Genomic DNA, 271913 nt, shown 5'->3' with positions numbered 1-271913 from the left:
CCCCATGATATCACCTCACTCCGCCAGACATTCAATTTTGGCCGTATTCTAATCTTTCCACGTGAGCCAAAACGAAACGCAACTTTCAGTGAAAACACCAGAAACGTGTTGGGAAGTCACGTTGGCAGAGTTTTGGAGGGCTTTTGTTATTCAGGAGAACCACATTGAGATTAATAATGTATTTTACAAGTGTGTCCTGGTTAAGTTAAGCAGCAGTACATAAAACAAGTTAGTGTCAAAAAAAATAGTAAAATGTTAATGAAACAAATAAATAGCACAGAAGACAAGTACATGAAAACAGTAAGATGTACAATCACAGAATAAGAGCTTATGAAAGATAAAACTGGAAAAGCCACCAAAGAGTCAAAAAATAAATGAGCTAAAACAAGAACATGGTGAAGTTTTTGGGACTCCACATCCCACAATGCAATGCGTGAAACGCTTTCTGACAATCTCAATGAGAGAGCTTTTAAATTGGAGATGAAAAACTTTTGTCCTGCAATTTCAACCTTTTACAAGCATCTTCAATTTATTGATCTATGAGGCCTACACTATAACGTCTTTATCTGAAAAAATGTATAGTTTCCAGCAGCTTTAATATTGTATTAATAAATAAGGACATTCTGTACATTTTGATCACCTTTGGTTTACTTCTACTTTTTGATTTAGAAAAAACCAAACCAGCTGTGTCCACTACAGAAAATGTCTTCATCTTCTGTGAATGTGGTGCATTTTTATTTTGACTTATGTTGTGGAGTGCCTGTATAATGTAAGAGTCCAATCACAATGGTATTAAGTATAATATTAAGGGCAAAGGTGTTTTATTGGGTAAATAAATTACTTTAGTGAGTATGCAGCGTTTTATTGCACAGGTTCAGATTTGTTCTTGTTCCTTTTCTTTTACTGCTGCCTTCACTGCAGTGTCTGGCGGAATCACGTCTCGTCACGAGGACTGTGTACGATGGTGTAAAAAAAAGGTTTTCCCTCTGCAGGAGGGCGTGCCAATACTCCGACCCCAGGATCACACCCGCTCATTCAGCTTTCTCACACCCATCGGCTGATTTACGACTGTGAAAATGAGGAGTCTGGCTAAAATTGTCTCAATCACCTCAAGGCAGGCGACACCTCTGTTAGAATAGGATTGATATTTTTTAGAATTGATGTCCGTGTTGACACAAAGGCAGATGAATTGCTTCGATCTGCTAAAAATGATTGGAAATTAGCGGCACGTGGGATGAAGAGTGGAGGAATTGTGTTCTGGATGGAATAGATGGAGGAAAACGAGTCATTGATTGGAGTTGGTTTAGGAGGAAAATGGGACATTTTGCAACAAGAAAGATAATCTGAACAATTGCTGCAATGCACCAAAACAAATGGCGGCGTGTCATTTTCTTCCTCGATCTTTGACATTTGTATAGATTTCTCTTCTTGTGTGTGACACGCGGCCAATCAACCATTCCCTACGTAGAATGACGTTTTCATATCAAGTTTTCTTGAGGATCAATTTACTGTTTTAAAAAAATGAAATCGAGTGGTATACTGACAGAAAAAGGCTCAGACACGCAGACCAAAAATATGAATACCAATATTTTCATGAATAAAGAAGCCTAATAAGGAAACCAAGAGATGAAAAACAAATTATATGGTATAATATTTTGTAGCTTATTTAACAGCTAATTTAATACATGAGTCAAAACTGACCCGTTATCATAAGAGATGCTAACAGAAAGCTAGCACAAGTCGAAGGTTGAGTTTTATGGGCTTATTTATTAAAGGCTCAGACATACGCGATCTGGGGGGTCATAGGTCGAGAGGGTTTTAAACGTAAACAAGCTCGTCCACTGATGATATTTACAACCTAACAATTTTTGTAATTTTATTCCAGTGTTTTATTAGTGTTTATATTATCAATATTACACATATTTGGACTCAAGGATTTTCCGCTGAAACCACTTTCGGCCGATCCGAGCACTTTTAAAAACGAATAGGAGCAGCTCAGCAGCAGTATCAAAGCAAGGGCAGTCCTCTCGCTTCCACACAGATTACACCTGGAGCACGAAAACACCGACTACCTGGGTCTCCAGTGGGCAAAATTCGGACTCTCCCCGGAAATGATGCACATATCAGAGCACTTTTGTAAAACCGATGAGAGAAGCAGCAAAGCGACAAATCTCTGCTTCCACACTCCTTCTTCCAAGCTTTTGACTTGTGATTGTTATGTATTTACCTTCATTATTGCTTGTTCCTTGTGTCTGAGTTTTTGAAAAGCGCTTATAAATAAAATGTATTGTTATTGATGGGACAAGCGAGATTTCCAAGTTCTCACTTTGAAATGATACATGTACGAGGTACACCATTCACTAACCAGGTCCATGATTATTTTTTATTAAACTATTATTATAATTAAATGTACAAATGAAAAGACACTAAACAGGCTGATAAGTGAAATCGCACTGATCAGTCAGTGTTTAAAAAGCAGGAAAACCCTGAATTTTCAGCTCGTGCACAGCATTAGCTTTAGCAGCTAACTCGGCATTTCTGGTAAAGATAATCTAAATCTCTGTCAGACTCATCATCAGCCACGGCGATGGTGGTGTGTGAAAAGGTGAGTAATTGGGATTATCTGTAATTAAACTTTAGCAATTGAGAACGTAATTGTAATTTATTTTCAGGGGGAAAATAATAACTGTAATTGGAAAAAATGCTTGTCAAAGTTATTGTAATTGAGTTGTAATTGACCATGGATAATTGGAGACAATTGTAATTGAAAAATGTAATATACCCCAACCCTGCCTCATAGTAATCCAGTTATATTTTCCCAACTGTTCCAAACCATTCTATGTAATCTCTAAATAACAGAAAGTAAATATTTATGTGCTTGTGTTTATTTACAGAGGCTTGAATGATTTTTAATACTATCTTTCATCCTGTTACAACGTTGGAAGCCTCCAAACTGTTTTTAATGCTATCTTTCTTTTTTTTTATAATGTTTGCTTTTATATCATCATCTCTTCCACTCCCTATCTGCTCTTTAGCTCAACACCTGCAGGAGGAAAACAGCAGCTTCAATTTCCTAGCACCATAAATCATAGCTACCATTGTGTCAGACAGATCAAGGTGCATGATGGGATGCAGATTGTGTCGGCGCACTTTAGCACTGCTGAAACGAGTCTCTCCCCAACTGCACATATTAATAGGTGCTGTGACTAAGCAGTGTCAGGGCATGACATGAATATGAATATATAAATAAATGTATATCCAGCACTTATGTTGAATAAGTGTAAAAAGCTGCAGCGAGAGGAAGAGGGAAAGAAAACCAGAGTCATTTTGTGTTTTTTGCAGGTCGACATGGGACTCATCGCCATGGTAACAGGCCATGTGTCATACCACCTCTCGTCGTCACCCTCTTCGTTTTTTTTTTTTTGTCTAGAGCGGAAGATGACACAGACTCCTTCATGATTGTCAGAGCAGTTGTCTGAGAATTATCCTCAGTGAATGGAGAACAATAAGAATATGACACACTTGGGCCACCCGCCCCGCTGGTTACGCTCTCTAATTAACCGTCCTATTGTCTCTCTGTCTGCCTCACCTCTCATCAGATTCCCTGCTTGTTTTCCAAAATAAATATGATCTCTTTTCGGATATTAACAGAGATATTGACACAGAGAAGGAAAGGCATGACTAATTCTTTCTTTGTTTGGACAGTCAAGGGATTAATTAAATCTCCATATAGGATTAATAAAAAATATAATATGTGCTTGACAATGACAAATGTACAACTTAATGAAATGTCTGGTACAACGTATAGGTCAATGATATTCAACTACAATGTGATTTTGTTGCACATTTTCCACATTCAGCCGATTTGTATGTAGGAGTTAAATATTAAATGTATATAATAAACCAACATGCTTATTGTTTCAGATGCAATCAAAGAAAAACAAACCAAGAAAGTGTTGAAGGGCTAAACAAGAATAAAGGGTTTGACTGAGGTTAATATTACTATATCTATATGCAAAAGAAAAACAAATGTAGGGAAGAAGTAAAAGTAGTTATTTAAAAGTTAAAGGTTATGGTAAATGTACTGCAACCTAGGCTACAATAAATCACAATAAGAATCAAGTAAAAAAAATATAAAATTAAAGAAAACTTCCATGCATCCATTGACGAGACTCCACATCCCACAATGCAATGCGCGGAACAATTTCAATAACAGAAGCTGTGTTCAAAATGGCACACCAACAAACGTGCTAAGAAAAAAGGTCAGCACAACTGTGTGGTTAGTTCCCAATTTCAGTTGTTATTTTACACCAAAAACGTGAGGTTTAGGGCTGACCGCCCTTCATCAGACATGACTGATGATCATGTGCGGAGCTTTTTTCTTAGCATCCTTGGACCTTTTTGATCCAGCACACTGCCTGAACAAAAAGCGAAGTGCGTGTTTTTTGATTCTGCTACACTAACAAACATACTATACAATACAGTCTAAATGAGTATACACTGTCTACTATATACTATAAGTATGATTAGGATGATGAATGTTTCCACTGAAGTATACTTCCGTCTTTCCCAAGATGCATTTAGAACCTACAACAACAAAAACCTGAATCACACTGAGAAAGTGACCAAGTAAAATATCCACGTGGTCATTTGATCGGAAACACATTTGATTCTGACATTTCGGAGATTTTCAGAGTCCCTCCACTGTGCTACCGACAAAACTTCTGATTAACTTCAAAACAGGAGCCCTATTTACAAAAGTGTTAAAAAACTAATGAAAGACACGAAGAGATGATTTTTGTTTTGAAAAGGGGATCTTTGACTTTTAGCTGGAAGGACGATTTTACATTCCGCTTGCAATGCATCATGGGGCAGTTGAGTATGACTAATGCACACTTAAAAAAATGTCCTGACATACTGTAGTACACACTTGGCTAATTCTTGCGTACTCAATCTTTTCATACTATCTAATCTGAACGCACTAGTATGACATTTCGAGTGTTTACCGTGGAGATTAAATTCAACTTTCGAGCGGCAATTTCAACCTTTTACATATTTTTTTTCCTTCCATAAGATTTATATGGATCAATGACACCTAATCTTAAGTCTTTATCTGATAAAAACATTATCTTCTCCAGCAGCTTAAAGTAAAGAATCTAAGTATACATTTGTTGCCTCTGTTTATTAGCAGTTTTTCACCCTTATGTCGTATCCATTTGCGGCTTATAAACAGCTCCCTGCTTCATTTAATAACGTACATGTCTCTTGACAGTTCTAATACCAGAGAAGACAGCTGTAAGTGAGCAAGTTCCATCCACTTAACAGCAGGCATGAAGGAGTGTGTCATGTGACTGTCTTCTTAGTTTCAGTTCTACTTGACCAGAACTGAAGAGCAAAGGAAACAATGGAGGGAGAGAGCAGCACTATAGCTCGTATATTCAGTTGGTGATGGCATGCAGGAGGTTAGCTTAGCGCTCCCTTCAAGCTAGCTCAAAGACACGATGAAACATTCATGAAGCTCTGTTGCTGCTGCACAGCGATGCAGTCTCAGGGGCTTCTCAGGGAGGAGGAAGTGGCTGCAACAGGCCCGAGGTGCACCTTTCAAGTGTCACTCAGCTAGCACCAAGACGCTAGCCCCGCTCGCACGCTTTTAAAGCCTTTACTCGCATTATCCAGCATTTGATCAGGTGGCGATGAGCTATTGTGTTATGACAGACGTGTCCCCAATCACCTGACCTGCTTGATGAGTGAGTCACTTATCAGTTCAATAATTCAGTGTTACAGGCAGAGGAAGCGTGACGACTGTTAGCCTCTGAAATCTCATGTAGCAATAAGTATATAATAAGAATCATGAATCCAACATTTTTATAAAAACTGACTCTGGTACTAACATTTTTAGATTCCCTGACACATGTAGATACAACATTTAGTTATCTTATACAACTGACATGGGCAACAGGCAGCTTGGGGGCCACATGTGGCCCCCAAAGTACACGCACAAAATGACTCAAGAAAACATACAAAAATTAAAACACAATACAGAAAAAGGACAACAAAAATATACAAAAGATGAACACAAAAACACTAAAGGACAACAAAAGTCTACAAAATTACAATACATTATACAAAAGGGCAAAGAAAGTAAACAAAATATGTATAAATAACACAAAAAAATACTCCTAAAAAGAAAAAATACATAGAATAAGTCAAAAAAAACAACACCATACAAGAAAAACAGAAAAACAAAAGATTACACATAGAAACAGCAAAACACTCAATAAAGAACTTTGACATTAAGGTTAATGAGGTGTGTAAAAGATTACATCGTAAAGTTTCATTATAAAAAGAACTTGCCGTGCTCGTATTGCTGCGTTCACGCTGCCTGCATGCACTATACAGCAAATCAATGTAAAGGTCATAAAAAATAATGTGGCCTTTGGGCTGTAGTTTGCCTAAGTTTAATATAGTAAAGGCTTTCTATTATTTTTTGGCTGATTTTAATATAAGCCTATTTCAGCATGGGCCAAAAACAGTCTCTAATAAGGGATAAAATACAGCTTTTTAGTTAAGTTTAGATTTATTAATAATGTGTTTGATGGAGAGGCACCATAACAGGGTGGTGGGTGGGACCATACATGCAGGCCAGTCGGGTGGGGGCTCAGCCCCTCTGTGGATGGCTGGGCCACCGTGCAGAGGTAAAATACATCTGGATGGTGTGGTCGGGCAGTGGGCCTTTGGGGGGATTAGGGATAGCAATTAGGTTTTAGAGATTAGCAATAAGGGATTAGGGTTTAGGGACTAGCAAATTAGGGTTTAGGAATAAGCAATCAGAGATTAGTCTGTACAAAGTAGCAATTAGGGTGTAGGGATTAGGGATTAGCAAATTAGGGATTAGTATTTGGGGATTAGCAATTAGGGATTAGGGTTTAGGGACTAGCATTTAGGGTTTAGGGACTAGCAATTATGGTTTAGTGATTAGGGTTTAGGGATTAGGGTTCAGAGATGGGGGTTTAAGGTTTAGGGATAAACATGCATCCCTAAAAAAATTATTAATGGTGATGTATTAACAACCCAGAAAGAGAAACAATTTGTTTATACCAATAAAATGTAATTATTGGGTGCTTGACTGTTTACATTGTGCTCTCTTTTTAAATAACACACCTCCATCCCATGTATTAGTTTGTTTATCTGTCGTTTTTAGGTAGAGATGTTCCTGTCCTACACTCAGAGGTCACCTCCTCAGCTGTTTGTTAGGCTCAACTAAGCATCGATCCTCCTTTTTCTTTTCTTGGTCCCTTTGGGCCCCTAAAAGATTACCCTCACCTCACAGCCTGTCCTGTGGTAACACAATTGCTTTGAACGTTTAATCTTTGAGCAGAAGTCACAGTAAATAAGCTCCCTCGTTTAACAGGAAGTCTCAGAGGTACGGCAGTTTGTAGAGAAAACTGGACCTGACAGCCGTATGAAGCACTCTGTCACTTAACGCCCATTGTTTAGTGCAGACATGAGGTTTGTGTTTGTGTGGCTTTCAACAGCGATTCTGCCAGGAAAAGGTTGCTCATCTCAGCCTTTTATCATTCTCTATAAAACATCACAACTGCATTAGTAGCCTGACATGCTTTTTACCTTTATACGGTGTATGAATCATTTCCATAACTCCTCTGCAACAATGACAATAGTTCACAAAATGACAATAACTGAGTGCTGCTTGTACAGGGTTGATATGTTGTACTAATACTGTCATTTTAGAATCATTAGCATTTTCAGAGTACGATTATGTACAGGTACCAGTATTCAGTCGGATTTCAATCACAAAGAGATTGTTTTTATTATTATTTTGATAAAGAATATCCATGACTTTTATTGCATCTTGCATTTCATGCAGGGATGTTTTTTCCAGTAGTGTATATAATGTATTCAAAACCACATTATCCAAGACCAAGGCTGAGTTTGAAAAGGCACACTCCATACTGTGTACGACAAACAATGAGTATAAACTGTTTACTATATAGTATAAGTATAGTTGGGATGATCAGGATGATGACCTTTCCCACTGAAGAATACTTCCAAGTTTCCCAAGATGCATTTCGAACCTATGACGACAAAAAACGGAACCACACTGAGGCTAAATATCTCTGTTGATCCTCCATCTTTGAAAGTTCTGAAAACTTTTGAAGTATCTGGTCATTTTGATCCATAAAACTCATAAAAAACATTTCATGCTGACATTTACCAAGATTTTCGGAGACCCTTCATTGGGCTACTGACAAAACTTCTGGTTAACTTCAAAACAAGAGCCCTATTTACAAAATCGTTAAACTAATGAAAGAAAAGAAGAGATGCTTTTGTTTTGAAAAGGTGTTGTTTGATTTTTAGCTTGAAGCTAGTCCAAGGATGATTTTACGTTTCGCTCGCAATGCATCATTGGGGCAGACGAGTATGACTAGCGTGCCCACCGTGCGAACCGAAAGATTAACTACACCCCTGCTTTCTCCTGACCTGTCACTAGGAGGGATATTTAGAAAATACCTTGATTATGGGTGGGAGTCCTGGAGCAGTTAAGACACGCCCAGATTATACTATAAAATCTACATTGAACAATCTATGCTACGTTACTCAATATACCTCTATTCACTCTTCTCTCAATCCAATCTACTCACCACAGATTGTAGAGCCCACAGGTGCTAGCTTTTATAAAAGGGGCGGGGCTAACAGTGCTGGTTTGTGATGCAAGATTGTCCCAAAACGTCACATGATCTTGTTCTCAGCCAGTAGCAAATAATAGTAACAGCCAGGTTTCAACCCATAGAGGGCAGTCACTCTGACATTTTACAACCAAATATGCCAAATTGAAATACTTTGACTAAAATGTTGAGTTTTGGGGTTTAGTTACTATATAGTATACATCCATGTATTTTTTGCATACTCAATCTTTTCATACCATCCAATGTGAACGCACTACATACTCATTTTGACGTCAAACTCGGTACGAGTAGTACGTTAGTGTGAATTTCCAACACAGCCCAAGACAAGACAAAGAGCATAAAATCAATTCTTAAGGTTGATTCTACAACCTTATCTTCCAGTAGGACAAGCTCTGACTCCCTAGAAAACGAACCACTTTGGACGTTATTCTTCATTTGTTTCAATGAAACATATTTGTCATGGCTCCTACTGTCAGTATATTTATGTAAACAGGGTCACAGATTAATCAGGTTACTTTACAAACCGCATGTGACAGGTGTGTAGATGCCAAAACGACTCCAGCCCTCATCGCTTACCACAGAAACTAGCTGCACTAATAGCAGTCGGTCACCAGTTAAACCATCATACCAACTGGGATTTCAAACAAGTTTTTCACGACCAAACCGCATCTATAATAGATCAAATTCAATTGTCAAGGCAACATGTACGGAGGTAAAAATTTTTCACAAATTCCATTTTTCTTTCATTTATTGTCTGAGAAAACAAATATTAAAGATTGTTTAGTTTAGTTTGTCGATACGCCTCTGTTGTTACAGCCTGTGTACAGATAAATATCACCAAAACCACATGTGTAAATCATAAAATAAACAAAACCAGAAAAAAAAAAAAAAAAACATTTTCAATGATGGCGGAGCCGTTGCCATGGATTCCTCTCTCCATCTGGGAGAAAGTGAGCATTCGTCTTGAATGGCTGACAGTTAATTTATTTCACTCGCGCAGAAGAAGCAACAACACTTTCCAATGTTTGTGCAGCATGTGATCAGGATTTTGTACTCGGAGAAATTTATCCACGGAGGAAAGCATCCATCCAAACATCCAACCATCCATCCTTCATTAATCTTGGTTTATTTACACCTAACTTTTATTATCTATTATTTATTCTTTAATATTTCAGTGGCATGACCAACAAACAGTAACAAATCCATACCAAGTAATATTAGAGGTGAATAAACGCTTTTTTTATATAAACTGACAGTGCATACTCAAACTTTTTTGGCCCAAGTACCCCCTTTTTCCTATTTCTAAACCCATTTCTATCTTTTTTTCTCAGATAAATGAGTGATAACACACATTTGAAAGAATCTCACTTTGTAAATAAGTGAAATGAAACAGTAGTTCCTCCTGAATAGATTTATTTCTATAGTTTTTATCTTTTAATGTCGTCTCCCGCCTGGTGTGGGACCAAGGCAAGGCAAGGCAAGGCAAATTTATTTGTATAGCGCATTTCATACTCAAGGCAACTCAATGTGCTTTACATGATAAAACATTCAATTGTTTAAAATCAATAAGAACATTTAAATCAATAAGAACATTTAAAATCATCAGTAAAATCAATTAAAATCATCAGTAAAATCATCATTACATCAACAACATGACAAAAAATCTCTCTCTCAATCATATGCAGTAGAGAAAAAAAGTGCCTTTAACTTTGATTTAAAAATGTTCACATTGGATGCTGACTTCAGCTCCGCTGGCAGTTTGTTCCACTTCTTTGCAGCATAACAACTAAAAGCAGCATCACCATGTTTACTGTGAACTCTGGGCTCCACTATCTGATCTGTGTCCATAGATTTGAGAGACCTGCTGGGTTCATACCTGACTAACATGTCACTGATGTATTCTGGACCAAACCCATTCACAGATTTATACACCAGCAGCAGAACTTTAAAGTCTATTCTGAGGCTGACTGGGAGCCAGTGTAAAGACTTTAAAACTGGACTAATGTGCTCTGACCTCTTTGTTCTGGTTAAGACCCGAGCTGCAGCATTCTGAACCAGCTGTAGCTGTTTGATGCTCTTTTGGGGGATTCCTGTCAGAAGACCATTACAATAGTCCAGTCTGCTGGAGATAAAAGCATGGACCAGTTTCTCCTGATCTTTCTGAGCCATTAAACCTTTCACTCTGGAGATGTTCTTTAGGTGGTAGAAGGCTGTTTTTGTGATAAATTTGATCTGACTGCTGAATGTAAGATCTGAGTCAATCAGAACACCAAGGTTTTTGACTTGGTCTTTAGCTTTTAAAGATCGAGACTCAAGATAATTGCTGACAGCAGTCCTCTTTTCCTTGTTACCAAAGACAATCACCTCCGTCTTTTCATGGTTTAGTTGAAGGAAGTTTTCACTCATCCAGCAAGACTGACCTTTGTATTTTCAGTTCAAGTTCTAATCAAGATTATTTCTATCAATATTATCATAATTTTTAACTATAAAATAAAAATGATAAACTTTTGTTTGTTAATTTTCCACTTTCTCTCTCTCTAGAATCCCCTGTAGTGCCATCGCGTACCTCCATTTGAGAAACACTGATCTGAGAGGCAAATCCCTGATTTTGTAAGGTTTGTGTACATCGTTCAAGTCTCAAAGTTTCATTTCAACATCTTATTTTTGAAAAAAGAAAAAGAAAAAAGGGTTTTCGTTTGAGGTTTCAATGCATACAGTGAAATTAATGCACATTTTCTGGCACCGTTTTGGAGAAAAATCAGTTATTAGAATGACTTGCATAAATCTATATAAGACCATTACACTGTAAAGGGAATTACTGTATATGTTTATCATGGCACAAAGCATCAATTTGCCTGAAATTCAATGAAAATTGGCAAATGTTAAGAGTTTGAGCGAATTAGTGAAAAATGCCATGTTCTGTTGTTGTGATTGGATGAAGAATGAGAACCTGTCTGCTGATCACCCTCTCTTCTTGTTTTGCGTCACGTTTGCCACTCCACGGCACTGTTTTGACCATGACTCATGTTGATAAGTGCTGAATCCCAAAGCATTCTTTCCGCCATCACATTCACGGCCGTGTTTTTTTCCTTTGATGACGCACGGTGCATGGAGTGGCTAGCAAAGTGGCATTTTTGGTCTGTCGCACGCTTCTCCCCCCCCCCCCCCCCCCCATCCTGCCTGCGTCACATCAATGTTACGATGACTCACAGAGAACCGGACAGCATTTAGGTGGGAGGGGGATTAGAAGAAGTATTTCATTCCAAGTAAACAATGTCTCCCTCCTTTTTACAGGTGTGATTTATTTTTCTGGGTCAACATTTCTCACTTCTTTTCTCAAGTAGAGAAACCTTAAGGGAAACACTTTAGTTAGTTCATGTATGACTGTCTCACCACCCTAGTCGCAGAACCTTTGAATAACATTAAAGCTAATAATTACCTTGGACTCCTTCAAGCCTCACAGGGTTTCCTATTAAAAAAAACAAATAGTTTTCTCATTAAACTTGTTAATTAAATTATAGGGAAGCTATTGTTTTTCACACCTTATGTTAATTGCTGTAAATTACTGTTGGATGTTTTGTGCGTCCTTGTTGCCAGATTGTTCAGAATATTTGCAGTGAATAGTATCAAAGTCCCATTCTGTAGCTGTAGGAGGAGCTAATGGCACAAGTTCATCCAAAACGTGCTAATGTTATGATATTGTCAGGGTATGTGAGGGTGATTCAGCAATATATTTGCATTATGTCCCCGCGTGATTATCGTATCGATCCAAAAAATGTCCAAACCGATTTTTGTAATAATGATTTTTATAAAGAAAAAAAACTATTCAACTGCTCTAACATACGTGTCACGTAAACACCCAGTCACTAAGTTTCAGAAAACCATATCAGACCTTGTTAAAGTACCTCACTCCTCAATGCACTTTAGCTTGAAAGTTAATCACACTTTATTTTCATAAAACATACTGGGCACTTTTATAGATGTATGTGATTACTTATTATTAAGAATTTACAAACTTCAGAATCGGAATCGGTTGTAAAAGCAAAATTTCAACTTTTTTTAAAAATTAAATTTGACAGTTTGATAAACATACTACTTGTTTTTGATATTGGTTCTTGATTTACATGAGTTAGTTACGATTTATTGTTTTCGCAAGGATAAAAAAATGAAATTGTATTACATACCATTTTGTACTTGTAAAGGTGACATTTGTAATAACTGATGTTGCGATATATCACGATGTATATTGTATTGTTTATTATCGGGATATATATACATGCAAATCGTGAATCGCAACTTATTGTCAGATTAATGGAAACGCACACCCCTAAAAGTATTGAAAAATGTGTTGACGCAGACTGGAAGGGTAGGGGAAGACGTTCCAGCCAATCACTCACTCAGTGTTCAGACACTCCTTAAATAGTGAAGGGAGGCCATCGGGAGATGAGGCACACCCGAGTGGAAACAGGAAAAAGCCTGATCACGCATATACAGAAAACGGGGTGTGTTGACACAAATGGCGGACAGTGCATTTACCACTTAATATTTCAATGGTGTGTGGCTAAAATTATTTTCACATATACGCATTAACATAGATTTCATCTATGGCCATCACACGATCAAATGAGATTTCATTCAGCTGATGCATTTTCATGTGGAATTATTGGGTTTTTTCTTGAGGATTTTATATTTTGATAAGCGCTACGAGGTAACCATTGTTGTAATTGGCACTATATAAATAAAGTTGAATAGAATTCAATTTGTGGAGTCCTTGGTAAGATTTCTCCAAATCTGAATGGCTTGTTGCAATTGACATTAAAACTGCTAAACTGCTTCTTCTGCAGGATGTGTGAAGATATTTGTGAACCTATGACGACAACTAATGCCCTGATGAAACTCCTTTATCAATACAGTATTCACCACCTGAAACAGAACAGCCAAGAATGTCAAGCAGCCATTGCCTAATAAAAGATGCAGTTCACAACAAATATAAGATCATTTGAAGCAGAAACTAGATTCCGTTAAGTTTAATATCTGTATTTGTCCTCCTTTCATTTTCGAAAAGCCTGTTGGCATTAAATCAAAGTTTAAAAACTATTGGGTGGTACACAAAGGCTAAGAGTCAGCACTTTTATCTGCATTTAAAATAATAATTAAAAAAAAACACGGTTAAATAAGCGACAAAGTAGTAACTCATTCATCTGTAATTCTGAATTTGTTTTGGACAGCAGAAAAGACTTTCCCTAAAACCACATACAGAGACAGGGAACCTAAAATAGACGGGAAAACAACCATAAAATATATATAAAGACAATAGTTCAACTGAAAAAGGAGCCCAGAAGGGCATCACAACGGGAATGGACCCAATGCACAATTAAACTCACTGATCATACATATAAAAAGTAAATTAAAACACAGACGTCGCCAGTTTATGACAGTTGTCATAATGGGAATCCTTAAGATAGCCATAGAAGTTGATGTTGACTCAGATCAAGACTTATTTTGAACATGTTAAGAACTGCACTCCAATAATTTGCATATATGTTTGCATTATGTCTGTCCATCTGTCTATGTTGCTTGTGTAACTGAATCATTGTCACAAACATGCAAACAGTAAAGGCTGCTCTTTCTTCTTGTTGGCTTTGAATCCAGCTAAACCTCACACATTGAGAAGCGATGTAAAAACGCACACACTGATGCCTACAAACTCCCACATGGCGAGAACCTATATTATTACATTTTTTTTGCAGAAACACTCTGGCCTCAAATTAAATTATGAGCCACATCGAGACAAAAGATTAATGTGTGCACAGTAAACTCCTTTTCTCACTTTAAAGCACAGAAATCCCCTCTCCATTTTAACAGCTTCTGCCAGCCGGCAAGTTTGACCCGAATGGCGTTTTTATCAGAAATTGGCATTGGTCTTCAGGGGCTGTGGGCGTTCACGAGCTTGTTAGTCACTTTTTAGTGAGAAGGCATGAGATGAAGGAAGAAGTGCAAAGAATTCAAAGCAACCCTATAGATCCTCATATGGAAAAAGTTGCTTTGCTTTAGTGGAAAAAAAAAAAGATTGGAGGTTTTTTGGGAAAATCACTAATTGTTTTACTAATGCAAATTAGGGCTTGCGATGTGGGACCATTAAATGTGCTCTAATGGTGATCAGTAGCCAAGAAGGAATTTGTGTTAAAGATCAATTCATCGTTTAAGGCTTTAAACAAGAGCCTCTGCAGCCAATGACTAATAAAAGATGCAGCTCACTACAGAAAAAAAAGGTACTTCAAGCAGAAACTATGGTTCCTTTAAGTTTAATATCTGCTTGAATATCAATTTGTTGCTGGGAAATTAAACTCGGGTGTGAAATTTCACTTTTAAATGCACCACCGGGTGTGAATTTGATACAGTCACTGTGGAGGATTTACACTCAAAGTAAAATAGAAAGACTGGGTGAAAACTCACAGAAAGATTTATTTTTAAATTTAAGATATGCAAAAAGGAACCATTAAGCAATGAATGATGGTTTTAATCCACCATAATTTACTTTTCATGCTGATGTTATTGCTTTTTAAGGCATTTAAGGCACCATTAGACAAAAAAAATCCCATTTTGTGTCACCTGATAGCATTCCTCCATTATTTAGGTAACTGTAAAGGTAAAAACCATAAAAACAGTACTAGTCGATCCAATGACTGAGTCAAATATACATTTTAAAACTAGGCTCTATAATTGGTTATGGAGCACAATGTATTACTCATTGTATGCCAAATGCTAATTCTGAAATTTTTGTTTTTTTTAATCAAGAATTACAACTTTTCTTTATTGGCAATATGTACATGTACACACAACTTCAAACAGCTGGTACTGTAATTTGCTGTATCAAATAATCTAAATGAACTACAACAAACATGGTTCAATAAATTATACATACCAAGAGAGAAGATCAAATTTCATTTATAATTTAAAAAAAAAAGCCTTCCTGGATGAAATGAAACAAGGTGCAACAAAAAGGCTGATAGTTATTTTTCTCTGGATTTAAAAAAAAATTATGTGGGCATTGTTTTATGATGCAGATTAATTAAAAGCATGTCAAATACTCGAGAAACACAAAAATGTGGTAATTAGCTGTGTTTATCGGACAGATCAAAAAACATCTAGCCAATCTATTTTAAATAAGGGGGAAAAAATCATTGTTAAATAAGTGACACAGTGGTAAATTTATATAAATGTGCCATTTTATCATCATTCGTGACCATGGACTGATTGATGAAATACATTTGTTGCTTGTTTTTACAATAAACAAAAAATATATATATTTTTTCCTTATGACAAGCAGCCAAAGCCTATGGGGTGATACATGTATAAGGGATAAATAGACTAAAGAAGTCCTAGAAACTAAATATAGCTATGCTTCAAATAAACTTTAAAGTAACTTTACACTCCAGTTAAAAACAGAGAACACAAACATGCTTCTTTTGCAAAACCACACAAAACAAGACGGATGCGAAAATCTATATGTCATTAAAAAATGTGCCCAGGGCTCTGAATCCTACTAAAATGTGGTTTGCATAATTTAGGATATGATTTCTTACAAACACACACACACACAGGCTGTGTTACTGATAAGCTACACTGCAGAAGGTGCTGCGTGGATAAACTGAACAGATAAGACTCCGATGTGGAAAAATCTCTGCAGCTAGCGATGCAACGTCTCCCTGCTCGAGTTACTGCGGCTGAAACTAAACAGAGCAGAGAGGCAAAGTCGATACTCTGCAGTGATGTCAAAGCAGGGCTTGATTAAGTAGAGTTTTTAATGAGCTGTGATGTCATTGTTGCTGCATTAACTGCTCCAATGATCACAGTGACTGCCTGACGTCGCACAAACTCCTTAACCACCACTAATACATGTCCCATTAATGTGCCGTGACTAAAATGATGAACAAGTGATAAAAAGAGTCTAATATCCACTGTGAGATACAAAGCTGAAAAATACATTCTAATTCCCGCAGCCCAAAATCATCACTTCATAGATTTTGCTATTAAATGCCACAGCTTGTGTTACTTCTGAGGATCTAAAAGCAATTCCCAAACCGTCAATAGCTGTGCGCTCACACTGACTCATGTGTTTGAGGATCTTAAATCAGCGATTAAACTGCCAACTGCAGGAGAGCTTTTTGTACTGGATGTCTGCAATATCCCATAATAAACGGTGTGGGTGTCCAACAAATGGTGGACACTAAAACAACATAACTTCTGGCTGAGGTCAGTCTTGGCTTTGGGAAAACTATTCACAACAAAGAAACGGAACGAAATTTGAGTTAAGATAATTTACCAAATTTAACACAAGAAATGTCTTCATAAAGGTATGAGAATTAAAAAATGTGTGCAAATACGCTGTGCAAAACTCTTCTCTTTACTGTTAGTTCTTCTGAAAGGCTTTAAGACTCAGGCTGTTTGAAATGGCACACTCCGTAATATACACAACAAACTCAATAAGCACATACTGTCTACTATATACTCTACGTATGATTAGAATGATGAGCATTCCCATTTAAGTATACTTCCAAGTTTCCCAAGATGTGTTTCAAACCTACAACAAAAACTGAATCACACTGAGGCTAAATATCTGTTGATTCTCCACATTTGACAGTTCTGAAAACATTTTAAGTGAGAAAGTGACCAAGTAGAATATCAACATGTGCTCATATGATCCATAAAACTCACGTAAACACATTTCATGCCAAAATTTCGGAGATTTTCAAAAGACCCTCCATTGTGCTACTGACAAAACTTTTGGTCAACTTCAAAACAAGAGCCCTGTTTACAAAAGCGTCAAAAAAAAAAAACTAATGGAAGACAAGAAGAGATGTTTTTATTTAGAAAAGGGGATGTTTTAGCTTTCTTGCAAGATGGATTCTCCTGGTGTTCCCGCCTTTGCCTTTCGAACCCAAACCAAACCGGTTCGAACCAATCATGAGGCAGTGTTGTGGTTTAGGGTGTGATATCCAGGTGTGACGGAGGCAGAAGCGCCGAAGATAAACAGGCACATGCGCAGTTGCATGGAGAGGAACTAGCTGTGCTACCGCTATTAGCATAGCTCCGAATCAAAATAGAAAGATGGACGTGTGGAAGCTGATATAAAGAATCCAGCATTTGCTTTTTGAAAGAGCAACAGCGTGAGGTGCTTTGTGCATTTTTGGACGGCAAAGTGGAGCCTTGTTGTTGTTGTAGCAGCATCTCTGTGGCGCATTTTGATGACGACATCATTTGTCACCGTGTGATAGGCTAAAACAAATCATGGTGGACAGGCGCTTCGCCCAATCAGCTTCAAGCATTCTGTTCATGTCCCTCCCTGGTTCCGAAAGGAATCACCAGACACAGACCCAGATCCATGTGGAGAAATCGAAATAGAGGGAGGGCTACACATCAATCTGGCTCTTGCCAGGCTAGGTCTCAGGACGATTTTACAATCTGCGTGCAATGCATTATGGGGAGATTGAGTATGACTAGTGTGCCCACCGTGCATACTTAAAAAATGTCTCATTATAGTATACATCCAGGTATTTCTTGCATACTCAATCTTTCCATACTATCTAATGTAAATGCACTACATACTCATTTTGACGTCAAACTAAGTATGAGTAGTACGTTGGAATAACATTACAAACACTTTCAAAAAAGAAACAATGAAGTAAAAACACTTCTATGAATCCTTCTACAAGACTCAACATCCTACAATGCAATACACAAAACCTTTCATACAATGTCAAACAGAGTGTGTTTACAGTGGAGATTCGGAAAAAAAAAACCTTGCGCAGCATTTTCAACCTTTAACTTTTATTTTCAAGCAAATGATCTTTGATTTATTGATCTATGAGGCCTCCACTATTTATTTGTCTTTTTTTTCATATTTTTTTTTTAATCTCCTGCAGCTCAGTGTGCGGGGGAGGTTGAAGATGCAATCGTGGAGGAAAAAACTGTTGCACAGACTGAAACAGAAACTGGAAAACTTGAACCAAATACCAAAAAAAGAACAAGACAACAGCTACTGGCTCATAAGAAAACCCAAGGAAAAAGAAATATAGAGCTAAGCTACCCAACACTAAGCATGTTGGCATTATGTAACGACTGTTGTGTGCACGCAGAGGAAGCAGATCGGCTTCTAAAAAGGAATAAGGATGTGATGTTTTAATCAAGTACTGTAGTGTAGAAAATGTTTTATTTTACAAAATATTTACCTAGTTAAATTAGTCTGATCGTTTCATAGTTCAACCCTCTGCCATTTCTTATTGCCCTCTGTGGCCATTTCACCTGATTTATATTTATTGCCTAATTGTGTCGATGAAACGCCAGATGTACGGGAAAGACACTCTGGGAAGGACGGGCGTCACTCTGATTGATCCCGACAGCCGGAATGTGGAACGTTGCACCACCTGATCAAATCACAGCCCGCTGTAATGTGATGAGGAAATCGCAAAGTCGAGAAGCAGCTGCTGGGCTCTGGTATTAAAAGCCAGACAAAGAAAGGAATGAGCAGGAGACAAAGCTGGATGAGGAAATGCAGACTTTATGATGGGAAGGCTACACGTTAGCATAGATGGCTCTTTATTTAGTGATGCATTCTTCTTGCTTTCTGACTGTGTGCTCATTGAGAATGTAGGTGGAGTTTGAGATTCTTACCAGAGGGGGCAAAAGACAAAATAGAAACATATAGACCATCTCGAGATTTGCACCAACCACAATGTGTGTAACATGCAATACGGGATTAGTATCATCATTTTTGCTGCAGCGCCATACATGAACTACTGGGCGCAGTGTGGCTTCGCCATTTACATTGGGAAGAAGAACCAACCTAAAGTCTAAAAAGTTTGGCACCATTTCACTGAAAACTTATACTACACACCTGAGCTCGAACTAACATCTGTGATATGAAGCTAACTGTAATATAGCATAAAACGATTTTATGAAAAAAAATTCAGAACATTTCGCCTTGAAAGGAAGACAATGGTCACATGACTCAAGCGCCAAAAAAATAACGTGTTTTCAAAAGAACAACAAATTAATTCACATATATTTTGTACTGTCACTGTGTTTTATGGCACTTAAAACATTTGTATATTGTGTAAGTTATATAAAGAATTGTATTTTTGCTAAATAATTTAGGAAAACTGCGACTAATGGTACTCAATTATGGTGCATACTTACAACTTTATTATGAGAGAGGATAACAGAATGCACTATTAACTATGGATGAGACTTGGAGAACGGAAGAGTGCTATAGCAGCAATTTTTATCAATTTAGGTGATGGTTGAGAGCGGCTGGTCCAAGCTCAGTTAAAGAACCAACAATCAGTGAGCAAAAAAGACATAATACCAAAGATCCTATTTTTACTTTGAGAAAATGTTGCTGCCCCGAAGTCAGGAAACATGTTTAATGGAAGCTGGTTTATTTTTAAAGAAAACCTTCAGGCAAGTCGTCTAATCTTTATGAAGGAAACCAAAAAGGAAGAGTTCAGGTGAAGCAACCGGAAGGTAAAGTCAAAGGCCAAATTCATATGGTTTGATCATCAGTGGAGAAGTTTTCATTAGGGTCACATTTGGGAAAAAATATGTTCGGGCCCGATACTTTTCAACATATTGTTTTCAGGAAAGAAATTACCCATTGAAATATCAAGTGTGAATTGCTTAAAGGTCCCATGTCATGCTATTTTTCACTCCATTTGTTCTAAGAACCCCAAAAACAAAGTATTTGAGGTTCATTTTCCCAAACTCGCCTGTTTTTCCAGCGTTTCAGCCTCTGAAAAGTCACTTTACACACACAGGCATCAGTGTGTGTGTTTTTACAGTGACTCTCAATGTGTGAAGTTTAGCTGGTTTCAAAGCCAACAAGAAGAAAGAGCAGCCTTTACTGTTAGCATGTTTGTGACAGTGATTCAGTTACACAAGCTGCATAGACAGATGGACAGACATAATGCAAACATATATGCACATATTTATTGGAGTGCAGTTCATAATATGTTCAAAATAAGTCTTGATCTGCAAGTCCTGAGTCAACATTAACTTCTACGGTGGCTATGTTAAGGATTCCCATTACAGTAATTGGCTCAAACTGGCGGTGTCTGTGTTTTAATTTACTTTTTATGTGAATGATCAGTGAGTTTAATTGTGCATTGGGTCCATTCCCATTGTGATGCCCTTCTGGGCTCCTTTTTCAGTTGAACTATTGTGTTTCTATACATTTTATGGTTATACACACACAGGCTGATTTGTGGCCTACTTATGCATATTCATGAGTGGGCGTGTCTATAAACGGGACACTGATTTCCTCCTCCCTGCACGGTGACATGGGGCCAGAGGACGGCCCGCCCTCCTCCCACCCACTCCGTAGCCGAGCTCATGCTGCTTTATAAACACGAGACAGAGCGTGGGGGCGGGGCGTTCACCGGTACATACATAGACTGTAGAAAAAACATACATAGCACTGCACGAAGGACGCTGACATGCTCACCTTCGTGGGCGTGTCTGTTTACATGTCAATCATGGCAGAGAGCTTCCTGGAGGAGCGGCTTCTCCAGCTCAGTGCCGCCTCAAATTCGTCATCAAAGTGTGAACGTGTCATCAAATTGGGGCGAGGTGTTTGGGCTCACCCTGCAGTAAGAAAGGAACCAATCACCCTCTAACTAACGATTGAGGGAATCAATGAAAAAAACACTTTGGACATGTGTATGAAGCCCATATAGCACTTTATGATGTTTAAAGCACAGAAAAGTTGATTGAGCTTAACATGGGCCCTTTAATAAATCCTAGCTTTCTATTCTGCTAGTTTTTTGTAATGCAGGTTCGATTGACGATTTTCAGCACTTTTCCTATTTTTTTCCACGCCATTATCATCAACCGTATCCATGGAAACCAGAGAACAACTTTTGGATGTCAATTTTTGAAAAAGCAATAAAGGACTTTAGGTTTTACAACAACGAACCATTGAGTTGTACATGTACCTCAGTGTGTGATGGCTGTGACCAACTTTCATGTTTTCCACTCCACTCCGTTACTCCTAATGAAAATTTCACCCATATATTGGTATTGGTGTGAAAAAGATCCATTTTTTTTGTTGATTTGATAAAATTGATAATATTTGAATGGTTTGGAATGAATTCCTGCTTTTAAACACACTCTGCACATCCTCAAAATACACAAGGTTAAGGTTTACTGAATATCAACATTATGACCATTGATGTTTAAGTCCAAATAATTAACTATTCTTGTCGAACAGAAAGCATGAAGTCAGTGAGATGTCCTGGTGACGGTCATTTTTTACTAATTTCTGTCAGAAATGTCTTCAAAGTCATTTATATCAACTTTTAGCCTTCAAATACCCTGTAATGTCCCTTTATTTATAAGTGGGCATTGTCGTTTTGGAGATTTCAGCCAATTAGCATTCACATATGTCGTCAATAAAATACCATTTCAATCGGACATTTTAGCTTTTGTCATCACTTCGGCGTTTCAAGTCAGTTTCCTTGGACGTTATGACGTTATTCCTAAGACCACCAGTAACATTACGGGGGACAAATTTTGACACAGCAATTCCCAGGAAATAAGTGATGGTAGTAATGGTAAATCCTCAGCAATACTCGAGTCTCAATTCAGACCGAGCTAATACTGTCTAAACTCTTCTTATCTCAAGAGCTTTAACCAAACACCAACAAACGCATTTATAAACTTTGATAAGTAAACATTATGGCCTCCTGTTAACAAGGAAATAACACTAAGTGCTGACGAGACTGTGTTTACCAGTGTCCTCTTGTCAACTGACCTCATTGAAACGCACTCATTAGTACCTTCATATAAATTTGGTTGCCTGCAGCTGTAGAAATAACACTTAGTTTGCCTCTTCAAACTAAATAATAAAACGTCTTTAACTCCTCTTCCAAGGCATTGTGGGAACACAACACCATGGAAAAATCAAATGCTGTACTTTAATGAACCCAGTAGATCATAATTATAATGCGAGAGTGCAGAGTACCATCAAACATCGCCTACTCTCACATTCAACCAAGCCAATAAATATTCAGGCCTCTGGGCAGCAAACCAGCAAATATTCTCTTTCCACTGCATCCTCTGAGTGTGTTGTGTTTGTGTAGATGCATTAAAACTCAAGTTTAGCGAGTGCACAACAGGAGAAAGCCCCCTCCCACCCCCCTGTGGCATTGGATTGCCTGACCTCCATCTCTTGCACAACAACGCCATGCACGACCTTCCTCTATCTCACAACAACGAGCTGAAATGAGCACAGGCACACCCACACCTTTGTGTTTCCTCTGGGCACGTAGTGTGAAACCTTTTTAGAGTCTCCTGCAAAAAACATTTTAGTTTAATGACGGAATGACTTAAAATAACTGATACAGTACGTTTAATAGTAGAGGTGGGAGAAAAAAAACCAGACATGATACGGTATTTTTAGAAAAGGCAAAAAGACCAACAACAAAAAAATAACCAACTCTGGCAACGCTTTTTTCAATTGTTGAACTTAGCTCCAGCTCAAACTGATTGCAGAGTCTGAATGTGTGCAGCTCACAATTCATGTTCTCACACTGGTACGGACCGACATACGGCCTGGCTGCTCACACTGTATGTCATACATGACATGTCGGGGTACAAATACGCAGAGTCTTAGGGTTAGGGTTAGGTTATAACCCAATATCGCAACATTTTTTAGGGTTAGGGTTTGGTTTATGGTTAGATTTAGTCTTAGTCACGTGACCTAAACTGGCCAATGAGGGGCGCTGCGTACGGATAGAATGTCGGTGTATTGATACGCCAACCGTACGCATAGCCAATGCCTACAAATTAGAAGAAGAAAAAGAACTCTGAAGTGTTGCCACTAAAACAGAAGAAGAAGAAGAAGAAGAACCCGGAAGTGGAGAGACACTCGCAAATCTCAGCAAAAAGAGCTTTAAAAAAGAAAAGCCGGCGATGCAATGGACCAGTAACTGGCTGGACAGACGTGGGCAGTACGGTTCATCAATTTTACAGCGGTCCTACAGTGTTTGCGCATGCGCAATGAGAGAGTTTGAGGTAAGCCAGTCCGTGGCACTGCTTCAACAGTGCAATACCTTCATGAGGAGCAACCAGGACTTCAAACATGTTTGATTTTCTTATGACCATACGATTGCTGATTGAGAGCTGGTCGTGAGGTGTTAATTGTTTCTTGTGACCCCATGTATATTACACAATGCACGACACACGATTTAGCAAAACTCGGCCCGATACCAAAAATAGACGCACAAATCAAAAAAACGGCTCAAAAAAGGCCAAAAATCGCACAGTGCATGCCCGCCTTTATGTACCAACTCTGGGAATGACTGTTTCAACTCTATTGGAACACATACTGTAGGAATATAACAGATGGAATATAAAAAACAAAAAACAAAAAATCTAGTGTGCAGTAGATTATGTGGATTTAAAAAATAAAAATTTAAAATGTAAAATCGGACTCCCCCTCGACGATGCATCTTAGGACATTTTAATACTGCAATATCTTGTTTCATGTTACATCGTCCCACCTTTACCAAATATTAAAAGTGCGACGATACAAAGAGTTCACGATACAATAAGTCTTGCCAGATTTGTAAAAATGTTTCACATATTTTCACGTCTTGCAAGGCTACTTGCTAGTCTCTGTGTTACCAATTGTAAGATTGGCAACCTGTTCAAGGTGTAATTGTCTTCCACCCAGAGTAAGCTGGGATTTATAATTAAGGGCGAAAGAGTTCAAATGCAACCAGTTAAATTACAATAAAAAAAATAGACAGCATTTCATAGATTTTTCTTAGTATTCGGATTGTTTAAATTCACAAAACCAGTGTGGAAAAATCAGACGGCAACAAAAGGATGTGATTTAGTGGGTGACACTGGGCACATTAGCCTGCTCTGGATTTTAGACACCATCATGACAAACATCCAACCAGAACCACTTAGTCATCGCGATAGTTTGCGACTCTGATGAATTACATCCTGACCACACAGGAAGACATTTTTCATTCAACAATTCCAATTTATCAGCATCTGTCAACACCTTAAACCTTAGTAAATAGCTCTAAACACAGCCGTGCATGTTCTACAACCACCTCAGGATTATCACCACTACTATACCAGTGGTTCTCAAACTCGTTCCCCCCTTTGTCCGACGAGAACGTTTTACTTAGAATTCTGTGAAAAAAACAAATATAGATCATAATGATGGAATGAATAAGTGATAACACATTTTAAAGAATCTCATTTTGTTGCAAACAAAGTGGAAAGAAACAGTGTTTAGTGCCTCCTGAATAATATTATTTCTATTGTTTTTTATAATTTATGGTCATCTCCCTCATGTGGGACCAAGAATGACCTTTGTATTTTCTCTTCATGTTCTAATCAAGATCATTTCTATCATCATTTTGTGTGTTTTTGGTGTCATTTTGTGTATTTTGTCATTTGTTCTTTGTCTTATTCAGCATATTTTTCTCTTTTTTTGTGTGTTTTTGTTGTCATTTGTGTGTTGTTGGTGTTATTAAAATAATTCTTTCTCAGTTTGTGTGTTTTTGGTGCGGTTTGGTTGTTTCTTACGTCGTTTTGTATGTGTCTGTTATTTTTGTGTATTTTGTAGTGATAAATATTTTTCTCTCATGTAGTGTGTCTTTGTTATTTTGTGTGTTGCTTGTAACATTAAGTATTTTTCTCTTTGTTTTTGTTGTCATTTTGTGTGTTTCTGTTGTCGTCTTGTGATAATTTAAGCAATTTCTCTCTGGGACAATAAAGTATTTCTGATTCTGATAAAATCCTCTAATATAATATTTAACTAAAAATAAACATGATAAAACCTCATATTTTTAATGCTTCCATTTGTTAAATTTCTTCATTCAAAAGTACCCCCATTTGAGAAACACTGCCCTATACAGTATACATGTTACTATCCTTCTGCTTCTTTTCTCAGTTGGTTTTTCACTATGGCAACACAACAGCTTCTAACTGTGTGGAAATGCCAAGGACACAACATATATTAGCCATCGCTAAAGGCTCTGGCATATTTTAACGTCAGAAACGTTCCCTCAGCTTTTTTGGAGGAAAAAAAATAGCTAAGCTGAATAGTTTAGTTGTTTGGTATCAAAGTACAAAATAATCAATACAAAGCAAAGATTACTTTTTTTTAATGAAATGGTTTACCCAAACTTTTTTTGGTGTGAAAACCCTGCAATTTCTAGCAAATAATTACTCAAATTGCATTACAATTTGGGGAGAAATGTTGCACAAATTAAGTTTTTGATATTTTTGACTATACCGTTTCACACTTTGGAAACAGCCACAACCACAAACACAAAACTGTTGAAATTCCTCTTTTACCCACAAAAATCTGTATTTTTCTGACCCACACAAGTTTCACATCCCTGCTATACTGTATGTAGTGGATGGAAGATGTTCAGGTTTCGATTCCAAGCAAGAATCACCAATTCTAAGTGCTTGACTTGGAAGACATATTGTGATAATTCCAATATAAATGTGAAATTCCATGCACAATCCATTTTATTCTGGGTAATGTTTGTAACACATTACATAAATACCATAAATCTACATGTACTGATGCAGGACCTTGCTTTTAAATGCCATTCCTGGTAATTTCATTTTCTGTCTGAAATGAAGAACATTTCCCAGTGGTCTAAGCTGCAGCAGCAGTCAGACAGGAATATGTAAGAAAGTAAGAATTGTGTTTCTCTTTTCATTTTATCGTCCAGTTTCTCAGAGTCACTCCACTTACAGATGATGAATGTGACAAAGTAGCATAGCACTAAAAATGTTTTCAGTGATTTAAAACCATTTTAAGACGACAGTGGTTTGGTTTTAGACGTGTAGGATGTGTCCCTGATGGATGAAAGTATTTGTATGGTAATGCCTGTGTGTCCTCAGGCTTCGGCCTGAATGGAAAAGTTGAAAGATCAGTGAGTCTTATGTAACTCTGCACCAATACTGCAGTAATCATAGCGCACTAACCTGTTTTCCTGCTGTGCATTCAGCTTGTAACGTTGAAACTCATGGTAAGAAAACCTTAGCTAAAGTAGAACCATATCTTCTTCTTTTGCATTTCAAATGTACATTTTAAAGTTTTTAATATTTAAGTTTGGATGTTTGATGATGTACTAGTTGTCAGAGTTCAAGCTTCGGTCAGCCCATCCTGCGTTTTGAGCTGTCATATGTTCAAAAAAAGTCCTTAAAGGCCTTTGTTAGCTTCGCATATTTGCTTTCGTCAAAAAACTACATAATGGATTTTGACAAAATTTTAACCAAAGATAGAGTATACACCATGGAGTGGGGGGGGGGGTCCGGATCAATATACTGATTCTGGATCAGTTTAAAAAATGTAAAAAAAAATTCATATCTTGGTTCAAAATGGACTGATTTTTATGAAATTTGGCTAAAATCTGTCGGTTTTGTCCCTCAATTTACCCGCCAAATTTTCTCCGGATCGGATTCTGATTGTGTATTTCATTGTGATTTTTTAAACCAAAAAAAAAAAAAACCTACTGTATTGTTATTAATAGGGATAGAAATGTATTTAGTCGCGTGAATGATCACGATCAGGATGACACCCAGAGAACTGCCAATATCTGGAAAGGAGGCTATTTGGCTGCTGGCGGAGGTTTGCGCTCTCTGATTCCTAAAAAAACAGGAAGTGATGTTACCTGGAAGGTGCATTTAAAAAAAAAAAAAACTTGATTACCTTCTGGAAGCTATTAAAGAGGTGTAAAGAGTACTGATATAAGTAACTCAAGTAGAAGTACTGTTGTTTGGTTGAAATTGCACTCAAGTCCAAGTAAGTCTTACACATAATACTCAAGTACAAGTAAAAAGTAGCTCAATTAAATAAAACTCAAAGTAAAAGTTACTAGTTACTTTTACCCGCCCTTGTTTATTTTTCGTAATAAATCTTGCCACGGTTACGTTGCATACAGTAAACATCTGATGTATAAACTTAAATAATATTAGACCAAAATCTACCACAATTAGAATTATTTATATGTCAGCTATGATGTGATGCATTTGATTGTTATCTGGTTATTTCATTTTTTGTAGTTTCACAATGTCTATTGATCATTTTAAAACAAAAAAATAATATATTACTCAGTAATGGTTGGGTGTAGAAATGTAACAGATTACTTTACCTATTTTAAAATGTACTGAAGTACAAATAAAATTACTGATTTACAAATATACTCAAAAAAGTACAAGTACCTATGAAAAACAACTACATTTCAGTAACGTGAGTACTTGTAATCTGTTACTTTCACCTCTGGTAAAGAGTTATGCTGGGATAGCTTGAATGACATGGACTCAATCACTCACTCACTGATTCAGTCGTCTGTCTCTAATAGCGCTAACTGCTGACTCTCCCCCTCACTGCCTGTTATTGGGCCCCTCTGTGCATTTCCTCTACCATCAAAGTTGATCCATAGTGCATTACTGTTGCTGCGCACACTGTTCAAAGGTTTGCTTCAAGGCTATCCAAGCTTTAACAACTACAGATGAAAGATAGTCTGCGTTATTGAAGGACGTATTACAGTTTTGGGGATTTCTTTCTTCTTTTTGCGCTGAAACTCAGAATGACCATATTACAAAGTGAAGTTCCCTCACTATATTTCTCTGGGTTTGATAAATGAAACTGCAGCCGAATATCACTAATGAGATGATGCCACAGTGATGGATGCCCTCCTACTGCCGATCTTTACTGGCACAATAAATGAAGAGCATGAAAAATGAAGGTTTTTCATTATTAACGAACTGAATATATATATATATATATATATATATATATATATATATATATAAGACCCACATTCACATTCTCCCATTTTCTTTGTTTACTTGACACTTTAGGGTCACCAAATGATCTCAAGTAAACAAACGTTTAAAAAAAAGAGAAACAGGAAATGTGCAACAAGAGCCTACTGTAAAATCAATACAGCGTCTGTCTCAGTATTGACATACACTGTCAATCTACTGTCAGCAACAGGACAAAGACAACAATGACACAACTCAGTGTGAATGTAATAATCATCCTCTACGGCAGTGGTTCTCAACATTTTCAGCCCGCGAGCCCCATAAAATAAAGGTTCCAGACTAGACCGGGGACCCTTACTGTACCTGAAGGTGGTTGAACACAGACATGAACATTGAAGAACAGTCATGTGGAGACAGGACCATCTACTGTTATCCCAGTAGTTTATTATTATTTTCACCATAGTAGAGTTCATGACAAATGGTGAATGGAGTTAAATTGGCAAAAAAAAAATAAGCAAAAATAATGGTGAAGAGAGGTTCAAAGTGACAATAATGGGTCAACATATGTGACATTAGGTGGGTAAAGTAATGGAAAGGTGCCAAAAATTTCTTGAAAGTGGGCAAAATGTGCAGAGAACACATTGTAATTTGATAGAGAAATGGAAGTAATGTAGCAAAAATGCATTAAAAGGAGCAAAAATATGGCATGAAAAAGTGAGTTTGGTGTAGTTGCAGAAAAATTGTAAAAATAACCAAAAAGGGGCTCAAATTGCAGGAGTCTAGGTTTCTTGAAGGCATCTGGAGACTCCCTCCCAGTGTCTTGCAACCCCAAACGCAAGGTTGAAAACCAGTGCTCTACACTACAAATTCATTTAATCGTTCAAATGTAAAGTAGTTTTAGGCAAAATCTGAGAATGTGCCATGAATGTGGGGTCGATATGTCTGACTAAGACAGTTCTTTGGAATTACTCAAGTAAAAGCATTTATCTTTTTAGAAATATATCTATTAGCCGTTTATACAATTTGCGTCCCTCTTCATTTTTGCTCACATCGGCCCTTTAGTTTGATTTAATCCAAGAGCCAGTTTCGACTTAATGACCAATTCTTCTGAAGCCTGGCATACTGCACTCTCTGACCAATCGCAGGCCCCATTAGACCCTGGAAGCTGGGCTTTCAGCCAGCATGGCTGCAGTATATGGACTTATGGATGTACTGAAACAGGTTGTCCTGTAGTACTATAGGCTTTGCTCAAGTTTGCGTATGTGCAGAATTGTGGAAATGAAGCACTCGGCTGGACTTGAACTGTTTTTCCTCTCAACAAATTACGATCCTAATAGCACAGAATTCACTCGTGTACGTTTAGCGCGTGAGGTAAGTGCGTTCCTGACAGGAGTGAGTGGTAGTAGCCTGCTGTGTAATGATTGAGCCACTTCCCCCTGTGTGAGCAAATTAACTAAAAAGGTTTGATACGTCAGGAAGAAAGATATAACTCACCCATGTTCAGCCTACATCACACATACAGTGCACCAACATCTCATTAAATGTTGCCCATACAGTGATGTGTCTCATAAAAGCCCGAATTTTATTAAACCATCGTCCATTATCAAGAGGAAAAATGGCAAAAAGCTTTGGGAAAGGGAATATTTAACTCCCAGCTATCATGTTGGCTCACAAAGATTAATGAAGACAATAATGGTGTTTTTAAAATTGCCGTAATTTGCATAATGACATTTTGATTTATCGGTTAGGAGAACACAAGTGATGATTGCAAATTAGCCTAGAAGTTGCCCACAGTTGTACAAAAAAAAAAAAAAAAAATAAAAAATCACCTCTGCTTCCCAGAGCAGGCAATTACCATCGTAGCACAAAATATCCATGGGAGATAAGGCGTGAGATCTTCTCCATGCAATAAATGGATCGCTTTAACAGATTTACTATACAACTGGGACAGGCTCCATAATCTGTGACCTTTTTCATGAAAGCCACAATCAAAAAAATTAAAGAAATGTTTAACGCTAGGAACTTAATATCAAGTTATCTTCATTAACTTTGCAGCAATGATGCTTTTGTCATACATTTCACAGATTTCATAGGCATCAAATATCACAGGGACTGGACATTTAGCAAAAAAAGAGATTGTTACAAACACTCATCCATAAACTCTCCTTTATTTATTTAGTGAGTCTTCTTAACATGTCTGAAATGTTACCAAGTCAATGTAAGTGGTTTGCTCTGACAGAAGTACTGCTGATACGGTCCAGTCATACTTTAATTAGCTTAACCCTCAGAGAATTATCCTATTTGATAACTCTTATCACTCAGTTATTATTAATTATGGTAAGAATCTCTAATTGCAGCACATAAACACCAGGGGAAGGAGGTTAGGATGGAAGTAGACTGAAAACTGAACACGGACAGTAGCGACTACGCCATGATCCGACAAATTGTGGCTAAAAACAGATTAAACACCCAAACACTATGATTGTACATGTCAACTCCAGACAGTCTATACGACTTAGATTAAAACTAAAATATATAAATAAATCTGTATTTTTGTGTAAGAAATCTAATTTCTCTAATGTAACTGTTAAAAAGCTCAAATGCCTCATTCAGAAATTAGGCAATATTGATACAGTTAATTGATTAGTTTAACTAGTCATTACTGATATCTCTCTAAAAAAGAGTGATGTTTCACTGATAAAACGCCACAGAAATTACAAGTGAGCCGTTTGGTTAGCGTTCACTTACAGTTAGCTACCGTGTGTTAGCTAGCAATGTTGGCACACATTTACTGTTTCAAGTTTTTATGTGTATTTAGCTAACAATGTTAGCACACATTTACTGTTTTAAGCTTTCATTTGATTTTAGCTAGCGATGTTAGCAAGCATTTACTGTTTTATGCTTTCATCCTTTTTAAGCTAGCAATAATAGCACCCTTGTACTATTTTAAGCTTTAATTTGTATTTAGCTAGCATCTCTAGCCTAGCAATGTAAGGGCTCATTTACTGTTTTAAGCTTTCATTTGTATTTAGCTCACAATATTAGCACCCATTTAATATTTTAAGCTTTCATTTGTATTTTTGCTAGCGATGTTAGCAAGCATTTACCGTTTTATGTTTTCGTCCTTTTATAGCTAGCAATCTTAGCACCCATGTACTATTTTAAGCTTTAATTTGTATTTAGCTAGCATCTCTAGCCTAGCAATGTAAGGGCTCATTTACTGTTTTAAGCTTTCATTTGTATATAGCTAGCGATGTTAGCACTTATTTACTGTTTTAGGCTTTAATTTGTAATTAGCTAGCAACATTAGCACCCGTTTACTATTTTAAGCTTCCATTTGTATTTAGCTAGTGATGTTAGCAAGCATTTACTGTTCTAAGCTTCCATTTGTATTTAGCTAGCGATGTTGGCATCCATTTACTATTTTAAGCTTCCGTTTGTTTTTAGCTAGTAATGTTAGCACACATTTACTGTATTAACCTTTCATTTGTATTTAACTAGCGATGTTAGCAGGCATTTACTGTTTTAAGCTTTCGTCCTTTTTAGCTAGCAATAATAGCACCCATTTACTATTTTAAGCTTTAATTTGTAATTAGCTAGCATTGCTAGCCTAGCAATGTAAGGGCTCATTTACTGTTGTAAGCTTTCATTTGTATTTAGCTAGCGACGTTAGCACACATTTACTGTTTTAAGCTTTTGTCCTTTTTTAGCTAGCAATATTAGCACCCATTTACTATTTTAACTTTGTATTTGTATTTAGCTAGCGATGTTAGCACACATTTACTGTAATTTGCAGTTTTTTTCATTTAGAAAAACAAAGAAATAAGTAATGTTGATTATTTAACTATCACGCACTGTGTTCAGCTATCGTTAATAGCTACTTTATTTTTCTACATATATACCGTAGCTTGGCTACCAATTGCCACCAAAATGAACGATAGCTAAAACATTATTTTGATCACAAGTTTGGAGATAAACTCAGAGTCAAAGGTTATGAATCATCTGTACGGAGCATTATTCTTTGTTCCCGCATAATTGGACTCAACAACATTTTAATGTTCAGTAAAGTAATGACATTAGTGATCCATATAATTGCACTTGGTTAATATTAATAGCAGGGATCCAGTGTATTTTCATGGTTTTTAACTGCACCATAGAGAATGATTTGCACTAATGTTACAAGCACATTTATAGTAGCTGGTAAATTAACCCTCACCACAAAAGAACTATAAACCCCAATGTGGCACACATAGTTCAGTTGAATATTCTGACGCATATAGAGATAAAAACGAGAGCCTTAAGCCCACATGAGCAGTGCTGCCATTTATAGTTCTCTAATAACAGTGTCCATAATGTAGATCCACTTCACTCCATTTGCCTCTCAGTGTTTGGACACTACTGTAGCACTACTGTAGCTTACATAAATGCTGCTTTAGCAGTGGGAGGCAGGAGCGGAGTAATGAATTGTAAATGGATTGATGGTCGGACTGGTGGACGTTGGGGGGAGGGGGAGGTAGAAAGAGGGAGAATCACCATAACATTATCTTTTCAGTCAGCCACAGAATAACAAGGGTTTGCAATTTTCTAATGCGGCATTTTTAGCTACAGACACAAATAGTTCAATCTGTTTTGCTGCAAAATTAGGAAAGACGACAAATGTGTCGCTTGTTGAGACATTACTTCCTATAGATTGTTTTTTGTGGATTCTTTTTGATACTTTTATTGATCTAATCCATTCTGGTTACCCAGACTTTCCCTATACACAGAGATGTAAAGTGTACTGATATTTCCTACTCAAGTAGAAGTACTATTACTTGATTAAAATTGTACAAGTACAAGTAAGTCATACAAAAATTACTCAAATACAAGTAAAGAGTCGCTCAATTAAATATTACTCAAACTAAAAGTTACTAGTTAATTTCACGGCCCCAGCATTTAGTTTTGGTAAAATAAATCTTGCCACGGTTCCCTTGTACACACTAAACATCTCCTGTATAAACTTAAAAAGTAAGAGACTAAATCTTGTACAATTGAACTTCATTTATTTTCCACAATTGAAAATAAAAAAAAAAAATGATCAGGGTCTAAGTGCAGCTACATTTATGAACTCTAAAACTGAGAAAATGACCTCCATTCAATGCTGTTTTGGCACTGTGCATTACTTTAATCTCATTGTTGTTTGGTTATTTCAAAAATAATAACTTACTCAGTAATGGCCAGGTGTAGAAATGTAACTAATCACTTTACTTCTATTAATTAAAAATACTGATTTAGAAATGTACTCAAAAAAGTACAAGTACCCATAAAAAAAATCTGTCACCTTCACCTTTGGAAGTCAATTATACTTGATGACTGATAAATAATTACAATTATGACAATTATAACTGTAAATGCAATTGAAACACATTTGTTAATGTTGTAAATGCAAGTTAATTGTAATTCAGTTCAGATAATTGACTTTGCAATTGGCATGGAAATCATATCAAATTTGCCAATTACAATTTAATTCAACATAAAACCGTGAAACCATGTTACAGTTCTATGGCTTACCGTAGGTAGTTAATTATATAAAAACCTACCTAAAAAAAACATTTAATCGAGGAGTATGATTACACCAGAAAAAGTCGATCAGACGCTCACACCATTAATACCAATATTTTAATGGGTAAGGAAGGCTAATATGGTAACCAAGAGATTAAAAACAAACTGGGCGATAGATAATATTTTAGAACTGATTTATGACATGGGTCAAAATCAAAACTGACCCTTTATCATAAGAGATGCTCATACAAGAGAAGTAGTTGTAAATAATTGTAATTGGACTTTAGTAGGTGAGAACATAATTGTAATTGATTTTCTTGGGGGAAAAAAAACAATTGTAATTTTAGTTGTAATTAGAAAAAAATGCTGGTCACGTAATCATAACTGAGTTGTAATTAAACATGTATAATTGAGGGATGGAATTGACCCCAACCCTGGTTAAGACATTACTTCCAATGGATTTTTTTTTTTGTACAGTCCTTTTGATATTTTTGGTTACCCAGGTTTTCTATTAACCTTTAGATTCATATGTTTCATACCTCTCTTTCTGCTCCTCCATTAATTCGTCTGCTCTTGCCTGGAAGTTTCTGCAGACGTTCGAGCTCCATTTTAATGGAATGTGCTCAAAAGCATTGCATGAATTACCAGCAGCAGACTCGCTCCACGTGCCCGCAGATGGTTTGAAGGCTGAGACGTGTGCTGCAGGCGAGAGCAGACTTATATATAGGATATACTATAGTTTTTGTGATTCCCTCCCATTCCTGACTATATACCAAAATCTGTAACCAAGCAGAAGTGCCTTCATGAGAAAAGAGGCATCTTCTGCTCAGGGAATGATTTACATTTAATTTAAAAAAAAAAAAAAAAAAAAAGAAAAGACAAATAATGCACTTGAAAATTTCTTTGTTTACTCTTGGTTGTCTATAATGAATTCAATGATTTACCAGAGTAATGAAAAGCACGTGTGATGCTGAGGAGATGCAAAGACTTACCCATTGACAAGCACAAAGCCAAAGTGATATTTCATCTAACAAATCTCAGGGAAGAATTAAACTATTTTCTAAAGCACATTTGTTTCTTCACATTATCTTCAACCAGAGCCATTAATGTTGCTTAAAAAACAGAGCAGTAGACTCTGTAATTACTCTCTCAAACTCAACAATTGTAGCACTAATGGAGTTTTTAAATTGTAAACTTAAAAACTAAAGCTAGGGGGAAAAAATGGCAAGGTGCCAAAAGGATAAGTAAAGCAGTAAACACATTTCCACTTAGCTAAGTGCTACAACACACATTTAGATGTTTACCTACTGCGTATGATGATATGCTAATGAAGGGAGGGGGATGACGGAAGCTGCAGCTCAGAGAAAAAAGTCATTTTAACCCCTCCTACTAAACAACAGGACTCAGAGTGATGCTAGAAACCGAATCCAACCATTGGTTACATCTAGACTAGATTAGGATGTCCCAGTACATCATTAAAAGTCTCCTGTTGATCCAGAATGCCACAGCTGGAGTACTAACAGGTACAAGAAGAAAAGACAATTTGTAAAATCTACAATAGAATTTTAAATCCTCCTGTGAGCATACAAAGCTCTTGGTAATCAAGCTCCAGTTCATTTTTCCAGTTATCAGGCTTCTCGCTTATGGAATCAACTCAAAGTGTCAATACTGGTTTACAGTATTCTCTCCAGTTTTAAAAAAAGTGAACAGTTGGGCTCGTTTATGCCAATCTTAGATGTTTTCCATTTATGCTGCTCTAGGTTTAGCTGCTGGGACACATTTTCTGGCACACCATTTATCTCTATCTTTTTAAGTCTCGTCTTTATGTCTAATAAAACATATTAAAAGATTATTATGTATAACTTACAAATATATAACTGTACTACCCGGCCTTGAAAAATTATTAGCAGTGGAAAAAAATACATCAAACTTACTTTGTTCATGGCCAATCTACGGAGAAATATTTCAGCTAAACTTAAAGTTAAAAGGTATTAAAAAGGAATATCACATTAAAGAAGGTAAAATGATTTACACTGTGCGTGATTTTGTGGTTAACTAGGTTGGAGATTCATTGGCGTTTAGGTTAAAATGGTGTCAGGTTTAACAAAGACTAATTTCCTCCACAATCAGCTGAGTCATAAGTTGAAACGAGGAACCAAATAAATGTGAACCACTGCCTTAAGGAATGTTTAACTATTTTTTTTGTTGTGGCTCCCTTTGAAAGATAACGAAATGGGTAAAGATTGTTACATTAAACACAAAAAATGCAATTTTTCTAAAGTATGAAAGACTTAATTCCCCCATTGTTACATAATCATTGTCAGCAATGATGTTAAGTGTATCTGCAAAATAAAATCTTGCATTAGCATTGCTACCACAAAATAAAAGTACAATATTGTTCACGACTTTGGTAGACATATACTGTATTTGGAGAGTTGGTGTACATAATCGATATGTGATGATGAGGTGTTGTGAGGGAGATTAAAGACAGTTTAATGGTAAAAAAAAAAAAAGGCTGTGAGTCAGACTGTGAATCATTTCTGCTTTGCAGCAGCAGCCTTAGGGTTAAAATGAGCCATGAAAACATAAAATGCCTTCAGTATCTGGTTCCCACTGAAACCCAAACAGGCTCTCAAAGAGGAGCCACCATGTCCGTCTGTACCGGCTGTTGCTGCTGCAGAGATTTGGATGCACGTTTCAACTGTGTGCTCACATAGTGTTTAGTAGATTAAAACACCTAGAACTGATAAATGACTATATATATAGGGTCTGAGGTGTTAAAGTTTATCCTGCTTCTTTCATTACGCAAGGCCTAATATGGAGCGTCACCAGTATATCAAGTATATCTTTCATATTACACATTAAATGCCTCTCTTATCAGTTAGAAGTATGAACGGAATGCGACCATGAAGTGACCCGCAACAAAAGGTCCTGAGTTACTATGTTTACGGAAGTAAATATTAGAGGCATCTTGTTTCTGTGGCACTGATAATATGTCTAATATAATAGATATTTACTAGTTTTGAGAACTCACTTTCCTTCCACTGTCTGTTTCCCACTCCATCCTCCACCGGGGTTACCCCCCCACCCCCACCTCCCCCTCTGCTACATCTGGGATGCAGAATTATGACGTTATCGCATTTAGATGACGTAAAGGTCGGATAGAGCCATTCAGACCAGCTCACAAGATATGAATCAGATTTATATCCATATATGAAAATGGCCTGGGTTGGATTTCAAAAAGAATCGGAATTGTACTGTTCACATAGACTTGAAAAAAATCAGATATCGGCAAAAAAAAGAAAAAGTGTGAACCAAATAGTCACAGCGACTTTTGACCTTTATTTATTAAACTGCATAAAGCTCCAAACTAGAAATGATTGAAACTGACACAGAATCAGAAATGTAGCTGATGATATTTCTCTCCTGATGACAGATTTTTAAATTGGATTATACTTTATTAATCCCACAATGGGGAAATTCCCTCGTTACAGCAGCGAAAAGATTAAAACAAAGCAAATAATTTTAACAATATACAAAATGTATATATATATATTTTTTTTTTTTTTCAATTTACAATAAACATATGAGCAAGCACAATATATGTAAAAAAGTATGGTTGATAAATTATATGTAAAATTATTTTTGCAGTACAGTACCAGTAGTTTTACACATACAAATTAGGGCTGGGACTTACAGAATAATAACGCACTCCAAACAAAGTAAAACTTCTCTCATTTCACAAGTTCCCGGTGTACAACACTGATGCACAGACTACAACACAAGAAACGGGAGAACCTGATGAGTGTTACAGATAGCATTGTCTGACTCAACTTATCAACTGCTGTGTAATGCAGAAAGACAATTTCAAACTAAATTATCAGCTTCAACAGTTGGTCTGTTTTTTCATGCCAACTGTTTTTGCAATATTCAGTTTCCACTGAAGTTTCTAATTAATTAGATGTTTTTTTTTTTTTTTTTTTTTTTTTTTTTTTAATCGAGTCCCCACTAATATAAATACATGTGTGGTTAGTGGAGGTTTTGCATGGAATATTAGATAATATTGATTAGGACAGTTGCAGCTATGTCATTTCGTCTGTGAGGTCATTGAACATGAACTCATCTTTATACTTTCATAGGACTGCATGCAGAAATGAAAAAGCCTTGTTAGGGGAAGCGTGTTCCTCTTTGCTGCACTCAGGGCCGTCATTATTGCGAATTCATTCAGCGATTGTTAGACTTTTCTCTCTGATTGAATGGTCTTTAAAAGTAAGCTCTTTGATTGCAAGCTTAGCTGTGTGATCGGAGGTCAAGTGTTGGACGTTTGGCTGAGACTGAGCTTGTTTTTTATTATTCAGAGAGACATTTGAAGCTGATCTTTTTTTTTTGGCTTCTTTGCATAAGTTCTGCTCCGTTTGTCAAGTGAAAGTCTGGGAGTGTATGAGAAGAGTTGCTTCAGTTGCTTCTCATGGATGTTCCACCCCACAGCTCAGCTATTACACAAGATGAAAACACACACACACACACACTATTGCTAACGACACACACCATGTGGCAGATGAGAAGGAGAAAAGTGTGCTTTTAATTATTGAGCCAAGCTGATAAAAATAGGCATTCTAAAGAAGCTCCCATTAAATATGCAGAGACGTATTTGAAGCAATCTATGGCTGATAGGGGTGGGAGTTTCTCCGCCTGCATTTCAAAGCTCCGCTGCCTGAATGAGAAGCTCTTCCTGTCCCAGGAGTGTAATTTACATCTCAAACAAATGGGTTTTCTAATGTTTCGAACCACCTGCACCACTGACCAAACGTTCCAACATAAAAAACCACAAATGAATAAAGTAAATGTTATTAGGGGTCGGACAGCCTCAGCTACCAGGAACCTTGTTATTATCCTGCATGTTGTTGTTGTTCTTCTTCTTCTTCTTCTTCTGAGGAAATATTACTTTCTATGCGTGAACAATCACCAATATTTGCACAGACTGCATTCAGTTCCATGTCAGATTGCCTCAGCTGCAAATACAGGCCAATCGTCCTAAAGTTGGTGCTACAGTAAGCTCTTAAAGTGCATATTTTGGAAAATTCACAACAAATCAATCATATGTGCTACAGATTTGTAACTTTCACCGAAATGCAGCCCCATTACTAAAGAAACTTTTGTACGCTCAAACCTATTGTACATTATGAAGTCCAATTAAAGGACTATCAATTTGTTTATTGGTGTATATAATTCAAGCGCAAAAAAGGTATAATTTCTTAATTGTATCAATCCCTAAGTAGCCTAAACTTTCACTCAACAAGATATATTAAAAAAAACTGAATCGACAAGATCAGATGAGGGATTCTTATGTGAAAGCCCGAAAGAGCCCCAGCTGAGACTTACATTCTGTTTTCCTGTTAAACTGTATGAATAATCCATCAAAGGTTCTCAAAAAATTCTGTCTTTCCGTTCTCTAGCAACTTAACAAAAAAAACTCAAGCTACTTGGTGACTTAAAGATTGCGTGAAGAAAATGAGCAATACATTACATTTCAGACCCTTGACCTTTAGCTGTCAGCTTCCATCATCAGAAAGGCTGCAGGTCTGTAAACCAGAGTTATGTATAAGCATGCAACATGTGTGTTGTCGCCCACGGCTTGATGCATGTGCCCACACAAAGACCTTTTACAGTTGGAGAAAAGAGCGTGAAAACCTCTGCAGTGCATGGATTTTGCATATTTCTAATCATATAAACACAGGCATCCTCACCCACGCTCTAACAGCCCTTTTAAGAACAATCATGCATACATAGATACTGCCCAGAAAAGTCAGTAGCAAACAATGTTTCTGTCCTCCTTTACAGAGGCTGATGTTCTTCTGTTGTTTCCTTACAGTTCAGGGCAGGAAACCTCATCAGGATGAATCTTGGCTTCCTCACAGCACCAGCAGCCACTGCACAAAAGAAACTAGCGAGCATTGTTTGAAGTAAGAACACCTACGACTTCTCAGGCATGTCACAATGACTTAGCAGCAACATCTCTAACCCCATTAGACTGGATTACTCTGTGGGTGCCAAACTCTTCTGCACTTTTCTGTGCAAGCGTACAAGTTGCCTTTAGGGTTTATTTTAATCATGTTGTGACGATACGATATATGCTGCATTCATCAGTGCAGGAAAGAACAAAGGGAACTCATTTTTTAAAAGAAGGTTTTTCTGAAATCCTGTATTTTTTAAGCCAAAAACTTTGAAATCCTGGCTTTCAAAATTCCAAATAATTAAGATGTAGTTGATAGTTATCAACAGAGTATCAACTACTGGAACCTAACATCCTCTTTATTTATTATAGATAGTTTCCCCACACACTTTTTTCCCCCATACATTCATCATTTCATATTAAAACCCTCGACAACCAAGGATGAGCAACTTTATTAACAGCGAGGGGCCACAAAAATGTGATCATCTGATCCAAGGGCAACATTATTAACATTTATGTCTATATTTAGAGTAATGACTGAGGGAAGAACTATTTATAGTGTAGTTCCCTTTTTGTATCTGTTGTAATTTTGGTCAAATATCGTGGGTCTTTGTGTTCATTTTGTGTGTTTTGAATCACTTTGTATATTTTTCTCTCATGTCATTTTCTTTGTTTTGGGATTCATTTCATTGATTTTTCTCTCATCTCGTGTCATTTTTGATGTTATTTTGCTTGCTTTGGGATTCATTTTTTTATTTGGAAGTCATTTTGTGCATTTTTCTTGTCATTTGGTGTGTTTTTTTTACACAAAATTATACTGGGGGACGATGCAAGTTTCGCATCATTGCTAGTCTGCCTCTGTGATGCTGAAACAGGGCATAGCGGGGGACTACTTTCTTAGGAGGCGGGATATGTGACTAGGAAAAACAAAAGCGCTATAAAAAGATGATGGTTGGAGATGGGCCTGGGCTGACGGTGACATCATCAGAGAAAAGAGAAATCTCAGGGATAGGATGCAAACTAAAACAAAATAACAAAGAGCCGGAAGAGAGGAGAAAGAAACGGGATGATGAAAGAAAAGAGGTGAAAGACTGTTGGTACGTATGACGCAGGGAAAGGGCTGAAGTAGTGCGTGAGGGAAGCCCGGCAGATCTTGTCTGCGAGGAAAATTGCATTGCTAAGGATTTATTGCCTCAAGTGTAATTGGGTTCAACCAGCGTCAGGAGAGAAAATCCATTGAAGTCTCCACTGCAGTGAGCTGGAGAGCTGGCTGCTGATTGGCTGCTGATGCTCAGAGGAAGCAGTCCACCCAGCCACCCTGACATAAACACACCTCAATCTTCATGATATTAGAAAAGGCTGCTAACAGGCAAAAGACGCCAATTCAAGGCATTTAGAAGATCAAGAATTCTTCATTAGTTTTCTCTGTCAGAGTTAATCTCTTTAAAATGTCCCATATTATACTGGTTTCACTTCAAATAGGTCTCAAAAGCCCAACAAAAAAGTACCTGAAGTGTATTGCCCTTTACGCAACAGTCTTTCCGAATTTCAGTGGTCTAAAAAGTTGCTTCCTTGAGCTCCCCTAACAACTATGGGGTGACAAATGTAAAAACTTGTCACATTTTGAACATTTAGCTCATTTTTCTTTCATTTAAGACAGAAATTCGTGTAAAACAGCACATTCTATATCATTGTTAAAAATGTGAATGAATTCTGAACTAAAACCCTGTATGTAGTAATGATTCAGATGTTTCTGCATCCTTTTTGCAAGTACAGTAGTCATTTCCATCGATTAACGTCAACGTAGACACAATTGTAGTAAAACTATTGTTATTTCTATTGGAAAAAACGCTTGGATTCATCTGGTGTGGTTCATTTTAAATTAAACTGTCTGTGTTGGATGTTGCCCCAGACATAAAATGAGTGTGACACTTCAGGAATTACACTTTGAGAAACATTTCACTTTGAGAAAAGTCATCTCGTTGGCTGAATTGCGGATTCTCTAGTGACCGAATGTGGCCCACGACCCTTGAGTTTGACAATTCTCATCATTATTATCTATAAAATAAGAATACATATGTGCATGTATAGAGAATATTTACACACACAAACAACATTTCACCCAAAAATCACTATTATTGACTGGCTTAACCGATTACACAACACAATATCCACAATCGCACTCTCACCTTAAAATAGTCGACTCCTCCCCACCCCTTCCATTGTCCTACCTTGACTCTCCCTTTCCTGTTCCATTCCCCCTCATCAAGGTGTTACACTGTTTTTATATGCTTTCTTTAATAAAGTGTTTCTTACCCTTCCTTAGGGAGGACTGGTGATAGTCACGATAATAAAACATGAATTGCTGTTGCAAAAAGATTGCACTGCATATGGTGTTGGGAAAATAAATAAACAAAATTTAAAAAATAACTATTTTATATATTAGATTGTGCATCTAGATGATTGATATGAGTGTCAAATTGTGAAACATGACAGTCAGTCCACTGAGCGTCTCATGAAGCATCACACAGGTTTTATGGATGAAGGTGTGAACTCGCCCCACCCTTCACTGCAGTGCATTTCCCGTCTCTCCCTGACATGCAGCAACACTCCCAAAGCCACACTGCAGAACAGAGCGAAACCAGGGGCTGCATACCAATCACACACTGCGATAGAGAGAGAGAGAGAGAGAGAGAGAGAGATAAAAGAAGAACACTACTGGTTTCTTCTTCTTCATCTCTCCTCCTCATCACCTCTGCAGTCAACCTGTCAGCACTAACCAAAGGGATTCTCCTCCTGCTCAGGCTTTCCCTGCTAAGGGTGGAGGGAGTGCAGCACAGCCAGGAGGCATTCTGCTTTGTCCTGATAGCGCTATCGACTGCTTCTAAAAACAGAAGACACATTGACTGGAGCTCAGTCGGCATGTCTAATGTAAAAGCCCAGGGGCCCAGGGGCCAAGGCTCAGCATGCAGAGCCACAATAATCACTGCTTAATTCACTTTGTTGGGCTATTTCAGAACAATGTCCTTTAAAAGTGGACAGTTGTATACCTGAGTACTGACGTTCTCGTGCAGATAAATATTTATGCAGTAGATGTAAAGCCAAGGTTGTCGAATGCGATGGATGTTGACCACGCCCACTCTTCCCATGGGCTGCAATGGACAGACACGTGGGCCTTAGTTTAACAATTCCAGATATATCAGTTCCTCTAAATTTAATTCATTCATATTTTCATTATAATTTATATTATTAATTCAATAAATGTAATATTTTTACAAAAGCGAAAACTTGGCTCTTGAAAGGATAAGCCTTTTTTTAAAAAAAAAAAACAAAAGATTTGGAACATTTGGACTATTGAAGGATTTCAGTATTTTTAAATCACAAATTGTTTAGTATGATCAATAAAAAAAAAAAAATCCCCAAACCCACCAATTTCTCACAATTAATCGTATAAAAAATCTTAAAAATTGCAATTCAAGAAAAAATACGCAAACTCAACATTCCTTCAAGTCAAATACTATCGATGAACATTAGTGCTTTACCTTAAGGATGTACTAAGTGAATTATTGTTGACCCAATGAAGAGCAAATTAGTGCACAATATTGATTTAATTTGACTTTTACCAAAGAATTCTGTTTTTTTTTTTTTTGGTTCAGCCCCCCCAAGATCAAACTGGATTGTAAATGGACCCTGAAATTAAGTGAGTTTGACACTCCTGCATTAGAAGATCCACCTCTGGATAAGATGTTCTCCCAATGTGTCAGTGCAAGGATCTATTCCAGCAAGATTTGTTTTGTCCTCTTTTTGAATAATATGTTAAAGTTTCATTTATTCAGACATCTGTTCCTTAGCTGATCGCTCTGACCAAAGCGATCAGCAAACGCCTCTGTAGAAGACTGGCAGCTGACAGTCAAAACATGTCAGGAGATTAATTTCCTGAGAAATTGTTGTCTGAATAAATGAAACCTTAACATATTAACCAAAAAGAACCAAAAAATCTTGCTGGAATTATTGCGCGGAAGTCGAGGAAACATCAAAGCGATGAGCAGACGACTCTGACAAAGACTGGCAGTTGACAGTCTAACCATGTCAGGAGATCAAAGTGGATTTCCTGAGGAACAGTTGTCTAATTAAATAAAACCTTGATATATAAGTGTCAGTATCGCGTTTGATTTTAACCTTTTGCACGACAAAATACGTTATCCCAACAAACAAATGTTCCACATGAAAATGAACCAACTCTCACTAACCATCGTCATCAGCCTAAGCACCAAACCATCAGTGAGAAGTAAACAACCTACAGCCGACTTCACGTCAAACTCCGTTTCATGCGACTCAAAGCAACCAGCAGGGTCCGTCTCCTTTTAGTCAGCATCTGTGTAGAAAGAAAAACACTAAGCAGAAGAATAAAGGTGTCACTATGTTCTATTTATATATGACGTGAGAACAGCTGCTGGTTCCAGAGCAGACGAATGTGGCTTGTTTTCAAAAAGAAGGAACGATGATGCCCAAAGGTCTCTGACTTCCACGTCGAGTGTTATGCAACAACTGATTCTTCCTGCCTGGTATTGGGAGTCATTTGAATCACAGAGCATTACATAATTCAAACACAGAGGAGACTTTCATGTATATTTCAGAGACAATTCATTATTTACTAGTTTAAAAAGTTGCTCGTCTCTTCTATTCGTCTCCATGCCTTTAATGAGGAGAGCCCCCCACCCCCTGCAGTGAAGCTACATTACATTTCTCCCTGGCTTTGCTTCAATGATGAATTCCAAGCGGGTTTCACCATGTGCAGCTTCTGCCACAGCATCATACACTGGTTTCCCTCTCTGTAAACATGTAATCATCAGTGCAGACTGGCTTCGATAGAAAAAGAAACCTCACAAAATGGTGAGGTCACTACCGCAGCAGAAGCAACAGAAGGAGAATCCATTTTTCTTTTGGCTTGTTTTTTTTTTTTTTTATTATAATTTGAGGGGAGCTTCACGCTCGACTTCAGACACAGCAAAGAAAGCAGCTCTCCCGAGGGGCTGACACCACCAGAAAAAGAGAGTGAAAGAAAGGCACGAGAGATGGAAAAACCTTGAGGTGGATGGGAGTTGGTTACCAATTACAGAGGGCTGGAGTCAACTGATCCTGTAAACTGTGAATGTAATTTCTTCATCTTTTAAATGTAAACCGGTCCTAGTTTCTCCATTGTGAAATAGTGTTGTGTTTCATATCTGTGTCTGTCATAATTCCTTTATTATATAAAAAAAACAAAACATGGAATTAAAGAGGTGGAAAAAGGTTTTGATACATCAGTTGTGCCCACAATGTCAGATAAAAAGTAATAGAAAGCTTTTGAAACTTCTATTATCGAACCTATCTATGTTAATTTTTAAATAATAGTGTCAGTTGTCTCTGTGACCAAATTGATGTAAAGGCTACAGAAACATCAACTTCCACCAAGCGCCAAATTTCTTTGCCAGATATTCACATTTATCTGGATCAATGATCATGATAAATGATCATTTACACTTGAAAAGCTTGTAATAAATTGATATCCCCAACAGTAGGTCCAAATGTATGGGCACCTCCATTTTTTTTTCAAAAATTGCGTTGGATTGCTAAATCCAAATCCAATCTAGATGAAACTCGAAACAATTCATGAGCCAACCCAACATAACTGAGTCCAATTTCATAAAGATTGACCAATTACCAAACATGATGAGTTCTTGAAATTTCACCAATGATGTGAAATAGGGATTTTTTGATTATTGAAACTGGTCCACAATCAGTATATTGATCTTGATCAACTCCACAATCTAACTAAATTCTGCTCACAAACAAGTACTACCTCCTTGGTGAAGGTAATTACTGTTTCTCTGCTTTGGATTTCCTGTAAAATCCAAAGTAGAATTTAAAATTCTTCCGTTAGCACACAAACTCAAACTCCTATTACATCTTCTGGCAGTCTTGCTTCCCAGTACAACACTTTGCTCCCAGGCTGCAAGTTTAGTAGATGCTCCTTCTCAGTTTTTATATTGGTTTCCAGGACTCGCCTTACTTTAAAAACTAGGCTGAAGACTCACAGTATATATTTGAGAAAACGTGACGTTACGGCTGGTTCAGGTAATCCTGAGCAGTAGCAAAATTATTCCAGTCCATTCCTGGCCCAGTGGGCCCACACCTAGCATGGTCATCCAGCCCACATACTGTATGTTGAATGATTCCACGAGGGCGCTCCGCTCCTGTTTGCCAAAACCTGGCAACAACTAAGTCATCACAATGCCAGATGTCAGCCACTGCCAGACCAAATAGATGTGGTATGTTATATGTGGGCCACATTTTGTTTATATCCAGAATAGTCTATGCTAACTTGCCACAATTCAGCCAAAACTGGACCAAATGTGTTTCAAGATAACTCGCCCACATTTGCAGCATCATATGTGGGCCAATTTTGCCAAAAGTGCCAGATCATTGCAAGATGTAGCCCATGTCTGTATGCTATCCAGGAGGTTTAGGCTCTTTAGTGCTCACTCTTTTCTGTCCATCTTTTTCTCTCTCTGAATGAGCTGACTGTTCCTGATCTGTGGTTTGCTTTCCAATAAACTTAATGTTCTCTCTTCATTCTGTTCTGTTCCTCTTCTTCCTTTTCAACAACACCAACCAGTCTAGGCAGATGGTCGAGACTGGTTTGGCTCTGCTGGAGGTTTCATTTAAAGTTGAAAAGTTTTCTTTTTAATTAAAACTTAACTCGTTTATGCCATGAGACGAATGTCATTTGTCTCTATATGAATAAAATAAAGTTAATGGACACTGTGGGTGTCAGATCAGGCCTCACAGTGCTTAAAAACCAAAGTGAGTTCCTACTTTTAATGTGTTTTGTTGTGTGGGCTGATGAGCAGTAAGCCAGTCTAAAATTAGTTTTAAACCTCTGTACATTCAAATAGGTGTTTGCTAATCTGACAGTTTGTTTAACCAGGGGCAGCAGTGGAGGGTGGAAGAGGCTGCAGGATTTTACTGACAACTTAAGAGAAAAAGAATCGGTTTGGAAGTAGGTTGGCAGATCAACGCTAATGAGGATTTTAATTTAAAAACCTTTTAAGTTGTTCTGACAGATTATCTTCAATTAGCCCACCCCACTGGTCTTTTTGCTGTCTTCAGTGATCTACCCCAGTGGTTCTTAACCATTCCAGCCCTCAAACCCCAAAATAAAGGTGCCAAAGTCAGGGGACCCCCACTAGACATGAAGGTGGTTGAACACAGCCATCTATAAGGGGGAATAAAAGGGACAGCTATCTCTTTTCTTGGTTGGTTCAAAGATTTAATATTAAAATGATTTACTAATAACTTCTTGGGCCTGAACTACGAAGATGGATTTTCGTTTATCGTGCAAACTTCCATGATTTAATCAGTGTGTGCTGACTATGAAGCTAGATAACTTCTTACGGAGCTCACTCATCTTGGTAACTTAGGCTGAATGACTAACCTGGTCGGGACCAGGTTTTGTTGTGGCTAGGATCTCAGTGAGTAATAAAGTCCCGCCTCCTGACCAATCACTTCTGTTGAAAAGCAACCTGTCCAATAAAAGGAGAGAGAATATTTAGACATCGATGCAATCCTTTCATTTACCGATGACATCCTATAGGAAATATACAGATTTTTATCTGATGGACTGACAAAGTAAAATAAGTCAGCTGATAAAGCCTGTGTGCATCGAGTGCTTTCAGACTGATAATTTAATTCATTCATTCATTCATTCAGTCCTGTAAGATTATACAAGATATTAGACCTGATGATTTAGGCTGATCTGTATGAACACAGCATCAGAGCCATGGACAAGGTAAAAGTGAAAATGATCAGAATGTGTTTATTCTCCATTCATAATCTCACTCATTTAAGCATTAACGGTCATCAATTCCTGCATTAATTACTTGCTGCTTTTACTCCAGCAACAGTGTAGTTTTTGATCTGAATTATAGATGTGTGACGTAATTTGCTCTCCAATTTATCTGTAATCAAGATTCGTAGGACAGCTTCTGTCTGATTCAGAACATTTGGTAAGTTAAAGCCCGCTAATGAAGATAAAGCTAGGATATAATTATCTAGCTTTGCAGTATTGGCCCCTTAATTCTACATTAGCTTTAAAGATTTGTGAGCAACGTAAACAAGCAACTTCTCCGAAGCACAATTAATAAGGCTGCTTTGTGGTTTGGATTGTTTGAACGTATATTAGCCCTTACAACATTTCCAATACCTCAACGAATATCTTAATAACATGAATCAGAGACAAGAACCACAAATTGGTATTGGGCATTGGTTTTTTTCTCTGTTGATGGAGTGTGTGGCCGTTTGACAACAAAACGTCCCTATGCAATCAGTCGAAGCATCGGAGCGTAACTATCGAAGAGCAACAAGGGAGCACTTGATGCAGACCGAGAGCTGTGTATGAATGAAAGAAGGACAGGGGGAGGAGGAGGAGGATGATGGCTCAGTGGACACCATGAGCGACACGTTGGGTCCATATTGACTAATGGGGAACGACCGACACGGAGCGTGGGAGGAAAATGGGAAAACAGACGAGATGAAGGTGAAAGGATGAAATGAGATGATGAAAAGGAATAATAACTGAGGAGCTTCAATGCAGCGACACATGTCTAGAATATTAAAGCAGGCCGAGCCGCTCAGGTTCAACATGAAACAGTCCTGGGCACCTCTGTTAAAGCCTGATGCTAATTTAAGCAGAAAGCCTGAGGTTTAGGTGCACAATGGTCTGACAGTGCTGTGGTTTTTAACGTGTTTACACCGCCATTCTCCTATGAATAAGTCTGTGAATTTTTTTTTTTTTTTTAAGCTCATAATTTATGCTCTTATCAAACCCCGTTGGCTACAGATATTTTTACATTTTAATGTCACTGCATGCCAGTTATTCCTCGGTGGATCAAGGCTGAGCCATTGTTAGCAAACAAAAAAGGAACAAAGAAAGATGTCCTTGGGAACCCTTACACTGTGCGACTAATATATGGAATTCATATTGGTAGTAAACAGTACTGATAAATCCTACTCAAGTAGAAGTACTGTTACTTGATTGAAAGTACACGTAAGTCATACATAAAATACTCAAGTACAAGTAAAAAGTTGCTCAAATAAATAGTACTCAAAGTAAAAGTTATTAGTTACTTTCACTCCCCCCCCCCCCCCCCTTGTTTATTTTTGGTAATAAATCTTGCCACGTTTCTATTGCATACAGTAAACATCTCACGTCATTTAATTTCCACAAAGGCATCTGCATAAATTAAAATATTTGACAAAATATTAAAAAACTGTTTTAAATAAAATATATATAACACCAATGAATTTAATTTAAAAATTAAAAGAAATATCCAAGCTTTAAGTATAACTACATTTATGAACTCTAAAACTGAGAAAATAACCTGCATTCTGTGTTGTTTTGGCGCTTTACATTACGTTTAATCTGATTGGTCGGCTATGATGTGATGCATTTGATTGTTGTCTGGTCATTTCATTATTTATTTATTTTGTAGTTTCACAATGTCCGTTGATCATTTTAAAACAATAAGTCATAATTTACTGGTAACGGGTGTAGAATTGTAACCAATGACTTTACTTCTTTTAAAACGTACTTAAGTACAAGTAAAATTACTGCTTCAAAAAGTACAAGTACCCATAAAAGAAACTCAATTACAGTCAGGTGAGTACTTGCAATCTGTTACTGTAATTTCCCTTATTCTTTGGAATAATAAAGATAAAATAAACAAACAAATAAATAGCTTTGTAAAGTTAGACAACTTGACTCTGATTAAAACCAATACTGATAATAATTTTAAGATTTTAAAATGAATGTATTTGGGTGGCAGTAGTTTAGGAGTGAAAGCAGCTCATCCAATACATTTGTGTCAGTTTGTGCTTTGAATTTCTTCCAACAAAACAAAAATACTGTATAAATCCAAGCATTGTTTCATATCAATATTTTTCCTGCTTAATTCCCCTGACAAAGTCCAACAAGTAGAGCTGAAAGTGGACTGACATTATAAGGCATATAACAACAAACAGGAAGTTGTACTGACACTTCACTACACCAGGTTGACAACAGCCTCCCCTTTCATCCAGTTGTATTAAGGTGACATTTAAAACCCATGCATGCTTATCTGCTCTGACAGCACTTTGATTCTGAGTCACAAATATGGAAATGTTGACATATCATCCAGCATTTTTTTTTCTCTGTTGTCTATAGTTTTAATATAATGTGGGGAAAAGGAAGCCGAATCAATGCAGGAAAATTGGTATTTATCTAAAGTTACCCATGCATTTTACATCATCATGTATATTATGGAATAATGCATGATAGATTTTAAATTTTAAAATCGTTGTTTACTTAAGTAGTTGAATCTTTTGAAACGTGTGAAACTCAAGGTCCAGGGGCCAAATCCGACCCTTTAGTGCATCCAACTTGGCCCTCAGTAGAAAGAACAGAAGTCAAAAAAATAAATAAATTCCTTGTGTTAAATACCTGTACTAACTAATGCAGCCTCCTACACACAGATTCAATGAAACTCCACAATATTTACAGGGCTTCCATGCATTTCACATTTTTAATTTCAAATTGTTAAAAAAAAAAGAAAAAAAAAAAAAATCCTCCTTGTTATTCCAAATAGTTCCCCCAAATTAAATAAAAATTAGTCACAAAACAAATAATATTTAGAAATGGAAGATCCTGCAGGGACTGATGTATCTCATTTTTTGATTAAGTATGTGAGACACAGACAATATCAATCATATATACGTGGAAGAGCAAACTAGGGCACAATAGTGTTGAAATGACCGTTGAAAAAAAAAAAAAGTCCATATTTGACACCCTGTCAAATTCAAACCAGCACCCTGGTGTACAGAATGCTGTCTTACTTTGCTCAGTGGCGAAGGGCAAAGATACAAAAGGAGCACAAACATTTGTTTTGATGTTTTTTTTTTCCTCCTCCAGGCACTGAAACTTTATCTTGATGCTTTTTCCATTTTTAATGCATCTGAAGTCGCCTCGGTCACATAATATTGTGATATTATTGTCCTTTTTGCTCCCTTTTTGGGGGGTTTATTAAAAATGCATCACTGCCTTACTTTCCGCAGTGTCTTTTTTCCAATATACTATCTCGCTAACTGATCGACCAGCCATTAGTACACGTCATGTTAACAAAATATTAATAATAATAAATGTGTGCTGACTCTCTCTAATCAATCAGATCTCAACTTGTAGGTGTATACAGAATTTATTCCAGCTAATGCATAATTTAACATTTTCACATTTATCTCAATTGTTGCATTTTTCTCTTAATTTTCCTAATAACTTTGATAGTGGGGGTGTGCAGTGCCGTGTGTGTGTGTGTGTATATCCCGATATACAATGCGACATACATCTCGATATATCACAATTTCAATAATTACAAATTTCATCTTTACAAGTACAAAATGGTAAAAAATGCAATTTATTTCATTTATTTTTAACTTGAGAGATCAAGTAAATGGTAACTAACTTTAATTCAAGTACAAATATCAAAAACAAGTGGTATGTTTATCAAACTGATAGTTTAACAAGATCTGATGTGGTTCACTGACACCTAGTGATTAGGCGTTCACGTGCTATGCATATTTTAGAGCAATTAAATGTTTTGTTAAAAAAACGTGAAAAATTAATTTGGACATTTTTTGGATCACCATCATAATCGTGCGGTCAAATATAGATTTTTCTTACACCCTTGGTTAATAGTATTTTTGCAATTAAAAAAAAGCTGGCTTTGTAAACTTTATCTTTTATGGTTAAAAATAATTATTGTCATTAATTTCAGTGTTTACACCAAAATATACATGATCTGTCTCTCTGGAAGTCATTTCAAACCAAGGTTGACTCAGATTTTTTTTTTTTTTTTTTTTTTTAATGAGCTAATGTCTTTTTGTCCTTTTCAAAAATATTGCACTGCATCAATTTTGTACTGGTTTTACATATTTTGTAACAGTTCAGTGTGGGAAAAAATGTTATATCTCTATGAAAATCCTTAATTGTAATACCAGATTTAATGTCACTAAATAAAGAGAAGGTTTGAGGTTGAGGTGCAACATTTTGGTTACAGCTGAAAATCACAGCGATGGGAGATGGAACCTTTCTGGATGCATAATGTACTGTATGTTACTATACACACAGATGACTGTGAAAAAGAGTTCATTTTTATGCTTCTTATTACCTATAAAATTACATCTTTTTAGTGCAGCCACCATACTACAGCTCACTGTCAATGGAAATAATGGCATCCATACATTGAATTATTATTGTAAAGTATCAAATCAAGGTTTTCTGTTGCAGGCGTGTGTTCATCTTTTATTTGCAGCATTCTTCCAAAATATATGCAACCTTTCTGCAGGAATAATGAGTTTTATTCTGTTTTTTTTTTTTTTACGTTTGTTAATAGAGAGAAAGCCAGTGTAATCCCATTAGCCAGAAAAGCTCCATCTACAGTTGCTATGGTATGTCAGAGCATGATGTAATTCAAAAGTAGGTGGAGGCTTTTAGGGAAACTGCATTAAAGAGGTAAAATATCAAGTATCACAGCTACAATGTGCAGCTACTGCCACCCAGAGGAGAAGTCCAGATGTAATGACGTCATGCAGTCAGTAGCCTCCACATCACCACCAAACAGGGGCGTAGCACCACATTTTGGGCCCTGGGTACAAACCATCTTGTTGGGCCCCTACTGTAAGTTATGTACACTTTTATTTTTTTGCTCGGAAATTATACTACTATTCTTGCATTATTATATAAGCTTTATTTTTTCTTCACAATGACCTAATGACTCCATATCCATTGCTCGCATTTAATATTTTATAAATCTGTTATACTATATTTCAGTGCTTTATTCAATATTGTGTTTGTAACACCCGTGCCACCCAATGTATGGGGGACAAAAAAGGACATAATTACAAATAAATTAAATAAATAAATAAATAAATGCAAACAAAGTAAAATAAATTTAAAAAAAATTGCAGAACTAAAAACAAAAATGTGTAAACAATTAAATACTGATTTTTTATGTCTCTACAATATTTTTACTCAACTATGCTTTTTATATGTATTTATTTATGTATTTGTGATATTCAATATTTATACATATATAATTGCATTTCCACATTTATTCATTTATTTGTAATTATGTAATTTTTGTCTCCCAAGGGCCAAGTCAGCATGTTGAACCTGTATTTGTGTTACTGTAACTATAAATTACTCAAGGGCTACTGCTTTAAGAGAATACTTTCTACATTTTAGTAAATTTGACTGCTGTGCAGCAACGTTTATGTCTTCAGTGCACGTTAAAAGAACATCTATTTGACTAATGTGCTGTAAGATATAATCCTATTTAAACACTGAAATGACAATTTCTTGAATTCGACAGTTTTTAATTGTTTGGTTTTGTTTATTGCCATGTTGAGGGCATCATCACATTGAAATGATGGAAACTGATGCTAATCTTCATCCCATTCCATTGCATTTTTCTTTCTTTTCTTCCTTTTTTTTAAAAAAAAAAAAAAAAAAAAAAAAGCAACAACTCCCTAAAGCTGCCGCTAGATGTCAGGTTTTGACAATTTTACCCAATTCAATGGTTACTTTAATCATTTTTCATAAATGTGTATTGCAAACTTACATTTGCATTAGTTGTTTAAATCAGACCTGTGGATCTCTATTGGTTTATAAACAGCACTGTTTGATGTGCTACAATGTGTACACCCTATATGAAAATGAAGGTTTTGTCAATAGTATATTTATGTATTCATATTGTGTGTGGTACAACAGCAAAGCAATTAGCGATTGTGTTTGAGAAGGCAAAAACAATGAAGATATAGGTGTGGTACACAGTAATGACAACATAAGGGTTCTCAAGGCTCCAACACATGCTGTGGATGGAAACCTATGACAATACTCACAGGAATGCAAGCAATCTTTAGTTGTATGTGCTGAGATTGTGAAGCCTTGACATTGAACAGTTGTGTGTTCTTGCTGAGACATTGCATTTCCATGTTTGGAATCCCTTCCAATAAAAAAAAAAAACCCCAACAAAGGTATGAAGATTGTTACATTTCTGTACTTTTCTTTTGTTACATCCTAAAACTAAATAAGCAATTGTTGATTTATTTTTAAAAAGTTTGTGTGCAATGATTTTATTGATGATATTAAAGATGTGATTGTACAAGTTACATAAAAAAAGTATGGTGATGTTCTTATCTGGTTTTCATTCAATTAACATTTTGAATTAGATATCTTTTCTATGTCCTGTGCATCCTACATTTGGGTTCCCATCTGATACTTATTTAAAGTATGGAGGTAGATTTGTGTCTTTCTTATTCCATTTTAAAAAAACACATTTTCAATTAAAAAAAAAAAAAAAAAGTTTACTTCAATCTATGTAAAACCTGAAAAAAGTGTTCAGATGCAATTATTTAGGTTTCAAATATATTTTTGCTTTTTAACACTTTTTTTGATTGAAAATATTAACTTTCGTATTGGAGTAAACTTTTTTTGTAGTGATTTTTTAATTGAAGATATTTTTATAGAAATATATATATTATATATTATTATTTTTTTTTTTTTTTTTTTTTTTTTCTTGATTGAATAATAAAGACAAATTTATGGAAGCCCATTCCCGCCCAAAAAAATCTAAATAAAAAAAACTCGGTAAAGTAAATTATTATTGATAATAATAATAATAACAATAACAATAACAAATAAATAGTTATGAGACTTAGTACATAATTACACCTTAGATATTTTACTATGTTACATTTTCTATTTTGGGGGTGTTTTTTTTTTTTTTTTTTTAATGGCGGAAATGGGCTTCCATACAAATCTATAAAAGCAACATCTAGTTTTATCCCTCGACAATAATTAATTTTAAAGTATGTAGTAACTTTTTACAACTTAAATTTTAAGTAACTAACTAAACTAATTAACTAAATATTGGCCAATAAATAACAGTTGAATAAAAAAAAAAATATTCCATTCTTGAATTTAATTGGTCAACTCTGCGCTGACCCTTTTATGGACCAATTAAAGTTTGAGGTGGGCGGGCCTTAGTCTCTGCCGGTTTCTTCTTCTACTGATGGTATGGGGGCGGAGGGAGGGAGGGGCAGTGCGTCAGTGTTGTTGTCTGTATCAAGAAGGGGACAGACGGTGCCGCTGGGGTCCGTGAAATCACTGCTTTCTCCATCTCCCTCACACGCACACACACCGGTAAGTTTCGCTAATGTTTACCTTGACTTTCTATTCCGTTTTCTGTGTGTTATAACTTCTAAGTTCGGGTGACCCAGCTTGGTGTTGTGGAAAACTGTGCAGCTCCGTCTAATCGGTGACTGTCAAACGGAGTTCACATGGGACGAGGTGCCGGGGGGGCAGAGCTAACCTGCTAGCTTAGCATTAGCGTCCTTTGAAGGCTGGAGTGAACGTGTTATTGCTGTGTTATTATTATTAAAGTGAAGTGCTGTATTTACTAATTAGTTTCCTATTGTGTGCTGAGGTTTCCAGCCTGTTGCTGATGGGCTAATATCTTTCTATGGGGTATTTTTGATTCAAGGTGGTTAGCTGAAAAACTTAGCCTTGAAGTAGCATCCTTCTGTAAGTCATAAAGTATGCACAAACCTCACATTAAAAGTGGATATTCAATTATATACTTCATTATACAGTAATAGATCAAGATAACTTATCATTCATATTATATATTTTAAACACTTCACATACAGGTGTAAGGCAAAGAATACTTTTTCTATATTATATACAGTACATTATATTATAGCTTAGCTTATCTGTACATTGTGTAATTTTTAAAGATGGTGTCCCGATACAACATTTTCACTTTCGATACAATACCGATAATGCTTCCTTTAGTATTCACTGATATTGATCAGATACGAAATCTGCATTGATACATTTATTATTTATTTTGTAGTGTGGAACGTTATAAAAGTCTTGATCAATTGTAATTACGCAAACAGAACATAGTCAGCAACAGTAGGTACACATTTATTATCAACCAATGGGTTACATTCATTTTAGCCCTAAACATAAAATTCTAAAATTAAAAATAATAAATACATATGTATAAAAAAGTATGCTTCTAAGAAAGAAAAAAAAATACATTTCAAGAACCTAAAAAATAATCTCAATAAATCCAATAAAAAACTATTTATATTGGAGATTTTAGATGCAGGCCAATATAATCCAATACTTGTTTTATTTTTTGCTGATAACAGACAGATCAATATCTGATTGGGACACCCTTATTTAGAGACGCTGGTTAAATTTGTATTCTTTTCAATGCCAGGTTACACAGTCATAAATCCAACTGTGTCAAGAGTGTATTTCTGTTATCTGATCTAACATTATGGCTTTCTGCTGTAATCATATCCTACTCTTAACGTTGTGTTTCAGAAAGCATGATAAAACCTCTTAAAATAGAACTTTAACCACTGCATCTTCATCACTTTACAGAAATGAATCAATGAACACAAATATGTGCTGCAGTGCTTTTAGGTTTAAAAGTAAAAAGAAATGTGAAAATCTAATGAAGATAGTTGAAGGAATGCACTTCATCGTGAGGTCAAAATGCCCCAAAGGCGCTCTTTTGTTCAGAGGACATACTGCAACAGCTGCATGTCCAACAACAGTGTGTGCGCGCGAGGTATGTGTAGCACATGTGTGAGTGTATATATGTCATGTTTCGGTCCAGGGCAGTGGTTTCAGTATTTGTGGAATGCTGCTGGTAGAAATCCGGGGACTTAAACAGTCTGGACAATAACGTCTGGCGTGAAAGAAGAACTCTTTGCATGTTGTAGTTTGTAGGGTGAGCTGAGCCGGGCGCCTCAGGGTTCACTTTCATAAACAGTGGCGACAAGTTTGAGCATGAAGGGTATTGCATTACGCCAAAAAAAAAAAAAAAAAAAAAAAGATGGAAAAATCAGTTTGAAAAGTTAGGAAAGCTTTGACATGTGAGATGTGACCACTTCAAACATTCTCTAGCTGTCATGAACAATGGAGATGTATTTGATGGCCTAATGCAGCTGATCACATATGAGATTGCATGTCACAACAAATTATTAACATAAAAAAGTGGTATGTATATCAAACTGCCAAATTACATTTTTCAAGAAAGTTTATTCTGATTCTGTCCCGAAGTTCTTAATTTTTTTTTTAATGTAACCACATCCATCTATAAAAGTGCCCAGTATGTTTGATGAAAATAAAGTGCAATTAACTTCCAAGCTAAAATACATTGAGGAGTGAGGTACTTTAACAAGGTCTAAACATCAGCGCAAAAAAAGTTTGGTTTTTTTCATTTAATGATTTGGACATTTATTGGAGCGACACGATAATTGCGTGGTGAAATAATGAGATATATCACCAAATCAATTTTTTTCTTACACCCTTTCACACCGGTATAGTAAATATACATGTAAAGATGTACGTGGTACGTTAAAGTTTTTCATGAAATATTAGAGAATAAAAAAAAGTGAGTGTGTCACCTCTGACCGATAACATGTGACAGAATCTGTAACCGTCTGTAAGTGGCTCAAAGACAGAAAGTGGAAGCTTTTAGAAAGAAGCTTTCAGTGTTTTTTTTCTCCCCTCTCACGTCGACTCGAGCTGTTACTTATCATGTGAGAGGAAAACAGGATATGGTGTACTCACTTTTGAGAAGTGCAATTTCTCACACTCCATGGTTTCCAACCTGCTGTAGCATTTCAGGATGCCTAAATGGAGATTCTTTAACACTGTTGGGCTGCACAATAACACGACACAATTCCTATAATTAATGTTACACAAAATTATGTTTTTTTTTTAGCAAATTACTTACATTTTTTAGAATTTGGGAAAATTAATGTACAATAAGTTCCACATTTTTGTGGACATATTGAAAGTCAATATATCTACCCAGAAATTTTTGGGTTTTTTGGGGGGTTTTTTTCCACCATGTCTGCATTTGTCGTCATAAGTTACCACAAAATGTTGTCGTGCACTTTCATGTGCAGTTGAAATAAATGTCAGAGTGACTGACTGACTTGTAACTCCGACTTATCTTTAGTTTCTGGAAGTGTGTGACTCAACTTTTGTTGGTGGATCAGGTAAAGAAACTTAAAATTGTGATAATTGAATTGCAACACTTAAACTAGAATCGTGATATAAATCGATTCAGCACCCAAGCATCATGATATACCGGTAATCAAATCGGGATAAAAGCTTATTGTCCCAGCCCTAGAATTACACTAACTCTATATAGTGTTTAATTATATGTAAGGCTGCAACAACGAATCGATAAAATCGATAAAAATTGACTATCAAAAGCATTGACAATGAATTTCATAATCGATTTGTTGCACCATGCGATTTATGACGCAGAGCTGTTTGCTTCACCTGCACAGTTTTATGTGTGCGCGCACGAGTGTTTGTGTGTGTGTGCGACGCGCGTGCATGAGTGAGACACTTATTTCAGTTTAATCAGCCTAAGCAGGGTTTAAATGTCCTTTATAGATAAACTGTGGTCTTTTCATTGATTAATTTATTGACCGATTAATCAATTATGAAAATAATCATTAGTTGCAGCTCTATTTATATGTATGTTCATAAACATTTGTGTAACATTTCATCAATATACATTTGAGATCTTTACTTCACTGTAAAAAAAAAAAAAAAGTTTAAAAATTTAAGGTGTTTTTGGTCGCTGAACTCGTAATTTATTCACCATTTACAGCTTTGCATTGTGATATTCTGACCACTTTTGTGTGTTTTTTAGCCATTTACATTTAACCAGATCAAAATTCTAATTCAAATCTCATCAAAACTAAGGTTAGTGCCCTGCAGTGTGCTATACATCTGATGACATGATTATTTGAACATGTCAGACTGAGCAAAAAAATAAGGTTATAGTGGTTCTAGATTACAGAGTTGTGTTTATTAACCTGTTTAAGGGGTCAGACCCTGTTTTCCATTCGTATCAGTTAAACCCTGAGGTCGTGATTCCCCTCAAATGGACTTCTGGCTCTTAGCTCCGCTTTTTGGTTTTGTTTTCAACAACTAATCATGCACTTCAGTGTGGACCATTTACCACAGCGCTGACTCAGCCAGTGTTGCCATCTGGGCTGGAAGGGAAATGCTCAACCAACATATCAACGGCTCCAGGGTCTCAGATGGTCAGATCAGCACCGCGTGTCAAAGCTTTTAGGAGTGAGCAAACATAATCATCAGAGATGGGCAACTTTTATCACAGTGGGGGGGCCACAGAAATGTCATTGTCTGATCTGAGGGTCACATTACTAACATTCATGTCAGCATTTAGAATATTAATATAGGGAAAAACAAAGAATTTGTGTGTTTTTGTTGTTCTTTTGTGCACTTTTGTTGTCTGTTTTTGTTTGGAGTCATTTTCTGTATTTTTTTCATTTTGCTGCTGTTTTTTGTGTTTTTGGTTCAAGGTTTTTTATTGTCAAAACTATATAAATAAGACATTTTTCGGAGCACTTTTGTGTATATTTGTTATCGTTTTGTATATTTTTCTGTTATTTTTGTGTATATTTGTTATTTTTAATGTAAGTTTGGGTGTTTTTGAGATCATCTGGTGTATTTACTTTGGGGGCCGCACAAAATTAGACTGAGGGATGCATGTGGCCCACGAGCCGCCATTTGCCAATGTTTGCACTACATAATGGAATAGTTTCTATAAATCACTACAATGGTTTTAAAGTACACAAGTATGGGTTTAGCTCTTGACAACACGTACAAATAATAATGCATGTTTTTATTGATACACAAGATAATTAAAGATCAAATATTAGAAGTCAATGTTTCTCCCTAAAATCGATTTTTAAATTTAAAATATTTATTTATATGAAATTTCAGAGCGAATTAACGACTTGGGACGTGCATTATTTTTTGGAGCTATGACTCCTATTGTTTCTAAAGTGTATGGTTCAACTTTTGGTTCTTAGAAAAGGAAAATAAGGAAAGTAAAATTGCAATAATCGTTACTATCGAATCATAATGCTTGTAGAATTGCAATAAATCAGCATCACAATATATATATCGAATTTGTACTAAAGTATCATAAAATTCAATCTAGATAAAAGCATTTTTATCCCAGCCCTAAAATGTTGTAAGATAAGAATAAAAAGACTATTATAAACTAGTATAGGAGTAATATTATTGTCAGTATTTAGAATAATGAACATTTTCACTGGAAAAATCAAAGTTGTTTGTGTACTTTTGTTGATGTATTCATGTAGTTAGCCTTTCCGGTTTTGGACTCCTTTTGTGCATTTTTGATGGTATTTTGTGTATTTGTCTCTCCCATGTTATAGTCTATTTTTGCAACCGTTCTGTGTACTTTTGTTGACGTTTTGTATTTTTTCTGTTATCAGTTTTTGTTTGTGTTGTTGTTATGTGTGTTATTTGGAGTCATTTTGTGTCATTTGTGTATACTTTTCTTTCATTCTGTGTATTTTTGTTGTGGTTTTATACATTTTTCTCTTATTTTGTCTTGTGTCAATCTGTGTCATTTGATTATTTTGAGTTTAAGGATTGTATTTTCTTTATTTGAATAGTTTTGTGTGTTTTTGCAATAAATGTTTTTGGTTTTTTTTTTTAGATATTTTGTGCATTTACTATAGGGCCAACAATACATTTCTCCACTCTATTTTACAAGGTTGTTTTTTTAAACTGTTGTATACACATTCAGCTTAAAGATTTCTTACTTTTATACGCTCAGACTGCTAGCTATGTGTGCTATATTCATGGGTCTTTGTGTCGTAGCCAGTTCAAGTTCTTCCTGTTTCACGGCGGTCAGACTGACTTCGTCTGAAAGTGAGATTGTGTTTAACTGCTCTACCTTCTGACCTTGTAGCAGTCCCCACTCATGTTTCACTTTTAATGCTCACTTACTTCCTGTCAGTGTGACGGCACCTTGTAACTGTGTTTACAGTGCTGAGTCACCTATTGTTGGCTAATAGTAGTGGTGTTTTATTTACTACTTCTTGGCAGCTCCAGTATTCTGTAAGTGGACCGTTGCTTGTTTTTTCTCTGCTAACTTCATTTTGTGCTGTGTCATGTCAGGTTTAGAGAAGTTACATGATGGGGAAATTAGAAATGTACTAACCAGTAACCACAGGATAATCTGCTCAAACTTGGCTAAATTTATATTAGTTTTAAAACTAAATATATTGGACTTAGTGGGCTTGTGATTTCTTTTTTCTATTCCACAAAATGGTTTTAAAAGGCTCTTAGAGCACTCATTTTTATTCTATATGAGAATTATAATAAAATATAACCTAGAAATGGTGCTTATAGCGTCAGATAGAACTGCACAATTCATTTAATTGTAATCCTGATCACGATTTTTTTTTTTTGCGACAGTCAAATTAACCTGATCGTCAGCAATATTTATATTTAAGTTATGGGCTCTCCACACTGTAATAGTGTATTTATTCAGTTAGTCTTCGGTACGTATTAAATTCTTGGGTTAATTTTATGTAATTTTTATTTTTTTGTATAATTCTTATTTAAAGCTTGATTTTTGCACTGTAAACTGTGCACATATTGTTTGTTTTTTTCCTAACATGATAATTGTGATTATAATCGTGATTACAATATTGATAAAAAATAATCGTGATTATCATTTTTGCCATAATCGTAGCCTCAGACATTCTATAATTGCATTTGGTAACTAATTCATTTAAAAAATAATTTATGAACACTATTTATTTGTAAATCACTAGAAGAAAGATCAAACTGAAGGGGAAAAATTGGATTAAATGGTCTGATAGGAGGCTGCTTAGAAAGGAAAGTTGCCGAATCAGTGAAAACGAATGACTTTATTGTTGATTTTGAATTGCTGTTTCGTTTTTTAAATGTTGCACTTTTAATCATGTAAAGAACATGAAATTGCCCCATTGCCTTGCTTTTGTTTTAGGAAACTTTCCCAGCCCGATGATGATCTCTTAAGTGTGAAAGAAAAGCTTGTCTGCCAGCTGTTTCTCACTGAACATCAGCTCCAGCAGAGTGTGCAAGATGCTGTATATTGAAATTAGTAAGCTTGGCTTCATCCAGTTTCTTTCTGCCTTTGTGCCGATCGGTAGCACACTTTGTGATCCCAGCAGGTGCAGGAATGTGAAGATTTATAGCTGTTTATTGCTCCTGACAACCTAACGGTCTGAGAGGAGAGGAGAGCGCTCCAATGAGAAGGGTGCTACAAATCGGAAGAAGGAGTAGGAGAGCAAAGCAGCAGCAGATTGGGCTGACTGCTTACTGCCTGCAGGCTAATGTACAGTGTTTGGGTTGTGGAGGGTTAAACCCTCATTCTGCTTATACAGTATATATGCAAGAAGGATTGTGATAATGTTTATTTGTGATCATGTTATTGGATCACATGATGTTAACGAACACTGCCATTGCTAGTTTTTCCAATGCAAGAGTCAAGACCGTTTCTATGCGCTGAAGTGAACAATGTTTAAGGTTTTTTTCTGCTCTTTGGCTTTGTGTTTTGAAAGGAGGAGGGTTACGCTGCTATTTCCTGTTAGTTACACAGAATGTGGAGGCCCATTATAGTGTGAATGTGGAGCTACAGTTCCATAATAATCTAAAAATAACTTCACAGTACACAATCAGTGAATTCTGAACATCTTACTTCAGTTTAGTACACAGATCCATAAAGTAAGTAATTAACCAAAAATGATCAGGCTGAATGCTCTTTTTCAGTCTGTCATCTACATCTACATTTCTCACTCACTGATGGCTATAAACCATAACTTTGGGTCACTAAAAGAAAGATCGTGAAACAGGGTGAGAAAAGGGCTTTTTTCTCTAGAGATTTGCAAGATTAACATAATCAATTACATTTTTTAAAGGGAAAAAAACCTTTTTGAAATAAAAAAAATCTGCTGTATTTGTACTCAGATATAGAAGACTGACACCAACTGCAACTGAAAAAGTTATATTATTGACTAGTTGTCAGTCTGCCCTGCCACTAGTGCTATTATTAATGTGGCTAGCTACCTGCTACTGCTGCATTAGCTTTGGATATACCGTAAACCAGTGGTTCCCAACCTTTTTTGGATTGTGACCCTATTTCTTTGCACAAATGTTTGGTAACCAAGGAATGGTTTTCTAGAATTAGTTTTTGATCATGTTTGTTTTACTGTAACAAATACAGAGTAGCTAGTATTAGTGAACAAAGTGAAGATGCGCCAGGTCAGATATTTTTATACTGTATTTTTTCTCTTATTTTCTTTATCCTGCTTTTTTATATATATTTAAGAAAGTGAAAGTATAGAATACAGCCATTTCAGTGTGTGTTTTAATTTTAAAGTGAATAAATACAAACATTTGAAAATGTATTTTTAATCAGTAACTATTTTTAGGCAGTGGCTATCCGTACGCAGCGCCCCTATTTGGCCAGGTTGGGTCACTTAATCGGTCAGTCATTGGCTAGTTTAAGTCACGTGACTGAGACTTCAGATTTTGGAGAAACCAACTGAGCATCACCTTTTGATTGAGTTCACTGTGTTGGTCTAATAACTTGGCAGGCTGTCTGTCTATTAGAGAAAGATGTCAGTAGTGGTGAAGGCTGTTTGATGCATTCACAAACCCACTCGCTAACAGTAGTTCCACACAAAGTCCATCATACACAGACACATTTGTGCTTTTCTGTTGCCATGCATGCAGAGCTGCACAGAACAGAAGTGGCATTGAGCAGAGATGGAGGAGGAATTTCTCTGCCTGGAGTTTCACCACCACACACGGCAGTAGCTGCTGTTAGCTGCACTACATTCTCCTCTACAAATAATTAAAAAAAAAAGCAGTCTTCCTTATTTATCAAACATTTTTCTGTTTGTCTTTATTGTTCATCCTCATGCTTTCTTCTAAGTCTTGCCCAGAGGTGAAAGTAACGGATTACAAGTACTTATGTTATTGTAATTGAGTTGCTTTTAAGAGTACTTTTTGTAAAATCAGTAATTTTACTTGTACTTAAGTACATTTTAAAAGAAGTAATTTGTTTTCTACATGCAACCGTTACTGAGTAAATTTTTACATGTTTTAAAATGATAAACGGACATCGTAAAACTACAAAAAATTAAATGACAACAATCAAATGCATCACATCATAGACCGACCAACTAGGTTAAACAAAATGTGCCGTGCCAAAAAGGCATTGAATGGAGGTTATTTAGTTATGCTTAGAGCCTGAAAATGTTTCTATTTTGAATTGAATTCATTGGTGGTGTTTATTTTTAATTTACATTTTGTCAAACTATTTATTTTATACAGATGCCTTTGTGGAAAATAAATGAAGTTCCAATTGTGCAAGATTTCCTTTCCTTTAACTTTATACATGAGATGTTTACTGTATACAAGAGAACCGTTGCAAGATTTATTACCAAAAATAAACATGTGGGGTGAAAGTAAGTAATAAGTTTTACTTTGAGTACTATTTAATTGAGCTACTTTTTACTTGTACTTCAGTATTTCATGTAGGATTTACTTGTACTTGAGTTCACTTTCAATCAAGAAACGGTACTTCTACTTGAGTAGGATATATCAATACATTTTATACATCTGCATCGATTCGTCATGTTTTCTTCTAAGTCTTGCCAATGACAAAAACCCTTCACTTTTTTGTTTACTACATCTAACCCCAACCTTTTCTTCTTATGAAAAATTGGCCTCTGTCAGTTCTTGTTGCAGACCAGAGGCCAGATGTTGAGGAGGGATAGTGGCTAGTTTGTAGCTTTCACAGCTGGCTGTGGCAGATGCAGCTGCTGGACAGAGCCGTAAAGGAGGACTGGAATCAGAGCCTCGGTGTCACCCACTCAGTGTGGGAGAGAAATGTGATCCAAGACGTCTCAGTGAGAGTCTGTCCTCGCTAGTAAAGACCTCTCCTAGTGTTTGACTGTTGATTTCTGTCCTGGGATGTGAAGCTGACTGCCAGAAGGCATGAATAAAAAGAACCAGTGATACAACAGTAGTGGGAAGCAAGGCTGCCATTGTGGTTCTGCTGGGCAGGTCCCATAGTGACTCCCCCCTCCTCTGAGATCCAGCCTCTCCCCAGCACCCCCACAGGCCCGTGTCTATATTAGGGCAATATTCAGCCAACATCAACCCCCCCCAACCAAACACACCCTGATGTCACATTTTCTCTAGCTAGTGGAGCCTAAGGGAGACTAAGGCAGCTCATCTAACCCAATTTGAAGGCCTGTTTTCCCATGCAGTCGAAACATGAGGCATTTAAAAAATGAATTTTACACAAAGAATGTAGGTGCACTCCATCACACTATCCCGTAAATAATAGGTTGTGACTGTTTCTGCTCCATCCCCCTAGCGGAGCTCACTGAACTGTTATGAATCCATCATCCACTCATCAGCTGTTGCCAAGCAGAAAAAAAAATAACTTTCACACACACGTACACTTCCAGTCTTCCGACCCATTGAACTTGCAGTTACCGTTAACTATTGTCTCAGCCCTTAGAGAGTGTCTGTCGGTAGAAGTCGGATCTTCCTAAACCCAATGTGTCGCCCACCTTTATCTTTTCCTTCACCTGTCCTCACTCCTCATTCATTTCATTCTTCCATACGAGTAAGAAATATTGCCATCAACAACACATCAAACCTCACATTCTTCACAAAAGTAGTTTCAAAATTTCAAACCTATTTTCTGTCTCGTGACCTGGAGTCTGGTTGGAAGCATGAATGTTTTCCAGTAGTAGGAACAAAGCTCACTCATGTGAATAATTGATCTACAGGTTCAGTCTCCGTGTACCTGAACAGCTGTCACACCATCCTGTGTCTCCTGTTGGTACAATAATGGAATATGACATTGTTCAGTCTATGTTTACTTGCATGTTTTTTAAAGTGGAAATTTCTCCTGAAAGTCAGCAACATTTTACATCAGACTCGGGAAGTAAACCTCCTTCCCAAACTGTTGTTGTGGCAACATAAGCTACAAAAATCCCCTAGCCTAGCCTGTTAGCACAGCTGATTGAAGCCCAACCTTTGTTCCTTCAACAACGTAATGTGGTTGGACTTCCTACTGCCTCAGGCTTGTTTGGGTTTATCCCATTGCCCAGGTTGCTGTAACCTCCACTGACAAATACTGCTTAAATGAGAGGATCTGACGTCGTATCATTGGTTAAGGAAAACCAAGCCTATTATGGAAATAAGGTTCTAAGATTGGCTAAATAGAAACAACATACTTTCATACATTCCTAATGAGCTCTTCTTTGTCCTTGCGTAGCCTCATAATTATACACTTTTGGTAAAAACAAAACAATGAATGAATAGCTTTAGTCTACATTTAGTTGAAGCCTCAAGGCACCATTTTTCATTTGAAAAACGCCACAAAATGGAGGTAAACATTTTACTTAAATTTTAACAACTCTTCTGTGCAAAGGAGAGGAAAAAATCCTATGAAATTTTGTAAAGACAAAAACCTCTAATCTAGGATCACTTTTTTTTTTTTTTGCAGTTCAGAAGCATCGACTATGTGATGCTCGGGTTTTCTAAATCTCGGGTTACAACAATGAAGCTACTGTTTTTTTTAAATTGCTAAGGAATTTAATGCTGATTAATGGGGAAGGTAAAAGCAGACAGTGTCGGTGTGTTATTTTGTGTTAATAACCACCTCAAGACCTAGAGTTTTTGAAGTAAGAAACAATAGTTTGGTAAGCCAATTTGACATTGGCTATGTTCAAAATGGCATACTCCGTTCTATGCACTACAAACTCAATGAGTATATACTGTACTCTATGGATAGGATGATGACCTTTACCACTGAAGTATACTTCCAAGTTTCCCAAGATTATTTCGAACCTGCAACGACAAAGCCGGAAGCACACTGAGGCTAAATATCTCTGCTGATTCGCCACCTTTGAAAGTTACCATTAGATTCATAAAACTCACGGAATTTCGTGCCGATTTTTTGGAAATCCTCCATTGTGCTACTGACAAAACTTCTGGTTAACTTCAAAACAAGAGCCCTATTTACAAAATCATTAAACTAATAGAAGACAAGAAGATAAGTTTTTGTTTTGTAAAGAGGATGTTTGATTTTTAACTTGAAGCTGGTCCCAGGACAACTTTACATTCCGTTTGCAATACATCATGGGGCGGTTGAGTATGACTAGTTTAGTGTTTCCACCATGCATACTTAAAAATATCTCGATATACTTAAAAATCTGAGTATTTCTCACATACTCATGTTTCCATACTATCTAATGTGAATGCACTGCTTATTCATTTTGACGTCAGACTCAGTAGGAGTAGTACGTTAGTATGCGATTTCGAACACAGCCATTGACTATTAATTGAGATGTTATGTTTGCTTTTACATGTCAACTCTTTTTGTGAAGGCAGTATTCCTTTAAACCAATGGCCTCTTTCATCAGGTTAATTCACCCAACCAAAAAAGAAAATGTTTTCTCAGTAATTCCAAATGATCCCCAGTGGGATGCGCTGGCTTTACATCAGCTCTGTGGAGCATCTGCTGCTAACGTTTTAGCGATGCATAATGTCCCACACTTTCAGAGGTCATGAGTGGTTCCTGCCAAACTGTGTGAGGGCTGTTCGGATGTCACATTAGGGCACACCATCTAGCACATCATAATACTATTGCTAAAATGTATACTGTTTGATTGTGGTTAAAACTTAATTTATTCTTCAACATATTTTTATTGCCATTTCTCATGATCACTGTTTTTTGGAGACGATATTTAAAATTCTTGTGGTTTTTAGTGTGTTGATTGACTTAAAAGGACGATTTACATTTCCTGAGAAACTTAAGCAGGTGAGTTATTTGAAGTTCTAAGCTCAGCAGTCGGCTTAAAAGTGTTTACACAGTAACATGGTAAGGTTTCATTTATTCAGACAGATTTGGGTTGAATAAATGAAACCATAACATTATTCAAAAAAGAAGACAAAATAAACTTGCTGGACATTTGCACAGTAATACTAACATTTAAGAGGAACACAAAGTAAAACAATATTTAGTTTTGTATTGTTGTTAAAGCCAAACCCGGCAGATTGCTGCTCACTGGGCTGAGGCTAATGATGGAAACACTGTGAAAACAACGTAGATAAGCAAGCCAGATAAGAGGAACTCATGAATGTTCAGTTTTACAAACGATTAAACACTGGAACCCAATGGATCCAGGCTGTTTATTGTTCTTGTGTAAACATTTTTGTTCCAACTCTGCACGTAGATAATGGAACTTTCTCTGTAGCCAGTCCCACATTCACTGTTTGGTTTTCACACATTGTAAATAATGTGATATAAAACAACAACAATCGCTGCTCATCTGTTTTACACAATAAAATCCATGTGAGCATCTTCAAATATGTTCTTTGCTTTATTGTTTCTCAGTTTGCTCAACTTTATTTAACTATGACCCATTCCTTTCAGCCTCTAGATCAGACATGGACAATTTTATGCAGCCTCCAAAGTAAATGTACAAAATGACAGAAAAATACACAAACAAAAGCAAGAATAGGTAAAAAAAAAATAAAAAAAAATACAAAGAATTATATTGCAGGAAAATACAAGAAAAATAAGAAAAAACACAGAGCGTACTCCAAAAACACAAAACTGCAACAAAAATGAATACAACAGTTATACATATAATTAGTCCTAATAACACAAAACGACGAAAAATGTATATAAAATTATGCAAAAAGACAAGAAAAACACAAAAAATGACTCCCGCAAACCCTGAGTACTAACAGAAATGCAAAATAACAGGTATACACAAAACTGAAATACATCAAATACAAATAATTACAATATTTCAGGAAATTACAGTAAAAGACAATAAACTACTACAAAAATAAACAAAAGTACACAAAAAGACTGGAGAAACACCAAAAATGACTCCGCAAATCAGAGTACTAACAAAGAAGCAAAACAACAACAGAAATACACAAAACTTACTCCAAAAAATTTGAAATGAAAAATAACAAATACACTATCACTACAAAAAACATCAAAAGGACAACAGAAATGCACAAAATGCCTCATAACGAGTAAGAAAACAGCAGCTGTTCTTTCCTTTGCTAACGCTCAGATTGATCATTATTCTAAATGCTGATATGAATGTTGATAATGTGGCCCTTCAAACAAACAAACACTCGCTGTGATAGAAGTTGCCCACCTCTGCTCTAGACACAGTAATGAGTCTGTTTCCTCAGGTTTGTTTTTTAATTGCCGTCATCTTGTTTTTGTGCACACTGTTTTTTTTAGTGTTTTTTTGTGAATTCTACTCTCACCCTGCAGGGTTGTTCCTGTCATCTTTGCACTTTTCCTTTTGACACACAGGTTGTCTATCACCCTCCTCCATCTTCTGCCAGACATTTAACCAGAAGTGACAGCTGTTTGTACCACACACACACACACACACGCACCTTCCCTTTAACAGTTAAACCTCTGCAAAAACAAATTGTGCACGCATGTTCCCTGCAGGGTACGGCTTTCACATTTGCGTGCCCACCCTTTTTAACTGACTTCTCTTTTTTTCCATCATGGAAACAAAAGGCAGGACGTTATAGGTGAATGTTGTTGTAAGGCTTTGTTTTATCACATGTTCAAACAAAAGATAACAGTAGGTTTTTCTTTTACCCCATCCTGTTTTTAGATGAACCATTGAAATATAGCAAATATTAGACAAACTGATATAAAATAATTATGTCAGAAGGAATTACATTTGCTGAGGGTGAAAATGATCAATTGTGTGCGTCAGAAAACAGGAAGAGGTTATAGTAGAAAAGTCACAATGGAAAAGTATTCCATCACAACTAGGGGTGTGCATTGCCATGAATCTGATGTTACAATACACATCTCGATATCACTAATTGTAAATTTCACCTTTACAAGTACTAAATGGTATGAAATACAATTTATTTCATTTTTTTTAACTTGTGAAGACAAGTAAATGGCAACAAACTGTAATTGAAGTGCCAATATAAAAAATTTAATGGTTTTGTCATTAAAATTATTATTTATTTTTTTTCAAATCTATAGAATTTTTTGGATTAATATCGTAAGTGTGCGGTGAAATATTGCGATATATCACCAAATCGATTTTTTCTTACACCCTTAATCACAACAGGGCTTTACAATATGAACCAAAACTGGAGCAGTGGCAGCTGTTCTACGGGTGATGGGCTGGATGTGGTCGTTTTGTGTATTGGAAAGTGTAGTAGGTGTGTTAATGTATGTAACATGACACTGTGTCAGTAAATATGAGTCAAAGAAAGGCCACACAGCCACATCATGTCACGTGCAACTTTCTGTTGAGGTGAAATCCACTGCGAGCTGAGACACGTACACTGCCCTTAGAAGGAGACCCTGCAGAATCTCACAGCTAAAAATCCTTTACTGTGCAGCCAGTTATCACAAAGATTGCATTTCAGTTTACATGAGTTTTATAAGTAAATGGCAAGGACATTGCAATTACCGATCGTAATCATAAGCACAGATGTTTAACTTCCATTTACAAGAATTACCCAGTTCACTCTCCTGTGTATGTAATCTTTAAACACTTCATGTATTGTATATTAATAAAAAAGTATGGGAATTAACCTTTTTGTAATCAGTGTTTATATGGTAAATCTCAGAAAAACTTGCTCTGTTGACCTTGTGTAAAATCAGATGTCTTGTTAACTTGTTATTTACGGTACATGCAACAGTATTGGCTGAACTGAGCCATGGCCTGTGTTTGGAAATTCCTGCTATGCAACATTCTGTCCAATTGTCCTGCTCTTTGTACTAAAATCCTTGAATGTACATTTGATTGTGCTAACACAACACTACATGATTGCATCATTGACCGACCTGGTGCTGCGAAGAAAGTTGTGCCACACCAACACAGGTTAAAACAATGTACTAATTAGTTGTAAATCTAAAGAGATTCTGCTGTTAAATGCTACGCCTGTAAACGTTAGATCGTTGGAGTATTGCTGTCGCAGAATGTGCTCACACACTGTTTGTTTCTATTAAAGCAAACTAACTGGTGCAAAGAAAACATTGGCTCGTTCAGTGTACTAAACTAACCTTCTCTCAGTGTCTTACACTAAACCAAACAGATAGAGATTATTGGTGTTGACTTGGTTATGGTTACCAACGATATAGAAAAAAAGAGAACAGTATATGAATAATAAATGCAAAAACTTATTTACATCCTGGTCAAAATCTTAAAACTTATGCTTTACCAAAATATTCCTTGTTCTGTATATACTCAGATGTCCATTCCTCTTTCAAACTTTTTTATTTTTTACCTGCAAATCAAGGCCTTAGGTCACTGGAGCATATCTCAGCTGACCAAATCATTAGCCCCCATATCTTTGTTAAAATGTTCCCAAAGTAATATTGAAGAGAACAAGGAATTTTCCAAACATCCTATTTTTTTCTTATTTTGGCTGCTTACATTCTTTGACAGTACAAGTAAATTACTAGGGTCAAAAGATTGGTCTACTGGTGCTAATAGTCAATTATATAATGTGTATTGAGCATTACAATGTTAAAACACATCAATATACTGTGGCTCAATAAAAGAGGCAGTAATAGATACCTTTATTTTAGACTCAGGGTCTCTATAAACCATGCAAACAAACATAAAAACACAATTAAAGGTCCAGCAAAAATAATATTGGTAGTTTGTTTGCATATAATTTATACTTGAATGAATAACCCAACTGGTAATAGATTATCAATGATTTCTGTTGTGAAATTCAAAGATTTTCATCCAAAAAAAAAAAGGAACCAGTTTAACCATGTTTTTTGTTGGGGCAATTAAAGCACAAGCCTTAAAATATACTTTTCATAATTTACATTTCCGTGAAGCATCAACATTTCACTGTGCATTCAGTTGAATGAATGTTTGCACTACAGCATCATATTGGCAATTGTTTTCAGCAAGACATATTTCATAGTTGCGTTACAGGTTTTGTTGCTCAACAGATCAAACTACTTTTCTACACATGTATAATTATCTACGATCCCTGATTTTAAGTTCATTCTGGAGGAAGTCAAACTACTTAGCATGCCAGTCATAGTCAGCACTAGGGGCTTTCCTTCCTTACAGTATCACACTCTTCCACTTTATAATGATAGACCTTGGCGTTTGTTATTATTTACCCTTGATCGAGTCATCAGTTTGTTTACTGTACCTGTACCATTATGTTTAGATGAGAAGGTGTGTCCAAACATATGGCTGGTAGCGTATCTACAGTATGAATGGCATGTGTCGTGCAGTGACATGCCATGACCACTAGGGTTGGGTAGGCACGTTGCAAATCGAGACCACCAATGACAATTTCATATGTTTCTGCTGGCAAGTGTTAATTCAAATCAATTTTATTTGTATAAAGCAATTTCCAACAAAGTCATAAAATTCATAATAAGAAAGAAAAAACCCAACAAGATCCACATGAACAAGTATTTAGCCATCTAACAAAATCAACAACGTAAAACACCATTAAAGAAACAAACATTTAATATAGCCTCCATACTCTCCCAACAAGATAAATCTCATGACACGGCAGCACATGTGTTGGAAACACAGAAACACAGAGAAAATGACAACAAAAACTCAGAACAGCCTCAGTCAGGAGCATCCACAAAGCCAATCCTTCCTTTTGTACCATTCACTGTGAAAAGTATGATACATTTTCTGACCTTTCCTTTGCTGAAGGTCTGGTAGCTCAGGTGTTGGTCTCCCATCTTTTATAAGCTGTTGTTTTTCCTCAAAAAAAAGTTTCTCTATCATCTCTGGCGCTGTCATCCTGCCTGTAGTGTTATCCCGCCCACTAGCTATAGAGAACGTAGCAGCAGCAGCAGTCACATGGCATCTATTCACTAACGTACTGTGAACTTATGTATAGCATTTAGCATAGCGCGGTGACGTCCAAAGGCAGCTCTCTATGCTGCCTTTGGACGTAAATCGTTGTCATCTTGGGGACCTGACTGCGCATGCGCAAACACGTAAAAACACGCAATGGGAACGGAGGCCTACCCTGACGGCACGTCACTGGTCATGTGATGTGTTTGCACACGTACACGTAATTTCCTTCTTTCTAGTAGTGCTTATTTATTTGTTTTAACGTTCTTCTTTCTTGTTTCAGGGACAAAGAAGTAACGGATGATATAGACTGTAGACTAAAGTCTTCCACCAGAAAAGGTACTATGCTCATGCACACACACACACACACACACACACGTATACTAGCAGAGTGTGTGTTTTCCAAAAAGGATTTCACACAGCCGCTCTCCTAAGCTGCCACTAAGCCACATCAGCCCAGAAACAACTCTCAGGTTTAGGTGACTATAGACGGCATTAGCTTTACCTTGTTTCATTAAGCCCCTAAACTTCGAAAGTGTAAACAATATTTGATATAGATTAAAGCTTCTTAATGAAGCTCATCTCATGCAATGCAATGTCTTACTTTGTATTGAAAAGCATCACATACATCATTCAGTAAAATAGTTAAAATTTACACTTTATATTAAAAATGATATTCATCTTTTTTTAGTAGATAGTGGACATAGTTATACACATTTTTTCATTAAATAAATATCCCAATAGAGACAAAATATCTCATTATCGCTTCTGTATTATTTCATTTCAGCTAGCAATATTGTGATTTGGTGTGTAGTTTCACCACACACTCATTTTCACTGAGCTTTCCCTTCACATGGTATTTAGGGAAAGGGAAAAGTCAAAGCTACATTTAACAGGTCAATACAAGGTTCCCACGGTCATGAAGTTCCTGGAAAAGTTATGGAGTTTGAAAAAACAATATTCCTGTCTTGAAAAGTCATGGAATAATTTAACTGTTTTGGAAAAGTTTTGGAAATATAGCCTATTTTATTTTGATATTTAAATTAAATTAAAGATGTTAAATGGTATCTCAAAGTGAAAGTGCTGCATACCGGCATGGAAAGTAGTAAAAATTTGGTAAAATATTTTTGATGTGTTTTGGAAAATCATTGTGAAAAAAATGTGGGAAACCTGTCAATATTTGTGAAAATATATGGCAGAAATTAAGTGTGCACTTTTGGTCTTTGGGAATCAAATGTCATTTATGGGCTTTACGATCCAATTTGTTTGAAAGTTTGGAGTAGTTCAGCAGAGCCAACACAGAAAATAAATTACACTAAAGTAGTTCTTACTTCATCAGTGCTCTGCAACCACAGGCTGGATTTTAGAGAAGCACACAGTCACTTCTGTTATATAACGACATTATTCAGGCTCGACTTTGCATCAGTGTTTTATTTTGTGCTTCTGCTTACTCTGATAAATTCACTGTTTAATGATCATGTTCTACTTCTTTCTAATCTGTATATATGTGGTTCCACAACATCCAGTGTCACTATTAGTATCAGAATGAAGCGAAGGGATAAGATTTAAATGCCTTCGTTGTCCCTCCGCCCACCGTCCCTCCCTGCAAGCTACAGGAGAGGCGGGTGAAGCTCCCACAAATGATGCACATGCGCGCCCCCCAGTGGCTGGCAATCCTTCCCCTGACCTTCCCCTTCCCTCCCCCACCCACAAACGTGCTATGTTCTTGATTTTTGTTGTTTTGGTGCATATATGCAGATGAGGTTTTTTTTTTTTTTAGTTTTACACTGTCCTCCCCGATAGGGAACTCAGTTTGGAACCTGCCTTTTCCCTTCTCCTCTTGTCGCCCTCCCACTTTTCATCTAAATACGGGGCACTGCCTTTGTGGTGACCCACAGTTCTCCCACCCTTGTCCTCCCATGTCATGTGTCTTTTCATGTTTCTTCTTATGTAACTGAAACTAAATTGCCCCACGGGTATACATAAAGTTTTCTGAATCTGAATATTACAAGAAAACTAATTGAGTCTTGAGTCTTTACACTCAACATAAGAGACTATCAAAGTACGCTTACCATAAACAGTCCTTGTTAGAAGTTAAAAAATGATCACCTATTTTGGTAATAGCCGACCACACTGTACTTAAAGCTGCTTAACCACATAAATTATATGTCCCTTCCCCCCTCAAAAAAAAAAAAAAAAAAGTCTGCCAAAGTGACATTTCTGGTGTTTTCAAAGATTGAAAGTTGTGCCAATACAATGTTGGATGTTGATATTTTGGCTTCCATAGAAACACCTGAATAATGTAATAATAATAATAATCTCTATCACGATAAACAAGAACAAAAACGTCAAGTGAATCACTGCCCTGCTCATTTGGTGAGGAAACAAAAAAAAAAAATATATATATATATATATATATACAGTATATATATAGCATCCTACAATGCAATGTGTGAAACTTCTCTGAAGATTAAGTCACATGACCATTTGTCAACAAGTCGTATATTTATGGTGGGGTCAAAAATAATCTTTCGAGCAGCAATTTCTGCCTTTGATATTTGTATGAGAGCAAATTCCTCACAGAGCATGTGTGTGACATACAGGTAAATTTTTTTATATGTGAATCATGTAAAAGTAGCTTTAGAGATTAATCAGCTTTTTCTGGACTTTTCTTATCCTAAGGCAGTGGTTCCCAACCTCTTTCGGGTCTTTTTACTTCACAAATTTCTGGCGGCCCCAGAGACATTTTTTTCTCCAGAATTAGTTTTTGATCATGTTTGTTATATTGTGTTACAAATACAGAGTTAGTAGCCACAATATTGCACAAAGATGTTTCTATACTGCACTTTATTTAAACTAGAGTTATATTTGAGAAAGTGAAAGTATGGAATACTTTTGTTTAAGATTTTGTGTGGTAAAGAATAACAATTAAATGAAAAAATATATATATAATTTTAATGGGTTACGACCCCAAGGTTGAAAAAGGACTCGTTTTGTATTATTACAAAGATTAGATTTCATGCATAATTGCCATCAATTCACCATAACACAACCAGAATGGTACTTCAACAGCACCCCCTACTGGAGCAAGCATGAACCTGAATACATTGAATTTAAATGAATTGAAACCGACACTCAGACACATATCAGAGTATATAAAGTCCGTCACATTAGAGTCGTAGCTGTGATTAGCTAACGCAGTGTGTTTCCATATGGACTGGAGGTTATGTCTGACCGAGCAGCACAAAAGGAGGCGTTGATGGAGTTTTAAAAAAACTAAAACAGCTTGCTAGGGGCAGTGTGAAAAAAGCAGTGTGATCATCACGCACACACGGAAACACTGTCTCTCTTTGTCGTTGTTGGACGCTGTGACGTAAAGTCTGGGTTAAAAGTGTACGAAGAAACAACTCAACTTTTTAAAATCAGACTGACTCGCTTAAATCAACAGAATTTAATAACAGGCTTCCATTGTTCTAAAATAAAATGTTGCTATTATAGTCTAAAATATCATTTGATATAAACTAACTCTTTCATCCTTTGCAAGGTTTATTATTTCTTTGTTGTAATGGCTTTTGGAAGATCGAGGTCAGTTCTGCTTCCATAGTTTATGACTATAGTGGAAATGACTTCTTACCTTCTCCATCATTAAAGCCTTGGTTTAGAACGGCTCCAGTCCAGGAGAACACACACACACACACACACAGGGCGTTTTGTCGTCCTTGAAACACACACAAACACATGAATCATTACAATGCAGAGATGAAATGGTTGTGTCAATTCTTTTTTAAATAAGTTCTTGTAAATTTGTTTCATGCCAGTGTAGAGCTTTCTCTCTGTGATTTCTTCAAACTCACTTAGGTTCATTGCCATCATTGTAGTTTTAAAAAAAAACCTTTGGTCACCAATGAAATAATTATCCAATTTAAAAAATAAATAAAGGTTCTAGTGCTTAAGCAGCAGCAAAGTTTAATCAAATTATTTAAAAATATAGAGCTATCTTTCTTTTTCAATATACATATTACGGCCCCCACTCATATGTTTTATCAAAAGGCTTAAGGGGCCGCAACATAAACGACGCCAAACAGAAATAAATGTTTATTGAAGCTAAGTTTTGAAAAAGTAGCAAAAGAATCAAATAGATGTCGTAGGAAGAAGCCTATGTTTGTCAAGTACTACCCCCATTCCTCACCACTAACTGCAAAATCCAATAAAATAAACTAAATTGACAACACAAATAAATACTCCAATTGAGCTATTAAGAAAAACAGAACAAAAAAACAAAGAAAATTCACAGGCACCATCAACATCTGAGATTTACCGGTACATTCTCCTATTATTTTTTGGTCCGCTGCCCATATTTGAAATTATTTTATTTTTGGATGACTTAAAATATGAAAATTAATGTAAAGCCGATGTCCAATACATTGTTTTTCTCAAGTGTTAAAGGATTGTTTCAAGGCAGTGGAAAATGTAGCGTTTTGATCGTATAGGCGGGGTTATGTTGTGTCCCATTTTGATGAATTTATATTGCACTGAATGTCTGTGAAGACATTTAGATGTTCTTCAATTTCAAACTACTTTAAGTGTTTATTTTGCACAGTTGGCATATTTAATTTCATGCACTGCAACTTGAATGTTTGGTTTTGGCCCACGGCCCTCCATCGTGATTCATTTTTGGCCCTTCAATGGAAAGAATTTGTGCACCCCTGCTCTAAAATGTTACTGTCTAATGTTCCCCCTGATAATGAGAAGGGATTTTCACCCTTGAAAGGGGATACTTGGATTCAGACATAAGAGAAAGGGGGTACTTGAGCCAACAAAAAAAATTGAGAAGCAATGCTTTAATGTATAAATCATTAACTCTACATTAAGAGACAAAAACAGGACTACCAGTAATTATAGCTCAAACTAAAACAACAAACTCACAAATGTGGAGTGGGGCACAGAAGGAACTCTGCTGCTGGTTGCTGATGTTATTCCTCCTTTCTTCTGGTCCTCTCAGCCCTTTTATAAGCTCCGCCCCCTCTCCACCTGATTACTGATGTGAATCAGGTGTTTTAGGTGAGAGGGAGGAAGGGCTGAGAGGCCAGGAGGAACCATCTGTAACAGTGCACAAAGGTAGGAAAAAATAGGAATTATGTTTCAATTGTTATAAATATTGTGAATAAATTAAGGAAGAATTTGAGAGCTGATTAAAAAAAATCATGCAATTAGTATTTTGCTGTTTAAGTTTTAAATGACAAGGCAATTCAATTTGCTTTACATGATTTAAAAAAAGTGCAACAGAAAACATTTAAAAGAGTTTGCATTCAACAATAAAAACATTCAATCAACAATAAAATGATTAAAAATCATCTTTCATACATAGAAGACAAAAGAAAAAGTTTTATCATTGGTTAACCCAGTGCTTCTCAAAGTGTGTGGCGCGACCCCCTGGTGGGCAATAGAGGTATGACAGGTGGGGCACGACAAACTTTTTTATAATTTCATGTCAAATGCCTTTTTGACATCAATGACACTAAAAAAAACACCTACACAAAGAAAGTAACAATGAGAAACCTAAAAAAATAGCAGCAATGAAAAGAACATTACATTAAGACTTAAAATGGCTGAAAAAAGGATTTTCCTTTTTGGTTTTCTTACGTTTTTTGCCACTGATTGCAAACAATGTTCCTTTATTTCCTGTATTTTTTGTCTAATTAACTATTTGTCATTAACCAATACATTTAAAGTTAGTTTTCATGCAGGTGATTTGTGTAATTTACATTTTGAGTTTTAATTTATTCATCAAATATGTTGGTTGCATTATAAAACATGTTACTTGTGGTTACTAATAATCATGTAGTACATTTTTATTGCACTTTTATGAGATGGACCATTAGTGTATATAATTTAAAAGGAATGCACAAGGGTTAAAACAATGGTCTTTAATTGGGAGATGCTAATATGCTAACAGAGGCTCCATCAGCCTGTGTTAAACCGTGTGCCCACATGTTTCTGACCGCTGTATTTACAGGTTTGCTGGAATGGGTAACCTGCTAAAAGTCCTAACCAGAGACATAGAGAACTATCCACACTTTTTCCTGGACTTTGAAAGTAAGTGTTGCAGAGGAGGAGGAGACGGACACAGAGGTGTGGGGAGGGAAGAAGCTCTAGTCTGCTTTTGCTGCTCCTGTTTTCTATCAGTGCGTGGCCCAAGTTTTCACCGTCTTTTCCGTATCTTTGACTTTTTTTCCGTGGGATCCGATTCTTCTTTCTCTGCTCAGATAACAGTTTGTGATGACTTTCCTTCTAACCTCGTGTGTCCTTTTCTATCCCTTCTTTTCTCTTTCTGTCTTTTCTCTTTCTTGCAGAAAGCAAATGGGGAATCTGCTAAAAGTGCTCACGTGCACAGAGCTCGACCAGGGGCCAAACTTTTTCCTTGACTTTGAACGTGAGCACAGCTTTTTGCATGTTTCTGTCCACCTTCCATAACTGTCAGCTTTGTTTCTAAATCTATCTTCCTCCTCTTTTCTGATTGGCCAGAGGCTGACTCATTCATTTTCTTTGTTTAAATATTTAATTTGTACTCGATTTGTTGATGATTTAATTTCTTGAGGTAAAAATTTATTTTTAGGATGTTTAAATTTGAGGAAATTATGTCCAACAAACTTAAAACTCATAGAATGCAAGGGTGTTAATTGCCATGAATCTGACGATACAATAGGGCTGCACAATTAATCAAATTTTAATCGTGATCACGATTTTGGTTGCCACGATTAAATATTCTGATCATCTGCAATATTTACACTTTAAATACGGGCTCTGCACTCTGTAATAATGTATTTATTTTGTTAGCCTTTGGTATATTTTAAATTATTGGGTTAATTATTATTTTTTGTATAATTCTTATTTCAAACTTTATTTTGCACTGTAAACTGTACACATATTGTTTGTTTAAAAGTAGTATAATAAAAACAGATCTTCTTCCTAACATGATAAATAATTGTGATCGCGATTACAATATTGATCAAAATAATCATGATTTTAATTTTGAACATAATCATGCAGCCCTACGATACGATTCACGATATGATATATCACGATACTAAACATTACGATATACATTGTGATATATCGTGATATCAATAATTACATATTTCACCTTTACAAGTACAAAATGGTATGAAATTTAAAAAAAATGTCTTCATACTTGCGAAAACAAGTAAATGGTAACTAACTGTAATTCAAGTACCAATATCAAAAACAAGTGGAATGTTTGTTTTTAACTTAACAACTATTTAATTGCGCTAACGTTTTTTTTTAATTAGGTTTTTTAACTAAAAAACTTGATTAAAAAAATGCTTTGGACAATTTCTGTATTGATACGATAATCGCGCGGTGAAATATTGCGATGTATCGGCGAATCAGTAATAGAATGTTTTACGAAAAACACACCATTAGCTGGGAGAAAATTTCAAATGATTTAAAACATTAAAAAAGATGAACTGGCATTTTCTTGATTATTATTATTTTTTTTATTTATTTATTGCAAATTTAGTATAGTGTAGTTTTAGCAAAGAAGAGCAGGTGCCTTAAATATGATTTTCACGTTTAAATAGAATTGTATTTTCACAAAGTAAATTAGACTATTCGGGCTGTTTTCCTGAGGCCTCCCTTCAACAAAAGCCCGGTCTGCCTCCTCCACATTGGCAGATTAACGGCTTCCACAAAAAAACCCTCAGGCTTTGTTTACTCTGCACAGAGGAAATGATGGGAGTGGAAGGTTTTTGAAATGCAAAAAAAAAAACCCAGACGCTCTGTTTTAATGTCAGTGATGCTCTGTGTTTTGGAGCTGCTTCTTTAAACAGTGGTGGCTGTAGTTCAGTCACACACACACACCTTACAATTACAGACACACAGTTATTATTATGACTGCGAGCAGCTGCAGTGGCTTGGTTTTCATTCAATTAATGTCTCTTTCATTTTTTGGGGTGGGGGCGGTGTGAGGAAAACAGTAGTAAACCAAATACCACCTCCTGTATGACTTACTTTACACAATTATTTTCCTCAGTACAATTCAGCTCTTTCCACTAGAGCACAAGTGTCAAACTAATGGCCCAGGGACCAAATCCGGCCCTTTAGAGCTTCCGATTCAGCCGCATGAGAAAGTAAAAATGACAGCGAAAACATTAATCATTGTGTAAATGAAACCCAACATTATTTGCAGGGGCTCACAGGTTTCCTGGTGCTTATATTGTATGGTTGAAGTCATTTATAATGTTAAACTGTTCAAAAAAACTCTAAATTCCTTTCAAACCTTCAATTTCCCTCAATTAAATGGTCACAAAATCTCGGAAATTTAAAGTGAAGACCCTGTAATCTACCACTTATTGCTTGGATATTGCCAGTTTCTTACATATTTTGTATTTTATGTATACATAGAAGTGTAAACTAGGGCACAATAATGTTGAAATGACTTGTTTTCCCACATAAAATCTGTGGCCAACTTGAGATCAAACTGCTCTGTATTTGGCCCCTGAACTAAATGAGTTTGACAGCCCTACACTAGTAAAACAACCTTTAGGTTTGATAAAAGGAAATAGAGTGAAAACAGAGCCTTTCTGTCTGCTACTCAGTCGAGCTGTAAAGTAACTCCTTTAAGTCGTACAGTATGATTAATTTTAAAAACAGACCATTAAGACGTCTGGTAAATTAAATTAAAGAGATGAAAGCAGTCGCTTAAGGCAGCAAATTCCTGTAAGTCTCCTTACTGTTGTATGAGTTTGGGTCCAAAAAGAAAAAGGATGACTTCCCAGAAGCAGATAATTTATCACACATTTCTGTACTCTCAAAGTGAGCAAAAAGGTTGAACTTTTTATAAAAAATAAAGGAAAATAAAATAACAAACATAGTGAAAATGCAGGTATGCTTTCTTTGTGATGTGCTGTAGTACTTTAGATAAATATTGTAGCTGTGTGTGTGTTTGTACCTGTGTCTAACACTTGTGTTTGTATGCATCAGATGCCCAGCCGACAGACGCAGAACGTGAGGTGTGGAACCAGGTGAACTCGGTGCTTCAGGACTCGGAGAACATCCTCTTAAGCCTGCAGGGCTACAAAGGGGCCGGTCAGGAGATTAGAGATGTACGGTTCACATTATCTCACGATGGGTCATTCCATGTCATTTTAATAAACAAATGGCCCACGCACTTTGGTCTAAAATCACACTGGCACACTGTCCATTTTTAGCTTTATTGGATGAATACTTTGAGATTTGGCCAGTTTAGTTCCTTAGTTTGTCAATTGTTAGAGTGTCCTTATGTTTTTTCTATTTTCAGCTTCCAATATCTCAGGGAATACACTGCATAGGAAACTGAAATTTGGTATATTAATACAGCTCCACCTACTCTCTGAGAATATATGAAAATATCTGCTATACATTCTATCTGGTGGTCATGCCAGCCTCTTAAAATGGGAAAAAAAAGTTTGTCAGGGTTTGGGGCTCGAACATGTTTGGACCTTCAGTAAACAACTTGCCTCAGGTCCCTGTCATTTGATCAGCTTTGAGTTATGAACATAGACTGTTCACATCACTAATGAGTAGTCACCTATATGTATTGGTTCTTGGGTGACAGTCTCTTAAAATCTGAAAAAATACTTTTTTTGCTTATTTCATTGGCCCATAACTGCATGTGTGAATGTCAGACAAAATCAGATCTCTGTTTTAATTTATACTATAGTGGTTACTCTTTCCTGGGATAGAAGACAATTTTTCTCGATGCGACTTTTTCATTTTTATTTTGGACCCTAACTTTGGGTTATTTCACCACTCGCTGATATTGAAAATCCTCTGTGCCACTGTCTTATAATCATTTATTGTTTATTAATATTTTACTAGGTTTATAAAACCCATTGCATGAGAAAAAAAGTATATTTTTGAAAACACAATATTTATTATGAAAATGTTTTTGTTTTTCAAGGCCATTCAGAACCCCAATGACCTCCTACTGCAGGAACGAGCCTGGAACTCCGTCTGCCCACTGGTCATCAAACTCAAGAAGTTCTACAGCTTTTCCCTCCGACTAGGTGTGGTCACATGACAAAGTGTCCATTTCTGATAAAGATCAATGTGTAAAATGCTTGTGTGTGTGTTTGTGTGCAGAAGAGGCTCTGCAGAGTTTACTGGAGTCACTGACGTGCCCCCCCCTCACACCCACCCAGCACCTAGAGAGGGAGCAGGCGCTGGCCAAACAGTTCGCTGAGATCCTTCACTTCACGCTGCGCTTTGACGAGCTCAAGGTCACAACTTAAACACTCACGCTGCATTTTTTCACTTTGACCACATCAACACACTAAGCTTTAGATTCGTCTCTGAAATCTGACGTCATCACTCGTACTATAAGAGCAATAATTTACTGTGGGTACTCATTTAAAGGACAAATATCTAAATAATCTGATGCATTAATTCATTAAACAATCCAACCTTATTGTTAACTGATTCCAAGATAAATGTGCAGCTCTGCCATCAGAAGGCTGTGCTCGATACGCCCTCAAAGTAAGTCCACCAGGGGGCGCCCTAGTCCCATAGACTAGAACAGGGCTGTCAAACTCATTTAAGTTCAGGGGCCAAATACGGAGCAGTTTGATCTCAAGTGGGCCACGGATTTTATGCAGAAAAATGAGTAATTTCACCATTATTGTGCCCTAGTTTACGCATCCATATGTATGTAAAATACAAAATATGTAAGAAACTGACAATATCAAGCAATAAGTGACAGATAGTCACAAAAGGATGTTCACTTTAAATATCCTAGATTTTGTGACTAATTTCTATTTGATTAAGGGAAATATTATGTTATAATTTGAGGAAAAATTTAAGGATTTTGTAAGAATTTTTTGTTTTTCAACAGTTAAACATTAAAAATGACTGCACTCATGTGACGTAAGCAAACTGCGAGCAAATATTGTTGATTTTCATTTACACAATGATTCATGTTTTCTCATGTCATTTTGACTTTATCCCACGGGCTGAATTGGATGCTCCAAAGGGCCGGATTTGGCCCCCGGGCCATGAGTTTGACACTTGCACTATAACATACATCGGCAAACAAAGCCGATTTCTATCTCAGATCTGACTCAGAACTCTGTGTGTAAAACATTTACCTTTGAAACTTGACTTTAAATTTAACCTTAATTTAAACTTATCCTCAGAGACTCTCTCCTCCAGAGCACGTACACACACAAACACAAGTGTGTGATAAAGTCTTTAAACTTGGCTCACAAAAGTCAATTTTCTCCACTTTGCCTAATTGTGCTTCATACTTTTAATCATACGTGATGGACCAGTACACGGTACACTAGGAATTGTTATAGAAAGAAAATGCATCACACTGTAGTAACATTTGTTCTATTGTTATTTTTGTCTTTTTTTAATAATATGTTAAGGTGTCATATATTCTGACAGTTTTTTTTTTTTTGGTCAGAAAATGTACTATGAACTAATTTTGATCTCCTGACATGTTTCAACTTTCAGTCTTCCTCAGAGGCATCTGCTGATCACTTTGATTTTTCCTCATGAGTTCTTTCTGGGTGGGGCCAACTTGACAGTTCTGTCAGGCTGGCCATGCCCCCTGTTACCCAGTGATGGAGGAGAAGAGAGTCTCAGGTGTGGGAGAGTAAGACTCGGAAAGAACTATAAGGACACATCAGAGCGATCAGCAGACGCCTCTGAGTAAGACTGACAGTTGAAACATGTCAGGAGATCAAAGTAAATTTCCTGGGAGAAAAAAAAAGTTTTCTGAATAAAAGAAACCTTAACATATCGTTTTATTTCTCGTAACCTCCCAACTGTAACAGTCAAACTCTAGCTTAAGCACAAAAACATCTTCCTTTGTCCACATTTTATGTTTTAAGTTGTGAATAAAAGTCCTGAGAGTTTTTGGTGAAATAGTGAAGATATGTTGGATGTATGTGAGATATTTCTGCTCAGTCCAACAGGTGTATGAACTGTTTGTTTTCTCTTTAGATGAGGATTCCTGCTATTCAGAACGACTTCAGCTACTACAGAAGGACCATCAGCAGAAACCGGATCAACAACATGAACGTTAGTGGTTGACTTTGGTCACATCAGATAAGAATCCATCAGCAAAACCAAGCTGAGAGGAAAACAACTTAACATCTGTGTTTGTTTCCACTGCTACAGTTGGACATCGAGAATGAAGTGAACAACGAGATGGCCAATAGGATGTCTCTGTTCTACGCTGAGGCCACGCCCATGCTGAAAACCCTCAGCAACGCAACCACAAACTTTGTGACAGAGGTGACGACATATGTTAATCATTATTGATGATAACGTTTTGTGTTAAAGCAGTAATCTGTTTATTAATATCACACCTCGTCATCCCTTCATCTATCCTGATAAATGTCCACACAGACGCACAGATGAGCTGCAGGGGACGGAAAATTACTGATAAAATAACGAGATCTTAAGCTGAAGAATTAAAAAAAATAGAAACGTTTCAATGGAATTGTTTATTGGAATTAACCAGAAATAGGGAGTAACTATCATATCTAATCATAAATATTAGCATCCATGTAAAATATTATATTTCAACAGATTTAATTAAAACTTTACATTTATGAAAGTTTTGCAGGCATTTTGTTTTAAAATAGTACAACTATAAACATCAAAAACAGCAGCACATATACCAGTAACTGCTCTTCAAGCAAAAACATCAATATTGAGTCAAATATTACTCATCTACCGGTCTCTGATAGCAGAAATATTCTCAAATATACTTCCATGAGATCTGGTTAGTTCAAGATGATTCATATGTACTTTTTTAAGGTATAAGATGGTTCTAAAAAGTCCTTTTGATTTTTTTTTGTTATTGTTTTGGGTTTTTTTTTTTTAAAGGTGGAAATATTTCGTTTATTGGTAATACATTAAACACATTTTTTGTTATATACATTTCGACTACTTTAGGTGTAACATCCCTACTAAGGGTCAACCTTAAATCTTGTAAATGTCCTTTTTATTCCCATGGAAAGTTTCCAATTGTGAAAATTCCCAAAATGAACAACCTTACTGAGAAAGTCACCATCTCAAAATGAATTTACAGCTAAACTAGTAAACATTGATCATCCTTAAACTCTGGTTTCTATAATGTTAGGGATGTAATTAGGTAGTAAATAAGGAAAAGAAGACCAGCATTAATCACCGTATTCAGTCACAGAGTGTAGATCGTGGCTGTTAGATAATCCAGAGTATTTAAAACTTAATGTTGAAGTAACGTGTTGGATTTGTCTTTTCATTAGAACAAGACTCTTCCACTGGAGAACACCACAGACTGTCTAAGCACCATGGCCAGCGTCTGTAAAGTCATGTTGGAAACACCGTTAGTGACACACAAAAGAAAAAAAAAAACAACCATACCAGGAAAATGTTGATTCTAATGAAATTCTCTTGTTTTGTTTGTAGGGAATATTCCAGCCGCTTCAGCAGTGATGAGACACTCCTGTTCTGCATGAGGGTTATGGTTGGAGTCATCATCCTTTATGACCACGTTCATCCCAACGGAGCCTTCAATAAGTCCTCCAAGATAGATGTGAGAGCCTGGAACACACACACAAACACAAACTCAGTGATCTTACAAAGGGTCATTTATTTGTTTTTCTTTAGATGAAGGGATGCATCAAAGTCCTGAAGGACCAACCTGCTGACAATGTTGAAGGCCTCCTGAATGCACTCAAGTACGTTCTTTATCCACTCTAGAGAGTAGTTCCTCAAGTAGAAGCACAAAACAACAACAAAACTACACAAAAGGACAGAAAAATAGTCACAATGACTCCAAAAACAATATAAAATGACAGAAAAATACACAAAAGGACAACAAAAATACATAGGACAGAAAAATACACAAAATAACTCCAAAAGTAATATAAAATGACAACAAAAATACATGAGGACAGAAAAAAAACACAAAACGACTCCAAAACAATACAAAATGACAGAAAGATACACAAAAGGACAGACAAATACACAAAATGACAACAAAAATGCACAAAATGACAACAAAAATACATAAAAGCACAAAAAAATACACAAAATGACTCCAAAAACAATACAAAATGACAGAAAGATACACAAAATGACAACAAAAATACATAAAAGGACAGAAAAAATACACAAAATGACAGGAAAAATACACAAAATGAAAACAAAAATACATAAAAGGAGAGATAAATACACAAAACGACAACAAAAATACACAAAAGGACAGAAAAATACACAAAAGGACAACAATTTCATATTCATACTTAATGGTGTTCTTAAATTCTTACGGCAATCGGTGGTTTTTCAACGTACAGGAAAATCTGTTTTTTTTACTGTACACATGACGATAAACACTTTGAATCTTGAATCAAAAACACACTAAATGACTCCAGAAATTTTAAATACAACTGTAAAATAGGCAAAAGTAACAAAATTAATAGACTGTACTGTGTGTATGCGATTGTATAGTAAACAATGATCCTCACTCGTGTCTTTCCTCAGATTTACCACCAAACACCTGAACGACGAGTCCACTCCAAAGAACATCCGGACGATGCTCCAGTAACACTTGTGCTTTTTTTTTTAAATATATATATAAAGTAAATAAGTATACACGAATATGAAGAGGATTACTGCTCGGACCTCCAGAAAGATGTAAATGTTTACATTATTTAAAAAAAGACTTGATATTGATACTTGTGTGTATTTGCGTAGTCATTCCCTCCATTCTATTGAAACCCTCTGTGTAACAACAGAAAACAAAGTGAATTTTGCATGAATTGCCTTTGATGATCAGCGCTAACTAATAAGCACAAACCGTCAACCTTACGCTGCACAGAAAAAAACCGTCAAGGCAGCATTAAAAAATGTCCTTTTTCTACCTTTTTTTAATGATTTAAATGATTCTGTGTTTGAATCCCCCTTTTATGCTTCATGGCATCACAAATAATCTGAATTTTTATTTTGATAATATATGTTATGTAAAACAAAGCTACATAAAGGGTCCATTGTGGTTTAATTCATGACTCTCCCAACAGTGCGGCTGTAAAATTAGATTGAACACAAAGTATGGAGTGAACCACCTTACACTGATTTTTACCTGCACAGCGGATTTACTGTTAAAAACGTTTTTGTTAATTAATCCTTATCTACTTCCATCCATACTTGGTTCATCTGTAGTATCATCTAAGGCCACAAGAGGGCGTTAACATCTACTGTCAGCAGAAATGCACTAAACTAAATACATGTTTAGGAAAGATGGTGCTTTTTGTTGGTTTTTTTACCATTCTGTGTGGACTTTAATTTTCTTTCACAAGCGAAAAATAGAAACTAATCTGTTAAAGTTGTCTGTTTAATATTTTTTTTTTTTTACAAAAGGCTAAAAATATATTTAATTGTGAATATATTATGAAGGTTTTTTTTTTTACTACTGATATTTTTTGAAGACACGTTTTGAAATATTTGTATACAAACTCAATGGAGGAATTCCCCCCTTTTTTTTTTTAAGGGACTTTTTTTGGGGAGTTTTACATGATTTTAATAAAAGTTTTTAAAATGCCAGATTCTTAGGATCATTTCACATTTAAACTACGTGTGGATTTGCCTTAAAATAAACTGCTGAAGTTAAACCTCAAACACCCATCATCAGACAATCAGATTTTTTATTTTATTTTTTTTATTGTGACTATTTTGTAAGGCACAGCGATGACATGTAAAGCAGCTGAAAAGCATTTTCTTGGGTTAAAGCTAAATTGTGGGACTTGTGCTGCACAATCATACACTGTATGTACAATGAGCTGTTGTTTATAATCCATCCTATTGTATTTAGTCATATTTACATGTGTTTGCCTGGGCGTGTGTTTGAATATGTGTTTTAACTGTAAAATATGGAGCAAACAGGAGCTGCTCATGTTAAAGCCACGTGTGTGTATGACAGTAATTCCTCACGTTACTAACAAGGAAGGGTTTTAAAGACTGACGGAGCTTTTTTTTTTTTTTTTCTGCCCCTGATTTCGCTTTATTGTGTTAATGTTATGTCCAATGTTTGGTCTTAACCTGGTGGTTATTGTTGAGTTTTGTTTAATTTTTTCAGATCAGACTCACTTTTTGTAAATTTGCTATGGCTTTGTTATTGGATACTCAGCAGGATGTGAGAATAGGTTAATAAAAAGGTACATTTCTTAAATCGGCTGTTTTGCTCCTTTATCTGTACTTTGTTTTGTTTGTTGAAACAAAATGAAAACAAAAAAATACTCTTCAAACACAAAACATCAACAAAAAAATACTTCAAAAACACAAAACATCAACAAAAAATGACAAAAAAAAACCATAGAAGTGACTCCAAAAACACAAAACTACTAAGAATTACTCCAAAAACACAAAACATCAACAAAAATGACTCCAAAAACAAAAAAAACGACATTAGAAATGACTCCAAAAACATAAAATTACTCCAAAAACACAAAACAACAAAAAATTACTTTAAAAATACAAAATAACAGAAATGGCTCCAAGAACACACAAAATGCACAAAAAAAGGCAAAATATGCAAGATGACAACAAAAATACAAATAAAATAACAGAAAAATGTACATAGCAATGACAGTACCCAAAACCTTTTGTTCTATTTTTTACTGTCTACACAGGCTGTCGAAGGTCAACACTATGAAGTGCAATCTTTTTATGACAGCTATGCATGTTTTATTATTGCAATTAAATAAACATATGTATTTAATTGCATAATTGTGACCATCACCAGCCCTCCCTAAGGAAGGGTAAGAAACACTTAAAGGGAGAATATTATGAAAAAGAGAGGACAGTGTTACACCTAGGTGAGGGGGTGAGGAACTGGGGGGGGAGGAGTTAGGGTGGGGCGGTGGAAGGAATTGTTAAGTCAACTATTTTTTGACACTCCGTTCGGCGATTTGGTTTGAAAATGACACCACATTTATACCATTCAACCAAGGTAGACATTTTATTTAGACAAAAAGTTGATGTTGGAATTTAGCCAAACTTTTCAATGACAGCATGAATCTAGAATTCTAGTTTTCCCATGCTTATATCACATGATTTTTTATCTCAAATTGAGGAAAGATATCAAAAAAAAATATAGGAAAAAGAAATCCTGCAAATTTTCCTCAAATTATTTCACAACATAAATAAAAAGATGGTCACAAAATCAAGGAAATTTAAAGTGAAATTCTTGTAGAGGCTGAAATCTGTCACTTATTCCTTGGATATTGTTGGTGTCTTACATACTTTATATATCATTTATATGTAGAAGTGCAAACTAGGGCACATTAATGTTAAAATGACTTGTTTTCCCACATTAAAATCCAGAGTCCATCAGATCCAACTGGTCTGTATTTGACCTCTGTCCTAAAGTAAGGCACTCCCAACACGTTGTCCTTCTGCTCTTATCCTCATGGGCTGATGATGTTCTCCTTTAGTGTGACACGTTCTGGGCCAGAGATCAAACAGTGGCACACCTGCAATAATAAAATCACATAATAACTTAAGGTTTCTTTTATTCCCAAACTATTAAATCAATTATTTCATTAAAAAAAAAAAAAAAAAAGTCTTTTATTTGAATTTTTCATATTTTTTTAATGATGGATGTAATTCTGTGTTTCAATCCCCCTTTTGTGCTTCATGGCGTCACAAATAATCTGGATTTTTCTTTTATATAAAGTAAAACAAAGCAACATAAAGGAGCTTGGGGTCAAATTGACCCCAGAGGAACACCAATGTGTGCAATAAGTGTTCTGCACATTGAAAAAATATCGTCATAAAAATGTTATGCTTTAATTGACTGTACCCATCAAATTAGGGAAACGTCATGAAATATGAAGCAAGAAAAATAAAGTGAACTATTTTTTTTTTTTTTTTTTTTTTTAATAGATAACATGAGGGTTAAAGAACTTTGAATAGATTGAACCTTTGTGTGAGTGGTTTTTAACCTGATTCATTCTTCTTGCTGTGCCCTTGCATCATTCTCAGCCCAGAAGAAGAGTCTATACTGTATATATGACTTACTGGGAGGGCTCCTGTGGGAGCGCTGGGACGCCCTGAGGGCCTCAACACTCAGGCAGGGAACAGGCGTCCTCACCGGGGGTGGACGGAGCCCAGCGTTCAGTCGGGCCAGGTGGAGCAGGAACATGTTTGGAGTCTCACTGCTGATGGAGGAGTGATGAAGGCAGGACGAGGGCGGAGGAGGAGGAGGAGGAGGAGAGGGTCTGCACTTGGAGCTGAGGAACATCTAAAGCAAACATTGATTAGATTTACATAAATAAGAAATAAGATTGAAAGTCTTATAGTTTTCTCTGCTTTCTCCAGTGTTCATTATTTTGTTGAAAATGTTCAAATGTTATTTTAAATAACAATAACTAGACCAGGATTTTTCAACCTTGGGCTCGTGACACCATGTGGGTTCACTTAGGAATAAAACGGGGTCGCCTGAGATGTATACGTTGAGTTTGCGGGGTGTGTGGCGGGGACAGGGGGAGCACAAAATAAATATGAATTCATTTGTTGTTCTTTTAAAAATACAAGTTATTTTTTGGAGTTCGAGTCATGTACCATAGACCCAACAATTTTGCTTTTGTAAACATGGCTGACATCTTCATTCGTTTCTTGACAAATCCGGTCAACGTGGGTCAGCAAAGTCACCTGGTGAACACCTGATACACAGTGTCACAGAGACAAAGTCACAGCAGAACAGAGCAAATGTTTAGTTTTGGTAGTTTTAATATAAAGTGCTGCCCTGAGGCTGTACCGTTAAAAAAAAAAAACAAAAAAAAACAACATTTGCCAGTAAAACGCCTATGTGAAGCTTATTATTAGGCAGTTTTTTTTGCAAAAAATTAAAGAAACAATGATAAAAAAAACAGTGGATTATTTGATCATTTGTCTTTGGCTTCTATAGAATAAACATTTAGTTCCAAAGGTGAGGATTTATGGAGTAGAAATGGCTCCAGGCAGGACAGGAGAAGCAGAAATGTTCTCACCTCAGTCACTGATGGGCAGCACTTTATATTAAAACTACCAAAACTAAACATTTGCTCTGTTCTGCTGTGACTTTGTCTCTGTGACACTGTGTATCAGGTGTTCACCAGGTGGCTTTGCTGACCCACGTTGACCGGATTTGTCAAGAAACGAATGAAGATGTCAGCCATGTTTACAAAAGCAAAATTGTTGGGTCTATGGTTGGTTCTTCTTCTTCTTTATTGGAAATTATCCAATCAAAACCACTTTAAGCCTTAATAAAATCCCATTTCAAGTTGATAAATGGTTATTTTTACCCTTTTCCTGCAACTACATAAAACTTGCCATATTCTAACCTATTTTCATCACTTTTTCTTGCCTTATTTTTGCTCTTTTTAATGCAATTTTGCTATATTACTCCCATTTCTGCCACTTCTCCATCAAAATACAAGGCCTTTTTTTCCACTTTCATGACATTTTCAGCACTTTTAAACCCTCTCCACCACTTTTCCAATGTTGCACAATACATATGTTGACCCATTTTTGTCACTTTTAACCTCTTTTCACTATATATTTTTTTAACCACATTCATGATTTTTCATGTTCATAATTGTTCCTACTTTTTTCTTGCCACTTTTAGGACAATATTGACACTTTGAACTTTTTTTTTTCTGTCTATTTTTGGCCACTCTAATTTTCAACTTTTAACGAATTTGTGTGGTTTTTAAAATCCCATTACATCTTTTCCAACATTTTTGGTCACTTTTAACTCATTTTATTTCTGATTAAAGGATTTACATCTTTAAGATGACTATATACTATGGAGCAAGTAATACATTTCTTGGATAACAGTGTATATTATTCAGATAAATAAATAAATAAATAAATGTGGTTATCACAGATTCATAGAACAATGGACCATCATTTTGCTGACTTCATGGATGGGCCCCAAAAATCTCTCCCCTTTATTCCCCCTTATAGATGACCCTGTCTCCACATGACTGTTCTTCAATGTTCATGTCTGTGTTCAACCACCTTGAGCTACAGTGGGGGTCCCCGGTGTCTGGAACCTTTATTTTGGTGGTTGGGGGCTGTAAAGGTTGAGAACCACTGCTTTACTAAAACTAGACTATAACTGGAATGGTCGTGATAACTAAATTTAGTTGCATTTTAGTCAAAAGATTATGACTAAAACTAAATCAAAATTACCACTGGTTTCATCTTGCCCTAAATGTCCAAATTCTTGGTGACCTCTGTTTGACCTTCCCCTCCACTCTTTCCCAAAACTCCAACATAATTTACCCCCCACCGTCTCCGTGCTGCAGCAGCTCATCATTAACATGGATTTTCCTGGCAAACGTTGCTCCATAATGCATGACGCCTGCTGGCTGCTCCGTCTCCAGGGAGTTTTACCACATTTAATATCTCTTTAGATTCAGACAAGCAGGTCACGTTACAGTAGGTGAGGATGGATGAACTGGTGAATAGAGCCGAGCTCACCAGCGATTTGGCTTTCCTCAGTTTGTAATTGGTCTCAGATACGGTTCTTCTTCTGTGGTTGTCGCCGAGCGCTGAGGTGCTGATGGAGCTTCTGCCTCGGGTTCGTCTGGAGAGGAAGTGAAAAGATGGATGAACGTTGGAAAACAACCCAGGTTTGTGACAGAAGTTTAAGGAATCGTCACCATTTTTACAAATGATGCCTAAAACCTTTGAAATGCAGATCTATGCCTAAGAAAACGCATGTTTTTGCACCATATTAGTTTATTAACTTTTAAAAATGGGACTACTTAACCATTTTAGAACCGGTGTTCGCCATCTTGACATCACGTGATTGATGACCTCACATGGCCCCACTGCCTTTAAACGCCCTATTGTGGAGTGAAGGATTCAGCCTGTTTTTTTTTTTAGATCATTTAGCAGCTTTTTCAGTCAAAATGACAACTTTTGCTGCTTTTGGTTGCTCTAAATAATCAGGAAAAGTTAAAGATGTTGATGTAAACCTCCTTTGTTTACGGAAAGAGGATAAAAACAGTTGTGACCCGAAAAATATTCTATGACCGCTGGGGGCGATAGTTCCAACTCTGCGGTTTGGTAGTAGACAATGAAGCAGAGAAGAAGAGCTCTCCTAAGAGTCCTTTACTCTCCCTTAAACAGTGCACGAATGACGCTCTGATGGCTGAAAGTAGAGAATAATCACAGACCGTTGAAGGACTCTCATCCAAAAGGACTTTTATCCTCAGGGTTTGTGCGTCTTCAACAGTCTGTGATTATTTAGAGCAACTAAAAGCAGCACAGGTTGGCATTTTAACCAAAAAAACTGCCTAAAATGACCTAAAAAACAGGCTGAATGCCTCATTCAAACAATGGAATGTTTACAGGCTGTGTGGCCGTGAAACGTCTTCAATCACATGATTTCAAGATGGTGGAACACAGGTTCTAAAACTGTTAACTAGTCCCTTTTTTAAAGTTAATAAAAATATTTTGGTGCATAATAATGCATTTTGTTAGGCATATACAGTATATTCCAATATGTACATTTCAAAGGTTTTAGGTCACATTTGTAAAAACAGTGGAGGATCCCTTTAAGACTATTAGCATCCAGGTAACCATGGTAACTATGAGCTCTTACGCTCTGAGAGCCTCCTCCATGGGGTCCAGGTTGTTCAGGTAGTTGTATCGTATGATGTCTTTAGGATGTTTGTCTGAGTTTCTCCATGGTGGCGGTGCTGCTGTCTGTCTCTCTCTGAACTCCTTCTTTAATCCTGATCCTGATCCTGATCCTGAGCTCAAATTCAGCGGCTCGGCCGCAGAAGCTGGACGACCTTCAACGGTCGAGGACCTGCAGGTGAATCCTGTATCTGCTGACACGGTTAACTGTCCCTGAGAGGAAGCAGTCTGGGAGAAGAGCTTGAGTTATTGCGATAAATTGTGATGTATATCACATTGTTTAGTATTGGGATATATTGTGATGTATATCACATTGTTTAGTATTGGTATATATCGTGATGTATATCGCATTGTTTAGTATTGGTATATATCATGATGTATATCACATTGTTTAGTATTGGTATATATCATGATGTATATCACATTGTTTAGTATTGGTATATATCGTGATGTATATCACATTGTTTAGTATTGAGATATATTGTGATGTATATCACATTGTTTAGTATTGGTATATATCGTGATGTATATCACATTGTTTAGTATTGAGATATATTGTGATGTATATCACATTGTTTAGTATTGGAATATTTTGCAATATATCGTGATGTGCACCATATTGTTTAGTATCGGGATACATTGTGATGTGTTATGATGTATATTGTATTGTTTACTATCCGGACATATCGTGATATATTGTGATGTATATCATATTGTTTAGTATTGAGATATGTTGCGATATATCATGATGTAGATTGTATTGTTTCGAATCGGGATATATTGCAATATATCGTGATGTATATCATATTGTTTAGTATCGGGATATATCGGGAAATCATGTCTCATGACATGCAAATTGGGAATTGTATCGTATTGTCATATTCATGCCAATGCACACCTCTAGCTGATACGTGTTGATATGTTTTTTCCTGACCTTCATCATGTTGAGTCTCATCTCCTGGACTGTCTGAATGTAGTGTCTCTTCCACACACTCTGCTCAAATGGAGAAGGACAGAAACTGATGCACCAGCCCAACTTCAGGCACTTTGGCATCCAAAGGTGGTCCAGCTCCACCATGTTCCTCCAACTCCAGCTCACCTACAGGTGTGGGTTTTGTTGGGTAAACATGTTTGTTGTTTGTTTGTTTGCCCACTGTGATGTCAGAGTGTGTAAATGACCACCTGGGCACAGCGGCACAGGCTGCGTGGGTCCAGGAAGGAGAAGATGTAGAGACTGAGGACTCTGGGCAGCACACGGCTGAAGTCTGCAGACTGCACAGGGAGATGCGTGCTCACACTGAGGCTCAGGAAGCGCAGCTGCTCCACGGAGCTGCTCTGAACCAAGTCCTGCAGCACCGTCTTCCTCTGGGTGTCCGACCACCTGTCGAACTGTAGGACACGCACAGATTTCATCTGTTAGAACCTGCACAGTGAAGTCCACGGCTTCAGTCTCACAGTGTAACACAGAACCATCACTGCAACATCTATGCAGTGACAATCATGCCACAACCTCAAAAAAAGCATGGTTATTTTTCCAGCTGCAATTTTTTTTAATCTTTTTTCCTTTCCAAAAATGTTGTATCACTTTGTTATTGCATATTGTAAACTCAATTTATTGTCCCATCCCTATGGTTCTGTAACTTAAGACATCTTCATTTGTATGTTTAAAACAGGCTGTATTTGTTTGATAGGTACGTTTCTTATTTGCAAAACAAAATGCATTAGTTTTTGAATGATGTTTTGTATTTTCAGATCACATTGAGCTTGTTTGTGAATTGAGTAAAACATATTTTAACACCATAAATAACATCAAACACTTGAACTCACCCACTTTGCAAGAAGACTCCGCCTCTCTTTAAAAACCTAAAGAATGGTGGGAGGAAATAAAATGGGAGATATTACAAAACACTATTAAAAGAAAACACACATTTTATAAAGTAATTATTCAAAATAGATTTTTCAATTTAAGCCCATGGAGGTCATTGGGTCCTAAAATATACAATCTCTGTTACAGGCAATTACCAGCCTTGGTTTGAGTCTCATCTGCCTCTGTAGTGTTAGTCATATGACAGACATGGGCAAATTGTGGCCAAAAACGCACAAAATTGACATAACAATACACTAAATGACAGCTAATATACAAAGGAACAACAAAAATAAGCAAATTCACTCTCAGAACATACAACATATGACAACAAATTAACACAAAAATTACTGAAAAAATATACAAAATACCTCCAAAAATACACATAACTGATTTTAAAAACACAAAACAACAAAGAAATGCACAAAATGACCCTAAAAACACATAAACCAAAAGCAAAAATACACAAATACATACAAAATCATAGAAAAATGCACAAAAGAACGACAAAAATACACAAATTTACTCTAAAAACACACAAGGCACCAACAAATAAACACAGAAATAACTAAAATCTATACAAAATGACTCCAAAAACACAAAAACTGACTGAAAAATACACAAACCAAAAGTAGAAATACACAACTTTAAAAAAAAACCTACAAAATGCACAAGGGGACCATAAAAATACACAAATTTACTCGCAAAACACATGACGACAACAATTAAACACGGAAATAACTGAAAAATATACACAATGACACATTTTTGGTCTTATGTTGTGGGTCAGTAAGGATAAAGTACGACAGTTTTAGAACGTTGGAACCTTGTTGTTGGACACCAGGTGGTTGAGAGGGGTCCAGGAACTCAGTTTGGTTTGCATTTTCATGCTTTCGGGGGGAGGTCGTGGTGCTTGGGGCATCTTGAGGTCGATGGAAAAAAGGTTAATGTGTTATAACACAAGAGAATAAAACACTGATTTCAAGAAGATACGGCAAGAAACTCTGTCACATAGATGCATCTACTTTTTGAATGTTCTGAACTCTCATTCTAGTTTTATATTTATTGATATTTACTGATATTTAACTCACCTTTTATTCTCAGCAGCTGTTTAGAAATAAGAACCCACTCCTGTCTGTGTTTCTGTTCTCCAAACTCTTCTTCTTCTTCTTCTTCCCACTTCCCTGCATAGTTTACTGGTCTCCATGGCTACAGTGAGTGCACTGGTCTCCTTACACTAAACTGGCTGAGACAGCATGTCATGTGCAGGAGGGAGGAGCAGCAGAGCTGGGTTGGACATCTCAACAGCAAAGAATAGCAGACAATACATTTAATACATAGTTATGGACTATTGGAGCTTATTTAGTCAGCTAATCTGTCAAAAAGAGAGGGAAAGTAAAAACCACACAGGGATCTCGAAGATGTTGTATGCACTGACCTATAATACAAAAACAACTGCAAAAATGATCACAAAAAAACATTAAAAAATTTAAATAACAACAAAAATAGACTAAATTACTCCAATAACACACATCACGGTTGCAAAATCACAGAAAATTTCACAAAGACACACGTTTTGCACACAAGACGGCAACAAATAAACACAGAAATAACTGAAAAATATACCAAATGACTCAAGAAATACACACAACTGTCTCTAAAAGCACAAAAAACAGCAAAAATACACAAAATGACAAAAAAATATTTATTACAAAATCACAGAAAAATGCACTAAATCCCAACAAAAATACACAAAAAAAAAATACACAAAATTACTCCCATAACTCCCATACGACTACAAAAGTACAGAAAAATATACTAAATGACAGCAAAATTATACAAAAATAACTCAAAACATACAGATGGACAACAAAATACATACGAATGTTACAAAAGTACAGAACAATATGCAAAATACACAAAATTACTAAAAATAAAAATAAACACACGCACACAAGATGATTATTAAATGTGACACCAAAACACAAACCAATAAAAAAAAAAAAAAAAAACAGAGAATCAGAAACATATAATTTTATATTAAAACATGAGTCTGCGATATTATCCCAGTAAACCTTATACCAGTCCACATTAATGTTAAACATTCTCCCAATCAGAAAAAAACAAACTAAAATGGGTTTATTTTCTGATTAATGATTGGGAATATTTGACATAATTTTGTATCATAATAATGATGTTATTTCCATTTGAAGATTTAAAAAAACATTTTAAGTTTCCTGATGGTAAATAGATGTTTTATTGCGTTTTTATTACACAATATTCCAACAGTAACAGTGAAGGCTGTGTAATATTTATCCATCAAACCGCCTCAGGCTGCAGCTTTACATCTAATATTTTGTTCTCCAACAACAGTCACTGAAGCTTTCATTCAAAAGCGCGCTCGTGCACGGATGATCAACCACGCACAGAGGACAGAAAGACAGACCGCATCAAGTTACACGTGCAGCAGGGCGTCACCGGAAACAACGCATCAAAGGTTTCACAATAAGAGTTTACAAATGTAGTTTATTTGATATACTGATACCTATCATTATTTAATATGATACACAACAAAATGCTTAATAAATGTGCAAACCAACTTGAAGGTGTACATTGAAAAACACCTATAGGTACCCACAAAAGCATGTGGTAAAGTCAAGGCCCGTGGACCAAATATGGCCCTTTAGAGCAGTCTTATTTGACCAAGACTGACAAATAAAGTGTCAGTCTTGGTCCCACCCCAGGCATGAGATGGCCGGAAATGATAAAAACTATAGAAATAAATCTATTCAGGAGCCACTAAATCAGTGTTTTTCAACCTTGGGATCGGCACCCCATGTGGGGTCACCTGAAATTATTATTTTTATTTATTTATTTATTTTTAAAATCAAAACAACAAACAATACTAAACCATTGTATTCATATACTGTCACGTTGTGAAATATAAATCTAGTTAAACAAAAATTCCACTTATTTACAAAATAAGATCATTTAAAATGTGTGTTGTCACTCGTTCACTCCATCATTATGCTCTAGAATTGTTTTGAAATAGTTTTCTAAGTGTTGCAGTGGGACAAAGCGGGTACTAGGATTCAGAAATAAGAGAAAGGGGGAACTTTGAGAACCACTGTTTTCAGAGCATCTAATTTGAGCAGAAACAGCGCTATTACTTTACGCACTTTCTTACGAAAAGTAATTAAGGAAGTGGGTGTGGCTAATCGCCAGGCTATGAGAATGTTTCTGGTGGTCAAAGGGGCCGTAGAGGTGAAATGGCATCCACGCTTCTGTCAGTATGCCTCATGGGCAGCTGTGGCTAGAATGTAGCTCATCACCACAGTTGGTATGAGTGATGTGAGTAATGGTTTCTGTCTCCTTGAAAAAAAAAAAGCGCTATATAAATCCAAGCTATTACTATTTGGCAGAGGTGACAACAAGTAACAAAGTACAAATACTTTGTTGCTGTACTTAAGTAGTTTTTTCTGGTATCTGTACTTTACTTGAATATTTATTTTTTTTTGGCAACCTTTTATTTACAAATTCTATCTACGAGTGCTAAATTTTTCTACAAGTTCTAAAAAATGTTAAATTCAAAGTTGCTCTCGGTTTTTTTTCTTTCTTGACACATTTTATTTGCACATTGTATTTATTATGATGACTGCTAAGGGACATTTGTTTTACTTTTTACTTAAGTACGTCTAGTAGCATGTACTTTTTTACTTTTACTCAAGTAAGGGAGCAACTTCAATACTTTTACCAGAGTCATTTTTTATTCAAGTATCTATACTTTTACTTGTGTACTGAAGACTATAGAGTACTTTTGCCACCTCTGCAATTTGGAAACGACTAAATAACCCCTTTTCCTTTGTAGGCTTTTACTTTGAAAGCCCATCCCGGAAGCTGTTTTGGTAGCACGGCTAGCTTGCCTGTCAGTGTTGGAGCAGACGGTGCAGCATCGGGCGGAGGGGTTCGGTCACTCACTCATTGTTAGACCTCGGATAGCGGAGGAACACCTCGTCCCTACGTGTGACCCTGTCCCTGCTTCGCTCAGGTAAAGTTGACTTTAAATACTTTGTCTCACATTCAAAGGCGGGGTCTTTGTCATCAACGAGCACCTCTCGGTGACCGCCCGGCTCGGCGCTGCGCGGTGTGCTCCAACACACGCACGGAGCGCTCCGCCTCGGTATCCACCGGGAACGATGAAGACAAGATAACCGACCGTTATCTTTAGTCTCCGTTTAAAACATTAAGACACTAAAACAACTACGGACACCAAAAGGTTTATAACCTTCGTCTGCGTACGTTTAACTAATTTAATGTTATTTCTGTATTCAGACCAAGGTGGAGTCCTGTACGGATCAGGTAGGCTAACGACTGCTGTAATATCACATTAGTAATTAACACATAGTGAACACAGCTTTGGTAAATTAAGGTTAAATTAACGACAGGTGATATTGTATTATATTATATTATTAATGTGAGTGAATGGAGAGAAAAGCTGCTCTTTGGGTGTGTCTGTTCTCTCCTTCACACACACACACACAACTAAAAATAAAATAAAAAATAAACATTGCATTTGGCTTCAGAAAACACTAGTAATGTACTTATATCATACATATAAAGGAAAATTATAAGAGAAACGGTTCTGTTGTTAATAATTGGTTTTTGGTTTAATTTTAGCTAATTTTCTATATATAATCGTTGTGTGTGTTCATTATGTTAACAGTTAATTAAGCTTCTTATGTAAAAACAGCTAAAAAGCCATTTTAAGCAGTGCTTTTATGTCTCCTTACCATAAATTAGTCATTTTCTCTTTAGCTTTATCTGTTGTAGGTTTTAATTCTCAATCAATACATTATTGAAGTGTGGGAAAAGAAAAAAAAAAGCTTATAAATATGAAATATTGTTTAATTATAATAAAAGCTAAATGTGGGGATTGTATAGCTTAACTAACCTAAACCATATTCAGTAGGATAAATATACCATTATAATAATTTTCTGGTTAATTATTGGTAATAAGAATCATAATAATTAAGTATTGTTGTAATAATGCGACCATGACAAGGAGAAAGTGGGTGAGAAAAGGGATGGATAATTAGTAGTAATATTATAGTTATAATAATAATAATAATAATTGTTGTGTGTGTTTGTTTTTTTTAATTCATGCATATTTTTATGCGTGCAATCTTGTTTTTAAGGAATAAGAAAAAAATTAATGTAGAGATTACTCACAGCAATAAAGTGTTTACATGATAGAGGGTAAATGGATGAATAATGTGACATAAAGCTGATTTTCTTTCTTTATTTCATCCAAGTGTTGAATTTGTTTTATATAATGCACAATATTGTTTAATCTAATATTTAAATTATTAGTGCAGATCTGTAATTTGTTATATAATATTGTGAATAAATCCTATTTATTTCTATTATTACAGGCCAATGACTAATTTGATATTAACATAATCATTGTTAATTGTTTGTTTTTGTCCTGATTTCAGGTGTAACATCTAATAATCCATCAGAGGTCATCTTTGCTGAGTTGGGAAAGGGTGGAAAGAAAAAGCACATTTTGGTGGTAAAGGACGCTGCTTATTCCAGGTGATGGAGACCTTATGACTCAGTGGATTTGCTCGTATGATGGATGCAACCACGTACGACTGCAGCGATGATGGACGACGCAGACCCTCTCTCTTTGTGATCTAAGGAGAGCAGAAAAAACTCCCACTCAGCACAGTGGTTTTCCTTCCATTGTCAGTTGAGCTAAACGCTATCAAGGTCCAGGATCCAACCCATCCATCCATCCTCTACGTCTGCCTTCTTCCTCGTGAGGACCAGTCATGGATCTCCTGTGGGTTTTTTCCGTGTCCATGCTGACGGCGTGCGTCGCCATCCCCATGGACGCGGCCGCAGGAAGTCACAGCCTGTTCAGCTGTGAGCCAATCACGTTACGCATGTGCCAGGGGCTGCCGTACAACTCCACCTTCATGCCCAACGCCCTGAACCACTACGACCAACAGACAGCCGCCCTCGCCATGGAGGTACAGTAACACTGCCAGGGATGGGGTCGCTTATAATTGTAATCGCGTAGTTGATAATTAATTACAATTAGAGCTGGGTGATATGGACCAAAACTTGTATCTCAATATTTTTTCTCCAAATGGCTATATAAAATATTAATCTCGATATTTTTAACTTAATAAAGTTTTACCAGAAAGACAATTCTGGGTTAAATTTGCTGATGCAAAATGTCACACAGTCACATTTATTACAAACAGCTGTGAAATATGAGCCACTTTTGCCTTTTTTTCCTCTAAGAGACAGCACGTGTGAGTGAGTTCTGTAGTGCTGCTTGTTTAGGGAAGGTCTGGGATAGGACGCACTCAGAAATAGGGATGTCCCGATACAATTTTTTCACTTCCGATACAATACCGAATTTGCATCCTTGCGTGTTAGCCGATACCGAAATCAATCCGAAATGATATCAGCACAAATCATACATACTTTTATTATTATTTTGTAGTGTGGAACGTTAGAAAAGGCTTAATTATTAAAAAAACAAAAAACAGACCCATTTATTATAAACCAATGGATTACATATAATTAACCTTTTAGAATAAAATATTCTATGATTGAATAGAAATTATTAAAAATAAAATAGATGATAATGAAAAAATAAATCCAAAAAACTAATATATATTATATCGGCGATTTTTAAATGCAGTCCGATAAAATCTGATATGAATTTTCTGGCTGATATCGGGCCGATATCAGTATCTAATCGGGACACCCTGCCACAGAAATCCATCTAACTGTGCTTTTCATGCTTTTCTGAGAAGTAATTAAAACAAGTATTTTATGCAAGATAAGCTATAAAATAGATTTCTCAGAAATATGGACAAATTGTAAATCACACGGTTTGACTGTACTGTAAAAATAATATTAAATACTTGTTTGATGTGATCTGTACTGTGTGATTGTATAAATTAAATAAAGACAAGTAAAAAAAAAAAGAAATACATATCTCGATATAGGTGATTTTGTCATTTTCTATAAATCCAAACTACGGTAGAAAACTTGATATCTTCTTGAATCTCGATATATCGCCCAGCCCTAATTACAATTATGTAGGGATGCACAATTAATTGAATTTGAATCATGATCACGATTTTGGTTGCCGCGATTAAATTAACCTGATCGTCGGCAATATTTACATTTAAAATGTGGGCTGTGCTGCATATTAAATCAGGCACTTTCTCAACCATTAGTCAGTGGCAGCCAGGGTTGGGCTCAATTACATTTTTCAGTTACAATTACCCTTGTTCAATTACATTTCAATTACGATTACAGCTACCTGCATTTTTTCCAATTACAATTAAATTACAATATATTTTTATCTTAAGAAAGTCAATTATAATCACTTTCTAAGTTACTAAAGTTTAATTACAATTAATCACAATTACTGAGCCTGTAATAAATAACCTAATAAAAGTCAACCTTCCTCTTGTGTTAGCTTTCTGTTAGCATCTCTTATGATAACGGGTCCTAAATCAGCTGTAAAATACACTAAAAACAAATATCTATCATCTAATTTCTTCACAATCTATTGGTTACCTTGTTATTGCTTCCTAATCAATGAAAATATAGGTTTTAGTATTTTTTTTTAAATGATAAAATGTAGGAGAGCGTGATATGAATCATATTTTAATAATTGTTAATGACATAACTGTACATAGAACTGTAACATGGTTCCCTACTTTTGCGTTAAATTATAATCGATAGATTATTAATGGCAATAATAATAATAATAATAATTCATTTGATTTAAAAGCACCTTTCAGGCCACCCAAGCACATTTTATCATACGATACGATACGTAAGGTCTCTGTTTGGTTAAAAATGTGTCAAAATCCATTAAGTGCTTTTGACGTAATCCTGCGAACAGACAGACAAACAAATTAACATATAATTAAATGTCGGTAAAAATATTAGTTCCGTGGCTAATATGAGTTTGATTTTTCAAACTGATCCAGAATCAGTAATATATTGATCTGGATCCCCTCCAAAATGTAATGGAATATTCTAAGGTCTAAGGTCTTTGGTTAAAATGTTGTCAAAATTTGTTAAATACTTGTGACGTAACCCTGGTAACAGACAAACAAACAAATTAACTAATTATGGCTGAACAATTTTGGAAAATAATCTAAATTATATATTTTTTCCTCAATATTGCGATTGCGAGTTAATATGCATTTATCTTTTCAAGGGCCTTTTGTCATGTATTTTTTAATGAACACAAGCAATAAATCAATGTTTCACAATAAACACAACTTTAAATGAATATAAAATTTAAATTTTAAAGCACAGATTACAACAATAAAGCAAAAAAATCTGTCTCTTTACCTCTACATATCTAACTAACTTCACGTTTCATGTGGACTGCACGTCTTCAACACTCTCTGAACTTAACAGGACAAGAAAAGAAAAAAAACCTGTAGCCTTTGCGATTAGAAAATTGTGTTTTATTATATCACGATAATATTGCAAATACAATTAATCATTCAGCCTTATAACTAATTAATAAATATATAAACGTCGGTAAAAATATTAGCTCCTTGGCCGAAGCTAATTATATTCTCAGAAAATGAATTCTGGTCTCTTTGAATCTTTTCTGCTATTTATACCATTACTGGATTGTGTTTTATTAGGTTTGCTATTAAGATTTAAATATAGAAATATATAATTTACATGAATATACACACATTTCTGTATAGACATAATAAAATATTACTATCCAAAGTGAATTTGATTTAGAACTGTAATGGTTATTATGTACAGTATTTATTTCCAAAAACCTACATTTATTATCATTTAAAATCCTTCTTTGTGGTTGCTCTCACTTTTTATTTCTCTCTCTCCCTGGTATTATTGATTTTGTTCCATTTTTTTCCTCACTTGTAGTTGTAAACTGAAGACACTGAATGTAGGGTCTGTGTTCCTGTAAAGGTCAAAGGTCAGGGGATTGTTGTTTAATACATGGTTCAGTGTGTCTGCTGCACCATCTGTGCCACTAACAACAGTCTGACACCAGTATTGTGCTGCTCAGTGTTGGTCATATTTAGACACTTTGTGATGTCGTGTGTGAACAGAAATTAACGTTAAAGCTTTAAATGTTTAACTAAATTAGTTAAACTGTGTATGTAATTCAATGTTTTCTGTGTTGCTCCAACATGATGTTAGGCTGCCATCTGTCATGTTGACATTATTTTAACACACATTAGGTCATGTTAGAGCTGGGCAATACATCGTGATTCAAGATATATCTATTTTCTATTTTGGTGATATAGAAAATGACAGAAGTATCTTCAACTATATTTTAACTTGTTTTTATTTATACAATCACATCATACAAATATTTAATATTATTTATAGAGTACAGTTAAACAGTGTTCCATTCTTCTTAGTTATATATTTCATAGCTTATTTTGTATTAAAATGTTAGTTTTAGAAAATTATGATATTGCCTATATCAAATCAATATATTTTTTATTTCAGAATAAATGCTTTTATTGATCCCCAGAGGTGAAATTTACATGTTGCAGCAACACAATAAAAAAAGAGACTGTAAGAACACAAAAATAAATACCAACATAGGATAATAGTGCAAAATGTAAGAACTATATTACCTATATTTTAGAACTTTTTTTTTTTTTTAAATAAACGGGTTTTAGGAGTCACTGCTTTCGTTACATTTCAGAACAGCATAAAAAGCTCAGTTAGATAAATTACTGAGTGCGTTCTAACCCACACCTTCTCACAAACAAGCCTCACTAGAGAACTCACTCACACGTGCTGTCCAAAGCCAAAAGTGTCACATATTCTGCTGCTGTTTGGTAATAAATGTGCTTGTATGGCATTTTTCATCAACAAATTTAACCCATGATATGAGTTTTGCTCTGTATCGCACAGCCCTAGTTCATGTGCAACAAATCCTAGTTCAGTTTAACCTACAGATTTCAGTGTTTGGTCCAGATTTGATTGTTTTCACCCCCCCACCCTGAGGATAATCCCTCCACTGTTGTTATAGCTCCGTTATCCTCCATTCAAACACAATCACAGAGCAGATGCATCACCTCGTTAACTTAATCCTATCTTTCATACGCGCCGATCCACTGAAGCTCAGTCTATCAAACAATCTGTGCCTGAGCTGCACCACAACATGAGGCTGGATGCTCCGTTGGTTGAGCCTGAGCTGCATCACTTACATCCGTCTGTTGTTTATCCTTTCATCCCTCAGCATCGCTCCCATGTTTACACCCATGTTATTTTTCCACTTTTACCCTTTGACCACAGAGCAGTGATGTTAATGTGCAGCACCATGTCAACCATCTGTGCCCCGCTGAGCACTGATGGATGGAGATGTGGGGTTATGTATCCTCAGGCCTCGGCCGCACGCTGCATCCAACCACGGCTGCATCCAACCACAGCTGCACACCTCGCTAAGGGTGTTCCAATCCCAGATCAATATCAGATATCGGTCTGATTTCAGCAACAATAAAAAATGAAAACAGTATCTGATTATTATAGCGGCCGTGTTAGAACCCGATATGTAACAACGACCCAAATTTTTTAATAAAATAATTTAATAAGAACCGAAATGTAATTACTGGTCAATAACATAACAAAAGTGCTGAGCCCAAAATGTAAATATTTGTTACATTTATATATACATATACATATATACACACACTAGTGTTGTTCCGATGCACTTTTTTTGGTCCCGATGCCGATAATGATACCCAGTTGCAAAGTATCAGCTGATGATACGATACATGTCTTTTAGTGCCGTATCGGGACTCCTACCGATACTAGTATCGGCATTTGTTTCCCTCAATTATGTTTACTGTGAAGTTGGTCTTAAATTTAATTTCAAATGGCAATAAAAAGTCTTAAAATGAATGTAATTTTACTATACTGTAGTAATCTTGATGATACTCCACTCTGCATTGAAGCAATACAATTATTCGGCTATTATGGAAAACACTATATATATATATATATATATATATATATATAATGTATTAACAAACAAATAAGTTGCTAAATTTTTTTGGTAAATATTTTTACATTTTGTTACATTATACCAGTTTGATTTTTTTTATTATTATAACGATTCGGGTCGTTGTTAGATCTAATATCTCTGATATAATATATATTGTTTCCATTGGTTGTTGTAATTTATTTTATTAAATTGTAGAATAATCTTATGTTTAAGGCTAAATTGTATGTAACCCATTGGTTAATAATAAATGGGTCAGTTTTTCTCACACCTACTGTTGCTGATTACCGTTCTCTGTTTGATTAATATCACTTGATCAAACCTATCTTAACATTCCACACGACAAAATAAGTATTAAAGTATGTATGATCCATGCTGATATTGTATTGGATTTATATTAGTATCAGCCAATATTTAATGCATTATTTTGGACTGTCGTTAATGTCGTAATATTTCCAAATGTAGTTAATATTTTTGAGATTTTGCTGTGAGAATTAATTAGCTTTTGAGCTATTATTCTACTCCACCTTTGATGCTAAATCTAAATATGCATGTTGCAGTCAGAAAAAGAGGCACTTCTTGCTGCGACGGTGTTCACTTCGATTGGTCATGGCATTACAATTAAGTCTCTTTTAGTGCTTGGATGGCTCATTGGACTTGGAGGCGCTCACAGAAACTCCATAGTTTCCAAACCCTAGCGACCAACTCTTCTGTCTGCCTCTTATTTTCTGAGATAATTCACCCTCGATCCAGTTCAGAGGAGAATCCAAAGCCTGTGAGACTTTTAAGGGCGGCCAAATGAGAATTGACAGATGATTTTTAAAGAGAATTAGGCTTGCTGAATAGCCGTGATAATGATGATGAATGCCTTGCTCCTCTGAGAGGCAGGGAGCTGGATGAGAACCAACGCCTGTCGTTATTGCAGTTTTTTTGTGCGAGCCCCCTGAAGTGATGCCTCTCTGGGTTTCTTTTCATCTTGTGCTGTTCAAGGCTTTTTCAAGGTCTCCATTTTTTTCTTTTTTGAAAACTGGGCCAATTAGTTTTAAAATCCAAAGTTTTAAAGCTTATTATGTTGTTAAACACTTGCCTAACAATATCAAATTAGTTTAAGTGCAATATCAGCATGTTTCAAATGTTTTGTTAACCACACAAACAAATTTATCAGCAGTTATTTAAATGAAATTTAAATGACAAATTGCTTACCTGCGTATTTGACATTTTGGTTTCGTTGTTCTGCCAGCTGCTGATGACCGGCGTATGACCTCCGCTCAAGTAGGACAGCAGCCTCAGGGTGCAAGAAATGCTTATTTATGTGCCACTATGATAATGTGCCACTCTCCTCCTGTAAGAAAAAGTGAGAGCGTGGCAGATTTGACAAGCGTTAGAAAAAGAGAAAAGAAACCGGGCTAAAATCCCCTTATTTGGGGATAATGCAGACTGTAGCACGGAATGAATGTAGAACAGCATGGGTTCATTAAAGGGAATCTGTTACACAGACACAAGCTCAGTGTAGCCGTACAGTGACACCAAGAACAAGTTTTATTTTTATACAGTTATATTATTTAGCTGTTGTTTTGATTATTTTATTCGTCTTTTATGTATAGTTCTGTGAATATTATGTTTTTATTGAGTTATTTAACTGATTTTGTGTTTTTCTGTTGTGTTAATTTTGTCCTCATTTTGTGTATTTTTGTACTGGTATTTATTGTTTTGGTTGTCATCTTGTGTGTGTTTGTAGTGCCAAACTAAATCTATGGCCAGCTTTATTTCTCCTTCTTAGAAAAAAAAAAAATACATATATATATTTAGATAACCTAAAGAAAGTGATATATTTAGGATGTAAGGCAAGGCAAGGCAAGGCAAATTTATTTATATAGCGCATTTCATACTCAAGGCAACTCAATGTGCTTTACATGATAAAACATTCAATTGTTTAAAATCAATAAGAACATTTAAAATCATCAGTAAAATCAATTAAAATCATCAGTAAAATCATCATTACATCAACAACATGACAAAAAGTCTCTCTCTCAATCATATGCAGTAGAGAAAAAAAGTGCCTTTAACTTTGATTTAAAAATGTTCACATTGGATGCTGACTTCAGCTCCGCTGGCAGTTTGTTCCACTTCTTTGCAGCATAACAACTAAAAGCAGCATCACCATGTTTACTGTGAGCTCTGGGCTCTACTATCTGATCTGTGTACAAGAAGCTCTTTGTCTAAAAACAGAATAAACGTTTGAAGTTGTTATTCTATTATCCTTCTATCACGTTGTCCAATAAGTGCCTTGGATAATGTACCAAAATAAATATGTTAACGTTTCGATTATTCAGACAACTTTTTTCAGAAAATGTACTTTGATCTCCTGACCTGTTTTGACTACTGTCAGTAGATGCCTGTGAGGAAGACTGAGAGTTGGCACTCAAAAAATGTCAGGACATCAAAATAAATTTCCGACAAAAGTTGTCTGAATAAATGAAACCTGAACACATTATTTAAAAATACAGTATTAGACAAAATGAACTTCTTGGAATTAGTACCAAAAGAAAGGTGGAGGTTTAGTGTGGTTGCCATAGTAACTATCTTGTTAAAAGTAATGCAAGTAGGTTTTCTTTTTTCCAGTTTAGTCCAGCCAGCTGTCCCAACCAAAGGTCAGGGCCAACCCAGGAGCTGGATTACATTTGGCTGCTAAGTGGCTTTGTTTATGTGAAGCTGAAACCAACCCAGTAAGTCAGTGTGTTTAGATGCAGCTTCAGAAAACTGACGAACTGTAATTAATAATAGTAGCTTAGGGCCTCCGATTTTCCGTGATGGCGGAAAAGTGACGGAAAAAACAGACGAATATATATAGCGCCACCTATGGAGGCGGAGTCTGACAGAGTTCAGTTCCTACTTCTACATTTATACGCAGACAAGACGAGAAGTCCTTAATCCAATAGCATAGCTCGATACTGACAGATTTGAAACAGCAGCACAGTGAAGAAATGTCATTACTCGGAATGCTGGAACGTCACAATGCTGAACTGGGCAGATTTCTTGGATATTTTGACCTTTGCCTAATTGAATGACTGCACTGTGGTGCTAAGGGTAAAATCGATGGCCTGTATTTCATCAGCTCAGTCCTCGTATTTCCTACGGCTTTCAGGTCCCTGAATCAGCCACTGTCTCAGTTTACAAACTCGTCCAGATAAAAATGTGTCACGTTACAGCTGAGACTGACTCCACCCATCCAGCATGAATAGATTTATAAAGGACAGGTTTGTATGTTTACAGGTTAGAATGCACAAAGTTCATCATGCAAGCAACAGAACATGTAAACAAAGTAAACACACACACAACGTGGTCAGATCATTCCCAGTTGGCGTGACCCGAAATATAAAAGAGCCTCTTGTTTTATCTAATGTTTAACACGGTGTTTATTGGCTGTGGACTGAATAAGAGCACTAGTGTGTATGTGTGTGTGTGTGTGTGTGTGTGTGTGTGTGTGTGTGTGTGTGTGTGTGTGTGTGTGTGTGTGTGTGTGTGTGTTTCTGCTAAAGCTTTTCCAGCACAGTTTAAGTCTATAAGTGGTAAATGACACGGCTGACTCGGCGGACTCGTCCCTCACCCGTTCCTCCCCCACAGGTCTTTTGTCCTCCCCCCTCCCCTTCCCCCCACATGCAATGCTCACCCGTTGCCCGGGAAACGTTCCCAATTGTGTTGTTAACAAAGGGAGCAGAGAGGCTTTCTTGCCTCCCTGGAGGTGGTCCCCTCCGCCCTGCACTCTGACCCTCCTGGAACCCCAGCTCTCCATCCTCCTCCTCCTCCTCCCGTTTTGGTGCATCACTGGTTGCCATGGCGCTGAGCTGGGAAACTTGAATAAATGGAATGGCAGAAAGAATGGGCGTGGGGGGGAGATAAAAGTGAAAAGGGGGAGATGATGGTAATGGGTGGTGAGCTGTCCAGGACATATTTACAAATCAGTGTCGAACGTTTTGTCCTCAGCGAGATTGTTTGTGGGACATCATCGGTCACAGCTTAAGCAGCTGACTCATTAAAACCTAATTACTGTAGCTTTAGGTGGGTTTAAACACACACACACACACACATCCCGATGCACATCATTGGATCATCACATGTTAATGATTAATATCAGTGTTAACCTGATTCACTTCACGCAAGATGGTCTCAAAACTACATGAAGGTGAAACCAAGGTCAATGCCTGTTTTCAGGGTTGGAAAATAAAATGGGACGTGTTTACGTGTTTAGATCACACTTTTAAAAATGAAGCATTAACAGATCACATAAGTGCAAAATGTAGACATTTTTGTCATTCATATTTATTCTCATCAAGATCTTGATTATTATCATCAGATCACATGACTTTATTCATCTTTCTATTAGTGTATTAGACTGCTCATCATCTGATATGAAAAACAATGTGGGAATTCACTTAACATTTGTAATAATGTTCTCTTCTTGGTGTTTGAGGAAAGTGTCCATGTATTTAATTTATAAATGTCTAAAGTTAGGAATAAGGTGGATCTTTTTTGTGGTTTGTACCTAATGAGGAACTTTGCTCCTGTGTTTTAAATATAGAGGTTTCAACCGGCGACCCCCAAAATAAAGGTGCCAGAGACTGAGGACCCCCACTGTACCCGAAGGTGGTTGAACACAGGCATGAAATAGGTGAAAAGTGGTCAAAAATTGGACAGAAAAAGTGATGTTAAAAAAAGGTCCAAAAGTGTCAATATTGGAGCAAATATTTAAACAATCAAATAATAGGCATGCAAATCATGAATGTTGCTAAATTGGCAAAAATAAGCATGAAATGTGCTGAAAAGAGGTTAAAAGTGACAATAATGGATCAACATATGCAACATTAGGTGGCATTGAAATTTGATGAAGTGGCAGAAATGGGAATAATTTAGCAAAAATGCATAAAAATGAGCAAGAAAAAGTGATGAATACAGGTTAAAATATGGCGAGTTTGCAGAAAAAAGGTAAAAAATCTGGGGCCCCCCTCCCAGTGTCTCGTGACCCCAAATGGTGTCTTGAACCCAAGGTTGAGAACCACTGCTCTAGAGAACCATAGGTGCTGACAAACAGTGGTTTTCTAAAAAATTTGGAGTCTACTAAAAGCCCAAATTAATTCTGAAGAAAGGAGAAAAAGAACTGTGTAATTTTTTCAAATATAATTTCCTTTCTATCCTTTATTTATTTTAATTTTATTTCAATTGTCAGAGACAGAAGGCAGTGCTTTTTCTGCTATAATTCCTCATCCCTGTGATCAGAGACTCCCATGAATACGAGATGATGATGGTGGGCTCAAAGCTGAAATGACATTAGAATGGCCCCTCCCCCTCAGTAAGGCTGTATTGCATGGTGGGGGGGAGTGGGGGGATTCCCCCAACAGTCAGCTGTGAGGCTGCAAGCTTGGTCAAACAGGCCCATGTTCTATCATGCACCAGCTTATTTGTGCTCATAATAATGGACTAATTCTAATAAAATGGCTGAGTGGAGATGCTGAGAAGATGGAGGAGGAATGATGATGATGATGATGATGAGCTATACAGGTTTAGCAGAGTGTGAGGAAGAGAGTCTTCTTTAGCTTCTCCCTGTGTTATATGGAGCTCATTGGGAGTGTGAGAGCTAGGACGTGCGGCGCGCTCACTTGATCCGTGTCAGATCATGTATGAGTGGTTAGCTTATGCTAGCAGCAGCGTTACTGATGGAGTGAAAACACTGGTAACAACAAACATAAAACAAACAGATGGAGCCTCAGATTGGATCAGCCTTGATTTTTCTCCTGCTTCTATTTGTGTTTGTTACTATACTTTGGATTCAAGACCACTTTAACTAAGACCATAGAGCTCACAACGCACAAAATGTAGAGAAAATGTCATTATTACATCATGTTTATTGGGTAAATTACATATCTTGACCAATTAAGAAGTTTAAACTAAAATTTCTGATATAATATATGTAGTTTTAATGGTCTTTTAATTTATTAGGCTGGGCTTATGGGCGAGCGGACTCAAAACGCCTCTCACTTTGTTTTTCTTCTTCTTTTTGTGTACACTAGTTAAAATTGCTACTCCTCTGTTATTCGTGAACGGATCAGGCTGAAATTTGGTAGCTACTGTATAATCTATAGATGTGTACGCATCGACGCCCGTAGCCCGTGGAGACGTTCCGCTGGCCCGGCCGAAGTTCATCAGAACTTGTTTTTTAATATATTTAAATTAAATTATAGAATATTCTTATGTTTAAATTTAAATTGTGTTTAGCCAATTAGATATTAATAAATCGGTCAGTTTTTCTAACACCTACTGTTCCTGACTATCGTTCTCTGTTGGAATAATATCACTTGATCAAACCTTTTCCAACATTCCACACGACAATATAAGTATTAAAAGTGTGTATGATCCATGCTGATATCGTAGAATTAAAATGTGTTAAAAGTGACCAAAAATGGTGGGAAAAGTGGTGAAATGGGATTCTAAAAATCACAGAAATTGGTTAAAAGTTGCAAATTAGAGTGGTCAAAAAAAGCACAAAAAAAGGGTTCGAAGTGTCGATATTGGCGTAAAGGTTACAGAAATTAGGGGGTTAATTTATGTGAAAAGTAAGAACAATTAGTTTAAACAGGCAGAAAATTATTGTTGGACTGAAATAGCTTAGATCTGCACTAACAGGCTAGTTTGAAAAGACATGATTGTGACCCATTAACATGCTCTGACTGCTTCATGCATCATCATGGTAGTGTTTGTACAGAAATCACAGCACGGACTGTTTGACTGATATCAGTTATGACAGCTGTATAATTCACCCAATGCTCAGCGTTCTAATGAGTGCATGAGCTAAAGGAGAACACATTTATCTGAGTCATCATCATCTCTAAACCCAGAGGAAACGACAGAGGTCCTGAAAAAGAAGTGTGTTTGAGGTGGAAGGACCAATGGATGGATATTATATTCAAAAATATAAACAGTTTATGGTTGTTTATTGTAATTAACCAGACATTTTTAAATAACTATTGTATCTAAAAACAAATATTAGCTTCCATGCAAAATAATATATTTAATAGACAACATTTCAACAGATTTATTTGTTACTCAAGCTTTACATTTATTAAAGTTTTGTAAGCATCTCATTATTTAGGACTGTTATAAAGTAATACAATCTTAAACATCAAAAATGTGATTTCAACTAAATATTAATAATAATAATAGTCCAGGGTTCAGGATTCCTTTGAGAACTCAGTTATCAAAGGAATCCATTCATCCATCCCAGAACACAAAATTAATCTTTATGCAAATGATATTTTACTTTATTTGGAAGAACCCCAATCCTCATTAGAAGAAGTATTTGATCTAATAAACTGCTTTTCAAAACTCTCAGACTATTCTATATCAATCATAACAAAAAATCATGGAATCGTGCTGGGCAAAACGTAAAATACCCATCCCCCACAGATACAATTAAATATCTAGGCACAAATATATTGACAAACTTCCTAACTATATTTACCATTTGGCCTAAGCTTCAATTTTGTAACTTCCCTGTTTATTCCTGTTAATTCCTAAGAGAGGATCTTAGTTTGGGCCAAACTAGCCTGTCCTGGTCCTGGATCTTCAGTACATGGGATATGGAGGCCAGGTTGATATTCAAGGTGGCAAAATAGCAAACATACAACATTGATGCTTCTAAAGTATGTACTGCATTAATGAGGGTACAAACCATTTTTAGTCCTATTATTATCCCCCGCCATAAAGTGTGAAAGGGGATATAGGTTTGAGCTCCGTCCGTGCGTTCTTACGTTCGTCCGTCCGAGTTAAAGGGGACAGATTTTCTCAGAAACTGTTTAAGAAACAATAACCAAATTTGGTGTGTGGCTTCAGGGTATCAATACTCATCGAAAATGATTTTTTAAACTCTGTTCGAGGTATCTTTAAAGGGTACTGCTTTTTTAAGAAATCGTTTAAGATAGTTAGTAATTTTATATTCTGATGTGTTAATATTTTCTTATGCATACATCCAAGTTCTTAGATTTAGGACATTTAGGGAAAGGTTGTGAGTTATAATGAGAACCAATCTGGCGGGGGATGTTGATGACTGTGTCTTTTTGTTTGATTTTAAATCTATGGTTTCAAACTAGCAGCTGTAACTGAACCGTCTGAGCTTATTAATCCAACAGTGTCTACATTAATAGATGTTTATTGGTCTATTGGTTACTATTCGTTAATAGGATGGAACAATAGCAGCGCTGAGTTCATAAAGAAGAACATTTAAGTAATGCGGCCCCCTCAGACGTCTCCTCCAGCCTTTAACAAACACTCACACCCCCCCACCAACACCCCTCCCCTCCTCCTCCTGTGTTGTCCCTTCCCCCTTCATGTCCCTGTCTATGTTACACAGCTCTGTTTTTGAGTTCCAGGTCGTACATCTCTGACCAACGTGGTTAAGTGTTCTTCAATAACTCGGTCTAAACTGTGTATCAACGAGTTGTAAACGTGTGTTTCCACGCACATTGGACGCCGTCTTCTCCATATTTGCACAGTCACAGTCTTTCAGAATTCTTCTTCTTGGCACAGTTTAAATGTGCCGGATCTCCATTGTGTGTGTTCAGGAGTGTGTTAACATGTAAATAATATACTTCCGTCGACACGTTTGTGCACACTGTGTGTGTGTGTCAGTCAGTCACAGCACGGCCCTCTTTAGCGCACAAAGGGCCTGTTGCTAGCGCAGACTGGGAGCTGTGGGTGGAGGAGGGCGGGGCTGAATGATCGGTCGGGTGGAGGGATTTTTTTGGGGAAGGAGGCCAGAGTTGTTTTTAAGGTTCCAGCAAGTTAATTTAATCTATTGTTTTAAGATAATATGTTAAGGTTTCATTTATTCAGACTTCAACTCTTTTCAGGAAATTTATTTTGAAATTTACTTTGATCTCCTGATGTGTTTCGACATGTGTCATGAGTTTTTTCTTGGCGGAGCTTCAACATCAACAGGGATGAGGAATTTTTACTCTCCCACAACTGAGACAGGGGGCGTGGCCAGGGACAGGGGGCATGGCCAACCTAAAGAAACTCTCAAATTGGCCACACCCAGAAAGAATTCAAGAACTAGGGGTGTGCATTGCCATGAATCTGAAAATACGATTCACGATTTGCATGTCGCGAATACGATATATCCCGATACTAAAAAATACGATATACATCGTAAAATGTTGCGATATCAATAATTACAAATTTCACCTTTACAAGGACAAAATGGTATGAAATACAATTTACGTATGTATTTTTTTTAAACTTGCGAGAACAAGTGAATGGTAACTAACTATAATTGATTCTGTTAAGTTCTTAATTTCTTAAAAAATAAGTAACCACACCTCATTGAGGAGTGAGGGAGTTTAAGTGCTATGCATATATTAGTGCAATTAGATGTTTTTTCGTAAAAAAAAAAAAACGGTTTGGACATTTTTTTCAATCGATACAATGATCGTGTGGTGAAATATCGCGGTATATAACAGAGGAAGACTGACAGTTAGCAGGAGATCAAAGTAAATTTCCTGAAAAAAGTTGAAAGTCTGAATAAATGAAACCTTAACATATTGTTTTTTAAGGTCCCGTCTCCAGAGAGTGAGTAACATGATGTTCAGTTGTTCCTGATGGTCTGTGGTCTCTCTGTGTTCCTGTCATGCAGCCCTTCCACCCCATGGTGAACCTGCAGTGTTCTCCAGACCTGAGGATGTTCCTGTGTGCCCTATACGCACCCGTGTGCACCGAGTACGGCCGCATGACGCTGCCGTGTCGCCGCCTCTGCCTGCAGGCCAAGAGCGACTGCTACAAGCTAATGGACATGTTTGGTGTCGGTTGGCCTGAAGAGATGGACTGCAACAGGTTTGCACAACAGCAATAAGTCACCTCTCTCTGTGTTCGTGTGTGGGGAGGGGTCACTACACAGCAGCAGACTCCACACACAGTCTGAATGAGGACCAACAAATGTTCCCTGCATCACCTGATATCAACACATACAGTAAAAGTGACAAAATTCAATGAGTATATACAATCTACTCTATTCTAGAAGTAGGACTAGGATGAAGTATACTTCAGTGGGACCTTGGGAAGTTTCCTAAGATGCATTTTGAACCAAAAACGACAAAAACCTAAAGCACATTGAGGCTAAATATCTCTGTTTATTCTCCACCTTTGAAAGTTCTGAAAACATTTTAAGCGAGAAAGTGACCAAGTAGAATATCAACATTTGCTCATTTGATCTATAAAACTTGCATAAAACGCATTTCATGCCAACATTTTGGAGATGTTCGGAGACCCTCAATTATGGTACTGACAAAACTTCTGGTTAACTTCAAAACAAGAGCCCTATTTAGTGAAATTAAAATTGTTAAAAGAACTAATTGAAGACATGCTTTTATTTTGAAAAGGGATGTTTGACTTTTAGCTTGAAGCCGGTCGCAGAACGATTTTATGTTCCGCTCGCAATGCATCATGGGGCAGTTGAGTATGACTAGTGTGCCCACCGTGCATGTCCCCATATATTATACATCTGGGTATTTTTCACGTACTTAATCTTTCCATACTATCTACTATCTAGTGTGAACGCACTACATACTAGATTTGACGTACTACGTTAGTATGACATTTACACACAGCCAGTGTGTGTTAAGGTTAATGAATCTATTGAAGATGAACAAAAACAAACCCACATCACAAATATCTTCATATTTTTCAGGTGTTTAAACAAAGTTATCAGTCTGCTGCTGCTGATGTGACGTCTTCATGATGATAAATGTTTGTTTACAGACGGAGCAGCTGCTCATCAGCTGTCAGCTATAAATTGTTATTGTTGACAGGAAGACTAGGTAGAATAGCTACGGTTCACTGTGGGAAGTTACCAAACAACTGTTAAAGTTACTCATAAGATACTTGAGGTTAACTTATTTCCTAGATTTTCCAACGGAATTCAGAAACTCCCAGCAATTAAGTCATAAAGTACATACGATGCATTTTACAAATAAAATAATTAATAAACTATTTTGAGGTTAGAAGCAGTGTTAATTTTTATTAATGACAATAACTAAACTATGATTAATTAAAAAAAATACATGTGAATGAAAATTAAATAAAAATAAATTATTTTTGTCAAGTAAAGCTGTAGTATTTATAGGCCAATAAGAAATACTTCATCCCACTTCATTTTGGGCGTTTCTGTTTATTTATTTTTTTGTATCTTGTTTCAAGAGCTAGATACAGACTTGATTTGCATAAAATGTATTTCCTTTGTACAACCTTTGTGTTTGTTTTATTGCCTAGCTTGAAATAAATAAAAACTAAACTGTAATGTTCACATGGGAAAAAATACAATCACAACTAAGTTTCTTTTTTGGAAGATACTCAATCAATTTCGTCCTTAATTCCATATCAGGATAACAAATGGCTTTTGAGGCTTTAAATAAATGCATGAAAGTATGTTATATATTTTTGTCGAATATATCTGTAACAGATTTAGTCGACTAATGTCTTTGTTTTACCTTGTCTGCACATGCTGTCGAAGGTCAACACTACAGCTATGCATGTTTTATTATTGCAATTCAATAAATTAATTTATTTTATTGCATAATTGTGACCATCACCAGCCTTCCCTAAGGAAGTGTAAGAAACACTTTATTAAAGGGAGGCTATAAAAAGAGGGGGCAGTGTTACACCTAGGTGAGGGGGAGGAAACAAGGAAGAGGGAGTCAGGGTGGTACAATGAAAGGGGTGGGGAAGAGTCGACAATTTTAAGGTCGACTAATATCTTAATGTCATGTAGCTGACTAAAACTAAGTTGTATTTTAGTTACCCTGAGGCCACGTCCTTCTCTGTCCTCAGACTCCCAGCCTGTGACGATCCGTACCCGCGGTCCGTGGACCTTCTGTCCAGCTCAGACGCCACAGACTCTCCCGTCTCCGTCCAGAGGGACTATGGCTTCTGGTGTCCCCGAGAGCTAAAAATCGACCCTGAGCTGGGCTACTCCTTCCTGGGCGTGCGGGACTGCTCCGCCCCGTGCCCCAACATGTACTTCACCCGCCAGGAGCTGACGTTCGCCCGCTACTTTATCGGCGTGGTGTCCATCGTGTGCCTGTCGGCCACGCTCTTCACGTTCCTCACCTTCCTCATCGACGTGTCCCGCTTCCGATACCCGGAGCGACCCATTATCTTCTACGCCGTGTGCTACATGATGGTGTCGCTGATGTTCTTCCTGGGGTTCCTGATGGAGGACAGGGTGTCGTGTAACCCTGCGGTCCCAGGGAGGTTCCGCGCCTCCACGGTGACTCAAGGTTCTCACAATAAGGTTGGTGTCTCACGTTGGATTCTCAGACTTTCAGGACCAATGTGTGATTCATGAAAAATTTGTATCTGACCAATCCCAGCGTACAAATGATCAGGTGTTGGTAAATCCGGCGGCTGAATTAAATCGTCATTAACATGTTACGCCCTCCTGTTTCGGAGGCCCCGCCCACTGAGGTTAATCAAGAAAAGAAGCTTTTCTGAGATGAAAATCGGCATCCTCACATCTGAGGTGGAGCAAAACAAAGATGTGCTTTTCGAACGTGTGAAAGCTGTAATTTAAGAAGTGCATTTAAACACTGTGGAAGAGGATCAGTTATCAAAGGTAAAGTCTGCCCCCCTGTGTGCACTGTGCACAACTTAACAACTGAGATCCTGGAGACACACCCGGATATTATATCAGCCTCAGTCCGCACGCTTTAGGGAATGAATATCATATTAAAATAAATTGACGATTAAAATGCTTTACAAAAAGCCTTAAAAATGACTAAATGTTGTCCCTTGTCTCTGTTTATTATGCCTTCAGCCAATTTTACCTATAATTCATCACATTACCAATTACTGCAGCGCATTTGTAAAAGTTTAAGGAACTCAGACAGTAGCAGAATTTATGTTTACTGGCGGGGTTATACAGTGTTTTGTGAAAGAAAAAACAAACAAAAAAGTGGTGTCAGTCATAACAGTGACTTTTTGAAATTCATTCTATTTTAATTTAATTTTGTTTAATTTGTTTTAATAATTCATTTTCATTCATTCTGAATGTGTGTCTGCTTATGCTTAAATGACAGCTGAGGCCAGTTTAAGATATTATTTTCAGTCTTAATTAGATTTTGTTGTTCTGCTCCGCAAATCCACGCATTCATATGAGCTCAGACCTGTCGTGAGATCTGATTGTCATGTACGATCACATTAGAATTGATAAATACCAAAGCTTGTGTGAATATGGTCAAACGCACGTCGCATGCTCAGATCTGAACGTACCATTGGTTGATAAATGAGGGCCCATAACTCCATGTGTGTCTTTGTGTGTGGCAGGCGTGCACGCTGCTCTTCATGGTTCTCTACTTCTTCACCATGGCGGGCAGCGTATGGTGGGTCATCCTGACCATCACATGGTTCCTGGCTGCCGTTCCTAAGTGGGGCAGCGAGGCCATCGAGAAGAAGGCACTGCTTTTCCACGCGTGTGCATGGGGCATCCCCGGCGTGCTCACTGTCACGCTGCTCGCCATGAACAAGATAGAGGGGGACGCTGTTAGCGGCGTTTGCTTTGTGGGCCTTTACAACCTGACGGCTCTGCGTTGGTTCCTGCTGGTCCCACTGGGATTGGACGTGGTGGTGAGAAGAACACACGCATCAACACACTGCTACACACACACACAGCAGTCAGGTGACCTTAATTCCAGCAAGATCATTTTGGTTTTCTTTTTGAATAATATGTTAATGGTTTTATTTATTCAGACAACTGTTCCTTAGGAAATCCACTTTAATCTCCTGACATTCGACTGACAACTGCTTATTGCTTTGATGTTTCCTTTGAAGTGTCCTTGACGTCTGCGTAGTAATTCCAGCAAGATTCTTTTTGTAATTCTTTTCATAATTCTAGGGAGATTCTTTTTGTATTTCTTTTGCAATTCTTTTTGTAATTCCAGCAAGATTCTGTTGATTGCTCTGATGTTTCTTTTGAAGTGTCCTTGACATTCGGCGTAGTAATTCAAGCAAGATTATTTTTGTAATTCCAGCAAGATTCTTTTTGAAGGTAAACGGCATCTTGCTAGAATTGCTATGCAAAAGTCAAGGAAACTTCAAAGGAAACATCAAAGCGATCAGCAGACACCTGTGACAAAGACTGGCAGTTCAGTTGAAAAATGCCAGGAGCTCAAAGCACATTTTCTAAGGAACAATTGTCTGAATAAATAAAAAACCTTAACATATTAATCAGGTGACCTTCTCTCATTTGGAGACGCTGTTTTCCATATTTAAGATCTTTGTTAAAAATCATCTTAAAGAATCTCGTAAACTCATGATCATAATGAAGGATTCCAATAATCTAAAGCAGAGACTTTTCACCCTTCTCTTTTTCCTAGGTGGGTGTGGCTCTGCTGCTGGCGGGCATCGCCGCCCTGAACCGTGTGCGCATGGAGATCCCTCTGGAGAAGGAGAACCAGGAGAAGCTGGTGAAGTTCATGATCCGTATCGGCGTGTTCTCGGTTCTCTACCTGGTGCCTCTGCTCTGCGTCCTGGCCTGTTACCTCTACGAGAGCAGCTACAGGAGCGTGTGGGAAACCACGTGGGTGCAGGAGCGCTGCAGAGATTACCACATCCCCTGTCCCTACCAGGTAACACACACACACACACACATGAATTATTCACAGCCTGCGACTCCAGTGCTTCCATCTGCATCCCTGCACGTTTTTATCGCTCGGAGCGAAAGGATTTATTTTTAGTGTTACTGTCAGAGACAATAACAGCTACATGTTTGTTTGTTTGCTTGTTTGTTTTCATCAACACACAGAAACAAATATGTGTTTGTCAAATAGGATGAGATTTATAGAAATAATGCTGTTGGTTTGCTAGACATCAAACTTTAAGTACTTATTTTTGATTTATTATAAAAATATTCTGCAAAGGTTAACACTAGCAGAAGTAAATCCTTTTTTCGAGAGCTACACATGTTTTGTTTTTGCAAGAAATAAAGTAACAATACATGTATTATTTTGCTTAAAGATTAACTAAACCCTAAAACCATTTTTATGTATTTGGTATGAAGTCATGTTGTTGATTGATCCTAGTCCAACTCTTGACATTTTAGTCAACTTATTAAAATCTGGTGTATTCTCTAAAAATGTAAGTGTGATTGCCCTCTATAGGTTGGCTATTACAATCAATTTTTGCTATTGGCTGAGAATCAAATCAAACTTTATTTATGTAGCGCTTTTCATATAAAATATAATTCAAAGTGTTTTACATTATCAAAACTTTATATAGATTTAAAAAATACCCTGTGCAAACAATCCAGAATGTTGGTTTGTGATGTTTTGGTGGCTTCTGAGGCCCTGTTAGCTCCGCCCCTTTTATAAAAACTAACACCTGTGGGCTCTACAATCTGTGGTGAGTAGTTGGATTTAGATCATTATGAATAGAGAGCTATAGTGAGTATTGAGTAGCTAGTTAGCATAGATTATTCTTTGGAGATTTTATAGTATAGGTTGGGAGTGTCTTATGAGCCCCGCCCATAGTCGAGGCGTTTTTTTTTTATTTCCAGCCTAAACTTTGAGGTTTAGGTACTCTTTAATAGTAACTGTCAGTAGATTTAACTAGACTTTATTAGATGGGTATAAATATATATATATATATCCAACTGAGACCAGAGGCCACTTTGGATGTTTTTTATGAAACTGCTCCAGCCAGGGTTTGAAAACATGGATTTTTTATTATGCAGCTACAACCTCACTTCATATGTGCTCAACTATGGATTGTGTACAAGAACAATGTAGTACAGTGTGTGTGTGTGTGTGTGTGTGTGTGTGGGGGGGGGGTCATCCGGGTCAACTTCCTCCACTTCATCACACCAACACAACATGAGCTTTTCTGCTCCTCCACAGAAATGCACAGAGCTGTATCGAGCCCCACAGTGCGCACACACACTTACACACACTAACTCTGTGAGTGTGTGTGCGTATCAGGCATCAGTGGATGCTTCATCTCTCAGCGTTCTGCTATATTTATCCTAAAAGCCTCCCTGAAGGAAGCAGCTCCTTTCTTCCCTTACTAAGTGACTCAGAGTGATTCTGTAGCGCATCACTGACAGGCCACACCTCCATTCAGACCTTATCAGTGGATCACTGAGCCTTCAGGGCATCTCCACAGCACACTCACAACCAGGTCATGATGTCACTGTGTGTGTGTGTAAGAGATGGAGATGATATTTCTGTGCCAGTAGATCTGTTGCTATCACAGGAATCTCATTAAAGAAGCTGATGGGCCCTGATTGTTTAACTGATCTCGCACGCACGCACGCACGCACACGCACACACACACACACACACACACACACACGGTAAGTACCAGGATGTGGAGAATGAGAACTAACAGATCATCACACATTTACTCACTGAACGTCTCCTCCACATTTATTTATTTATTTTCTTAAAGTGACACTTTGTTCAAACCTGATTATGTTTATTTCTGTGTTTTAAAATATGATTTACTTTGGGCTGAAAACACTAAGTCCTGTTTTTAAAACATTTCCAGATGATTCTTCACACTCTCCTGCTAATGTGAACACACCTAACATAATGATACCACCTAGTGTCATAAGGTGGTATTACATGACTTTTTTTAAGGGACTGATTGGTCAGTAATGATAGATGTGCAGCAGCAGAATGAACACACACACACACACTGACCTCTCCTGTGTGTGTGTTCCAGGTGGAGCAGAGCAGTCGTCCTGACCTTGCTTTGTTTCTCCTGAAATACGTGATGATGCTGATCGTGGGAATTCCCTCCGTGTTCTGGGTCGGCAGCAAAAAAACCTGCTTTGAGTGGCTCAGTTTCTTCCACGGCAAAAAGAGAAAAGAGTGAGTACAGAGTGGTGTACAGCTGTGTGTGTGGGTGTGTCCATCTGTGTATGTGTCCGTATGTGTAGCTTGTGGGTAAAGACATGAACCCTCTCTACCCCCCTCCCCCCAAACTCAGAACATTAACTCCCTCTCCCACCCCCTGTTCCACCCACTCCTCCCTCCTGTTCTCTCCCCCCCACTTGCCCACCACCTTCCCCCTCTCCCTCCCCTCCCTACTACGCCTCACCCTGCCCCCCTCTCCGCCCTTTCTCCCCCACTGCAGCGCCATGGTCAACGAGAGTCGGCAGGTGCTGCAGGAGCCTGACTTTGCCCAGCTGCTGCTGCTCAGGGACCCCCACACACCCGTGGTCAGGAAGTCTCGGGGGACGTCAACCCAGGGCACCTCCACCCACGCCTCCTCCACCCACCTGGCCATGTTGGACGAGCCCCCCAGCGCCAGCACCAGCCGGGCGGGGTCGGTGCACAGCTACCACAGCAGCCTACACCGCTCCAGGGACGGCAGGTAGGAAGCTCTGCCCTCTTTAGACGCCACCGTCCAGGGTTTTGGTCAAATATAATTGTGCAATTAATAATTGATTACATTTATGATGTAAATATAATGTAATCTTAATTGAAATTCTATTAAAAAAAAGCTGACGTACAATTCAACTAAATGCAAAACTGGGGAACAATGTTAATCTGTGATATTTGGATATTTACAGGGAAACTATGGAGGAGAGCTTCATGTTTTAATCTCACCACACTGAGGGAACCGACAGACACACTTTTCCTCTGCTACGTTTGATAAAATGATCTTGTATCATGTCGTCCACCTCATACCGATGGCAAAGGCACAATTCATGTGTCGATGTTTCGTTAAAGAGTTGTTGATGCTGGAAGTCCCAATCTGTGACGGTCCAAATAGTATCCAATTAAACTGGTGACTGGGACAAAAAAGGAGCAACGCATATGTTGCGTTACTGGTGAATTGAAACGTTATTAATGGATAAATAAATCAAAACCAAAGAAAGGGATGTTATGTAAAACATGCACATATGTGATTAAAGGAACCAGAGGTGGTGTAATGCATCTACTGGTGCTCCTCATTTCTTGTGACCAACTTCCGTATGTGTTGATGGCTGCCGTTAGTGGCTAGCGGTATTAAAACTAAAAATATATTCTTACTGCCCTCAAAAAAGCTGTAATTGTTTTTGCCAAAGTGTCAAATCGTTTTAACATCTATTGTTCCTCACACCAGCCTCACAGTTGATGGCGAGTCACCAGATTATTTGGATACTATTTGGACCTTAACACTGTTAAGATCGTCTACACCATAAAACAATTAACTTTAAACATGAGCAGCTTTATACGAGCTACAGAATCCACAGACTGCATGAAAACAGGAGCAGGACCAGAAAACTGATTAAATAAATCATAAATAGCACACAAACAGAACAAGATCTTTTCTTTAAAAAAAAAAACAAAAAAAAAATGCTGCTTATTTGGGTTTCCTGTCTTTCTGTTTAGGTTTTAAATCAGTAAAACAAAATAACCACACTGTTTACTTGTTTTGATTTGGTTTTAAAACTGAAAAACCAAAGAATGAACGGTACACAGATTAGCATGTTAGTTTTAATACCTAAAACACACATACGTAGTTCATAATTATTAAAATATGTTTAATATCAAGTTTACCTGTGAGTGCTCTTGAGGATCATTTTACTATTTTTGTTTTAAAACAAGAAAAAGGCTCAGATGCCCAAACCAAAATTATTATTACCAATATTTTCATTTATTAGGAAGCCTAACAAGGCAACCAATAGATAAGGAATAAATTAGATAATGTTTTTGTGTATTTTACAGCTGATTTAAAACATCAGTATAAACTGGGCCGTTATAAGAGATGCTAACTGAAAGATAACACGAGGAAAGTCAACTTTTATGGGCTTATTTATTAAAGGCTCAGTAATTGTGATTAATTGTAATTGAACTTTACTAATTGAGAATGTAATTCTAATTGACTTTCAGGGGGAAAATAATTTTAATTGGAAAAAATGCAAGTCAACGTATTCATAATTGAGTTGTAACTGAACATAGATAATTGAAAATGTAATTGTAATCAAAAAATGTAATTGACCCAACCCTGCCTTCATCATCCTCACCATCATCATCCTCATAAAGCCCGTGTGCTCCTCTTAGACACGCCTCCAGCCTCCGAGCAGACGAGCGGCTGCTCTACGGCAGCACGCCGCGCATCAACGACCAATCACAGTCCAGACTCTGCAGCACCAACCGCCTGGACGGCCAATCGCGCCATGACTCCGCCCACCACCTGGACAACCAATCCCGGCACAGCAGCAGCATGAGGGACCTGAGCTCCACCGCTCACGCCGTCTTTGGCATCTCGGGGAACGGCGTCCACAGGGCGCTGGAGGACGATGCAGCCTGAGAAGCTCCTCCCCCTTTCACTCGTTCAGCTTTACAAGCTGAACCTGGTTCACAGAGAAACTCTACGAGGACAGAAAAACCTGACTTTGTTCTGTAGTTAGTGGTAAACGTTGAAGGTTTGAACCAACGTGGCCTTTAAACACCAAAGGGAAAAAACCAAACAAATGAAACTATAGATGCAACGTTGGATAAATCTACAACATGAAGAGTTAATCGTGCTAATGTTATTCAACGTTCATCAAATACATGATAAAATACAGTTAATAATTGACCTCATGGACATTGAAGACATTTGTTTCAGAAACTTTTGCTCACTATTGACCTTTTCTGTGTAAATCTGCTCATTCTGATGATGTCTGACCTTCAGCTTCTCATTTTGGACCAATGACATATTAGCATTAATAATTTACTGAGTGCTAACAAAGCCTCAGTATTTAAAGGCCTCTGTTCCACATGGCTACGTTCACACTGCAGGCAAATGTGGCCCAAATCTGGGTCAAGTGACAAGGTCAGATTTTTGAGGTCTGGGCGACACTTCATACCATAACTGGTCTGTGTTTACCAGTAAATTAGCACCACAAAAAGCCAAAACTAAATATTTGGCTCTTTATCCTCTGCACCTGCTTAGTCATTCTCCAGCTGCACAAAAACCTTTGAGACAAACATGAAAATGCCACGTGGGTCATTTCATAGCTGCAGACGGTTCACACTGGAATCTGATAGAGGTCACATTTGAAATGGTAATGTGAACAGTTAAACAAAAAATCAGAATTGTTTATTTATGGCTCGCAGTCTGAACGTAGCATTAGGGGCCTGTACTACGAAGCTAGATCAGTGAAGCCTGAATTTATCTCCATTAGCGAGCTTCACCTAGCCAAACATTCTCTGTCAGACAGAAGCTGTTCAACCAATCTTGATATCAACTCGCTAAGTTAAACGACTTGATTTCAGCCTGGCTACGTGCGCCCTCTTGTGACAGAGGATGACATTACAGCGCCAGACCAATCACAATCACAGAGGAACTGGAGAACAAATTATGTCACAATTAAGAAATAAATCTTTAAAAATATGAAGAATTAGAATAAATAATTCAGACCAAAAACGACACTGTTACTGCAGTAAAAGCAGCAAGTAATTAATGCAGGAATTGATGATAAATATTCTCTCTCCTGTCAGCGTCAGATCAAATACACACAGTGACGTATTCATAGTGATCCTCCTTTGATTGGACAGCTCGTTTGCTAAGAGAACTGATTGGTGAGGAGGCGGGACTTTAGTATTTGCTCAGATCCTAGCCAGAACAAAACCTGGTCCCAAGCAGGTCAGTCATTCAGCCTAAGTTACCATAGTGATTTAGCCCTGTAAGACATTAGCTTCGTAGTACAGCACACACTGATTAAATCCCGGAAGTTAGCGCGATAGGAGGAAATCCAGCTTTGTAGTACAGGACCTAGAAGTTTCTCTGCTTGTGGATAAAACAGAACATGTTTGATATTGAGGATCTTCACTGGTTCACTGGTTGGTTCACTGGTTGGTTCACTGCTGTGGTGTGCACGACATAAACAAAGGACAAACACTCAGTGGCTGTGCATCATCTCAGCAGGAATTTGTTCTGCAAACATGAGTTCATGTGAAACATTTCAAACAAACATGTTGATATTTGTACAAAGTGAGCTGCTGCTGCTGTTTTGTAATAAAGTTTTTTTGTTTGTTTTTTAAATGAGAAATGAGGACACGGTGAGGTCTGCGTTTGTAACAGCCCTCCGCTTTATTGAAATACATCGGAGTCGGGTTAATATGAGCCGTCCACGTTCAATGTGGGCGACCCGTTCATCATACATTATTCTTGTTTTTGACCTTACACCTTAAATATTTTTTGTGCAAAAAAGAATCTACATCACCTGTAGTGGGTTATCCTCAGTAAAACGCCCAAACCGTTCCAGAAGGAGCAAGTAAGTAAAACGCAAACCCCAAAAAAAACAAAAATGATTACATCTATAACATGCAAAACTGTACAAATTATTACAAAGCAATCCTAGAAAATGAGAGGAGTATGATATGAAAAGAGCTAAATCATAAGAGAAGGAAGTGGAGATTAGACGTCAGTGAAATGAAAAAAGGCTTTTTGAACTGTAGTGTTGTTTTTGTGGCACCTTCGTCATCACTCATCATCATCGTCCTGCTGTCACATCCATTCATCAGCAACATGATGGAAATAATGCTTCCCTTTGTGACACAGACGCTCGACTGGTATGGAGGTAGATTTACGTCTTTATGATTAAATCAAAAAAATTAAATCACTTCAATCTAAATTCTTTTACAGCCATCATAAATAAATATTTTCAATCAAAGAAAAAGTGTTCAAATGCAAAAAAAAATGGATTTCAGATCCAAATAATTGCATTTGACGACTTTTTTCTTTGAAAATATTTAGTTTTGATTGCAGTAATTTTCTTTTTGATTGAAAAGGTTTTTTTTTAAAAAAAAAAAGTAATCTTTTTTGTATTTGGGCCATATTATGGGTAGCATATTTGTTATTCAATCATAAAATAAAATATTTCACCAAAAAAATCTATTTAAATGATAAATATATTTTCAAATATTTGTGTTTGAAATACATTTTTTTTTTTGCATTTGAAAACTTTTGTTTCTTTGATTTAAAATATTTATTTTTGATTGAAAAGGTTATTATTATTATTGTAGTAATCTTTTTTGTATACGGGCCGTATTATTGGTATAACATTTGTGTCTTTATTATTCAATAAAAAAATATTTAAATAAAAAAAATGTTCAAATGCAATTATTTGGGTCTGAATTTTTTTTTATGAACACTTTTTTCTCTGATTGAAAAGGGTTTTTTGATGCAAGTAAACCTTTTTTCTATCAAAAGGGTGTTTTTTTGATTGAAGAGTTTTTTTTTACGGAATAATAAAGACACAAATCAACCTCCTTAAACTGTTTAAAAAGTGACGAGCTATGAAATGCTGATGAACAAACGTGACAGAAGTCGAACCAAAATTCTCTATATTTTTTCTTCCCATCCTTAAATAAAAAAAAAAAAAAAAAGAAGAGTAAGGACGAGCCTGGACTTTTCTCGCAGCTTTGACGTGTTTTACATTCTTTATTTTAGTGTTTTTTGTTTTTTTTTTTAATCTTACAAACTTAGCGTTCATGGATCATCCAAAACATTCTTCTTTAGAATGAGCTGCAGCCGTGGGGAATATTTTGGTTAACCTGGAGGAAACTGACCACTGAAAAACACCTTCACACTACAGTAGAGTCGGTTCACATGCGCACACGTGGCTTACAAACAATATAAAACTATCTAAAAAATAAAGGGTAAAAAAAAACGGAAAGTGGTTTAAAAATGGCTTTCTGTGTGAAAATACGACCCAAATCACTCCAAACCAAAACAAAGAGGAAAATTAATTAAAAAGAGGATAAAAAGGAGTCTTTTCATCTTTCCCCCCACGTCGTCGTCTTTCTCTCTATAGTATTTTCCTTATCATATATTACTCTCTACTTTGAACCTATGTACAGTATTGTGACGGGAGTCTGGTGAGACGCCATGACATCACTTCCACTGAACCAATGAGGAAGAGGAGCCGTTTGCAGTAAAAAAAATAAAAAATAAGAAAAAAAGGTCCTAAAAGTTTAGCTTTAGTGTCAGGAGCAAAAAAAAAAAAAAAAAAAAACACAAATCAAATTCATTCTTTTTTTTTTTTTCTTTCAATCACAATCCCCCAGAAAAGGAAGCGACGGCAGCCAATGAGACGAGGCCTTTAAACGCATGATCAAATAAATTAGGATTAACGCCGACGCTCAGGAACCAATCACGTCTCACTTCAATCCGCTTTTTTTTTAGGTTCGAGTCTCGACGGCTAAAATGTGCAGACTGTGGTTCCTACATCCACCCCCACACTTTTACACCTTTGTGGATAAACACAAACACACACACACACACACACACACACACACCCCTCAGAGACTTGGTCAGTGGTGGAAGAGCGCTGATAGGTGAAGAATGCGAGGCAGAGGAGAAGTTGATGAAGGTTCAGGTGCAGTTCAGTAGAGGCGGGAGACAGCTGGTCATTGGTCGATCGGGTGAGAGGGGGGAGGGGGGGGGTCGACAGGGAGAGGGGGAGGGGCTCATGTGTCCCAGGTCATCCGGTCGGTGCTCTCCAGGGACAGGGACTTGGTCTTGTGGGGGGAGGCGGGGCTGGGGGGGCTGCTGAACGTGGAGCTGTTGGAGGCAGTGGAGTGACGGGGCGAGTCCGAGTCCTGACAGACGACACACAGGTAGAAGAAAAGACAACGTTAGAAGAACCAGGTGCATCTGATGAAGGTTCTGATGGACGACGTGCCACAGGGACCTGAACTTTATACGCTTCAAACACGTCAGAAAATAACTTTAATGTAAATCTATAACTTGAATATACACGAGAAATAAATATTTAACTCACATTACAGAGAAATTAATGTTATTAAATACAGATTTAAATATTAAATTGTGAAATTACATGTTAATAAATACAGATTTAAATAGGTATGAAAAAGGATTTGAATGTTAAATAGTGTATTTAAATGTTATTAAATAAGGATTTAAATATTAAATATTTAAATAGTGTATTTAAATGTTATTGGATAGATATTTAATGAAAAAACAGTGATTAAGTTGAGCTAAGCCCGACTAACGACACCTTTTATTTAACAGGATTATTAACCTCACTATTTACCTCTAATAAATGTGTAGCTCATGTTAAAATGTTTTTAGTTTCAGTTGTTGGTTTGATTTGATGTGACATGGACAAAATAGACGGTAAAATAAAAAAAGAGTTAAAGGATGTTATTTGTAATAAGCTATATTTTTGTTTTTCATCCATCCCATAATAACGACTGGTCCCTGTGACACTCATTGAAGGCAGTGAGAGGTGAGAGCTCCACATGCACAGCTCGCTCTGCTGCTGCTTTTCAACATTTATCCACAAATGAGGATGAAACCATGACCAACATGCTGACTCATACAGTATGAGCTTCATCCACCCATCCATCAGCAGCTTTACCCACTTCCCTCCTACCACACACACACACACAGACACACACACACACACACACACACACACAGACACACACAGCATAGATTCTGCTCCTCATTTCCAACATCTGCACTCATGTTTAAAAGTGTGCAACATGTGGTCAGAAACACGGCTATTGAAGCAGACATGCTGTGTGATCGGCGGCAATGGGAGGAAGCATCCAACCATCCATCCAACCATCCATCCATTCAGCGGCCAAAATATGGTGACGGCAGCCGCATGAGGAAGGACTGATGATCCGGCGCTCAGTGAGAGATGCAACGATCTGCTGCTGGTTTGAAGGGGCGGAGTCGAGGCATCGGACAGGGAGGGGCGGTGTGTGTGTGTGTGTGTGTGTGTGTAGGTGTGTGTGTGTGTGCTGATATGATGCAGCTGTTTGACATTACCTTCATCTTACTAAGCAAGGTCCTTAAAGCCCTTTTCAGATCGGGGGTCTTCTCCGACGGTGAGACCGCCTGCCACTGACAGAGGAGAGTTCAGACTCAGCACCCGGCCCACAGACAACATGCTGGGGTGGGGTGGGGTAAGGGTGGGGGAGGGTGGGAAGCAGGAAATGATGAAGGCTGACCATGGGCCATGGGAAAAGAGGCAGGCAGTCTGAAGGTGGGCGGGGCTTCAGGGGCAGAGTTTTCCTATCACCTGACCTAACCCGAGGGTCTCATGTGGGATGACGGATCATAACGGGAGCGTTTTTCTGCCTCAAAATGAAATGACTGAAAAAAAGAATGTATGGACTTAAAGGATGAACGTGACACTGCTGACACGACAGTAAATGAGTGAAGAATGTGAAAGTGTCGAGCGGTGCAGGAACAGACAAAACCAACGTCCTTAAAAAAGCTTCTCAGCTCCATCCTAACTTCTGTTAAAGCAGTGTGTGTGAAAAAGAACACTTTTTTTTTGCTTTTATCTCTTTTTTCCATTTTCTTTTCCTTTTTTTCATTATTGAAGTATAATTTAAAAAATACATAATTTCAATCAGTAATTTATTATTAATTACTAGATATTTCAGAGAACCCCACATGGGGTCATGACCACAAGGTTGAAAAACACTGCACAGAGGCACAGAGAGAACTTTCTGTACACGGCCTATAGGGGGCAGTGTGGACACTTCTGTGTGCAACAGCCTTCGTTATGATTTCAGATCTAAAACTCACACTATAATTAGTACATAAAGCTAACGTTAACCTAAACATTCATGGCTCATTCTGTGGTATTGGCACAGTTTTACTCTGCTGTGGTATCAGATAATGTTTGTTGGGACGCTTTGATATTTAAAAAATGAAAAAAAAAAAAAAACATGAGCGGGACTCATTTTTCTAAAACTATTTGTTTTGATCTAACACAAAAAAATTATACCTTTCTATCCAAAAAAAAACTGTTTGTGTTTTAAAAAGTGTTATTTTAAGTGTTTTATTCCCTGAATATGATCATTAAAGGGACTGGTCTGTGCACTGGGAAGAATGGGAAGGCTGGAGGAACGACACGTGAACATGTGATTCACCACATGTGCACCTCAGTGAGCTAAGCTAACGGTTGAAGCCGTGAGAAAAGAAAAGGGGGAGGAGCCAACGTGATCTAAACATCTGGTCGTTCTACATTCGCAAAGCAACGACACGATCAAGGTTCCTACGAGGCAGATGTTTAACATTCTCTCAACATGTTAGTACGTTTAGTAATGTTAAAAAGCGTGTGTAGCGTTAGCTGCTGCTCACCTCTCTGTCAAACTGGGATAGAGGAGCGTCACCACAGTCCATCCCTCCTCCAGAGGACAGCGAGCTCTCAGACGGGGACGTCATTGTTTGTCGTTTGGACCCGTAGCTGCCCCCGGACAGCTCCCTGCGCAGTGCGCTGCCGTTCTGAGAGGACGAGCCTGCGGCGAGAGGGGGCGGAGCTACAGTCAGGAAGTTATCTGGTGCCGTTTCACTAAAGCTGGCTGTGTTGGTCAGAGGTTGATCATAAAGCTGCTACTCACGGATTCCCAGCCCACTGCTGGCACTCATGGAGCGGCCCGGCTCAGCTCGGTTCTTAGTGATGGAGGGGATGCTCACTGAGCCGCTGAACCCAGCACGGTTCTCCTGAAGGCGCACGTTCTGTGTTTCAACACAAACGCACACACAGGAAGTGCAGAGAGACATTATTGAGGAGAGAGCAGTGATAGAACTACACAACATTACACAACACTACACACTGTGAGCCAAAAAGTGAATATACAGTAAGCCTTCCAACATGGCTGAATTGTGAGGTTGATTCTATGTCTAAAGGGCCGGATTTGGCCCCTGACACATGTGGCTAATGTGTGTGTGAGTTCACATGTACCATGGGAAGATCTTTGAGGATCTGGATCCCATCTCCTGGTCCCATGTGGGCCACATGGTTGAAGTTGGTTGGGCCGGAGATCAGTTTGTTCCTCATCTCTGGATCTCGCAGCATCTCTCTGAGCGACAAAAAAAAGAAATTGTGATCAACTTCAAATTAAATATCTTTATGGTCTGTCCTTTATGAGGACTGCTGAGTCCACCAGGGGAGTGTTCATGGTACCTTCTCTGCTGCTGTCGCTCTTCCTCAGGCACTCTGAAAGAAAAGCGTCTCTTGTTGTTCATGCTGCGCACCAGCTGCTTCCTGCTGTTGTCTGACGTCTCTGGGACGACCAGCTCGTCGCCCTCTGAAAAAGTGAACAAGAAGATTAAAAACACAATCATCTTCTCACTCAGTGCTTGGAGTTTTACTTTGAAGGCATAATATTAAGCTTTAAAGTAAAACAAGAACCAAAAAAGTAGCAGAAGTGAAACGAGACAGTGGAAATGCATTTCTAATAACAAGACATAGTCATCAACATCCCCCCTCAGATTGGTTCTCATTATAACTCAAAACCAAAATCTAACTTAGATGTATACATGAGAAAATATCACATCAGAATATAAAATTACTAACCATCTTAAACGTTTCCTAAGAAAAGCTGTCCCCTTTGAAGACACCTCGAACAGAGTAAAAAAAAAAAAAACGGCACAAGGGCAATAACTCCGGAAGAATTAATTGTGAACTTCTCATTTTCGAACTCAATCAAGGTACTGATACCCTGACGCCACACCCCAAATTTGGTCATCCTATCTTAAACAGTTTCTAAGAAAAGCTGTCCCCTTTAAGTCGGATGGACGGATGGCGCTCAAACCTATATCCCTTCCCTGGTTAAATAAAGGATAATAATAATAGTTTTCACATTATCCATCACCTGTGACCACAACAGAAGGGATTTTTTTCCCACCAAACAGTCACATGTTTACTTTACTAGCACATCCGTCGTTGATACCTTTGTGGTCATCTGAGAGCTCTTACCAGCCATCTTGTTTCTAAAGTAGATGAGGCGCACAGTTTCCAGTCCCAGCAGATTCAAAGAGCCGTCTACATTCAGAGGTCGCACCTGAATAAGAAAATATCATCAGATCATCATCAGTCAGTCCTGCTGTAATCAGTAGGGATGTAACGATTCACTCAACTCCCGATACGATTCGATTCACGATACTGGGTTCACGATACGATTTTCTCACGATTTATTTTACAAAATGGGAATGTTGACAAATGACTGAAAAATATTCCTTTATTTTTGGGGGAAAATACTGTACTATTTTCCTTTTATTTTTCATTGTCAAAAGAATCCCTTGATAAACTATTCAAAATGATGCAATTTAACTAAAAATAAATCTTGAATGAAATAAATAAAGGAATGATACAAATGAAGAAACCTATTAATTTAAATTCTGGTTCTATAATAAACAATTCAAAACTGCATAATAGTTCTTTTTCTTTTTAAAAGTGCAACTGAAAATGTATTTTGTGCCTTAACAATTGGACTTTAAAAAAAAAACAGTCATTTTACTGTATTTACGTCAGATATTTGTTTAGACCAACAGAGGGCGCTGGTAACCCAGTGGTTGGTTGGCATGCAGTTATTCCACCAGTGAAGAAGAGACGCTATGCTAGCAGACAGAGTTAATAGGAAAACCTGACTTTTACAGATATTCACGTAATATTACAGATATTCTTTCAGTGCTAAAGAAGTAAAGAATCATTTATGAGCATGTTTAACAGTAAATGGCGGCCAGAAAGAAAATAGTAGCAGATTCCGCCCGTCACGTCCGCTTCTGGAAGGATTAATATATAGCGCCCTCTGCTGGTTAAAAAAAGTACTGCGATTCAATTTTCAGAGCATCGATGTGAACCGTGGTACCTATGAATCGATTTTTAACTGCCTTACGATTAATCGTTACATCCCTAGTAATCAGTGTTGATGTTGTTATTTACAAGATGTAGTCAGCTAAATTCAATTTAAACAACTAAATGAATTGCAATCACCAAAATAAGACTGTGAAATAAACCTCTGTGGTAAAAGACTAAAACTTGGGGGAAAAATTATATTAGTTGTGAAACAGGGAAAGATTTATCCTATAACAGGGCCGTCATACTCATTTTAGTCCAGGGGCCAAATATGGACCAGTTTGATCTTGAGTGGAAAGCAGATTTAAGACGAAAAAACAAGCAATTTTAACATTTATGTGCCCTTGTTTGCAGCTTCAGGTATAAATGATACATAAAGTATGTAAGGCACAGTAATATCTAATCAATATGAGACAAATTTCAGTCACTGCAGGATCTTGACTTTGACATTTCCTTGATTTTGTGACCAATTCTTCTCAATAATTTAGTGAAAAACTTGAGTTTGACAACTGGTTCAGATGGTAAAACACAAATATTGTAATTTTTTTACTATAATTTTTACTTTCTCCGGCGGGCCGAATTGAATGCTCTGGAGGGCCGGTTTGGCCCCCAGGCCTTGAGTTTGACAAGTATGTCCTATAAGATCTGGGAAGCTGTTTGGGAAAGCAGACAAAGTTTGGGAAACAAACAGAAACTCTCATTAATATTAAATTATTCCAGTAAAACACAGACCTTCTTAAGAGGAATGGTCTGGATCCACTCCATCGTGTTCACATCAAACACATCGACAGCGTTCTCACTGTAAACTGACAGGTAGGGGGCGTTGTAGCCTGGACACGGAGACACACATTCGTCACATTGTAATGATGTTAATATCATTTTTAGAGCCACTGGGTGGGTCATCTCACTCACAGGCTGCAATGGGCACAGCTGGCCACATCAGCTCCTGCTGCCTGGACCGGCGGCCCTGAGAGTCCACGTACACGCCGATGGCGCTGAAGCACAGCAGCAGCTCTTTGTTGGAGATCTCCACGGCACAAAGTGCATCGAGGCCTTGCTGAGGGATGAAGGCGAGGGTGTGGTCCTCAGGGTGCAGAAGGCTGACTGGGGTCGCGTCGCCATGGACACTGAGGGGGGTTTAGGAGTTTAAATGAACAACAAACAAGAAGAACAACATGTCCACATAACTAAAGCTATTGGTGAAGTAGTGCAACAGGGCAAATCATTTCATACTGGCTGTATGTAAACATACTGATTGTCCTGTAGAAAAAAAAGGACATTTGACATATTTAGTGCGTTTGTACTCCAGTGTGATTTAAACTTTTCCAGTTGGGATAAAAATATTAAATATATTAAACTCAAAACTGTCTAAATTAGATTATAATTAGAAAATAGAGAAGGGGAATATAATTTAAGAGGAAAACTACATTTCAATAACATGGCAATATGAAAGGACAACACAGAAAAGGATGAGTATAACAATATCAGGGGTTACATTATGGAACTGGATGAAACAAAGCAGCAACATAAACCAGTTTAAAAATCTTTTTAAAACATATAAAGTATATAAAATAGAAAGATCAGCAACAATTGTCATGTAGGTGCGCATGTGTATGTATATATACAGTATATATAGGTGTGTGTTTGTATAAACTGTATATATAAAACTTTGTGTAGAATATATATTGAATGTATATTGTAAAAATAGTGATATTAGTTTCCTGATTGTTATTTTTAAATCATTATCTAGACAGCCTTGTTATGTTTTTTTGATGTTTAGGTGTGTATAAGCTTTTGCTTCAACCTACACCCTTTCGGCTGATAATTTGGACAATTAGGTGTCGTTTGTTCTGTTTTTTTTTTCTTCTGAAGACTGCCGAAATAAAATTAAAATTCTTTGCAAAACAAGTTTACCAAGTTTTTACTATTTTAATTGTTTTATCTGAGAGTTTAAGAAAATTTATTTGAATCATCCAAGCTCTTTATTTAAAATACATTTTCTTTTTCATTGTCAAAGTATTGAGCACTGCGGTTACTTTTTTGTTGTAGGTTTTACAAAAGTGTTGCATTTCTATATTTTTTCTGTGTAAATCACTACAAACAAAAGCTGAGTGTGCGTGCTCTCAGACATATTGATGATCCTACCTGTAGCGGATGAATCCTGATTGGTAGCCCACATAGAGACGCTCACTGATCAGACCCATCCACTGGACGGGACCCGGGGCTTGCAGCTCCCGCAGCCGGCGGTGGCGAGTCTTACTTTTATTGATCTGCAGAGACCAACACTCCCATTAGTGACATATTCTGTTTCCACCATCTTCAAGTGGTTCATATGTTCTGACCTCATAGCATATGATCTGCCTCTTCATGGCCACGCAGAGGCAGGTGGGCGAACCGTTGCGGACCGGCCCGGAGACGATGGTCTGGCAGCCTTTTGTCTCGGCCAACTTGTGAGACTCAATCTCGCGGCCGTCCAGGGCCTGAGTGGGGAAGAGGCGCACGTGGCGGTTCCTGCCAGAGATCACCGCCAGCAGCTGTTCCTGCAGGATCAGGTCAATGTGGTGGACCTTTTTGTCCCCAACCTTGATTATTTCTATATTTTAAAAAAAGAGAAGAAGTCAGGTCAGTAGAGTAGCACAAAGCTATTATTTTCAAAGCCAGGTTGTTCTGAATGGGCTAATATAAGATTAATCTCACCATCTTTGGTGACGTGAATGACATAAAGTCCTTCTTCGTTCCCAAGAGCAACACGTTCATGATCTGTGGACAAAACACATGAAGAAGAAATGTTTTTAAAACTACAAAGGAGACATTCAGGGGAGAAAAATATTAACTGGACTTCAAGGTGATATTTTCAAGACATGAAGAATGATGTTGGTTCTCTAATTTAAAAGGACTTCTCAATTTGTGTTTCAGGACCCAAAAGTGCAACAAAAACCAGTTTTTAGATGAAAAACCTTGGTTTTGTTGTTGTTTTTACGCAGCAGAAAATCTTTAGCTAGCTGTTGTAAAATTTGGCAATAACCTAGTAAGATTTAATGTTTTGTTTTTAATAGGGTAATCGGAAAATATTTCAAATTGTTTAGATTTTTAATCTGCACTGGTTGCAGCTGCCTCAACCTGTGTTCTTTTCCTGTGATTCTGTGGCTGTAATTAACTAGGTTAATTACAATTAAAACCATTATTATCACAAATTCCAACTGCATTTTTTCCCCAAAAATTAAACATAAAAATTCATATATTTTAAATTATGGAAGGTGAAGGGTGTTCAAACGGTTAAAGATTTATATGAGGATGGATTACTGCTTACGTTAGGTGAATTGTGCCATAAGTCTCAAAATGAAACAATTAATACACGACTAAAGTTACTCCAATACAAATGATTGACAAGGGTCTACTGTATATAACACCTGAAATACTTCATCACATGTCCAGAAATATTCAAGACACATATACGAAATGTTGAGAACACAAAGGGACACTTATACATTGTGTATGGGAGTGTACAGATATACTACAATTCTGGAATGATGTGCTTAAATGTCTATCAGAAGTTTACAAAATGAAGATTCCCCCTTCTGCCAAACTTTGCATACTAGGAATATACCCAGGAGATTTTTCAAGAACAAAGAAGCAAAATAAATTACTGGACTTTGGGCTATTGCCTTAAACTGGAAGAAGATGGAAGCTGCTTCAATACAACAATGGATCAAAGAACTTTCAGAATGCATTGGATGAGAAAGACTAACATATATTGCAAAAGGAAAACAAAAGGACTTTGAAGAGTTATGGGAACTTTACATGAACATTATAGCAAAGTTAGTGTTTTTTTGTTTTCTCTCTCTTCTCACTATTGCATAGGTTACATGTATAGGATTTTTACATGCAAACTTCACTAGGTGTGAGTGTGTGTGTGTGTGGATGGACGTATGATTGTGTGTCTTTATTATTACATTTTTTCTTCGTTTTTCATATCCTCTGGTTTATGTCAACATGACCAGATTGTTAATTGTATTTTAATATGAAAAACTAATAAACATATTTTGGGAAAAAAAAAACATTTTTCCTGAGAAGTGATATTGGTTCCTGAAGCCAGACCAGCTGAGAACCAAAGCTCTGATTTATCGAAACCTAATGCCAAATTAAGAGTTCTTATCATACAATTCCCAGTGCTGGAACTCTATCCTCGAGATTATGGATTTACATAAAGCATAATGCGAGGGCATGCGTGTGGAACGCTCACCTATGATGGCGGCAGACTGCGTGGTCTTGATGTGGGGCAGCGTGCTGTCGTAGGCCTCTTTGGGGATATAAACAAAGCGCTCCTTGAGCTTGTTCTTTTTGAGGATGCGGTGCAGCTCGTTCAACAGGCCCACCCACTTGTTCCTCTCCTGGTCGCTGTCGGCCAGGATCAGGATGGAGGGCTTGTGGCTGCTGGAGGGGGAGAGCTGGGACGCAGTCACCTGAACACAGAAAAACACAGTGAGTGATGTGCACACATGGCAAATTAAAACCAAGTCTGCTGTGAATGTTTGTACTCACTCTGAATATACACGGAATGTCCTTGCGGTTTGCATGAATGACATCAGAGGCCAAAACGGAGCTGACGGAAAACTCTTCATCTCTGAAAGGCAGTTTGTGATCAAAGGTTTAAAATGTAGCACGATGACACGCATGGATCAAAAAAACACAGTGACGAACTAAAATGTTTCTTCAAAGCATTCATTTTGATCTTCTTTGGCAGACAACGATGGTATTTTTTTTTTTTTTTACATTTGAAATAAATCCAAGCCTCCTATGTAAGTTGATCACAGATGTTAGTTTTTTCTCTCTGTCTGTGAAATGATAATATGCAAAAACATCTATTAATGATAACCATGTGCAATAGGGCTATGTGCAATAACATTAGCACTTTAACAACTAACCTGGCTAAGGGTGACGTGCAATTATTTAGCGCTACAGCAGGAAACGACACTATGTGACCAAATCCGACCCCGGTGCTAAATATCTGTCCAAACCCGACCCGTCCGGTGCCGTCGGGTCCCGTAAGCGTTCCATCCTCTATCCACAGCATCAGATGTGCCCCGGTGATAAACAAACAGCGGATGCGCGATCTTGCAGCGGCTTGGCTGATGGCTGCAGTTACACTAACCACCGTGGTGTCACTACGGAGTCTGATTTTTAGATCCTGCCCTATGATCCTTTAAGATAAAATATTAGCACGTTTGCACTTTAGCACTAAATCACTTTATCATCTGCCTTCTGCACTGCAATGGTCACTTTATTTCTGGTCTGCCCTAAGCTAAATGTTGTTATATTTCAGTCTTTGTATTTTATTGTACTGTCCATGCTGTCTGATTTGGATGTTATGTGTTTTTTTATATGTAATTTCTGTTGTACACAACATCATATTTACATTTTTGCCTATTCATGTGCATTGTCCCTTGTCACAAATAAATAATTAAATAAATAAAATGTGTAGTCTCTGTGCTGCAGAGGAGGAGCCGTTTCTCACCTCATGTCTATGACTTGGCTGACCACCACACTTGGCTGCGTTGCTTTTCCTTCTCCGAGTTCGTAGAGGAACAGTTTGAAGTCACAGACCACAGCCATCGCCCTCTGCCAGCCCTTCTTCACTCCTGTTGGTTTAGGCACCTACACGCACACACACACAGATGTTTAGTACAGGGTAATTTATAGTAAAGTACTTCATCTAAACCATAAACCTTGGGTGCGTCCGAATAGTCCCTCCTTACCTATCCACTTTTCCATAACCCTGTGGATGATGTCACAGGTTAAGGAAAGGTGTTAGGAGAGGAGTTAGGAAAAAGAGATCGCGTTTGTTTTGACAATCAGATGCACTTAAACTAGGTGACGTAATAATCTGACGGCCGCGAAAGTTAGTGACGTCTGCCGTGGTGAAAAAACTACACATTTCCGGTTTACATATCATAAGATATGGGCTTTAGATTATTTAAAGTTGTTCAAGGCATATTATTGGATTTGTAAATTCCATGATCTCCGTCCTTTGTCGTCCTCATGAGTTTCCGTAAGTGCTCGGGTGTGTGCGTCCCTTTAAATGTTGTCGCCGCAAGGAATTGTGGGTCAGCATTATCTGGTCTTCTTTGTTAAAGGATGCATCAGTGTTTCCTAGGCTAAAGGAGGTTATAAAAAAAGCATTGAGTCTCCTTTCTTCAGCTTAAAGAAAATTGGAAAGCTCTTTATCATGGCCACCACTTAAAAACTTCTGGGGGTTAAGGAAAAGTAGATAGGAAAGGAGATAGGAGGGACTATTCGGACTCACCAACTGTAAAATGTCGACATATTTTGGATTTTGTGTCATCTGACTACTAACCCTGACATGGCCTTCATATGCCGTCCCGATGCCCCTTTGTGGGTCGATGCCCAGCGGGCCCTTGGTCTGATCCTGAGGCACAGGACACACAGCTGGGGCCTTGTCAGCACATGTTACATGGCAGGAGAAGTTACACACTGCGAACAGAAGCCACAGAACAGAAACCATGAGCAGCTGAATGAGAACGATGTGTTTCTAGACACTAAGTGAGCTTTTAGGTTCCTACCTTCACATGTGCATCCCTGACGAATGAGCCCCACCATGAGGGAGGTACACTGGTTACACTTGGTGGGTGTGTTGAAAGACTTCACTACAAACTGGTGAGCTTTGGGCTGCCAGAGTTGGAAAAAGCAGGAAACGTTTACGTTGTGTTTTAACACAAACAATCAGATGATGAGTGAATGGATAGGACTGTCATGTGACCCACCTTGGGTGAGGAGCGTCCTATACTGCCATACCCTCCTGAGCGCATTGTGGGAGTCTGAACCGTACGAGGGGGTTGGTCTATCAACTGCAACAACAAATGATAAGAAGGGAAACGAGTCATTTCATGCCCACAAATGGTAATAATTACACTAATTTCACATCAACATCACTCCTGTGATTTAGTTTTTTACGCTTGTTTTATGTTTTTTTTTTTTAACTTATTAATTGTATGTGATTGTAGATGGGGATTGTTTGTGTGGGTGTGAAATGTTTAAGTGTATATTTAGGTGTTGTATATGCTAATTTTGTTATACCATTTGGCGCAATGACAATCAATCAAACTTAGAGATTTTTTTTGTTTATTTTTATATATAATAAAATATTTAATGAATAGCAATTTCCCATTAATTACCAAGTAATTTTTAGGACTATATCGGGATATGTATACTTTATACAGCACCTTTCTTACAAATTCAATTGTAGATCAAAGTGCTTCACAGAAATTTGTTTATGTGATTGACAAAAGCAAAAATTATAAAAAGGTTCAGAGATGAATGCACGCAAAAGTAATAAATTAAATACAATAATCAAAAAGATGATAAAATAGTCAGAAAAAAAAAAACAGAAAAAACATTAAAATACAGCATTCTGATTTTGATATATTGCTACAATTGCTTGATAAACCACTTCCAGGATTCTCCTGGCCACAGAACTGGGCATGTGTTTAACTTTAATTTCAAGGAGCTCTGGCAGGAAAGGCAGAGGTTATTCTGACCTCTATGGGCTCCATATCGCTGGCTGTGGATGGTGAGCGTGATCGGGACTTGAAGTGAGATTTATGGTCGTCTTCCCGAGACGGGGTGTTGGAGGGGGTGAAGTTGTCCATGGAATCCACCTGAGGGAGAGGCAACGTGCAGCAGAGAGAACGAAAACAGTGAAATGTTAAACAGGGTGAGAAAAACCACAACAAAAGGAAGCAGCGAAACAAAAGAGGAAAGAAAGGAGAGCTAAACAAAATCTCATATACAGCTTCTGTGCTCACAATAAGCAGAAAAACACAATTGAAAGATACCACAGTCAAGTTATACAGTAGGAGGAAACTGATCATAATTTTATTACACCCCAAGTGACCATGCTGATGTCAAACACTGCAAACAGATAATTCCATGCACGGCTAGTCAAAGCTTAGCAGAACCCGATCAGTCCCACAGCTGATCAGAAGAGATTACCTTTGTCAACACACAAAGAGCCACAGTAAACAGAAACACATTAAAAAGAGACCCATTAGGTTTACTTTAAATTCCATTTACGCCACTCGTAAAATGTTACATGATCAGGTGTTTAATGCTAATGGTGCATCATGATAATTAAAGGAAACTCCTGTTTAATTTGACAGATTTGTTCTTTGTAGCAAAACAACTGACAGATCAATGAAGCTGGAGCTAAATGACAACCATTTAATGTTTTACAAGAGTCGCTCCTAAGCCAGCCAATCAGGAAAATACCAGCTCATAAAAAGAATAAACTTTAGTCTTTTGCACAATAAAAATGTATTTTAGATTTAAAGTGAAAGCCCTTTAAATACGCATGACAGGTCTCTTTTTAACAGCATTGTCAGTATGAGGAGAAAAAACCGCAGAATGCAGTGATGGTGCTTACACGTCTGCCTTTGCTAGCTGGGCCGACGGATGGCGAGCGCTTCAGTGGCAGGAGGAGGAGAGGCACAGAGTGACAGAGACACAGAGATGAGTACACAGCATAGAGGCCGTCTAACAAAAGCTAAATGTTTAAACAGACGGAGGAGAGGACACATACAGTATGCTAGTGCACGGCTGCTGAGTGGTTCCCAACCTCATTTTACCCGCTGTTGACCAATGAAACCAGTACTAAGCCACTTTCGTTACAGTGTAATTTCACTAGAGAAGAATTACTTTGGTTTAAATCAAAGAAAAATAGAATAAAATACAATTCAACACAAAAAATAGCTTTCATGGCTTAAATCAGGGGTGTCAAACTCATTTTAGTACAGGGGCCAAATAAGGAGCAGATTTTAGACTGGAAAATTAGTAATTTGAAAATATTTTTCCTCTAGTTTGCACTTCCACGTGTAAATAAATGAAAAAAATATGTACAGCACTGATAATATTAAAACAATAAGGGACATATATCAGTCCCCGCAGGATCTTCACTTCAAACCTTTTAGATTTTGTAGACAATTTTTATATAATTTGTGGAAATTTTGTAGAATAATTTGAAGAAAATGGCAGGATTTTGGAAAAAATCCTGCCATTTTTTTGCCAGAGTTTTTTTTTTTTTAACAAATTGAGATTAAAAATGACTGCCATCATGTGATATAAGCTTAAAGAAAATGTGATCCCTGCTAATTTTGTGGAGTTTTATTGAATTTGTTGAATTATTTTGGAGGTATCCAGCTGAGATATCTACAACTGAATTAGTTGGTAATTTACTCAATGATTCACGATTTGTCTGACCTTTTTACTTTCTCGTGCAGGCCGGAATGGATGCACTAATGTGCCGGATTTGGCCCCCGGGCCTTGAGTTTGACACGTTTGGCTTAAATGAATAACCAAGCTTTTCTTGGGCCAAGGGTTCCTCTGGTTGGGAAGCACCAAATGTTACTAGTTGAATTGTGGACAGAGATTGATAAGATACGCATGGATGGATGGGTGGGTGGGTGGATGGATGGATGGATGGATGGATGCTATCAGATACAAAGATGTTAGAGGGTAGTGTAGCATGGGTGAGTAAGTATGAAGCATGATGATAACCCCAGTGGTGGATCAGAAACGATGATCAACAGCAAAACAAATAAACTAGCTCCGTCATCAAATGTAATTCTAGCAGTGTTAAGTTAAATAAGAGCCATTCAAACAATCCACTAATGTATTAGGTCTAATGAGCATTAAACAAGGATCGCACTGTGAAAATGATCAATAATAAAGCCAGGAGAGGAAAGGAATAATTTTGGCTGCTTAGGTTTTTTTTTATACCTACAAACTAAAAGAAGGAGCTGAGTAATTTTGCTTTATTTAGTGCATGACGCACAATGGATGAGTTGTTTACTCTTGTTCTCTTTGCTTTCCTATCCTATATAAATACAAAAGAAATCCTCACTGCCAATGATAAGCACACATTGTAGTGCTCTGTTGTTTTTTATTGGGAAAAAAAAACCCAAATTAATTTTTATCAGATGACTTATTAGAAGTGGCTACATTTCAAAGCTGCTTAACCACATATATCATATTTTTAACTGTACCTGTTTGTCATCTAAAATATGTTCTATTCCACTAGTGATGCCATTGTGCAACCAAAACCGATTCTAAAGTGACATTTCTGGTTTTTTCACGAATAGAAAGTCGTTGACAAAACAATGGCGGATGTTCACAGAAACATGCGATAACAGCCGAAATCGGATAAATAAACCAAGTAGAACATAACTGACATCACATAAATTATTCTGTTCCATGTCTTGTGAAGAAACAAGTAATCATGGGAAATATAAGGGGAGTGCATTGCCATGAATCTGACACGATACGATTTTACGAGAACAACTTTGGATGATATACAGATACATTTCTAAAAAAAAATGATTTATGTAGTTAAGCAACTTTAAGATTCTTTAACCTTTCATTTAAATGATTTAAAAGTAAAAAAAAAAAAAAAAAAAAAAAAAAAAAACATCAGTCTGGAAATATCCTTGAGAGCACCAAAAAACTTGATCCTCTGCTCTTCATTTTGAATAAAACTCACACTGGCTGACATTTTTTCAGTGGATCCACTCTTCCTCACACTAATATACACAAACATCCACAGTACGCAACATCAACACATCTACACAGCCCCTCTCATCTAACCAACAAGCTTATAACGCTACAGGAACATGTGCACACCCTACCGAGATCACACTTACATCTTCCCAAAACTCAATTAAAGAAGATGAGGATGAGGAATAAGAGTCCTGACGTAGCATAGAGTAATGAAAAAAAAAAAAAAAAAAAAACAACCAAAGAGATGACATCAAAATAAATAATAATTAAAAAAATGAGGACATTGCAAACATATTACACATTTTATTGAAGACTATGATGTTTGGTTGTTAACATCTCCCTGAGCGAGGGCCCAGTAAGGATTTACTCTCTTCAATACTTACATCAAACTGGTCCAAAGCTGAGGTGGGGGCGTTAAGAAAAGCTAAGAAGGAATTCTGGGAATCCTGGTGCTTGACACCTGTAGACACAGAACAAATAATACAAGCATAGCTAAGTAGGTGATATTAAAACATCAAAGCATGACTTATCCAAAATGAGTCACAGGACTGTTTCTTAGCACTGCGGGGGCTTTCATATGATCAGTCCAACAATACGTTTTCATGAACCGCACATAGAGCGGATGTAAAAGCCTCTGGTTTGGGTCTTTGACTAGAAGAGAAAGCTCTTTAGCTGTGATAATCCTTTAAATATCAGTGGGCTGTGTTGGTTGGTGTGTGCGTTAGTGTGTGTGTACCCCTTCGCAGACGCAGCTCCTCCGTCTCCTTTTTTAGCCGGTCGATCTCAACCAGGAGCTCTTGGTTTTTACCCTCCACCTCCTGCAGTTTGCTGGATAATCAGAGATGACAGTGTTTACCGAGCTGAATCACTGTTGGATCCAGTGTGTGTTCAGCCACTGTTGTGACGTGTCCTCCTCACCACTCAGTGGAAATGTTGTTGGCCTTGACTTTGTTCAGCTCGTCTTGGATGCTCTGCTTAGCCCTTATCTCTGCGTCCAGAGCCGACTGCAGCTCCAGACGGGCTGACATGTCCAACTTGGCAAAACGTCGCATCTTCCAAGGCATGTCCTGAGAAATCAAAGTTAAAAAAATAGCTATAATACACACCTAAAATGTCACAAACCTACAGTGAGGCTGGGAATTAAAGTAGATAAATCTGATAAAGTCAAGCTGGATGAAATACATCAAAGCCCTTTCAAATATAAAAGTTACTTAAGTTAATGAAGCAATTTACAGCAAAAATTCTGTCTCGAAAAAACAAGATTTCTCGAACATGTCGGAACTACTGGTTCCAATATTTACAACATTGCTCCTAGAGTAGTTAAAACACACCCAGTCACAGAAGGCCTGTCCCCACAGCGCTGCACAGTTCCGCATAGAGCTGTCAATCAATGCTCACTGAGGGCTGTGAGAGGAAGAAACCTAGTCCCTCCTCCCATCTTTTATAGGAAGGGCGGGGCCAACAATGACGATTAGTGATGTCACGAATCTAATCTCAGCCAAAAGCAAAATTAAATTAAATTAAATCCCGTAAAGGGCATTCACTCTGACATTTTACAACTAAAATGCTCAATCTGACTAAAATGTGAAGAGTGTGACGTAGATTAATAAACTACATTACTTCATACCTAATCATATATGTATTCCGCAGTGTGTGGGTGTGTGGGTGTGTGTGTTACCGTTGCTCTTGCTCCCAGGCTGGTGTTTCTCAACCCCTCCAGCTCCTCGGTCATCTTGGTGGCCAGAGCCTGCAGGTAACCTCGAGCATCCTTCTCGTCACTGACCCTGCAGATATACACACACACGATAACATTACTAATTTGTATCAGTGCATGCACACTTGCCCTGATACATGTGGATGCGGGATTATTTTCAGTGTTACTCTAATGTTCAGAAAAATACTAAATAATCTTAACCTTTAGGTGCTATGACCCCCCCAAAAATGATTGTAGTCGATCCTGATAGAAACTAACGTAAACTAGAAAAAATGAATGCAAGTGAGGATACATGAGCTGATATTTACGGCTGAACCCTCTATGAAATAATGCAGAAAATATGACAAAATGGTTAATATGGGTTGAAAAACATAGATATAGGCTATAACATGTTGGAAAAGCATTAAAAGTTGAAATAAGCTAAAAAAAAAAAAGTTGCAGAGTAGTGAAAAAGAGAAAGAATTAAGATGAAAAATATGAACAGGTTAAAGGATCTGAAACAATCTAACAATCTAAATAAAGTTGGAAAAACATCAGTAACATTAAAAGAAATTTGCCCCATTTTTTCCACCAGCAGTTGTAAATCTAAACCATCGGGAGGCGACAGTGCCTCAAATTCTTCTGCACTCCTCATGGAACATTTGAACATGCTTGGAATGTGTGTGCGTAGTTACATTGGTTAGTGTGTGTTTCTGTAACCAAGACAAATGAGTGTGTGAGCATGCATGCGTGTGCTTGGCATGTTTGCTATGTCAGGACTTCAGGATTGTCCAATGGAGAGCGGCTGAGCAGCTGGCGTGGTGTCAGCTGCAAAGGGAAGTGATCTGAGAGGAAAGGGAGGGGTCAAATAGTTCCACAATGTGCAGAGCAATGTGAGACACGCTGCAGTTATTCTGCCAGAGGGATCTCAATATTCAACACCGTCTCTTAGTGCAAGTTTGTGGGTGAGAGGATCGTTCGGTCAACATCAAAGGATGAAGTGAAGGCATGACAAAAGTTTGGTGTGGATCTTTTCCCTATGTCTGCATTGAGCTATGTGTAAAACATATATATAAAAAACTAAACTAAAACTAAAACATAGGACGAATTGTAAAATGCAACAAATAATATGTAATAATATAATTGGAAAGATATGGTAACTTTATTAATATAATTATTAGGGATGCGCATCGTTAACTGGTTTCGTTTGGGAACCGGTTCTTAGTCAAACGATTCTTTGGAATCGCTCACAAAAACCCTTTACGATGATGTCACACACACAAGCTGCTGCCGAGCAGAGGTGAGCTGAGCTGCTGCATTTCACAAAGAAGGACGACACCTCGGGGATCGTCACCTGTAATTCCTGCAAGAGGCATCTGTGTGCCAATATGTCCAAACATTTGGCCACACAACACGGCATTATACTCAAGCAATGCTGTGTCTTTGACGCTGGCTCTATGCTGCACTAACTTCTTTGACTCCATTAAAATGCAGCTAAAGACACGTTTATACAGACATGCTTTTAATTAACCTCTTTTATTAACTTGGTGTTAACATTGTATTTTCTTTTTCCTTATTTTGAAGGACTGTCTCGTATTGTATCTTTGTAAATCACTGTTTATTCTGTTTTGTGAAGCACTTTGTGAATTCTATCTATGAAAGGTGCTATATAAAGAAAATTGACTTACTTACTAATGTTGTGTGATAATGGCACAAATTAGGTAAATTTATTATACTAATCCAATAGGCACTTGATTTGTGGACTAAAATTGTTTATTTGTTTATTGAGGACTCATTTAGGTATTGTTTATTCTCAGCGGTGAATAATTAAGATTTATATTAATAAACCAGGTTGTATTCTTTTCTGTACTCATGTACTACTTGTTTTTCAGCCTATTTGGGAATCAATAAGAGAATCAATAAGCAGGAATCGATAAAGCATCGGAATCTGTATATATATATATGCATATATAAGTGCATATATATATATGTATGTATGTATATATAAGTAGTTTAGAGATAAATTGGTTATACTGGTTATAAGAGGGGTAGCATTAAATAAGTCAGACTTCTTGCTTCCTTTTTTGAACGTGTAAATGTTTTATTGAAACTGTCTTTGTGTTTTTGACTTGTTTTGAAAATTAACTTAGTTTTGTGATTTTCCTTTTATTTTACATGTATTGTTTTGGTTTTTACAGGTTCAAAAATAAACTCAAGCATTCATGAAGATTTGCGAGTAAGTGTGTGTGTGTGTGCGTGCGTGCGTGCGTGCGTGCGTGCGTGCGTGCGTGCGTGCGTGTGTGTTGTACCACTGGATGATCTCTGTGATCTGGGCCTCCCAGTGGGCGACGCTCTCCTTTTTGTCAGCGAGCTCCCTCATCTCGTCCTCCAGTTGTTGATTGGAGCTGCTCACCTTATCGAACATGTTGGTCAGCTGAGGGAATGAAAGGCAGAGTCCACGTATAAAACATAACTGCAGTAGTAAAGCTGTCAGTAGAGGGTTGAGTTATTGAAAACAGTGCTGAGTAATGACTTAATCAGGCTGAGCTGCTGTGACTGGTGATACACGACCTTGTGTGAATGCATTCAGTATTCTGTTACAGACACAAAAATCTTCACACATGACCCATTAGCGTGATGCTACTCACTGATAATAACAAAGCTTAACCGCATCCATAATGGAAGGAGAATGACCACATCAATATGACAACAAATCAAAGAGGCTATTGTATAATATAAATCTGCTCTATTAATCATATGTGTGTAGAACTTGTGAGAATACTTTTTAGAAGTCCACAAATGCTCCCAAATTAGTAAAGACACAGTGGCCTCGGTTAAATTATGTTTTTTAATTCAGAATTATAATTCGGAATTAAACAATTAGGAAAAATTTATTTTGATTGTAGTTATGAAGCAGCAGGTCCACAATAACATAAGGTTTCACTTTCATCAGCTGAGGAAGAAAACGGAGATAGAGTAGCAGAGGAGGGAGGCATCAGAAATAAAATCAGAATAAACCAGCAATTCGGTTTAAGTTTAATTCGGAACTGCCATTTTCATTTGGATTTAAGTGTTGACAAGCTCATGTAAACCTCATTAAGATTTATCATCATTCTTTTTTCTTTTTTTTTTAAGTAATATGTGACATTTGTTTTTAATGAAAACCAATTCCAGTACACTGTATCCTGCCTTGCTGATGACTAAAGGTATTTTCAACAAAAGAAGAATGCAACTGGCGTACATTAAAAACATGTTTTCAGTGTATAAAAAAACAAAACATTGCATTAAATGATGGCTATAGAATAATTTCCTTTCAGATATTTTATCAGGCACAGACTTTAAAAACAACACTTTTCTTTATTCACATAAGTCAGAAACTGTCACACTTATGAGAAACTGCTGCAGTTGGCAAAGTTTGGGTCTTTCCAAGATTCCTAGATTCCTAACCAAGATCAACAGAGAACTGTCCAGCGCTGTTTCCTGCTGAGTAGGAGGCTATGGGCTGTTTTCATGGGTTATTGAGACCTTTTTTTCATGTTGGGGTTTTAAGGACATGGGTGAGGGCTTGTTAAAGGAATGTTAAGAAAAGCGGTTGGGCTGGCTGAACAAAAATGTTAGCTGTGGTTTTGAACATGTTTTTATCCACACACTGGAATGGGTTTCCTACCTTGTCGATTTCACTGGTCAGCTTCTTGTTTTCCTCCAGGCGCAGGACTCGCTCTCTCTCGTACTTCTGTTTGTACTCCGTCTCAAACTCCTCCCGCTCGCTTTGGCTGGAAGCAAAGATGCACACACACACACAGACTGTTGAAATTGTGATACTCTAAATGCATGTTTGCTTTCACAACTGAATCAGTTATAATGAAGATGAAACTTTCAGGGAGCTGACCAATCAGAAACAAAGGATTCCTAAACAACAGAGTGAAAATACAGCTTTTCATTACAGGGAATGAACTCTGTTAACTACTGTAACTTAAGTCAAGACTAAAAACTATGATAAGAAACTTCCCTAGAATTCCAACACATGAAAGAAACAGGAAATTATCTGATGGAGTCTCCTTAACATTCTAAGGGAAAACTAAATAAAGATGCTGTTCTAGGTGCTGTACAACATTAAGGATTTGACTATGTCTAATTCCTACAATGTTTACCTGATAAACTCATCACTGTAAAAAGAATTGAGACATTTTTAGACATTGCCTTGTGAATGTGTGTTATAAAATGATATTGAGGCAGTGCGATACCTCTCGCGCCGGGTCTTGTCCAGCTTGTCTTTGAGTATGAGGATCTCTTTCTGGAGATTGAGGTGTTGGCTCTCAGCGTCTCTGAGCTCTTTGCGCAGCGCCTTGAGCTCGTTGCTGTGCTGCGCCTCCCTCCGCGCCTTCTCCTCCTCGTATAAGAAACTCTTCTTCTCCATTTCGCCTCGCAAGCGCCCAGCCTCCTGAGTCTGGTCGGCTGAGGGCGGGGCAGAAGAGCCGGCCTGTTTCACCTGTAGGATGGGAACAATGCGTCAGGGTTAAATATAAACGCTACGAGATCACTATTGTTGTAATTTGCGCTATATAAATAAAGTTGAATTGAATTGAATATGAAGGACGCAAGTGTCCTGCTGACTCCTCGTGTCCATTAAACCAGTGGTTCTCAACCTTTTCATGAATAATAGCCATTGTTATCCAGGCAGTTTACTAGTATTTGCGCCATAGTATATAGTCATCTTAAAGATGTAAATCCTTGTTTTAATCAGAATTAACATGGGTTAAAAGTAGCCGAAATGGTGTTATAAAACCACGGAAATTTGGTTAAAAGTTGCAAAAAGAATACCAAAAATGTGTTGAAAGTGGAAAAAAATGTGCAGAAAAGGCATTGAAATTTGATTGAGAAGTTGTAGAAATGGGAGTAATGTAGCAAAAATGCAAGTCGGACATATGTGTAGTTGCAGAAAAGGGATAAAAATTTGCAAAAATGGCCTCAAATTGTTTAAAAAGGCATCTGGCGACCCCCTCCCAAAGTCACGCAACCCCAAATGAGATCCTGACCCCAAGGTTGAGAACCCCTGCATTAAACTAAACATACCTTTAGTCCTTGCAGCTCCTCCTCTAGTTGCCGACTGTACTGCTCGTTCCGCTCCCTCAGCTTCTTCTCTTTCTGAGTTTCTGCTGCCTGCTCCTCCACCTGAGCCTCCATCTGATCAGACAAAGTCCCATTGAGGCAGTGTAACCGTCAACTATACACTCTGCCTGATGCACTCAATCAACATTCCTAATTTAAACATGCAAGCGACATGTAAAATTGTTCTGGTAAAACACACAAACATTGATATGAAGTGTAATTTATGCACCAAGCAGGGAGTGTGGACAAAAAAGGGTGTGCTAGCAACGACAGGGAGTCTACTCTACCTCCTTCTTGGCCCTCTCGGCCTTTCGCACCTCAAGGCGGAGAGCCTCCACCTTCTGGCTTTGGCTCTCCATTTCTTCCTCCTTGTCACGCAACTGCCGAGTCAGGCGCTGCTTGGCTGACCTGTAAAAGCCCAGATGTTAAACAAAAACACCCAAAGCAGGAGTTTTAAAGTTGCTTATGAAGGGGAACAGGTTCTACCTGAGGTCTGTTAGCCTCTCATTGAGCTCAGAAAACTCCTGCATGGCGAGCCGTTTCTGGCTGTGAGCTTCTTTCAGCTCCTTTGACTGAGACTTTAGCCTCTCACTGGTATCCACCAGGTCCTAATGAAGATAAAGACACACAATTCCAGCAAGTTAATCTTGTCTTCTTTTTGAATTAATATGTCAAGGTTTCATTTATTCAGTCAACTTTTTTCAGGAAAACTATTTTGAATTTTACTTTGATCTTCTGACATGTTTCGACTGCCAACTGTCAGTCTTCCGCAGAGGCATCTACTGATTGCTTTGACGTATCGTTACGAAAGAACTCTCAGGTTGGCCTCGCCCATAAAAAACTCATGAAAGCGATCAGTAGATGCTTTGATAAGTTCCTTCAAAAATAACTAGCAAGGATACGTCAAAGCAATCAGTAGATGCCTCTGAGGAAGACTGACAGGACATCAAAGTACATTTCTTGAAAAAAGTTGTCTGAATAAATGAAACCTTAACATATTATAAAGACAAACATTATAGGAATTTGTGGATGCTGGGGTACATCGCGAGGTACACGTTGTTTAAAATATTAAATGTCAGATATTTCAACTAATTGAGTCTAGCGTAGATGCAAACAAAGCTATGTTTCTCATTTGTTTTCATTTTGAATTTTCACATTCTGTATTTTTCTGCTGCTACCTTCTGCAAGATGTCTCGCTCTTGTGTGAGGTCCTTCATCTGCTTCTCCAGACTTTTGACATGTTTTGAAGTGTCCTCCAAATCCCTGCGAGCCAGTGTCACGTCCTCAAGTTGTTTCTCCAGTTGTCCCGAGTCTGACCCAGACACGCAAGACACCACGGTTTTGAATATTAATTTAAAAATGTAATTATCTGTCTACAGAAATGATTGATAATTTAATTATTCAGGTGGAGGATGAACCCTGTAAGTCCAGACCTGCGATCTGCTTCTTGAGTATGTCGATCTCATTCTTGAGGCTCCTGATCTCTACCTCCTTGTTGCCGCTAAGGCCTCCCTCACCTGCTGGGTGCTGCAGAGTCTGCACAGTCTGAGTCGATTCTGCAGAAGGTGAAGAAAACAACCATTTGATTTACTCATAATTGAGTTCAGATAATTGACTTTGTAATTTGCATGGAAGTTCTATAAAAACTGTCATTTACAATGTCATTAACAACGAAACTGTGGAACTATGTCCTATGGCTTACACATAGGCCTACATAGTTAACAATTACTAAAATATGTTTCATATCAAGTTTACCTGTCAGTTCCCTAAGGATCATTTTACTATTTAAAGGCGACGTATGATAAACAAAAATCACTTTATAATGGTTTTGCTACAGTGATATACATCCCTTTAGCCTCATTCAGAGGGTCAAAGTTGAAAAAGTTCTGTTTCCTCCTCCCTTGTTTTCCACATTTTGTAAAAAGTCAGCTCCAAACAGGAGAGTTGGATTTTGCCCGGCAGGTGACGTAACCAACCGGAAAGTTCTCCTCCTGACAATCCTCTCTCCTCCAACCATGGACATAATACACACCTCCTAGAATGTGAGTTCCTCCCTCTCCAACTTTCTAACAGCTAGAACAAACACTAGGGTTTAATATAGAATATATATTATACTTTATTGCCATATATGTAAATGCAAACTGCACGACTGGACACCCAAACTGCACTACTTTTTCTGCTGCCGATCGTGTTGGGAGTCACTGCTTGGAGCCATTGTTCACACACATCAGCTGTTAGCACTCTGTGGTAATGCTACACCAGCCTATGCAGCGAGACCCAACATCGCTTGTGAACTGAGGAGATCTAGGGGTATAATGACAGAAAAAAGGCTCAAACGCCCACACCCAAAGTACTGATACTAATATTTTCATGGATAAGAAAGCCTAACAAGGTAACCAAGAGATGAAAAACCAATTAAATGATAGATAATATTTTTTTGTGTATATTTAAGATGATTTAAGACATGGGTCAGAATTGATCCGTTATCATAAGAAATTATGACAGAAAGCTAACATGTAAAAATGCTGGTCAAAATAATCATAATTGAGTTGTAATTGAACATAAATAATTGAAGTTGCAACATTGTCTGCTTATATGAAAAACAAGTCCCTCCTCGTAATAGAGTATATTCTCTTTCAAAGACATAAGTGTTTGGTGTCCCCTTGGATGTGTGTCAAATTAGCTTGCCAAACTCTAATTAATGGGACACTGGCTGTCATCTCATCTCATCAGGCCAATCATTTAAAAAGTTGGTGGATATCAAACTGCAGAGTTGCGCTGTCTGAAATCACACCGTTCACAGAAAAGTGTGATTTCCTATGGCCAGGTCACACACACATCCTGTGTTTTGTGTCCGTTCTGGCCCTCACTTCACATTTTAAGCTTTTTTTTGGAAAGAAATGTTTGCTTTTATGTTTCAGAGAAACTTTGCAGTGTAGATTTGTATCTTTTGAGAATATTGTGCACCAAAGATCAAGTGTTAGAAAACCTTTTATGTTGCTGGAGCTCAGCCAAGCAAAGCAAAGTGCCAGAGGAAACCGAGTGCCAGATCACAAAGATTTGCGAGTTCATCGTTTCAATTTTGGTCATAGCAAATTATTTTATGGACCTAAATCTCAATTATGCTCTCCGTCATAGTATGTGTTGGATATTTTAAAATCAAATCAAATCAACCAGTGGGATGAGGAAAAACTTCCTTCACATTTATCTCTAAAGATAAGCTTTAGTACTGTTGGAAAGCTAAAAAAAAATAGAAATAAAAAAATAAAGGAGGAAAACATGATTTAAAAAAAAAAAAACAGTCAATCTTTAGACAAAAACTGGAAAATAACCCATTTTTCTAGCAAACTAGATTTTTTCTTTTTACATTAACCATACCTCCTTTACAATTAATACGGTTCCTACAGCTTTAGTCAAATACAATTCAAGAATTTTAAGACTTTCAATTTGAAATTTAATTTAAGACCAACTTCACAATAAACATAATTGGGGAACAAAAACCCCATATCAATTACATAGGTTATATATTTTTTTCTAGTGTCTTGTGCAGACGTGCAACTGGTGGCCCCGAAAGGAAACAGACAAAAATACCCAAAATGACAATTAAATACAGAAAAAAACAGACTAAAAAAAATAAAAACCATTAAAAAAATGTTTGTTGGACAGACATTTTTTGTTAAATTTACATTTTCCCATGTTGTTCCATTTTTTTTTTTTTTTTTAAACTAATGCTACTATTTATTTTGAAATGTGAGACTAATTACAACCATAAAAATCCTACTTATTATGTGTTAAAACATAAGACATTTGAAACATTGATTTAAGACATTTTAATGACAAATTAAGGCCTTGTTTTTAGATTCATTACTTTAATGCCTTTTAAGACTTTTTAAGGATCTGCAGGAACCCTCAATAATATACCATACCCCACATTTAATAAAATCAACATTTAAATTTTCCATTTAACAGTTTTTTTAACCACCATAAAAAAAATGTGATGAGATACAATTAATAGGAATGCTTCACTGAATACAATTTCAAATCTATACTTGTGTCATATTTCTGCCATGTATTTATGATTGAATTTTCACCTTGTAGTTTGCGGCTCAGCTCTAATTTCTCCTGCTCGAGGCGGCGAATCCTTCTCTCGTACGCCTCCGTAGCCAGGCTGTCCTCCAGGCCGCGCTGGACGTCCGTGTCGACCTGGTCCTGCCCGCGCTCTACTCCCAGTTGTCGCAGGTAACCGCGATCAGAAAGAGTGCTATGAAAGAGTGAAAATAAGTTAACCAAGTGAGAAAAAATGTCAAAAGTATTATAAATGGTGGCAATTACAAAAAAGGAATATGTAGAACGAAGAATATAGACTTATTATGACCAGAATAGAAGACAGCAGTGCCAGACATAAAAATCGTAGTAAAGTCAGCAACAGATGACATAATACAGATAACAATAAAAGCGGGAAAAAATGAAAATCAGCAGTAAAAAAACAGAAAGAAAAACAACTTGGAAAATAAATGAGGGATGAAGGGGTTATTATTTTTTAACCATGAAGAAATAAGGAAGTAATCAGTGGATTTGTTTCTTTTTTGGGAGCAGCACTCGAGCAAACATCTACAGTGAATTATAAACATCACCTTATTAGGAACCTAATTCACTACTCCTATTTTTTTTTTTTTTTAGATACACAAATAAAAACATGCACAGAGGACTTAGAATGGAAACAAATTGCTTTTCTCTACTATATTTAATTACAAATAGATGATTTTTTTTATTTTTTGTTTGTTTATTTGACCTTTTCCAGGCAGAATGGTGACCTACTCTGACAAAGACTTTTAAGGCAGTGACAAAAAATGTGAAAGAAACATTTCCAAGGGACATTTGAAAAGATCAAAAGCCATGTCTAACCTAAGCCATAGATTTAAATATTAACAGTTAATTTCACTTGATTAAGTTTTTAGTTAAAACGTTAACAGTAAAGTGTAAGACAGAGAAAAGGTTTATTTGACAACTAGTTCCTCGTGACAGCACTTACCATTTACTTGTATAGGTAAAACCCACAAAGGGCAGATGGTGCCCTGAGAATGCGGTGTGCGAGGGAGGGGGCATAGTCTCCTGAAAAAGATTCACAATGCAAAACATGACATTTCCACATCGTAATAAAACAAATCCATTGTCACAAATCAATAGGTTTTGATGTAATGAGGAAATGACAAATTATCACAGCCCGGTTTTTCTAAACAGATTTGATATGTTTTTGTTAAGTTTGAGACCTCCGTCTTTAAACTGAGTTAATGAGTGCCTCGGTGGTGGTGTGTACACTGGAAATCTGCCCAGCCACTTTGGCACAAGTGTCTCAGTGGGAGTTACGTCAACTAAGGCAACGAAACCAAGCTCAAGTGGAGGAGGAGTCGACTTCTGATCGAGGCGTATTCAGTGCCTTGCACGGCAGATTTGTCCCCATTGGCGTGTGAATGGGTTAATGTGGTTGATTACATAAAGGCTTTGCTTTGGAACAACTTAAGTGTTGAGAAAAAAAAACAAGACAAATCAAGTCAGTTCTTCTCCTCCTTGAAGAACTGAAGTAAACACTACCTTTATTACTACAATGAATGTGGATGTTCCTTTTTTAAAGGTTTATTTAGAAAAAAATTTAAGTGGTTTGCTTTTTTCAATAGCTCCGATACAGAAAAATGAAATTAACTTCCTATAATGGAAATGGAAATATTGTTTCTTTTAAATGAAATCAAGTGGAAATTGCAATAGAAGATGGAATATACCTCACATGCATGTTTTGGGACACAGTTTTTTATTGTAAACAGTTGGTTAGAAAATGACAAATCTCTTGCAAAATATGACTGAGATATGATTAAATTCCACTCCTGAAAAGGAAATACCTATATGACATTAACTAAACCCTCTACGACATATGTTGGGACAATATCACACATTTTCACACAATTTTTAAAGTATAATGTGTAGCAACTTCAGCAAACGGACAGACATTGAATCTTGCACAAATTGTGATTTCAGTGTGTCCATTCAGTGCAAATACAGCATAAAAATATGAAATTAATATTAATAGTTAACTTAATTAACTGCAACAGCCATGTTTGGTATACTTTTGTGAAGTTTAAAAGCAGGTAATGACATCTGATTAGGGAAAGCCGATGAAACGGTAACAAAAAAAAAAGATTGAAAATAACAAAATGACAATGACAAAATGGTTGAATATAACTCTATTGTGTTTTTTTTACCGAGTTCTTTAAACAGTCGTCGTCCACGTCAAAGTTGGATGTGTCTGTAGGACTGCTGACCTCTGGGATGTAAGGGGCTTCACATGTACGGATGTTGTCCCAGTCAATGCCTGGAAAACAGATCATCACAGGATAAAATATGACAATTAATGTGGTGGCAAGTGCTTGAATTATATTAGATCTCAAACAAACAAGAGATACATGCAGCAGACCAAGACAAACATGCTTTTATTACTGTACATTATAACAGGTTTAAAAGAGAAACTAAAATATCTAAAAAATCTGAGAAATTTTAATGTATATGGAAACAATTATTGGATCTTCTTGAACAACATGTTTTAAGATGTGTTGCTGTGTGTTGAGCATTGTATTTTAACAGTTTGTGTATTTGTTGTGCTGTATTTTTAAATGTTTATATACTGTATTTGTCTTTGTTTGAATATCTGTATAAATAAGTGTTTAAAAAACTTAAATAAATAAAAAATATTGTTTAAATAAATAAATCGCATTTAATACAACTTAGAGAGGTGAACTTAAGAGACTTAAGAACCTATCCATGTACCTAAACAATAGAATAAAAATAATAAATGATACTTGAAAAAAACTTAAATAATTTCTTAGCAAATGCATAGCTTTTTTGTTGTGTTTTTTTTCTGGACCTGTAAAAAATGGATGTTTCTTGAAGTCCTCGATGCCATTCTGACCAAGCCTGTGTTCTCGACTGCATATGAGCCGACGAATCAGATCCTTTGCTTCCTCGGTCACGTCCGTCATTTGCTGAGGGAACTGAAATCTCTCCTGGACAAACAGAAGTAGCATGAGGTTTGATATTTCCCTTTAAAGACTCAGGTGAACACATGATGAAGATGTAAGGTATGCATACTCACCTTGTGGTTCATGATCTTCCCATAAGTTTCCACCAGGGACTCAGCGTAGAAAGGAGTCTCGCCGTACAGCATTTCGTACATGCAAACGCCGAGGGACCACCAGTCGCACTCTGGGCCGTACTTTCCTTTGCCATCTTCCATGGCTTGGAGGATTTCAGGCGAGATATAATCTGGAGTTCCCACCGCCACAGAAGACTGGACCTACCAATGCAATTAAAAAAAACACAATTTGTCACAAAAAGGTGCATTGCCATGAATCTGACTATTTCTCCCATTCTTGTCCTCCCATGTTATATGTGATTGTCTTTCCATGTTTCTTTGGACAGGATGTAACTGAAATGTTTGTACAGCACTTTGTGGTTTTTTACTTGTGAAAAGCGCTTTACAAATCAAATTTACGTACTTACGATACAATTCACGATTTGCATATCACAATACGGTAAATCCTGATACTAAACAATACAATATACTGTACATTGAGATGTATAAAATTATGAAAGTCACCTTTACAAGTACAAAATTCTATAAAATTCAATTTATTTACCTCAAGTAAATGGTAACCAACTGTAATCCAAGCACCAACATGAAAAACAAGTGTTTATCAAATTACATTTTTCAAAAAAGTTCAACTTTTGCTTCTACACCAGATTCAGATTCTGTTAAGTTCTTTAATTCTTTTTAAAAAGTAACAACATACATCTATAAAAATGTCCAATGTGTTTTATGAAAATAAAGTGCAATCAACTTCCAAGGTAAAACGCAATGAGGAGTGAGCTAGTTTAACAAGGTCTGATGTGGTTCACTGACATCTAGTGACCGAACGTTTTCGTGCTATTCATATGTTAGCGGAACTAAAAGTTTTATTTTGTTAGAAAACATGATTTAAAAAATCGATGTGGACATTTTTTGTATCGATACAATTACTGCGCAGTGAAATATCGCAATCTATCTGCGAATTAATGTTTTCTTACACCCTTAATGCATAATGATATATAGTATAATGGTTATAATGGTTGATAAAGGGTTCCAGGCTAAATCCTTAAAATACTCATAATTACTTTAAAAAAAGAAGGAACAAAACTTTTCATAAAACACAATTTTCTTTCTGTGTTGCTTTCAAAGCTCTGCTTAACCTATTTAACAGTAGTGTTGGTAATAGATGCAATGCTAATTGTAGCAATAAATTCAGTGGTTTGGAGTATAAAGTACTGTGTAATAATATACTTTGGAGCCACAATTACCCACAAGGAAAGAGAATAATGGGATGTTTCAGTCGGGACCATAAATGACCGACTTAATAAAAGATTAAACTTATTTTTATCAATAATTTATTTCAAGAAAGGGCTCAGATATCTTCCTCACATATGGAAAAAGCTTTGACTGTCCCTGTCATTTTTCTTATGTAACACCTGTGAGGATATATGTGTTTATAATATGCAGCCAGGAAGACCATTTGAATCAGAAACTGCAGGAAAAGACAAAAAAGCTCGACCGCACAGTCCTCCTGGGACACCCGTGTGGGGGTTGATCAGGGGTTAGAAAAGCTCTGCTATGTGTTTGCTTTGGACGCTGAGATGCAGCGGAGGGAGACGCAGATCAAAAACCTACCGTCCCGTCCACCATGAGTTTGAGGCAGGAGCCGAAGTCAGCCAGGCGGATGTGGCCGTTCATATCCAGCAGAATGTTATCGGGTTTAATGTCCCTAAAAGAAGGAAGAAAGAGAAAAGGTGAGCAGAGGGGTTGCAGGGATAAGCCAGGAACTGAGTAAGAGATATTCAAAGCTACACCTTCAGGATGTCCAAAACACACAAAGAAAGCACAATGTGGAAACACCCCATCAGTAACAATTTAAATCATGGAGAATTTCCCAAAGAAAAAATGTGGCTTAAAACCTTTGAAATTTCCTTATTAGAAGATCTATGCCTAACAACACACTATTATGCACCATATTTGTTTTAGCACCTGTGTTACGCCACCTTGAAATCACGTGATTGATGACATCACACGGCCCCATTTGCCTGTAAACATCCCATTGTTTCCTATTGGAGTGAAACATTCAGCCTGCTTTTTAGATCATTTAACAGCTTTTTCAGCCAAAATGACAACTTGTATTGCTTTTGGTTGCTCTAAATAATCAGGAAAAGTTAAAGATGTCAATGTAAACCTCTTTTGTATACCCAAAGAGGATAAAAACAGCTGTGGCCCGAAAAATGATATGTGACAGCAGGGGGCGACAGTTCCAACGCTGCGGTTCGGTATTAGACAATGAAGCAGAGAAGATGAGCTCTCATAAGGGAGCTTTACTCTCCCTTAAACAGTGCCAGCTAATGCTCTGGTGGCTAAAGTTACAGAGTAAATCACGGACTATTTAAGACCCACAAAATCCTGAGAATAGAAGTTATTTTGGGTAAAAGTCCTTCAAAGTAAAGCACATCCTTTATATTTCCATTTCAGCTGGAAGTTAATAATTGTATTATATTGTTTCGGCAGATTAGAAGAATGCGTACTTGAAATAGTCGGTCAGGAGATGTGGGGACACATCAGTATCAAGTGTGTGTAAAGTTCATGGCTTTCAACTTACACAAACATGCTCTCTTTGATGAAAAATTCACAATCAGGACTTTTACTGGTAGAAAAAAAGAGGTGTGTGCGTGCATGCTTGTGTGTGCGTGCGTAGAAGCAGCAGGGTGGATAGTTACTGACAACACCTTTAAAACGTGTATCCGCCATAGCTTCCCTTTGCATCTGTTCTGCATTACTATTGCTGACAGCGTGTTTATAGAGCTCAAATACATGTGGACTCCACTTCAATCACTACTACTATTATTTTTCTTTGCAAAACTGTAAAAAAGATAAAAGGAAGTCACTTCTGTGAGGCCAAGCATTATCAGAGGATATCAAAAGAGGAAATACGTTCAGTTTGAATAGCACTACCTTTTACCATTTTTCCCAAAAATGTGATACTTTATCCAGGTTCATTGAGGGCACAAAACAAATTATAAAGTAAAAATTGTAGTAGAGCCACGTGTGCATCATTAATTATTTTTAAAAATAAAGGATCTCTGCCACCCAAGGGTTTAATAGCTCTGGCTGTAAATGTTGTGTTTAACAGCTCCAGTTTATTTCTCCCTGACAACAAGAAGAAGTAGTTTAGATAACATCGTTAACTAAACAATATGTTTTTCCTGGTAACTCCGGAAATAATCATTTCAAGCTCATGAAACTCCCACATTCCTTTTGGCATGTTGATCAAATTCTCTCCTTGTTGCTGGAACCTTGGAGACTTGGGTTTTCTTTGAGGAGACAGAAGTCAGCTTTGAACACTCCTTTCATGTTTCTGTCTTCAGTCGGATGCCTCTTCAAAGCCAGATGTGAAGACCCTGTCATTTTGCAGCAGTGTTGAAGAGTCTCATCTAACATGGTGGGAGCACGAGGGATGGGGGGTTTTCTCTCTTTCCTTAAGGTACAAACCTGGATTTGAGCCATTTCAACCAGGGGTTCTCAAACTTTTTAAATACAGGGGCAACTTACAGGGGTTAAAATGTATTTTATTAATATTTTATTTTATTCCTCACATCAAATGGACACAATTTAGTAGCATTTGTAGCCCTTAATGCCTATTCTTTGTAGGTTTCAATTTAAATATTTAAGATCTTTGTTGTAGAAATGAACTTAAACAGTACCAATAAACAAAATGAGTGAACATTTATTTGAAAAAAGGTTTGAAGTATTTTAAATTTTTGTACAATTTTAGATCCATCACTTCACAGTGATACTGCAGTGTATCATGTCCAGTATCATTTACTGTGCATGTGAAGTTTTGAAGTAAAGTAGTTTTTTCTTCTTTTATTGGTGCATAAGTACCGATATGTGCTTTTACCCTTTTTATAGTGTACAACATAAATAAAGTTTTTAGTTTTTTTTTCACTTGTGTCACAGACCCAAAAGCTACAGCTCGAGAACCCTGGGGGTCTTTGGACCTCATTTTGGGAACCCCTGATTTAACAGTCTTACATAATGTGTGTTCTAAAATGTTTATACTATCTTTTTTTTTTCAACAAATTAGTTACAAATTATCTTCTGAGTATACACAACCTGTAAAAGTTTATATTGGTTGCAAGCACATATGTACTGTAGCGCACCCCAGTGCATGAAGGACATTACTCTGTGGCAAAGGAACCTGAAGACTGAAGTTCTGGGAAGATCTGATTTAGTGCCATAGATCACTTTTGGATCTTATTGAAATCCTTCTTTTATTTCTTAATCCATGAAACAAATTGAGTCCCAAAAACCAAGCTTTCTTCTTGTCAATAAATGCAGAGTTCTAGGGAAAGCTCAATCAAATGGGAGTGAAGTTTGTGACTGAATAACATCTGAGCTCTGTGTACTTTGGAATCAAACTGCAGACAGCTGCTCTGAGGCAGTTCCTGAGGTGTCCGTCAGCTTGGATTTTGGATCCACTTTTTTATTTTTTTGGCACACAGCCTTTTTCACTGAGAACAGAGCTGTCTCCAAACAGAATATTTTCGCACTATTTTGGAAATAAGGAGGGCTTCTCTTTAACAATGATACTTTTTATGAAGATATTTTTAGTGAATCTCACACTACAATAATTGGAACTACTGTTAATTTTGATTTTATTATTATTTTTAGAGCTTCAGAAGATAACAAATGGCCAATATCTTTCAGGTATTAAGTGACATGAGACACAAAGATATATCATCATGTTTTTTTTTGTTTTTATAAAAAAAAACTATTATTTTTGAGGAGAACAACAACTATCCTTAAAAAAAATGTTAAAGTAAAGCTGATTATTTAAAAAAATAAACCTTTGACTGTGTTGCAGCACTTAGTGCAGCTTTTTGAAACAATTGTGAAAAAATGACGTACATTCCCTTTCGAGAAGTGTATTTATTTATGTTATCTACAATATGTATGTTGTTACATATCATATCAGGCTACAAATGGAAAAGTTTTTTTTGCTTGTATTAAATTGCTCGAAATAAAACGTTTTCTTTTTACATTGTTACAGAACAGATTGAAAAGGTTTAATAAACATAGGATTTATATGTACCTCATTTTTAAAATAGAGACTTAAAGTCATTTTTATCAAAGATTATTCCCTATTTAAACATTTGTGTAGAACCTCAGAGAACTGATGTTTGTAGAACGCCACACTCTCACAACAGCCTGAACAACTCCAGCAGTTATTTCTGCTGTGTCAAAGGTCAAAGAGCACTCCATTCATGTTTATGTACACGGTGTAGTGGCAATCAGCGATGGGACTCACTGCACTGATAAACCACATAGTACCTACTCTGCAAAGCCCCTGTAGTGTCTGCCCATCTATTCCCTGTCCTCTCCCCAACAAGACCATCACCACATCACTCCACACACGGGTTCTTCTGAACATTTCACACTCAAGCACATTTGCTCCGTTAGCTCCACTTTTTTTTTACCAGTTATGCGATTCTACCATTTCACAAGCTAAACACCTTTGACAGGTTTGTTTTTACACAAGTTTATTTTTAGTAAGCAAGATGTTTCCGTTCCAACTTTTTTTTCAAATATATTTGCATTTCCTGAAGAAAATGCAAGTGAGGATGCAGGTGCTGGCCCACGTCACACTGCGTCATTGGCATTAGCTAGCATTAGCATTAGCCTAGCAAGAGCAATAACCAAGCATTAACCTAGCATCAACATTAATATTTACATAGCAATAGCATTAGCCTAGCATTAACACCTAGCATTAATATTGACCTAGTCATAGCTTTAACCTATCATTAACAGCAATAGCATTAACATTAACATTGCAATAAAATTAGCCTAGCATTAACATTAACCAAGCATTAACCTAGCAATAACATTAACATAAACATAGCAATAACATTAACATTAGCTTAGCATTAACAGTCACCTAGTATTAACTTTAACCTAGCATTAACCTAGCATTAGCAATAACCTAGCATTAGCAATAAAATAGCATTAGCAATAAAATAGCATTAGCAATAACCTAGCAATAACAAAAACCTAGCATTAACATTCACTAAGTATTAGATTTAACCTAACATTAGCATTAACCTAGGATTATCATTAGCTGCTCTATTTATATTCTAGTTTCCAATGTCAGTGTTTTTATTTTCATTCATGTACCCCTTAGGACAATTTGAGTACCCCTGGGAGTTCCCGTACCCCACTTTGGGAACCTAGCCTATAGAGGCCCTCTGCTTTCGAATAGTTTACCTCCCCAAAGTTCCATGTCCTCCTACTCCCTCTTTAAAATGCAGTTAAAAAACATCTCATCCATTTATAAATCCTCCTACATTACATCTAATTACTTCATGCCCACTCTCACTGTACTCTATGCCTTTTCACCATGATTACATTCCATGCGCAATATGTAGAGTATGTATATATGTTTTAATTTTGTATTCATTTTTTGATTTTCAATTAATATCTGTTCAATATTGTCTTTTCATATAAATTTTTGTGTCCTTTGTTTAGTTTATATATATAAGTTTAACTGTGCATTATGTCTCCTGATTTTACAATTGTTTATTTGTTAGCCCTTATTTTAAATTATTTGTGTTTATTGAAAGAGGTGGGGCTTGGGTTTCATTCCCTCCTTGCACCTTAAATGTTGTGTTTTCTTTAATGTGTGCTAAACAAATAAATTAAATTAAATAACCTATTCTAGCCAGTTCTTTTTTCTTTAAGCTGTGTTTTGTGTTCTAAAGTCTCGTCTATTTTACCGTCTCATCCATCAACACAGAGACTAAATACTGGAGCTAACACTAACCCTCACTCTCTCAGACAGACCAACAGAGAGAGAGGTAATAACACCAGACTAATGCTAGGCTAGGCGAGTTAGCACAGCTAATTGAGCTACTGTGTCACAGGCCTCCTGCGGTCTTAAGGAACAAGAGCAGAGACGAGAATAGAGGAGGGTAATCTCCGCTAAGACTGCAGCATCCATCTGTGAAAGCCATCTGGACGCTACCTCACATTACCCACACCCACCTACGCAGACCCCCACACTGAGGCACTGACGACAGGCCACAGAAAGAGTGGAAACTGGGAGGACTACGGATGTCCACATGGCTCCAGCTGAGCAGTATTGACTGAGCGTTTAAAGGAGTGCTGTCTGTGGGACTCCTGACATGGCACGATACTAACACACACAGGCACACGCGCGCACGCACACGCACAGCTTTCTTTATAATAAGCTCATCATTCAGTGTGACCAATTCAGACACACTAAAAAGACCACCCTTGACCCTCGAGGGTCAGATAAGATCAAAATGAAACAAATGATTAGTGTGATTGTGTTGCACGGGATTTCTTTTTTCATCTGTGGCCTGTGATGAAACACATGGCGGCCCTGATCAATACCAAATCAGACAAAAGGCCCAATCAATGAAGCAACCTACACAACTGCTTCACACATGGACACACACACACACACACACACAATCACATGACTCTAAAAAAGTGAGAACTCACATCTTGCAGATGGTTCTATGACTCCTTCTTTTAACATACTGATTGTGAACTTGGGCTGGGTGATATATCGAGATTCAAGATATATCCACTTTTCTATTTTGGTGACATTGGCTGGGTTTCTGTTACCGATTTTTGCAAAATAAAAGCGATATTTCAAAATGTCGACAAAGTATAATTACGTTTTGAACGTGATTTCATTGAAAGTTGTTTTGGAGAGGAGCCGCAGAAAGATGAACGCTCCAAACCTCCTTATAACACTCTGTCCCGGTCTCCTCTTCTATTTACACATACTGCGTCATGTTTACTCGGAAAAAAAGTGGTCATGTGACCAGGTACGTCACGTTCTGTGACATGTATTTGCAGAAAAGGTGTTTCCATTCCTCCTCATGAAAGTACTTTTTCGAAAATTCAGGTGTTTCCATTACCAGTTTTTATTGCGCCATTTAGATTTTACGAATTTACAAGGGTAATGGATAAGCAGCTATAAAAAATTACAATATCGCCTATATCAATATATATATATATATATATATATATATTCATAGCTTTTTTGGTATCAAAATACTTGTTTTAGGAGTTGCCGCTTTCTTTACTTCCCAGAACAGCATGAAAAGCACGTTTAGATGAATTGCTCACTCACACATGCTGTCCCTTAGAGGAGAAAAGGCCAAAAGTGGCTCATATTGTGCAGCTCTTTGTGTTAATAAATGTACCCAGGTGGCATTTTGCATCAACAAATTTAACCCAGAATTGCCTTTCCAGTAAGACTTCATCTGAAATAAAATGATTGAGCTTGATACCGTATAATGGCATTTTGAGGTAAAACAACGAGATATGCGTTTTGCTTCATTTTGCCCAGCCGACATGTTAGTCCCTCACAGATGTCTCTGCACCAGGGCTTAGCTACATTTTTCCGGAATCCCTGATGTCACACTTACGCACGCACCCACACACACGCACGCACGCACACACACACGCACACACGCACACACACACACAGCCCACAAAAGGCTGACCGACCGCCTCTCATGGGACCCGGCTGAAGGGGACAGAAGGTTGACCTCTTTTGCTCCTCATTTCTTTTATCTAACCCCTTTTTAACTTCATCAGTGTCAACAGGAAAGCAAACAGATCTTTTTCAATCTTGCTCCATTGCACGTCTGCTTGAATGACTGAGTTCTTCACTGGTAAAGCATTTTTTATATAAAATGTGAAATGAAAATAAAATAAATACTTGTTTTATGCTTTTTTATTGCAATTTTTATTTAGTGGATATACAAAAATGTTTGCCTGGAACAATTCCAGATTCGGCCCCTGATTGAGATCTAGCTGTAATACAGATATATTTCCATCTGGATTTCCAGGCTACAAAAATGCTAAAATAAGGTTATAAATGAACTTTAAAAGAAAAAAGGTAGTTTTGATTTTAGCTTTTTATCTATAAATATTATTTTTTTATTGTATCTATATTAACTTTTCTAATTAGATTATTTATTTCAACTGTTATAAAAAAAAAAATTAACAAAATGTTATGATTATCACTTCTTGAGATTTAAGTGAAAGTTTTTTGATAGCCTAAATCACATAAGCCTTGCCTGCAATGGCGTTTATACAATTCGGCAAAAACTGCAGTTGATATGTAGCAAAATACAGTATAATTATAAAACAATCTACGGTAGTTTTTGTCATCACTGTTGCTTTAAAGGCTTTAAAACACTTTGACAAACCCAACCTCGCTGCGAAATGTTACGCCTTCAGGGACTCGTGCCCACATGCCGTCTACAAGTTCAGGTTATGCAACATTTATGTCATCCGTGTCATCCATTTCAAACGTATCTATCTCACTGTTGTGTTGATTTAATGACCTACAAATGAATTCTTTGCAAGATGAAGATTCTAGAATCACGTCTGAGTTTCTCATATTATTTGTAATTATGGGTAATCAGCCTAATATACACTGAGTTAAAGGTTAAAACAGGGTGTGTGACACTTGCTGCTGATGCATGTCCTTTATTTCATGCCTGAAAACTGCATGTGATCTGTGCAACTGTTTTATTCCTAGTCTATTTAATTTAATAAATACATATTTTACTTTAAAAAAAAAAAAAAGAAACACCACCCTTAGGCACGTGCAACAAAGTTCAATCACACACACCCATCATAAACCACCGTACACAACCTGATTAGGAGACAGGCCTGGTTGTCTCCATTTCAAAGCAAAGTGTATGAAAGTCCGATGAAAGGGGTGGGTGCTATGCTGCCCCCCCCTAAACACCTCCCATACCCAGTCATTAGTGTCCCTGAGCGTCCATCAGGGAACCTAAAAGTCCCCTCCTCCATGTACCCCCCCCCCCACTCACTGCTTCCAGATAACACAGCAATTACTGGCTCCCTGCTCCCGTCTATTATGTTGCTTTTTTACTTCTACATTTATCCACATGTACGTGTGTCTCTGTAGTTGTAATTAAGTGTGTGTGTGTGTGTGTGTGTGTGTGTGTGTGTGTGTGTGTGTGTGTGTGTGTGTGTGTGTGTGTGTGTGTGTGTGTGTGTGTGTGTGTGTGTGTGTGTGTGTGTGTGTGTGTGTGTGTGTGTGTGTGTGTGTGTGTGTAGGGACATCAGGGATCAGGGCAGCTGCAGGCACACCCAACATACCAACCAACCCTGCTTTATCTCAGTTTCCTTCTGACCCTCCTTTTATTCTCCGCCCATCCCTTTGCTCTTCCTTCATTTCTCCATCATTCTCCTTCTTGGGGAGCAAAATGTCTGTGACCAGCCCCAGTACTTCTGTGGATGTGTTGCCTCAACTATAGTACCCAAAAACCATTCAAAACTCTTGTAAAGACAAGTAATTCACACAAGTGAAAGTAATGGATTACAAGCACTCAAGTTACTGTAATTGAGAAATTTTTATGGGTACTTTATTGCGTATATTTATAAATCAGTAATTTTACTTGTACTTAAGTATGTTTTAAAAGTAATCTGTTACATTTCTACACCCAGCTGTTACTGAGTAAACTATTATTTTTTGTCGCGAAATGATAAACACACATTGTGAAAATACAAAAAAAAAAAATGAAATAACCAGACAACAATCAAATGAGTCACATCACAGCCGACCAATCAGATTAAACGTAATGCACCATGCCAAAAACAGCATTGAAAGGAGGTTATCATCTCAGTTTTACAGTTCATAAATTCAGCTATACTCGAAGCCTGGTAATTGTTTAATTTGAATTGAATTCATTGGCGTTATTTTATGTTAAAAAATAATTATACATTTTGACAAACCTTTTATTTCATACAGATGCCTTTGTGGAAAACAATTTAATCTCCAATTGTGCAAGATTTAGTTTATACATGAGATGTTTACTGTATGCAAGAGAACTGTGGCAAGATTTTTTACCAAAAATACGTGGGGGGTATAAGTAACAATACTATACTGTACTTTTTAATTGAGCTACTTCTTACTTGTACTTGAGTATTATATGTCTGACTTACTCGTACTTGTACTTGAGTACAATTTCAATCAAGTAACAGTACTTGATTAAATATATCAGTATTCTTTACGTCTCTGGTAATTCATTACAGATAATAGAAAACACCTGTAAAGGTCATAATGACATGTACACACACTTGGTGGTGCCTCCCACTCCTTACCTGTGTACGTAGTGTAACTGGTGAACAGAGTCGATGGCCAGCACCATCTCGGCCAAGTAGAACCGAGCCATTTCCTCCGGCAGCCGATCCTCAAACTTGCTGAGCAGAGTCAGCAGATCACCTCCCACATAGTAGTCCATGACCAGGTACTAGAAAACAAGCACAACCCCAACAAAAAACCATCTTGTGAGTAATATTGCACCATACAATTGATCGGTAACTTTACTCTTTTACACAAGACTAAAAAGATTAAATAAATTTCAAAATATTTAAATTTGTTAAACATCATCTTGTACTTTGATGGGAAAACTTTTGATTTTGCTGCAATTTTAATTACTTAGATGAGTGGTTCTCAAACTTTTTCAGCTCAAATAGCCCTGTTCTCTTATTTCTGAATTTAAGTACCCCCTTAATCCAGATACATTTTGCTCAGACTACTCTAGGAAAAAAAACTATAGAGCGTAATGATGGAGTTAATGAGTGTTAACAGTCATTTTAAAGAATCGAACGTTGTAAATAAGTGGAATAAGACAGTATTTAGTGCTTTTTATCATTTCTGGTCATGTCTCACCTGGTGTGGGACCAAGACTGACCCTTGTATTTTCAGCTCCTGTTCTAATCAAGATAATTTTAATCAATATTATCATGATTCATCATTTCTGACAAAATATAAAAAAATTTAAATCCCCATATTTTCAATGCTTTTATTTATTAGTTTTGCACTCTCTCTCTCTCAAGTGGCCCCCTGTAGTGCCATCACATACCTCCATTTGAAAAACACTAACTTAGATTAGAAATTTAAAACATTCAAGCATCTTCCGTTTGTAGCATCTTTATATAATAAAGCTTGACACACCTGAAGAGTTCTGTGTTTGATTTGGTTAGAGGTGTATTTTCTTTATGAGGAATTAAATCCATTCAATAGTTGTTCTTTTTTGTAGTAGTATAGTTTTTGCATGCTTTTTGTTGTATATGATTGGTATCGGCTTACATTTCCAAGAATGGAATTTAAAAAACAAAGAAAAGCCATTTTTCTCTCAGTATCAAACATCCTTTGAGGGTTAGACTAATATCAAATGTCTATGGAGCAGGTGTTTTGGGATCCTTAGGAAGTGTCCTTGGAACTCAAGGTCATAGAAAGGCTGTAAGAAATATAGAGCAAGAAAGGCACTATCCAGTTAAAGAAAGAACAACAGTTCAACAGTTAAAAAAAGAGTAAATAGAAAAAGTTAAAGATTGGGAAGACTATTACCAGGTTATTATCGTCCTGGAAAGCATAGTGCAGGGTGGTGATCCACTGACAGTCTCCATTTACCAACACGTCTCGCTCTTCCCGAAAACACGCCGTCTAAAATAAGAAAGAAAAAAAGAAAACAATCACAATGAAGCCCCTTAACAGTCTTATATTATAATCTGACACAAAGAGGTATGCAAAATAACATGTGTTTACAGTTTGAAGTGAGAGGCTGAAGAGGAGAAAGATGTGATATCACAGTTAATCCCACACAGTACAAAAAGGAATGATAACAAAAGAAACAAATTAAATGACTGATCCTTTTTTCTTTTTCTAACAAAGTGCAGCTCGAAGACACTGTAAATGGGGGTTTTCAATCTCTGCAAATGAGCAGGCAGGAGACAGTGTGAAAATCTATAAACAGCCACATTACCACCTTCATGTAGACAGAAATAACACTACATTGTGATAATGGTGATGTAATACATTCTATTTGTCATGATAACATGTACAACAGATACAACTGATGATTTGCTGCATCAGAAATTTTGAAAAGAAGCTTAATCTCCATTAAAACATGTCCAAAAATTAGTAGTTTATTACAAACCCAAACTGGCAGTACATTATTTGGTGTATGACCAAGACATAATCAAATGACAAATGACGTCATTTTAACAAATTTTCAGGACATCCCACACACTTTGGTCTCAAAAAATTCAGAGATTTTTACCAATTATTACTTAATAATTCAATAGGCACACTGTAAATTTTTAATTTGATCGAATACATTTTTTTTTTAGATAAGGACAATTTAGTGAGGGGGTTGTGTGTCAATTTTCTTGCGTCCATTCTTCCATTTTAGGCTTCTAATATCTCAAAAATGACATCATATAGGAAATAAAAATTTGGTCGAGTAATACAGCTCCACCTATTCTCTCAGAATATATAAACATATCTGCTATACATCCTGCAGGTGTGCAGGAAAATTATGTTGACAATATAAAAGAAGCAGGTTCCTGCAGTTCCATTCTTTTTCTTTTCCATCCTCGCTAAGAAACTCTCAGCCATGTGCATTTTGGCACCAATAACATCTTGCGAGATAAAAACAAACACTGATTCAGATAAAAACTAATCTGTGACTGTGTATAAGAGGAAATTTAAATGTAGATTATATTTTCTATAAAGACTGAAATGCACCAATCATGCTCTTAAAAATGTCCTTTTTCAGAAACAAGACTAAAACTAAGGGGTCAGCGTTACTTCCTGGTACAAGAATACAAGGAGCAGGACAAAAGAGAAGGCTGCTGTTGTTTATTACAATGACAACATGCTCTGTGAGTCCAGCTTTCTGTGCATCTGTTGGGCATTGTTTCCCATGTCCGGGCGGTGTGCACACACACACAGGTTGTTGTTTGCGATGTATAAGGCATGGACATTTCAGACCCAAGGGACCAACAGGAATGTCTGACTATCAGAGTGAGGTCAATGAGAAAAACATGCATGGGCTGCTGCTTTTTTAGAGCCATAACATGGAAAAACCACAGGTGTGGCCTTTTATGTCACCACAGCCGTGTCGTAGAATCAAACAGCATGAGTCATTATTCCCTAATAGTTTGACTGCTAACAAAAAAGGTTAGGATTAAATCACACTCACCTCTGCTCGCTTCAGCATCTCCCATTTGTTGAGAATCTTCATTGCAAATACTTTGTCAGTGTTTTTTACTTTTACCACAGCGACCTGCAAAAAAAACAAAAAAAAAAAAAAACAGATGTTGGCTTTTAGTTTATTCCACAGTTTTATGGCACTGACTGGGACAAAATGTAGTCCAATTGAAAATCTGTTCAAAATTCAAAGTATTTTCAAAATGAGCATATAGCATATAGTGTCAAACTCAAGGCCCGGGGGCCAAATCCAGCCCTTTAGACCATATAATTCGGCCAGCAGGAGAAAGTTAAAAAAAAACAAAAAAAAAAAAAAAAAAAAAAAAGACAGGAAAAAATATGAATTATTGTGTAAAATTACCAAAAAATTAGTTGTAGACATCTCAGCCCTTCCATATACACTAATTCAATGAAACTTCACTATATTTGGAGGATTAGACAATTTGAAAAATAACTAAATTTTGTTTCTTGTGAAATTCTACAGGTTCTAAATGTGCTTCAATTATTTTAGGCTTTATAAAGTTAATCCCCAACCACAAACACTTAGATCAAAATCAGATGTACTTTATTAATCCCAGGGAAATAATACATGTTTACAGATGCTCCAGAAATAATTTCCCATGAAAAGAAGAAACACTAAACAAGGAAAAGAAAGAAAAGAGAAACATTTTTACATAATTAAGTGAAAGACTGTTCATTAATTAAATATACACAAATAAAAGTAAAATATTCCTACAATTCCCAACAATGCTCTCCTCATTTATGCTTTATATGTGAGCAAGAGAATGTCAAAGAAAGTCATTAAAAGAAGAATAAAAGTAGAGCTCAGAAGATAAATCTTAAAGGCTGTTATTAGTTGGGGTTGGAATAGTGATAAAATGAAGAGTTTAAAGAGGAAAAGGTGCTCTGATGATTTAGATCAAGTAAGTTGCAGGAATGACAGTGGGATGAAATAAAAAAGGAGCAGGAGCTGAATGGTGGAAGATAGTTAGGAATAAAAAAACATAGTTGGGCCAAGAATGGGGGAAGGGAGAGGGGCGGAGCCAGGAAGTGACCATGAACACCAGTGCACGGCTTTAGAGTTGACCTTAAAGGCCACCAAACACACAGCACCTGGACACACACACAAACACACACACAGCCGGATCCATAAAAGTGGAATTTTTTCAGGGCAGCGTGTGTTAGAAGAAGCCAGGAAGATGAATGAGTCAAGATTGGACAGAATGGGCCAAATTTTAACATTTCTACAGAAAAAATGTGATTTATGAAACTCAGTTGTATATTAAATAAAACATGTAAATTCAAACCGAGACACTTATTAATTAAAAAAAACAAATTCACATGCCCCTCTAGTACCATCCTAACAGCATTCCGGCTGCCAACTTTCCCTCCCTGATAATTGCTTAACACTGCCCTGACAAACATCCCCGGCTCTGGCTTTACGTTTCGCCAAAAAAGGAGCTATGCACCGTGCAGGCTTCTGGGACACACTGCTGTGAGCTGCCAGAGTGCATGTTCCGGCAAATCTCTGTCCTCCCTCGTTTCTCCCACTCCTTTTCCTCCCTATCCACGGCCAAGGTGGGGGAATCATTTCTATTCTTTTACAGAGTAAAAAACTTTAAAAAAAAAATGCATATCTGGGCTAATTATAAGGATGTTGAAGAATGCACACAGATAAACAAATGGAGAGGAATTTGCGACTCAATACTAAAGTACGGAGGAGTGGACACTAGTCACCCTGTGTAACTACGAGGTCTGCGCTCTATTAAATTAACCAGGGGAATGCTGCTGATGCAATATAATGATAACATTCTTTCAGTGTTTGGATTTCCCCTAATGATCCCTGAGCAGAGGACAGAGTGACACCAGAAACACCCTGTTTTGGTCCTTTCCTTCATATCTTCTCTCTTATTCATCCCTACTTTAGTCTTCTGGACTTGTCAACACCGATGTGTGAGAATTAGGTAGAGTGGGGAATTGTAAAGACTGCGTATGAATGTAGACCGCATTGTAGTGGTTAGTCAGCGCAAAAGGGATCTTTTGCAGACAGAAAAAACAGAATTCACGTTCTGAAACAGAGTAAGCTATTCAGACCTGTTTTTTCTATTGCTCTCTCTTTAAAATCAGGCAAAAGCATGACATGGAAATGCATCACATGCATGTTTTTGAATTACATCCTCATTTATACGTTATTTCCCGCAGAAAAATTACATATGATTGAATGTCTAGACCAGGGCTGTCAAACAGGGGCCAAATAATCAGCAGTTCATCAGAAGTGGGCCACAGATTTTAGACGGGAAAATGAGTAATTAAATCATTATTTTGCTGTAGTCTGCATTTCCACATATAAATAAATTATAAAATATGTACCGCACTGATAATATCAAAGCAACAAGTGACAGATATATTCAATTTATTTGATTGTGACTTATTTTTATGTCATTTGGGGGAAATTTAGTGAAACATTTTAAAGAAACTGCAGCATTTGGCATAAATTGAGAGTTCTTTTAACAAGTTGAGATGAAAAATAACTGCCATCATGTGATATAAGCATGGGGGAAAACTGTGAAGTCTCATTTCATTTGTGTGATAACTACAACTAAATTAGTTGGTCAGGAACAGGAATGGGTTCCTCATATTTGGTACCTGTTCATCACGCTGTCACAACCTAAACAGTAAACAGTGAGACAACATCAATCTCAATGAGTGACTTAAAGTGACACTTTGAATAGTCTAAAATCCATATTCCTGTCTGCCACGAATACTAATATGAACTGTTCAGCATGTATTACGCTAATACAGTAGAGAGCAGCAGAAAGAAATTAACATTAAAAATAATAACAAATAACCTTTCACAACTGCTTGTGCAAAGAATGTATTTAACAGTCACAGCAGCTGTAAACAGACCCTTACTGAGACATATTTAAAGTCCATAAGACAAACAAAAACTAAAATAAAATGAAATAAAATACACACCAGATTTGGCGTCAGTTATGGCTTTATCACAGGTAGAGGGAGCTACCAGAGCACCGTCTTGGACTAAGTTATTAGAGATACTCTGATTTTAATCTCCCTCGGGGGTGGAGGGGTAGAACAGCAGCACTGCATCAATACTAGTGAGCCCCTCAGTTTGTGTAAGGTTTAGCAGCACTGCATTCTTTACACACCACATGATTCTTGTCAAGTTTACCATCTTTCTACGCTTGATTTAAATTTTAGGTGTGTTATAAATCTCATCTATGGCTGCTGCTCTCACAGACCTGCGTGTTGTTGTAACTTTGTAGCGGTACCAACGTGCTTCCCGGATTTTCAGTCCGTGTTCAAAACAAAATGTGAAGCATTGATGTGCCACGGAAACACAAAATAGAATGAAATACAACATGAAAAAATTGCCCCACGACCCTGAAAACAGGAACAAGCAGGAGAGAAGATGGATGGATGGATGGATGAAAAATGGACGCAACCATGGATTTTACAGATTCAGGCAAGCAGTGACCAATGCATCTCGATTTTACCCGTAAATTGTACCGATGCATGAATGAATCAATACACTCGCATTGTGCATGTTTTTATCTAGATACTGATTCGCATCGAATAATCTCCACATGCTTAGTGTGGTCTAGACGGCGTCATGTGCCCAATTCTACCCATAATCCCTTTCAAGATCTTATGCTACATGTAATGTAGTAATAATTTCATCCTGTGTTTGAATATACATGCAGAGCTTCACCTGAAGTTGGTTTATATTATTATACATGCATTCAAATCTGAAACGAAGAGAGGTTTTATTAGAGGTTGTATTCGCTGAACTGGTGATGAGTTTTCCTGGTGACTGACGCATCTTGATAAAAGCATTTCACCTCAAATCAAATGTTTGCTCGGGATTTTGTGTAAAATGAGAGGATGATTCACCGGTTTGCGGTGAGTAAAAGTTTCACAGATAATGTTTTGGGATCATATCACACATCTCCACACTGTTATTCCTCTTAAATGGGTGGCTGGGGGTCTAGCATTGTGGCTAATGTCGCTCTTGCAATGTACGGTAATCTCTTGTTTTCAGGATTCATTGTCAATACTACAAGCCCTAAACACGCCCCGACGCTCCATGACACGGGTCAGGTGAGCATGTTGGCAAACTGTTTCTGCATTGTAGCTACACGCTGTTAGGTGCGGACAAACTTATTTTCATCCATCAGTCCCTACTTTCTTGATTTATCTCCATCTCTCTCCACCTATCAAGGCTGCTTAAGGAGGAATTTCCTGACTTGTTTGTACAGATGCAGGATAACGATCTCAAGCATGAAATGATTAGAACGCAGTCAGGCTAAACTAGGTAAAACACATCCACACAGTGCAGAGTTAAAGCTCTCGTGTTCCTAACTTTTGTTTTTGTTTTCTTTTTTTTTTTATACAATGAACATTTATTATGTAAGGCTCTTGGCTGAAAACTGTAACACCTGTCCCTCCTACATTCTCCAGCTTTGACGTCACCACCTGAAACCCAGTGACAAATGTGTCACTGGGTTTTACAGAAGACGAGAAAACACGATTATTTCAACCCACGATGGCTGCTTTCTCTACAGGACACTCTTAGGTTAAAGTGCGCACTGAGATTTTCAAAGTTTTGTTAAATCTGCAAGTAGAATCATGCTCTTGTGGCAGACCAATACTACGCACTGCTGTTGGAATGCAAGCAGAAAGTACGTCTGTTCTAAATGCAACAACACTCTCACCTATTACATGTCTGTTATTGTGCTAGAGGGGAACAAGTCCATTGTTTTTAATAATACAGCCAGCTACTTTCCGAGGATTGAATGCAATCTCTCTGAACAGACTCCCCAAATAGTCTACTAAATTACTGCTACATGTGCTTAAATAACAACACAACTTTACAAATAATTTTAATATGAACGAGTCTTACCTCTCCAAAGGCTCCTCTTCCAATCACCTTGAGGATTTCAAAGTCTTCCTTGTGCAAGCGCATCTGCTTTACTTTGGAGGCAAATGGTTTGGCTGCAGAGTGACAAAGAACAGAAAAAGCCCAATTAACTCAACACAAACAAAAGTGCAACACAACAAAATTCAGTAGCGAAAGCCAAAAAAGGGGAATTTCATCACGTTTGGCTACAAATAACACCTCAGGATATATATGAAAAAAAAAAGAAAGTAAAACATTTCACGGTAACAATGTGTGTTATAAAATACCACAACATGATATTGAGGTTGTTTCCCAACAGGGAATACATCTGAGCTGAACCATTAGTAATCTACATTTGGTCATTTCAATTACAATTACAAGTACAAAATGGTATTAAATACAATTTATTTCATTTTTTTCAACTTGCGAGAACAAGTAAATGGCAACCAACTTTAATTCATATACCAATATAAAAAACAAGTGCCAGTGATATGTTTATCAAACTGTCAAATTATACCAATCAACTCTCAAGCTAAAATGCATTGAGGAGTGATGTAGTTTAACAGGGTCTAATGTGGTTCACTGAATGCATATGTTAGCGCAATTAAATGTTTTTTACGTAAAAAATTTTTTTAGAGTGATACGATAATCGTGTATTGAAATATTGCAATATATCGCCTAATCTATTTATTCCTACACCCTTGCTGCGGAACAAAATTTATTTCGGGCAGCAGGAGCTCAGGAGGTAGAGCAAGTGATAAAATATTAGGTTGGCAGTGTTTTCGCCAAATCTGAATGTGTTTTTTTTTTTTTTTTTTTTTTTACAGTTTATGTAATTGGGACAATCGTAAATCTGTATCAAAATGAAATCTATCTAAATAACAAATAAGAAATTGTCCAAGCAACCTCAACGACTGGATATTGTGGATAAATTGGAACCCCCGGGCCACTGTAGCTATAGATGTAGCTTGCTTCTATTTTTATGATAGTGATGTAAATGAAAAAAAATCTTTATTTTACTTAAATATATTATACAAGATGTATTATCTTCTGGAAGTATCGGTAAGTGCATTATTAACTTAAGAGAAAACTAAAAGGTCCTTTTTTCTCTCCACAACAAAGCAGACTGATAAGTGCATGAATATGGTTCAAATCTGTTGGCAACAGGTATAATTCATTTAGTGGTTAGCAAAGTGGCCAATTAGCTTGAAGACAAGGATTCATAATAGAGACCAAGGACCTGGACTTTAACTAGGATTATCAAATTCTTCTCTGGTTTCCTATAGGAAAACCCTTAATGTCCCCATGATATCTGTGTTTATCCCAGAATGACCCACGCTGCTATCATTATGACCTCTACCTTCTCATATCTCATGCAATGTAATGGTGTAACTGGACATTATCACTGTGTCGGAACCACCTGATCCCTTTTATAGAAAAGCCCACCGGACACAGAGAGGCTGTATGATAACGCAAGCTGTTGTTGAAACCTACATTCATTGTTCCTGGTAGATTGGGAGGGAGTGATCCACATTATTCACACAAAGTAAAGCAGATTTCATCTACGGTTGGAATAAGTCAGCATTTCCCTCATTTGTGGAAAGCTTTTAACCACTTCCTTGTTTGCATGATCCCATACAAAGGATAACCTTGGTTGTATTATATCTGGCATGGTCAGCATATTGGTAACTATAAGATGTTTTTTCTGATAAAACCAAGAATTAGGTCATATTTTTTCTTGTAATAGAGTAAATGAGGTCCAATTTTCCATTATGACAAAAAACAGAGAAAAATAACAGAATTTATCATTATATTGTAATTACTCAAATCTAAATAAATAAAAATCCTCAACCATCATGTCATTTCATGTTACCTCCTATTTTAAAATGGGTGACTGAAAGTCTAGCAATAAAAATGTTAAAAAGTTTAAATTCTTAGAAATAACAATAGCTAGAGGTAACAATAGTTCACTCAATTTTAAGGATGTTTGGCATTATTTGTATTAAATTTAATCTAAAAGTAAAGCAGAAGAAAAAGATATCAAATGGCATTGGGTAGACTGAAGCTAAAATGGGTATACTATGAAAATAAATACTATGAAACCACTATGGCATTTTAAATATGAATGTCTTACACAAACATCCTTTTGTGTTTTCGTTCTGTGTGAAATGCGATTGGGTCAGCATGCTGCGCTTGCACTGTGGCCTCCTTTTTAAACCCTCACTGACCACACACTATGCTAAACTCAGCTAACATGACTTCACAGAACCTCCAGTGTGGAAGAAGAAGGACGTTCTCCTGCTGTGAAACAGGGAAAACGCCTGCTGGAATAAAACAAACAGGTCACTCATAGCTCAATCTTTGCACTCACTTCCTGACCTGCAGACACCAAATGGCAAATTGAAGCAGAGGGAACAACTGGGCCAAAAAGACAACAACAAAATATAGAATCAACTTACGGGGTTGACACAATTACCAATAACTCTTTAAAGAACTATTTATAATCAGTAAGGGTTATTTCTAATGAAACAATCTGCAACATTTAGCAGGACTAACTTCTTAAAAGCATAATTATTACCACATAGCACAGTGACCTGGAAAGACCCAACATTAATGTCTTTTACAGAGCACAGGCTTCATTCCATGCAGAAAATATGACTTGACCTGGCATGTCTACCAAGATTATGATAACATCTACCAATATCACTCTCTTTGGCTTTCGTTTAGTGTACACTAGCACAGTGTTTCTCAAATGGTATGCAATGGCACTATGGGGGGGTACTTGATATATATATATATATAGAGAGAGAGAGAGAGAGAGAGAGAGAGAGAGAGAGAGAGAGAGAGAGAGAGAGAGAGAGAGAGAGAGAGAGAGAGAGAGAGAGAGAGAACAATTAAAATAATTCCAACAACACACAAAATAAGAGAAAAATATCACTGAATAATAAAAAGAATGGAAAAACAACAACAAAATGACACCATAAACACAGGAATTGATGCTAGAACCTGAACAGAAAACCTTCGGGTCAGTCTTGGTCCCACATCAGAAGGGAGGTGATAAAAAAAAAAATATAGAAATAAATCTATTCAGGAAGCACTCAATACGATTTCATTCCACTTATTTACAAAATGAGATTCTTTAAATTGTGTGTTATCATTCATTAATTTCATCATTTTGCTCTATAGTTTTTTTTTCACAGAATTCTGAGAAAAATGTTGTAGTTGTAGTAGGGTATTTAGATTCAAAAGTAAGAGAAAGGGGTACTTGAGCCAAAAAAAGCTTGAGAACCACTGCACTGGCATGTGTAAAAGCTGCCCAGGTTAATGGAGGTAACAGGCCAAATAAGTTCTGCTGGCTGTTTTTCCCATTTTACAGCCTGACATTACCTTTATTTAATACCTTTATTCAATATAGTTTGAAAGGATTAGTTTGTTTGAGAAACCGATAGATGTTCATGTGACTTTTCCATACGTCAACGCTCATCCAACTTTTTATCTAATAAATAAACATACAATGGCTTGTGACCTTGTTGAGTCTTTAAAATGGCATCCTTTTCTGTGTCTAGTGTAGGTTTGAGGGGAGTTTAACTATGAACGTTTGATTCAGACCATTGTATTTTAAAGATACCACATCTAACGTTGCACATCCTTTGTGTTCAGTTGTCAAACTACTTGATTTACTGTGTACAGCACAAACAATAAAGAGCTGAAATATAGGGTTCTCTACCAACAACAAGGGCAGAATATCTTGATATCTTTTCTCAAAATGGTGATACATGATATACAGTAAATCTTAATGGACTTTTCTCAATTACTTTCCAAAACGCCAATGCTTTTATCAAGTGCCAGCTGCATAATATCAACATGTTCTCATTTTGGCTTTTTGTCTCACTCAGATTAAAAGCAGCATGTGTGAGTAAATTCTGTAGTATGGTTTGTTTCAGAGCAGGTAAAGACTACATGGCCCATGTGACCATGTGTGTAAAAAAGAGATTCGCAAACTCAACCAGAGTGAGTTTGTAATGTTACAGAAGACAAATTGATGCATGATTCACACCCTTGTTGTCTCAAATTTTCATACTAATGTACTACTCATAGTAAGTCTGAAGTCAAAATGAGTATGTAGTGCGGTCACATTAGATAGTATGGAAAGATTGAGTATGCAAGAAATACCTAGACGTATACTATATCGAGACATTTTTTAAGTGTGCACGATGGGCACACTAGTCACACTCAACCGCCCCATGATGCATTGCGAACAGAACGTAAAATCGTCCTAGGACCGACTTCAAGTTAAAAATAAATAATAATAATAAACATCCCCTTTTCAAAACAAAAGCATCTCTTCTTGTCTTTCATTAGTTTTTAACGCTTTTGTAAATAGGGCTCTTGTTTTGAAGTTAACTGGAAGTTTTGTCAGTAGCACAATGGCGGATCTCTGAAAATGTCTGAAGTGTCAGCATGAAATGCATTTTTGCAAGTTTTATGGATCAAATGACCAGATGTTAATATTCTACGTGGTCACTTTCATTTAAAATGCTTTCACAACTTTTAAAGATGGAGAATCAACTCAGACATTAGGCCCCAGCGTGCTTCAGGTTCTTGCCATTGTAGGTTCCAAATGCTTCTTGGGAAACTAGGAAGTATACTTTAGTGGGAACGCTCATCATCCTAATCCTCCTAATCGTACTTAAAGTATATAGTAGACCGTATATACTCACGGAGTATGCCATTTCAAACACAGCCTTAGTCAACCAGGCACACAGAGAAAGTCAACAATCCTTGATGAGCGAGTAAATGAGGGCGGGGCATTTGTGCTTGGAGGCGGGCAGAGCAGTTTGTGTGAGAATCAGACATGCGAAAAGTAGAAAAAGCAGTGACCCTAAAACTAGTATTGTAACACAAAATAACTCTCAATATCTCACAACTCTCGACCATATCAGCCGGGCCTCATTAAGACTGATTAATTTTAAATAAATTAAAGTCCTCAATTGCTATAATCTGACTTTTGCTCTGAGGTAAAATATTGATCTCTAGAATTATTATTATTCAAAAATATTAATACTTCTGCTGCACCAAACAGGCAACATGAACTTGATTTAGATCCATTTGAGACATGTTTATTTTACTGATGTGCTGTTACAATACAAACATATCTGCTTAATACTTGACACTGGATAAAAACTTCCAAGTTAAGACAGCGACTATCTGGCTGATCTGGAGTTGTATTATTTTAACCAACTAAACATCAATCCATGAGGCTAAAATGTATTCCATTATTTGAAATTGATTGCACTCACTCACAATCTGAGTGGATACATCAGCAGACAAGAGTCGGAGAGTGGGATGAGAAAGAAAAGAGTAGCTGCACCCTGACTCAGGAGCAGCCACATGAGAAATGACTTTCATCTCAGTGTCAGAAGCCCAAAGACCTGTCCACAACAAAGCACCCACACACACACACAAGAAAGTGTGCATAGACACAACAAAGTCACAGTGGTTTCCTCCCATCTATAAATGAGACAATAGTTAATAGCATTTTGCTAAAGATATCACAGCTGGCTACTAGTTAAGAATCCTTATTTGATCACATTCTTTAGATGCGTCACTTCTGATTTATACAAAAAGCGCTTCGAGATGACCATTATTGTAATTTGCACTATATAAATAAAGTTGAATTGGAAAAAAACAAAAAAACAACTACCAAAACATGCTTCTCTGTGACACCAGGAGCTCATTAAAGACCTTTTGTAAAAACAGTGGATCCTCCACTGTTTTTACAAATGTGGCCTAAAACCTTTGAAATGTCTTTATTAGAAGATCTATGCCTAACAACACGCATTATTTTGCACCATATTCATTTATTAACTTTTAAAAATGGGAGTACTTTACAGTTTGAGAGTCTGTGCGCCGCCATGTTAAAATGACATCATTGATGATGTAAAGCACCCCTTTTAGTCAACTGAGTTCTATAGGAGGTGAAGCATTCAGGATCATTTAGCAGCTTTTTTTTTTTTTTTTTTTTTTTTTTTTACTTGTGCTGCTTTGGGTTGCTCTAAATATCAGTAAAAAATAAAAAAAGTTGATGTAAACCTCTTGTTTACTAAAATTTGATAAATAAAATACTGGTGCCAAAAAAAAAAAGAAAAGCTCCGTGAATGTAAATACAGGCAAACAGGATTTTGTTTATCAAATTTCAGTAAACAAAAGAGATTTACATCAACTTTTTTAAAGTTCTACTGTTTTTAGAGCAACCCAAAGCAGCACAAGTTGTCATTTTGACTGAAGAAGCTGCTCAATGATCCTGAATGCTTCACCTCCCATCGAACTCAATGGACTAAAAGGGGCGCTTTACGTCACCAATGGCGTCATTTCAACACGACTACAATACAAGGTAAAGAAGTCCCAGTTTTAAAAGTTAATAAAATGAATAAGGTGCAAAATAATGTGTTTTGTAGGGCAAAGATCTTCTAAAAAGGACATTTCTAAGGTTTTAGGCCACATTTGTAAAAACAGTGGAGGATCCCTTTAAAAACTACATTTAAGGGAACTTTGTTTCCTTTCTTTTTTAACTTTACACTAGAAGTTTACCACACTTAAATATACTAAGTAACGCTTCTTCGATTGAAGTTGATGCAAAACATTTCACCACAAAAGAGAATCAACTATTAAGCTATGCTAATTAAACAATTTAACTATTAAGTCAACATTCAAGCTTATCAAGTCATTTGATTTACAAACTTTGAAACCACTACACCTGACAAAATACGTTATCTTCTCAAGAAAATTTGATGTTTTTTGCACACTAAAGTTTTCCCACAGCTGCACATAAATAGTTAATATTTAATACAAATTAATGGCAATTTTTTTGTTTTAAAAAGGTCATCATGACAGCACATCAGCAATGTGCATACACAGTACATGAGAAGATGATTCTGCATATCTTTTTCTTTTCTGTATTTTTACTAAATGTTTATTAAGCAAATGATCTGAAATATCTCAAGTTACAGGATGGTGAAAAATGGATGAGCTCAGTATTGCTGACGAAACATTGTTATGTTTACCGAGCCAAAACAGGTCACCAACATTTGACCTGTGCTGCATTGATTTTGACTTTCACATTACATTTTCATTTATTTTGCAAAGTCTAAATTTAAGTTATTCACTATATTCTTCGTGTAATCTTGTGTGCGTACTTTTTCCCAACCTGGTGCATACATTTTTAACAAACTTTTTTAAGACTAAAAACTTGTTTTTGAATGGGTAAAACAGTTGGTTCAGAACAGCATATTATATACTTTACTTTAGATATGATGATAATAATTTCCAATGTCTGTTTTGAGATGACAGCAGTTTTGTTACACAAACATATTTTGGATTTTGATTTATTATCTAAATCAAACGCAAACATGTCAATAAAAATGGGATGTGAATAAAAAAAAATCAATGACCCAAATCCTCATAGTAGGATCTATCATAAGTAGGAGTAAAAACTTATATTTAATTGCTTGTATGAATCATAGACCACTCTGAGAAATACTCCAAGGTTTCAATACATCTTTGGAAGGAAAAAAACCACAAAGTTTGGTCATACAACTCAACTCACTGCCTAAATATACAGGTAGCCCTAAACATAGCAACCGTTGCTAAGACACTTTACTGTAGGAACCCATAGCAACCCTTGAGAAGGTGACTACCCATGCTTTAGCATGACTGGGGCTCATTGTTTAGTGGAATTTTGTAATACGTTAGGGCAAGTGGGGCCAGATTAAAAAAAACATGACATGTCAGTCTCAATTAAATGTGCTTTGTGGAGAAGACATTGCTCCACAAACAAACAATGACACACGTACGCTGGAGGATACAGGAACGCTTGCCTTGCACACTCCAAAAACACACGCATGCATTTGCTCCCACACACACATTCAGTGATAGGCCTTAGGATGTCGAAAAACTGGAAAAACACGAGAGACGCGACCTTATCCACACAGCCAGACTGGTTTAACCCAAAATATTATGTGCTCATGGAACCTGTCCCCATTTGCACGACATGATGACTTTTTTTGCGCAGGAGACATGTAACGTGTGAAGTTTGTAAACTACAGGTGAGCATATGGTGTACGCACAGTAAGCGACAGGCTTGGTGCACACAAAAAGCCTCACACTGGGCGTTTTCTTTTCCATGTTGGGTTTTAAGGGCGTGTTCAGAAACGCAGAACTCGGGGAGTGATTATGTGTCTAAAGCATGACAAGTAAAATCCCAGTATGTGCACAGTGCATGAGTCAGATGTGGGCGTATCCAGTTTATTTTGTGCTGAATTCATCTCAGTAAGTAATCATTGCATCAATACATATAATAACATCTTATTTTTTTAGGGTGCGTTCACAGGTGAATCCTAGAGCACAGATATCAGCATTGAAGATCAGCAAAAAGTCAACAAAATTATGGTTCATTGTTCTATGAATCTGTGATAACCACATTTATTTAGTGATCTGAATAATATCCACTGTTATGAAGGAATTTTATTATTGTTAATTGTGCCATAGTATATAGTCATCTTAAAGATGTAAACCCTTGTTTTAATCAGGAATAAAATGGGTTACAAGTGAGCAGAAATGGTGAAAAAGGTGATGAAATGGGATTTTAAAGACCACAGAAATTGGTTAAAAGTTTCAATTTAGAGTGGCCAAAAACAGACAGAAAAAGTGGTAAAAAGGATTGATAGTGTCAATATTGGCTTATAAGTGGCAGAAATTGAACACTTTGTTCAAACTAGCAAACAACGGGCAAGACAATTCGTGAATGTGGTTATATTGGCAAAAGTAAGCATGAAATAAGGTTTAAAGAAGTTAAAAGTGACAATAATGGGTCAACATATGCAACATTATGTGGGAAAAGTGGTGGAAAGTGGCAAAAATGTCATGAACTTGGAAAAAATGTGATGAAAAAGTGACAGAAATGAGAGCAATGTAGCAAAAAAGTATTAAAAGGAGCAAAAATATGGCAAGAAAAAGTGATGAAAATAGGTTAAAAATGGCAAGTTTGGTGTAGTTTCAGAAAAAGGGTAAAAATAAGCCAAAATGGGCTAAAATTGTTAAAAAAATATTTTTAGTTTCTTGAAGGCATCTGGTGACCCCCTCCCAGTGTTTGGCGACCCAACCCAAAGATTGAGAACCCCTGTCCTAGAGCATTTTAACCGCTTTGTTTACTTGTACATATCCAGACTGAACAATCTCAGCCTGAACCAGCAGCTCTGCAACCGAGGCTTGTTTTCCTGTCACCATCAATGAATAGTATGGATGTACACCAACTACTACTTTAATGAGTATCATGATGTTGACAAAAGTCTGCCAAATTTGGATACTGATGTTGAATCAGACTGGGAGGAGAGGGGAAACACACACACACACACACGCACACACATCTATCCAGTCAGCAGTTGAGCCATTTACAGTAAGTGTCCAACCCTTTCACCCCACCACCACACTCCGTCCTATCCCATCCCCAATTCAAAAGTGGGACTAAGGAACATCTGGAACCCATAACGAGTGAGGTAATGACACAAAAATGCTGCTCGCAAAAGGGAGACATGGGAGACGGAGGGGAGAGGGAAATCCAGTGTGGGACAAGAAGAGATAGAAAGTAAAAGACAGGAGGGGAAGAGACCAGAGTGTGGCTTTTTAGGCATCTCAAAAAGCTGAGCGCTTGAGGGGGAGGTGTGGCCGAGCAACAACCACACCTCCAAGCAGGCTGGGTGTTTTGCTACCCTGTAACCTGAATAAAGAAAACACTCAGAGAGCGACAACTACATAAATCACTCCAAAAAACACATCAACTGAAAGCATTAATAAATAAGTAAACATTAAAAACACACAAAAGGGGTGAACAGTTTTTATTCATTGAAAAAAAATCTAATTAAAAGTAATTAATCAAAACATTGTTTTATTCTTCAAACAAAGGGATGGTCATTAATTAATCTTTAAAAAAATAAATATATGTATTTGACTGAACCAAAATATAACACAATAACCATTTAGGTTTTAACTAATTAATAAATAAACATCCTGTACCACGTTTCACAACATATATTGTCTTTACAATACTAAATGATAAAACGCAATTTTGTTTTAGTTAATTATTATTAAAATGTAGTCAAGTTACTGTTTGGTATTAGATATAGATTATCCCTCATTTTGCAATTATTGTTCAATTTAAATTTATGTTGAGACCTCTGAAATATGTGCATGATACCTGATAATTAACTTTAATGCTAACATTTCCACCATTTGGGGGTATTTGCCACTTGTTCTCAGGTCTTTGCCAAATATTTTTTTGAAGACTGACATGGTTATAAGACACAAGTTTCTGGCTAGTTTTGGCTTTAATGTTTTACGCTGCCGTTTCACCATTTGGGGAAACTCTAAAAGTCAGTGTGCACCAAATGTCACATGCATATTTTGGTGCACAAGTTCCAAGATTTCAAAATTTAAATATGTAAGTTTCAAATTCTAAAAATTCCATTTCCTGAAATTTTGTTCCACTGATGCTACACTGGCTATTATTAGTATCGCTAAATAACTTTTAAGACTAAAATAAATAGAGTTGCGCAAATACTGAACAAACAGCAAAAGGTCACCAAAGGATGAATTTAGGCAGACTTAAATAAACTAATCCTTAAAAGGGAAAGTGGCTCAACGCCAGGAGCTCTTTAAGAGCATGGAGCTGTGGAGCAATTGGCTTGGAGGTCGCCGAAAAGAAGCAGTAAATTATCCAAATTACAGATGGAAATAGAACCATGCCCTTTAAAGTCACACGCCGAGGTTCTTCCAACAGATGGGAACCGGGGAGGAAGGCGTCGCGCTTTTCCCCCTTTGACACATGCACAGCTGTTTGGATACCTCGAGGTGACGGCTCGGGCACTCACTGTACCCCCAACATGTAGTCTGCCATGTATGATGAATGTTTGCTAACCAAACGGATATGGAGATGTCATTAAATCATTGATAAGGACTTGGAAAAAACAAAAATGGGAATCAGTTTCCTTGCACATAAACATGCTCTAGAGCATTAAATTGTATTTAATGCTAGGCTGCACATCAGCGACACCAGAATTCCCAGTGCTGTCTGTCTGGTGTAACCGTCCCAACCCCCAATGTTCCGCCACAAAACAACCTCAAATTTCCCCTCAGTGCCGTTTCCTTTCCATACCACCCTTACTCAATTCACCCTTTTCCATCTCTTCATGCCTTTTCATTCATTTCTAACTCTAACATCTTAACACTTACTTCACCCCCCACACCAACCCTTGAATGTTTTTATTGCTTGAGTCTGATTTTATTTTTATGCCTAATAAGAGGGAAGGAATCGCCTGAGGCCCCAAACTAAACCATCGTTGGCCCACAGAATTAAATGCACAAACAGGATGTTCCCAAAATATTAAGAAACCACCAACACTGAAGAAAAGGATGGGAAGCAGAGCTTGACAAAACAATAGATCAGAAGCAGAATGTGTTGAAGCTCAAAGACTTGGAGCAGCCAGTATATAAAAAATAGAGGCCTGCAACTTGAGAGACGCTGCCTTGGGGGGAACTGGGCTACATGACTTTCTGCCAGCTTGACAGGAAGCTGGCCTTTCCTTGTACTTCAAAGAAATCCCTGGGCCCGCACATTGACCTGTTCAGCCCACATGGCAAACAGGTTGATGTACACAACTCTGTGTCAACAAAGCCTCTACATACCATCTACAGATAAAGAGCCAATGTGAAAGAAACACAGGCTGGCCAAGGGTGCCCGGGCTGTGCAGGGTTTCCCCAACGTCTGCCACTTTGTTGATGGAGGAAACACCAGGTGCTGCATTGTTCTTCCACTTAGTACTGACATCAGGAGGGCAGGATGCAAGTTATGAGGAGTAGCGCTCACTCTTATAAAGTTGCATAAGATGATTTGGGTCACATGATGCCCGTATCAACACTTGGATCAGTTTTTAGTGTACATAGATGCTTAAAACTAGGAATTTCTATGTTAATTAAAAGCCAGAGTTAATAAAATTTACATTTTTATGTATCAAGAGCAAAGGGTGGTAAATTGTGATCATATATTGCTCAGAAAAAAGGTTTATGTCTTAATATGTGCAGTATGTCAAATATCCTTTAATATTTGCTGTTTTTGTTTCAATTTATTAAAGAGTTCATTCTAAACAAAAAAAATCTTCAGTGGAAAAGTGGTGCCAAATTTTATTGTATATGATTTATTATTATGTATTTAATTTTTAAAAGATTTAAATTTAAGGATGATTCACATTTCTTTAGTGCGGTATTTTGACTGAATGCATATACAAAAAAATTGCACTTTGAGCCCTAACAAGAGTTATTTTTGACTCAATATACCAAAAGTGCAGTCCATTTAAACTTGTATTAAACTTTCATATCAAAAACAAACACAAAAAGCCGAGCCAATATTAGCTTGTTTGTTTAGGTATGTTAGTAAGTTCAACAACTATCACAACTACAAGTAAAAGATGCGTATTATTATGTAGAATTTTTTCTTGCAGAATCTCTCTCCAATATTTGATATGTAAGGTTAGAATTTTGTTGTTTCTCATCCCAATAATGTTTGGTATGTCTGGGGTCTTTGCAAAGGACAAAAGTTACACAAGTAAAAACATATAATACATTTTAAAGGTAAATATAAATAATTACTTTGGACACATTATAATTTAGTACAAATTTGGGATGTTAGTGTTTTAAAAGGAACGAATTTACAATTAGTCAAGTCACGTGTTTCGCCCGTCTTCACAGACTTGGAAAACACAATAGCTACAGCAGTAGCTATTGTGGAAAATCGTAGGGAATTCTGGCATGTGTTTTCAGAATGTTTAGGAATCCAAGACAATGATGTCTAATCCAGAGTGCATACAAATCCCAGTTGGCACGATGCAAACGCAAGAATGTAGCCATGCTTTAAAGTCACATCAACTTCCAGCGGCTCAATTAAAGTCACCAGTCACCTAAACAAAAGTAAGACTTTATAGCTTGTGGTTCTCCAGCACCAACATGTCACAACACTGACAGATATTATAGCACAACTTTCCTATTGCCTTTTCTGGGCTCATTCTCGCACGGACAGTTTTTTCATCCTCTCTGGATGTCAGCAGCTGTGGAAAATGAGAGGGCTTGTTTCTGTGTTACAGCTCTCTGTAGCAGCTCGACTGGTACGGCCCAGCACTGACATTGCACCATTTAAGGATTTAATTCCCACTGGGACCACCCCTACTATAAATGGATCCACCAAAATGAGCACTTCCACTTCTTCTCCATTTATTGGGAGCTTTAAACGAGCTTTAAGAAATAGGGCAGTGGTGAAGACATTAACTCCAATTTATCCAGAATAAATTCCACGTTGTGGATTGAAGCAGAGAGATGACAAAGGAAAAAAAAACAACATGTGTACCATTAACACATAAGCTGATTATTCTAAGTTGGTCATTGATTTAGTGGAAAGATTCGGATGGGATGTTTTGATTAAGGGTGTCCCGATATGATATAGATATCGGTGTGATATCAGCAAAAACGAGTATTGAATTATACCGGCCTGCATCTAAAAAAACCTCTGGTACAATATATATTCTTTTCATTGGGTTTATTGAGGTTATTTTTCAAGGACTTCCCATTTATTTTGTATTTATTTTATTGAATTGTAGAATATTCTCATGTTTAAGGTTAAAATGTACAACCCATTGGTTAGCAATAGATGGGTTAGTTTTTCTCATATGTACGGTTGCTGACTATTGTTTTGTGTTTGACAAATATCACTTGTTTAAGCCTTTTCTAACATTCTACATTACAACATATTAAAAGTTTGTATCATTCGCGTCGATATCAGTATCAGCCAATAACAAGACTGTAATATCGGTATTGGAAGGGAAAAGGTTTTATCGGGACACCCCATGTTTTGATACAGAAAATATTAAATCCAGCATACCCCTGAATAGTGAAGCAAAGGGAATTTTGATAGAGATGGCAAAACTGGATTACAATAAAGAAGAGTTTAAGTATGTAGGTAATTTACTTCAAGGAATATTAGTAATAAACGGATGACTTAAGGAATCAACTTTATCCCATAAAATGTAACCTGAATTGGGAGAACAATAGAAGCAAGCGACGCAGATGCATGGATAGAATAATGGATCCAGGAATGGGAATTTATTGCTAATAATGCTATAACATTTACACAGTTCAAATTTTAGCCTATTTCTCTTGTTGGGGTGTTTGCCACACATTAAGCTAAAAAAAATAATTAGGTAGTGTGTCAACAAACATCTCTTGAAAAACCAGAAAAGAAACTTGAACTTTCTGTGCTTACAATGATTAAAAGGGAACAAAAAAAAGGCGGGACTACATCTATTTACATGTCTCACTCTGCTGCAGCCATGCACAATGTACGTTTCCCGATAAACAATCAGTACACCAGAAAAAAAGTCCCTTTCGGTGACCGATTATAAACCCTACAGAAGAAAAGTTTCGGTGCTGAAGTTTGTAACCAAAAGCATTCTGAAAATCTGCATTTGGCAACTGCTGGGCGTGTTGGGGCACGTTACGTGTTCAGGGCAGGAGAACGGTAGGCATGTGATCGCAAAAAGGAAGAATGAGGTTTGATCTGTAGGCAAGTAGATTATTAGCTGAGCTTCTGTAGGTTAGTGTGTGATATCCACAGGTGTAAAGAATACTGATATCACTTGATTTAAATTATACTCAAGTACAAGTAAAAAGTAGCTCAATCAATCAGTACTCAAATCAAAAGTTACTGGTTACTTCCACCCCCCATGTTTATATATATATATATATATATTTATGTAATAAATCTTGCAACGGTTCCCTTGCATACAGTAAACAACTCATGATGTATAAACTTAAAAAGGAAGAGATGAAATCTTGCACAACTGGAACTTCATTTATTTTCCAAAAAGGCATCTGTCAAAAATAAAAGGTTTGTCAAAATATACATTTCTTTTTTAAATAAAATAACACCAATAAATTCAATTAAAAACAACAAAATTATCAAGCTGAAATAACTGGCATTCAATGCTGTTCTGGTGCTGTCCATTACGTTTAATCCATTTGATTTTTTTCTGGTCGTTTTGTTTTTTTGTAGTTTCACAAAAAAATGAAATTTACTCAGTAACTGTTGGGTGTTGATATGTAAGAAATTACTTCTTTTAAAATGTACTTTAGTAAAAGAAAAACTACTGATTTAAAAAAAAATACTAGTACCTATACAAACAACTCAATTAAAGCCATGTGAACTTGTAATTCGTTACTTTCACACCAAACAAATACGTTTCTACAAAACATAACACCATATCTGTATTAAAGAAATGTGTACAATGCAAATAAGTACAGTAGCAGTAGTATGCTAATGCTTCAAAAGGTTTCCTGATGCACTTAATAAGTGATCCAAACAAGAGTTAACCCAGCAGGGAACTCATGTCCTCCTCATGAGCTGTAGGAACAAACAGTGACCATGCCACAGCAGGGCAGGCAGACACCTAGATAACAGTTACAAGGCTAATGACCTCACTGATAAGCAGATTGAGTCAGCGTGGGTGGCTGTGAAGGGGACGGCCCGTTGTTTTGACGAGGACTCGGGACACCTTTGTGATGGGACAAACAGCACCTTCTTCAACTGGCCGATTAACCACTGATTGAACTTTGTCTGGTTTTGAAGCAAAGGGGTAGAACTGGAAAAGGACTGGAGTCTGTTATTACTAAAAACTAATGAGTTTGTCAAATTTTGTGTCAGTTTGTCCCCGTCTTTAATTGATTTTTGTTTGTTTATTACAAGTTTAAAAAAAGCCTTTTTAGACACGAATGACTCACATGTCACATTAGCGTAGCCTTAAAACATCTGGAGCATATTTAATCCATTGCAGAAAAACAACAATCTGAAAAAAAAGGAAGAAAAGAAAATACTAGATTTCATTAAAACCAATATTTATTGCTAAATTTGAGAAAGAGAAAGACATCATAAAAAACTGAAAAATCCCCACAAAGAAGTCTGAAGGTACAAGTGACAGTTGCTTATTCCAAAAAACTATACATATTAGAAAAAAAACAAGAGCTAAATGTCCACAAAATGACTCAAACTCATTAAATAATGAATAGGTAAAAATAAACACAAATAACAAATAAAGCATCCTCCCCAAAAACAACAAAAAGCTCCTCAGCACTAAAGAAACATTTTTAAATTAACAAAAATAAAGGGAAAAGTGGAATATCCTGACTGCAAATTACCTATGCAACATTAGAAAGTAACTAGTGAATAAGACATATTTAATTTTGAGTAGTCTTTATTTATTTTAAAAACAAAAAAAATACTATGCTGAAAAAAGTAATTTATACCTACACAAATGTGACTATATTGTGTTCAAAATGGTTTCCATCATTTTTTTCATATATTAAAGAATAAATACAATTGCATTAATAACATCAGTTCCTCATTACTTATTCACGCAAAAAGGAGCAGCTGAGCAATATTAATGTTTTTAAAAAAACTAAAATAAATCAGGTCATACCTCTGATGTTACCCATAACCTCTACTCGTCTCACCACTATAAAATACCAGTGGTCAATAAACAGGAAGGGGAAAATATAAATAAAGTAACCACAGCACTTATCAGTCTTGTTTCTAGTGCCTGAGGGAGTAAAAATTGGATTTGGAGGGTTGATGAGATTTACTCACATCAGCCTCACGTCAAAGAGTTGTGTCTGTACTTTGACCTTGAGTAGAGGGAGGAAACTGTGTGAGGCAGTTCTCTATATATAGAGGTGAACAACAGGGACTGCTGAGTGAAAAACAATTGAGATGACAATCGGGCTGACCACAGGATTTCCACCAGAGTCTTCTCAGGAGGGGGACACAGGATGGGGACAGCCGGGCAATGGGCATAGGTGGGAGATCCGTGTGAAACTTGCTGAAGGATACCGAGATGTTTCAAAAACACTATTTACACGCAGATAATTTAAGTTTTATCAATCAGAAATGAGCCTTAAAAGAACACGTTGCAAAGAGAGTAGAAAATGCCTGAGCTTAAAACCAAACTAAGAGCATTGGAGTCTCCCTCTATAACAGAGATGGGCAACCAGTGGCCCTCAGCCTAATGTTGTGTGGCCCCCCAAAGTACATGCAAAACACACAAAATGACACAAAATGACAAAGCAATACTGTACACATAAAAAGCTGTAAAAATACACAAAATTACTCCAAAAACAATCATTACGATAACAAAAATACAAAAAAGGCTCCAAAAAACACAACAACAAAAGAAATGCAGAAAATTAATCACAAAACACAGAAGACAGCTACAAAATACACAAACTTACTTATAATAATAGATAATACCAACAACAAAACACACTTAATGACTCAAAAAAAAAAAAAAACAGAAAACAAAAACAAAAGCAAATTAAAAAAAATAAGGAAATATATGAACAACAAGAAAAAATCCAAAAAAATCATTCCAAAAACATAAAACAACAAAGATACAAAACATTAATACAAAAACACAAAGCAACAATAAAGACACGCAAAATTATAACAAAAACACTCAGAAACCTTTTGTTTATTCCTGACTTGGCATGAATGTTGATAATGTGGCCCTCAGATCAGATACAATCACATTATTGTGGCCCTGCTGTGATAAAAGTTACCCATCTCTGCTCTATAATGTGTACTTGTTTCTCATAACCTGCGATTTTTCATCACTAGCAAACATTCAAGTCCAAAATGAAGTCGAGGGGTCACAACAATGCATGCGAAAAAAGAAAGACACGCATCAACCAATGCAGACAAATAGATAGGCCTAAAAATAGGTGAGGTCATTGTCAAGTTCACCACATGCAATGCAAGCTAAAGTTAAAGTTATGTAAGACGAGTCAGCAGCACTGAGGTGGAGGAACAGAGAGAATGCACCGCATATTCCCCTAATCTGTATTTACTCACTCATTTCTCACACTGCTCTTCTTATCCTGTTAAAACCATTCAACTGAATCACGATTCAATGATATTGTCCTGGTACTAGCTTTTTGTACCTTCAGTACCTTCACGCGTTGAGTCTTAATATTATTAGTATTGACAAATATTAGCCAACAATGTCTCAAGGCTGTTTAAGAAAAAAACACCAACCTGGGTGTTGGTCAGAAACATCACGACAGAATATATGGATTATATTTGATGTTATATATTCTATGAAACCAAAATTTAAACAATCACAAAAAAAAATTGTTTAGTAACGGTTGGGTTTAGAAATGTAACAAATTACTTTACTTCTTAAGTACAAGCAAAATTACTGATTTAGAAATATACTCTAAAAAATACAAGTACCCATAAAAGCAACTCAATTACAGTAATGTGAGTACTTGTAATCAATTACTTTCACCTCTGATCATGCATTTTATTTTCCACAATATTTCTCCCTGTAAACACCGACAGATGGGGTGAATGTCTATAGGAAGTGTAGCGCAAAATCACACTGTCATCCCTCGTGATTTTAGCTTGACATTATCCTGGCCCAATGGTAGCATAGACATACAATTAAAAATAGTTCACTCAATTAACCTTATTCGGCGTGTTTGGAAAGATTTTTTGGAAGTTTAATAGCCAGGAATGACGTCTAATTAAAGAAAGCCGATGAAACTGAAATGAAATGGAAATACTGCATAAAAAAAAAAGATTTGAGGAAAATTGGAAACAGAAAAACAAATATTTACATATTTAGGTTGTAGGTACACTTATTTCTATGGTCCGAGCCTTGCTTGTGAGCAGGTTATTCAGATCCTGAGATTAAAAAAACAGTTTTTGTAGCTTGACTGCTGCAGCACTGCTCCTTCTTTCTTGTAACACAGCTAATTCAGTCTATGGAGTGTGAAGTTCTTATTTAGCATTGAACACATTCAAGAGGGCAAATACCACCCCTTAACATCTCACACTGAACTCCCTTTTAACAATTCTGACAAGTCTGAGTTTGGGCACAGTTGCAGCAAAGATGCAAGTCAGCACCACAATGTCAAGAATGACAATGTTTCTTCTTCACAAGTCTGTATCTAAAATGCATGCAATGTGACAAAAATGCCTCAGAAGAACTACACACCACAAAGCAGCATAGCCTGTGTTGCATGCCCTACTCAGAAACACAGTGTGACCCAGTCTGCTCTGTCACGAGGCAAAAGTGGGATACATCAGTCAGGGAGGGGGGAGGGAGGGAGGAGAGTAGAAGACGGGGATGATGGGAAATGGGAAGGATTGTATGGAGATTTCAAACAAGAAATAAAACGGCTAAGAGATGGAAGAACTGAGAGGAAAAATGCTTTAAGGTTCAAATATCAACGTAAGCTACGAGCAATCAAGGCTGAGGGACAGGATTGGGGTCAATTAAAATTGTAATTGTGTAATTGATATTTAATTACAGATATGGTGTGATTTTAATTGTAATTTAAAAAAAATCTTTCGCTGTCATAATCGTAATTAAATTGAGATCAGATAATTGACTGTAATTGTCATGAAAATTCTAAGGGAATTGTCAATTATAATTTAACACAAAACTGGGGAACAATGCTACAGTTCTATTCACAGTTCTACACATATGTAGTAAATAATTATTAAATATGTTTCATAGCAAGCTTTCCCACATTTTACCATTTCAAAACATTTGAAATCGAGGGGTATACTGACAAAAAAGCCTCAGATGTCCACACCAGAAATATTAAAACCTATATTTTCATTGATTAGGAAGCCTAACAAGGTAACCAATAGATAGGAAATAAATTAGATGATAGATATTTGTTATGAGTGTATTTCACAGCTGATTTAGGACCCGTTATCATTAGAGATGCTAACAGAAAGCTAACACAAGATGAAGGGTAACTTTTATAAAGTTATTTATTTCAAGCTCAGTAATTGTGATTAATTGTAATTGAACTTTAGTATAACTTTCTGAGGATAAAAAAAAAAAATAATGTAATTTAATTGTGGAAAAAAAAAAATGCTGGTAACTGCAATCGTAACTGAATTGTAATTGAACATGGATAATTGAAGACGTAATTGGGACGACCGGACTGACAGACACAGTGCTCAACAATGAGAGCACACTGACATGAAGGGGGTGTGCTCTCAGCGTGGGTGGGCGGGGATCACTGACTAGATGGACAAAGAGCCAGACCTGGCCTCATCCAAACAGCTGCTGTTCTCTCCAACATTGCACCTCAGCTCCAAATTCCACAGGCAGCCCCGGTTTGTGAGTGGCTGGGGGCCTGAGTCAGCGCTTTTTCAGCAAAGAGCTCCACCCTGGGCTCAAGGCATCAGGGGCCAAGCATGTGCAGGGGGGCAGAATGTAGCCACAGGATGTTCAAAGCACAGCTTTTAGCCTTTTGTTTAGGTGAGAATTGCATTTTAAAATAATATAGTATTTCATCTTTATTATCACACAAGGTCATATAAATGAGTTTAAAACTTAATAACCAACATGAGCTTTAAACAACACTTTAGCTTTAAAATTACTGTTAACCCTCCTATTATCCTTAGGGTCAATTTGGCCCCATTCAACGTTTATCATTCAAAAGCACTTAACTTTATTTTTTTGTTTCATATTTCATCAAGCTGTGTAAAATGTGTCCGCCTGTGTGTGACCCATGTTTGACCTTACACCCCTACACCTGCAGGTGCAGAGTTGTTGATATTGAGTTGATGCATGACATGAGTTGGGGGGCAATATTCTCATGATAGCTTTCCCACACCAAGGGCATGATTATGTGTGTGTGTTTGTGTGTGTATGTGTGACCTACTACTACCACTATGAAATCTTGGTCTACAATTTTCTGACAATCATTTTCTGAAGGAAAATATCCCTGAGGTCAGATTGACCCCAAGGATAGAACGTGTTATTAATATTTGAGGATAATAGGAGGCTCATGTCAGCTGGTTAAAATTAATCCAATGGGAGTTCTTCCATCCATTCAAACCAAAATGAATTCATTTTGTTTGTTTGCAGTTTACAAGATCTGTATGAGAAGAAGACCATGCATACGTTAAAAGTTTTATCAAATAAATATTTTAACTTGATGGCATGTAAATACTTATTTGTGGCGTTCGCAAAAACCTTAAAGAATTGACTTGTTGTGCACCAATACTGCAACAAGTGAATTAACTGTTGCCCTCTGCCATGTACCAACTGTTGTATACCTGAAGAAACTTGGCTTTAAGAAAAGACAAGAAGGAGTGAATCAAATCTTGTTTGGCACCACCCAACTTCACCACAGACAAGATTTCATGCCAGGCTACCTGGCTTTTTTCCAGCATGTTTAAAGAAGCATCCTGTTAGACAACTGTGAGGGGGGAGGGGTGTAGAAGAAGAGGTGGAACAGTCTCACACTCTCAAATGTATTTCTTGGATGAGGAGAAATCCATCTATAAAACACAATATTTTATGGATATTTTACATTAAAAAACAACTGGTGTATACATGCGACTTACTTGGAAACCATTTAATTTGGATGCTAGCCAAAAGGTCTACAATACTTTAATCCTTGAGATTTTATTGTGGTTACATACCAAGATTTTTCCACACTGACAGGTTTTATTGAACTACATTCCCCATCAAGAGTATCAGTGAACACAAAACACAATGCTTATGTGCAACACAACTATTAGTCAAACTGGTAAAAATTGTCAAATATAATAGTAAGTAATCAATAACAAGTGTTTGAAAGTGTTTTTTGTTTTTGACATGAAATTTAAAAAACAAACTTATTTTTTCTAAACATATGATAACAATGCTGCTGCTGTCAGTGTTAAATTGAGGACTGTTTACATTACTTTCCATGTCATTATCATAATATTTGCATGTGGTAAACCTCTTCGTTGTGATCTTGGTGTCCGCGGACAGACTTTTAACTTCAATTATACACAACATGTGATAACATTACACATTTACTTAATAATTAAAAATAAATAATGTTTCCTAAAAACTACCAACATATTATGCATCATCGCAGATTTGTATGTGTGTGTTAGAACAATATCTTTGACGCAAACATTTATTCAATCATATTTTACATAATTAGTGAGAAAATGAGGAGGCATATCCATGTTTTTCTTCTGTCGGTCATTAACTCCTCCTACACCATTTGACCGATTTTGCGAAATAAGCTATCAAAACATTCGGAAAGTTCCCAAAATGTATACTTGTACTTTTAAACTTTTTGAAGTTATTACATTGTTTGTGAAACTGTATTGACTTTTCAGCTCTGAACAAATTACAATACAAACTATTCAACCTTTAACATGTTCAGCTAATACGACCAACCCATTTCACCCTTATTGCTAATGCTAACCAATTGCTAGTTTAATGCTTAGCTAATGCTAGGTTAATGCTATTGCTTGGCTAATGCTAAGTTAGTGCTAATGTTAGGATAATGCTATTGCTAGGAAAATAATAATGCTAGGCTAATGTTAAAGCTAGCTAATGCTATGCTAATTCTAGGTTATTGCTAATGCTAAGATAATGTTAAGCTCATGCTGCTATGCCAATGCTAAGTTAGTACTAATGCTAGGATAATGCTATTGATAAGAAAATGCTAATGTTAGGCTAATGCTAAGCTAATGCAGTACAACACAGGCCAGCACCTGCATCCTCACTTGCATTGTCTTCAGGAAATGCAAAGATTCTGGTTAATTTAGTATTTATTCTAGTTTTGTTAGCTTGATGTTTAACCCAAATACTGCATTGACTTTGCAGTGTGTTTAAAAAAAAAACTTTGGTTAATTAAGCCTCAAATGTGATCTTTAAATTTTGGAGAAAAAAAGGCCAAATTTAAGAAATCTACTTGGTTACTGTCCAGAAGGAAAAAGGCACCCCATCATTATAAAACTCAGAGCAAGAAGAGAAACACAAGCAAAATGCAGCTGGGGAAGCAGGTTCTTTTTCATTTAGTCAGTAAACACAGACTGACATGATGGACAGCTGAGCACAGAGGTCAGCCAAAGCCAGCTAACAGACACTGTGGGGAGGGAGATGGAAATGAAGAAAGACAGGGAATTACGGTAGATCTGTACAAGTGAAAGTAGAAAAATGAATAAAGAAAAAAATTTGGGGGGGGGGGGGGTATTTGTTGCCAGATGACGAGGGTCCTGGGGGACTGGCTAATGACCCATGCTGCAGTGAGACCACTGGGAGACGGAGAAAGGAAGCCAACACTTACTTCCCTTGCCACTTTGTGATGACCCATCACAATTAGCAGTAGGTATTTCTCCGACTACTAAGTGAAATGAATGATTTAAGAGGCCATCTGTTAATGCCCTGAAGCTGAAAATACCACTGAACACACTCGACTACATTACCCTTTACACGTCCAGGTAATTATTGCCTTAGAGATCAAGAGAAAACACTGGAAATATGGATTAGTCTTCAGAATAATGTATCGTGCCTCACTGGTACACCATCCAAATCCAAATGATTTGGGAGAAATGGGTTTAAAATGTTCTTTACATCAGAGCAAGGCACAATAAAACCCTTTCATTAAAATGACAAAAAAAGAAATTATAAAAATGCAAGCCGTCAGGCTTTAGGGCTAAAATTTTATTGCAAAACTGTAACTCACGCTCAGATTTGGAGTTCCCCCTTGTTACAATGCCCATCTGAATAAAAGCATTTTGGGGAATTCCGAAAATTTATGTTTTCACTGAAGATGGCAGAATACAAGTGATAAAATCCAATGAATTTATCCAAACTTGGAATTGGGCAAGGACACTCTCCTTTAAAGGGAAAGTGAAACACTGACAAATGATATAATAATTGATAATAAAGCATTAATGTTTTTTTTGTTAGTTTTGTTGTTTCGCAGATCAAACACAAACCGCTCCACACCAAACTTTACCAGCACATAATGTTGGTCTATGCATCTATGATGACTTACTCGTCTTTTAATCCGCAAAGCAGGGGTGCCAGTTCATCACAGGGCAACACACACATTCCCATTCACTCCCACTTCATGAAATCAATAATCCTCTATGCCACTTGTGTCAAACTCAAGGCCCGGGGGCCAAATCTGGCCCTTTTAGAGCATCCAACACTGCCCAGAAGAGACAACAGAAATGCTAAAACAATAATTATTGTGTAAATTACCAAATAATTCAGTTTTAGATATCTCAAATTCACAAATTTAATGAAACTCCAATATTTTTTAGGGGCTTGCAGTTTTCCCCATGCTTATATCACTAGAATGCATTTTTTAGATTCATATTGTGGTAAGAACTCTCAATATTTCCATAAATCTTGAAATTTCTAACAAACAATTCCACGAAACTTCTCGAAATTACACAAAAATCGGTTACAAAATTGAAATCGAAAACTATTTTCGCTTTTTTCCCCCACTGCGGCCCACTTGAGGTCAAACGGGTCCGTATTTGGCTCCGGAATAAAAGTTGAGAGTTAATTACACAAAATATAGAGCCCCAAGTAGAAAACATTCAAAAATGAATAAATTGGCTTGCGTGCATCTATGGAAAAAATTAAATACACCATAAGACCAAAATGGCTTATCAGTGTCTTTAAGCTAGCAAACAAGCATTGCTTATCTGTGTATTGAAATCCATGGTAAAAGGAAGTAAATAGTGTGACCTTGCAATATCCCAACAACAGAGAAACACTAGGACGAAGAAAACGAAGCCATGGAATACACAATGACACAATGCGAAACCGCCGCCTCACTTCCTCCTATGACATCATGTACCCACTGGGTCCAGACTAGCTCCCTCTGAGTCCTTGTGGTTCCTTCCTGTTTCCCGTGCGAGCTCAGTGCAGAGACTGGACAGCTCCAGAGGAAGGAGCAGAATGACAAGGATGTCCTGATAGACGACAGCTCATGCAGGGTGTGAGTGTCTCACATTTATTCTGCTTACTAACTAGTCTAAACACTTTCATATGAAGCCACAAATTATGAGACTTGCTTTGTTTTTGGAATGGTGGAGGGTTTGGGTTAATTACATTTTTCAGTTAAAATTCTGTTTTCAATTACCCATGTTTAATTATAATTCAATTACGATTACAGTTACCAGCAATTTCTTCCAATTATAATTAAAGTACAATTATTTTTTATCCTCAAAAAGTCAATTACAATTGTGTTCTTAATGACAATTAATCACAATTATTAAGCCTGAAATAAATAACCTAATAAAAGTTAACCTTCCTCTTGCGATAGCTTTCTGTTAGTGTCTCTTATGATAACAGGTCCTAAATCAGCTTTAAAATACACTAAAAACAAATATCTATCATTCAATTTATTTCCTATGAATTGGTTAACTTGTTAGGCTTCCCAATCAATTAAAATATAAGTTTTAATATTTTTGATGTGGGAGTCTGAGCCTTTTTTGTGTCAGTATACCCCTCGATTCATATTTTTTTTGAATGGTAAAATATGGGAAAGCTTGATATGAAACATATTTGAATAATTAACTACATATGTGTAAAACTGTGCATAGAACTGAAACATGGTTCCCCAGTTTAGTGTTAAATTATAATTGACAATTTTTATAGAATTTTCATAGCAATTACAATTACAAAGTCAATTATCCAAACTCAATTACTTATTAATTACTATTACGTCAGCAACAGTTTTTTAAAATTACAATTACGCCATAATTTTAATTAATTTTCAATTACATGATTACAATTATAATTGACCCCAACCCTGGTGAATGTGCCAGTGCACAAATATGTGACATGTTAAAACTTAATCAATGAAAATGGTTGGAATGTTGTGCCAGCATGTCAGGTTTGTTCAATAATGAGAACAACAGGAACAAACTCAGGTCTAAGCGCTATGTAAGCTCCAATAGGTAAACCTTAACCAACCCACATTATACATGTTAAAGTGAGTGGACATGCACACGTGGGACAAGCAGCATGAACGTTGTGCCTTCTATAGCTGTGGTAATGTAAACATGTAGCCATTCCCCATTAGATTTCCTAGCTCCACATTTAAAAATTAAAAACATAACCACACCTTGGACTCAAAAAGGAGAATGTGGTTTCCTCTCTACAGTGAAGCAGGGGTTTGCAGCGCTGCCCCTCAGCTAAGGAACAGGGATACGATTCTCCTTGAGTTTGACAGGTTTTCCTTTTTCTCTTTGCGTTTCCAAAAACTTGGTAAAACAATTAGTCACTGGATTGACTGAAAACAAAGAGTTCAGTGTTTGTCTACATGACAGTGACTTTTCCAATATTTACATCTTAGTAGAGATAACAATATCCATTACCCATGATTATGTGATTTAGGGATGCACCAAAATGAAGATTCTTGGCCAAAACTGAAAAAACCAAGGTTGAAAACCAAAAAACCAAATGCCAATTATTAGTTGCATTTATGTCTATGAATGTGTACAAACCTCTCTATAATTGAAGTATTGCAATTGCATGAATCAATATTAATGATTAAAAGATGTGAAAATATGTATTTACCTGAATAAAATGTTTCATTTGAAGACATTCTTGTGTTCATTAAAGGAAAAATTTACATTTGCAGTGTTTTTAAACATATGAGGTAACTTGAGTGTCAAGTCACTTTTCGGTGCATCACTGGTGTCACTGCACCTTTAACTCCTTGTGAAACTGACAGAACAATTTAAACTTATTACACAGCTCCATGTTTAGGAAATGATTAATCTATTATCTATTAATCTAGAAAATGAGAGGTAAGGATAAACTCATTGATGACATTTTTTCCAGCTAGGTGTGTGACAAAGAAATATGCATATGTAAAGGTGAGGAGTCGGGATACAGCGGACTTTCCCCTTCATTTACCCTGTGGCTGCAGGTCATGTTAGGGACTCTATTACAGCTGAAATGAGGTCACAAAACAAGAAAAAAAGCAATGCCAATACCAATGTTTGCTGTACTTGCAGTGCAGTGAACGCACATGGGGGCATTGGGGAAACTACGGCCTGTTTTCTGTAGATGTACGACCTCTGGGTGGCTCTTAACGACTCCATCACATACAGGCTTGGGAGGTCTTAGGTTTCACAAAGCCCATCTTGAACCACTTTTCTGCATTGGAGATTAAACTGTGTTTCGAGTTTGTGTTAACACTATCTTTGTGATGCGGTCTGTTTCCTATAATCCACAGATGGCCATGTGCACTCGGCCTCTATTGCGTAAAGTGTAGGAATTCAACTACAATGTCACAACATCACCTCTCCAGGTAATGATTAGACAGAAAATATCAAAACACAGCCAAACGCTCTACATGCGCAGGGGTATGGTTTTTAAACTTCCACTCTGCAAAGCACACCAAAGCAAGTTACTGCATTCTTTCTGACAGGGTGGGAATGTTATGGGAATGGGAAAGTTTAAACCAAGAACTAAATCACTTTCTACCTTTTGGCTTTCTCCTTCTTGCTTTCCCCAACATGACACAGAATTGCCTAACATGCATGTTTTGGGACAATATCAATATCACGCTATTCATCACCAGAAAACAAGATGATTGAAAGTCTAGAAAGTGTACAAACAAACGGGTCCAAGTCCAATGATAATCACGTTCAAAATCTCTTTTATATTGTTTTTTATAATACGGATTGATTTATTGCTCGTGTTCATTGAAAAATACATGAGAAGATGACCTTGAAAAAATATTGAATATTAAATCAAATTTTGAAAAGAAAAATCACAATTCGAGTGGTTCAGTTTTTTATGACTGTTTAGATCTGAAAAGGCACTGGCACAGATGCAGGTTTAGCTGATGGTGTATTTGCTGAACTGGTGATCATTTTACCTGGCGAAACGTAACGGCAGAAGGATTACACTTCCAATTACGCGGCTGGGTGGGATTTCATGCAAGACGTGAGAGTGGCATATTAATTAAATACTTTTCAAAAAATGTTTGGGGCCATAATCACGCATTTGCATGGTATTTTTCCCGTTAAACTGGTGGCTGGGGGACTAGCATTGCGGCTAATGACGCCCTCGCGGATTTCAGCGTAACCCTCCTATCTTCCGTAAATCATCTGATGCATTTGAATATAGAATTCATAACAGCCGCTAACTCCATTAACCCTATTTAGCATGTTTGGTACAATTTCATGAAGTTTAATAGCCAGTAAAATTATTAAAGTAGGCAAAGACAAGGTGTGCGCATTGCCATGAATCTGACGATACGATATATCCCGATACTAAACAATGCAATGTACATCGCAATATCATCAATTACAAATTTCACCTTTACAAGTACAAAATGGTATGAAATACAATTTATTTCTTTTTTTAAACTGGCGAGAACAAGTAAATGGTAACCAACTGTAATTCAAGTACCAATATCAAAAATAAGTAGTATGTTTATGTTTTTAGAAGTTTAACTGTTGCTTCAACAAGACATTCTGATAGGTTCTTAAATTATTATTTTTTTAAGTGCCCACATACATCTATAAAGGTTCCCAGTATGTTTTATGACAATAAAGTTCAATCAACTTCCAAGCTAAAATGCATTGAGTAGTGAGTTGTGATGTGGTTCACTGACACCAAGTACTGGGAGTTTATGTGCTAGGCATATGTTAGCGCAATTAAATGTTTTTTCTGTTAAACAACATGAAGAACACGAAAAAAATCAATTTGGACATTTTTTTCATCTATATGATAATCGTGCTGTGAATTTTTTTTTTTTTTTTTTTTTTTTACACCCATCGCAAAGAACATGAAATTGAAACAAAACGAAAATTGGTAAAACCGACAGAATTGGATAAAGTTCTGACACTGAATTGAGGAAATTTTCAAACAGAAAATAAGAGTCTCTACAAACACACCAGGATATAAGGCTAAATAGCATCCAATACAATGCATGCAATATCAATAAATGTATATTTCAATATGGCAAAGGTTGAGATTGTGCTACTGCAAAGTATCTGAGAGCTTTAAATGAGCATGCAGGCCAGCCAGAGGCATGCTCCGGCAGCAAGCTGGGGCCTCTGCGCCTGATAGAAAAAAAAAAAAGGTGAGTTGTTCACATTCCTGCTTCATGCACCAACCTAACCCCAATGTCACACACAGCCTTTCTGCACAAATGATTGCGAGTGTGTGTGTATATGTGTGGTCCTCTACCTTCTTGTGCTTTGTCGTTTCTAACCTGGATTCTTATCCAGATGCAAAAAAAAAAAAAAAAAAACCTACAGAAAATTATTTCTGCCGTACTGTACATATCAACAAGTTTTCTAGAGAGAAAACACAAAGTGACACACGCCAGGAAAGAGTTAGCGCTGTGACACAAAGGAATGCACTTTACTGACGAAAAACAGCATTTTTTGTATCTTTAATGGAGCCTTTTTGGATTTATATTAAACCCTGTATTGTCTTAACTGCCCAGAGCATTTGATTTCACATGAGGCCACTTCAGTTTACAACATGTGTTTCTGATCATCAAGGGCCGCTGTCTTAATTCCTCTAATCCCAAACATGTTGTCCCTTGATATACTTTCCCATATAACGTAAAACACCTAATTACAGTGAATCAAACGTGCTCTTAGTTTGAAGGGAGCGTTCGTGTGCGTATAAGAGAAAGGCAAACTGAGACCCACTGCTACTATAAAAGGAATGTGATGGAAAAGGGAGGGCCACCATGGATAGCAGCGAGCTAATCATCCTAGCAAAAAACAAGTGGAGTTTGAAGGACCAAAACAAGAGAAATTTGTGCCATATATCAGGGGTTCTCAACCTTGGGGTCAGGACCCCATTTGGGGTCGTGAGACACTGGGAGGGGTGTCACCAGATGCCTTCTAGAAACTAAGATTTTTTTTTTTTATCCAATTTTTGCTTATTTTTTACCCTTTTTCTGCAACTACACCAAACTTGCCATATTTTAACCAAATTTCATCACTTTTTGCCATATTTTTGCTCCTTTTAAAGAATTTTGCTACGTTACTCCCATTTCTGCCACTTCATCAAATTTCAGTGCCTTTTCTACAATTTTTTTCCACTTTCAAGACACTTAGCATTTATAAACCCTTTCCACCACTTTACCCACCTAATGTTGCATATGTTGACCCATTTATTGTCACTTTTAACCTCTATTCACCATATTTCATGCTCATTTTGACAACTTAACCACATTCGCAATTTGTCATGCCTGTTATTTGTCGGTTTAAACTATAGGACCCATCCCAGTGTCTGGGGACCCCATTTGGGGTCCCAAAACACTGGGAAGGGGTCGCCAGATGCCTTCAAAAAACAAAAACAAAAAATGTTTTTTCATTTGAGCCCATTTCTGCAACTACACCAATATTGCAATATTTTAGCCTATTTTCACCACTTTTTCTTGCCATAATTTTTCTAATTTTAATGCATTTTTGCTACATTACTCCCATTTCCACCACTTCGCCATCAAATGTCTTTTCCACCACTTTTTGCACCTAATGTTGCACATGTTGACCCATTTATCGTCACTTTTAACCTCTTTTCACAATATTTCATGCTTGTTTTGCCAACTTAACAACAATCACAATTTCTCATGCCAGTTATTTGACATTTCTGCCACTTTTAAGCCAATATTGAACCATTTTTTTGCCACTTTTTCTGTCGGTTTTTGGCCACTCTAATTTGCCACTTTCAAACAAATTTCTGTGATTTTTAAAATCCCATCTCGCCACCTTTTCCAGTGACTTTTAACTTATTTTATTTCTGATTAAAACAACAATGATTTACATCTTTAAGATGACTATGTACTATAAATAAATAAATGAAGTTTCTGGCACCTTTATTTTAGGGATCAGCGGGTGAAAAGGTTGAGATTGAGAACCATTGTCATATAGTATAATAATAATAATAATAATACTCACTCCAATCCAGAAACTCCAGGATGTTCTTCTCTCTTCTGAGGGGGGAATTGTTGCACTCATCGTAGAGGCACACCAGGATATCCAGCAGGGTTTCCACACTCAGGCACTGGCCATTGGACTGAGCTGGTCCATCCAGGATCAGCTTCTCCAGCTTCTTCAAACGCACCTCTCCAGACATGTTTACTTCTGCTTGTAGCTTCCTGAAGTCGTGGTGATGATGGAGGGGGGGGATTAACAGAAACAACCTCCTCTGTTAGTAGCTAAAGGGCCTATGTACAAGTCCTCTCACCTTGAATGTGTCAAAAAAAAATATAACAATAAAACTTTATGAAGGAGGGGGGCTAATATGTTAAAACAAACCACTCGATCATCATCATCATCATCATCTCCCACCTGAGATTTTGGAATCTAGGATGTAGGGAAGATGTGCAAGAAATGCCCCATATGTTTAAATGGCTCTCCCGACGGGGCACATGAGAAGAGGAGGAAAAGCTAGTAGTCACCACCAGCACAAACCGCTGGTGCTAACGTCAGTGCCCGAGCTGCTGTCCTGGGTTTAATCACCAGGCCTTCGTGGGTCGTTGGTGTAGTAGATAATTATTAGTATTCACCATTGTCACAAGAAGAAAATCCCCAAAAAACGCAAAGGCAAATCTGCAATGCCACAAAACCCCCGGCGCCCCTCCTCTGCTCCACGAACGGAAGGGCGACACGGGCTTAGTTAGCAGCCAGCTAGCTTAGCTTTTCCTGCTAGCCCCACAGAGCTAACGCTACTTTTCTACGCTCCCAAATGCCATAATTGCCCTTTTCATTCCACGGAGCTGACATGAAACAAGCACAGTGTTAAAGTCAAGGTGAACTCAGCCAAGTTTCGACAGTATTCCTCTTTTTTATCCAGCTGAATTAATGTCACGGCGTTCACAACTGTTCTTTAAATCCCATCCTTCGTCCTCAAAACGTCTCTTTTACTTTTCCCTCAGACTTCCATACGTCCCAGAGGCCACGAGTCCCGACAGTCCGAAAACAAAGCTGTCCACACGGGCCGAGTCCGTCCGAGTGGTTACAGAAGAGCTGCTTTTTACGTCAAGAGGAAAAGCCTTGTTCCTGCTTTGCTCCATAAACGGGACACAGGCTGCATTCCCCTCCGTCCTTCCCAAAGCACCGCCTGCACCGCCCGCCTCCCCCTCCGCCGTCCGGTCGCTGCTCTGCACAGTCAGACTATGGCTGGCCTCACCGACACCCTCCAATCATAGATAGACTAATAGACACAAAGTACCGTAACTGCGGGCAACAAACTGACAAAACAACATAAAAACACACCCTATGAACAACAACCACAAAATAGCCTACATTTAATCATAATAACGTAATACAAATTGAAATAAACTGCTGATATACATGTATTACTACATTTGGTAACTTCCACGCATGCGTAGACTACTAAAACCGCAAAAGTCGCCATCTTTGTTATTTATGGAAATTTTCGCAGGAGAATATCTTTCCGCGATTAGCATCTCTGGTCAGCTGCTGCAGGCAAAATCCTCGATCATTATCATCATGGCGTCCGACATGGGATCAGTGCAAGGAATGAAAACTGCAGACGACAAAGAGATTATTAGGAATATTTGCTAGGATTTTATGCTAAAGTTAACTAAATCTTAGTTTAGCAATCGTTAATAGGGAAGAATTTTCCTGTTTGGTTCCTAAAAAGGCATTAGTTGGGCAAATACACAAATTTTAAAAGCAGAATGTCAAAGTTGAAGAAAGATAACAACGTATAGTGATCAATGCAAAACCTCTATATTGTTTTCCCGATAAAAACATGATATTCCACTTATTTCTGCTCATATTCACTTAAAATATAGTTTTGGCTACTTCATTTGAATAAATCACATGATTTTAAGCAATAAAGTCCATGGCAGTAGGACACACAGGCAGTTTAAGTCAATAGCATGAAAGAAATTCTGGTTTGCTATGGGGAAATAAATATGTAATTAAAAAAATCAAAAAATAAACATTTAAAAGTTGTTAATAATTCTTGATTTCTCTCATACTTTATAAATACATTTTTTTTGTTCTCTAAAGTGTTTGTACAAGATACGCAAGTTAATTTTGAATCTTCAACAATAACTATTTAATTATGTTTACTAGTTTTCTGTGTGCAGCATTATTACTTTGGTCTCCGTCCTAAGATTTAAATAATTTAAACAACACTATAGACATAAAAATGGACAATTTTGTCACATTTTTTTCTCCTATCTGATACATTTGAATCATTATGAGGTCTCAAAAAGGATTTTCAGATCAACTAATCCTTAGAAATGCTTTAAAAATCAAATTTAAAAACAATTATTACACCTTTTCTACATGTGAGGTGCATTGAATTTGTTTTACAATGGTCAGTAATTTTGTTAATTGACATCCTATTGGCCTGAGATCTGTTCAGTGTTTGCATGTTCTCCCATCTCCCTAAACGGGTGTGTTTCTCTGTAAAGTAATCTGGTTTCTTACAACAGTGTTGAAATGTTTGCGTACCTGTGATTATGTTATTGAACCTAATTGTGTGCTCATGTACAGTCTATACACACATTCACACACACACACACCAGAGCCTACAAAATCATTTAAAAACTATAATTTACACATTGTCTTTATATACAATTATTAGGGAATCATATTTCCTGAATTGTATGCAATTATATTTACATTGCATACAAACCACAAAGGAATTCAATCAATCAAACTTTATTTATACAGCACCTTTCTTACAAATTTGACTGTAGTCCAAAGTACTTCACAAAATTTTGCTAAAATGATTGACAAAAGGTGAAACTATAAAAAAAAAAAAGTTTAGAGACTAATGCACACAGAATACATTTAATAAAATAATTAAAAATTCAATAGTCAGAGATAAAAAAAAAAAAGAAAAATGAAAAAACAGAGCAAAGAAGGGAGGAAATTATAAAATACAAAACATTAAATTGAAAAAGTTGTAAAACTGTAAAAGTTAAAAACAACAATAATATAATAATTCAAAAAAAATTAAATATCGGCATAAAAATAATAAAACACGCCATAAAAGCCAGAGGGAATAAATAGGGCTTTTAGCTTGCCTTTAAAAATCTAAATTGCAACATTTACATTTGACTAAACCCCTAAATAAAAAATTTGAAAAAATAAAATAATAATAACTGGAAATTGTTTTGGATCTTACACTGTAGAATAAAATAAAATAATTTTAAATGTATTTTTTCATGTATTAAATGAACATAAAAAGATGAAACTGTGTTTTGTGTGCAATAATTTGCATGAGTTTCTCATTGTATTCAACTGTAATATAGTACAATATGTTAAGGAAAACCAGGGTAGGGCAGTATAGACAGAATCGAATAAATTTAACTATATCCAACCTTTTCTATGTTTTGAAGTAATTTATTGAAGAGTTTAATATGAATAATGCTTGTGATGGAAATTTGCTCTTCTAAATATAAATAAAATAAAAAAGAGGAAAATAAAGACTAACATCCAAACTTAAAAGGGACCAGTATAAAAGATAAAGATTTTATAATCTTTTTGATGCATGTTTTCTATTTTCTGTGTAACACACATTCTATGTTGAGTGATCTGCAGCAAAATGAGCAAATCTTGTTTGGGTTTCCTTATCATCGCTCAAAGTTCACTGTCCGAGGGTCGACTCAGCAGCTAAAACTGTAAGGTGTGTGTGTGTTGGGGGGGGGGGGTCAGACACACATTCGTGTTGAGTATCTGTTACAGCAGTGGTTCTCAACCTTTTCAGGCCTTGACCCCCAAAATAAAGGTGCTAGAGAGAGTGGACCCCCACTGTACCCAAAGGTGGTTGAACACAGACATGAACATTGAAGAACAGTCATGTGGAGACAGGGTCATCTATAAGGGGGAATAAAGGGGAGAGATTTTTGGGGTCCATCCATAAAGTCAGCAAAATGATGGTCCATTGTTCTATGAATCTGTGATAATCACATTTATTTATTTATCTGAATAATATACACTGTTCTTCAGGACGTTTATTATTAGTTGTGCCATAGTATATAGTTATCTTAAAGATATAAATCCTTATTTTAGTCAGAAATAAAATGGGTTAACTTAAAAGTGACCAAAAATTGTGAAATGGGGTTTTAGAAACCACAGAAATTGGTTAAAAGTTGGGGAAAAAAAGGGTTGAAAGTGTCAATATTGGAACAATTAGTTTAAAATGACAAATAATGGGCATGACAAATCATGAATGTGATTAAATTGCCAAAAATAAGTATGAAATATGATGAAAAGAAGTTAAAAGTGACAATAATGGGTCAACATATGTGACATTAGGTGGGGAAAATGGTGGTTCAAAATGTCTTGAAAGTGGAAAGAATGTGCAGAAAATGCATTGAAATTTGATGAAGTGGCAGAAATGAGAGTAATGTAGCAACAATGCATTAAAAAGGGCAAAAAGAATGAAAATAGATTAAAATATGGCAAGTTTGGTGTAGTTGCAGAAAAATGGTAAAAAAAAATAAGCAAAAATGGGCTTAAATTGTTAAATAATAATAATAATAATAATTCTTAGTTTCTTAAAGGCCATGGCGATCCCCTCCCAGTGCCTAGTGACCCCAAGGTTGAGAACCTCTGAGTTACACAATCAATGAATAGATTGATACATATAGAAAAAGGTGATCCTCCATGTTAGGAATAAGTAACTGTGGTGAAATCCAATAAAAGTGGATTCTGATGCTGACTGAGAAGTTATCTGACTTGTGCTGCTTTTCCTTTAAAAGTGTTGATCAGAAACAGACACACAACTGTGTGTGACAACTTCCTCAGAATACCCAAGAAGGAAAAAGTATCTTCTTTCACAGTGTTTATGCTTCTCTGGGGTGTGTGCGTGATTATTTGTGGGTAATGGTGGAGTATTTCTCTGCTCGTCTGCATGTTAACGCTGGTATATTTAGTCCAAACATCTTTAAAAGACAAAAAAAAAAAAAAAAAGACACAAAGTGCATCAAATGTATTCTAAAAATATTTTCCTGTATTTATAAAATTGTTTGGTATCCACTTTCATACCAATATCACAGATATCACAGGCGTATTTGTAAAACATAAGATTGGCAGCTTTGAAAATATATTAATTTATGTTCCAGATAAAGTTACACATCTGCATACCTGTAACGTAAGAGAAAACACAATATAACAGTAATAATATGTGACTGAATTTACCTCAGTATACACACTGATTATATAAGCAGTGACAATTGTTTTTTTTTAAAAATAAAATACATTAACAGTACAACTGTTAATCATCTTTTAGAGAATCATAGCAGTTTTATGTTATCAATAGATAATAGGGGTATTGTGACATCCCATTTAAAGATGTCCTTCAAAGATCAATCAGTCCTCCATTCATGTTATTTCTATAAACAGAAAGCAGGAAATAATCAATGTTCTGATTACTTTTTCACATTCATGTTAAAATGTGCAAAAAGATTCAGAAGAATGTTAAGGTTATGTGTAAACATGAAGTTTTTCTCAATTGTTTTGACAAGTCTTTCAAAGTTTTTCTTTCTTTCTTTCTTTCTTTTTCTCTCTTTCCCTATTTTATGGAGGTAGAAGTTTTAATTATTCAATCAAAAATACATATTTTCAATCAAAGAAAAAAAAAGTGTTCAAATGCAAAAAAAATTATTTGAGACCCAAATAATTGCATTTTAACACTTTTTTTTTGTTGATTGAATATTTATTTGATTGAATTAATTTGTTTTGATTGAATATTAATTTTATGATTTTTTTTTGATTGAATAATAAAGACACAAATGTACTACCCTTAATATATGGAGATAGATTTGTCTTTATTATTCAACTGAAAAAAGAAAAAAAAAACACACTTAAATAAACAAAAACCTTTTCAAAAAAAAAAAATAAATAAATAAATAAATAAATAAATTTAAAAATTTCTGTATAATGTATTTGGGCCATATTATGGATGGTACATTAGTGTATTTATTATTCAATCAAAAATAATAAAAACGTTTAAAAAAAAAAAAAAAATATTTTCAATCAAATAAAAAGTGTTCAAATGCAATTATTTGGATCTCAAATATTTTTTTTGCATTTGAAAACTTTTTTTTTCTTTGATTGAAGGCGTCTATTTTTGATTGAAAATGTATTTTTTAATTGAATAATAAAGACACACATCGAGCTCCATACTGTAGCGCCCTCTGCTGTAGAAAGTATCTCATTACCTCACTAAACCTGACGTCATCCATGCGTCACTGCTGCAGTTTGGTGAGTTTTTTTTTTTTTTTTTTAATCCACTTTAACAACAAACAGAGGATTAAATTCAATTTGTAATCTTTTGTCATGTTTACAGCCTAAAAATCAATCACACCGTCTTTGAAAGCATCTGTTTGGGGTGTTAGACGGTGATATAACTACTATAGTGTTATTTATTGATTATTGCGCCACGCTAATAACGTCTGATCCCATTTGGCGGGATTGAATAGCGCGTCTTTATTAAGTGTGTGATATGTAATTAGGTCTTTCTCTTTCTCATCGATGATTATTGGACTGATCACATAGTCTGCGTGAATTCCTTCATCCAAATATTGATGTTGAGATAAAAGTCAGGAAGTCCCTGACAACAAAAACAACAACACAACAAAAGCATAATGAAGGATTTGTGACCACCAACACAAGTTCAATATTGACCGTGGAGCTCCCCAAACAACATTTCTGCACAAATGTTAAGCAATGAGCCATCGATTGGAGCTCTTTTCAATGCAAATGGCTGATGTTAATTAACACCTGGGTTGTTGATTGTGAGAGTTTGTTGGTTGGCCTTGATTGAAAAGAAATGACACCTCGGATATGGGCCGCCGATTGGAAACAAAGTTGCGCATGCTCAGATAAACAGCAACTTTAGCAACAGACCTCCCATCTTTCAAATCCATTCTAAAAACTCACCTTTTAACTCAGTTATGAACATTTAACATTTAACCATCCACTCATTCATTGAAATTATACTGATGCTCTTTCTTTTTTCTGATGTTTTCATCATTATTATATTATTATTATTATTATTATTATTATTATTATTATATTATTATTATTATATATATTATATTATTATTATTATATATATTATATTATTATTATTATTATATATATTATATTATTATTATTATATATATTATATTATTATTATTATTTATTAACAATGTGATATTTTATATTGCTTTTGACCAGATTTACAGCAATAATGTGTGAAATTTGTGATATTTTTCTCGTGAAAATTTGACAATGTTACATTTAAATAAAACTGTTAAATAAAAATCTAAAAGCTACATTTTAAATCTAAATGGTAAATGTGAAGTATTTAATGTTAAATAATACATTTAAATGTTCAATCTAAAATTGAAATCTAAATCCAAATGTTAAATCTAAATCTAAATGCTAAATATAAATTCAAATATTAAATCAAAATCTAAATGTCACGGATGAAACTAAATATTTAGCAAATGTGCTAATTCGCTGAAAGTACCAAAAATAAAAGCTCATTGACATTTAGATTTAACATTAAGATTTAAGATTTAGCATTTAGATTTAAAATGTAGCTTTTAGATTTTTTTTTTTTTTTTTTTCATTTAGATCACAAAATCACAAATTTCACAAATATTGCTGTAACTCTGGTCAAAAGTAACAAAAAAATAAATAAAAATTACATATGTTGTTTAAACATGGCTTGTTGCTAATTGTTGCGAAAAAAAGTTGCTGTTTATTGTAACATGCACAACTTTACCATCGGCTCCCCATCCTCAGAAGCATCTGATGAAACTGGGGATACTGGGAGGAAAACAGAAAGACTGATAAATGTGAGACAACAGGTCGTCCAAATGTGTCCAAGTGTTCCCACAGGCCTGTGTATTTAGAGGCTGGATGGGTTCAGTCCCAGTGACTATTGGCCTCTGACTGACTGACTGGACTGCACAATGGATGGGCTGTTAATTTGCATGTCTGGGCTGATGATGGTTGACATTAAACAATGTGATAGACCAGCTGAGACAACACCTCTGGGCCTTAGTCTGCTACGCTGGAGCTTTTCTGCAAAGATTAGTTCGTCTGTTTGTTGCTTTCAACAAACTGTGTATAGTGTGTAATCAAAGGAGAACCAACAAGTGGCACAGGAAGGCTGCATGTTCACACACAGCTTCTTTATGCAGGAAAGTCTGACTTTTAATTGGAACTCCAACACAATTTAATCACAATCATGAAGGATTCTGTGAGGATGTTTATCCCATCTGTCTGACCTGTGTAATTGTAAAAAAAAAGAAAGAAATATATATATATATATATATATATATATACATACATAGCATATTGGATCTGCTGACAGCTAAAATTAATCTAAAGAACATGGGCAACTAACTTTGTGCCGCCCACAAAGCAAACACAAATCACTCAAAAATGACCGTACAAAATTACATAAAAATACAAAAAATTGCAAAAAAGAAAGAAAAAAAAAAAACAAATACACAAAATGACAGAAAAATTTGCAAAATTTACCAAATGACTCCAAGCATACACAATATGACCACAAAAATATACTAAAACAAATTAAAAAAACAAATAAATGGTCACAAAAATGCACAAAAGGCCCAGAAATACACAGAATGACTCCAAAAACACAAAATCCTTTGCTTTTTTACAGTATGAATGCTCAGATTGGTCACTAATCTAAACACTGACATGTACATTGAATAATGTGGTCCTCAGATCAGAAAATCCCATTTTTGTGGCCCCAACTCTGACCAAAGTTGCCCATCAAAACATGACATTAATATTTAATAACATCACAGCTTTGTTTAGAGTTTTTTTTTTTTTTTATAGAATAAACCCATATAAATATATAATGGGTTGTAGCCTACTTGTTAGTGTCAAATCCAATGTTTTCAGAGTAGGAATGAAATGATCTTCCATGTTTGTTGTTGAGTTCTAGTATATTTTACATTTAAATAATCACTTTAACAGTGAACCCCTTTTTTAACACAAACATTGTGTTAAAATCACGGATACAGTTAGGCTTAAGCATTTGATTAGTAGCAGAAAAATGTAAAAATGCCATTTTGTGCATTAGGATTTGGTTCATTGGGATTTGGTCATGGATTCCACTTTAACAAACTAACACATATGTTGGAGAATTGATTAAAATGCTTCTGTTATTATGTCGTGTCATGTTGAAAGCATTTAAATGCATCCCTTCGGTTGAAGGTTGGAGTCAATGGACTGTGGATTGTGTAGATGAGAGGAGGGCAACTGTTATGAAAAAATGTGATTGTATCTGATGCGAGGGCCACATTATCAACATTCATGTCAGCATTTAGAATGACGAGCAATATCAGCCATAATACAGTCTTTTATTGTGGTTGTTTTACGTGATTTGGTGTTGTATTTTATTATTTTATGCTTGTTTAGTGTATGTTTCTCTCATTTTGTGCATTTTTGTTGTCGTTTGTGTGTTTTTGAAGTCATTTTGTGTATTTTTCTGTCAATCTGGGGTTTTCCTTTGGTTGTGTTTTGTGTCATTGAGTCAATTTTGGAGTCATTTTTGTGAATTTTGTGTAATTTGTTGTTTTTGCACATTTTTCTGTCATTTTTTTTATATTTCTATGCTGTTGTTTCTGTCATTTGAATTGTTTTTTAAGTCATTTTGTATGAGGCCCCCCAGGTCGCCAGTTGCCCACGTGTGGTGTAGATGGTGTCGGGGAGCTGATATCTCATCTCTGGGATGATGAGATATCAGCTCCTCGACGCTAATTATTAATTTGTCCTCGTGGTGAAGCGGCTGCTGTGGCTGGAGTACGAGGGTCTGGCAGTCATCTGTCATTTGCTCTTCCTGTGTGCTCCTTCAGTCTGTCTGACATCTCTGAGCAAACACGGCCCCCAATACACAAAGCAGGGGGCCTGGGCCCTTCAGGGGCAGCCATGCAGCCAGAGCACTCCTCTTCTAATGTTTGTGTGACAAAAAAGGCAAGGCAAATCCTCGCAATGGAATCAGATAATCACCAACCTGTGAAGGGGCCCTGCTCCAATCCACATCCACATCCACATGGAGCCCCCCTCCCTGGCCCATGGATTAACTGTCTGTTTGGCTAATAATTTTAATCTTCTGGAGTGGGCCAAGAATGGGTGACGGAGCTCGGAATAAACATCTAATCCTCTCGTCCCTCCACCTCCTCTTCACATGATGCCCTTGCACCACTCAGACCCCCCCACCCTCTTCCAATGGACCCCCATGTTCTACGCACTTGTCCCCAAGTGAACGAAATCTGGCTTTTACAGCCACCCAGACAGAAGTGATGGACTCACTCAGACCTGACATCGTCCAGAGGAATGTACACACCAGTTGGTGTGTGTGTGTGTGTGTGTGGTGTGTGTGTGGTGTGTGTGTGTGAGGGCACCTGAGGTTCAAGGGGGTCCAGTGGGACTCTGTCTGTCTGGGGCACATGTGCAGTTATCTGAGAAAAGTGGTCGAACTGAGGTGTGAAAACAAAGAGAGGAAAGGCCGTTTAAAATCAGTTCAGTCCAATAAACACCATCAGTCTTTCTTTATCCATCGTCACCACTTTACTTCACCTCTCCTCAACCTGTGAAATATGTGTTACTGTGAATAATGAATGTCATTATTAACATCAGAAATGTACAAAAGTATACCACTATGGACCCAAGCACAGCATATGAGGACAGTAATCATATAGAGTATTGACTATTGATATCGAATATTGTTCTGATATAAGCAAAATAACAAGTATCAGATTATAACGGCTCGATTCTAATTTTTTTTAATATCGTTTTATAACATTTTGGAATATTCTCATGTTTAAGGTTAAAATGTTTCTAATGATTCGTGCCCATATTGGTATCATATCAGAAGTGTAAAACTTGTAGGTATCGTGACACCCCATGAAGTTGAGTTACACACTAAATCATGTGTCAAACTCAAGGCCCCGGGGCCAAAATCAGCCCGCAGGAGAAAGTACAAGAAACGTTCCTCATTGTGTAAATTACAAAATAATTTAATTGTCGATATTTAAGTCCCTCCAAGTACAAATATTCAAGTAAATATTTCAGGGCTCAGTTTTCCCCATGCATCACATGACCGCAATCATTTCTAATCTCAAATTGTTGAAAGAACTCTCAATTTTTCCAAAGCCCTCCAATTTTCTGCAAATTATTCCACATCATTTCCCCAAATTTGTCACAAAATCAAGGAAATTAAGTGAATTTATCCGAGGTAAAATGATGCTGACTTAATATTTCAGAGAGTGGTGCAGCTCTCACAGAAAAGACATTTTCACAGTGCAGTATCTTCGCCTGAGTTCAACCCTCCAGCCATATTTCAGCACAAACTTAGCTTTATTTACTGAGCTCAGACTGAGTGAACTTTAATCATGCATTTTTGTCTGTGCCAAACACCCATTGTGGCATCATTTGCTGCTGCAGACACCGAGACATCAAACATAGTCTTAGGAGCTGGGGTGAAACTACAGCTTCCCAAAGCCAACGTCACTTGAGTCTAATTGTTGCTGTTTGAAGTACAGATACTTGATGTCCTGTTCAGGGTGCGTCTGCATCGTCGCACCTTTGTTCTGATAAGAAACCCAGCCCCCAACGACAAAGTGCGAGGCTTAGGAGGGGCTGCTGTGATATAAAGGGGCCAGAGGAGGCTCCAGGACACTTTGCATCCTTGACTGACCTACAGCTACTGGCTGCTCCTCTCTGTCACCGCTCCAATGGATTTCCTCCGCGCTTGCATCTTGTTCCTGGCTTTTTTTTTGGGTTCGACCAAGGCTTTTACGCATCAGGATATTAAAGACGCGCTACTGCAGAAACTCGGCTTGGATGAAGTCCCCAAGATTCACAAGCGGGATTTGGAGAACCTGATCGTGCCGACGCACATCAGAAATAAGTACTTATCCATGCTGAAGACGCACCACAGCAGGAGGCGCAGAGCTCTGCCCAGCCTGGCAGGCATTTTAAGGGGAATTCCTGGGAATGCAGGTATGAATCTGAACTATTTTAAATACATGGAAGTCATATCAAGCTATTTAGGAATACATTTCATTTGGATTGAATGGATAACGTGAGATTATTTCCGTGCGTAATTGTGCGCAATGACATTTTTACGCACGGTGGTACATTTAGAAAACCTGGAAGTTAACAATTACAGGGTTTAAGGGGAATAGTTTTTCTGATGTTTTAGACAAACCGGTGGAGTAATACGTGGAAGTGATATTAAGTTATTTTGCAAAAAAAAATCATTTGGATTGATTGGAATAACGTGAGATAATTTCCATGCGTAATTGTGCGCAATGACATTTTTACGCACAGTGGTACATTGAAGTTAACGAGTAAAGGTTTTTGAAGTGCATATGTTTCCTGATGTTTTAGACATTGCGGGTGAGTATGTGTACTCCGACACCACCCGGCACCGCGTGGTGTTCGAGATGGAGGCGCGGATCCCGAATAACAGCGAGGTGACCATGGCCGAGCTGAAGCTTTACCAACAGGCTTCACAAAGCAAACGCTTCGCCTCTGAGAAGAGGAACCACAGACCCGTCAACAACGCCAGAGTAAGCATCTACTGGGTGGACGAGGACACCAACAGGACGTCGCTGGTGGATTCACGGTAAGGAGTCATTTCCGCCTGTTTGATCGTAATCAAAGGGAATGATCTTAATTAGGACTATGGGAGGATGCTATCACTTTAATTATTCCCCCTTTATCCTGTTCACAGGTTGATCCCCGTTCACGAGACTGGCTGGAAGAGCTTTGATGTCACCCAAGCGGTGCACTATTGGTCCAAGACGCACAAGGACACACCCATGCACCTGGAGGTGTGGATCGAGGGCGAGAGACCCGGCAGCTACGCGGCAGAGATGGCCAAGGGTGTGCGCTTTACCACCCAGAAGCAGACGGACAGCACCGCGGGGAAGCCCGAGCTCGTCCTCTACACACTCGACCTCGAAGAGTACGGGTAAGGGCGGATATTGGATCAGTGTGACAACTGTCTGCGTTCATTAACGGGGCGCAGGTGTCATGTGCTCATTGTCACCACATTTGGTAACACAGCGATGGCTTAATATTCCCTCATCACGTGATCAAAAAGAGGAAAGAATCAGAAAGTGACAGCGTTTAAACCAGAAAGAAACAGACGAAGCAGAACTTTTGCCTAACTCTAAATAAATGATAAATAAATAATATATATATATTTTTTCTTGTTTGTTTGTTGAATCCAGTTATCTAAAATAGGCCTATAGCTCTTTTTCTCAGAATTTATTGCAGGTCTTAACATATAGAAAGAACCGTATGTATTGTGAAGCACTTTGTGACTCCTGTCTGTAAAAGGTGCTATATAAATAAATATTACTTACTACTTACTAAACTAATTAAAACTTCTGGTTTTTTAAAAATAGCTACTTTTCACAGAGATATATCGCAATATCAATAATTACAAATTTCACCTTTACAAGTACAAAATGTTATGAAATACAATTCATTTCCTTTTTTGAACTCGCGAGAACAAGTAAATGGTAACGAACTGTAATTCAAGTATCAATATCAAAAACTGTCAAATTACTTTTTTAAAAAAAAGTTGAACTTTTGCTTCTACAAAATATTCTGATTCTGTTAAGTTCTTAAATTCTATAAAAGTGCCCGGTACGTTTTTAAATAAAATGCAATAAACTTCCAAACTAAAATGCATTGAGTAGTGAGGTAGTTTAACAAGGTCTGATGTGATTCACTGACACCTAGTGACTGGGTGTTTACATGCTATGCATATGTTAGCGCCATTAAATTTGTCGATTTTGACATTTTTTTGGATCGATACGATAATCGCGTGGTGAAATATCGCGATATATCGGCGAACAGATTTTTTTTCTTGCACCCTGACTATGAACTAACACACACACGATTATGAGCGAGTGTTGTAAATAGCAGTGATGTAACTTTCTTTGTCGTTCCCTCCTCAGCTCTCGAGGCGACTGCGATCAGAACAAAAACACCTGCTGCCGAGAGGAACACTTCGTCAACTTCCGCTCCCTCACGTGGACCCAGTACTGGGTGGTGGAGCCGGTGGGCTACAACGCATATATGTGCACCGGGGGTTGCAAACAACCCAAGCACGACTTTGGCTACGGAGAGCGTCGGTGCACGGTGTCCGAGAGCTCGCCACTGCCCATCATGTACCTGGTGAAGAAAGGAGACTACACGGAGATCGAAGTGGCCGAGTTCCCTAATATGATCGTAGAGAAGTGTGCGTGTACACTGGACCACGTCTCCTTAGTGTGAAAAACACCCAAAAGACCGATTATCGCAGTGCATTTATCACCAGGGTGTTCACATATAGCTTTAAACAGTACTTTCTATTTAAAAGAACATTTTATGGAGAGTTTTTTTTTTTTTGACACACAAGCACTTTTGTATATCTTGTACATTCGGATAGTTTTTAACTGACCTGCTGCAATCACTCACCGTGTGTTTGATGTGATGTATATAATATCAATGACTTTAAATATAGCAAATAAAGTATTTTTGTTTGACGTAAAGCTTTCGCTCTTTTCTTCATCGTCATTTTCATCGTCTCCATTCACATTCACCTCAACCTTTGAACCGTTAAAATATTTTGCCTGTAACACTTAGTTTTTCTGTCTGAACTCCTGACACGACAGAGGAAGAAGTAGCAAATAATATTATCTTATCAATTTATTAATAACAATGATAATAATAAATTTAATTCAAAAGTGCTTTTAGAGAAACTCAAAGACATTTTATAGGTATGTTAAAATAAAAACAGCAATACAATGATGAAAACATCAAAATATAAATTGGAAAAAAGAAAGAACATCGGTTAAATAAATAAATAAAAGTAAAATAACTACCAACAAATATATTCCAAAAAAAAAAAAAATCATTTCTTTTTAACAATTTTATTTTTTAGTGGTTGTTTTTGATATATTGTGTAGATTCATGTTATGTGTTATACTTAACGATTTTAATGTAGGAGTTGATTAAAAACTAGAGCGATATGAATAAAAATAATTCTCTACGTTTGAAAAACATGATTTTAAAATGCATCCATTGATTAAAGTTAAAAGGTACAAATTCGCAGAAAAGCATTTTAAATCAGACTTTCTTTGACAATCTGCCACTACGGGAGTTATCAAAATGCAAAAAAATGTATTCATTTATTATAAAATCATCATCATAATAATAATGGACCAAATGTAGGTTGTTTATCAGGTTATTTCCAGCAAAAAAAAGTGTGAATGAATGTCACATAATCTAACATCTGATCTATATTGTAGTTGCATGATTAAATTATGGTTTTTGACAGACTTGTCAGTTGGTGCTGATGAAACTAACAAAACAATAGGTGATTAGTATCAATGATGAATGTTATTAGCACTTGTGAACAACAGGTGATTGGATTATAATAGGTTAATAGATGCGTTTCTGTTAAAGGTGGAGCCTATTACCCACTTATAGACAAATACTGTGTTCCATCAACTAAACACTGACACCTGCTGGCAGTTACACACAATTACTTCTTGATAAATGAGCGACTGTAGTCACCAGGGTTGGGGGTCAATTATAATCGTAATCACGTAATTGATTTTTAATTACAATTATGGCATAGTTATATTTTTAAAAATCTGTCGCTGTCATAATCGTAATTGAGTTGCTATAATTGCCGTTGTAATTGTCATGAAAATTCTATAAAAATTGTCAATACCAATTTCACGCAAAAACTGGGGAACCATGTTACAGTTCAATAAATACTGTATGTGGTTGATAATTATTAAAATGTTTTATATCAAGCTTTCCCACATTTAATCATTAAAAAATAAATAAATAAGGGGTTTACGACGCCCCACCAAAAATATCAATACCTTATTTTCATTGATTAGGAATAGGAAGCTTAACAATGCAACCGATAGGAAAGAAATTGAAAATAGATATTTTTTTTAACTTATTTACAGCTGATTTAGGACCCGTTATAAAGAGATGCTAACAGAAAGCTAACATAGGAGGAAGGTTAACTTTCATTAGGTTATTTATTTCAGTGTCAGCAATTGTGATTGTAATTGACTGAGGATAAAAATACTTGTAATTGGAAGAAAAATGCTGGTTATTGTATTCGTAGTTGTAGCTGAAAAATGTAATTGATCCCAACTCTGGTAGTTATATATACAAACAATTTGCATAACGTTCAGGAAGTCAGAGTGTTATAACATCTAAAGAAATCACACAGAAGAACCTTGTCAAACTAATACTTTCTTAATCAGAACACATTTATTATTACCGCCATTAAATTCATAAACATTCGTGCACAGGAGAATCAGTGGAAGTATTTACAGAAAAAAAGGGGCAGAAACTGACACTGCATGAGTTTTGAAAACAGTTGGAGTTGCAGTTATTGCCAGTAAAGACACAGGTTGTGTTATTAGTGGTTAGTTGTTATGGTGTGTGTGTAGCCCTTCGTGGAGGCGTGCTGGTGTGTAGCATTGTGCTGCAGCGGCGCCAGTTGTTCAAAAAGAAACTACAGTATAACCTTTTCATTTAATCCTGTGGGGTACTAACTGTAGATGAAGCCTCGTGTGGCTCCTGGACTGAGCACCAAGGTCCATTTAACACATATTTAAAATGAAATTAAAAGTCACAAGTCAGGAAGAATATGAAAATAAGTAAAGGGTTGTTTATTGCATGTCTGTTGAGGTTGTGTTACAGGTCCGACTGAAGGAAAAGACAATAAAAGCTGGCTGTCACGGCTTCATTAAGCTCGACAAAGAGGACACTACAGTAATTCTCATCATTAGCGGTCAAGATTTATAATGACAGAGCTTTTTTTCTTTTTTTTTTTCATTATTTCTTATACTCTGCAAAACAAACTACCTACAAAATATTTACAATTTGTTCTGAAAAAAACAACAACCAAAAACAGCACAGGTAATACACACAACCCCGGACAAAAATAAAATAAAATAAAATGAAAAATGTTTCCTTCCTGAAATTACAAACATTACCAATACCTTTTTAAAAGCATGTTATTTAAAAAGTGGGGCCAAAAATATCAAATGTACAACAAAAATTGAGATTGAAGGAGCGCCGTGTGCGAGCGCCGACACAAGGTTGGAGGTTCGACGCCGCCTCTGCAGTGGAATGTTGTTGCTTCGGTCATTAGAAGTGATAGGAGATTTTAAAACTGTGAATTTGTAGGAAAACAAAGCTGAGACGAGGAGGGGGGGGGGGGGGGGGGGATGTCCGTGGCTAGTGGTGGATCTCGATCACCTGTCGAGCCTCAGTTCTTTAGGAAAAGAGTGTCAGTAATAGCCAGGCTGGTACTGCTGGCTCCAGGGCTTCTGGTTCCAAAACTGATGAGAAAAACAAAACAATTATTTGATACACAGACACTCAATGAAACTAAACCCTAAACAAACAGAAAACACATGATAGTGTCAATGTGATAAAAATTAGGGGTGTCCCGATCCGATATCCGTCCAATATTAGTCTGAAAACGAATATCGGATTCAAATTTCCGACCCCCCCAAATTCATTTTTTATTTATTTAATTTAATTGTAGAATATTATAGATATAGAAGTAAATACATGTAAACCAAAATCATTTGTAATTGCAATAATTTGTTGGCGAAATGGTGAATTTTCTGAAAAAATTCCAGGGGTACCAATACGTCCATGTATATAGTTAACTCCTCTTTATTTAAATGAAAGAAATCGCCTTTACATCAAGTTTATTTAACAGGTAAATTTAAATAACTGGTGTTAAAATTAAACTACCACAAATAACTCTGGCATTGCCTATTAAACAGAACTATTTTGTTAAAAATGAGATTATACATGATACGCAATATGTCAACTTAATGTGGATTCCATCAGACGCGCTCCAAGCCAATGCATTTACTTGTACATCTTTAGAAAAAATGACTTAGAAAGATTAATTTAACTGTGCAACTCAAGTCTATTCTTAACGACCGGCTAAACCCAAGTTTACATATTGTTTAACTTTATTTAATTTGCATTTTAGTATTTTATTGAAGGAAATTATACTCAATCACACACTGTAAATAAATGCTTGTATTAAATCTCTTATTGTTTCTACTTTGGGAGTGTCAGGTACTTGTAGGAAATAATAAACTACCTGAAACACTAATTAATCATGTGTATTAAGTGCTCACCCCTTGCTGCCAGCTCTGGTTGAAAGCTTGAGCTTTGTCCATTCCGTTCCTGTTGCCATAGCCACCGCTTCTGTTGTTACCATAGTTTGCGTTCTTGTTTCCAAAGTTTCCACGGCCCCCACCTCTCTGCTGGAACTGTTAGAACAAAGGGACCAGGACCATGAGCTGGAAACCAGTATATGTCTAATTTCCCAGTATGAAGTCCACGGGTCTCTAACTCACCTGGCCTGGGTGTCCACGGTTCCCTCCACGGCTCATGTTGGGGCCCCCTCCCCTGCTCATGTTGGGCCTGTTCATGGGGCCGCCCCGGTTCATGGGTCCTCCTCTGGATCCCATGTTACCCCTCATGGGGCCGCCCCTCGGGGAGCCGCCCAGGCTGGGGATGTGGCCTCCTCGGTTGAAGTTCCCACGACTTTGGAACCCCCCTCTGTAGGCGGGTGGGGGCAGGTAGCCACGAACGGGACGGTTAAAGCCACCACGGGGACCAGGAGCTGCACACAGACCAGAACCAAAACCAGTAAACCAGTCCGTCCATCATGCTGAGCCACCATAATAATAATCATAATAATTTCAAATGACCTTTCAGGTCACCGAAGGACACTGTACAGAACTATTGGCATTCTACATACAACAAAAAGTATAATAAATAGTGTCTGAAGTTGCTTTATTCATCCCTTGTATTGTTTTATCTGAACTATTGCTCAAAGCTAAGCTAATACATGTAAAGCACACATTGATCCATTAATTAAATAACTAAAGACAGCATTAAGAATACATGATGATAATGAACTGTTTAAAAATAAATCTAGAACAATAAAAAGAAATATAATTCTTCCTTTCAGTATTATATCACTTTTTAAACTAAGAGAAAGAAAATATAATTTAAGAGGGGTTTATATTTTTTAAAAAACCATATCTTAGAGCATCTATTAAAAGAAGATACTTTTCTGTTTACTGTGTTAAAGTTTGGAATGGTCTTGATAATCACTTTAAATTAATAAGTTCACTGTCTATGTTTAAAAATTCTGTAAAAAACTAAATATTTTGCCATTATTGAAACATAAGTTGATAAGCAGATGAATAGCGTTGTTATTGAGTAGTTTCTATTGTGTGTGTTTTTTTTAAATTTTTTTTAATAATGAGCGATAATGCCGTTACTGCTTCAGCCCATTCCATTTTTGGTTACTAAAATTAATATTTATTCTTTGTATTGTAGTGTATATGTTAGAAGACAGCCAAGAACTAAATAAATAAATATCTATCTATCTAATCACCTCCTCTGAAGTTGCCTCTGTTCTGGAAGCCTCCGCGGCCCCCTCCTCTTTGTCCTGGTCCTCCTCCACGCCCAAACTGGACCTTCCCTCCTCGGTTTCCTCCACGTTGGCCCCCACCCCGTTTGGGGGTGGTGCTCCCCTGATTTGGCTTTTTCTCGGCAGGCAAAGCCGACTTGCTTTCTTCCTTGTATTGCTCTAGAAGCTTCGCAGCATCTTCTTTAGGCAGCTCAGTGTAGATGACGTCATCAAAACTGTCCCCCACCTCAGGCAGGGAGTAGAAATCTGTCAGATTAAACAAAGGTCATTCAATGCAACATATATCAGGAATTAAAATCAATTCCACCACGGCTCTACCTTTCATTTTCATCACGGCGTGCTCAGGGATTTCCTTTCCATCACTTTCGATCTTCTTCTGCAACTCTCTGCTTGTAGTCTTCATCGGATGGACAGACGACCACGGCTTTACGCTGGTATCCTGCAAACAGACACATCTTCCTCTTCTGGCCGGGGCCGGACAGGTTGGTCTGCAAAAGGAGGGGCAGAAAAAAGCTCCGTCATGCTGAATAAACAGGAGTCGTAGGAACAGTGATGACAGTTCATTACAAACAAAACACTTACATCAGGGGTGTCAAACTCATTTTAGTTCAGGGGCCAAATGCAAAGCAGTTTGATCTCAAGTTTTTTTGTGGGGAAAAAGAGTAATTTCAACATTATTGTGCCCAAGTTTGCACTTCTACGTACACATGAAATATTAAATATCAACAATATCCAATAAGATAGTCAAATTCCTCGTGTGTACAACATACACTTGGCGAATAAAGATGATTCTGATTAGTCCCAACAGAATCTACACTTTAAATTTCCTAGAATTTGTGACAAACTTCTATTCATTTAAGGAAAATTTTTTTTAACGATTTAACACTGAAAATGATTGCTATCATGAACCAGGACTGTTGAGTTTCATTTACACAATGACTTACATGATCCAGAATGTAGTTCCTTTTCTTCCGAGCTGCAATTTCAATGAATTTCCCCAAGAAAAGTGGAGCGCGCTGAGAGATGCCGTTTAGCTTTGAGACGTCCTTGGACTGACGTTTTAAGCTGTTTATCTGTATCAAAAAGATAGTTTACAATTAATCTTATTATGTTGAGATACATGGATGTCCTCGAACATTGAACAGCACTCAGTACTGACCATCATCTTCTCCACAATGGTGTCACTGCCCAGGATGTAGTACTTTCCAGGATTCTCCATCACATGTTTCTTCACCCATGTGGTTTTCCCTGATCCTGGCAGCCCGACCACCACAATGATCTAAACACAAAGACTTTGTTTAAATCTAAGCCTTTTTATGACTCATTGACAAAGCCAGTGCTTCTGTGATCAGAGCTGTTACCTCACAGTCGGCTTTGGTTTGGGGCCCTTTGAGTCCACGGACGCGCTCGCTCACAGGGATCTGCTCCAGGAAGGTGTAACCGCTCTGCTGGGGGAAGTACGGAGTCTCCATTTGTCCAAAGTTAAACTCCACGGAGCAGTTGTGGCAGATGACGTGAGGGAAGAGCGCCTGGCCGTTCAGGCTGCTCTTGTTGACTGTGAAGGCCACAGCGGGTTCGCCGGCATTTTTAGCAAAGGAAATCACCACCTCATCACTCTGAAAATCCTGCAAAGAAACAAAGATTCGTCATTTGATAATCAGAAAACTACAGCAAGAAATTAGACAGAGGACCCCATTTTGCCCCAGGGCTCATTTCTGATCTAAATGAAGGATAACAACACTAAACTTCTGCTGCTTCTACACTTTAAGTTAATTTCCCTAAAAAGACCAGTGGTTAATAAAATGTTGAAGATTTTTTATGACAAACATAAGGTAGGCTAATGCACAGAATAGATCATAAAAATCAACTTAACTCAACACACACATAAAAAAACAACACACTTAACATAACTACAGAGGAAGGACACTTACAATCAGGCAGCCGATGACATCATTCTCCTCATAGGTCTCCCCAAAGTCCTCCGTCACACAGTTGGTCGTCTTCTTTCCTTTCCCAGAGTAGCCGTACGAATGTTCCTCCTCACCTGTTCAGAAGACACAAACGTTCACTGGTGGAAAAAACAAACAAAACTGAGCAGCAAACATAGTTTAGGTTAACACAGCAAACATGTTATTGAAATAAAAAGAGCAGACCTAAGAGCAGTGTGCCAGTAGCCAAGGACCAGCCGACCTGCACGTCATGGATGTCCATGTTCTTTCCAGAGATGTGCTTCACTGGAGTCTTCTCTGTTAACTGTTGACAAAAACCATAATGTTACCACAGAACAAAACCTAGAGGCTAAGCTAGCTCAGTGCTTCTTAAAGTGTGTGGCTCGACCCCCTCTTGGGGAATAAAGGTATGACAACTTTTCAATTTCATACCAAATGCTTTTCTGAGATCAATAACACTAAACAAAACACGTACACTCAAAGAAAATAATAAACAGAAGCCTTAAAATTTAGCAAAAATTAAAATAGCATTAAATTATTAAACTGCATTAGATATGCGACTGGGAACAAAAAGTAACATGGAACTAAAATGCAAAAATAATGACTTAAAAAGTGAATTTCCTTCTTGGTTTTCTTAAGCTTTTTGACAGATTGCAAACAAAGTTCCTTTATTTCCTGTATTCTTTTTTTTACTCATTAACTAACACTTTTAAATGTAGTTTTCATGCAGGTGACTAATTTAGTTATTGAGTTTTAATTTATTTATAAAATATGTCTTTGCATTATGAAACATGATGTTACTTGTTCCCTGTTAGTTTATTTAATATGTGCACTGAATTTCCTTTTTTGTTTTCTTAAGCTTTTTGTCACAAATTGCAAAACAATGTTTGGTTATTTCCTGTATTTTTGACTACTGTACTTTAACATTTATTTTTCATGCAGGTTATTTTATTTAGTTTCTGATTCACTACGAAATATGAATACTTGTTCCTTTGATTCATTAAATTTGAAAATGTGATTATTTGGGGAGCAATGGCGTCCAAAGTGGGGGATATCCAAAAAAGTTTGAAAACCACTAGGCTAGCTTCACATTGATCAGTAAATTCTGACAGAAATCAGTGACGTACCTTCATTTCAAAGCAGGCTTTGCCGCTGTTCACGCCGTAGGTGGCCTTGCCTCCAGACCACAGGTAAGCAAAGCTCTCCATGGTGAGAGAGGAGGCGCTGTAACGATCTCTGGACACTTTAAAGTGCAGGTCACAGTTGTCTTAAAGAAAAACATTTTTTTAATTAATCTAATGTCAAATGTCCTCATAGGTCATCTCTGAAAATCCAGACGACTTACAGGTGTCCAGAACAACTTTTGTGTCGTCAAACTCTTCCGTTTGTTCCTCCAAGGGGGGTATGGGACTCTTAAAGGCCCTGAAAAGAGATGCCATTGTGCGAGTCAGACAGAACGCACATCAGTGGGACCGCATGTAGAAAGAAAGAAGCCGTGTGGTACTGCTTGCTGTTTCAAAGGAAAAGATTTGTGGAAAGACTTAAAAAAAGGAAAACCAGGAGAAAAGGGGGAAACTGACATGAGTTTTGCACAGTCTCATGCTGTGGCAGACACTTACCTTTCTGCATCCTGGGAAATCTACAACAGGGAAGAAGATACAGACAGAGCAACTCTATCGCAGCCTTAGCATTAGCTTGCTGTTGGTATATATGGGGAGTAAAACATTTCTTTAACAAAATGTCCAATAATCTATGTTTGTTTCTAAAGCAGTAGAGAAGAACTAAACCTTATATGTAACAAATCAATGCATAAGATGCCTCAATTAAAGGGTACCTGTAGTGAAAATGTATGTAATGCATTACTAACAAACAAAGTATGTGCACTTTTTTATTTAAAAAAAAAAAAAAAAAAAAACCTTAAAAGGACTTTTTAGAACAAATGTATACCTTTGGGCACAAATTATCGAGTCACCATTTTGGACAGGCTATGATGCACCGTTGTTTTTTCCCCATTAGCTGTTGCTCGGCAACAATGTTCCATTGCTTTTATCTCATGATTGCAGTCGTTTTTTTTATGTTTGTCTGCTGAAAAAAAAACTCAAAATTTTTACAAAATCCGATGTTACTCAAATTTCTACATGATAGTTATCTTAGTTAAATAGAAATTGGTCACAAAATCTAGGAAATTTCCAAAGAATATCCTGATATCTGTCACTTATTGCTTTGTTATTGTCGGTTTGTTACATATTTAGTTTTTTATGTATACATACAAGTACAAACTAGGGCACAATAATGTCAAAATTGTTCGTTTTCCCACATAAAATCTGTGGCCCACGAGAGATCAAACTGCTCCGTATTTGGCCCGCTGAACCAAACTGAGTTTCACAGCCCTGATCTATAGTTTCTGAACAATGACGAAGTGTAAAGCCAGTGGTTGTTATAACAAAAAAAAACCCCTGCAGAAAACATTTTTTCCACGTCTCTAAGTCAAATAACGATACTAAGTCAGAGTTAGCCAAACGGTGAGAAAGGTGATCTTTAATCCTCTCATAACATACAGCCTCGATGCTGCACTTTATCACTGAGGGAGAAGTTACATACGATACTTCCCACAATGTAAACAGACCAGTTTCACCTCTATTTCTTTAAAGCAACAGGCCTGGCCGATCAACAAAAAGTGCGTCATATCCTGTCCAAAATGTCGGCTCTCCATAGCTTATACCTGAAGGTATAAAATCGTTCTAAAAAAAATAAATCCTTTTGAGTTTTTTTTTTTTTTTTTTTTTTTAAAAAAAGGTGCACATATTTTGTTTATAGGTAAAACATTAAACACATTTTTGTTACATACATTTTCACTACAGGTACCCTTTAATTGTTTGGATGTACAAAGGACTACAGAAACTTACCAAACTCTGTAGCTTGAGAAGATAAAGGTCTCCAATGTTAAGTGTTTTGTATTAAAATCAAGTGAATGCTGATGATCTTTAACTAAATAATGAAAGTTTTGATGTAACCCAGTTGCTTTGTTTATGTACAAACTGGTGAGAATCCTTAAAATGGCACAGTTTGAAGTGGAGCATGAGGTCAGTACAGATCAAACATTGGTATGAAACTGTTAAATAATCATGAACTGCATTACAACTAACATTTAAACAGGGAAAAATCCTTGAAATACATCGATCTCTTACACCAGAAAACAGTGTATGTAAGAGGCGTATAAATTATTGGAGATTTTCTATAGTCTGATCAATTTATCTTGTCATTGCGCTAACCTAAACACCGAGGAAGAAGTACAGACATGTAGATGACACACACACACACACAAACATGCATGATGGCACCTTTCCAGTAGTTAAAAACAAGCCGTGTAAATGCACGCACACACTTTTTCTTGCACAATGAGAACACACATTTAACATGATACAAAAAACCGCAGATTGACATTAACATCGAGAAACAAAAAAAAGACAGAAATAAATAATTGCATCATTGCGAGGCAAAAGACGATGAACGGCCATTAATCGTGAGCTCCTCCGTGGACGTTTCCAGACACACTGAGACTAGTTTAGCTTCATCCTTTTGTGCACCGCCCCTCCTCCCACGCCCCTCAGCAGCTACTCCTCCCCTCCCCATCCTCCCCCCTCCTTTTTTTGCAGGACACATCTGCTACTTTTTTTTTTGTCTGTGCTTCTTTCTCTGAGCTGCCCCATCTCACCTTGAGGATACAACGGGCTTTCCAACACAATAAGTGGCATGAGGAACAGATGTAAAAAAAATTCATAGAGAATTCATTAATGCACTTCTGTTACAGAATTGCAGTCCACTACAAACACAATGTGGGTGAGCACTGTAGAAAGGATAATGGTAGGGCTCTTTTATATAGGCAAGAAAACCCTCAGAACATGTGTGCAAATCAAGTCATTTAGAGACAAAATGATGCTTTAAAAATGAGGGCTCTCCTCCTTACTATTTATGTGCATTGGCGCTTAAAGCCAATACAGTCCAACAAAGCTATGGATGGCGCTTCAGGGATGCTGAAGGCCATTTTTTTGCTCTGTCCCATCCTTACCAGCTGTATTTGTTCTCTTCAATAAATTCAAAGTAGCCCCTTCCATGTTCCTCCCGGCGTCTCTTAACACCCTTCTTATTCTTCTGATCAGCATTCGTGTCTTTGTCCGCATCCCCTTTGAAAATAGAACAAAGATATAGAATGAGGTGCTCCTTTTAGGGGAGAAAGAGGTCGGACTGGCTGTGGGGTTCTAGCCCACAAAGCCCGTTCATTAGTTACAGTACTGTCGACCATAATCATGAGAATATATTTACCAAGAGGAAACACCTCAATAATTAATAAAAACACATACAGTCATACTGCAGAAAATGTCACAGCTTTAATTAAAGACCAGGTGGTAGTTTACACAGTAGCTGGCCCAAATTAATAGTATGGACAGTGTTTGCTGGGGCAAGAGACAACTTGTAAATGTAAAGCTTAGTCAGTTAACCCTGTCGTGAAGCATTAAAGTGAAGATTCCCAGCTTATTTAAAGGTGGTCACATGCAAGAAACCTACCTCTGCACCCCCCAAAAACTACTCTAAACCCCCTCGATTGAATAACCAGGGACAGGCTGACCACGTGCCATCTAAACAAGCAGTTCGGCACCAGGTTGGCCATTACAGATGCTCCTGACCAGACCTAGAAACCCCCTACCAACACAATAGCTCCCCTGAAACTAAAGACATCATTTAATGTTGACGTGCAATGACTGGTCCACATATTTGCTGGCAGATTTAGTAGTCAACTAGTCACCATTTGATTTTTTTTAATATAGCTTTTAAGATAGCTTTTGTATCAGATCATACCTTGTTTAAAAGTATTAGGTAGCCACAAAGTGAAGGGGGAATGCATCAAAAAATCATATTTGTTAATATCATGATAAATGTTGAATAATCCAATTGTAGCACCATGCACCCCTACATACTAGTACAAACATTAACTTATTCCTACTTTAATTTACAGCCATGCTGGTTCTGATTTTAATCACCACCTCTGAATCAAACTGGCTCCTGCATGAAAAAATGTGGTAAATAATTCCTAAATTGTAGCTTAAAATCACATTTTATTTGATCTATTTTAATGCAGGTGATTCAAACTAATTTCAGGTTGAGGGCCACCAAATTCCACAATGTAAAATCAAATGGGCTAAATTAACTTAGATTACAAATACTTCATACATGTAGCAATTTTAACACGTACCAATTTAGTGTTTAATAGTTACACAAAACATTAAAACACTTTGAATAGAAGTTGATGGGGCTCAGATAAATTAAATATCTCATTCTCGTAGGCCAATTCTGACCTCAAGTCTTTGATTTTTTACACCCTTGCTTTAAAAGCAACATTACTATAAATCTGTTACTTCTTAAACACGGTGAAAATACAAATGTTTATGCGAATCTGAAATAGACTATGTTTACATTGTTTAAAGCCATTACTGAGAAAACCTAAACAGGTCATGTATTAAAACTGTCTCATTCAGAATGATTGTGTGGGATAAATAGCCATCTATGTGATAATGTAAGTCCATTTACCTAAAAAAACACAACAAAACAAAACAATTTTTCAAAGGGCCAAAGAAAAAAAAAAGCATCAAAGAACTGCGACCGATGTTTTCTTATTTCGTTTACTCAGTCAAATGTTTCATATTTAGTCTAAACAAACACTTAATAAACACCTTTTATAAAAATATGTCCTCAAATATAGTTTAGGTGACTGGGACGTACAAAACCCATTGTAATAACCTCTCATAGCTACTTTCTCAGTGGATTATCATGATGACCAGGCGAAAACTATAATCTGTTTGATGCAGCATAAAGACGTTATAAATATGGACCAACCATTGTGTTTTGTTGTTCATATTAAATGAGTTCCGCGTCCTTAAATGATCGTTAGTTAATAATTTACTCCTGATCACTCAGGAACATCAGTCATCGCTAACCAGCTGCACTCCAACACAAAGAGCTAGAAGCTAACTGCCAGGCTAACATGCTAACAAACGAAATACACCAGTATTACCGCAAAGGGACGTCTCACCGTAATAATCACAATGACCATAGCTTTTCACGATGGTAATATAAACACTAATGTCTGAATAGAGGTCACACTAACGTGTTTATTGGAGTAAAAGTAGTAAGTTGTATCGGCTGTGCTACCGCTAGCTCGTTGCTAACAGGTCGTTTGAGGTAACATGGCCGCTCTGATGGACCGACAGTTCCGGCCGGTTTACCGCTACAACAGAAACCATCCACCCAAGCACTGTACGACTCACTGAACTCACCCTCAGCGGCCTGGTCCTCGGGCTCACCGTCCTCTGTATCTATCTTCTCCATGTCGTCTATGTCTCCCTTTAGCATGTGGTCCATGTCCTCGTCCTCCTCTCCTTCACCCATGTCCTCGTCGTCATCCGCAACGCCATTGCCGTCGTCAGCCTCGTTCTCCGGTTCCACCGCTTCTTCTTCCTCTTCCTCCTCCTCCTCATTAGCCTCCATGCTCTCTTCTGTCGGCTCTTCACCGGCCTCTTCTTCCCCCATGCCCTCTTGTTCACCACCCACCTCGGGGCTCTCGTCCTCGGCGGCGTCGTCCTGCGCTAGCGGGGACTCTCCGGCCTGGGCCTCCTCCATCAGCGCGGCCTGCAGCCGGTCCATGAGCTCGGCCTTAAGACCCTTGTCCGATAGGTTACGCTTTTTCAACTCGTCCTTCAGCTCGTTCACTTTAAGCTTTTTTACATTGAGGGTGCTCATTTTTAAATGCAAATGTAGACTATGATTAAAACCGAATGATAAATAAATAATTACACAGGCGTCGTCCACGAATCCGTCTCAAAATGCGCCAAATGGCAGCCTCCTGTACAACCAATCACTGGGTAGAGTGACGTCACCTACCGTAAATGCACAAAGAGGAGCGCACCACCAAAGATTCAGCCCCCAAACCATCTGGCACTGCCGTAATATACCAAACAAGGCATTCACAGAACGCAGTCAAGTGAAAAAGTGGGTCAAAAATAGATGGACACATTATAAAGTTGTAATAATATTGTTATGACTTTTTTTGTTTTGTTGTTTCTATTTTCTCCTAATTTATGTCTGACCTACAGTCAGAGGTGAAACTACTCAAGCTACTGTAATCTAATTGCTTTAATGGGTACTTGTAACTTTTTGAGTATATTTCTAAATCAGTAATTTTACTTGTACTTCAGTACATTTCAAAAGAAGTAATTTTGTTACATTTCTACAACCAACAGAGTATATTATTATTTTTTGTTTGTTTTACAATGATCAACGGACACTGTTAAACTACAAAAAATGAAATGACCAGAAAACAATCGAATGCATCACATCATAGACGACCAATCAGACCAAAATATCATTGAATGGAGGTTATTTTCTTAGTTTTAGAGTTCATAAAAGTAGCTATACTTAAAGCATGATCATTTTTTATTTTGAATTGAATTAATTGATGTTGTTTTATTTTTTTTTAAAAAAAGGAACATTTTGACAAACCTTTTATTTTATACAGATGCCTTTGTGGAAAATAAATTAAATTCCAATTGTGCAAGATTTGGTCTCTTCCTTTATAAGTTTATACATGAAATGTTTACTGTATGCAAGGGAACCGTGGCAAGATTTATTACCAAAAAAAAACACAACTAGTAACTTTGAGTACTATTTAATTGAGCTACTTTTTACTTGCACTTCAGTATTTTATGTATGACTTACTTGTACTTGAGTACAATTTCAATCAAGTAACAGTACTTCTACTTGAGTAGAATATATATCAGTACTCTTTACACCACCTACAGCTCTACATTTTTGCACTATATGTTAAAATATTTATTTTTGTTTGTAATTCCTTCTCTTGTGTTATGTTCCTGCAAAAGTGAGTTTCCCCGCCGGGGATCAATAAAGGAGTATTCTATTCTATTCTAAAGCGTGTTTATGTTGGACACACACACACACACACACACACACACACACATTTTTAATCAATTTTCAAAGTTGACTAAAAGACAAGCAAATATTTTTAAGACATTAACAGGCATACTTAGATGTAGACTCATTTCCCCTTGGATTTCATCCATCTTTTGCATCATCATCATCACACATCATCTTCATCACTATATCTGTCAACTCCAATATAGATACATAAAAGTTAGATACTAAACATAATGTTGAATACATCTTTATTTATCTTAAATAAACCCATGGGGATCAAAGTGCTTTCACAACAAAATAAAACATGTCAAAGAGAAAGTACTTTGTTCAATTTCTTGCCTCACAATAATCAGAAAAAAATGATAAGAATGTTGTTGCTAAGGCCTTGTTGTAGTTTTCCAGAGATTACATGAGTCTTGTAATGTGTTGACAGTTTGGAGACGCTTGGATATCATTCTCCAGACAACATGACCTACAGGGAAGGACATACACAGCCTTGCATTTTGATACAAGTCCTTGCTAAAACCCAGTCTGCATCCATCACAGCCTCATGGAGGAGTGAGGGATATAAAGTGACCTCCCAGCAGGCAGGCACACTATTTATTAGTGTTATAGCACCAACAATTCTTACAAGAAAAGCTAAAATACAGATAATAGTCTGAATAATGTCAATATTATTAATTAACTTGAAAAAAGTAAACACAAATGCATGACAGGATAAGATTGAAAAATAAATAAACAAACGATGTGCCTTGTTAACAATGACCCAAAATGAAACAAGACCCAAATTGTTTAAAAAAAAAAGTAAAATGTAATTGGTCAATAATATAACAAAAGTGCTGAGCCTAGAATTTAATAATACATTTTTTTTTAATAAAACCCAAAATCTTACAACTGGTCAATAATGATGAGTCCAAAATGTAAAAAGTTTTTGTTATTACATTATGAGGCAGGCAGTGTAATAACTGTATTACGTCATGAGTTGATGATTTATGGATTAATTATTGCTTATTGCTTCAATGTAGAGAAAATAAATGTGTGTGTGTGTATATATACACACTACATTGATGCAATAAGCCCTATAATCCATAAATCAGAATCAGAATCAGAAATGTTTTTAATGGCCATGTACAGTTTTAAGGACAGTACAAGGAATTTGTCTTGGTAGTTGGTGCACAAAACAAACAAACAAAAAAAATCAAAAAAATAATAATTAAAAAAAACAAAACAAAGAACAACCCAGCAACAACAATAATAATAATAATAATAATAATAATAATAATAATAATAATAATAATAATAATAATAATAATAATAATAATAATGATAAATATAAAGGATGAGGGATAAATAAATCATTGACTCACTGTATGATGATATCAAATTATTACACTATTATGGGAAAAATGTTGCCTGCCCTATAATATAATATTTATGTTTTGGGCTCATCATATACTATATACATAACTATATACTCTCTCTCTATATATATATATATAAAAAAGGCAAAAAGTTTATACATTTTGGGTCGTTGTTAACAAGGCACATTGGTTTTTTTTAAGTGTGTTTTTAAAAAAAAATCTTATCATACATACATTTTGGGTTTTATTACATTAATATATATATATAGCTCAGCACTTTTGTTCCATTTTTGATTTTATTACATTTGGGGTTTTATCTTTTTTATTTTTTTTAATAACAATTAGGTCGTTGTTACATATCGGACTCTAAAGAAATATATCTAAATATTTTTTTTTAATTTTTTTATCGAGACACATTGTTTTTTTGTTTGTTTATTCTGCCCTCTAGTGGACATTGTGTAAACTGTCTAAATGACAGCGCTCATCACCGTCTCTCTTTCTCTCTCTCTCTCTCTCTCTCTCTCTCTCTCTCTCTCTCTCTCTCTCTCTCTCTCTCTCTCTCTCTCTCTCTCTCTCTCTACCTCTCCACACACACACACACACACACACACACACACACACACACACACACACACACACACACACACATTTTAAATCACTCACACAATCATCTGACTTTGTCCTCTTATAGACCTAAATCTAACATGGCTGGTTTATTTTTCCTTTATGGCCCCTGGACGTTGGCATTTTTTCCTGAAAACTCGTTGTGCTTTTGTTCGGACATCTTTTTCAATATTAACAAGTTGTCATGTCATCTCTGAGTGCGAGTGGAGAGAGATTTCCTTCCTCTACCAGAGCTGCACACTGGGTAAGTCAAAGTGGGATTATTATCCATCATAATCTAATTATATTTGAGGAACATTTGGAGATTACAGCATGATTTATGTAGAAGAAAAAGAAAGAAAGAGAAAGAAAGAGAAACACATTTGGGTGTGGTTACAGTTGTATCCAAGTCGATCTATATCTAATTTGCCCACACACATTATTCTATTTATTCTTGCTTTACTTCCAGCACTCAGAACAAGTGAAGCCTGTCGGATTCCGCCCCGCTCCGGAGGGGGCCGTGGGCTCCAGGGCAAACCCGCACCCCGCCACCATGTGCCAGAGATCGGACGATGTCCCGTCCTACAGGTCCCTGCCTGGAGGCGGAGGGAGCCGCAGGATGCCCCTAGGAGCCCGGGCTCTGGGAGGAGGCTGCGGGCCACCGGGTCCAGCCTCCTCCGGGGGGTCCGAGCGGAAAGTTGCGTGTTGCGGTCGATGCTCGGCCACCCTGGTTTCTCTGAAGAAACAGGCTCTGAGTCTGGCTGTTCACCATCACTTCTCCTCTGAGGTCAGTGCGTGTGATGTGCACAGTGCGTGCGTGTAGGAGCACCTGCTCACTTTTATTCTTCATAAGCCAATGATTGTTCAATCTGATCTAAATGTGTTAAACTGAGACTCACTGTTAAATGGTAAAACCTCATAGGACATATTTAGATAGAGCTGGGAGATATATCGAGACTCACGATCGATCGAGTTTTCTATTTTGGCGATGTTAATAATAATAGTAATGATGATAATATTAATACGTCGGTTTTACATAGCGCTTTTGAAAAACAACAACTCAAAAACCTTTTACAGGAACCAGCAACAATACAATATTGCTTTTATCAATACATTTTTATAGCTTACTTTGTAATAAAATACTCGTTTTAAAAGTCGCTGCTTTCGCTACTTCTCAGAACAGCATAAAAAAGCAGTTAGATGGATTTCTGAGTGCTTTGTAACCCAGATCTTCCCCTAAACACGTCACACTACAGAACTCACTCACACGTGCTGTCCTTTATAGGAGAACAGGCACATATTGTGCAGGTGTTTGTTAATAAATATGCCTGCACTGATGCATTTTGCATCAGTTAATTTAACCCAGAATTGCCTTTCTGGTCAGACTTTATTTTAATTAAAATTATTGAGATTAATATCGTATGTCGGCAATTTGAGAAAAAATATTGCAATGTGAGTTTTGGTCAATATCGCCCAGCCCTACAGCGGGGGCAATTGTTCGATTTGACATTCATGTCAGCATTTAGAATAATAACCAATCTGAACATTAAGCAAGATTGTTGTGGATTATTGGAGTCATTTTGTATATTTTTCTCCTGTTTTGTATGTTTAAAAAAATAAAATAGATTTGTGTGTTTTTGTTATCCTGCATTTCTGTTGTTACCTCCACCAAGGAGGCAGAAATGACATATATTTGTTTTTCTGTTTTAGCAGGATTGCGTCAAAAATACTTAACAGATTTTGACAAGATTTTAACTAGACATAGACCTTACACCATGAAAGATTCCATTACATTTTGGAGGGAATCCAGATCAATCAATATACTGACTCTGGATTTTGGAAATTACAAATACCTATACGGACCTATAACGACACAACAAAAGACATAATTCAATTAAATATTTGAGATCGTTATTGTGCATCACACTCTTTTCATGAGTAGCACTTATGCCTCTCATTGAAAATCTCCTTCCATCCATCCGTCCATCCATCCATCATGTTTGTGCCGTGGCAGGTAAACAAAGTAAACCAGGTTTACTTCCAACACAAACAGTGGGGTTTGAACCCACAACCATCTTGTTATGAGGCTACGATTTCAGTAAAGCATAGTTGGACTTATTTACGACAATGAAGGTCATTCATTGTAACTTTTAGTTTTTCATTTCTAACAGAAGTTGTTTTAAAGCAAACTCATGTTTCCAAACTCTTATGACGTCATCTTTTTGTCATAAAGCTTGATTAACACATACTGTAACCTTGAAAATGACCAAGTTGTCATTTAAGGCTGAATTCAAACTCAATACCAAACAAAGCTGTTGGTTTGACCAAGAATGGTATTTATGGAGGGAAACTTTCAATGTTTTGATTCGTTTAACATGACATTGTTTTAACAGGGTGTAACAGTATTAAATTAAACACTTCTAATTTGGTATAAATATTAATAATTGTCATATACAGTTGGCTAATCTTCCACTTTCTTATCATTACTTCCCTGCAATCCCTGCTATTCTCTTTTAGACACTGTCGATGAAACTCTGCTGTGACATTTATTCAGAGTTGAATTCTTGATGCCCATGTGGTAAACATAAGCCTATACCAGTGTATACAGTGTTTCCTTTTACAGGAATGCACATGGGTTCATTTAACACCACCAACATCCATCACTCAGACCCAGATCCACAAACTCAACCAGCGACATTCCTGCGCGAGTGGTTTTTAAATGGACATGAATAATTCACCTGGACCGTCGTCTGTCATCTCCACAGGCGTCTCCGTTGAGGGACGCCCGTTTATTTTGGTCCTCCTTAGTAAGATGGAGCCACGGCTACTGAGAGATAGGCTGCAGTGGAAGTACAGTTGATACTGTATCTGATTAGGAAGGTGAATCCCTGCACGGTTTATTGGACCAGATGTAAATCTTTGAAGCTTCTTGTCTCTGTAATATTATTATTTCTTTGGCACAGGCAGAAAGTCTGGCTGCAGATGGGTTTCTCACTCGAATCTGTTTCACTAGATCGACTGCACACATAACATGAACTGTTTAGTCCAGGAAGACATCAATGATCTGACTCTAACAGTTATTTGTGTGAAAAGATGTGTTAGTATGTACAGTAGTTTGATGACTGCATGAAGAAAAGAGAGAAAGATGTGAGACGTGTGAGACTGAATTTGATATTTACAGCAAGATTTGACAGGTATTCTATCAGTTTTGATTCAAGAACCGATATCCCTTACTGTATATACCACATGTGTCAAACTCAAGGCCCGGGGACCAAATCTGGCCGTATGGAGCATCCAAATCAGCCCACAGGAGAAACTGAAAATGACAGAGAAAACATGAATCACTGTGTAAATGAAACTCAAGAATATTTGCAGATGCTCACAGGTTTCCTGGTGCTTGTATCACATGACGGCAGTCATTTTTAATGTTAAACTGTTAAAAAAACAAACAAATTCTTACAAAATCTATACATTTTCTGGAAATTATTACACAATATTCTTCAATATCCTTAATTAAATAGATATTGGTCACAAAATCTAGGAAATCTAAACTGAAAATCCTTTTGGGACTGATATCTATCACTTATTGCTTGGATATACAGTAGTCAGTTTCTTACATATTTTGTACAGACAGGAAGTGCAAACGAGGGCACAATAATGTTAAAATAACTCGTTTTCCAGCATAAAATTTGTAGCCTTCTTGAGGTCAAGCTGCTATCTGTCTGGCCCCTGAACTAAAATGAGTTTAATGGTGTATAGTGTATACCAGCCAATGGCGCTGAAACAATATGATTTTACATAGATGACACGTTTGTTTTGATTATCCAATTGGCTTCGACTGCCTCTTGGTAAAAAAATAAAATAAAATAAAATAAATAAAGGGCTCATTGAACAGTTGCAGTTTCTAAAATCATTTTCATCCATCATAAAGGCACAGCAACGCATTTAACATGTAATTATGTCCATGAATACTTCACAAAAAGCCAAGATCACGTGCTGTGCCATTGTAAGACTAAAGTAAAGTCAGATTTCTCAGGCCAGACATCAAACGCATACATTTACTGGAAACTGTTGCATTTTAGTACTATTTCATTTCAAAGTAGGGCTGGGCAATATGGACCAAAACTCATATCTCAATAATTTTCTCAAACTGTTGATATACAATAGGGCTGCTCGATTATAGAAAAAATAATAATCACAATTATTTTAGTCATACTTGAAATCACGATTATTCAAACAATTATTTGTCAACCAAAAAGTTATTTTTTTTGTACAAAAAAACATAAAATATATTCTTTAAACATGAAGAAAATCCTTCAAACACTAAAATTAAGTATGTTCACTTTTGTACTAAACAAAATACTTCTTGCACGTGATGTGTCTTTGCTCTAGGTCTTTATCATCAAACCCAAAATGTTCCCGTATAAGATAATTTGACTTGTCTTGCATGTTTACCAAATGTTTTTGCTGCGTACCGTAGTTTCTCCTGTCATATTACAAGACCACCAGCATCAACTTTCCTCGTGTTGGCAGTGCTAGGCTGGTTTTGGCTTTGAGAGGGGCGGAGCTTGCATGTGCATGGATTAAACAACTCAAAATCAGGATTAGGATGTGTGTGCCGAAATAGTGGGTTTGTTCTATTTAGCGAATGAAACATATATAAAAATGACATATACATATTTCTATTTTGGAAATATAGAAAATAATATATATATATATTATTTTTTGAATAAATCATTTTTTTAAATTGTTTTATTTGTAATTGTTGGGTGTAATATTCAAAACCGTAATCAAATTTCAATTAATTGAGCAACCCTAATATACGATATAACGCTCAATAATTATAATTCAAATAAAGACAATTCAGGGTTAAATTTGCTGTTGCAAAATGCCACAAAGTCACATTTATTAACAAAAAGTTGCACAATATGTGTCATTTTTGGCATTTTCTCAGCAATCAATCTAACTGAGCTTTTCATGCTGTTCTGAGAAGCAGCAAAAGCAGTCACTCTTAAAACAAATACAAAATAAGCTATAAAATAAAATTATATATCTCATTATAGGCAATATTGTAATTTTCTATATTTTAAAAATAGAAAACTCAATATATGTTGATATTTTTTTCCTCATACTGTGCAGGACTTCAGTGACCTGTCTGCGTTTCTCAACGACAACCTTCGCGTTCATGGCTGGTGCACGTCAGATTCCAGGGACAGAGAGCGGGAACCAGGCCAGTGTGACGTGTGTGGATCCAACCCGGACCGTCTGAAACAAGAGGCCATCCACCTGGCACTAAACAGGGGTCAAACATTGACTAAAAGCCCCTTTGAAGCCAGCCTCAGCACCGGCTCTCTCCTGGGACAGTACGAGACAAAGCTTGGTGACAGATCTCAGCGGGAGTCTCCCATCAACACACATCTACCACGCAGTCAAACCTGCAGTCCTCACAGCCAGGGCAGCCCCAGGACCCCTCAGAGGACCCCTCAGAGGACCCCACAAACCCTCAGGCGAAAGGGGCCCAAGGTCCCCAACCATGATATGGATCGTTGGCTAGAGCAGCAGACGTTGGCCGTTTCTAAATCTGCATCCGGTGCTGATGGTGTCACGTCGTTGGCTTACCACAAGGTACCCCTTAAAAGGCTTTTTTCTTATCACTAAATCACATGTAACACATCTCCAAGTGTGCATCCCCCTTTTAATGAGCCATATGGGTAACGTATGTGGTTCCAGCCCTATAGCCCCAATGATTCATCGTGCTTAATCAGGCACTATTTCAATCCCATGGCTGCACACGCTCGTCAGAAGTACTTCTGCTAATGGAACGTTATTGGGTCATGATTTAGCCTGTCATAAAAGCCAGCCAGTCAAAAAGCACTTGTGATCAATAACGGATGGTCACATCCAACGTTGTGGCTGGTCACGTATGCATTACTGAGATGGATACCACCACAAAGATGGTTCCCCCCACCCCCCATTCCTGCTGAAAAAGGTCAGGAAAACATCCTGACAAGGTGACACAAAAGGTTTGAGAAGCAAAAGAACTCACAGTTTTTGGTTAGATTTGGAAGCTGGTGGGTGGCGGACATTATTTACAGATCTAAGTTGACTTATTTCGGAGATAGTTTTACGATACATCAACGTTGTTTATTACTGGTTTTATTTTACTTTAACGTTTATCAGATGTGATACAGATGTTTTGGAGGCCTCTGTAAATTACATACGATCTGAAAACATTTTAAATGACAAAAATCAATTAGTAGCCTCCATACTAAACATCAAAGTCCAACCTGATGTGACTACCATCTTTTGGCACAAAGCACAGTTTAACATCAAGTCCTGTGTTTAATGATTCAGGTTTTGAAATATATATACTGTATATAGAAATATTTCACTGCATTTAAAAGAAATCCTAAATTAAAAAAAAAATATCCACAACCAGTTCTAGCTCTATATTTACGTCTTATTTTAACATCTGTGGGATAATCATATACAATGGATATTTTAGGTTTGAACCACAGGTTGAGCTGTCCCCAAAAAACAAGATCTGTTATCAAATAATATGTTAAAGTTTAATTATTCAGACTTTAAACTCAAGAGATCAAAGTACATTTCTTTTTATCTCAAGAGATCAAAGTAAATGTATTTTGATCTCAGGAGATCAAAGTAAATTTCCTGAAAAAAGTTGTCTGAATAAATGAAACAAAAAAAAGAAGACAAAACAAACTTGCTGGAATTATCTGTAATTAAAGTTATTTATCAAATGCACTTTATAATGTGGATATGTATTTGCTTAACTGCAAAGAACTTCTTCAACTTTTGGATTTCCCCATCCTGGTTGAGTAACTCACCTTAAAACATTAACACTATCACTTACTTTATAATGTAACGTGTTGGGTTAGTAGCATCAAACACAAACTAGCCTATATCGTCTGTTTAACTTTATTTTAAAAGTTTCCAAGTTAAGAAAGTTTATTAGTTTAGGTTTATGATGAAAAAAGCCATTGTTTGGGTTGAAGAGAGACTTTTGTTTTTTTTCTATTTTCTTTTGCCAAGAAGCAACATTGGCCTTGTTTCAGGACAATTAAAATGTCCCTATATTTTATTATATTAATGCAAATAGAGATTACTTTTCAGTTTCAGAGTCTGAATTCCGTTTTTTCCGTCCATTTTCCGCAATCACAGAAAATTGGAGGCCTTACTTGTGTAACGTGGGATATAGGCACCAACACCCATTACCTTAAAGAGGAAGTGGCTAGAAGATGGACTGATGAATTAACATTACACTGCACAATCAAACTCATATATGGCTTTTTTATTACTAATTGCTCATCTAAAATGTGGAAACTAGTCTATGTTTACCTTTAATAGATCTACCCTGGTTCAATTCCCGGTTGTGGCAGGAAGGGCATCATCAGTCTTTAAAGTTATGAAGCAATGACTTTCTTCAGTTTCACTAAGTCATGCATTCCATTAGCAAAGAAGTAAATAATGTTTATTTTTGATGGTCCTTTTTATAACCGGCTGTTACTACTTTAAGTTGTGATCCAAGATAAAACAAAAACATCAGAAAGCGAAAAAAAAAAAGACAGATAGAATAACTCCAATCATTTAATCAAAGAGAGCTGAATAGAAAATATCAGGATATGAGATGAAGAAAACAATAAAAGGCTGAGATTCACTGGAATACAGGGGAGCCAAATTTGGACTGTTTGGAAATGATGTGAAGAAGCAATTGCTTGATGTGCTAATAATAGGATAAAAATGTTAATCAACCACACAGTCTGATCATATTGAGAGCAGAACCATCAGTCTGTAAACCACTGGTTCTCAACCTTGGGGTGGCGAGACACTGGGTGGGGTCGCCAGATGCCTTCAAGAAACTAAGAATATTTTTTGAACAATTTAAGCCCATTTTGGCTTATTTTTACACTTTTTCTGCCACTCAACCAAACTTGCCATATTTTAATCTATTTTCATCACCTTTTTTGCCATATATTTGCTCCTTTTAATGCATTTTGCTACATTACTCCCATTTCTGCCACGCCTCCATCAAATTCCAATGCCTTTTCTGCACATTTTTTTTCCACTTTCAAGACTTTTTCGGCACTTTTAAACCCTTTCCACCACTTTTCCCACCAAATGTTGCATATGTTGACCTAATATTGTCACTTTAACCTCTTTTCAACATATTTCATGCTTACTTTTGCTCATTTAACCACATTCACGATCTATCATGCCCATTATTTGCCAGTTTAAACTAATTGTTCCAATATTGAAACTTTGAATGCTTTTTTTAATACTTTTTCTGTCAATTTTTGGCCACTCTAATTTGCAACATTTTACCAATTTCTGTGGTTTTTAAAATCCCATTTCTACCAATTTTTGGTCACTTTTAACCCTTTTTATTTCTGATTAAAACAAGGATTTACATCTTTAAGACAGTGGATATTATTCAGATAAATAAATAAATGTGGTTATCACAGATTCATAGAACAATGGACCATCATTTTACTGACTTTATGGATGGACCCCAAAAATCTCTCCCCTTTATTCCCCCTTATAGATGACCCTGTCTCCACATGACTGTTCTTCAGGTACAGTGGGGGTCCCCGTTCTCTGGCAGCTTTATTTTGGGGGTCGTGGGTTGAAAAGGTTGAGAACCACTGATGTAAACTTCCAAACAATTGCACTATTTTTAACACACTTCCATCTTTTCACATGATAGAAAGAAGCATCCTCAGGAGGAGCCTTCAAAGCTTTTAGTCAGTGGCTTCCTGTTTTTAAATAAATTAGCAGCAAACAGAGACTTTATGGTAAATGGTAAATGGACTTGGTTTTATATAGCGCTTTATCACCACACTGAAGCAGTCTCAAAGCGCTTTACATAACAGCTCATTCACCCATTCACTCTCACATTCACACACCAGTGGGACAGGGCTGCCATGCAAGGCGCTAGTCGACCACTGAGAGCAACTTAGGGTTCAGTGTCTTGCCCAAGGACACTTTGACACATAGTCAGGTACTGGGATCGAACCCCCAACCTCAGAAGACGACCCACTACCACCTGAGCCACGGTCGACCGACTTTGTTACATTGATTGTGCTGATATTCACATCTGTATGAAATCAATGCCAATCGGTGGTATTTGTACTGTTTCACTGAGTTTTCAGTTGAAATTAAGCGCTGACGATGTAGCCTCGACAGCGTGTGTGCAAGGAATAGAAATGCCATGTTTAAGAACTATTCAATATATAGGCTTATGTTGATCGAAGTGAATGGGAGGAAGGAAGATGAAGGAGGAGAACCACTGATGAAATAGACAGGTAATACAGAGAAAAGTGGGGCGGAAAGAAAGAAAAAGGTTATTATGGCAGTGAATATGAGTCGAAAGAACGAAAGAAAAGAAAACGAGGGCTGGAGAGGAAATATAAGCGTACATTATCCATATTACCCTTGTTTTCCATTTCTTTCCAAGGCACTCCTGCAGATCTGTTCTCGCACTAAACAGTTTGATGTTATTAAGAGAAAACCAAGCTGATGTTGTGATCTTGCCTGAGGAAGTGATGAGATGTGCAGCAGCCTTTGAGCGTACAGTCTGACTTCACCTAGAGATGCAACAGAAGCGTGTTGTGTAGGTCATGTTACCAACACACAGTGCGGTTATGAATGGCTGCATGACACATACATTGGATCTAAACCAGAGTAGGGCAAATATCTCAAGCAGCGATTGTTTTGCACATCAGTGGTAAGTTGCTCCAGCTCTGACTCAGCCTTCACAATCTATTCTTCACACTCCATATACAGCCAACATCCCTGCTGTGGACTATGCTGTATATACACATATAGAAGAACCCCTCCCAAGCACAATGGCCTACATCAAACATGGGCAACATGAGTGGACCCTTGAAGTAAAAGCACAAAATGAATTAAAATCACTCAAAATTAAAGAAATAAACACTAGACCAGGGGTTCTCAACTGGTCTCACCCTCGGACTCACATTTTGCCACGGTCATTAAGTCACGATTTTTCAAAAAGCGCTGTTGAAGACCCACCCAGTACAGTTCTGCGACCCACTTTTGGCTCTCGACCCACCAGTTGAGAATCGCTGCACTTGACAATACAAATACACAAAATCAAAATGACTCCGAAAACACACAACAGCATCAACAACAACAAAAAACACACACCAAAAAATAGATACAATTACAAAACAAAAACACAGAAAATTAATACACAATAAATGTTGCCAATATCACAAAATGACAACAAAAACACACAAATTGGCTCATAACACAAAAAACAACGAAAAAACTAATGGAATGAGAGGAAAATGCCTGATTCTCAACTGGTGGGTCGGGACCCAAAAGTGGGTCGCGGACCTGTACTGGGTGGGTCGCGGCCAGCTGGTTAAATTTAAATTAAATAAATACTTAATGTCTCTCATATTGGACTTTTCTTTTGAAAGGCATGCTATGAAATGCATGTTGCACAGAAACATATAGATTTATGTTTAAAAAAAGATTAAATATGTTTTTTCAACAGCTTAACTTAATTTGGTTGGTTGAATTCTAAAAAAAAGTGGGTCGCGATTTAATGTCTGTGGCAAAATGTGGGTCCCAGGGTGAGATCAGTTGAAAATCCCTGCACTAGACAACATACATAAATACACAAAATGACTCCAAAAACACACAACGGCAACAAAAACAAAAATTAACACAAAATGAGAGAAAAATTTGAAAATTACAAAACAACAACAAAAACACAGAAAACAAATACACAAAAAATGTCTCCAAAATCACAAAATTTCTGCATAACACTCAAAGCAACAAAAAACAAACAAAACGAGAGGAAAATACGCTAAATTATTTAGAGATTACTTACAGTAAAAATACAAGACAACAACAGAAAGCACAAAATGAGAAACAACATTACACATAACAACCACAAAACACAAAACAAAAATTTACACCAAATAAAACACATAAAATGACAACACAAACTTATTGTTCTTCCATGGATTAATGCTCAGATTGGTCATTATTCTAAATGCTGACATACATGTTGATGATGTGACCCCGCTGTGATAAAAGTTGGCCATCTCTGGTCTACATGCACCAACAGATCCGGTTACAACTCCCATGATAATAGCTCCGTATGGAGAATGGTGTGTGTGCATTTACAGATTTGGGTTCTAACAATGAGCTTTTCCGCCCTCACAGACAGCAGATGATGCCACGCTGAGCTGCAGTGACGTAAGGACGCTACAAACCAGCTCAAAGATCCCTCACATCTCCAGAGTGGTGAACATAGCAAACACTGCAGCGATGTCCTTTCTGGCCAGGTGAACCCAGAATGAGGCTGGTGTACTGTAAACCACGTAATCTGGGGGGGGGTTCATTTATATTCCTGCTCTGCATTGGTTTACAGGGCGGCCGAGAAGCTCAATCTGACATTAAAGAAAAAAGGCCAGGCTTCAGGTCCGGCTCCCTCCACTCTGTCCACCTGTTTCATGGAGATCATCCAGAAAAGCCCACCACCCGTGCCCTCCTGCCTGCTCCAAGCTGTCACCAGATCCAAGGACTCGCTCAACGTTGGCAAGGTGTGTTTTATATTTAGAATCAGATTCAGCACCGAGAAAAACATGACAGGAATTTACTCAGTTATGTTGTCATATTTAAACAAATAATTTGTTTACAGCAAATGTGAAATGATGAGGGAAAGAAAAAATACATTTAGCTCACTCTAGCCTTGTGATCGACAGGTGCTGACCTGTCCACTTTGTATAATTTCTAAACGTTTAGCTTTAAACTTGGCGACCGATTTAACATTTAGATTTAGATTTAACATTTAGATTTAGATTTAACATTTATTTTTAGATTTAACATTTACATTTAGATTTAACATTTATTTTTAGATTTAATATTTAGATTTAGATTTAACATTTATTTTTAGATTTGACATTTAGATTTAACATTTAGATTTAGATTTGACATTTAGATTTAACATTAACATTTAGACTTGACATTTAGATTTGACATTTAGATAACATTAAAATTCACATTTAACATTTATATTTATACTTACCTTTTACATTTAGATTTAACATTTAGATTTAGATTTAGTTTTCATGTTTAGACATTTTTAGCAATGATATAGAACCTGCTGTTTTACATTAATTTGTCTAAAATGAAATTAAAATGGGCTAAATGTGAGTAAAGTGATCTAGATGTTCAAAATGTGTCGGCCATGAAACAACAGTGATGAGTTTTTACATTCGGCACAGCGTAAATGTGCTCCTGTACCCCTAGATGTACATGTACCCCTGGTTGGGAATCATTGTTTGCTTTTTAAAGGGTGTTTTAGTGCTTTCAACTACCTCAGTATTTGAGCAGTGGAAGCACAGAGACAAACATATATGGAACGGTGAATTTATTGTTTGTTTAAAAAAACCAACACTTTTAAAGCCACACTAACCTCACTGCATGCACACGCTCGCACGTTACCGTAAAACAAACATGCCGTCTTACAACACTACACAACTTATACTTTTATATGAGGAGTGCAATATTAGAGATTTTGACCAATTGAAACTCAGTAAAAATGACACCAAAACCAAAGGAAAAGCAATCATTGTTGAGGTGCTGACCTAAAGCAGGAAATGGGTCTCCCAATGATAATCTTCATCTATAACCACCACCCTGGACCCATTTTTATCACCCATGTTGTGAAGAGCAGACATTACAGTCACTTTAGAGGAGATCTTATATCACCACTGTAGTGCTGCTGCACTAATGTCCATCTTGTTTCTGCCTTCTGTTCTTCTCCCCTCCCTCCTCTGGGAGAGAAAGTGGGCAGATCAATACGGCTGCCAGCCCTCGGCCCGTCTCATGGATGGACTCCTGGGTTTAGTCTAGAGTTACAGATGAGGGCTCGGGTACTGTAGACCCCCACTGTAGCCACACCTGCCTGAGCACTCAGAATATGTTTGTCTATGAGAGATATCCTCTGCTTGTAAATGTCTCTGTTGAATAATTGAAGTGGAATTAATGGACTTTGACACATGTTCGATTAAGCCTGTGAGTCTTTTCTTACATACGTATATATGAACATTTTGAAAAAAGAAAAACACACATATACCGTTTCATATTTGCCAAATGAAATGTGATTTTTAAATGTGGTCAATAGGGGATGATGTCATGATGATGTAATGCAGTCCTGCACAATTTCATACAGGATTACATGGTGCGTTATTATCTTGTTTTGTTTGGCTTATCATCCTTGTTAGGCATCCCTGCAGTTTGTAGGTTACAGGTCTGCTTGTTTTCTGCAGATGAGCCTCGTTATACAGCTGTAAGAGTCAGACTAACCCGATTTAAGATGCTGATCGCTTCGAAATCTCAGGCTTCCTGAGCATCACATTAAGGAATTAATGTCATGGGTTTGCAAGAGCATGTGTTTGCTGCAGTCTGATAAAAACCTAAAGAGGAGATTGTCATCTACATATTGGTTTAAATGGATTTGATGAACAGGACTGAGCTCAGAACATGAGGAAAGTACATTGAATAACAGTTCTTGAAGTTTGTTCAGAGCACCAGGAAAAATAAAAACTAAGTTAAAAAAAAAAAAATTTAAATGCAAAAAAAAATATTTGAGACCCTAATAATTGCATTTGAACACTTTTTTTTTTTTTTTAAATTTTTTGATTGAATAATAAAGACACAAATGTAATACCCACAATATTACATATTATTGTTTTTTAAATGTTATATCTTCTCAAGCCCCTTAAGGTTTTTTAGGTTTTCCCTGGAATGCTTCTAAAGGAGAGGTGGGCAACTTCTATCACAGCGGGGTCCACAAAAATGTGTTTGTTTGATCAACGAGCCACCTTATCAACATTCATTTCAGCATTTAGAATAATGATTAATAGGAACTGTAACACAGGAAAGAACAAAGAGTTTTTGTGGTAATTTTGTGTGTTTTTCTGTCATTCTGTGTATGTTTGTTGTTGTCTTGATTGCTTTGATTGCATTTTGTGCATTTCTGTTGTTGTCCTTTTGTGTATTTTTCCAGTAAAAGTTACATTTTTTGGAGATATATTATGTATTTATGTTGTCATTTTGAATTTTTGGAGTAATTTTTGTGTATTTCTGCTGCCGTTTTGCTTGTTTGTTAGTACTGTTGGTTTGCAAAGTCATTTTTGTGTTTTTCTAGTCTTTTTGCGTACTTTCTGTAATTTTGTCCATTTTTTGAGTATTTTTGTGTATTTTTTTTTGTCATTTTGTGTACTGTTGTCATTTTGTGTTAATTGGAGTAATTTTGTGTATTAATGTTTACCATTTGCAGCTTTTTTCTTGTCTTTTACTGTATTTTTCTGCAACGTTGAAATTCTTTGTATTTTTGCTTTTGTTTTGAGTATTTTTCTGTCATTTTGTACGTTTACTTTGGGGGCTGGATTAAATTAAACCGAGGGCCGTATGTGGACCCCGGGTCACCAGTTGTCCATGTCTACTCTCAAGTTTATTGATTTCTTTTCATGTCTGTTCAGTGTTGATATTATGTTTCTTTGTATTTTTAACTGTGACAAATAAAAAATGAAAAAAAAAAAATGGCCCAAATATTTTTTTTAATTATTATTCAATTAAAAAACCTTTTCACTAAAAAAAAAAAACCAAACATTTTATTTTAAAGAAATGCAATTATTTGGGTCTCAAATACGTTTTTGCATTTGAACACTTTTTTCTTTGATTGAAAATAATTTTTTTTGTTGTTGATTGAATAATAAAGACGTAAATCTACCTCCATAGAAGATTAGCTTACACCACAGGCGTTTCTCTTTCCTCTTTGTTTCAGGTCAAAGTTGTCCTCAGGGTGAGCCCCACACTGTCAGAGAGCCAACCTCCTGTTCTCCGCATCGATCCATTAAAAAAAAGGGTCACCATAATGGAACCGTCCTCTAAAAGTCAACATCATGCTTCTACAATGACCCTGGGCCGCGGTGGGAAGAATCCTCTGAAGACCTTTAACTTTGACACGGCCTTCCCTCAAGACACAAGCCAGGTTTTCAATCTTCATCCTTAAACTCCATCTGAGCAGATTTATGTTTGGTTTCAAGCATTCATTCATAGTTCTGTGGTGCGTTATCAGATATTTGATCAGGCATTAAGTTTTTCCCCCACTACATTACGTTCACTTTCTCTCTCTCTGGTTGACATGAAAACCGATATGTTCTGGACAGCCACCACAATTACATAGTTCATCAATTATATTCACTTTTCTCTGAGCTCTGCTTACAATATCCACGCCCGAGGGAATGTACAGGATCTATGTGCATCCCTCCTCTGCCTATAGTCTTCCTCGGTATCGAATTCACATTTTTTTTTCATGAGATGTATCACGAGACGCTTCCTGTTCTTTGTTCTCTGTGAACAGTCCGAGGTGTGTGCGGGCGTTTTGACTGACGTCATCCGCTGTGTGCTCAGTGGCAGCGATGGATGCGTCCTGGGTTTGGGATGCGCTGATGTGGGTGAGTGAAGTGCTATTTGTCCGAGGTCACAGGTTAAAAACCCAAGAGGAGAAGTGGATGCTTTTATCTGTCCTTTTACCCCCCCTCCCCCCCACTTTATCCTTTATCATTCACTTAAATTCCCTTAATGCATGTCCTCATATCAGTCTTCATTTACATCACATGCCTACTTCGTATTTTTACCTCTCCTGCTCCATTTTTCATCTTCCCACAGTGACAAAATCAATTATAATTGTGGTGACCAGCAAATAGAATTAAATTACAATTATTTTCCCCCCCTGAAAGTCAATTACAATTATGTTCTCAATTACTAAAGTTCAATTACAACTATAATATTTGCATTTCCTGAAGAAAACAGAATTGAGGACGTTAAGTGTTGGCTCGCGTCATTGAACACTGCATTACCATGAGCCTAGCATTAACCTGGCATTGGCATTAGCTTGTGTTAGCATTAGTATTAGCTAGCCTTAGCATTAGCTAGTACTAGCCTTAGCATTAACTAGGGCTAGAATTAGCATTACTTAGCATTAATAATAGCCATTGCTAGTATTAGCATTACCTAGCATGAGCATTAACGTAACATTGACCTAGCATTGGCATTAGCTAACATTAACATTAGCTAGCATTAACCTAGCATTAACATTAGCTAGTATAAACCTAGCATTAACATTAGCATTAACCTAACATTGGCATTAGCTAGCATCAGCATTAACATTAGCATTAACCTAACATTGGCATTAGCTAGCATCAGCATTAACTAACATTAGTATTAGCCTAGCATTAACATTAACATTTGCTACCATTAGCCTAGCATTAAAATGTTTCTCTCCAATACAAAAGAGCCTGCAGATTTGTGGGATCAGGTCCACTTATAGCTTGATATTTCAAAAACCAATGAACCCATCACTAAAAATTTGGTATTGCGAGCAGGTAGAAAGTTAAACATGCAAATTTGATATATCGATTTTCTTTCCCAGCTCTACCGTCGCTTCTTACTTTTTTACTACTAAATAAAAGAGTTTTCATCAATAAAACAAAACATGTGCAATCCTAAGAGCTTCCTATCCCCTTCTGTATTGGCACACTTGGAGAAAAAAAAAGACACAAATATTTTATTTTATGTTTCTGGAGCACTGAGGGGACAGTATATAGGATGAATTGTATAATACGTTGCTATGGGAGAGCTAAAACCCTGCACTTAGCGCTGGTGAAGAGGGACACACACACACACACACACACACACACACACACACAGCGTAAGGACAGTTTCTCCTTGGACCTGCCTTTTAACATGACGCCACTCTCCGTAAATCTGATTGAATTAGTTGGCTGACACGGACTACATGTGGCCCACAGCCAGCAGGATATCAATCTCTCCCCCAGAATACTATTCTCTCAGAATAACGGCAGGCAGCTCGGCCTTTAATTGGAGTAAAACCAATTCTCTTATCCTCATTTAATTAGAGTTGGGTTGAGATAGGAGAGAGCAACAGTGGACATCTCAAAACTAATGTGGGGCAAAAGTGCAGAAGAGGATGTAATACAGCAGCAGAATATGAAAGCATTTATTTGGGGTCGTTCCAAGTGAACTCGTGCTTGTAACGTAAGGTTTTGAGGCTGAATCTCCTGCATGAAGCTCATCGCTAACAATTGACATTTGAAATACAAATATCAAGACAAAGAAGCATACTGTAAATCATGTTTGTTTTTCAAACTTGTATTATTTTTGTTCGTGCCTATGAAGATAACTGAGCCCCTGATTATGAACACAGGTACTGTAGCTTTACTGTCTGTTCGACACATGTTGGTTTTTTGTAATTTTATTTTTATTTGTTACAGAACAATTATAGAATTAGAAGGAAAAACAAAATTAATCAATTTAAAAGAAAAGAAAAATACAAAAAAAATAATAATAATGAAATTACAGGGTCACAAATGTCTTTTTCAACATTTCTCCTCTCAGGTCACAATGTCGCTGCTCTTATTCCTGTATAATGTACATTTCTCCTCCATTCGGGTTCTCTGCAGTCTCAACATGTGAGTCAGACTCTCCATTAGATAAATCTCTTCAATAGTCTGGATCCATTGTTCCATAGTTGGGGGGGTCAGCTTGCTACCACTTGCTTATATATATATATATATATACAAGCCATTGTTGAAATTTTCATTCAAACATTCAATGGTACATTATATCCCAAATTGGTTATTATTTCTGTATTCATGTTTTTCCAGTTGTTATCTGTTCAACAGTTTTACTATTAAAACTTATATCACCTCACAGGCCACCAGGAAGAGCTTATATATCACATGTTTCATGTGGAACTCTCTTTCAGGAGGATTTTGTTGGCAGTGTTAAATTCTAATAATAATTTTTATTGACTAAAACTACACAAAGATTAAACACAAACCTATGGCAAGGTGACTAAAACGATAATGAAATTAAATAAATGCGTCAATCAGCAGCTAATGTAATGATTGTTGACAGGTTTGTGTGAAGGGGTGTGACATGGTGTTAAATAAATCAATCATAAGTAATCTGTGTGGAAACTTACCAATACCAGTTCAATGTAATAGAAGTATATTTATTCAGCTAACTAAATGTATTTTTTATTTAATCTACAGACACTAGCATTAAGCTAAAAAGGAGGAAGTGTCACTGTGTAAATGCACATCTTTCAATGAGCCCATACCTTTATTTCTCCTGTGATCAAAATAGTCTGTTCTAATATATATACTTGTACATTAAGAGCTGACTATATTAATTTATGTATGTGTTGTGTGCTGCAGGCTCCTGGTCCAGCATGGTGGGGAGTGGTGAAAGTATCCAGAAGCTGGGGGTGATTCCCTGTGCCATCTCGTGGCTATACAACGCCATTGAGCGACGCAGAGAGAAAACGTGGACCGATCTGAGCGTTTCAGTGTCAGCGATAGAGCTATGCTGTGGAGAGGAGGACACGCTGAGGGACCTGCTGGGGGAGGTGGTTCCCTCCCTGGGCAGCATCCAGGACAGCCCCAAGGCTCACGTTAGAGTTCAAGAGGACCCAGTCTATGGTATACAGGTACAGAACCATGATAAAAGAGCTGTTTTACACTGACCCAGATTCTGAGTCAGCAATAAAACCAATGTATGAACTAATCCATCACTATTAGTATCAGTGACAGTAACTGGACTGAATTTTATGATTTATTATTGAAGCACTCTGTTTGATGTTAAGTAAATGAATAAAAACATATGAATAAAATGTACATGATAATTTATTATTTAATGCTGAGCTTTTTTTTTAATTTTATTTATCTATTTCTTATATTAAGCCAAGCCTTTTTAACCACCTTTTTTATTTTTTAGGAAGATACATTTTTAAGAGCTTTTTATCTGCTATTTATTGTATTTGAGATGTGTCCTGTGTATGTATATGTATACGGTCACATTATAGCACTTACGCTCTATTTATAGCAGTGGTTCCCAAACTGGGATACGTGTACCCCTAAAAGTACTTGGAACATCTCTCAGGAGGTACACAGAAATATTTGTCAGTTTATTTATTAACATTATAGATTTTTTTACATGCACACAGACTTTTTTCTTATCCATCAATTATAATCTGTGGCACAGCTCTTTGAAATACACAAAAAGGTGAAGTTAAAATTCTAAAATGAGCAAAACATTAGAATTAAATGACTAAAAAGGGCTAAATTCAAGGTTATTGTTGGACGGGACACAGGAAAAAGTTTGGACGCGCCTGCAGACACAAATAAATGATGTTTAACATGAGCTAAGGCATACTTGCGATAAGAAATAAAGGCTAAGGAGTACATGGGGCAATAAAGTTTGGGAAACAGTGGTTTATAGAACTTAGGCTCTGTCACAAAGGAAGTTTCTAATGAAAAAAATCAGAATAAAGGTTCTTGGGTAAAGAAATATCAGAGCACCGTTAAAGAAATTTATTTGTGGCAAATAAATTGCATTGAAGTAAAGATTGGACGCATTCATTTGAACATTTAAAAACCACTTATTCAACCGTATTTTATTCCGTCTTTGCAGCTCCGTAACTACAACAGAGTGAAGGCTCTCACTGCTGAGCGGGCGGCTTCTCTCTTGGATGTAGCCATAGCAGCACGGCGGCACAGTGACTTTGTCACATATCTATCTCAAAGCTCCATAATGTTCTTCACTCTTCATGTTCAGCCGCCTCGTACAGAAAGCAGCACCATTGGAAAAGGTAAGTGATACCGTCTCAACATCGTAAGATCTTAATCTGCAAAATAGAAACCTTTTTATCGTCTCTTCTCGTCTGCTTCGGTTTTCATCAGGATGCCGCGGCCCGACTAAGCTGACACTTATTGATGTATGTAGTGGTATGAGGAGTATGAACAAATGTAAACCCTGTCACTCTGAACTGGGCCCCATTGTCTTGTCACTCCTTAATGGACATAAAACCACTCCCAGCAGGTAAAAAAATGCACCTTTGAGAGAACTCGAGTTCAGACATGCTTTAAGTTTATGTCTGAACCTTTTCACTGTATCTTCACAGGGGCAGTAAATTGTCCATGCTCCTCAGGGAGTCCTTGGGTCATGCTAACTGCCACATCGCAGTGATGGCTGACGTTGGTGATTCAAGAGCCCTCCTTCACGAAACCTTTGCTACTATTCAGCTGGCTTCTCGTATACGCAGAACACAAAAAAGGACAAAGGTAAAATTATTTGAAATTATGTGAATTGCAAGTTTTTCTTATTCATTTTGGACCCCAAGTTCAGTATGATGTGTACTTTGTTTATCCACCAGCAATCCACGTCATGTTCTCCATGTGGAAGGAGTTTGACCAGGGAAAAGAGAGGACCTCAGTCTTTGTCGCTACGAGCTTTCCACTCCACAGATGAGGTAGATGTTGACACGCGTCCTTTTCGTCTGCGTGGGGAACTGGATGAACGCTCCAGCAGTGATCAGTCCTGTGACACTGTTATCCGAATAGACTTGGAGGGCTTGGCCCACTCCAAGGTCTCACGGAGGCCGACACAACCAGAGTTTGTGCCCATCATACCGTCTTTGCATCCAAACAAGGCTGACCTGGATGATCCAGAGTTCAATGCTCTCCTTCAAGAGCTTCTAAGAATCCCTCAGCTTAAAGGAGAGAAGAAGTCAGAGGAGGCAAGTCAAGAAAATGCTGAAGGTCAAAGTACAGGGAGGACACAGTCAGGAGGGGAGTGTCTGAAGTGTGATACATTTGCTGAACTTCAAGAACGATTGGGTTGTATTGATGGAAGTGAGATTGCAATAGATCTGCTCAAATCTTCCTTAAATGGGGCTTCTTTCAACAATGTCGCCGCAAAACTGCATCAATTTAAAGAATCAGGGAAAAATGAGGCATCAGTTCCACAGGCTGTGTTTAACCAGGGGTTGGATTGCAAACAGAGCTCTGCTAAAGAGAAGCTAACAGATGGGGCCTTCCTCGGAGACAGTTTCCAAAGAGAGGATTCGGGCCTGTATGACTGTGAAGAGTGTAGTGCCAACAGTTCTAGTGAGGAACCACTTAATCAAACTCTTAGAAACTGTCGGAGTACACCTAAGTCAGGTAATGAGCAGGACATTGATTCCGCTGCTCAGTCAAAGGCGCTCACCAGCTCCTTTGCCTCTCAGCCTTCACAAAGACGGGACAAATCTGAGACAGCTGATTGGTTTAAACCAGACAAAAGAACATCCCCAGTTGGAAAGAGCTCCCCCATTTCCCTCTCCTCCTCCTGCACTTCTTCACCCCCCTTGGCAAAAAGCGTGGTACTTGGAGATGTCTTACCTCAGCTTCCAACATCTGATGTGAAAGACATGAAAGCGACGATCACAGTGACTGTTAAACAGCCCCTGGACCTGAAAGGACAAGATGAAATAGTATTCTCAATGGTGGAGGAGGTGACTATCAGTGGAGCGTATGACAGAGGAGGGGCGGGTGGGAGTATCATATGTATCAGAGACCCTGCCCAGTCACAGGCACATGTCCATAGTACTGCCAGCTCCCAGCCAGTCAGAATAATCAGCAACATCAGTGAGGAATCCGAGGCTACAGTTTCATCTAATGAAACCAAAAGTCCTGTTGCTCAGCCTGGGGATGGTAAGGAGAGCACTGGAAACCCCAAATATCCACTAAGAAGAGAAAAGGGGTTTTTACCTTCATTTATTAATCCCATGTTAATGAACACAGCTGCTGATTGTGAATTAGACGATGTTAAAGAAAAAGAAGGAAAAGAAAGCACAGCAGTCAAAGCCGAAACAGAAAGCAAAAGAAAAGATGTTGTAAACTTACAAGTTAAGAAGGTTTCTGAGAAGAGGAGTGAGGCCTCTGAGACAAGTGTCAAAAAGCTGGTGAAGAAAAGCTACTCTTTAAACGACCAAGACATTCCTGCTTTAGAAGATGTATGCCTGGTCCTAAATTCTACAGAAAATAAAATTTGTGATAGGAGACTACAAGACAAAGACACCCCAAGAGACTGCCGACATGTTTATTCCACTAACTCTCCAAAGATCCCTGAGGGGGTGCAACCAGTAACTAGACTTGTTGGGAATACTCCCAACAGGATTGGTGCTTCACCTAGTTGCCAAGAAACCACCTTGGTATTCTCAAAAACAAGCAGTTTACCCAGAGGCTGGTTAAACACTAACCACCAGCAACTCTACCAGAGCTGCCACACAGCAAACAACCACAAAGACCCAAGGGGGGTGACATCATCCGCCTCTTCCAGCCCTGGGGTAACTCTGGAACGGAGGCAGGTCAGACAGCCGCTGCCAGTAGGCCGCGCCCTCCATTTCTCCTCTCCACAGAAACAAGGCACTGAATTCAAACAGGGAGCATGTGGTGCTCTTAAAATGTGTGCTGAAAGTATGTTTGAGACATTGAGTCCATCACTGAACCATCCACTGTCCCCCACTTGGGACAGTGGGAGGTTTTTTAGTGCCAAACTGGAGCAAATATCAAGTAGAACGAACTCTTTAGGGCGGATGCCAAGGGACTTTTCATCTCTAGAAAGAGGCAGCAGCAACAGTTCTGTGAGCTCCAAGGGCAGCATCGACGGTGCATCTAAGCCTCGATGTAAAGGAAGTAACAATGGAGAATGCACATTTCCAAGGGCTAGCAGAAGCCCCAGAAGAAATCCTCAACCTGACCAGGGTCATCACTTCTTCCATTCTGAAAACATTGCAGGTCATTCTGTTCGCCACAACCATTCCAAACTTTCCGCTGTTGGAAAACTTAAGATTACCACCCCTAAAGTCCGTCGGCTATCGGCCCCAAGCATCAAGAATCTCAACCTTCCTCGCAAAAATGTGCAACAGTCCAACAACCGTAGTGCTAGTCTTTCCCCTGACGGCAAAGCAGTCAGTTATGAACGCACATCCTCCTTCTTTTCCAGCTCACCTCCACGGTCATTTCGGTCTATTAGCCGAACTCCAAGCCAGAGCTCCTCGTGTTCTTCCACTAAGTCTGCCATTCATGGGTTTGTTAATGGTCGGATCTCCGACCTCCTTAAGGAAAGCGTGTCTAGTTCCACTTCAGGGCCGGATCAGCTGCCTTTACTTCCATCACCGTATAGCCAGATGACCGCGCCACGCATTTCTGACTACTCCAATGGACATGCGAGTGACACCACCAGTGTGTTGAGTGGAGATCTACCACCAGCTATGGGAAAGACGTCCCTGTATTTCTCCAACAGGAGCAGTCTGGTCAGCAGTGGCTATGACAGCATGTTGAGGGACAGTGAGGCCACATGCACGTCAAGAGATTCAGTCAGCGACAAAAGTGGATCTCTCCTCAGTGTTTCTCGCAGCAGTCGGTCCTCTCGGAGACGAGGTACCACAGGTAAATGTGCAGGTTTAATTCAAGTTTAATTTAATCTTTACCATTATTTAAACTTATTTTTAATGAATTTGGGGAACATCGGCCCATAGATATTATCAGAAAGATAAATAAAGTAATTTAATAATGTAAAAGCGGTGCATATCGGAAAACCCATACATCACGTGTCAAACTTATGGCCTTGGGCCAAATCTGTGGCCCACTTGAGATCAAACTGCTTCATATTTGACCCCCCGAAATAAAAACAGTTTGACATCCCTGCCATATATAATGTCTGGATTGGAGATCCACATTGTCACCTAAGAGGAAAAATCTTGCTGAAATTGTTTGAGTTGATATCGAAATCATAAATGTTGGACAGTATTATTATAACGGATATCAGCATAAAAATAAATATCGAACATTCTACAGGTAATTTACCATTGACAAATTCTCATCCTCAACCCCTCCCAATTAGTTATTCAAATAAATAGAATATGTTAACTTTATTTTATTCAAATGATATTTTACTTAAATCAAGTACTGAATATTATTGTAATTGCATTGGCCTCCTTGGCCTTTTTAAAAATCACTACATAATTTTGGATCAAAATTTCCGCAGCAACCAAATAGATAAATGATACTGCAGAAATACCTAAATACTGATGCTTTTTCCTTGTATTAGTAAATATAAGAATAAAAACTATCCATCAATGACTCAGGTTAATGTTCTCTTTAAAATTACATAACAAGCAATTAGTTAGACATGCTTTAATACATGACAAAAATAGACAATTATTCACATAGTTATTTAACGGAGAAAGGTCTTGCTACATAAACAGCCGTGCTTTCACATGAAGGCTGTTTTCACCGTGATGTTTTGGGCTTTCCTCAGGGTGTATGAATTATTAATGATATATTAATAAGAGATGACACACATCTGTACAATCTGGTAAGGCCAAGCTTCCTTACTGGCATCGAAAACCCTAATTGTGTCAGAAGTGCTATGATTAATAGATGAACCCAATGGCAACACTTCAGTATGGAAATATAATGGTGTAAAATGGATGTGACACATGACATCATTAAGACAGGGGATGATGCCTGCTTAGAGAGATGAAAACATGTCTACAGTGTTGTCCTACTGCCTGTGGATCTATTTGTTTTGATATTAATTTATCACATTTTGCTCCTTGTGATTGTTGTCCTTGTATTTAAAACAAAATATATTATGTCTAACATGTCCATGGGATGCCTGCAGTATTTTCCTCCGTGCAAAGCTCTTTTTTTCTGAGTTTCCCTGAAGTGCACATGGCTCCAACACGAGAGGCCACTTCGGGACACCAGCCAACATTAATTCTCTAATGTCTACAGTCTACCTACTCTAATGTAGTGTCTCATAAATACTGAATACAGAGCTGCAGGCAGTTATACAGTCAGAACAGAAAGCTTTGTTCATGCCCAGCAGCATGGGATCAATTTAAGTGTAGCATTCAATTTCTCTTTATGTTAAAAAACAATTCAATTTGATGAGTTCAGATTGAAGTTGTGATTCAGACTTTAAACATTCTGACTGGTCTACTCTGTACCTTTCTTAGGTGCTCACCCGAGACGCGTGTCCCAGGATGCCCCCACTTCCCTGAGACGCTCTACCAGTGGCTTGAAGTCACGTTGGATGGATCGGGGAATCCCAGAAGCGTATGAGATCACGGTCTATGAGATCGACAATATGCAAAGGAAGCAAAAAAAATCAGGTGCTTTATGTTGTTTTTAATGAGTTTGAATGAGACAAAATAATTGTATTAACCTTATCGCGCAATTACCAAGATACTGTATATCACACATAAAACACATTTTACCCTTGGGGTCAATCTGACCCCAGGGATATTTGCCTCCAGAAAATTGTTGACCCAAGTTTTTGTGTCAGACACTTTGTTTATTTGTTGAATACATAAATAATAAATGAAATCTTGACCTGTTCTCTAGTGCCACCATTAGGCCAAACCTTTAAATTAGAATTAATTTATCTTGAATAGTTTTCATCCAAATCTTCTCAAATTTACTGACAACATTAGTGACCACAAGATTATGAACCCTATTGGTTGTTGTGATTATATGACCTTTCCTCCAGCGCCACCATCAGGTCAAACTTTCAGTTTTAGAGTTAGTTTATCTTGAAAACCTTTCATCCCAATATTTATAATTTGGGGTGAACCATTCATGACTCTCAGAATTGATTGATGTCTCCTCTCCTAAACATATTATTTACTTATTTGTATCTGCTTTTTGTAACATATTTGGGGTTATTCACTATAAAGTCCTCAGTCTCAGACGCATTCTCCTCTACGTCACTTTCACTGTGAAAGAGCTGTTCCAAAACCTCATTGACAGTAAACCTTTTCCTAGAGGACATTTTCTTTGAGAGAGAGCGCGTGCAGATTGGAATAAACACAAAGCACAACTGCTAGACATGTTTTACACAGCTAAAACAGGGTCAAATTGACCCCAGAGGAACACCAATGTGTGCAATATGTGTTCAGCACATAGAAAAAATATCATGATAATTTTATGCTTGATCAAATGTACCCATCAAATTAGGAAAAGTCATGAAAGATGAAGCAAAAGTGCAACTATACAGAAAGAGACTGTATTTTGCTGTAGGATCAATAAGAAGAGTGTTTCTAAATGTTTGGACCTTGTTTAAGAAAAACCCTCCACCTCGGGTTTACAGTTGGAAAGCCAAATGCTGTTGATGTGTTGCAGCAGGTGACGTAATGTCTCCCAGGATGGGGGGCTTCAGTCCCAGGGGACCACTCTCCCTGCCTCCACCAGGCTCAGGCAACACAACTTTGATACATTTTTAATGACTACATGGGGGAAATTGGGTCAAGGCTGCAGCTAAGAACAAAGGGCAAGACAGCAAAATTAACACACCCATTCAGGGCATGCAGATTACTTCAAAGAGAACAATGATTATTAACAATATTACATTTTATTAAATAAAGCTTTATATACATCTTTTCAAATATTTTATTGATAATTCTGAATGCACAACAGCAACAACACCAAACATTAAATATACCCACAGAGCTCCCATTGTGACAAAATGCTTAAAATAATTGGCCACCACTAGAAATTGTTGGACATTTGACATTTAAATCAATAATACACGACCATAAACATGGCCTCTCAGTTTTTTTTTATGATAAAACTAAGAAATTACTAAGTATTTAGAGCCAGCTCAATTATTTTCCTGCTTATTTAGCATCTTAACATTTTTAATTTGCCCGAGGGAACCCACCTAAGTGTGAGTCTAATTTAAAAAAAATACAATTAAATGTAATTGTTTAAGTGGCTTAAATTTCCCACTTTGATTCATGTTAAATGAAAAAAGTAGGATGAAAACTTGATTTTCCTGCAAGGAATCTTTCATAAGAAAAAAAATAAATCATAATCATTAAATCAATATAATCATTAAATCCTATCCTTTTACACATGCATTATCATTGGTATTTACTTCCACATTTATTTATTTATTTTTTTTACATTTTTAAACTTTATTAATCTTTAACTCTTTATTATTAGGTGCTAAGCATCACGCTGAAGGTTTTGGAGCCTCGGCAGCAGAGGGCCTCAGAGGTGTGACCAGAATACTGCCCGAGGAGAAATCTAGAGATGGACAGACTCAGCCTCAGGCTGGAGCTCGTCACCTGGAGCCAAGACCGTCAGTGAAATTTTATTTTTCCTTTTTATTCCTAAGAATAAGATGTAGTGATGGACAGAAAACATACCGGGGTAGAAGTGTTTTTTCAACATGCTTAGAATTTTACAAAAATATGTTTTTCCCTGCCAAATATGTGGCTTCATCAGAAACACATAAAATCAGAAGATTTTTGTTTATTGTATATAAACATGAAAAAATGATACTGCTACTTTTTGAATTAATGAATTTTATAGAATAGCGTAAACCTTAAAAAAAGAGATATTTCATTCTTTTTAGTGCTTTAGCTAAAAAGAACATTTGTTGACCAAATATTGGCTTCAAGTGAGGAATCAGATCTGCTTCTTGTGGGATGTTAAGTCGTCATTAAAACAATAGTGGTTTTATTACAGTTTCCTTATAAAATAAAACAAATGCTGTTTTCTGCATTAGTTAAAAAAGGCTTAATGCACGTCATGAGATGCTTTTGCACCAAAGCCGTTTCTCTAACACAGGGGTGTAAAACTCATTTTAGTTCAGGGGCCAAATACGGACCAATTTGATCTCAAGTGGGCCACAGATTCTAGGAGGGAAAACAAGAAATTAAAAAACAATACGCCCTACTTTACACTTCCACTTATCATAAATTATATGAAAAGTATGTAAGGCACCGACAATATACAAGCAATAAGTTACACATCACCTAAATTTACTTGATTGTGATTCATTTTTATTTATTTTGGGGAACATTTCTGAAAGAATTGGAGAAAATTTGTAGGATTTTGGAAAAATGTAAACAATTTACTTTTAAAAATAAGTGACATTGTGATATAAACACAGGTAAACTCTGTCCACTTTACTAATATTGTACACTTCATTGAATCTGCATATTTCGAGGTACTGTGATATCTACAATTCAGAATGGAATTTATTCACCAGGTATAGTTTAGAACAGTATAAGGAATTTAACTTGGTAGTTGCAGCAAAAAGAACACAACACACCGCGGCTGCCGTTTTTGGCGCCATCATGTTTAGATGAGAAGTGGGATAAGAACAATGGGTAAGAAGAAGAGGTAAAAAAAAAAAAAAGCCAAATTTGATATTCTGCTTAAACACATACACAATGGCTAGTTTTGAGTATTTACAGTTCTAATGTCTCTCTGATATTGTCCTGAACTGTCACTACTGTAGGGAGTAAGAGTTTCCTTTGTCCTTCCCCTTCAGTCGACCTGTGGCAGACGTTTTCCGTGGACTCCCAGGAGCACCCGGAGGACCTTAACATGGTGACAGCTCAGCTGAGTAACAGACTCCGCCTCTGCTCATCCATTACCAGAGTTAAAATATCTCCTTCAACATAAACTCTCTAAAAGAAGTCAAAGCGCGTCATGACTCCATGGTTTCCTGTTCCACTTTGTGCACTTGCTTCACTGATGTTTTTGTTTTTCACCCCACACTAATAAACTGCAATCATAGATAATGTCACTGTGTAAAACTTACATTCTCACATTCTGGTGATCCCTTTAAATAAATTGAAAGTCTTGTGCATCAACTTGAATATGAGTAGAATATTAACAGAAATAATGCAATGCACAGAGGTGTGGTTTTCATTTATTCAGACAATCGTTCCTCAGGAAATACACTTTGATCTCCTGACAACAGCCAGTCTCCGTCAGAGGCGTCTGCTGATCGCTTTGATGTTTCCTTGACTTCCGCATAATAATTCCAACAGAATTAGATAAACCGGAATTTTTTCTGCCATTTGGCTGATGCAGAAAGATCTTCATTATGTCTGTATTCATGTCAAATGCTCTCAACAAATCGGCCAAGTTAAAACAAATATTTAGAAAAATCTCAACCATTTAAGAATTGCCTCAAAACTACCACAAATTAGGCCAAATTTCCAAAGAATTATTTAAGTTAAAAAAACAACACTCAACTTTCACTTCAGTGATTATGTCCAAGGTTAACATTTGGTCTTTGACAGATTTGTTAAATAAAATAATGCTAAAAACTTACCCATTTATTTTTCAGTGTTTTGTCACTGATTATGGAACTTCAAATAGAATTTTTGATATTATGGTCGAAGCTGCTGTTTTTGCCCAGGCAGCAAATTATGGATTTATATTCCACAAACGATGAAACCATTGCTTCAGTTTTCCTTAAACCACTGACCCTTCAGAGCTTTGTGCAACGATCTGGTTGTGCATGATCTTTTAAAAGTCTATACTTCTGAGGTAAAGTGTTAGTTACAAGCAGAGCACTTGCTGTGATTAAATATAAGTTAATAACTGTTTAAGAACAAAAACACTTCCCTACACAAGCTGTTAAAAACAATAAAACAATAGTTTTAAATGCACAAATTATTGCATTACATTATTTTAACTTTTAAGCTATATTGCTTGAAAAAATAAAGTGTGGCTTGATTATTCAAATCTTAGTTTTGCATTAAAATAAAAAGGCTGGAATTGAGTTTTCCATTAATTGTGAGGTTTTTTTTTTTTTAAACCAAATAATTAAAACTCCTTACTTCCCATTTGCACACAACTGCTGACCCACTCTTTAATGTGTGTTTTAATTCACTACAGCATTACTTTTTATCCCTTTAACAAACAGTGTGAATCTCAAAGCTCTTCCTGATGCTAATGCTTAAACCGTTGAAACAGCAGAATGTTTATATCATCAAAGAACACCGAGGTGCAGACGGAGGCTAAGAGCACAGTAAAATAAACCTGGTTTACTAATGGTATTACTGTGAATCAAATCCATAATGATGTGACCAATAAAGAGACTGGCACATTGTGAATTCTCCTCTCAGTGTGGATGAGTAATTACTTAAGATGCCATTAGACATAATGTCATTATGGCTGAAGAAACTCATGAC

At 37.0% G+C, this 271913-nt stretch overlaps 7 protein-coding genes across 14 annotated transcripts; 4 read left to right on the top strand and 3 right to left on the bottom strand.

Moving 5' to 3' along the window:
- Nucleotides 1-55158: 55158 nt before the first annotated feature.
- fam49a (family with sequence similarity 49 member A) lies at nucleotides 55159-89118 on the top strand. Of its 2 annotated transcripts, none has more exons than XM_028439901.1 (12): nucleotides 55159-55282; nucleotides 73196-73251; nucleotides 79266-79345; nucleotides 81916-82037; nucleotides 82874-82979; nucleotides 83056-83192; nucleotides 84919-84996; nucleotides 85096-85212; nucleotides 86211-86290; nucleotides 86374-86500; nucleotides 86575-86645; nucleotides 87451-89118. In XM_028439901.1, the coding sequence occupies exons 3-12, from the start codon at nucleotides 79273-79275 to the stop codon at nucleotides 87512-87514; spliced, it is 975 nt and encodes a 324-aa protein (XP_028295702.1). In that variant the 5' UTR covers nucleotides 55159-55282; nucleotides 73196-73251; nucleotides 79266-79272; the 3' UTR covers nucleotides 87515-89118. The 2 variants fall into 2 exon arrangements, with proteins under 2 accessions (XP_028295702.1, XP_028295703.1); XM_028439902.1 differs by lacking the exon at nucleotides 79266-79345 and adding an exon at nucleotides 78929-79008.
- Nucleotides 89119-90309: 1191 nt separating this feature from the next.
- Nucleotides 90310-97385, bottom strand: fbxo16 (F-box protein 16). Its single transcript, XM_028440010.1, has 8 exons — nucleotides 97290-97385; nucleotides 96427-96462; nucleotides 95782-95988; nucleotides 95534-95698; nucleotides 94562-94827; nucleotides 93433-93538; nucleotides 90985-91207; nucleotides 90310-90437 (listed from the first exon to the last, which is right to left on the bottom strand). The coding sequence occupies exons 1-8, from the start codon at nucleotides 97383-97385 to the stop codon at nucleotides 90328-90330; spliced, it is 1209 nt and encodes a 402-aa protein (XP_028295811.1). The 3' UTR covers nucleotides 90310-90327.
- A 2989-nt stretch (nucleotides 97386-100374) lies between these two features.
- fzd3a (frizzled class receptor 3a) lies at nucleotides 100375-128584 on the top strand. Of its 2 annotated transcripts, none has more exons than XM_028440027.1 (9): nucleotides 100375-100511; nucleotides 101959-102498; nucleotides 117199-117395; nucleotides 119388-119850; nucleotides 120882-121181; nucleotides 121931-122182; nucleotides 124275-124423; nucleotides 124689-124928; nucleotides 126605-128584. In XM_028440027.1, the coding sequence occupies exons 2-9, from the start codon at nucleotides 102298-102300 to the stop codon at nucleotides 126852-126854; spliced, it is 2052 nt and encodes a 683-aa protein (XP_028295828.1). In that variant the 5' UTR covers nucleotides 100375-100511; nucleotides 101959-102297; the 3' UTR covers nucleotides 126855-128584. The 2 variants fall into 2 exon arrangements, with proteins under 2 accessions (XP_028295828.1, XP_028295827.1); XM_028440026.1 differs by having other exon boundaries at nucleotides 126587-128584.
- A 1370-nt stretch (nucleotides 128585-129954) lies between these two features.
- Nucleotides 129955-211707, bottom strand: cdc42bpab (CDC42 binding protein kinase alpha (DMPK-like) b). Of its 6 annotated transcripts, none has more exons than XM_028439216.1 (43): nucleotides 210516-211707; nucleotides 179651-179742; nucleotides 174722-174805; nucleotides 173086-173181; nucleotides 171834-171982; nucleotides 162282-162375; nucleotides 160674-160874; nucleotides 160446-160584; nucleotides 159787-159896; nucleotides 158565-158644; nucleotides 157624-157793; nucleotides 154966-155088; nucleotides 154711-154844; nucleotides 154019-154140; nucleotides 153820-153940; nucleotides 153497-153607; nucleotides 152668-152912; nucleotides 152091-152196; nucleotides 150733-150857; nucleotides 148409-148514; nucleotides 147649-147797; nucleotides 147467-147558; nucleotides 147114-147190; nucleotides 144602-144640; nucleotides 143718-143837; nucleotides 142944-143027; nucleotides 142743-142848; nucleotides 142517-142653; nucleotides 141677-141816; nucleotides 140704-140785; nucleotides 140405-140624; nucleotides 138859-138921; nucleotides 138504-138754; nucleotides 138307-138431; nucleotides 137074-137288; nucleotides 136894-136991; nucleotides 135283-135367; nucleotides 134488-134611; nucleotides 134266-134383; nucleotides 133922-134039; nucleotides 133662-133840; nucleotides 132336-132410; nucleotides 129955-131134 (listed from the first exon to the last, which is right to left on the bottom strand). In XM_028439216.1, the coding sequence occupies exons 1-43, from the start codon at nucleotides 210691-210693 to the stop codon at nucleotides 131003-131005; spliced, it is 5415 nt and encodes a 1804-aa protein (XP_028295017.1). In that variant the 5' UTR covers nucleotides 210694-211707; the 3' UTR covers nucleotides 129955-131002. The 6 variants fall into 6 exon arrangements, with proteins under 6 accessions (XP_028295017.1, XP_028295018.1, XP_028295019.1 ...); XM_028439217.1 differs by having other exon boundaries at nucleotides 133662-133819; XM_028439218.1 differs by having other exon boundaries at nucleotides 153850-153940.
- Nucleotides 211708-222289: 10582 nt separating this feature from the next.
- lft1 (lefty1) lies at nucleotides 222290-224876 on the top strand. The gene is made up of 4 exons (XM_028440089.1): nucleotides 222290-222584; nucleotides 222975-223212; nucleotides 223321-223560; nucleotides 224558-224876. The coding sequence occupies exons 1-4, from the start codon at nucleotides 222317-222319 to the stop codon at nucleotides 224874-224876; spliced, it is 1065 nt and encodes a 354-aa protein (XP_028295890.1). The 5' UTR covers nucleotides 222290-222316.
- A 1973-nt stretch (nucleotides 224877-226849) lies between these two features.
- hnrnpub (heterogeneous nuclear ribonucleoprotein Ub) lies at nucleotides 226850-238967 on the bottom strand. Its single transcript, XM_028439544.1, is given in 15 exon segments — nucleotides 226850-227959; nucleotides 228782-228916; nucleotides 229004-229272; nucleotides 230056-230337; nucleotides 230410-230470; nucleotides 230472-230579; nucleotides 231036-231164; nucleotides 231251-231370; nucleotides 231453-231716; nucleotides 232023-232135; nucleotides 232245-232344; nucleotides 233168-233307; nucleotides 233386-233462; nucleotides 236110-236224; nucleotides 238373-238967. Coding segments are annotated over 15 exon segments (2427 nt in total). The 5' UTR covers nucleotides 238836-238967; the 3' UTR covers nucleotides 226850-227908.
- Nucleotides 238968-242075: 3108 nt separating this feature from the next.
- Nucleotides 242076-270907, top strand: kif26bb (kinesin family member 26Bb). The gene is made up of 15 exons (XM_028440304.1): nucleotides 242076-242255; nucleotides 242460-242777; nucleotides 247130-247615; nucleotides 253211-253332; nucleotides 253419-253590; nucleotides 256842-257048; nucleotides 257421-257514; nucleotides 260302-260573; nucleotides 261557-261734; nucleotides 261826-261964; nucleotides 262047-262206; nucleotides 262299-265356; nucleotides 266931-267086; nucleotides 268918-269056; nucleotides 270257-270907. The coding sequence occupies exons 1-15, from the start codon at nucleotides 242196-242198 to the stop codon at nucleotides 270309-270311; spliced, it is 5616 nt and encodes a 1871-aa protein (XP_028296105.1). The 5' UTR covers nucleotides 242076-242195; the 3' UTR covers nucleotides 270312-270907.
- Nucleotides 270908-271913: the final 1006 nt, after the last annotated feature.

Source organism: Gouania willdenowi, chromosome 24, assembly GCF_900634775.1.
Source record: "Gouania willdenowi chromosome 24, fGouWil2.1, whole genome shotgun sequence".
In the NCBI taxonomy this organism is placed as follows: domain Eukaryota; kingdom Metazoa; phylum Chordata; class Actinopteri; order Blenniiformes; family Gobiesocidae; genus Gouania; species Gouania willdenowi.
Note: the sequence above shows the minus strand (reverse complement) of the source record. Positions and strands in the feature narration are given on the sequence as shown.

What these genes read in the sequence shown, in the direction of transcription:
- fam49a (XM_028439901.1), top strand. Translation starts at nt 79,273, where the DNA reads ATGGGGAATCTGCTAAAAGTGCTCACGTGCACAGAGCTCGACCAGGGG. An exon ending in CTTTTTCCTTGACTTTGAAC is followed by an intron (nt 79,346 to 81,915) that starts GTGAGCACAGCT and finishes TGTATGCATCAG; the next exon opens with ATGCCCAGCCGACAGACGCA. An exon ending in ACCGGATCAACAACATGAAC is followed by an intron (nt 84,997 to 85,095) that starts GTTAGTGGTTGA and finishes CCACTGCTACAG; the next exon opens with TTGGACATCGAGAATGAAGT.
- fbxo16 (XM_028440010.1), bottom strand. Translation starts at nt 97,385, where the DNA reads ATGCCCCAAGCACCACGACCTCCCCCCGAAAGCATGAAAATGCAAACC. An exon ending in GGAGTCTTCTTGCAAAGTGG is followed by an intron (nt 95,989 to 96,426) that starts GTGAGTTCAAGT and finishes CGTGTCCTACAG; the next exon opens with TTCGACAGGTGGTCGGACAC. An exon ending in CTCCCACAGGAGCCCTCCCA is followed by an intron (nt 90,438 to 90,984) that starts GTAAGTCATATA and finishes TTATTATTGCAG; the next exon opens with GTGTGCCACTGTTTGATCTC.
- fzd3a (XM_028440026.1), top strand. Translation starts at nt 102,298, where the DNA reads ATGGATCTCCTGTGGGTTTTTTCCGTGTCCATGCTGACGGCGTGCGTC. An exon ending in GAAGAGATGGACTGCAACAG is followed by an intron (nt 117,396 to 119,387) that starts GTTTGCACAACA and finishes CTCTGTCCTCAG; the next exon opens with ACTCCCAGCCTGTGACGATC. An exon ending in CACGGCAAAAAGAGAAAAGA is followed by an intron (nt 124,424 to 124,688) that starts GTGAGTACAGAG and finishes CCCCCACTGCAG; the next exon opens with CGCCATGGTCAACGAGAGTC.
- cdc42bpab (XM_028439216.1), bottom strand. Translation starts at nt 210,693, where the DNA reads ATGTCTGGAGAGGTGCGTTTGAAGAAGCTGGAGAAGCTGATCCTGGAT. An exon ending in CAGTTACACTACGTACACAG is followed by an intron (nt 162,376 to 171,833) that starts GTAAGGAGTGGG and finishes TCCTTCTTTTAG; the next exon opens with GGACATTAAACCCGATAACA. An exon ending in TCCTCAAAGATCTTCCCATG is followed by an intron (nt 134,040 to 134,265) that starts GTACATGTGAAC and finishes GTTGAAACACAG; the next exon opens with AACGTGCGCCTTCAGGAGAA.
- lft1 (XM_028440089.1), top strand. Translation starts at nt 222,317, where the DNA reads ATGGATTTCCTCCGCGCTTGCATCTTGTTCCTGGCTTTTTTTTTGGGT. An exon ending in GGGAATTCCTGGGAATGCAG is followed by an intron (nt 222,585 to 222,974) that starts GTATGAATCTGA and finishes CTGATGTTTTAG; the next exon opens with ACATTGCGGGTGAGTATGTG. An exon ending in CTCGACCTCGAAGAGTACGG is followed by an intron (nt 223,561 to 224,557) that starts GTAAGGGCGGAT and finishes TTCCCTCCTCAG; the next exon opens with CTCTCGAGGCGACTGCGATC.
- kif26bb (XM_028440304.1), top strand. Translation starts at nt 242,196, where the DNA reads ATGTCATCTCTGAGTGCGAGTGGAGAGAGATTTCCTTCCTCTACCAGA. An exon ending in CGTCGTTGGCTTACCACAAG is followed by an intron (nt 247,616 to 253,210) that starts GTACCCCTTAAA and finishes CCGCCCTCACAG; the next exon opens with ACAGCAGATGATGCCACGCT. An exon ending in TCCCTCAAGACACAAGCCAG is followed by an intron (nt 257,049 to 257,420) that starts GTTTTCAATCTT and finishes CTCTGTGAACAG; the next exon opens with TCCGAGGTGTGTGCGGGCGT.